At 41.4% G+C, this 284,482-nt stretch overlaps 16 protein-coding genes and 1 long non-coding RNA gene across 33 annotated transcripts; 11 read left to right on the forward strand and 6 right to left on the reverse strand.

Annotated features, from left to right (window-relative positions):
- Positions 1–393: 393 nt before the first annotated feature.
- Positions 394–7,248, forward strand: notum1b (notum, palmitoleoyl-protein carboxylesterase b). Its single transcript, XM_075463628.1, has 11 exons — positions 394–1,191; positions 2,134–2,186; positions 2,276–2,371; positions 2,820–2,880; positions 3,798–3,856; positions 4,719–4,821; positions 4,899–5,090; positions 5,182–5,279; positions 5,387–5,534; positions 5,627–5,674; positions 5,960–7,248. The coding sequence occupies exons 1-11, from the start codon at positions 821–823 to the stop codon at positions 6,300–6,302; spliced, it is 1,572 nt and encodes a 523-aa protein (XP_075319743.1). The 5' UTR covers positions 394–820; the 3' UTR covers positions 6,303–7,248.
- Positions 7,066–22,303, reverse strand: tmc6b (transmembrane channel-like 6b). Of its 2 annotated transcripts, XM_075463626.1 has the most exons (22): positions 22,234–22,303; positions 21,322–21,401; positions 18,608–18,790; positions 18,029–18,159; positions 17,496–17,663; positions 16,429–16,593; positions 16,206–16,314; positions 16,041–16,125; positions 14,022–14,279; positions 12,443–12,657; positions 12,178–12,322; positions 11,870–12,025; positions 10,427–10,602; positions 10,242–10,332; positions 10,044–10,141; positions 9,651–9,746; positions 9,469–9,544; positions 9,002–9,135; positions 8,282–8,458; positions 8,042–8,120; positions 7,798–7,884; positions 7,066–7,682 (listed from the first exon to the last, which is right to left on the reverse strand). In XM_075463626.1, the coding sequence occupies exons 3-22, from the start codon at positions 18,661–18,663 to the stop codon at positions 7,668–7,670; spliced, it is 2,517 nt and encodes an 838-aa protein (XP_075319741.1). In that variant the 5' UTR covers positions 18,664–18,790; positions 21,322–21,401; positions 22,234–22,303; the 3' UTR covers positions 7,066–7,667. The 2 variants fall into 2 exon arrangements, with proteins under 2 accessions (XP_075319741.1, XP_075319740.1); XM_075463625.1 differs by lacking the exon at positions 21,322–21,401.
- A 2,777-nt stretch (positions 22,304–25,080) lies between these two features.
- tmc8 (transmembrane channel-like 8) lies at positions 25,081–37,505 on the forward strand. Of its 2 annotated transcripts, XM_075463630.1 has the most exons (16): positions 25,081–25,326; positions 27,099–27,360; positions 30,845–30,993; positions 31,116–31,250; positions 31,335–31,387; positions 31,474–31,613; positions 31,686–31,833; positions 33,379–33,543; positions 33,639–33,796; positions 33,881–33,938; positions 34,059–34,168; positions 34,347–34,533; positions 35,035–35,183; positions 35,316–35,459; positions 35,575–35,653; positions 36,411–37,505. In XM_075463630.1, the coding sequence occupies exons 1-16, from the start codon at positions 25,284–25,286 to the stop codon at positions 36,549–36,551; spliced, it is 2,121 nt and encodes a 706-aa protein (XP_075319745.1). In that variant the 5' UTR covers positions 25,081–25,283; the 3' UTR covers positions 36,552–37,505. The 2 variants fall into 2 exon arrangements, with proteins under 2 accessions (XP_075319745.1, XP_075319744.1); XM_075463629.1 differs by having other exon boundaries at positions 31,474–31,833.
- An 802-nt stretch (positions 37,506–38,307) lies between these two features.
- LOC142379127 (titin) lies at positions 38,308–51,693 on the forward strand. Its single transcript, XM_075464264.1, has 23 exons — positions 38,308–38,445; positions 38,542–38,568; positions 38,775–39,056; positions 39,140–39,433; positions 40,169–40,441; positions 40,532–40,864; positions 42,431–42,541; positions 42,629–42,653; positions 42,746–42,833; positions 43,562–43,572; positions 44,000–44,067; positions 44,159–44,185; positions 44,282–44,405; positions 44,478–44,656; positions 45,114–45,297; positions 47,018–47,124; positions 47,228–47,509; positions 47,597–47,905; positions 47,998–48,099; positions 49,412–49,439; positions 51,265–51,307; positions 51,419–51,484; positions 51,564–51,693. The coding sequence occupies exons 1-23, from the start codon at positions 38,406–38,408 to the stop codon at positions 51,660–51,662; spliced, it is 3,102 nt and encodes a 1,033-aa protein (XP_075320379.1). The 5' UTR covers positions 38,308–38,405; the 3' UTR covers positions 51,663–51,693.
- A 123-nt stretch (positions 51,694–51,816) lies between these two features.
- On the forward strand, positions 51,817–58,923 carry syngr2b (synaptogyrin 2b). The gene is made up of 4 exons (XM_075463635.1): positions 51,817–52,052; positions 54,359–54,596; positions 55,629–55,765; positions 56,797–58,923. The coding sequence occupies exons 1-4, from the start codon at positions 51,942–51,944 to the stop codon at positions 57,055–57,057; spliced, it is 747 nt and encodes a 248-aa protein (XP_075319750.1). The 5' UTR covers positions 51,817–51,941; the 3' UTR covers positions 57,058–58,923.
- A 657-nt stretch (positions 58,924–59,580) lies between these two features.
- tk1 (thymidine kinase 1, soluble) lies at positions 59,581–63,941 on the reverse strand. The gene is made up of 8 exons (XM_075463636.1): positions 63,741–63,941; positions 62,428–62,509; positions 62,252–62,283; positions 61,764–61,877; positions 61,163–61,256; positions 60,947–61,036; positions 60,578–60,697; positions 59,581–60,032 (listed from the first exon to the last, which is right to left on the reverse strand). The coding sequence occupies exons 2-8, from the start codon at positions 62,491–62,493 to the stop codon at positions 59,853–59,855; spliced, it is 696 nt and encodes a 231-aa protein (XP_075319751.1). The 5' UTR covers positions 62,494–62,509; positions 63,741–63,941; the 3' UTR covers positions 59,581–59,852.
- On the forward strand, positions 63,441–73,209 carry afmid (arylformamidase). Of its 4 annotated transcripts, none has more exons than XM_075463631.1 (12): positions 63,441–63,578; positions 64,033–64,137; positions 65,112–65,202; positions 66,330–66,434; positions 66,519–66,567; positions 66,639–66,748; positions 66,857–66,929; positions 67,021–67,118; positions 68,661–68,739; positions 70,114–70,249; positions 71,238–71,342; positions 72,438–73,209. In XM_075463631.1, the coding sequence occupies exons 1-12, from the start codon at positions 63,549–63,551 to the stop codon at positions 72,465–72,467; spliced, it is 1,011 nt and encodes a 336-aa protein (XP_075319746.1). In that variant the 5' UTR covers positions 63,441–63,548; the 3' UTR covers positions 72,468–73,209. The 4 variants fall into 4 exon arrangements, with proteins under 4 accessions (XP_075319746.1, XP_075319747.1, XP_075319748.1 ...); XM_075463632.1 differs by having other exon boundaries at positions 63,443–63,578; positions 66,663–66,748; XM_075463633.1 differs by lacking the exon at positions 64,033–64,137 and having other exon boundaries at positions 63,443–63,578.
- A 2,731-nt stretch (positions 73,210–75,940) lies between these two features.
- On the forward strand, positions 75,941–86,569 carry cant1b (calcium activated nucleotidase 1b). Of its 3 annotated transcripts, none has more exons than XM_075463641.1 (5): positions 75,941–75,990; positions 81,223–81,819; positions 81,918–82,058; positions 82,268–82,471; positions 84,924–86,569. In XM_075463641.1, the coding sequence occupies exons 2-5, from the start codon at positions 81,282–81,284 to the stop codon at positions 85,292–85,294; spliced, it is 1,254 nt and encodes a 417-aa protein (XP_075319756.1). In that variant the 5' UTR covers positions 75,941–75,990; positions 81,223–81,281; the 3' UTR covers positions 85,295–86,569. The 3 variants fall into 3 exon arrangements, with proteins under 3 accessions (XP_075319756.1, XP_075319754.1, XP_075319753.1); XM_075463639.1 differs by lacking the exon at positions 75,941–75,990 and adding an exon at positions 76,834–77,095; XM_075463638.1 differs by lacking the exon at positions 75,941–75,990 and adding an exon at positions 79,582–79,695.
- Positions 86,118–94,798, reverse strand: ogal (O-GlcNAcase like). The gene is made up of 17 exons (XM_075463637.1): positions 94,453–94,798; positions 94,207–94,258; positions 93,840–93,937; positions 91,772–91,902; positions 91,326–91,497; positions 90,228–90,326; positions 90,015–90,154; positions 89,793–89,937; positions 89,217–89,315; positions 88,869–89,128; positions 88,614–88,788; positions 88,321–88,406; positions 88,116–88,208; positions 87,953–88,041; positions 87,746–87,866; positions 87,539–87,656; positions 86,118–86,988 (listed from the first exon to the last, which is right to left on the reverse strand). Exons 1-17 carry the CDS (start codon positions 94,520–94,522, stop codon positions 86,852–86,854), a joined length of 2,085 nt encoding a protein of 694 aa, XP_075319752.1. The 5' UTR covers positions 94,523–94,798; the 3' UTR covers positions 86,118–86,851.
- A 1,554-nt stretch (positions 94,799–96,352) lies between these two features.
- On the reverse strand, positions 96,353–108,922 carry LOC142378774 (uncharacterized). 2 transcript variants are annotated; one of them, XM_075463643.1, is made up of 11 exons: positions 108,822–108,922; positions 105,315–105,419; positions 105,041–105,196; positions 101,525–103,034; positions 101,205–101,258; positions 98,787–99,585; positions 98,502–98,699; positions 98,334–98,394; positions 98,129–98,250; positions 97,885–98,036; positions 96,353–96,754 (listed from the first exon to the last, which is right to left on the reverse strand). In XM_075463643.1, exons 1-11 carry the CDS (start codon positions 108,915–108,917, stop codon positions 96,654–96,656), a joined length of 3,354 nt encoding a protein of 1,117 aa, XP_075319758.1. In that variant the 5' UTR covers positions 108,918–108,922; the 3' UTR covers positions 96,353–96,653. The 2 variants fall into 2 exon arrangements, with proteins under 2 accessions (XP_075319758.1, XP_075319757.1); XM_075463642.1 differs by having other exon boundaries at positions 98,334–98,397.
- Positions 108,923–114,217: 5,295 nt separating this feature from the next.
- On the forward strand, positions 114,218–141,829 carry ldb1b (LIM-domain binding 1b). 4 transcript variants are annotated; one of them, XM_075463646.1, is made up of 12 exons: positions 114,218–114,497; positions 120,710–120,865; positions 133,692–133,794; positions 135,176–135,220; positions 135,418–135,493; positions 135,581–135,683; positions 136,018–136,190; positions 136,389–136,511; positions 136,614–136,697; positions 138,281–138,404; positions 138,499–138,647; positions 139,684–141,829. In XM_075463646.1, exons 2-12 carry the CDS (start codon positions 120,838–120,840, stop codon positions 139,912–139,914), a joined length of 1,239 nt encoding a protein of 412 aa, XP_075319761.1. In that variant the 5' UTR covers positions 114,218–114,497; positions 120,710–120,837; the 3' UTR covers positions 139,915–141,829. The 4 variants fall into 4 exon arrangements, with proteins under 4 accessions (XP_075319761.1, XP_075319760.1, XP_075319759.1 ...); XM_075463645.1 differs by lacking the exon at positions 114,218–114,497 and having other exon boundaries at positions 120,483–120,865; XM_075463644.1 differs by lacking the exons at positions 114,218–114,497; positions 120,710–120,865 and adding an exon at positions 128,361–128,475.
- A 10,255-nt stretch (positions 141,830–152,084) lies between these two features.
- armh3 (armadillo like helical domain containing 3) lies at positions 152,085–186,758 on the forward strand. The gene is made up of 26 exons (XM_075463648.1): positions 152,085–152,176; positions 153,779–153,888; positions 153,982–154,038; positions 154,430–154,576; positions 154,981–155,088; positions 155,203–155,295; positions 155,412–155,486; positions 155,592–155,678; positions 159,751–159,807; positions 159,917–159,960; positions 160,445–160,505; positions 160,587–160,633; positions 162,136–162,211; positions 162,815–162,908; positions 165,188–165,289; positions 165,432–165,490; positions 165,586–165,651; positions 165,972–166,041; positions 167,017–167,077; positions 167,171–167,259; positions 169,205–169,287; positions 169,564–169,690; positions 169,882–169,957; positions 171,761–171,839; positions 184,959–185,075; positions 185,680–186,758. The coding sequence occupies exons 2-26, from the start codon at positions 153,787–153,789 to the stop codon at positions 185,770–185,772; spliced, it is 2,070 nt and encodes a 689-aa protein (XP_075319763.1). The 5' UTR covers positions 152,085–152,176; positions 153,779–153,786; the 3' UTR covers positions 185,773–186,758.
- Positions 186,759–195,293: 8,535 nt separating this feature from the next.
- Positions 195,294–211,005, forward strand: LOC142379350 (A-type potassium channel modulatory protein KCNIP2-like). Its single transcript, XM_075464495.1, has 9 exons — positions 195,294–195,720; positions 205,419–205,521; positions 207,433–207,553; positions 207,696–207,765; positions 208,404–208,474; positions 208,745–208,852; positions 208,942–209,046; positions 210,574–210,636; positions 210,740–211,005. The coding sequence occupies exons 1-9, from the start codon at positions 195,648–195,650 to the stop codon at positions 210,785–210,787; spliced, it is 762 nt and encodes a 253-aa protein (XP_075320610.1). The 5' UTR covers positions 195,294–195,647; the 3' UTR covers positions 210,788–211,005.
- Positions 211,006–214,210: 3,205 nt separating this feature from the next.
- Positions 214,211–235,459, reverse strand: jupa (junction plakoglobin a). Of its 2 annotated transcripts, none has more exons than XM_075463650.1 (16): positions 235,329–235,459; positions 225,757–225,809; positions 224,247–224,414; positions 223,903–224,156; positions 222,648–222,886; positions 221,992–222,193; positions 221,477–221,621; positions 221,207–221,310; positions 220,776–221,114; positions 220,310–220,462; positions 220,090–220,209; positions 219,853–220,003; positions 217,497–217,618; positions 217,196–217,235; positions 216,349–216,472; positions 214,211–215,126 (listed from the first exon to the last, which is right to left on the reverse strand). In XM_075463650.1, the coding sequence occupies exons 2-15, from the start codon at positions 225,767–225,769 to the stop codon at positions 216,351–216,353; spliced, it is 2,172 nt and encodes a 723-aa protein (XP_075319765.1). In that variant the 5' UTR covers positions 225,770–225,809; positions 235,329–235,459; the 3' UTR covers positions 214,211–215,126; positions 216,349–216,350. The 2 variants fall into 2 exon arrangements, with proteins under 2 accessions (XP_075319765.1, XP_075319766.1); XM_075463651.1 differs by lacking the exon at positions 235,329–235,459 and adding an exon at positions 230,433–230,471.
- Positions 235,460–240,343: 4,884 nt separating this feature from the next.
- Positions 240,344–250,680, forward strand: LOC142378779 (uncharacterized). The gene is made up of 3 exons (XR_012769627.1): positions 240,344–240,432; positions 242,976–243,116; positions 250,566–250,680. It is a non-coding gene; the product is annotated as an uncharacterized LOC142378779 (long non-coding RNA).
- A 4,436-nt stretch (positions 250,681–255,116) lies between these two features.
- hap1 (huntingtin associated protein 1) lies at positions 255,117–272,545 on the forward strand. 5 transcript variants are annotated; one of them, XM_075463654.1, is made up of 15 exons: positions 255,120–257,766; positions 261,934–262,010; positions 262,183–262,299; positions 262,376–262,470; positions 263,084–263,192; positions 263,277–263,355; positions 263,444–263,574; positions 264,118–264,192; positions 264,480–264,691; positions 267,836–268,054; positions 268,203–268,540; positions 268,840–269,028; positions 269,199–269,301; positions 269,541–269,593; positions 270,987–271,077. In XM_075463654.1, exons 1-14 carry the CDS (start codon positions 257,556–257,558, stop codon positions 269,572–269,574), a joined length of 1,989 nt encoding a protein of 662 aa, XP_075319769.1. In that variant the 5' UTR covers positions 255,120–257,555; the 3' UTR covers positions 269,575–269,593; positions 270,987–271,077. The 5 variants fall into 5 exon arrangements, with proteins under 5 accessions (XP_075319770.1, XP_075319771.1, XP_075319769.1 ...); XM_075463653.1 differs by lacking the exon at positions 269,541–269,593 and having other exon boundaries at positions 255,123–257,105; positions 257,304–257,766; positions 270,987–272,545; XM_075463655.1 differs by lacking the exon at positions 269,199–269,301 and having other exon boundaries at positions 255,117–257,766; positions 270,987–271,108.
- Positions 272,546–272,739: 194 nt separating this feature from the next.
- LOC142379128 (cholecystokinin) lies at positions 272,740–273,192 on the reverse strand. The gene is made up of 2 exons (XM_075464265.1): positions 272,940–273,192; positions 272,740–272,816 (listed from the first exon to the last, which is right to left on the reverse strand). Exons 1-2 carry the CDS (start codon positions 273,190–273,192, stop codon positions 272,740–272,742), a joined length of 330 nt encoding a protein of 109 aa, XP_075320380.1.
- Between the last annotated feature and the right edge of the window lie 11,290 nt (positions 273,193–284,482).

Below are 284,482 nucleotides of genomic sequence, written 5' to 3' on the forward strand. Positions count from 1 at the left end.
TGAGTGGCCCAGAAATCTATGGACACAGAGCGCTCATTCTGCTGTCCACACATACCACATTCAAGTCTTCCAGTGACCCTAGCATCCCAAGTGAGATACGATTATCCACAATAACGAGAGGAAATGCAGGTTACTTTTTCACCACAACAAGAAAAAGCTTTAAAACATGTGCATGTGCTTGCAGCGTGGTGTGGCCCTCCGCAGCAGTGCGGCCTGTCCGCCCCTCACACACCGTGGTCAAACAACACTTCAAAGGCGGTCATATGATGACCACAACATCAAAGGGACCGTGTGTAAGACAGAACCAACTGAGTGGGCGTGCCAGGCATAAGCGCTCTCAGGGTGTGAGACCGACGCCCCGAGAGGAGCACCATCCAAGGATAACAACGATTGGCCCGCGGGAGTGAGAGGCACGGGTGGGCATTCAGGGGGAGGAGGGGATTACTTTAAATAAAAACCCCTCTTCACCGAAGCTCATCAGAAGCTGAACCAGGAGACAACAAGCTGTGGACGCCAAGCAGAACGAGATTTAACTGCTTTTTCAGGTACAAGGGCGCGTGTGCCGGACGAGCTGCGCATGAGTTCATCATATGAATTGGAACTGCGCGTGCAATCGGGAGGAATTTGAAACCAGCTGCCAATCTCTCAATGCACCATGGGGATCCATTACCTGCGGTTATTCGGCCCATCGTGCTCAAGTGATCGCTTCCAGGGAGTCTCCGTGCGCTTTCAAAGGACTTTCCATCTCTCCATCTGCTCTTAAGACATGCTGTGTTATATCCACACCCTTCCCACGCACGTTTTCCAGTAACTAGTAGAAATGCAGAGCCGTTGTGTGGAGAGAAGCTCGGCCGGACTGTCCGTGGTGCGCTCCTGCGTGCTGCTGCTCTTCATCCACTTGAGTACACCGGTCGAAGCGAGGAGAGTGCGCGGCGGTCGGGCGCAAACTCGGCGGGCGCAGCAGCAGCAGCAGCAGCAGCAGGCTCCGGTGTACAGGGAGCGGGTGGATGGACCAGAGAGCTTCCCGTTAGACTTCACAGCCGTGGAGAGCAACATGGACAGTTTCATGGTGCAGATTAAGAATTTAGCGCAGTCACTGTATCCGTGCTCTGCGCAAAAGCTGGACCAAGACATGAAGCTGCACTTCTTGAAGAATGTTTCTGTGACTTGCAATGACGGATCACCTGCAGGGTAAGTGCGCACCTGAAACTTCTTAACAGCTTTTCAATGAGCTCGAAGAGGCATATTAAAAATCACGTTATTAACGCGAATGCAGGGAATCAGAGCTACACCGCGCGGGCTGCGCTCTGTTGCACCAAACATTCAATCTGTGGTGGTTTCGTTCCCTGCCCCTCATTCCCCTGTCACTCCGGATGTGACCAAAATGGATCAAAGGACCACATCAGAGGAAACGCAGAACAGAGACCATGCGCGCTCCCGTTATCGAGACATACATGTCCGAACTGATGAAGTTTTAAATCCTCCCCAGGGCACAAAACTAGAATAACAAGACAGGCAATTACAGTTTTAGAGAACTAGCCTACAAGTCCCTTTCCATTCTGGACTAAATGAAAAATAATCACATTTCTCACTTTTGGATCAGTTTGTTCAGTTTTTCCATTTGCAAAAAAAAAAAAAAGATTTAGTGCACCTATAGAGTAAATCCCAGTGTTTTGGTCATATTGAATATCATGACATCAGTGAGGTTGTTTTCATCAGCATTTTCAAGGTGAATTAAGAAGCTTCGTGTTGGACCAAGTTAACAGAGATGCCAACAAAGTCTTTCAGTTCCATTTTGAGTTTATTTATGTTACAGCATACCCCCCAAAAAAAGAAATTTGGCCTGATCATAAGTTGAATGCTGTGCCTGTAAATGGGGGGTAATTTCCATACGCCACCCAAGCTGTCAAACCTTAGAGTGTGAGTGTTGCCTCTTCATTTGTGGGGGAAAACAAAAACATATTAGAGCTTTAAAAGCCTTTACAAGCTCCTGCAGAGAGGTTTAGTCGAGCATCAGAGCCAAATCTTTCAAGTCAGGATCAAAGGTTGCATCCCCAGTGCGGCGCTTGCATTTCTAAGCAAGAGTATGCACAAACACTTTCACTGTGATTTTCTGCTGGCGTTCCCCTGCAGGTACTACATCAAGGAGTCTAAAGGCAGCAGGAGGTGGCTGCTGTTCTTGGAAGGTGAGGATGAACGTGAGAATGAAACAGCAGAAATCAAACTGCAGTTCAGGGGAAGCTATTAACAAGTGTGTGCATGTTTTTTCCTGCAGGTGGATGGTACTGCTTCAACAGACAGACCTGTGACAGCAGATATGAGACGATGAGGAGACTGATGAGCTCCACCAAGTGGCCACAAACCAGAAAAGGTGCGGCTTCTACACCGTGTCCTCTACATGAAGGGACTGTGCACGCACCCACAGAGCTTTTGCTATCCTCAGTCGGGCAGAGAAAAAAAAATCCTCTGAATGATGAGATTCATCGGCGTGTTTGAGTTTCCTCTTTAGCTGAGTTTGCATTAATCTTTAAAAGTCAAACTTGTTTACGACCCTCCCTCCACCACTTTTCCTGTGTATAATTTATGCTGGTGGCCAGAGCAGCAGCCGCAGAGCTCTTCAGCACCTTCAGCATATATTTGCCAACTCCAGCAGGGAGGGTAAATGACTTCTTTGCCCGAGGGGAAACAGATTCATGACCACACATGAAAACATTATGAATCCTAACACATAGCCTAAAGCCCTGTAATGGTCATCAGATTTTTGGGTCAGAACTTGTCCAACGCCTCGTTTGCTTCATCCATCTTCTCTGTTTTCACAGGAACTGGAATTTTGTCTCCACAGCCAGAGGAAAACCCTCACTGGTGGAACGCCAACATGGTGTAAGAACTTGTGCCGACTCTTCTCATCATAGTTAATCCATTCAGGAGTCCTTCTTTTCCCTTTTTCACCATCATTTTCCTAATGACTGTGTGTTGTGTATGGCTGCACAAATCTAACATCTCTTAGCAAACAACTCATGGAAATCAGACTATTTGAGTTAAAAGAAAAAAAAGGTGATAATCCAAAGTAGAGTACATTCCATTTCTTGATTTTCCCTATGTGATGCATTTACCAGTGATAAAACTGTAGTAGTGTTAAAACTACCTCGACTTGTGCAAGTGTTTTACTTTTGACACTCAGGTACACTTTCCATTCATTTATCTATTAAGTAGTTACATCATACTGACCTTAAATTTGAATATTTTTCTATTTAAAGGGGGATTTGTAGTGTAATATCTGCTTTTCATCATTCAACATACAATTATGTCCCCTCCAGTGAGTCTAGAGACCTATAAACATAAATAAGGACTATCTTCTCCTTGTTTTTTTTCCATTTTCAATGCGTAAAAATGTGTCTCTGAGTGTGCTATTCAGGCTTGAAGCCCTTTGACGTCAAATGGGGATAAGAACTGGTTCATTTTGGCGAACATATATCTGCCCTCTAAAAAAATGAGAAGCTGGACCCCAATCATTAGTACCTTGTTAGAGCTGCTTCTCGGTCTCACTCTACAGTTTGTAAGACATGACTTATTGATTGATTCTGGCTTCTGAGGAACTGAACAATAAACATTGAGACGCTGTGGCTCGGACTTTGAAAGCACTTTTCTTTGCTTGTGTTCAGTCTACAGTCAAACAGGCAGCCTGCCTTTTAAATCTGTTGGCATCAGCAAACCTACACAAATAACATTTTGATTCCAGGTGGTTTGTGTGCATTTTCTTTTGCTGCTCACAGTGTTGTGGTCTCTGTCTCCTGCAGGTTCGTCCCTTACTGCTCCAGCGATGTGTGGAGTGGAGCCACCCCAAAGACGGATCACAGTAAGATACATTGGATCAGATTAATCGCTGTGTGAGCTTGTGGACCTGACTTTGGTCGTGACTTTGTCCACATGCGGCTGTCTGAAGGGCAACATTATATTTCTGATCATTTCAGAGTGAAGGTTGAGAGAACTTGAGGAGAATCATTTGTATACCTGTGAGACAGGATTGTCCCGATACACAGATTTGGGGAAGGACACCTCAGTTTCTTTGTCGTGATAAAACATTACAGAAAGACAACCACTGGCTTAAAGGTCCCTTTTCTTTCAGAGCATAAGAGACGAGATGGTTTTATATGATAAAAGAAGTCTGAATAATTGTCCACGATTTCCAACAAGTGTGAATGTAGAAAATGAGCTGAGCATCCAGTCATTTATACCAACCTTACAGTCAAACATGGTGACAGCAGCATCATCCTGTGGGGATGTTTTTCTGTGACAGAAACCAGGTTGATTTAAGAATAAAAGGAGCTTTGGATGTAGAAAAATAAAGAGCAGTCCAGAAAACCTCTCCTGGAGTGGTTAGGATCTCAGGTACTGGTGAAAGCTTACACTCAGTTCAGGTGTGTCACCGTTCAACCTGAACCAGACTAAGACATGCTGCGTGAGTGAATGTGTACAGTGAACATTTACCATTTAATCAATAAAAAAATGAACAGATACTTGGATGAATTAGATATTTCTCCCTCTAAATTATTGTGATGAACTGTGAGGGAGTAGAGCATAACAAACATGGAAAAGGTCTTAAAACATTTAATCTGTGTTGTGTATTTGGCTCCTTTTAGGAAAAAAAAAAGAAGTGAAATCATCACTAACTTTTTAACAAGCTTTTAAGCTTATAATTATGATATTTATGTTCTCAGGTGATTATGCATTCATGGGCTCCCTGATCATTAAAGAGGTGGTGAATGAGCTCCTGACAAAAGGTTTGCAGAACGCCAAGGTTCTGCTTCTGGCCGGCAGCAGGTCAGTTTAGCGAGAGTGTGTTTTACCCATCTCAGTGGTCCAGTTGCTCCCTCTGATCGCCCTCTTCCTGTCACCAGTGCGGGCGGTACTGGCGTCCTGCTGAACGTGGACCACGTCGCAGAGCAGCTGGAGTCACAGGGCTACAGGGGGGTGCAGGTCAGGGGCCTGGCTGACTCCGGGTGGTTCCTGGACAACAAACAGTACAAATTCACCGACTGCCTGGATACCATCAGCTGTGCCCCCACTGAGGCCATAAAGAGAGGCATCAGGTAGGACAAAGGTTGGCGTCAAGTAAGAGAGAGACAGTAAGAAGGATGCAGGAGAGATTTTGGGAAGTGGTTTTTCTTTGTGTTTGTGCAGGTACTGGGGAGGACTGGTGCCAGAAAGCTGCAGACAGGCTCACGTGGGAGAGGAGTGGAACTGTTTCTTTGGATATAAAGTCTACGCAACGTTAAAAAGTGAGCTTCCCCAAAATACCAACGTAATGAGCAGCAGCCACAGAGGCTGCTGGGTTGTTTGAAGTCTGATCTGTGGGTCGTGTCCACCCCCCCACCCCCCCCCATAGGCCCAGTGTTCGTGGTGCAGTGGCTGTTTGACGAAGCTCAGCTGACGGTCGACAACATCCACCTGACCGGACAGCCCGTCCACGAGGGCCAGTGGAGGTACATCAAGAACCTGGGACAGGAGCTGAGGAGCACGCTCCGTGACGTACCGTAAGACTGAAACACGCTCATGCCCACATCCCAAATAAAATCATTCTAAATGTTTCACAACTGACCACGTGCTGCTGTGTTTCCACTGACAGGGCCATGTTTGCTCCTGCATGTCTCTCCCATGAGCTCATTACTCGCACGTAAGTAAATGAAATATTCTTCAAGACATATCTTGTGCCAATATCTTGGATATTTAAAGAAGTTTGAAATTAAACCACGCAAATGAACCTGTACATACCATCTATAAAATAACTAATTTGATCATTTCTCCATGCAGTCTCCTTTCCAGTTTCTTTTAATAAATATTCTGCACATTAATTTCCTGTGGTTGTGGTGTTCTGTACTCCGTAATTCATGCTATAACAGCGGCTGAGTGTCTAAGTTTCCTTTGCTCTTTTTCATCTGCACCTTTCATCACGCTGCAGATACTGGATGGATATCCAGGTGAAAGGCACCTCTCTGCCCCGAGCCCTCCACTGCTGGGACCGCAGCCTCCAAGGCAACATCCACATCAACAGCAGCCACGGCAACCACAGCCACCAAAAGCACAAGGCGGCTCCTGTGAGAGGATGTCCCACGCATCTGATCGACAGCTGCCCGTGGCCGCACTGCAACCCCTCCTGCCCGACCATCAGAGACCAGCTGACGGGACAAGAAATGAGCGTGATCCAGTTCCTGAAGCACATGGGCTTTGACGTGCAGAAGATTGCTCAGCAGCAGGGGATGGACCCCAGGAAGCTGCTGGGCATGCTCAATAACGGGAGCTGAGCTGAATTTTTTAAAGAACTGCTGTCATATTTGCTGGAGGGCAGTCTGGATGAGAATCTGGATTTCAGAGGAAGAAACATCAGACGCTTCTTCTTCCATCGACATTAAACGCGCTCAGAGACAGAAACTGAGTAACTTGTTGACTCCGTTGAGTCAAATACGATCAAACCAGAGCTTTTGAGCTGTTTAAATACAATATATGGGATCAAAATAAGATACACAGACATCTATTACTCTGAGAACTGTGAGTTCCTGTTTATATATTCACAGTAATACGTACTGTATGATGGTTTTCCACAGTAGTATTTAGGGTTTTGATGGGGAAGCACCGGAGTGAAAAGACCTTCCAGTTTGAGGTGAATAGGAGGACTGTAGTTCTGCAGGAAACTCCAAAAATCCCATTTAGAGGTCCATCCATGGTGCTGCCGCCTCCACCCAACACGCTGCTTTCTCTCTTTTTGGAAGTGATAATAATTTAATGGGTAATATTTACTAATAAAAAGGGTTATTTCTACGTTCTTCAGGCCACAGTTAAGTGCTTTATTTATTTTTCTACTGAAAACACTTTATATATTTAGTTATCATCTAACAGTTAATCACCATGACAACCATCCATTTTACTTTTAAACTATACTTTTTTACTTGCATACAAAAAAAGAAACGCTTCCTATTTGTTTACAGTATTGTGTCCATGTTGTTTTAAGTTGTAAAATACCCCCCCCCCCCCCTTATTCATGTAATAATGAATACAAATACACACTGGTATGATAAAACATAATTTACTTAAAAAACAGTGATAGTTATCACCCTAAAATAATTGAGAAAAAAAAAGTACATTTACAGTAATAAAACACACCCACATGATCCAAAGTTCACCTATGACATACATACTAATAAAATAATTGTATTAAAACTAATAAAAAGTAATAAAAACTGTTTGTTCACAGTTTGTATGAAAGTGCTTTTTCAGGATAAAGGCTGAAATCTGCTACTCTGCCCGTTTTGTTATGTTCAGAATCAGGTGGATGCTGCTCGGTTAGCTTTCTAAAACTCACAGGTTTTCATTTCTCTTCCTATCTTGTGCCACATGAACTTTTCTGGAGTTTCTAACGGCCTCACAAAGATCACTGTCTGACTTCACGTTGCTTTGTTCAGACAGCTCATCTATAAAAAGTGTTCGTGACAGCTTCGTTCCTTTGCTCTTTTAATACTCCTGTTCCTAACATTGAGCAAAATTCTGCTTCCACCACTGCACGATGCTCTTGATTTCTTGTCTTTTCCTGTTATTATTCCAGTTATTAAGGTTGAAGAATCCTCAGAAGCTCAGAGAATTGAGGAAATATGTCTTGTGGAAGTTGAACTGCCTTAATACGCAGAATCCTGGAGAATGAGAACAGAGGAAGTAAGCAGCAGCCATGATGTGTATTACGGGAAATAGTGACTTTGATGCTCTTTTTGCTCATCTTCACAACCCCTCACAGGTTCAAAGACCGACCTGACTGGCGAGTCTTCTTGCGGGGGTTCGTTTCTGCTCGTGGATGGACTGAAGCCGAGTGATCAGGAACTTTTTATCTTCACCTTCCTGAGCAGAGACATGACAAGGAGGAGGCGAACAGGGTTCATCAAAAAGCAGAGAGTTTGGAAAGCATTTCTTTTCACTTAAGAACATCTGGATCTGCTTTACAGTTTGCGGTCTTTAGAAACAGCGCGACTGAAAACAGAGTTGTGCCATGTCTTACGTTTTCTATCTGCTCCTGCAATAAACTGATGATCTTTCTTTGACCGTCGACCACCTGACTGTGGAAGTAGATGACGATCCTGGAAAGAAAACACAGAGAGACCATTACATCCAAAGCCTGACATGACAACGCTGTCCACAATAATACCACAGCGTTATAGTAATGAACTGTTTCACGAAACAGTTAATGATCTGCTCTAACCCTGGACCACCCTTAGCAGCGATGTGTGTGTGTGCTCACAGAAAAATGCCGGCTCCCACAAACAGGAAAAAAGGATGTTCCACCAGGTAGGTGTGAGCCCTGGCCAGCAGGGACAGGTTCGGGTTATCTTTTTCCAGTTCTGCCACCCAGTGTTTTCCCGCCTGGAACATCGTTTTGAGGTTGCGGAACGGGCCGCACGAAGTTGATGGAGTGATGCTGAGAACGAGAGACGCGTTAAAACTATGTAAAAGAAAACAAAACAGCTGAATGACGTCACAGTTAATAAACCTATTTCTTATTCTGGGTGTTTACTTGAAGGGGAGGTTCGTTTTTTTTTTAAACCTGGACCTTATTTCTGGTAAGTGATAAACCTCAATTTGGAAAGGAGCCACATGAGAAGAAACGTTAACATTTCTTCACTTTTTAAGCGTCTTCAGTTGTGTTTTTTGTATTCTTTTCACATGTCAATAACACCCAAAAACACTATATAAATCCAGGCGTAAAGTCAGATTATGAAGACTTTCCCTCCATTTGAGGAGAAAAAGGTGTTCCCCACGATCGCTTATGTTGCAGGATTTTTAGTTAAGTATAGACTACTTGCTACAGTCGAGGAACAAGAGTTTGAGTAGTGACAACCCTCATGCCAATATGCGATAATCAGCAGGACTACAGACGGTTCTCTACCACATTACAGTCTTATTGGTCTGTTGTGAGACTATGTTGCACAGCAAAATCTGCAACCTGCATGAGTGCGAGTACCTCCACATGGTGTACGTGACACACACAGAGGCGCCGAGGAATGAGGGGAAGCAGAGGAGAGTGATGAAGATGGTGGTCATCTGGCTGACTCTGTATGGTCTCCTGGGAGACTGACAGTTCATCATCACACTGCTCTGCGGGGAGAATAAACACAGGCTGGTGTCAGTCGCATCGAGGCCAGCTACGAGAACTCCAACGTGAGAGGAGGTTTGAAACCACTGCGTGTTAAAACTTAAGTCAAGAATTAACTTTTAGCTCAAGATAACCAAAACAAGATTGCATTTTGGAGATAAGAACACATGCTGAACAGTTTATACAACACATGCTACAGTATTACTACAGCACTGACAGCAATGAAAACAAATCCAGGGTCAAAAGAGATAAGTTTCTTAAGCAGTCCAACAGCCTGGATGTTTCATTTGATTAAACATGAACTAAAAAGTACATTTAAGTTTAAATTTAACTACCATCTTGATGTAGAAGAGCAGCAATAGTTTTAGTATTTGCATGGCAGGTAGGAGGGGAGTGAAGAGAACACCTAGCCTGGAAAAAAACAACAACAAAGGCATTCTCATCACCAGAAAACAGTCACAATGATTTGACTTCACTTAGCGTGATTGTGTGTATATGTTAACAGCATGGTGTGTACCAGGCTAATGTCTGTCCATAGATGAGGTCCAGAACGTTCCTGGGAATATCAAACACTGGTTTCCTTCTTCTCTTCAGGACTTTCTCTGAGAACAATCTGCAAACAGCAAGAGAATTAAAAGGAGAATTAGTTTCAAAGTCACCAAAGATCACAACTATACAGGACCTTCTAGTTGGGTTTTTATCCAAATGTATCACAAATTTCAAGAAAAAAATAACTATCAACAAAAGCAAATAAATGTTTATTTTTAATCAGATTTTGTCCTTTTCCATTAACCTTCATTTGAACACCGCAGGCTCAAATATTCCAACCAGCAGTTCATATTTGGAAACAATAAGTCAAATGTGCATAAAAACTGCTTGATGGAAACGCAGCTATCAATAGATGACCCACCTCCAAAGGAACTCCCCAAACAAGGCATCTAACAGAGTGAAGATGAAGTCCATGAGAAGGAAGCGATAAAGCTCCTGACCAACAAAACTCTCCCAGCACTGAGTTCGAATCAGACAGAACAAAGTCAGCGTTTAAACAAGCGACAGCTCGTATTCTTCCCGGCCGCAACACACAGGTTTGCCTCATCACTGGAGTTACCTTAAGTCCAATGCTGTTGGGGTCAGCGGCCACCCGACCCAGCCAGTGGTAGCAGAGAACTGCAAGCACACTCACTTTCAGCAACAAGTTCCTGCAAAACACGGGCAGCAACAAATATGTTGAGAACCCAACCCATCCATCCTGCATCAGCCCTGTTCGACAAACATCAACTGCCATGCTCGTACCGGCCAAGAGCGACGTATGTGCGCACAGAGGGAGAGTCGTAGGCCTCCATCCAAGCCACAAGGTTGAACAGGCCGGGCAACAGCTGGTTGATGAGGGACACCAGAACAGGCAGGGCCAAAAGCCTGGCCTCCCTCACTGCGGAGCACTTGGTAATATTAACATTTTGCTTCAAGTCCTGTTGAGGAAAGAGTGCGACCCAAAGACAGATAAGTTCCTCCTCTGAATGTAACTGCTGGTTGTCTGTCCTTCTGTCTTCACACTGTCACAAAATGACTGCTTACAATATTAAAACATATTTCCCAGATTTGCATTGAACGCTTACTCCGAGTTTTTTCTCCCCACTGTCAATAAAAGCTTGCTGATGGGAACTGTTACATTTCTCTCTGTGACACCGTTAATAAAAAGTAAAGTTGAGAAGACGTATGTCAACATTTGGTGCTGACAAATAGGCAGAAATTAATTCGACTGCCTTGCCACCAAGACTTCTTATCTGAAACTACCACTAGAGGTCACCAGTGAAGAGGGAATTTTCCCATTAAATGGTGGAAACTCATTAATCAGCAGTTTGTGAGATAAGTAATCTTTAGCCCCTTTCACACTGCGACCCGCTACCTTAGCGGGTCCAAATTGCACCTTCGACCCGCGTCGAGCAATGTGAACGCTTGGCGTGTTGGTGACCCGTGTCGCCTGAAGCCGAGTTCAGGGGGCGTTGCCTAGTGGCAGAGCGTCACACGAAACACATAAAATGCTGGGCGTGTACTGACGTAGGCACAAGCCATGCGCCGGAGGTAGGGTTAAATACACCTGTCTGCATCAAATTTTTCAAACAAACGATGGCGGGACACCTTGAAAACTCGTTTTTGCAATGCAGTTCATGGAGATGTTACTTTACGGTGCGTGGGAAACCGCGCTCTCCCATCTTTCTCGCCAGCCCTTCCAGCAGAGGTCCATCTTTCACCGTCCCCGACATGTGGCGGTAAATAACGTCCTGTGTTCGGGGGCTGAGGAGCTCGCGGACCTCCTTGTCTCCCCAGTTGGCCATATTAAAAAATGTCTCCAACTTGATGTAGACTAAAACAGAGTAAAACTTGTCCTCACCTGTCGCTGTTGTTCTGAATCAGCTGTCCATTCTGTCTTTTAAACTCCTCACGTCACGCCCACGTCCGACCCGCGTCGATTGCGTTCACATCAAACTCGGCTCGGCAAAAAGACTAGGGTCCGGCGCGGGTCGAAAGGCGAGTCGAGTTGACGCGGCAGCCCGGGTCGGCAGTGTGAACGCAACAGCGGACACGCTAAATTCGCGACTTAAGCGCGGGTTATTCGGCAGTGTGAAAGGGGCTACTGATTTGCTTAAATATAGCAGTAGGAATTATGCTGATGTTCATGTGAAACATACAGACTAATGACTACAACAGAAAGGAAAACAAGCTACTCATCCTCACATGGTGCATAAATTCAGAGAAGTAATAGATCGCAATCACACAGCCGGTGATGCCTGCGATGCAGATTGTCCACGCCACGCCATGAACCATCATCCTCCAAAACTTCTGGCACTTTGTGTTTGTGACGCTTTTATGATTTACCTCTGCCAACAACTCCTGAGAGAAAGGGAAAGAGTTCAAAACGGGAAAAGAACGAGTTTGATCATCACATTCCTGCCTGCCAATTATGTGATAGAAAAGAAAACAAAGAGGATGGAAGGATGTATTTTTGTACAATTAATTGTCTGAATGAGTGTGTTTACATGTACCTTGAGCTGCGTGCAGATATTTTCAGACATGAGTTTGACCGAGTTGTTCTTGATAACCTTGAAGTCCCAGGAGCAGAAGGCTTTTACTGCCAAGATATTCTGAGACTTATCAATTCTGAAGCTCTGACTTAACGACTTTGACATGCTGTTGGGTTAAAGATGTAAACATGAGACACGTGTACGATGAAACAGACCCAAGGACAGTATATATCTACCTGAATCAGTTTTAAAGTTTAATCATCTCTCAAAGGAAAACAAAAACTACCTGTACACAAGGATGATACACGTGATGAAGAAGGCCATTCCTATTGTGAAGAAATAGGCTAGCGGCATGTTGTAAGAGAGGTGCTTTGTTGTGCAGTCCAGGCTGGTTGAAGTAGTGACGGACACATTCTGCCCTCCACCTTTATCGCTGCAGCTCTTATTTAATTTGTAGTTACAGTAGTATCCATAATACAACAGCGTGTCATCGAAATAGCCCTGAAATAGAAAGAGGTGGGACAGATGTTAGGTTTTACGTTCAGTTCTTCTTTTTAAAAAGAGCATTAATATGTGCCAACGCTGTGTTAAATCTACAACAGGCAGAAAAAAATATAATAAACAACCAAACGTAGAAAGAGTAAATGTAAAGACATCAAAACTTTCTCCTGGCAGGTTTTAAAGGATAAGACCGGTTTTTTGACATTGGGCCCTTGATTTCACATTATAACATGATGTTCTACTCACCCCTGCTTGTTGTTGGTCATTTGGAGCTGTTCCGAAGATATTCGCGAGGCGTCTGGCTGCTCTCTTGAGATATTCGGCCATGAAACGGTTTCCTATGGGCAAGCTTATACAGGCACAAACTATGCTGTTTATAATTTATTAATTACTGTACACTAGCACTGATAACGTGGAGGTGCGTCGCTTACTTAAAAAAATCCGGGTTACTAATTTTGAATTTTAGCCGAATGAATAAAGAGGCAGCAGGTCTGTGGGCTGTCTGTGGTAGTAGCATGACGATGACGTCAGTAACACCCACTTTACGACAAAAAAAATCAAAATTACAGTAACCCGGATTTTTTTAAGTAAGCGACGCACCTCCACGTTATCAGTGCTAGTGTACAGTAATTAATAAATTATAAACAGCATAGTTTGTGCCTGTATAAGCTTGCCCATAGGAAACCGTTTCATGGCCGAATATCTCAAGAGAGCAGCCAGACGCCTCTCGAATATCTTCGGAACAGCTCCAAATGTTCAACAACAAGCAGGGGTGAGTAGAACATCATGTTATAATGTGAAATCAAGGGCCCAATGTCAAAAAACCGGTCTTATCCTTTAAGAATCTCCACAAATCTGAACTGTGACCAAAATGTTCAGAATTGATTAACATGTAACAAGTGGAAAAATGTAGTCAGGCTACATGTCACCATCTGTGTTCTTGGTTTCTGTATCTCACTGTTCTGGTTTAGTGGATATTTTAATTAAACTTACTTCCTGTTCTTGTTTTACATCTGGATTCATTTAGCTAATCACCACCACCTGCCTTTTGTTTGCCATTTGCAGCATTAATTTCAGTAAAAGGCTCGTAACTTTTTGCTTAGTTAAATCCAGGTGACAACTTTCTGCTTTTTTTGGCCAGGCGGTGTAATGTTACTGAATTTTAACAGTTTCTCTTTTCACAGTATTCTACACCAATGTGAACAAGTTAGCGTACTTCTCCCCAAAAGACCCCCACAAGTCTACACACTGGAACTTTAAAGATTTCAAGCTTATCAAGGAAGTAGTGAGAGTAGTGAAAAACTGAAGCCTCACTGCGTTTGAGGCGGTGTTAAAACAGAGTACCACCACAGCACACAGCTTACCGCACCGGTGAGGAGCTCCAACCCCAAGAAGGAGCATCTTTCTGCAGGCTGCGCTGGAGGATGCATTGCCTGAGGCAGCACCAAGAAGGCACCCGTGACCAGGGACAGAAAGACGTTGAAGAAGAGCAGTTTCTTGAGGAACAAGAAGTATGAGAGGACTCCAGTGCCGAAACGTCCACTCACTCTCTTGAGCGCCAATTGCCACAGCTGGAGGGAGTGCAGGAAGGACAACCAGCTGTACCAACTCTGTCTCACAGCCTGGGAGAGATAACAAGGGAGAGCAGGTGGAACAAAAATTAAAATCACTGTAGCAGTGCAAGGCAAAGTACACATGCGTTTGTGGTTTTGTGAGTCAAAAGTCATAAATGCTTGGGCAACAGAGCAATTAAAAGGCTTGATTGCAACACCCACAGGAAAATAGAAACCCCTGCTGACACCATAGCAGCTTTAGCAAAGAATGAATCGTGCCGTCTTACGAGTCTGTGTGTGTTCAAACGTCGCATTTTTCATCAGAATTCACATGATATTCACGGCACACATTCAGTAAACATCAACAATGTCTAAAAACTAGGACAGCCGTGAGACTTTAACGTCCAGAAGAAGTCTAAAACTAATAAAAGACAGCGTGGTTACAAAGACTACACTATTCATATGTTACCATGACTACAAAGAATATTTAAGCTGTCTTGGGATCTGTTTCAAATTGCTTAAATGATTAAATAGTTCACGCCAGAATCATTTCAGTACCTGAGAGTGCTGCTGAAACCTCCCGAAGTTTTGTTTTGCAATAAATCATTAAAATATTAGCAGCAGTACTTTTCCCCACCATAGAAAACCCGTCACACAAACACCCACGATCCTCTAAAAGACCTGAAAACATACCATCTAATCACTGCTCACTGACTGTTTTTTCTCCAAATCAATATGATCCAAACTTAATTCTGAGTTGCTGTGATTTGGTAAGATCCCACGTTGTATTTCTAACTTTTAAAAAGGATGTGCTGCGCAGCAGAGGCTGAATAAGTGGCCTTAAAGGACCATTTCGGTCGTTTACAACATCCAGCTGTATTGCCCAATCTACCCATGATTTAGCCATAGCAAAGACGCAAAAAAATGTCATCCGACCCTGACAGTGTTGCTTGCATGGAGATTTCGGACTGACAACATAGCCATGGGGGCATCAATTTATATTGTGTTTTAAACGCTATTTTTATACCTCTTCTACAGCTCCAAACAACATAACACTTACGTGGTAGTGAGTAGAGGGTCCCTAAAGCCAAACCGAAGTGTCCAGAGGTCTTCATGTGGTCGGATATAGAGTCCAGAATGAATTTAATCAAGCCAGTACCTGCTCTCAATCAGAGCCTCTTCCGTCAACATGAGGCTATCTCCCGCGAGACATCACGTCACGTGACATTTCAAAATTCCAACCTGTTAGTAAGCTAGGCTTTGCTGTTGCATACAACTTCATTTCACTTTCGAAAGAAATACTGGACTATGTTTGTAAAAAGAACGGCAACGAAATTGTGACTTTCCAGAGCGAGTTACTCCACACTCGGCAATCAACTACGGACTCACGTGACGTGATGTCTCGCGTGAGATAGCCTCCTGTGGACGGAAGAGGCTCTGATTGAGAGCAGGTACTGTCAGGGTCGGATGACATTTTTTTGCGTCTTTGCTATGGCTAAATCATGGGTAGATTGGGCAATACAGCTGGATGTTGTAAACGACCGAAATGGTCCTTTAAAAAGTCAAACTTTTTATCTCAGTTATCGATAAACACGGAGGGCTATTTTTTAACTCATTCTGCTGATTAAGAACAGATTCAAAAGACTCCTGAGGTGAGCGTGCTTTACCAACTCCTGTTTCCGTGTTGTCCATTTCAGATGTTGTGCAGAGGTTAACGGAAGTAAAAACAGAAACTGTATCTTGATAACTTGCCAGCAATAGGGGGACACAGTGCCTTAAAGAAACAAGTAGAAGGACACAATGATGTTGCTGGAAGTTTAACTAACTTACTATGATGATGTAATACTTGAGTCGACTCCAACAGGGAAGCTTACTGGCAGAAAGCGTGTGTTTTTCCTTTTGTAATGCCAACCTCCTGTGTGGAGAAACAAAGAACGGGAATTCAGACAGATACATTAAACCAACATCATCTAAACAGGAGGATGTTGTAATTACCTGAGTTCACACTTCTCGGCCACACTCAGAGGCATCTCTCGGAGCATCCTCACTCTGTCACCCACGGACAGGTTCTGCAGGTTGTTCACCAAGCGTTCCCTCTTACTCACTGTAATACACGCAACAGCAATGTTTACATAACAAACCTATCAGAATGCTCTGAGCTCCTATTTTGAATGTTTGATCACCACCAGAGATTAGACTGCTAAGACATATGCCTCACTCTCTGTGCCCTCTGAGTCTACAGTGTCTGCCTCCATGCCGTAGCCTCGTATGCTCGGTCTGGCAGAGCGAGAGAAGTCTCGGATGGCCGGTCTGCTCTGCCTGCGCCTCCGAAGTTGCATGGTCCTGTTGTAGTACTGAGAGATGATGGCTCCCCTGCTTCGGCCTGGCAGAGAAAAAGGATCAGCGCCATTTACATCCTCGCAGACATTACAATATTAATGAACAACTTCCCAACTTTTTGTTCTGAACACTCTTGAACAGTGTTTGAATAAGTAAAATTGAAAGAAAAAGCAGTTATAATCACAAATTAAATAGAAGAAAAATCAGGGAACAACCCGAAACAGCCAGCTATTTTTACATGGGAGCTAATTGTAACACGTGACTTGTTGATACCCTTGATATTTTGTAAGTTAAACACCAAAAGATAAACTGTTGTTGCCATTTGTGTTTCAGATTCTTAAACAAAAGCAAATAAACCATGTAGCAAATCAGAAAAAATATGCTAGGGCACCTAACCTGCCACAGACAGGAAACTGACTAATTGTTTCCTCAGTTGCTCAGTTGCTACATGTTTCGTTTATGCTCAACTTGTGCACTCAAGCACCAGCAATGCCAGGCTAAGTGGTTTCATAGCTCTAACCTATGCTGATATACCATCTCCTTTGACTTGTGGTACAACAGAGCTCCTTCAGCCAAAACAAATCAGTGAACAAACCGTATTTGTTTTCAGACTTCATGTACAATTCTCAGGAACAGTAATGTGAATCACGTTGTTTTTTTTAACTGGATGAAGACCGTGACATATTTAAGTGATCTTCAATGTAAAAACTGCCAGGTCTTACAAAATAATTTGCTGTTCTACCCTCTAAGATTATGCTGAATCACTGCAGCTGAGTCCACACATCAGCGGAAAGGGATGCAATCTTTATCAATCAGCAGCTTTCACTTGAAGCAAGCAAAGTCTGAGCAGTTTGTTCTTTTTTTTGGCAAGGAATACATCGATACTCTTAAGAGAATTTTTAAATATACTACAGTTAATTCTGGCTTTATTTCACCTATACTCACCAATGGTGCGACTGGGCATGGAGGAAAGGACCTTCAAGGTAGCTGAGGACCAGCGCTCAGCAAAGAGGGGGTCACTTTGACTTCCGTCCCTCTCCAATCCCACGTCACTTTGTCCCCTCCTCCGGCCCCCAAACTCACGATCAGGGCTCGACAGATGCGCCACACTGTCTGTTGAAAAATATTTCTTTAGCTGTATGACCCAACATTTTAATCAGAAAAATGACCAATTGTGCTGTGAAGTAGAAAAATAACATCAGAAAATGTCAGTAATAACAATGATGTGTAATTGTTGTGCATTTAGCTCAGCTGGGACATGTAATTAGCATAACTTATGCATTTAAACTCATTCAGATTTAAAGAGAATATCATCACATTTTTAGCGTAGATAGAAATAACACAAGAATCCCAAAATTGCACCTGATGTTAATGTATTCAGATCCTGCTCTTTATCACAAATGAATATTACACTGACACATTTGAGCTTTAATGCTAATCGATCACACGCAGAGACCGTGTTTTCTCAGACCAGTTACCTTGACCCTCTTCTTCCAGTGCTCTCTGCAGCTGCTGCAGCTCAAAGGCATCAGATAGGTCTTCATTGTGACTCTGCTCTGCGATCAGTTCGTTGAACGAGTCATGAACACCCTCTTCATCTGCTGGGCTCCTAACAGAGGGACACATAGGCAAAAGAACTGATTAAAATGAAAGAAATAGGCTAAATCTATAGGCATGTTTCAGTGTTCCATCTTACTACAGCAAGTGGGGTAAAAATACAGGAGAGAGAGTCCAGTTCCCTTTGACTTCTGAGTAGATGACACAGGAAGCAAACACACACAGTCAAACATGGGCTCACCCAAACATGAAGCTTTTCTATGAGGACAGTGAACTGGAGATTAGCAGCTGGTTACACTGTGAAAATAAAAGCATGCATGAAAGCTCTGGGACAGAGTACATCATGTTCCGCCTTCCCGTTTAATCCTCCCCCTTCCTCCTCCTCTCTCTCACGTCCTGTATGTTAAGTTATGTGCACTAATCTGACAGCTACATGATAAACAAAACTAACTACAAGAGGAAAAAGATGAAACAACAGAGAGGCCTGTGATAAGACTTACTCCAATCCAGCTTCTATGAGGGGGTGGTTCAGGTCAAAGTTAACATTTCGAGCCATTCTTCCTCTCCTCTGACCGCCTCGATCTGTGCAGCCGTCAGCCTCGTTGTCGACCAATCACAGAGGGATCACACCCTCACCTGCTCAGACCTGCACTCCACTCCCACCATGGTGTTTAAATTTGTACCTGAGGGAGGTGGACCAAAGACAGGGGAGGTGGGGGAATGAGTGTATTAAAGGAGGAAGGGAAAATGCCAGCACACTTCATTGGAATTTGAGCGCTCTTATCGTGTCACTGCTTGTCCTAGATGGTTTTTAAACTTCACATCTAGGAAACAAACAAGACCGACTGCGATTTTTCAGCCTTGGGTCCAATTTACACTTTGCATTACTATGCAATCTAAATCTTCACAAGATATCTAAATGTGCAAACATCCAAGGAACTCATTGTTAGTTTACACCATTAAATATCAGCTCCCATCACTTGCTGGATGCTCAGTTTTCAATAGGCTTCACAATAAGCATGAGGTGACAATGACTCATGGAGCTGACTTGTCATGAGGTATTATGTCACGCTGCTCAGACTTATGAGAGCGCCATTGTGATGAGAACCGCAGCCAGAGTCACCACTGAAATGAATATTCATGTGAGAGACTGAATGATGCATTGTCATATTATGACATCAGAGTAAGTCAAACCAGATTTAGACGATGTTTTTTGTGCCTTTTCAAACACATTAATGTAAACCAGATTCTTATGAGGTTTCATCAAAGACCCTGAGGGGAAATGTCCCGTTTCATCAATGAATAACCAAAGATAAATTCCACAAATCCAGATAACCTTTATTGATCAATAAAATCTCTTTACAAGATCTATTAAACAATGCTTTGGCAAATGGAAACCCTGTGGCTGACACACAACAAACAGCGATAACCCCTGTTCTTTGGACATTTTATTTGACTATAAAAAAGATGATCTGAAAATATACACACAGCTTACAGTTAGGAAGTGTCACACACATGGGGCAATATACAGCCTATTGTTTGCTTATATTGGGAGGAAACAATACATATGTACACTGATTGATCACTTTTTTTTACTTTCAGAGCTCGTGAGGGTATGAGAGGACATATGATCTCAAAACTAAATCTTTGTTTACATTCTGTAAGCTCTCTGTTTAATATCTTTGCGTTTATGAGAATATTGGGGGTACATTTTTTATTTTTTTTTAATTTCCCAGCAGAAATAAAACTAAGAATGAATGTTTTATGTTTGAGACGTCACTTTGTGGTAAGATCAATACGATACAGTGTAGTTTCTAAAAAATTTGCTCATCTAAACAGCAGAATAGGACATTAAACTTGTTTGATTTGTCAATTAATTATGCAAAAATTTAAAATGTAATGAATTGACAAAACAAAACTGTTGTTTTTGCACTGCAAGGAACTTTAAAGACAGATGTTCAATACCAGGGAATTATTTATAAGTGTTGCAGACTACTTAAAAGAACTTGAAAGCACACCAAATACCTTTAAAAGTCTAATAGGGAACAGTCTTATTCTCCGTCTCTATAAAATCAAATAGCAGTTAAAGATGCTAAACTGGTGTAAAGTTATAGCAGATGAAAATATTGGTTTCTGTGAAGTTCCCTCTGTGAACAGCCACAAACATCAGATCCACTTCCTGTTTACATGTATTAGAGTAGTATCTCCCAGCAGTAAAGGTGTGGCATCACCAAGGACTTTGTATATTCCACGTGAAAACACTTGCTTGATCATCTTCAAGGTCTGCTGAGGTTTTAATACTCTTTGGTACAAGGAAATGTGCAACATGGCTTCACAGAGACCCAGCAATTAAACTGGGTTCAGCTCAACGTCGAAAAGACCTTCAAAGTGCTCAAAGTCAGAAAGAAAATCCCCACAAAGTGAAATACTGCTCAACCACGACAAAGGATTTTTTTTCCTAGTAAGCACAGTATGGGATCCACTCGTGCTTGCTGCAAATATACAATAATATGCCTTTTAAATGGGACTGTGTACTGCCTGGGCAGCTACGTGCTGTAAGTGTACAGCGTCATCCTTTCACATGTGAGAATGTGCAGAAAACTTACTGCAAGAGGAGACTGAGATCGTCTGGGGTGGAGGTCTTTCTGATTTTAGTCCAGAATGAAAATGATCCATGCAGCGCAGATGAAGCAGCGCCCAGCCCTGAATACTGGCGAACACATGGACTGAATGACCGAATGGCTCAAAAATGCCCCTCTATCACCCTTAATATTCTTTTCTATTTTCTCTTTCCAGGCGTGGCTAAAACAATGTACAGCACACAAGTCCCTCAAGCATATTTTTCTCATTACCCCAGTTTACCAGGATCGTGTTACACTTTCCTGATGTGTTCATTTTCTATAACATGTTATACTGATCTTCTTTTGTGCAACTTTACTGTATCACTGCATAGCTGTAGTTACTCTTTACACATTATTTTTAATGTGTACGTGATTACTAGTACTGAAGCGGACCTCTGAGACTGTCCAGCAAGGGAAGGATATTGTGGGAGTGGGACAAAAACCCAAAGCAACTTGAGATGGGTCAGAGTTGAGCTGCTCTGTTGCCAAATCAAATATACTGGAAACAATGCAGGGGCAAAAGAATACAGACCAGTTCAAAATAAGTTTAAATTGGGTTAAAAAAATTAACGATTGTAAAAATAAAAACATACCGAAGAGCAATTCATCAATGAAGACACCGCAGCCCTCAAATCAAAGACTTCCAAACATTGCAAAAGGCATCGTTCATTTCCTTCAGAGACAAAAGGAGGTTATCAGTAGATAGGAGGGTGAAGCACAGCTGTAATGAGCACAGCTGGATGGCATCAGCTCCCACAGTGCAGAGAAAAGCCGACACAGGCAGCAGGGGAGCACAAATATGTGGTCAGCATGGCAAGAGGGACACTTCAAAACCCTGATATCTAAGGTCCAGCATCACAGTTTGCTGTGGGAGTAGAGGGATTATGGAGACCTGCAGTTTTGTGTTCGGAAACTAGGCAGACAATAGAAAACCTCTGCATGTAGTTAACACAGTTGTGCTGCCTTTAAACGGTCGGGCATGCAAATGTGCACACAATTACACTGTTATTGCACTCATACTGAAGCTCCTCTCATCACCCACATTCATAACAGTGGACGCCAAATTATAGGTTTACTGCTGGCTTCTGAACAGACTCTGGAAAGAAAAGATGTGGCAAAAAATAGCAACCGCTCTTGAAAGTTCAGGGAGACACAAAAGGACTCCTGCTGCTACAACAAGCCAACCTGCCGTTGCACAATACACCAGGAAAGCCCGTTCACCCGATTGTGAATCTGTGAATACTTCTCTGCCTGACGCGACCACCCTCAGAGCCAAAAGGGGCAAACTCATACAGTCTGTTAAACGCCGACTTATTTCGGGGTGCTGCTTGTTTTTGTTGTCGACTAGCTTAAACATTGACTAACGGCCAACGGCTGGCTACGAGCAAAACTTGTTAATAAGTTGAATTAAACCAAGAAAAGTTTACCTACCACATATTTGAGGGTGTCTAAAGCAGTAGAAGGTCAAATAAAGTGAAACAATGGTTAAACTGTTGTTCACTTACCCGCTCGGTAACTTGACAAACCCGTTGAATCAGACTAGTTGCTCGCCACTTTGTCAGTCAGTCAAAATAGTGAACTGCACGCACAGCTAAGCAGCGGGGACAAACCATCCCAGATTTACTTTTAAAACGCAGATGATTAAAGCGAAAAGTTCAACTGTTTGTTAAAGTAGTTGAACTCACGTGCTAAATCCAAACTTACTCTACAATGAGATATGGTTTTAAAACATCTCAACATGAACCTATACTGATATCGATATAACATATAGGTCACCCCCAACAGCTGGTACTCTTGGTTCAGTCCTATTGAAGCTCATTGACGTTTGTTCGAACAATGCAAACTCACAAACGACACTTTAAATGACCTTTACATTGTAAGTCTACATTCAAATATTAAATTACTTAAACAAATAACAAACAACACTGTGACTTTGCAAAGCAAAACGCCCAGCTGGTTCTTCTTTCTCTTGAGTTCCAGTCTCAAACCTTATATCACAAATCCCCAATGTTGATAGACTAAAATGACGTTCAGTAAACTCAAACTGAGTGTTATACCAGCCAATAACTATGTGTGTCATATTTAGCTGCCAATAACTATATAGGAGGCATTTTAGGAGATATTTAGTCATGTTTCAGTAAGAAAAACACACCAACATGAACAGTAACTAAATCCCATTATAAATGTCCTTTTTTTCTTAGCTCTTATTGATACAAAACATAAAATACCAGAAATTCGTTAAAAAGAAACAAGAAATGAAAAAAAAAGATACTGAATACACTGACTTCGTAATTTATAATGAATTCATGACAAATATTGACGTTTAACTTCAAATTTAAAGCAATACTATGTAACATTTCTACCTTAAAATAACAGCTTGAAAAAAATTGTGCGGCTAGAATGAGTTTTAATATTACGATTGGCCTGTCTCCTATGCCCTTCGGGGGTCTGAGTTGGAAAAACTGCGCTATGTAACTTTGCTGGAGCGGCCCGGGAGCTTGGCGGAAGTACTTCGACTTGCTTTCTGGCACACCTACCACAAAAACAAATAGACCCCTCTCACGCTCCCAGGTACATTTGATTACTCTTACCTTCTCGGTCGACATAGCTTGCACCTTCTGACTCCTCGCCAGTTCGTCAACAAACGTGAAACGTGAAAGTGAAAGGGTGTTGTATTTACGACAGTGTAACCGTACATTACCTCCAAGCCTGTAGGGGGAGCTCCATAGTGGGCTTTTTGAGAAGTTACATTGTACAAGGTACCAGATATCAACACAGGGGCAGTTACTTACTGCATACATAACCTGTATCTCACATAAGTTTCAAGTTCCTGAAGACCAAACTGTCCAAACAGAAAGACATTATGCCCACTGAAACAATGTAGGTGTTTGTGTTATCTTTGGCATTATCATTTCCTCCATGTAACTCATCTTCCATCTTTCTAAAACAATATGAACAAGCTACAATATTTGATAAAGTGTGAAAATCCCTCCTTAATTAAACTGTTACCCACATCTTTTCACTCACAGAAGGACATTTTTACACTTGGTGTATCATCCTTTAAAATGTGTCTCATGATTCCTGGATTGAGTTCCATAGTTTTCTTATCAAAATACATAAAACTAATTCAAAGGTCTTAACATGTCAGCTTTATTGTCAACATGTCCAAACAGAAGTCTTGCCTCAAAGCTTCAGGCACACTAAAAACATCTTAACAAGCAGCACTACTTCCTCATTTCGACACATTTTAGGGTGAGTGTGTTTGAGAACATGTGCTGTTTAAGGCTTGCATTCAAGGCACACACCGTTTCTTTCTTATAATGACAGTTTTTCAAAATCGGAGGAGCTTTTAGAAATCAAAACTATTAAAGTGATCAGATATAACCTTACTATGATCTAATATTACACTGACAAATATCACGTTGATGCATAATGAGTACTCTTAATACACATAATAGAAATAAGATTTTTAACCCAACTATTTGTCTCCTAAATTTTAACCTGTGCTGCTACTAATAGTATAAACTTGAATACCTCCTCTGCCACCGCTCAGTTAGTGCATGCTTGGACAGACTTTGAACAAAAACTGGTTTTGAAGAATATTGTTCTCTTAAAATTATTCATTTTCCCAAATCTTAGAGGCTCTGTGTGCCCTCATTTCTCTGTGTAAAAGTGAATAAAGTTTCAGTAGAATTGAAACCAATCATAAAGATACATTGCGTGAGAAATGACGCCCATGCTCATGCTTTCCTTGTGAAATGTATTGACTGCAAGCGTCAAACGTCTTTGTGGCATAGGGAGTGGGTGTAAAGAGCCTCGTTGCTACATCATCTCATGCATTCAGTTGAAAATGTTGGTTTACAAATGCTGAAACACTTCACAGAGGAGACACAGTAATGTCCAGTCACATGGTTGTTTATGTGGATTGTTGAAGAATCATGACTAACTTCCTAATTGCTAAACAACCAGACAGATGGAAGGAAACTATCAGCTGTGACCTAAAAGATCTTAGACTGATTCTGATGATTCAGTTTGAAGCTAAATATTCATTTAGCTTAACACTTTGATAGATTAGACTATACATAAGCAGTGGAAAATATAATGACATTATACAAGATGTAATGCTAGTAGGGTATCTAGATAAAGGCTTCCCCCACACTTAACTAGTGTCATCTAATTATTTTCTTCAAAATGTTGATGTTTGTCAGTCCAGCGTGTGTAGGTGAGCAATTTTTGTTATGTTGCCACAAGCGCAGCCAACGTCTATCTCTGCATCCTGTCGTGATTTCCTGTGAAATGTCAAATTTAGTGTGAACACATGTAACAGCTCCTCCATCTGCCAGAAAGTGCAGTGTGAGACCAGATCAGCCATTCAGAGGTCTTTGTTTTGATGTGACGCCTGCTGCGAGGTTTAAAGCAGGAAATTTTGGTGCAAATTGCGGAAGTAACTTCAGAACTTAAAATTTAAGCTTGAGTATAGACATTTGTTGAGATGTGTTGTCTATAAAGAAAGACATTTTTTTTTCTTTTTCTTTAAAAGGAAGAACAGAGCAAAATGGAGGACCAAAAAACTGTGAACTTCATGAGACTCTTATCAGGTAACGGGAAACAAAGTAAATGTTCGTTCCTTCCATGTGAGTCTCAGAGTGACACAACAGTCAGTACCTTTAGTTTCTGTGAGTGTGTTTTGGACGAGCTGGACTACTCGCTTTCTGTACATCATATCTGGTAAACATTTGCAGTGAAGTGTTAGATGAAAAGAGGTGCTGTTATTACTTCCTCTGTTTAGCTGGTCTTTGTCTAACACAAGTCACATCCAAGTCTTCATGTAAACGTGAACGTTTTTGACACTTGAGGCTCGTAAATGAATGCATTTGAATGATCAAGGCATTTCTTTGCATACAGAAGTAAGAGAAAAACAAAAAGAAAAGAGACATAATGTCAAAGTTTTACATATCAGAACATAGCAAAAGATTATCTGGTCCTTATCAGGTCTTAAAACAACACAAATTAAGACAAAATGCGGAAGCAGCATGCAAAAAACTAGACACACCCAATGATTCAACAGCTTGTAGAACCACCATTAGCAGCTATAACTTAAAGTAGGTGTTATCTGTACGATGTTATCAGTCTCTCATCATTTTGGAGGAATTTTTAGGTTTGAGGGCTTTTATTAGGCAACACCTTGATTCTTTAATTTTTCAGACATTCTATTATAGATTTGCTGCTGTGTTTGGGATCATTGTCCTGTTGATGACCCAGTTTCAGCCAAGCTTTAGCTGTCTGACAGATTGACTCTAGAATACTTTGGTATCCAGAGGAGTTCATGGTGGACTCAATGACTGCAAGGTGCCCAGGTCCTGTGGCTGCAGAACAAGCCCAGATCATCAGCCCTCCACCACCGTGCTTGACAGTTGGTATGAGGTGTTTATGCTGATATGCTGTGTTTGGTTTTCTCCAAACGTGCTACTGTGCATTATGATGTTCAGTCTTTTTCTAATTGTGCTGTCATGAATTTTAACATTTAACATGCTAACTGAGACCTGTAGAGTCTGAGATGTAGCTCTTGGGTTTTTGACCTTGGGGTGAACTTGCTGGGACGTCCACTCCTGGGAAGATTGAAAGCTGTCCTGAATGTTTTTCACCCGTGAATAATCTGTCTCTCTGTTGAATGATGGACTCCAAATAGTTTGGAAATGGCCTTATAACCCTTCCAGCAACAGAATGATGGGCAGCAACAGTTGCTTCTCAAAGATCATTGCTGATGTCTTTCCTCCTTGGCATTGTGTTAACACACACCTGAATGCTGCAGACCAGCAAACTGACAAAACTTCAGCTTTTACAGAGGTTCTTAGACTTTCTGATTACCAGTTAATCAACGCTACAATTTCATTAGCAGCACCTGGCTGATGCTGACCCTTTTAATTTGTATGGAAGCAATAAGGGTGTACTTTTAACACACTGTTTCTGCATTTTGGCTCAGTTTTTGTTAAATAAATAATGACACCATGTAGTTTGCCATGTGTTCGTCATCTGCGGCTGCATTTGCTTCATAATAAGACCTGGTCAGGAACCAATATGTCCTGATATGTAAAATCTCTCTTTTTAACATAACTGTATAAGTTCACATGTCCATGATCATTGTGTATTACATATTAAATAAACCAGACTAACAGAACTGAAATGACTAAAGATGTGGTGCTTACTCTTATGGCGCTTTTTTCTAGAACATTGGAAAGAAAAAAGGTTAACAAGTGAAGTCCTTTTTGAAATTATCTTGAGGTTAGTTTATAATGAAATAGCCCTTTACTGAAGCCTCCTGTCAAAAAGTGGTGAAGCCATTCATGCTTATTTGTTGTGTTCAACACAGATGAAAGCACTCGGTCCACCCAGTCTTCAGACTCCTGTGAGTACTATCAGACAGAGATATTTGACCTGCTGCCCAGTATCCAGGCTTCCCGGCCTGAGCAGAGCAGAAATGGTCCTTTGGAAGCCAACGAGGCCTACAGGGGTGGCTCTGGACCGGCAGAGGGCATCAGCCATGGCCACCTCTCCAGAGGACCCAGAGACAAGGCATCTTTGCAGCCACTCAGAAACTTGCCGATGTGTATGCAGGGGAAGAGACAAGCGAGGTGGGAAACTTCATCAAATTAAAGCTTAATTTGACTTTAAAGCTCAAAAAGTTCATGCTGTAACACACAGTATTTTATAAAACACAATATCAGTTTCCAAAAAAGTTACCCTCTGTGTAAAATACTAAATAAGAAGAATAAAAAGATTCTCACTTCAACTTTAAATCTAATCTAACTATTTTAAAAAAAGGTTTACCACAGTTCTGCATCATCGGTATTTGGTAACTGAGGACACTGATAAGAGCCCAGCTGTTCAGGATTTCATAATTCTGATGGTTTGAGATGGGAAAACAACTCAGGTTCAGAGATCTGGACAAGCTCAGAATAGAAGTAAAAAAGGCAATGATTAAAGCAGAGGTTATTCATATAAATTCAGCCACTGGAGATATCTTATCAGATAGAGAGCAGGCAAACAGGCCCCAAAAAATCCAAAAAAGCCCCAAAAGTCTCAATGAGTTCTGTATTACAACATTGGCAGGAATTAGACAAACACTTAAAAAGATACCAAAACAAAACGAGCGATAGGCTGAGGCAGAATGGCTGGAACGCAAGATGAACGTCTCCAAGACACTTTTACATAAGAAGAACTGAAACGGTGGGGGAAGGGGTCTCAACTGAATGACTGATTACAAACAGGGGTGTACAGCTGGATCGTTGTCTGTATGGCTCCAAATCATTCAGCATTAATGATGTTTAAATTAGTCATGTCTAATAATGTTTGTTTTTAAACTGTGTGCAGACAACAAACCGTGATCCATGATTTCCTTTAAGAATATCTCATTTAAATCAATCTGACAACAGGAAAGTTTCCCTTTTTGCTTCAGTACATGTAGAGTTTTTCTTAGGCCCAGAGAAGGTGGAGATTTTTTTGAATATGTTCTCTTTTTTATCATGTTAAATTCTAACATTTAAGATTTATATGTAGATACAGCAACAAGCTATTTTCATTGACAGTGGTCTCAGAAGTAGTCCCTGAGCCCATTACCACAACAGTGTCGGTTTTTGATGGCGTGCTCCCTGAAGGCCTGACAACTACACCCATTCAGGTCTGGATTTCATCCCTGTCCCTATAGAAAAGGATTTCTCCAGATTCTCTAAATCTCTTGGCATTATTATTGTAGTCGAGGAAATCCTCACAGTTCCTGAGGTCCTATCCAATCCAGTTGATCATCCTGTGACCCTTTGAGTGATTCCTAGCTTTTAGATTTAGAGATTTTCATAATATACAGTCATTCTCATTTACTTTGAAGAGCATATTGAAGAGCATAATAGGGAGAATATTGTAAACAAATTTAATGAATTCTATATAAATATCGGACCCAAACTAGCAAATAAAATCCTAGTAAGCAACAGCAATGACTCTGCAAACTCCAAAAACCATTTTTCTCACAGATGTGAATGAGGAAGAAATTAAAGCGGTGGTGAACAAATTAAAAAATAAATCCTCTATGGATAGTTTTGACATAAATATGAGAGTAGTAAAAAAAATAATCAATAATATCTCAAAACCATTAACTTATATATGCAACCTTTCCCTCCAAACTGGAAAGTTCCCAGAAAAAATGAAAATTGCTAAAGTAATACCACTTTTTAAAAGTGGAAATAAGCACATCTTCACAAATTATAGACAAGTCTCTCTTCTACCCCAGTTCTCAAAAATGTTAGAAAAATTGTTCAACACCAGACTAGAAAAATTTATTGAGAAACATAAACTGCTTAATAATGGACAATACGGATTTAGACCAAAGAGATCAACCACAATGGCAATCATAGACGCTGTAGAAGAAATGCAATAGACAACAAAAAGCACGCTGTCGGAATTTTCATAGACCTGAAGAAAGCATTTGATACAATTGATCACGGTATCCTACTCCAAAAATTAGAAAAATATGGCATACGGGGAGTGGCCTGGAACTGGATTAAAAGCTATTTAACAGAGAGACAGCAATTTGTGAAGTTGGGTGAGTTTGAGTCTGAACGAATGGGCATTGTTTGTGGTCTGCCTCAAGGTATACTGGCCCCATTACTGTTCAACTTATACATTAATGACATATTTAAGGTCTCTAACGTACTAAAAATGGTATTATTCGTGGATGATACAAATTTATTTCACTGTGATGAGAATTACAGTAAGCTAATAGAAGAGGTAAATCATGAATTAACTAAAGTACAAACATGGCTGAATATGAATAAATTATCACTCAACCTAAACAAAACAAAAGTTATCACATTAGAAAAAGATAAATCAGCAATTAACATAAATGGTACTGAAATAGAGAAAGTAGCCGAAATCAAATTCTTAGGAATCACATTTGATAATAAACTGAGCTGGAAATCACATATCAGACATATACAGAAAATGGCAGCAAAAAATATTTCAATAGTGAACAAAGCTAAATATGTTCTAGAGCCTAAGGCTTTGCATATATTGTACTCCTGCCTGGTATCGCCATACTTAACCTATGGAATTGAAGTCTGGGGAAATAACTATAAAAGTTCGCTTCAGTCCCTAGTAACAATACAAAAGCGAGCAGTAAGAATCATTAATAAAGTGGGTTACCTTGAACACACAAATCCATTGTTTCTGCAGTCCAAAATATTAAAACTACAAGATTTAATTGATTTCTATACAGCACAGCTATTGTTCAAAGCAAGTAAGGAATTATTACCGACAAATATACAAAGAATATTTTTAAAAAGAGAAGGTAACTACAATTTGAGGGGCTGTGGAAAATTCAAAGTACCAGCAGTGAGGACCACGAGGAAAACCATGTGTGTCTCTGTATGTGGCGTCTGTCTGTAGAACAGTCTATGTGCCAATATTAAACAATGCCCATCCATTCACCTTTTCAAACTAAGATACAAAAAAATTATATTATTAAAGTACAGTGCGCAAGAAGATCACTGCATACAACAGTAAAATATGTTATAATCAGTTACTCACAGGCCTTACCCTTGGGGTATTCTTATTACCATTGCTGGTATTTTTTAAGGAAGAAGAAAGGGGGGAAAAGAAATGTATGTATATATGTATGTATGCATATATATATATATATGTACATGTGTATGTATGTGTGTATGTGTATGTATTTTTTCCTTTTCTTTTTTGCAACTGTACTATGTACACACATTATGGAGAACAAATGATGTAAATGGCGACGGGCTTATTATTTATTAAGAACTGAATGGGGGTGGGAATCTATAAGCTTGTCTTCATCCCACTCCTTTCCAAGCTTATTTGAATTTGCACAAATACTTAGCCGCTTGTTCTGTATATTATTTTTGCTTGGAATAAACTCAACGAAACTTTGACTTGTAAAATCCACACAGTCAGTCTAGCATTGAGTGTTTTCTGGCTTGAATTTATGTTTAGTTTTTGATTGCATGGTATTTTATTAAAGGTATTTTAGTGGTTATGGTGCTACTTTGTTATGTTTAGATAAAAATGGCATTAATTTAACATTACATGAATGCTGCTTCCCAGGGAGAGGAGGAAGATGCAAATCAGCAATATTGGTTTTTGGGAGTCTTGGAGCCGGAGCCAGAGCATCAACAGGAAGAGGGTGGGTACTCATGCGGGTGAGGCGTTGTCCGGCCTGTTGCCATGGCAGCACACACTCCACAAAATCGAAGGTAAGACCAGACCAGAAGTACATTTGCTGTACATATACTTGAATATTTTTATAGTTTTAGGGATAAAATAATATTGCCTTGCACTTTTACTTGAGCTTCTAACCTTCAGCAATCTGTTCCAGGCAGGTTTGGAGTGGGCGTGAAGGCCTATTTTGTCTTCCTCAGATACCTGATTTACTTGAACCTGCTGCACTGTGTTTTCATTGGTGGATTCATTCTGGGGCCCACAGGATTTTATGGCAGAGGCAACGGCAGTGGTGAGTCAGCTGTAATGACAGACAGCAGTGGATCAAACACCACTACAATTTGACTGAAGATAATCCTTCTCTGTGATTTCACAGAACCGCTGAGATTCAAAGGAAATGACTCAGTTTTAGATTTCGTCCTGGGATCGGTAAGAGTTTTTATACTTCTGAATGTGTACTATTTGTTTTCCATACGTGTTTCTTATAATCCTTACTTATCTTCTGTTTTGCGCAGGGTTTTCTCGATCGTTCCCCTGTTTTCTTGGGCTTTTACACTCGTGGTTCACTCAGTTTGCCCTGCCTGAATACACCTCTGTTGTACATTGCTGGAATCCTCACCATCCTCTTCCTCAGTATTGTAATGGTGGTCCGGAGGTTAGTGATCAATAGCAAAGCCATAAAAAATGTTTCCAGACAATTTTCATTATATTTGCACACCTCTTACAGAACAACAGTCGGATACAAGCACACCTGGATGGTTGGAAAGCGTTACAGTGTGAATGTAAGCTTTAAGATCTTCTGTGGCTGGGACTTCACCATCCAGGACCCTGCGGCTGCCAAACTCAAGAAGAGTTTCGTCAGAAATGACCTCAAGGTAAAAGGACACACACTTTACCTGATCATCAACCACACATGTTCATTTATTTGTTTTGGCTGCAGGCCCAATGCTGGCAAAGTCTCAGAAATTATGGACAAAATATTAGAGGTGTGTCTCTGTGTAGGGCAACAGTTACCCAACATCACACATCTAATTAGGGTAACTGGCAACAGATCGGTAAGGAGATTTGGTCGATGTCGTTGTCTACGCCACATGATAATGTGTTATGGCAACCATTGTCAGTGTACAAAATGCATCACTGCATCCACAAATGTTCAAGGAGAACTGCGGTATTTTCAACATTAAGCCTCTTTTTTGAGTCGTCTGCAATGTTTTAGAACCCCCCTCACCGCTTTTTTGATGTTTTGCCATTCTGAAGCAGGTTGAGAAGAATCAAAATTAGGCAAATACCGGAGACAGCAGTAAACATCAAAAAAGCGGTGAGGGGGGTTCTAAAACATTGCAGACGACTCATAAAAGAGGCTTAATGTTGAAAATACCGCAGTTATCCTTTAAGTTAAAACTCTAGCAGGTGAAAACTGAATGAATGAATAAATTAATAAATAAATAAAGTTTCATAAAGACCCTCCAACTTCCCTGGGTTAGAGTGCTTTCTAGATCAATTTAAGCTATGTCCTCTGTCTGAAGTGGGGAGAGGCCTTCCAGTTTGTTGTCAGTTCAACAGTTAAAAAGTGGAATGGTTTTACATTAGTGTGCGTGACAGATGTGCAAGTAGTTTGCACATCTGTGAAGGCACCACTAGCACTAACAACAACAATGTGTGAAATATAAATAAGAACAGACTGCAATGATTTGCATATCTCATATACCAATAAAGGATTCACCACTAAAAAGTTGGGACATGTTGGTCATGTTTACCACGGTGTAGCATCCCATCTTCTTTAAACATCTGGGAACAGAGGGGTCCAGCTGTTGGACTTTTGGGAAAGGAATGTTTTCCCATCATTGTCTGATATAGGATTCTAGCAGCTCAACAGCCTTTGGTCTTTTTTGTTGTCTTTTGTGTTTCGTGATGCTCTAAATGTTTTCAGTTGTTGAAAGTTCAGCCCAGCACCTGGACTCTTCTACTATGAAGTATTAGTATTGTCGTGCTGAAATATGCAAGGCCTTCCCTGAAAAAAAGCATCTAGATGGGAGCGTAAGTTGCTCTAAAACCTGTATAAACCTTTCAGCACTGATGGTGTCTCTCCAGATGTGCAGGTTGCCAGTTCCACAGGCACTAATGCACCCCCATACCATCAGAGAGCCAGTCCCAACTTTTTTGGAAACAGTGTTGCAAGTGTGCAATAGATGGCAGTTTGTATAGTTTTCCTCACATTTAGCATCCTCTAAGAGCTACGCTCTGGCACATTATCCTGTATTGAATTGAAATATATGGTTCAAGGAATGTTACGTACAATCTACAATCTTACAAGATGGTTCTTCTGATGCTGTTCTGGAGTCTTTGGGTTGTGAAAACTGATTGATTTTAACACTGGTGCAGTGAAAAAACTTAAAAAGCCTTCTGTTTCTCTGTCGCAGCTCTTTTTAGAGGAGCAGAGCTTCTCCTTGCGGAAAGCTCAGAGGACACTTGGACAGAAGGTGCGTCTCTACCTGCTCAGGTTCATCCTCAACTTGTTTGTTTTGTCTCTGCTGGGTGGAGCCTTTTATCTCATCTACTTCTCAACTAAAAAATCCCTCACAGTGGTAAGGATTTGATCCTACAGATATTGTTTTGTTACAGGGTGTAATTAAATATTAGATTTGTTAAATAACTTTTCATGTGTGGCTGTTTTTCTTAGAGCACTACTGCTTACCACTGGTTGGTCAGTCTGGTACTTCAATATCTTCCTCCCATCTCCATCAGCTTCGTCAACCTAGTTCTCCCGCACATATTCCGTAAAATTTCGTCTTTCGAAGATTACTCCTTCACCATTCAAGTGAATGCCACTCTTGTGAGGTATGATGCAAAAGTAGATAAACACCTGTTGTGCACAGTGACAAACACACTTGCAAAGGTTAACTAAGTTTTCTTTATTTTCAGGAGCATCTTCCTAAAGCTGGCTTCTCTGGGGATCTACTTGTATTTCATCTTCATAAATGTGAGTTGAGAGTAAAACTTCTTGTTTCGAGTAAACTGAGCTCAGACACAGAAGCACTGTCCTTGTTACGTGTCATCTTTGACCCAGTTTTCTTTTTCTTATTCATGTTTCTATCTGTAGCTGTCTTCTTCATGCTGGGAAAACCAGTTTGGCAGAGAGATGTACAAGATGTGCATTTTCAACTTCCTCGCCACATTCTGCAATGCCTTTCTCTTTAACTACCCCAGGAAGTGGGTTTGTTTGAGATCAACAGTCTCTTTCTTTCTTAGTCATGAATGTTGTGGTTTGAACGGAAACATAGTAGGTGCTTGATGTCTCTCCTGAGCTCATTATAGAGATCAATATAGACTCATTTTCTGTTAATGTGATCTGAATAAATATCCTTCCTCTCTTCCCTCTGTTTGACAGGCTTTTGCATGAGAAGTACCCTAGATCTTTACTGGCTCAGTTGTCCGGGAAACAACGTTTCCTGATCCCTTTCAATGTGCTAGACCTAGTATATGGTCAGACTGTGTCTTGGGTTGGAGTCTACTACTGCCCTCTGCTGCCTCTGATAGGAACTGTCACGCTGCTGGCCACATTCTACATCAAAAAGGTTGTCTGAAACATGAGAGTTTTTTAATGTAACTACTTTAGCTTATCTTGCTTGTCATTAAAAAATGAAAGCCATGCTTTGTGTCAGGAAAGCAAAGAAGAGGATCCAACTAAACAGGATGTCACAGGCAGGAAATATAGCTAAAAAGCTTAGCTGAACAGTTGGATAAGTAAGTTGTGGTCGATGGGTGATCCGACTGGAAAACTGAGGATCTCTAGTGAGTGAAAGGGGTGATACATGAAAACAGAACTCAATTAAAGATGACTTGTTATGCCTTTTTTCACAAGTTGGCACGATTACGTGAGGCCTTGATTAGAAATGCGTGACATGCTTAGGTCAAAATACCACAGAACGACTGTACAGCAGCTCCTTTTTCCACAATGAATTTCCATCTCCGTTGACCTGTTTTGGTTGTGTAGTGATGCACACAGTCCTTAGTTTGTGTCTAAGACGCACTAATGAAGTAGATGTGTCTGTCTCTGTCTCACTGTGTGTCTTCAGTTCAGCGTCCTGCGCTGCTGTGTGGCAGAGCAGCGGATGTTTCGAGCGTCCAGCTCCTCAGTTTTATTCCACTTCATGTTGCTGCTGGGTCTCCTGATGGCTGCAGCCACACTGGGCTACAACCTCTACCAGCACAAAGACATCAACATGTACTGACCTTTCTGGAACTCTTTTAGAACTCGTTTTTTGTCTTGGTACAACTGTCCAGCTACAATTTATTTATTTTTATTGAACTTTTTAGCGCTAGAAGGACAGATTTGCATGTCTGCTCTCTGCTCCAGGCACTCCTGTGGTCCTTTTGGAAACGGAGAAACTGTGTTTAATGTGACAGGAGTTTGCGTGGAAAGTCTTCCCAGCCCAGTCCAGACCACTCTCCGCTACCTGGCCTCTGAGGCCTTTGCCCTGCCACTCTTGCTAGCTGAGATGTAAGTATGCAAAGTAACTGCAGATTTAAAAATACCTGTGCAGTATATTGATTTCCATTTTTCTTTTTAAATGTGCTGTTTATCAAATATGACATGAATCACACTCCTTCCTCAGCATCATCTTGACTTCATATGTGTCACGGAAGCGTGCCAATCAGAAGGCCATTGAGAGACTAAAGGACATGCTGGTTATGGTGCGTACCTTCAATCAAACAATGTGTTTGAAAGTTTCTATATTTCTGCAAAATGAGCCCAAATACCATCAAACGTGCACTGATAATGAACAGTCCTAAAATAAAGACGACACTGTTAATTATTAATGATAAAAATGATCTAATATTACATATCCGCGAGTGGTAAAATGTTATGACTCGATGGATTAGCAGGTCATTTAAAGGTGAAATCTGAGACGGGTGTTTTCATTTAGGTGTAAGAGGGCGTCCTGTTTTGTATGAAGGTTAGGGATCTATCAAAGTCTGATCTTCACAGCACAGAAGTGTGTTTACAGAAGTGTGTTACATGTTGAAGAAAGGGAAGTTACTGAGATCTCAGACCTCAGGTTGGAAAAGATTTTAAAACCACCTCAAGAGTCAGGCAGCTTGAATTCACACCCAGGCAACTTGTGTACAACCTTTTGCCGCTTGTTACTCTGTAACAGGATTATCTGTGCTATTTTTCTCTTGTTTGTTTGATTTGGCTCTCTTTTGGTACTTTTAGGTCTTGTGTAAAAAGCAGATGATGTTTTAGGTCATATTTATGCAGAAAAATGATTGGTTCAGAAACTTTCAAGCACCAACAAATCACTTACTGCAAGACGATAAGAAAACATGCGAGTTACACCCATTTTACTTGGCTCCTGTGAGGTTTGTGTATATCAGCATCTAATGTGTTTCTTCTTTCTTCTGTGTGTGTTCACATTGTGCCTGTAAATTTGTATGATTTCCCCTACAGAGCAGCTCAGATAAGCGTTTCCTGGTGAAGCAGCACGCCACCATGCTGAGAAATCGTAAGAACACAAGCAGAGTCCGTTCTGCAGCAATCGAAGAGGACGCCCCCCTCAGTCCTCGAAAAGACGCTCCTCCTTATAGCTAAACTGATTTATATGCCGTGTCTGTCAGCAGACTTTGGCTTAACGTTAAAATCCTGGTCAGGGTGACCACAGCTGGCAGGAGGCCTGAAGTGATCAAAAACTAAGAAGTTAGCAGTGTTGTATAGTAACGAAGTAAAAATACTTCACTACTGTACTTAAGTATATTTTGGAATACTTTGTACTTTCCTCGAGTTTAAAATTTTTTGACAACTTTCGCTTTTACTTCACTATATTTCCGAACTTAATTGCATACTTTTACTCCAATACATTTTCATTGTTCGGTTTAGTTACTCGTTACAAAAAAGAGAGAGAGAGAGAGAGAGAGAGAGAGAGAGAAAACACAACAGTGTTTTAAATTCTATCTTACAGAAACTCCCCTTTTTTAGGTTTTAAGGTAGTTTTACAAAAAAGGTCTTCCTCTTCAGAGGAACTGAGTTATTTTATTTATTTTTTAGAAAGGTTTACAAAAGGGGTTTCAAACTCGACTCCCTCTTCAGATGCCAGATAAGCTTCAGTTTTCTCCTATTTTTTTCTTTGAATTTAGTTTATAATGATGGTAATCAGAGTAGCAGCCTCTTTTGTTTCATTTTTTTCTTAATGGTGTAATGTAGGCCTCATTTTCAGCACTGACCTTACTTGAAGAAGAAAAACTTAAAGGTTCACAAAGTTTGTATTTTCTGTCTAAACCTGGTCTAAATGTTGCCTGCACTTGGTTGTGTGTAGATTTTAAGTTTATTTGACCTTCAAAGTTCAAACTGCATTTGCCTTGTTTACTTTTTACTTATACTTTTCATTACATTACTTAAAGGTGGGGTCTGTGATGTTTTCTGGAGCATTTTTTATCATTTTGTCTGAAAACCTCCTCACGACATTGCACCCACTAAAATAGAATGTTTGGGAAAAAAACAAAATATTTTAGTCCATTGTAGAGGGTGTAGCAAGAGGAAATGTCTGACCAATAGAAGTAATGATGAGAGTTACTTCTATTGGATTCTGACACGCCAATCAACCGTCAGCCCCCCTCCCCCCTCCCCCCTGCGCGTTCACAGATACATGACTCGTTCATGTGTTTTGAAGGCGTGGTTTTGAGGGGTGGGCTGAAGGGAGAGGCAAGGTTGTGTATTTTCAAAAATATAGCTTGCAGGAACCGTTTTTCCAAGATCTCATACCCCACCTTTAAGTACATCTATTTTTACAGTAATTCTCACACTTAAGTACAAGACGTTTCGGATACTTTAAGACTTTAACTCAAGTAACATTTCAGTCAGTCACTTGGACTTTTACCAAAGTCATATTTTGGAGGGGTACCTATACTTTTACTTGAGTGTGAGATTTCAGTACTTTATACAACACTGGAAGTCAGACTGATGAACTCTACTTTTACAGATACAATAATTACAAAGATAAGAAATACAGCTATGACCAGTATTAATGTGACCATCATGTGATGTATTGTGTTGCTTTTTATGTGACCGATAAGTATTTTGTCCTTGTGAATGTGTAAAGCTTTACTAATACAATTTGTATATAAACTTTTTATGTGCTTAATATATTCATACAACCAATAAAACTAGTATCATTCATGAATTTAAATTCCCCATACTGAAGTGACTGTGAATGTTTTGTTTTTTTTCCTGATTCACATCAAAGTCTTTTGGGGTTTATGCATGTTTTTAAGCTTTACTTGCATGTGACATCATAAAGACTCTAAACCAAACATGCAGCGTAATACTGTATGTTATCTATTTGCAACATATGTGTAACACCCCTTCACTTTAACTCACTCACACACGCGCACACACACACAGACATGTAACCTAAAAATAAATAACAGGCAAACGATACGTGTCTTTGTTATGAAGACTTGTCACACTCTTAATTTGTTGCCAGTTTTGGGTGAGTAATATAAACTGCATTAAAGATATCAACTTAAATTGATTATTTACTGGGAAAAAAAACATTATTCCAACTCATAATGTTGTTTTTTTTCAGCGCTGGCATGTTTGCTCACCAAGATAAGTAAGTGTGATGCTTCAGATACGGTGCTCAGTTTACAAATATTTGGCTTAAGTTCACTATGTTTAAAGGCCTTTTTTCAGATTATTAGAGGTAAAGGTGAACAGTATAGTTTGGGGTGTTCTCAGGTCGAATAACACTGATTAAAATGGATGGTTACATCACATGTTATCGGGTTCCAAGCACTCTGTTTCATTTCATTTTTCCAGGTGAATCAAGCTCTTTTCAGCCACTGCTGACTGGTCCTGACATGGCCTACCTGAACACGAGGGTGACTTTCAGATGTTTTGCACCCAGCTCTTCTCCACCAGTCACCTATGAGCTGATGAGAAACGGTAGTTTTCTGATTGGCACACATGTCGATCACGAAGGGGATCAGACTGCAATATTCCGCACGAAGGTCACTGCAGCATCAGACGGGTCATACCAGTGTAAGTCGGCAGCTGGAGGAAGCACAGGAGTCAGCAACAGCATCAAACTGAGTGTTGTCAGTGAGTATCTCCTTCAGGGTGTTTTACTGAACATTACCAAAGTTCCTGTCATGCTCATAAATGTGTAATTTGTGTATTTTTAGTTCCCGCATCAAACACCAGAGTTACCTCTGAGCCCTTCCCTCCAGTCGTATACGAGGGGTCACGCATCGCCCTGAGCTGTGACGTCAACAGTGGCTCCCACCTTTCCTACACCTGGTTTTTCAACACAAAGGAGTTAAAGTCTTCAACCTCTACCCTCTATGTCTCTGGAAACAAACTTGTGATAGAGAGGGTGACTCCAGAGTGTGCTGGAAATTATTATTGCATGGCTTGGTCCGCAGTGCAGGATATCAGGAGGTTTTCCACCAGCACAGAGATCCAGGTGGTAGTCAAAGGTAAATATCAACAAAAATTCAAATGGAGCAGAAAATACTAAATACTTTCTGTATCAGAAAGATTGTAACGTAACAGCCATTTAATAGATCACGATGCAACTTTGTGCGAGCACTCGTAGTTCTCAGAGGATGAATCCTGATGACGTTATTCATACTGCGACGGTTGGTGGTTGATGAGTAGAGAGACAGCAGATGAGTGATTAACAGGAAACAGCTGTGCACGGAGACCTGGGAACATGACCAATACAGCCGAGGACATATAGAGACATGGAGAGAAACAAAACTGAAAGCAACTAGAAACTAATCAGAACAACAAAAACACAATTACAATTACTAAGACAGACGGCTGAAGATTAAAGCAGAGTCACAGAGAATAATAGAGAACACTTATTTATCTTCCTACATATCACACAAACAGAGCAGTCATAGCCTTCACTCCCGGTAAACACAGAGCTCGACAAACAGGTATTCTCATAATATATGCGCCTTCAATTTGAAACATGCTGCAACAGAATCTGAAGCTGTGACGCTTTATTCTTGTAACGGATTTTAAACTCGTTCTACGGACAATGAAAACAAGCATCCTGGGAAATTGGTTCCACACTTTGATATTTCATTCTGCTTTCACTGTAGATTAATTTGGGTTAATCACAAGAGCCTCATTGAAATGTTAGTTAGATTTAAGTTTCTCCTAACAAATAACATGTCATCTCTCTTCTCATCTTCTTGGACCAGTTTTTCTTTCAAAACCGAAGCTCTCCTTCAACATTTTCAAGGTTTCAGATGGTTACCGTGGCAATGTAACATGCTGGTCATCAACAGGGAGCCCTCCGGCGAATTTCTCCCTTTTACTTGATGACAAGGAGGTTGGCTCTGTCCCAGCTACTGAGTCCCTCGCTGCCTCCTTCCAAGTCCCCATGGTACCCGGACTGGACATGGGTGAGGCTCGATGTCGAGTGAAAACTGAGATGCAGGAGCTGAAAAGTGTGCCTGTGACTCTGGAAGTAGGTGAGACGTGCAAGATGTTTTCTCTTTCAGTGATCCACGGGCTTTAATTCTGCTCTTCACTAACTGTTCTCCTCCCTCCTGCCTTTCCAGTCCCAGTCGGAGGGGATGTAAAAGTGGAAGTGGACTATCTGTACACGGCTGAATCCAAACTGTCTGCTGCCAGCTTGAGCTGTCAAATCAGCAGAGGAACCTTCCCTTTTATCTCTTGGCTTTTGAACAACTCTGTCCTTCCTTCTGGGTCACATGTGGATTCTCAGATTCAGCTCATTCCGTCTCAGTTAGCCGTCACCGACCAAAGACAAACCCTCATCCTCACTGAGCTCAGACCAGAGGATTCTGGGTATTACCGCTGCAGGGCCAGAGACAGCTACGATGACTCTGGGCCATGGCTGGAGAGTGCAGCTGTGCTGGTCCAAGTCACAGGTGAATGGATCAGCAGTAGGCCCAGAGTAACAGTGGTCTTAAAGGAATAGTTGCAGACTTTAGGAATGAGCTTGATTATGTTCCTACAAAAAAAGATCAATATCACTCTCTACACTCGCTACAGTCAGTCATTAATATATCAGCAGCTTAGCACAAAGCATAACAGCCGATAGACTTAGACTAAGTATCAGAGAGTAAATAATCATTTTCCTGAGTCCTGAAATAAAGTTTAGACTCGGACTTTTTTAATTTAGGAAACAGAAGGGCTGCTCTGCTGGGATTTCTTTTCACATTGTTAGCCATATCTGACTAAAACCTGTGCAGCAACCTGGCAGATAGGAAAAGATTAAATAATAAGCCCTCAGAAGACCGTCTAGTCTGTCATGATTTACATTACCTTTCAGTTTAAAAAGGAAAGTTATAAGTTATAAAGCTATAAAGCTATAACTTAGCTATGCTAGTCTGACAGCTTAAGCCAGAATAAGGACTTTAAAAACATAAAAGTGCTTATTTTCAAATGCAAATTTTGACACATAAAATAGACAAAGCCATCATGTATTATCAGCTTTTTGCATTATAAACTAAAAAATGGATAGAAGAGGAGCTGAACAGCTTGTAAGATCATAAAAATGTTATGGTTCCAGCCTTTAAATGTGTAAAATTGCTGCTTTTCATCAAAGTAAATTTGTTAATTTAGAGATGTGGACTGTTGAAAGGACGAAGTAATCACTGGAAAGCTGTCATTTAGAGCTCAAACCCCACAGAATTTTCTAAATTTTACAAATCATATTTCTTTTAAGATGCTTCAGAAGCCTGCTGTTGCCATTTTGTGATTTCAATCAGTGATACAGTCACAATTCAGAGGTTCAGAGCGTCCCTCTGGCAGATCCAGATCCAGTGAAAATGACCTCTGGATTTGTTTCTATTGCACATCAATATCAGTGTTGCTGGCTTCTTATGTGAGTTTGGGAACATTCTGGGAGGTTTTAGAAGTATATGAATCCTTCCGGGAAGTAGAACTGTCTCTTATATAAAAACATTATATGTGCCTTTAGCCTTTAGGTGTTGTGATTATTAGGTTGAAGGTTTAAATACAATGCAGTTCCCTAAAAAAAAAAATCCATATCTGTATAAAAGATATGGATCCCACAATAACAATCTTTAAATCTTGATTTTCTTCCAAAGAAGCTACTGCTCCAAGCGAAGAAATAGTCATGTACAGATTGTAGTTTTAACTCTACACTATAATCAGTGAGATTTATCGGTACAACTGGGTAAATTTGACCAATTTGTACTCAGTGGACATGAGAGTTATGTTGACCCTTTTGTCTAAATTTCTCCAAGAAAACCCAAAATGTCAAACAGTTGTATTTTCTCGTGTTCTCTGTGTGAGGTGTCTGCGCTCTTTTACCTTCAATCAGACAGGATCCTTAACTCCATGCAGCAACATGAAGCAACACCCTGCAGTGAAACAACACCAAGTAAAAATGATAAATGCTCTTTTTATAAACTTGTATGCTGCCTCGACGGTACTGTGAAAATGTTTTTGTCCCGTGTCTTTCACAGAGCCTATCATGACCCCCTTAGAGGTTATCACCATAGTGTTCTGCTGCTTCTTCTTCGTGATGCTGGCGGTCAGCTCAGCGTGTGTGTTCAAGATGTTTGACCACAAACCAGGTGTGTGAACGTGCATGTGTAAAGAATTTTATTGATTGGAGATGTGTCGTTGCATATAATGATATCTGCCTGTCACTTTGCTCACAGCTCTCACCAACATTCCTCCTGCGAAGTAAGTTTAACCAAAGTGAAGATAAGTCAGTTTATTGTTTCTCAATAACTCAAATCAGTCTGTTTGACTGTGTTTTTACCTCCCCCTCCCAGCTCTGCACCACATCTCTCTGAACCAGAGTCTCAGTCAAGGGGCATGTTTACTGATGCTTTCTCGGCAGATTATGAAGGACAGAATCAGGTAAACAAGCCAACTTAAAGAGGAGTTATGTATATAATGTGGTTTGAATCAATTAAGTAAGACCTACTATTTGCTTATGCTGCCTTACAGAGAGTTTCCATGCAAAGAAAACCTAATAATATGATGCTCAGACTGGAATATCTAATTTATCTCTGATACGTACAACTTCAATTCCAAAAAGTTGGGAAACTGTAAAATGTAAATAAAAACAGAGTACAATGATTGAGAAATCTTATAAACCAGTCATTTTTTTCACAATAGAACACAGAAAACAAATGCTGAAAGTGAGACACCTTACTGTTTTATGAAAAATATCAGCTGAATTTGATGGCAGCAACACTTAAAATGTTGGTACTGGGCTTGAAAAGTGAGGCGTACAGAAAAGAAACAGCTGGGGGAGCATGTTGCAACTACTGAGGTAAGAAACATGATTGGAAAGCCCAGGATGTCCTCTCCACACCACAACAGGTGTTATTCTTGTCACCATTTTTTTGTTTTTTAAATAAAGCTGTGAGATGATGCACAGTAAAAGATAACAGATGGAAGTTGATTTTAGGCTTGTGAAAATTCCTGAAGAAATGAACAACTGCTCAGCACAACTAGCAAAAGTTTGAGGTTTTCTAAGTGCGTATGAAGTCTCTCCTGCAGAATCTGCTCTTTAAGATTTGATGAATGAATCAGGCATAAACCAAAAAGACATAATGATCTTCTCTCTGTTTCTGTTTCAGACCATGGAGATGTGTGATATGACAGGATCCTGCACATCTTTTGATATTGTTTGATTTTAAAAAAAAATAAGTTGCCATAAAGTTGCCAAAGAGGTTATAAAACCCTCTTAATACATCCCTGGATAAAGAGTAAGAAATTGTATTAAACATCTTCTGTATCTGATCATGTTTTTTTGCAAATAAAATCTTTAATTTATTAAACTATTTTTAAAAATAAATCCTTGATTACAGCTTCATCTTTACTTCACTGTGTGTCTGACTTGTTTCGGTTTAATATTCGTACCAAATAACAACATGACAGTTATGGCAGGAGCCAACTGATGTGACATTACAGGGAGGGAGGGAACGTCAGGGAGGTGTTGCACTTCATCGCTATCAGTTACTTACACATGTCTCTAAGAGTGTGTGACCGTCCAGTTAAAACTGTCAAAATTGAAGCCTTTTACTGTATCAAAGACTTCTGGTTTTCTTCAACATGTCTTCCTCCATCTTTGTGGTCATTCTAGGTAAGCAAACCAACACAAACTTCTTTAAAGCACACTTCAAATAAAGAAAACTTTCAATATAAAGTATTTCATATCTTGTTAATTCCTGCAGGGTTGTGCTACTGCACCAAGGAGAGCAGTAAGTCTGTTTTATTGCTTATGTTTTGTCGGTTGATGTAAAAAAGTGGCTGGTGGTTCTGTGTGGCAAGAGCTTGTTATTTTATTTCTTTGACAGGTCAGTTATTTCTGAAACCTCCGCATCTTTCTGGCCCCTTGGAGGCTTTGGTTAAAGAATCTGTTTCCTTTCACTGTGAAATTCCAAACCCAAAGAATCAATCTATCCTGCTAAAGTTATTCAAGTAAGTAGATTGAATTTAAAGACGGAATAATATTGTTTTCAAAACATTCCCCTGATTACCTGCCGTTTATAGGAAAGGGGACCGTGAAGACATGTTGGGTGAATACACCCTTCTGAAAGGGGAGGAGGTTGCAAGTATTCCCAAAAAAATCAAACGTGTGCACGAGGGCGACCTGGAATGTGTCGCCAGCGTACAGAACAACACTGAGATAAATTCCACTGTCAGCAACTCATACTTCTTCAAGGTTATCGGTGAGTCCCTTCACTATATCATACTGCAAAGCATGTTCATCTCTCTGTAAGCTTTTAACAAATTTTCTGGACTGTAAGGAAAGAAAAACATATATACTAAGGGGAACTAATGAGGAAGTGGCTGATGGAGTTGGAGACAGGTGTGGAAGTGAAACTGATGATCATACAGGGAAACTGAGGATACTAGGAGTAACGACAAGATCAAAACTCAGGACTGAATGCAGGGTTAAAGTAAGCTTAACCAAGAAAACAACCAAAAAACTAATAAATGATTACAGAGAAAAGTGTAGGTACTAAAAACACAAGAAACCATGAGGGTGAAAGACAAATCAAGAGGAGACAAATACAAACAGAATAAAGTCTTATTTAAATCAGTGACTCCAGAACAACATAACCTTCTCAGACAGTCAGAATTCCTGTGTTTTAAACTAAATTTCGACCTGTATTTGTCCTGCAGAGCCGGTTAAAGGTGCAAAGATTGTCCATTCGGGTCAACAGGAGCTCTATGAGGGAAATAGGTTGAAGCTACGATGTCAACTTATTGCTGGAAACCATGTGACCTTTAAGTGGCTGCTTGATGGTCGGCTCATTTCTCCGTCTCCTGTCCACTTGTTTGCAGACGACTGTCTTACGATCCACAGGTCAGTTTTTATGTGAGAGTCCATAAAACTGGAATGCTGAGGTTTGTGTGCTTCTATTTGGTGATAAATAAGAACACATGTGTTATGTTAGAAATATGAAAAGACATGTTTGGTATTTTAAGAAATCAACTTTTTATATTTTAAGTTATGAACTGAAAATAAGATTGATCCCACCTTTAAAAGTTACTAATAAACATTGTTTATCTCTTTTGTTTAATCCATAGACAAATACACAATTAGAAACATAAAAAAATATGATTTATTTTGCTTTAAATTGCTGCATTAAGTGAAGGAAAGCAAATAAAAGACTGGCTCATAATTTATTAGCAAACTAAGTCAAACTGGCAACAAATGGGGGCTCGTCTGGGATCATCTTCCATTTCAAATTTGTGATTTAGGTTCCTCTGATACTGGTTTCGTCATTTTTCTCCACAATGTAAATTAGAAAAGTAATATTTATTCTGTAAGTCCAACTGAAACCAGACTTTTAAAAATTATGTAAACATAAAAGACTAAAATCATACTAAACAAAAGCTCAAAAACTGAACCAACACACCCAGATCATATGGTTCAAATCTCACCGGTACTTATACACTCATTTAGACCCAACAGGGCTTTTTAAGGATTTTTTGTAAAAACAAAGTGTAAGTTTATATAAATGCAGCCGAACTCCCCATCAAAGCCGCTCTCATTCACATATTTTTCCATTTGAGGTAAACATCAGAAATAAGACTGGAAATAAGCCCATCAAACCTATGTTTTGTCACCTGTGTGTCTACCTGCCTCACAAAAACGGACCCAAGAGCAGACACAGGACTCAGGGAGAATCAGAGCTGGAACAGAGTTTATTTACAAGTAGTGGGTGTTGTAAGCCGAAGGGAGGATCCAGGTAAATGTGGAAGTCTGAGACAGGAGGGAGATGATAAGTGAGGTTCCGAATAAGGAAATGGGTATGTTCGATCCAGGAGGGAATCCAAAGTGGAGAGGATGCTCCACAGTAGGAGCTGGCTGTGGTGTAGAGGTTCTGAGTCGGCGTTGGGGCGAAAAGGTATGCGGAACAAGGAAGAGGTAACAACAGATGCCAGCCTGAGCATAGGAATCCAAGGTCAGAGCTTGGAATTTAACTTGCAATACAACAAAGGAGTTGGCTTAATTACCACTGGAGTAGTCAGACAATCTGGCGAAAACTGGTTGTCTAACTGTGCTCCCCCCGGGCTCCCAAGAAACCTGCCCAGCCCCATCTAAGACTCAGAAACCACAGCAAAACAACACAGTCAAACATGATCGTGACATGTTTCAACCAATTTGTTTTTCCCGAATGTAGCTATGCTTTATTTAAATCCTGATTGTATAACCGCAGCATCATCCCACAAAATCCCACAGAGGAAGTTAGAAGCTGAAGAATGTCTGTAATGTTTACTCAAAGTCCCAGAGTTACGACTTCCGATGATTCTGCTCCTGCGTATGTATACCAGGACAAGGATGGTGGTCTAAGTAAATGGCCAGGTCAAAGTCTAATTGTAGCTCAACTCACGCTGTGCATGTGACTGTTGAAAAAAAACTGCTTAATATGACACTGAAAAGTATATAAAATCCTCCATCCTTATTTCTTGATTATATCCATTGTTGTACAACTCAATTAAAATCTGTCTAAAACTGCCTAGAAAGAAATCGGAAGTTATCAGAATGTCATTGGAATAACTATCTGTGTCTCCCTCAGAGTCACCTCCGAAGACAGCGGCGACTACATGTGTAGTGCTTCCAACATCTTCAACAAAACGTCTGTCTTCACCACCAACAGCTCTAAAGTCGTGATCAGAGTCAAAGGTTGGGTGGCATCTGTATTGAATTTCTGATTAGATTTTCTTTTTATAATTTCTTTGAAATACAGCTCAGCAGTACAGCTTCCTCCCATTTCCTGTTCCCTCAGATTTGGTGTCAAACCCTGAAATCTCCTACACCGTGCTAAAGGAGGATTTAGACAGTTATAGCAATTATTCTGTCATAGTCACCTGTGAGCCAGCAAGAGGAACTTTGCCTATCAACATTTCCCTGTACAACAGCTCAGAACTGGTCAGCAGTGTGACAGCTGAAGAGAGACGGGCAACATTTAGGGTTCCACTGATCATGAACCAGCACTTCGGATCGCTCCAGTGCCAGGCAAACAACGGAGAGAAGACCACATACAGTCGGTGGTTGCCCATAGAAGTCGGTATGTCAAACTGTTAACATAACAGTCTGAGATGGATTCAATTTTTCAAGTTGCCGTCACATCCTTTTCAATCTATCTGTCCAACAGTCCAAGTTGGTGGGCCTGTGATGATCTGTTATGAGCAGGACATGGCGGCCAACTTTGCTGTCATTGGCCTGAGGCTCTTCTGCAAGGCAGCAAAGGGATCTCATCCCCAATTCCAGTGGTACCTCAACAAAACCCTTTTACGCGGTCGAGGCAGCTTCTACTATGTGTTCGAGGAGCAGCTGCCAGAGCAATCCATACTCCTGCTTTCCGTGGGGAGGAGCAGCGCTGGGACGTACCACTGTGAGGTGTCGGACAGCTTCGACAACACCACTGTCATACGCAGCAAGGGGAAATATTTGGATAACGAAGGTACAGCTGATCAACTGCTGCTGGTCATTTGAGTGAGACTTCTGCGTGACAGATGATCGGTGGTTTCATGTATTTTTTTTATCTTCTCCTAGTGCTGAATCGCCTTCCTGACTTTGTGGTAGCAGTTGTCTTCGGATGCTTCACAGCCCTGATTCTCATTGTGTCCTTTTGTTGCCTGATTGGAGTGACGTTCAGTGAGTTTACAGCCTGTTTTCACAAAAAAGTTAAACTGATGTGTAAAATGTAAATTAAAACAGAATGCAATGATTTATGAATATAATTAACATATAAGAATTTGTTCATATTTAAAACAAAGAGATCATATCAAATGTTGAGAGTAACACGTTTTACTATTAAAATAAAAATATGAGCTCATCTTGAATTTGATGGTAGCAACACATCTACAAAAAAGTGGGACAGGTCCTGTTCACCACTGTGTAGCATCCCCTCTTCTTTTAACAGTCTGCAAAGATCTGGGAAGTGAGGAGACCAGCTGTTAGACTTTTGGGAGAGGAATATTGGGTCTTCTTTGTCGTATTTTAAACGTTTTCAGGTGGTGAAAGCTCTGGACTGCCGGCAGGTCAGTCCAGCACCTGGACTCTTCTACCATGAAGCTGTGCTGTTGTTTCAGTTCAACGTTGTCTTGCTGAAATATGCAAGGTCTTCCCTGAAAAAGACATCATCTGGATGGGAGCATATGTTCATTTAAAATCTGTATGTACCTTTCTGCATTGATGGAGCCTTTCCAGATGTGCAGGTTTCCAGTTCCATAGGCACTAATGCACCTCCACATCATCAGAGATACAGGCTTTTGAACTGAGTGCTGATAACAAGCTTTATGGTCTCTCTCTTCTTTATTCTGGAGGATGGGGCATCCAAACTTTGATTAATCTCAAATGAGCTTTGGTCCAGAGAAGATGGCAGTGTTTCTGGATAATGTTTGCTTCTTCTTATATCGCATGATATGAGCTTTAACCAAGGTGAACTGTGCTCACAGCCAGTGATCTCTAATTTTTAGAAATGTCTCCAGATTCCCTGAACCTTTAGATGATATTTAGAACTGTAAATGATGGAATATTCAGAGTCTTTGCAAATTTCCACAATTTGAGACACAGTTTTTTTGCTGACTGCTGAACCTCTGCCTATCTTTACTTCTGAGAGACTCTGCCTCTTTAAAGGGGAACTCCGGGGCATTTGAAGCGTGTTTCCATTGCTAGAGGTTGTCAAATAATGATAGTAGGACACAGAGAGGTGCAAATCTGCGCTCCCTGTGTGGAGATCGCTCTGTCCGCACAGCATGTCATGCGAGGCTAATACGTGGTGGCTAAGGGGCAAGCGCTAACCCTTCCACGTAAAACAACAACTTGCACACTGCAGAAACGTCACACCGACAACATTCTGTTTTATTTACATTTTACACAGCATCTCAACTTTTTCTTTTGGAATTAGGTTTGTATCTTGTGCTGCTGCTGAGAAATACTGTAACTTTGCCTGTTCTTCTTTCAGGACGGAGACAATACGGAGAGAACCCTGTGTGAGTTACATCTTTGTTCAGTTGTGGTACGCCTTGAAAAAAATGCTGACCCCATTGGTGGCTCTGAGGTTGTTTCTTCCTCTTGTGAAGACAATTGTGCAATGTGTTTCTCAGTCAGCTTGTGTTTTAACTATTTCTGAGGAAGAATAACATGTTGGAGGTTCATGCACCACCGAAGAACACAATGGTGTATGCTAAGTGACAAAGTACAATGGCCCGCTTCCTGTTTTCCTTTATCAACACAAATGCTTTCATGTCAAAGTCCAAAGCAGCAACAATCTGTTGTTAAATGTTAAACTGCATATAACAGCGCCCAAAAACAATGCACTGAAGGATTGTGAACTACTTGGCCAAAAAGATATTCCCTCATTTAGTGTTTTGATCATGATGGTAGAGGTCTGTCTGTCATGTCGGGCGAGTGTTGACTTGGTTTGAGGTCTGGTACCAACAAAGACCCCAGTATTTGTGTGGGGTGTCATCCTGGGAGAGATCACTCCCATCAGGATAGCGATCTTTCACCAGAGGACAAATATGATCATGAAGAACAAATTTATATTGCTTTTATTTTGCTGAGACCCTTCCTTCTAAGTATCCAAAACAAGTAAAGTAATCCCCCCTGGCAACATTATTTTTAGCCCTTAGGGGTTCATGTTGTTTCTTTTTTATTTGTTACCCGGCTGTTTCTTTTAGAACCTTTTTCAGATAAAAGCCATAAAAATTGAGGTGGGAACGTGAATGTTATAAACATTGGTCCAGTTCGATCAGTGGATCAGGTTCAGTTTGTCACAAAATTTTTCATGACACATGATGACAGCTGATGGCAGCATGAGACAGGAAGTTGTGGTGGGGTTCAGTGTTCATGTAGCAATAAGCTACAAGTGTTCTAAGCTGCTCCAGTTTGTGAGTTTATGGATAAAACTCTCAGATAAGGTACAAAGTATTCCAACATAATCCTGTTTTACTGATTTGTGTTGCATTCATTTCCTGCTGTGAAGCAATAAGAATGTTCACAGCTGCATCTTAAATTGGGGTTGTTACCTTTCTTTAAGTTTGCTTTGTTGCTTTCTATCCTTGCAAAGAGTCTGCAAAAGTATAAAGTTCAAAGGCAGTACCAAAAGGAGCTTAGCACTTCTCCTAAACTACACACAAACTTGTATTACAGCCTTTTTCTTCTACCAAATGTCTACATCACTGTGTAATATAATGCCTCCCTGCCTATTTTCTAACAAACAGAACAGACTGGGAGTATCGTTGAATTGTCAAAAGAAGATCTTTTTGTCTTTTCTTAGACTGTTTTTCTTGATTTGTTTGAAAACATCATGAAGTTAATGAAATATGGAAAGAAATATCTGTCTGGACTCAGGAAATAAAGACTCCACAGGAATGAGAGTTTAATCACATGTACACAAGGCTGTGATGCAGGTCTGGAGTACTGAAACGATAAATATCCAATTAACATTTTACAAAAAACACATTGATACACAGAGGTTATATCTTGTGAATTATATTAAAAACACAAAAAAGTTGGGACTGGAGCAACAAAAGGCCGGAAAAGTAAGTGGTTCTAATAAGAAACAGTTAGAGGAACATGTTGCAACTAATTAGGTTGATTAACGAAAGGTCATGAAACACAAGTGGGTGTATAAAAAGAGCACCTTAGAGGGGTAGAGTCTCAGGAGTAAAGTGTGGTCAGTGGTTCAGGGCAACTTTAAGTTAAAGGTGGTAAAACAAAGTGCATCAGACAGAAGCAAATAAGTTTTTTCCACATTAAAGCATCCAAACCCTTGAGCTGACCAGCTTGGTAACACTGCTGTTTTCCTCTCAGGTTGAGCCTGGAAATGGACGAAAGGTTTGCTGAGGAGAAGCTGGTTAGTCAAAACTCCTGTATTTTATGCACTCACTGCGGCCACTGTATTCTTTTGCCATATTTTATGATCACACACTAAATGGCTTTCCATTATCTTTTTTTTTTTTTGTAGTATTCGTCAGATTATCATGAGGATCCTTATGTAATTAAAGCAGCCGTAGAGGATGAATTCGATCAGGTGAGGGCACATTCATTTATTACATCATCCAGTATGTCTTAAACAAAAAGTGAAACTCTTCTCTTGATCTCCTAACCAGGCCTCTTGGGCCTCTGTGGATGAATGGCCCCAAATTGAACAAGAGAAGAAGACTCTGGAGGATGGAAACGTTTCAGAAGCAATGTTAACACTGTTGTAATTAAATAAACCTGTTCTGGTGATGCTTTGTGCTTTGCTGTCTTGTGTGAATATTTGTTGAATTAATCAATGGAAAACTGTGGCGTTGAGAAAAAACAGCTTCACTTGCAGAGGGTCTGAGCAGCGCAGCTCCGCCCCTTTACGCGCAGCTCTTCTCCGTCTTCAGCGAAACAGCGCAGCAGGAGGCGGCTGCGGCTATTGGTTTTAGTTCAGTTGAACTCAGCAGGCTGTCTAGTCAGCTCGGTTCTAATCATACGAAGAGCTCCGGAGGATCGACTGAATGGAGGAGACAGGTGGCGCAAGTGCGTACGGGGCTGCGCTCGCAGGAGGAGGCTTCGACTTCAACAAGTTCGTCCGACAGCCGCAAACCATTGTGCGGCTGCTCAGTTGGGTGAGTTCAGTAGAGACCGAGAGAATATTCAGCCTGGTCTGAGAACAGGTGGTGTGGAGCTGCAATCTGGCTGAGAGGAGGGTTTAAAACGATGTTTTTAATAATAATAAAAAAATCTGAACAAGTTGCTGCTTTATGCTGTTTCTCATGCGGGCGTCATGTTTCCTGCAGCTGCTCTATGACAGCGGCTCGGTGACAGCGCTGCTCAACTCTGCCACTATCAAAGGACAAAAGACAGAAACTATAGCAGAGATCCTCACTTCCGGGAGCTCAGCGACAGATGAATATGTCACGTTGAATAAACTGTAATCTCTGAGCTCATTTTATCCGTGTTAAACAGCAGATTGTCGATAGCATCGGTATATTTTGATTCTGAAAGCTTACGCTGACAAATGGAGCATAACGAGAGGAATTCACCAACAAGGGAAGTTGAGAGAAGTTGCGATACATTTGTGGTCACTTGTTGTTAGGGAAATCACAGGACACTTATCTGGAAAGTCCAAACTCTGTTTGTGAGACTGTTAATACGTAGACATATTGGCCAACTTTAGTTGACTGTGTTATCTGTCCTTGATCATCTCTTTGGTGAGATAAAACTATCTCATCTCACAGCCACTTTACTTGATTGTCTGCTCCACAATTGAAGCTTGAAGTCTTCCAGGTGATGTGCAAGCAGGGGCAACACAAAGACAAAACACTCCTTTTAATCTAGAAATTGTTGCACATTCGGGGTGGCAGATGACTTCTCAGGACAGAATGTGCCCTTGGCTGGAGCTGGTGTTTATATGCATGTTATGAGGAAACCATGAATGTGTCAGAGATCATGTGTGTGTTGGTGGTAAACACATCGGCTGTGAGCAGGCAGGTAAGGTGATACCTCTCCCCCCTGTTGACCCTTTCTGTTACTCTTGTCTGCTACTGATCTCCCCTCAGACACACACATGCTCAGTGCAGCTGCGCTCAGCTCATCTCAGATTCCTTCTGGTTAGATCAACGTGTAATTCTGGTGATTTTAATCTCATGAGGAAGCACCTTTGGCACAAGGGAGGGTTGTTTTTTTTTTTCTACAGCCATAACAACGTGTCCCTTAATGCACTAAATCTGCTCTTGGGTTGAAAAAGGTCTTTACACAGTGGCTCTTTGTGTTAATCACATTACTTGACCTGTGCTAGCACAAAGAAGTCTCAAAGTTGCACCTTAATTGTATTTTCGTGACTAAGCATAGTGTTTTAGTTGAAAGGTTGCCAGTGTTGGTTTGGTTGTTTACTGACAAGCACATGCTCATAGAATATTTGCACCAATTGGAATTTTTTTGTATTTCCCATATGTTTGCTTTCTGTCCTGTCACGTTCTGAAACCTCCACGTTCCCTTCTGGAAGTCCCTGCTTCACGCACGTCTTGTTTTTTGGAACTCCCCCTGTCTTTGCTCCCCGTTTGCCTCATTTTCTGTATCGCTGGTCTCATCCCACCAGCAGGAATGACGGCCTCCCTCTTCCCAACCGTTAAACAGGCCCTCTCTGTCCTCCTTCCCGGTCTCATTATGAGTGTTGAGTGTTGTGAGGGAGCTGGTGGCATCTCTGGAATCACATGGCAGGCAGCTGCACTCAGAAATAGGTCACATGGTGTGGCGGGTAATCAGAGCGGATAGCTGTCGACTGCGACCACGGGATAGTCAGAGGAACCAGACGAGGCAGTGGGGATATTTAAAGGGACACCAATGAGAGTTGAGACTGTTTGTGACGCTATGTTGTCAGGTTATGCTGCTTGGCGTGTTTATCACAGTGGAAGAGGACACAAGTTTTGTGTTGAAATGTTACGTCACTTCATTTTAAAGCGCCTGATTGCTTTATTTTTTCAGTAGCAGGCAGTTTTATTCATGGCCTCGCCAATGCATAAATCCCTGAAGACAATACTGGCAAAGTAAACTTTAATGTTACATTATTGTCTCCATTATTGTATCAGAGATAATTGTCCTGGATTAAGGATCAACCAAGAAATGATTGCAAAGACACATAAGACAGGGCACCAGACATAAAACAGCCAAGCAAACTCATCACAAGACGCTATCACTGCTAAACTTACAAACTGTTTTAAGTTTTAACGCAGCTTGTAGATTTTCCCACAGTGCTTTAATGACCTGAAACAAAGCCAGGAGGTTAAATGAGTCTGTTTTTAAAATCAGTTGGCAGTAGTGGAAAATATGTAGATTGTTGTTAATGGAAAACCTGAAGAGCCTCTCTGCTTGTCACGTCAGAGAAAGTTTAGTTCTTCATTGCCGCCTTCTTCTTCTCCCTGTTTCAATGTAGGTGTTTGCCATCGTGGTGTTTTCCTGTATCACAGCAGAGGGATATATCAACACTCCCCACAGCGCTCAGGCAAAGTGTGTCTTCAACGAGAATGACTCTGCGTGTCACTATGCTGTTGGCATCGGGGTTATCGCCTTCCTGGCGTGCGTGGCCTTTCTGGTGTTAGATGTCTATGTGCCTTTCATGAGCAACGCACAGGAGAGGAAGTATGTTGTCATGGCCGACCTTGGATTCTCAGGTGAGCAGAATCTTTCATGCTTTACGTCATATTTAAAGCTGCAGAAGCAGCTTTGTGCTTCTAGCTTCTTTTGTGTCACTGTTTTGATTTGTGACCTAAAGCTTCATTGTTGTGGTTCACTCTCACAGCGCTCATCATTTTCCATTTCTGCACCTGTTTGCATTGAAAAAATTATTCTGACAGCCTGGAAAAGATGAAATAAACCAGCCCAAAGACAACAGTAGGAACAGAGCAAGTGCTGAAACATATGAATTCACTCTCTTGAAAAATGAGAGCTCATCTTGAATGGCATGGCAGCAACATGTCTACTGTAGATGATCTTTTTCAGGGAAGACCTTGCATATTTCAGCAAGACAATGTAATGTTAATTTTTTATAATTCGTTATCAAGCTGAGAACTTCTCCCTCTGCAGATTGTATTTCCAAATCTAAACAATGTTGTCCATGCAGTTGTTTCCACTACAGAGGCAAGTTTATTTGTTAAGTTTAGACACACCCACTGCATGGCGGCTGCATTTTCTACAGAACAGGTGGCGGCATAAAGAAAACATGCAGTTCGTTTTTGTGTTCTTTATTTTTAACCACAATAATACTGATTACACTTACCTCTCCCTGTTCCTTACTCTTTCACTTTACGTTTACTTATTTCATTGTGAGCTTCTTGTGAAAGCCTTGAGCCCTGGACAAACAGCTGCTTGTTTTTCTGACATCATTATTCATTGTTGCACACAGCAGATGATGACTGAGCTGTAGGGTGAGGGGGGGGAGGATGACCTCGCAGATTCTGATGAAATGAACACTCACCAACCGTGCACAATGCAGTTCACATTCAGCCCCTCTTAAAGGAAACAAAGACATTGTAGTCTGCGTTCAGTAGAGCAGATGGTGACAGTTGAGCCCTTTTTATTCTGCTGTTTCTGTGCTGTTGTCGATAATATTTGTGTTTTTATCAGACTTTTCCGCTGAGTTGTTATATTTTTCCATGCAGAGAGGAAAGAGTGAGTTTTTGCATCTGTCTCTGTGTGTTTTCTAGGGGCATGGACCTTCCTGTGGTTTGTGTGTTTCTGCCTGTTGGCCAGTCAGTGGGGTCGCACTCATGATGTTCGTGCTATCCCAGAGGACGCTGCACGCGCAACCATCGCCTTCTCGTTCTTCTCTATTGCCACATGGGTGAGCGCAACTGCTGCTGTCTGATTTTCATTAATCGTGCTAGGATTTTTTTGCATCTCTGTTGCAGTAACTGTTGACTTTGAATAAGTGGGTTGATAAAGTAAATAAGCAGTAAAATATCAACCAAAATTCAGATTATTGGTTCTTTTTGACAAGAGCCTCTCTATATCATTTCATAGACATTTATGTTAAATTATTTTCACATTTGAGTTGTTTCTTGTTCTTACAGTGAGAAAAAATTAAGCATTAAGCTAATTAAACATTAAGCCTCTACGTGGGGCTATTTGTTGTTAACGTCCTCTATTACCTCACGTTTCTAGCTTTTTTTATTCTTTTGTCTTAAACACAAGAGATATGATGCACCAGTTAACTTTGCTGGAGGTTCTGGTGGGCAGATTTTCTTACGTTTGGACTGAGTCCGCTTAATATCTGCTGGGTGGTGCTTCATATTTACTGTAGAGATGTGGGGTCCTCAGTCCTCTCATCCAAGTTGCAGCTGAAAAATATCAATTTCTTCAGTTTGTTGCTTGTAAAATCCTGATTTTTATAATCGCAGTGTCATCTGACAAAATCGCCATTCAAGTAACTTAAAGACAACATCTGTGCAGTGAATTTCACCAAGATCAGCCAGATGATAGGATCATAGCATTTCTGAAACGTGAACACACGCATGGTGCCTCTGGTCAGCGGTAGTGAATGTGAAGCAGGAGGATGTGACGGCCTCAGTTAAGGAATCTGCTGCTAACATATTGATGCCAGATATCACAGGGTGCACTTAGAGGTCTTGTGGGGTCCACATTTGGACGTGTTGGAGTCGTTAGATCGCCACAAGGTAGACCATCAACACCTTTAGCACAAGTGGTCAAGGTTTTTGTTCCATCACAGCAAAATAGAAATCTCTCACCAACACTTTTATTTAATGTAGAAAGGGTTTCATTGACAGGGTTTTGTTAGCTTTTGGGTCTGCTTAATTACTGGAAAAGTCTTCCGAAAAATCTTAACGACCTCCACGTTATTATCTCACTGTGCAGGGAATCCTAACCTACTTTGCCCTTGGGCGTTTCCGTCGTGGCGTCGGCGATGTCGCCGTGCCGACCTACACAGAGCCGCCACCGGATCATCACACCCCCTACCCTCCGACCTACGCACCCACCTCCTACAACCCCACGACGTACACTCCTACCACTTATGCCGGTTACCCCAGCAATCTGCCCAACATGCAGCAGCAGCCTCCCTTCACCTCAAACCTCCAGCCGCAGGAAGACGCCGGCTATCAGCCGCCAAAGTACTGAGACACGGGTGGGGGGGTGGGGGGGGCTTGTGGTGGTGTTCCAGGTCATCTGCAAGGACAGTGACTGTAGTTGCGCTGCACAGACACAGAGCTATATCATATTGATGTGGTTTTACATTTGATTTTACACACTTCTTAAAGTGTTTCCAGGACCTGAGCTGTGCAACTTCAATTTACAGATGAGGGACGCTGCGGCCTACGAAAGATCTGTGGTCAGATCTTAAGGCATCAGTGGGGATTAGTGTTCAGGATTGAGTAAACTGACCTTAGACCTGTGAGCAAAAGCAACTTTTACCTCATAGGGGCCGATCCTGCTGGGGAGAGGTAGAATGTATCCAGGGGGGGACATTACATTATGACAACAATCAGAGTAGAAGAAGCCGACATGTATAAGTATTTCATTTTACTCTGTTAAACCCTAAGGATGTTCATTTGTATATACAATTCACTGCCATTTTTGGTGGCCATACGTGCCTGACTTTCCTTTCTTTTTTGTTTTTAGTGGATGCTTCTTTTTCGGTTCATTACTCTCGAGGATAAAGTAAATTAATTTAGCAAATTGAAGACGAGTATTGTGGGAAAAGACTGCTTAAAAAGCCAAATGTCCTTCTTTGACATTATTTTTGAAACATGGGCTCTGTGGGATTTATCAGCCATGCAGCAATAAAAATCACATTTAAAAGGGTTTTTTCTGGGTTAAGAAATCTTTGTGATATAGTAAAAGGATTCTTATGTTTTCCATCTGAAGTTATTAAAGACACCCTGCATGTGCCAAACAGAAGACTTTATTTGGAGAGTCATAGTCACATTTGACCTTTAAACTTGAAGCTAGCTTTTAGATGGACAAGAGGAAGGGACTTCTAGTTGACTAAGCACTTATTTAACATGTTTTCAAGTAAATAATTAACTCGCAATAGCATTTCGCCCTCCTCGGCTTGTTAAAGGAGCAGCCTCAAATTTCCTCCAGGCTCTTGGTGACACTGAATTTTCTCAGCTCTGTTTTTTGGCCGTTTACAGGTCTCAGTATAAACTATTCTACATAGCTTGTGTGTGAATATCGATCACAGATTAACACCTCTGCCTGCAGCAGTGAGAATCACACACCTGTCGCTAGTGGGACTACTGGTTTACTTTGTGCCTGACAGTTCTGGAGGTTGTAGATCAGATTACACTCAGTGGTTTTTATGTTACTGTATCTGAGATATTTGTACGAGTGGATGGACCTGTTTGTCCTTTTTGACTAAATATGTGCAGAAATTACTGACACCAAATGCATTAAAGACACTGCTGTTGATTCACTTTCTGCAGTCAAAGGGAGGAGTTTAAAGGAGCTTTTAGGGAAGAAAAATGAATGAGAGTGGAATGTGCTATAACTGAATCTTTAAGTTATATTTAGATTGAAAAGCTGTGTATCACAGCTGCTCTTAGCATAGAGCTTCGCTGTTTTTTTTTTCATGCTACAAAAAGTCATTTTCCAGTCATTTTTTGTCCTGTGAAAGTTGCAGCTTGTCATTAAAATCCACTTTGAGCAACATGAGTAAAAAATTTGCAGTGCTTCATGCTGTCTTAAAGTGTAACAAGGCCAAAGCTTTGACATTTATTGTATATTTTAAGGTAAAAATGACCTCTTAAAATAGCAATTGTTTGACTATTGTACAGTTCACCAAGGTACATGCCTCAGAAGCAAGGAGATTGGAATGATTTATGAATGAGAATGAGCTGCTTAAAACCTATTTTGCTTTTGTTTCTTCTTTTTGTCAACACTGAGCTGAAGTTTCTTCCCTTTTGCTTTCACCTGTTGGTGAAAGAAGCACAAATCTGATTTACTTGTGTTTGAATAAAATTATTAATGGCCTATTTTGTCAAATTGAGAACATTGCTTCATTCATTCAGTAGTTTTTTCCCCCACAGATTAAGATTAGATGTATTGTCATGCATACACACAAAATTTGTCCTCCGCTTTTAACCCATCCAGGTTGGCACCTGTTGACACACTCAGAGACAGATTCCAACCTGGAGCGGTGGGCAGCCAGTCACAGCGCTCGGGGAGCATGGGGGTACAGTGCCCCTGCTCAAGGGCACCTCGGCCATGACAGCTGGAAGAGTGGGCTGTCAGTTCCACCAATTTTTTGAGTGGCGAGAGTGGGAATCAAACCTGCCAACCTTCCGGTTATTGGACGACCGACTCTAACCACTGAGCCACGGCCAAAGACTACCCTCTCATTCCAGCCTGCCTGCCAGCTCACTGTGCAGCCTTGGAGCATACCAGGATTTAAACTGGTTATTTTGGTCCTCACATGGATGTGAGAGTTGGATTACATATCACACAGTTAGTGCACACCGATTTAAAAAAGAAAATTTCTCACTCGTCAGTAGATAAAAACCCAACGGAACTAAAAGAACGAGACAGAGTCTAAAACCATATTTGACTTTTGACCTTTTCCTGACCTGCAACATATAGCCAAATGTCAATACTTTCAGAGAGAATATCACTTCTGAATGAAAAAAAAACAAAACAAACAAAAACATTTCATCATCAAAAATATAATTTAACACCTGACAATATAATACTTAGAAAAGTTACTGAAAAATCCCAATACAAAAGGGTACAAATATTGACACAAGTTAGTTAAATTGATGGCCGAGTTGTTAGACTCCTTATATTTAAGTGCGCACACACACACACACACACACACACATACACACACACACACACACACACACACACACACACACACACACACACACACACAATGATTGATTTCCAAAGTTATACAGCAAGTGTCATTTTTGTCCTCAGAGTTGGAGAGTAGAGAAGAGTTTCCGGGGAAATCCGGGATCCACGACTTTTCCTGACAGAGCATGCTGTGGAGTTTCCTTCCTGAAGGGTGAACTGTTCTCTTTGTCAACCATCAGACCGCCGTAACACTTTCTACAAACCGCCTGGTATTTGTCAGCTCCACCGATCACTTCGACCTATGACACAAACAAGAGGCGGTCGATAAAAGGCCTTTCCAATGCTAAATACATGAACATGTGTGTTTTGTGCATAACAGTAAACCGCTTTGGAACAGCCTTCTGTCAAATAAAAGTGCACCATCAGCATTTTTAAAACGGCAGAAGACATTTGTTCTCCTTGGCTTTCAACTGTATTTAATGCTCTTAGTATTTGAACCTTTTACCCTTAAAAAGGACCTCATTTTAGCTTTATCTGCTTATTTCTGTTGGTTTTATGATTGTTACTGTGCGTTAATATTGTGTACAGCACTTTGGTCAACTGCGGTTGTTTTAAATATGCTTTATAAGTAAATTTGATAAGATTCATCTTGCTAATAGTGTGTAAGGAAAGCAGCACAAGAGGTCAAACTGGTGGACTACCAATACAACAAAGTCGAGCTGGTATTTCTTCAAACCTTCTTGAATGTTTGTTCAGAGCCCCCCCCCCTGGCTCATCACCCTCTGAAAGGTCCTTCTTTGCACTATTTGACCAGTTTTCATAACTTCTAGATTTGCTTCCTCACCTCCTTCTCGGCTCCGAGCCTCTTGGTGTAAGCAGCTTCTTTGTAACACTGCATGCAGACGGCATTGAGCTTCACCACGCTCTCCGCCAGAGGGACGAGGTTCAGGATGTTTCCAAATGGCTACAAGAATGCACAGGAAAGAAAAGGAAAAAATAAGAATTACGTACCAGTGAATGAATGGAGGTATAATTGCATTACAATGACAGAATGGACACTATAGTTTTTGGAATAATGGGCTCATTAAATTATCTGTTAATGCTGCCCTTGCAGATTGTTCCAGTTTTTCTTGAAAATGAGCTTCTTGTCTGGGATATTTCATTACATCTGTCCCCACAGTGGTACTCAGTGTGACACTGACATGATACTCACCTTCCTCTGGAAGGTTCCATCCAATGCGGCTACAATGACCGTCTTCCCTAAATTGGCCATCTCCTCACAAAACTCCACCGTGTCTGGAAACTACGATACGAAAAGAAGAGCAGATTAGTGCCAATAGCACCCCTCTTTGGTCCATAAAACATCCTGGTCTCCAACGGAGGTGAATTTTAGTTTAAGAATAAAATATAAAGTATTTCAATCACTTACAAACTGGCCTTCATCAATTCCAATGACACAGGCTCGTAGTGCCAAAGACCGAACATCTCCAAGACAGTTGGCAGGTACAGCTTCCATGGTGTTTCTAAAACAGGATGAGAGAAGAAATAATGAAGTGTCTTCTTACTTTTCCTGAAAAAAACTCAATCAATATTAGTATCTATGAATATACATACTAATTCCAAACCATGAAGTATGACAGGAAAATTTACATAGTGAGGAACGTCTCCACAAGAGGTCATTGTGTGCTCAGATTGACTAAACACAGCAGCTGATGCAGCGACTGATATTTACATAATTTTGTCTTTCACGTGAAATTGACCTTTTAAAACACAGGACTTATTATTTTACTCGTTTGTGTGTCATAGCAAGAACCAAACTTGCTCTTTACCATGTTGAGACTCAGCTGTATGAAAGCATATTTACTCTTTTACATCATGTTATATTGCCAATTGGGTTCCTTCAGGACAGTTGTTAAGGTTGGGGAATTGCACACATAGTTGCACACCTAACTTCCTCCTATACATGAGTTTGTTTCTATAAATAAGAGCAGCTTAGGAAAATAGAAAGATCATAAATACAGGGGGCTTACTTGTCATGTGTGGCCATGCCTGTGTCAGAATAACGAGTGTCTTTGGCATATTTGACCAACAAGCAATTGTACTGGGCTATCTGGAAACGGCGCACTCTTCTCATCAGTTCAGTGCTGCAAAAACAAGATTTAGTCAACACAAATTTGGTCAAATTGTACAATGTACACTTTAGGATACCTATATAGTAATACTACATAAAATATATATTGTAGAAACCAGATTAAATTAGTCATAAGTCCTATATGTGAATGTAAAAAACCATTATATTAATGCATAACAAGTTACTGTACAACATTAATCTGGTTCATGAATGGGAGCTGGATAAACAAAGCAGAATTGGCGGGATGGTGAAGTTTGGACGGAAATTGTAACAGAGACGGTGTTTTAATATGATTTTAAACACTGAACATGAAATTCACTGAGCAGCTTCGTCCATAAAACCTTGTTTACACGTTTTTTATGAACGGATTATGAGCAAATAACTCACCTTTTTCCTGAAAACATCGGCCCAAAGATGACCTGCAAACAACAACGAAGAAGATTAGTCTCAGGAAGACGCTTGTAGATTAGAGTCTATAACTATATGCCGAACTTTCTTTATGTTTATAGCTTATTTATGTCCTTGTTAGCTAAATTAGTTGAGAGAAAGTTGCAGATACTAACCTGAATTTGTCCCCGTGCGTTCCTTGGTGAGTTTGGTAAAACTCTTGGAAAATCTACGCAGTCCATCTTTTATGTAGATAAACTTTAACAAAAGTAAACAATTAAAAGAAAACAGCTGAAATAAATATTTAAAAGGTGCGTAACGTGCTATGAAAGCCTGAAGCTAATCTTTGAATTCCGCGCGCCGGCAATGCAGAGCGAATTTATCAAAGTTTCCACCAATGGATGTTGAGTCTGTTGACACGTGACACTGTTGACCAAACAGCTTCTTCAACTATCTGCTTCAGCTCAGAGCTAGAGTACTGACCAATGAGAGCACAGGGAACTGCAGCGCCTCGTTTGTAACTTTATTAACAATTCTGACAACACATCGAATCATAACAACAGAAAGCAGAAACAAAATATACGATCGTGCAGCCAAGATATAAAAGAGCGGTAAGGTGTTAGTTGCACCTTGTAGATAAATACAACTTAAAAAATTTATCGTATTACCCAATAAAACCTAATCTGTTCAATCATTTTTCTATCTGGTATTCTATCTTCTGTTCTAAGTCAGTTTCACCCAATTTCGACAAGTTTGACCGATTTCAAGGAAATTGGTTTTGGATTATGCATCAACTGAAATATAGCATGCCTTATTTCTAGATTTTAAATGTCAGGTTGGAGGGAAACCCCACCCTACACTTCCTCATGTCAGTTATGTGATATAGACAAAAGCAAAACTGAAGCCCAGTCACCAAACATAACATTACGAGCGTTCTGGGTTAGATTTTTTATTCCTTCCATCGGCAGTTTTTACATGCGCAGCTCCTGTTTTTATAGCAAAACATGACTTTCACTTTCTCGATTTACATGGTTAATAAAATAAAGTGGAAAAGTGCACATAGGTTCTTTCTCTTCTGCTTTTTTATGTGTAGAAGGAAGCAATTTCATGTTGGTAAACAAATAGATAAGTAAATGAATGAACGAATCCATAAGTAAATGGATAAAAGAGCTGTTTCCTGAATCGACCGAGCACATGACCCCATGATCTGTGTGTTTACACAGTGAGGGGTTCACTGTGTAAAGTCCAGACTTGCAGGACCTGTTGACTGGATCACTGGGTCACTTGAACGGACAAAATGATGCACTGGACAAAAATGGAGAAAGACGTAAGAGTTTAAGAGTGTTCTTTGATTTTTCTGCGTGATTTACTATGTTGAGGAAGTAGGAATTGTTGTGACTATGTGTCAAAACTAGGAATTAGGGACTATCAGTAAATTTCCTGGCGCTTTGTTTGCTATTTCTCAATAGCTGATTCTCACGAGACTTACCTACTTTATCGAAATAGATTTTTCCATTTGCAGATTTGCATTAAAAAGTAAAATTGCAGTTATTTCATACTTTGTTTCCCCCCCCCCATCAACTCAGACGCTATTTGAACAAATAGTTCAAAACCTTATGGAAGTTTTTCTGTGCCATCAGAGTTTGAATACGAATTTCTAATATCGAATTTTTACAGCATCAAAATCAGACTCTGAATTTGAAAAACCAACAGTGGAAAAAAAAAATCATCTTAAAAAAATTCAGTGGAAAAATAACCAGACTCAACATCCGGGTAAACAGGGAGAAGCAATCGATCCCTGTCTCAATTCATCCAACGGCAGCCAATCAAGTTACGCTACATTGGACAGATCAGCCATGTCCACCAACGCGGGTGATGGTGCTTCGGTGAGTGAGTTTAATTTATTTGCCATTTGTGTTAATAAAATTGAGTAATAGATATTACTCAATATCGATTGAGCTGATCTGATGAATTGAGACAGGGATCGATTGCTTCTCCCTGTTTACCCGGATGTTGAGTCTGGTTCTTTTTCCACTGAATTTTTTTTTTTCCACTGTTGGTTTTTCAAATTATAAAATGATGACTGCCTCCCAAAAGAATAAATATGTTAAGAAATAAGAAAATACATGCGAAAATATATACAGAAATAAATTGATAAATGTGGAAACGTAAAGAAACAATACATTTCTTGATTTATTTGTCTTATTCTTTTCCAATTTTCTTTTTATATTCAATTTTTCACTACATTGTTTTAGCCATTGCTATTTCCTCTGAGCCAATCAGATTTAACCATGAGTTTTCTGCTTCCTCTTCTTGACCCTTGTTGTTGTTTAAGCCTTCTTCATCTATTTCTAATTAATCCTGACCTTTCTCAGTAAAAATGTGAGAAACACTGCACTCATAGACACTCATGTCAGATCTACGAGGCCTAAATTAAAAGCTAGCTTGAATTAGTCTTAAAGATAAATAAGTGTTAAAGGGATAAAGATGAATAAAAAACATTATGCAAAGATATACAGAAAATCACAAAGTAATTTGCATGCAAAAAATACATCTAAATAAATCTTTAAAAAGTAATAAAATACAATATTTTGTTTTTTGTCTCTATACATCCACAATAAGTTATTATTTATCTATTTGTATTTTCATTTCCACGTTTATTAATCTATTTTGTTTAATAATTTTCCAATTTATTCTTTCGCTGCCCCCGTATCGGTCTATAAGAGGCTGAACGTTTGTGACAGCAGGGTCAGTTGGACCACCGGGGGGCGCTGTTCACCGTGTGCTTATCACCCCTGATGGTGGCTGGTGTCTCAGCTTTCATGGCCGCGCGGCTGACCGGAGTCTCTCTGTCAAACAGGAGCTCGAGAGGCAGTATTCCCCCAGCAGGTGGTCCCACAGGATGTCGGCGGACGACGTGATCAAGGCCCACGTGAAGGCTTTAAAGGAAGGTGGGTTTGTTTTGAGTAAAGACGATCATTGTTTATCAGTAAACTTGGACACGTTTGCGTGTCCACGCAGGCCGAGAAGCGCCACAGCAACACAGGTGTTGGCCAGATTGTGTTCAGCCGTAAATATCCACATCCCTGCCGGATATTTAAGTTTGGAAAGTGGGGCATTTGTACGAATCTCAGCCGAGGGGCTGCCTGTAAAGGCATGCGTCATGTTTCTGAGAGGACCCCTTCTATGGAAGTTTTTCTGTGCCATCAGAGTTTGAATACGAATTTCTAATATTGTATTTTTTTTATTATTATTTTTTTTTTAGATGTTGAATATTTTTACACCGATTTTTGTTTTTAGAAATTGATTTTTTTTACACTATATCAAGATAAAAACTACTACATTAGCGTGTTTTAAAGCCTAATAAGTTAGGAAACCTCATCCCACAGATCATTTTTTACAGCATGACATAGCAGGAAAAGCACAGGTGTTCTAATAATGGCTGCATTCCTCTCATCCCATTTTCCGGCTTGCACAGCCTCTACTCCTCTCCTGGACCCACTTCCTCGCGTCTTAGGAAAGGAGTCGAGGAAGAGGAAGCAAGGCAACAGGCTTTTAACAAAATGAGACATGCTTGCTTCAGAGCCGTTGAGGCTACACCATCAAACGATTGTTTTGTTGCAAACTACCACTGTATTGAATAATTTTGGTAAGATAAGTATAGTCATGGGGATTGATGTGTCACAAATGCCGAAACTTCTTCCGCAAAGGATACACCAGTATGTCCTTGCTTATATCTCCCCCAGCAAGCCTCCTCACTCCTCATTCTGTTCTCCATTTTAAGGTTTGAGACTTCTTTTAAAATATTTGTCCGTGAATGACTTCTGGCTCACAAGCAGGTCGACAGAGGAGTCACAAATTAGACAAATGAGATTAACCTTTAAGAGCGGGTCCTGCTACTGTGAGCATGGCTTACTGGGAAGCTGAGTGGAACTGAGCCATTATTCATGTAATTTTAGGGTCAGAAAACATACAAAAGTCCCGTTTTTCCCAGTGAGATATTAAGCAGGATTTATCAAAAGTAAATATACGTAATCTGGATATAACGTCCTGATGTTTGATGCTATGTGCTGTTCAGGTACAGAGCGAGCCCGTGGTTGTGCTCAGACTTTACTCAATGTGCCGTACGGGGAGGGAGATGGAGAGAAACTGGATGTGTACATTCCCAGGACCAACTCTCTGGGTACGGACTCATCGTTGCATTTCATGTATGCTGAAACTAGTGTCAACGCATGACGATAAACGGGCCTCGCCTCCTCTCTTTCAGACGTCAACCTTGTTGTTTACCTGCATGGAGGCTACTGGCAGTTTCTCAGGTACGGCCGACGCTCTCAGTGGAATCTGTTTGATATTGTAAAGCGTGTTTAGGTGTCTTCATTTTTTTCAGGGGTTTTTGTTTTTGTCTGTTCAGCAAGGACGAATCTGGATTCATGGCTGTTCCTCTCATTGATAAGGGTGTAGTTGTGGTTGCCGTTGGTTACGACATCGCCCCCAAAGGTAGAGCCTTTTCATATCTTTTTCTGCTGTTTCTGGTCCAGTGGTAAGACGGATGATTCAAGGAGATGAACTGCAAATGTCAGCCCTCTGCTTTGTTTCTTTTATCAGGCAACATGGACCTGATGGTATCACAAGTTCGCAGGAGTGTGGTTTCTGTCGTTCAGCAGTATTCTCACATCAGGTCATTTTCTTTTCTGTTATTTTAATCGGAGAGAGGAAATGGATGGTGTTCCTGTTTGTTTGCAATGAACTCTCTCTGGTCTCTAACTCAGTGGTCTTTACCTGTGTGGCCACTCTGCTGGGGCCCACCTGGCTGCAATGGTGCTCTCCACCGACTGGTCACAGTACAGCATCGCTCCTCAGATCAAAGGTGAGATATGGAGGATAATGCCTTGCCTCATTGTGATTAACAGTATACTGAAGAAACTTAAAAATACAGTACTGTGCAAAGGTCTAGAACCAGCCATGGTTTTTGTACTTATTAGCCGCATTTGGACTGTAGGAACCTTTGGCAGTTCTTATAACCTTTTAATCCACGGGGCCGTTTTCTCCTGCATTCGGACATACAGGAACTCGGGACCATCACCCTCAGTTCCTGTAACCATTTTAGCTCCTTCTCCGAGGCTGGGTCTTTTCTAGGTTCTATAGGAACACATCTGACGGAGGTGTTTGGTGGTCGGTAGCTACGGCCCATGTCATGTTGTCACGGCTGAAATGTTTTACTCATATGACACAGACACAACCGGCGCGTGTTTAATAAGTTAAACTTACACGTTGTCTCCTTTGTCTGCGGCGCTCTGCTCTCCTTTCTTCCTTCATGAAATGAAAAAGTATCTCCTGACTCTCTCTGTGAGCTCTTCCAGCCTCGATATTAGACGCCCGATGTGATTGTCCATGATTAATATCACCATCATGCAGACCATGAACACGGTGGCCTCCCCGCTCTCCATATTAGCTTCATTGTGTTTTTTTTCTTTTTTTTTTCTTCTCTCCTTACTTTTACCAGGTTTTGTTTTGTTGTTGAATGTGGCGCTAAAGTAACACGTTGCTGTCGCAGACGGCTGCGTCGCATCAGTCTCTATCAGGTCCCGACTCATGTGTGAATTCAAACTGAAACAGTTCCCCTGGGGAAGGACAGTTATCAGAACGAAATTCGAGGAGGACACTCTGTCCGAAAGCGGCTATTGACAGGAAAACTGGAAACGGGTGGCTTCTTGACAGCCACTCTTCCACAGAGACCATTTCTGATGAGGCTTGGGCCAACAATAGATGGATCAGCTGAAGGTCCAGATCCATCTCTCAGCTCCTGTCAGGTTTTTGCTGGACTTTTTTTCTAATTTTGTTAGGCCTGACACTTCTTCTTTTGTCCTCCACTTGTCCAGTTTCCTCAAAGTTTTTAAGGACACACTGCACACCATGCTGAGATATGCCAAGTTTTCAGCTAACGTCTCTTTTGGAATCACCCTGTAAAAAAAATACTATTTGACATCTGTCAAACGATGTTATCTTTGGCAAATGATGTGTCTTTGTGACAGGCTGCTAGTAACAAAATGCCTAAAGATGCATTTTAAAATGGGTTCTTTGCTAAATTGTCTGTTTTGTGGAGATGCAACACTGGTTCATCCCTTGAGTTGGGTGCCTTTTTTTTTTTAATGCTTGAATGGTTCAGTGTTTGGTGGCTTAACTAACAAAAAAAAGAACACATTCCTCTGAAAATGGTCGCATACAAGAACAGGACTGAAAATGAGGGAAAAAGCAGCCGATCAGAAAGTCTGGAGAACTATCTGCTTAGAAATATAAAGAAATGAGGGGTGGTTCAAGACTTTTGTGCAGTACTGTACATTGTTGATATACAAATGTGTCAGAATTGATATACTGTTATCTTTTCACTGGTTCTATCATTTTCTTTAAGGCGCCTTCCTTGTCAGTGGCATATATGATCTCCTGCCGATCCTGTCCACCTACGTCAACGAGCCTTTGAAGATGACAGAGTATGTATCCGCACACATCCGGTTTTACCAGCAGTAGACTTATCACTCATAATGTTTCTTTCTGGATGAGCACACTGACATAAAGAATTCAGCACAAACGGATATTGCATCACTCTGCCTCCCTCTTGTTGTCCAAGTACAGGAGAGAATTTGAGGGTGCGATTTGGCTTTGGCAGCGACTCTAGAAGATTTAAATATACAGTTTTCTTTGCGAGATGAACAGATAACTGCACTTAAGTTTTTCTTGGAAAAAAAGAGGACATTTTCGGAGTTTTGTCCACCGGGTACGTTGCGCTGACTACGTAATCCTTCTTCATCGCTCTGATTGGTTGTTGCGCCATCCTATTGTGTGGCGTTGAGTGCAGAGGCAACTTAACAGACAATCGTTTATCCCTTGATCACTGCCCTTTGTTTCCTCTTCTTGCTCCCGCTCCGTGTTATTTAATGTTGGGGTTAACAAAGAGGAAGGCTTGTCATAAAGATGACTGTATGCATGGGATTACACAGAATACCTTTTTATGAATATGAGCCTCAATCTAAGATGGTGAATTGCTCATGGAAGGGTGGACGCCTGATCTCATTACTCACAGCATGTAAACTCACACAGTTTCCTTCGTGAACCTGATTACTGTCTGTAATTCAGTTTGTCAGCTTTTGTGGGAGAGCAGAGCCTTGACACATTGTCCAATTACACATTGTGCCTTGTTGTGCCCGAATCATGCATATCGTTTGAGGTTAGGATGAGCTCTGTCTAGATAATGGCGCAAATGAGGCGCCGGCCTCGGACAGCAGGTGCGGAAGAGAGATTGGGTTTGGGCCACGTACGCATTGAATGATACAGAAGTGAATAAAAGATTGTCACAAACTGAGGTCAAAGGGAATTTCCATGCATGCCGCCATGTACATGTCTCTGTGTCGTTCTGATCAAAAAATTCCCCATAAGAGGCTGACCTGACGAGTCCGGCTCCTTTTTCTCCCCGACGTGATATAAACCGTGTTTTAGGACAATACAAAAATACTCACCAATCTGCTGTAAAGCATTGATTAGAAATGCAATAACATCAACTTATTTTGCTGTGGAAAAAACTTAAAAATCGTCGCTTTCAGTAAAAGCTGAAATCACATCATGTGTTTTATGAATGAAAATAGCTGTGACACATCAAATAATTGGATCAGGGTCCTGATAAGGTCAATGAATCCTGTAAAAATCTATTTGTATGACCCTGCTGTAAATGCCACGGGGTGGTATAGAGAGCATCGTGAGAAAGTGTGGATATCATTGTGTCGGTGTGCCTGTGTCTAATTGTTTTCTGCTGGTCGGTCGTGCCTGTCAGTGCCTGATCCCTTTGTCTCCGGGCTGTCTGCTGTTGGCAGGGAGGTGGCGGTGAGGAACAGCCCCAGTAAGCTCGTCCCACAGCTCAAACTCTCCTCCTCCAGCTGTCAGATCGTCGTTGCTGTGGCTGAGAACGACTCACCGGAGTTTCGAAAGCAATCAGAAGAATACTGCAAAGTCTGTACTCATGAGCTATATATTAAAATCATGCATTTAAGGCTTTATTTGGTCAACAAACTGCAACCTTTTAACACCCATCACGTGCTCAGGTTGATCAGTTTTTCTCCTATTGTCATGTCAAAACCTGAATTTATATCGATGGAGGAATAGCAATGAATGTACTTTTACAAACCAGAACCAGGAAATGTTTTTTTTTGTTTGTTTTTTTTCTTGATAGATACTTTTAAGTTATCCATATATTCCTGGTGATTAATGATTAATTAAATGTTCTATTTTATGTCTTATTTGGGGAAAGTAGGAATATTTTATGGTGAGGGTTTTTTTTTTTTTTTTTTTTTTTTTTTTTTTTTTTTTAACTTAATTGATGCTGTGAAAGGAGCCTTTTAAAGGTGGGGTCTGTGATGTTTTCTGGAGCATTTTTTTTATCATATTGTCTGAAAACCTCCTCACGACCCCATTGCACCCACTAAAATAGAATGTTTGGGGAAAAAAACTAAATATTTTAGTCCATCGTAGAGGGTGTAGCAAGAGGAAATGTCTGACCAATAGAAGTAATGATGAGAGTTACTTCTATTGGATTCTGACACGCCAATCAACCGTCAGCCCCTCTCCCCCCTCCCCCCTGCGCATTCACAGACTCGTGACTCGTTCATGTGTTTTGAAGGCGTGGTTTCGAGGGCTGGACTGAAGGGAGAGGCAAGGTTGTGTATTTTCAAAAATATAGCTTGCAGGAACCGTTTTTTCCAAGATCTCAGACCCCACCTTTAAGACGGAATGCACCAACTCCATGAAGAGTAGTTTTTCTGTTTGAACACACAAAGCTGCTTTTTCGTGATCAAACTAGATTTTTAATGGATGCTGTTTACAGAGTTGTTGTAATGATGGATCCTGAGGCAAATCAAATTAACATCTCTGAAATGATTGTGTATACGTTCCTTTTCCTTTGCTGTTTTTGTCACTGCTTCTCTTTCTTTTGTCCTTTAAGACTTTGGAAGCATCAGGACTGAATGTGACCATGGAGGATGTGGCAAATACAGACCATTTCAGTATCATTGAGAAACTGGTGGAGGAGGAGTATCATCTAACAAAGGTACACAAGCAAGCAGAACCTCAATCATTTAAATTCAGTTTAGAAGATGAGATCTCCCTAAAGAGTAAAACAAAATGGAAACTTTAACCTCTTAGCATCCGGTTCCTTAATACCAAAAATACCAGAGGGTGTGTGTGTGTATGTATATATGTGTGTGTGTGTATATATATATATGTATATGTATATGTGTACATATACACCTTTTTTTTTAGAAAAAAACTTTGATAAAAGTAGAAGCACTGATTCAACTTCTTTCCTCACACATTCACCAGTAACTGCTTCTTCAGCCAACAACAGGAACAGCTCACTTGGATGAGGAATAAGTTGCTGCTCTGCTTCACTTTCATCCATGTTGTTAGTTTGTGGCTCTTTTTGTCACCAACGTTACGCTGCTGTCTCCCTTAGTTATGTTACGCCTTGTTAAATCTGTCCTGTACCAGTGGATATCCTAAGGAATAGGAATTTCTAAATGTTACTGCCCCATCCATGAAAAATGAAATGAATTTAGATACTAAATGAACTTGCATTCAAACTAGTGTAGCAGGTCTTATTTTAAAATGTATTGAAGAAAGTAGAGATGTTTGGGTTAAAATGCAGCTGATGAAAGTAAAAAATAAGTCGAAATACAAAAAGTTTCTATTAATTTAATTTAGATTGACACTTATTCAACATGTTTGTGGCACTATAGATGGGCACTGTCGACAGTATTTTAATCAAATATTAACTCGGCATCTTTATGGATATTTTTATTATCGGGGTTCCCATACAGCAGGAATTGGATTTTAGTAATTACCAAGTAGATGAGTAATAAGGAAAAAGATGGAAACTTTTGATCTTTACCATTTTTCTTTACCAAAATATGAAATTCATATTTTTTTTTTTTTTTTTTTTTAAAGAAACATGTTGGAAAGGGCAGCCATGAAAGCCAGAATGATAACTTTGTGATACGAGAGCTCAGGCCAGAGCTTGATGATAAACATGCATATTTTCTTGTTTCAATGTCAACAATCAATAAAGAATTTTGATTCAAATTTGAAGATTTGGGTCTGTAAAGGTGTGAAATGTGTAGTGATCCTGTGTTTTAATCTCCTGCAGCTTCTCTTGGAGATGATGGGAAAGAGCTGAAGTGTCCTGCTTGATTCAACATTCAGCTCTGAACAGTCTTCATGCAACAACACTGAGAAAATATGCATTATTTCAGGTCTGAACTACGATTAACATCCAGTTTCCGTCCACTTTGAATCCACAGTAAGGTGGTATCGGTTGTTTTTGAATGACCATCTAGTTTACTGTTTTTATTATTTATTATGAACTTTTGTATGTTCGAAACACATCTTCTGAGAACATTGCGTGCCTAAAGCCTCGTTGCTTCAAAGGCGGTGACTGTAGCAACTTTGCCCATATTCAGTCCCAAACACGAGACTGAACAACCTTTTGTGCACAATGTTTTTGTCAGGAAACGCGGTTCCACTGCATACAAAATGTTGCAGAGGCGATGATTAGCTTTGGCATATTTCCAGTCTTCTGTAATCAGGTGGACCTTTCTGGTTTGTTTTTTTTTTTCTTTTAGAACAATAGTGGCATATCATTCAAACCGACTGTAGCTTTTTACTGTTACTTCCATCGTTTGCTGATGTCTCACCCAGGAATCGTTAGTGTGTTGTTGGCAGGTGTTGATTTTGAAAAATGTATATTTGCACTTGATCCTGATGAAGTTGAAGAACACTAATATTCAGATAGACATTTTTAGATATCAGATGTTACTGAAGTGAAACAGATGCACATTAATACTCACTGCTATCACACTAGCCTCTCATGGTTTGTCTTCATGGTAGATTATAACAATAAATTTATCTTTAAGAATGAATGCGTCTTCAGTGTGTGTGGATTGGATGTCAGTGATCATGACAGTGAATGAAGCAGGGGTGTCTTGTACTGCTTCCAAAGAAGCAGGACTGTGCGTGCTAAAGATGTATTTATTCCAACTATTAGGAACTGATGCAGGGTCCAGGATGTACAGTACTGTGAGAGTCTTGAGACGCCCCTGGACATTAATGGAAATGCAGCACATGAGGCAAAATTAGAGTTTGTGCACGTCTAACAAACCTGAAAGTCAGTGTTTGGGGTGAACACCTTTATTCTTCAACACAGCCTGAACCGTCTTTCTTTAAGTAGTCTTCAGGAATAGTTCTCCAGGCTTCTTGAAGGACATTTCAAAGCTCTTTGGAGGTTGGCTGCCTTTTTTCTTTAAGATGATCCCACACTGCTTCAATAATGTTGAGGTCCAAGCTCTGGGGAGGATTCATCCCTCATCAGACCTGTTGCCACTGAGGCTTGGGCCAACAGTAGATGCAGACATCCAAAGTCTCCCGGAAGCTCCGGGAGTCTCCCTGATATTGATAGTTAATCACGGATGCCCGCGAGTCGGATAAAATATCCCGGATTTTAGACTATTCGAGGGAGTTTTTTTTTTTTTTTTTTTCAATGCGAGTGAGAGCGTGCAGGCAACACAATAACTCGTGCACCATGCGCGTTTCGACTGCGCAGGCACGAGAGAGAGGGGTGTGGGGAGAGGTGTGAAACCTGTGCGTATGTGTCCAAAGCGATGTTCTGTTCAACGAGCGTTCAAGGCGACTGCTGGTCAGAGGGCACGCTGATTGGTTTAGTCAGCAAAATAAGCCAATAACGTTCGGTGTGGGAGGGCTTCGATTTACTCTCTGACAGTCACCTAAGTTACCACTCAAAGCTGTGCATCCTGCCAAATGGCAGAGGGTGAATCCTCGAGTAAAAAAAACGAAAATATAAGACTCATTTTACAGCAGAATATACTAAAGTATACCCATGTGTAGAGAAGGTGAAGAATGATGACACCGTGGCGAGGTGCACAGTATGCAATAGTGACTTCAGTATAGGGCTCGGGCACACGCGTTGCATTCTGGGATATGGTCGCCATATTGGAGGCACAATCTCGTAAACAAACCCTGAGGCAAGACGGAGATCAAGGACCAAACAGTGAGAGAAAAGTGACAGAAAAGCATGTTAAAATCGAAGAAAGGATGTGGGATATACCGGGATACATTACAGAAGGAAGCCAGAGATCGGTACATACAGAAGATTTGCGTTATAAACGGACTGGACCCTTATGAAATACCAAGCAAGGAATGGAGTGTCGACGAAGATTTACTGCCGAAGTTCACCCTTTCGGACATAATTGCGTATATAGTATGTGGTGTCAGTGCTTATACTTTGCAACAGTTTCAATTATAATGACACTTTACACTTTTGTCATGTTACTCTACTTGTAAATAAATAATGAAACACACACACTTGGCTGTATCTCAAAGCATATTTATTTCAGACGACTTCAACTTTGCACAACACTCCTGCTCATGGTGGTCAGAGTACAACACACAGACACAATCTTGTCAAAGAATGTTTTGTCTTCACCTTCGCATAGCAAAACTATGTTGATAGGTACTTTTGCTGACAAAAAGGTGTATTGTTTCTGACAGTTCCAATCGCCCTTTCCATGTGAATTTGGAGATGGGCAATTTTCCTTGTATTTTCCACATTAAATTAAGATTAAGATTAAGATCAGATTTCAGGGTTCCTACAGGTTTCTTCAAGTCAAATTTAAGTCTTTTTAAGACCTTTTTTAAGACCATTTATAAAAAAAATAATACCTATTTCACGGCCTATTTCACAGACCTACCAGCAAAGAAAAACTTTTTTTTTTTTTTTTTAATTTGTTAAAATTAAAATTGGTCTGTGTCAGTGCTGTAGCAATGTGATCGGACCCGGGGCGGAGCGGTAGCGGCAGCGTTGCGTTCTCAATGATTGGTTCCGCCACTCTTCATTTAGGCTACGTTATTTAGGCTTTTCAAAATAATAGTAGCCTTGTTGACAAATGAAACGTTTGAGGAGAATGTGATACGGAGAAGTTACTGCACAAATTTTAAGACCCAGATATCAAAATTCAAGACTTTTTCAAGTCTTTTTAAGGTATTATTTCCAAATTCATAAATTCAATGCTTTTAAGGCTTTTTAAGACCCCGCGGGAACCCTGAGATTTATTGTCATGTATACATGCATACACACGAAATTTGTCCTCCGCTTTTAACCCATTGAGACATCCCTTGCTTCCAACTGACAGTGTCCTCTTGTGAAGGCGGGGATCTTTACCTCAGCACACAAAAGTCTGTAACTTACCAGAATGAAAATGCAGAGAACACACTCTCATCGACACCGGGATTGAGTGGAAAGTTATGCTTGGTCGTCTTACAGCAGCGATCCATGCTAGTCGACGACGCTTTGTTATCTCGGACACTTGGTCTCCGTGGGTGCGCCTCCAAGCAGGAAACCGGTAAAAAGATAAACCATTTACGATTTCCCCCCCATTCCTGTCACGGCTTACGCTATTGCACCCCACGACACAGCAACGTGCGACCATAGTGGCAAAGACAATAAGTAAAATAGATAAACCAACGAAGAAAGTTCCAAGACCAGGCGGGAATACGTCTGCGCGCAGTGGAAAACAATGTAAACAAAACAGTTCTGAGCCTCCAGTATGGCCGCCGCTCACGTAGTGACGTCACGTGCCCGAGCCCTATTGCCCACGGCGGACTTAATGACTGTAAAACATGTGGAGGTAGGTGAACGCGCCATCATCTGCATTTTATTTCTGTAGGTTAAATGCTATATATGTTATAAAATGTTATAAAATAAAGCAAAACGTATCAAATACTTATTTAAAGTATCAATACACATTTAGTTACTAAATTGTGTAGGCCTATATCTAACTAGCCAGCTACAGTATCTAACTATCTACTGTATATCCAGCCTGTCTAAGCCTTTTAAAAATCCCCAATTTAATATGTTGATAAATAGGCAAATTTAGAGACCCCTAAAATTAAATAGGCACGTGGCGGGGGGGGGGGGGGGGGGGGTTTCGATAAGCATCTCCCTGAAATGAGTTTTTGGAACTTGGGATGTCTGTAGATGTATAAGCTAAAGGTCCACATGTATCTCTCAGGTGCTGGGTCACTCTCGGAGACTGTATCTGCTGTGCATTGTTTTATTTAGGCCTGACACTTCCTCTTGTTGTTCTCTGAGAATCACCTGGTTGGTGCAAAAATACTATTGATATCCGTCAAACATCATCTTTGACAGTTTTTGTAGATGCATCTAAAGAAAAATGGGAACAAATGATGTTTTTCTGACAGACTATTGGTAACAAACTGCCTAGAGACACCATTTGAAACTGGTTCTTTGCTATTATCTGATTGGAGTTGGGTGTTATTTATGCTTAAATGATTAATAGGTCAGTGTTAAGTGGCTCAACAAACAAAAAAAAACACCCCCTCTGAATCATAATCAGTATAATGACTGGATGAAAATGAGTGGGGGGGGAAAAAAAAAAACATTTGAAAGACCTTCAGAAAACCTGGAGAACTATTGCTCAAGAGGACTTTGAAAGATTAAAAGAAGATCTGGGTGTGCTTGGAGCCAACATTATGAAATGAAAGAGGATCAAGACTTGCCGGTTGGCTCTGTTTGTACAGTTAATGATACAATCTGTGTTAGTCGTGAGTTTTGTGACACATTCTAGATAATAAGTAAAGTGTGGGCAGTTAGACGCCCAGTTCATCCAAGGTAGAGTCTCGGGGCAGGAGGGGCTAATCGCCGACAAACTTCTCACAGAGTCGCCTGTCCGACATGGCCAACCGAGCGGACTTATACAGCCTCCACAACGGGTGAGTCTTTTGGGTCTCACGAAAACGTCGACTGGATAAATGTTTTACGCAATCAAGCCTCATTATAGATGGTGACATTGGCCTGGTAAATGTAAAAAATGAAGCAGGAGTTGCTAGTTGGTGTTAGCTGGGTGGCTAGCATTTGGAAAAGGAGCCGTTGGACAAATATAACGGCTGTGAAACGAACGCGTCCTTCATCTCTAACACAGCCGCCTAAACTCTGCCGTTAAACACGTTGAGCCATTTCACTTTTCAGTTTGAAGCTTATTTGTGTCTAAAACAGATAGTTTGTAGAAACTTTAGTAAGCTTCGCCGGTTCCGTTTTTTTTCCCCCTGCCTTCGTGGCCGTGAGGATAGAGGCAGCTCGCGGGGAGAGTCTGAGATAACATCGATGCTTTGGGTTTTGTCACCATATCTACAAGTACAAGAAAAATGTAAACTCAGTTTGTTGTGTTTGGTTTTTTTTTTCAAGCCAAGGCGCAGCAGTTTGCCAGCTGTTAAAACGTAATTGGTCCTTGTTGTGGTAACGTGGTTCTCTGTTACATAATGTCCTGACAAATGGGAGTCAGGGGTGTGTTAAAGTGACGCTCGTTGTTTAGCTCTGAGACCCCCAATATACGTACACACCAACATTTAGACTGTTGTTTGAATGAAGATGGACGTTATATGAACTAATGTGAAAGCTGAGCCAGAGCTGGAAACATGAGGATCACATCTTGTGGTTAAAGGGATATTGCAACCTTTTTTATTATTATTTTGTTGGAGGGCTGCTGATGTTATCTCTGTGAAGATGGTCCTGACGTTCAAAATACATCCATCCATTTTTCTATAGCTGTTTAATACAATTTAGGGTCGGTGGAGGTGGTGTACAAGACCCCGGACATATCGCCAGTCCATCAGAGGACCAGCACAGAAACAAATGAGACAAACAACCATGCCTGCATGTTCAAAGTACAACAAAACCAGAAAATTCACAGCACAACGTTTCAGAAAATCAAAACAAAACAAGAAAAAATGTCACAAAAAAACAAGAAAATGCAACAAAACAAAACAACAAGGAAACAGAAACATCAGCCAAACAGAAAGCGTGATATGTCATAAACCAAACCAGACAACATTTAGCAAGATAAGATGGTAAACTGTACGTCACAAAATATAATAACAAAACAAAATAACTTATTTTAATTTATACTCATTTTCTTTAGGAAATATGACTTAAGTTATCAAAGAGGAAAAACCTTGTTCTGTGGCTGAAGAGCGGAGATACTGTAGTTCTGGGAGAACTGAACAGTTTTTCATCACCGTTTATCTGTGTGGTGTCGTCTGAATAGGTGGAGAAGCCACAGGTGGTTATCTTGGCTCACTTCTTAGGTGTTTGTGGGAGTAAACAACAATCCGGTAGGCATAGGAGAAAAGCCCTTTATTTCTAAACTGAATCTGAGGGGGGGCTTAAAGGATAAGACCGTTTTTTTGACATTGGGCCCTTGATTTCACATTATAACATGATGTTCTACTCACCCCTGCTTGTTGTTGAACATTTGGAGCTGTTCCGAAGATATTCGAGAGGCGTCTGGCTGCTCTCTTGAGATATTCGGCCATGAAACGGTTTCCTATGGGCAAGCTCATACAGGCACAAACTATGCTGTTTATAATTTATTAATTACTCTACACTAGAACTGATAACGTGGAGGTGCGTCGCTTACTTAAAAAAATCCGGGTTATTGTAATTTTGATTTTTTTGTCGTAAAGTGGGTGTTACTGACGTCCTCGTCGTGCTACTGCCACAGACAGCCCACAGACCTGCTGCCTATTTATTCATTCGGCTAAAATTCAAAATTAGTAACCCGGATTTTTTTAAGTAAGCGACGCACCTCCACGTTATCAGTGCTAGTGTAGAGTAATTAATAAATTATAAACAGCATAGTTTGTGCCTGTATAAGCTTGCCCATAGGAAACCGTTTCATGGCCGAATATCTCAAGAGAGCAGCCAGACGCCTCTCGAATATCTTCGGAACAGCTCCAAATGACCAACAACAAGCAGGGGTGAGTAGAACATCATGTTATAATGTGAAATCAAGGGCCCAATGTAAAAAAAACGGTCTTATCCTTTAATGTGTCAGACTTTTAAAAAAACAAAACAAAAAAAACTCTCAAAACAACTATTTCTTTGTCCCCTGAAATGTTTTTTTGTTTTGTTGCATGTTGCCATGGCAAAAGAAAAAAGGGTACATTTTTAAAGATTTCATAGCATTTTCATGACAACTAAAAGTATCTGGATGGACATTTCAGATGGAGAGAAACGGCCCTCATTGAAAAGGACTCGTTTTAAAACTTAGAGGCACCTGTATGCGCTCACTAAACACTAACTGCTGCCCGGGGCTTTTATTCATACTTCTTCATTTATTTTTAAAACCCAGACTCTTCCTTCTACAGGAAAGAGGAGAGACTTGAGATCGTGTACCGCAGAGAATAGGAGGAGACTTGGTGAGAGCAGTTATTCATGCGAGAGCTGAAGGAGCGTGGAGTTTGTTGTGGGATGTGTGCGAAGGCGAACAGCACGATGGTTGGAGCGTGTTCAGGGGAGACGAGGCAAAGGAAGGGTGAATAATTCAACTCTTCATACAGCGAGACTGTGTTTGGGTCTGTGCTGCTGAGGGATGGGAAATATGGGCCACGCATTCAGTGTTGACAATACCGTCTTTATTTCTTGGCCAAGTGTTCTATGTGTGGTTAAAAGAGCGTGTTAATCGACAAGTGTGAACTTGTTTAGAGGGCAACTGAAGAGGCACCGGGGGAAAAATATGTGATGTATGATTTAATTTGCTTCAGCAATACCAGATGCCCTCTGTGATGTCTGTGAGCTTGTTAGCATTTCTACACATATCTTTAAACTATCGTAGGAAACGGGTAACAAACTGATTTTTTTTTTTTTTTTTTTTTTTTTTTTTTTTTTTTTTTTAAAACTGCTATTTCTCCCTTGATTGTCCTGTAACATTTCTTTCAGGAATGCTGAATCCTGATTTATCTGTGCAGCAGTTGTTTAACACATGCGACTTAAACTGAAAGGCACTGCATTGTGTGGCTCAGTTCAGGTGGGCATTAGGCCCATCTTATGCAAGACGGGAGCTCTTTTTACCGTGCCAGTTGATTGCTGCTGATAGCGGAGGGATTGAGGGTCACCTTGGCACGCCTCTTCTTACAAAACAAGCACAGCTCTCGAATTTCAGCTGGTAGCGTGTCTGTTCGGCTTTCCTGTCAGACGTGTAACCTGTTTGTGGAGGCTTGAATGGATCAAAGAGACGGTCTTAAATTTAAAGTAGGTAGTGGCGTGTTATATCAGCCTACAACCACGGCTATCTTAATACAAAGATGTCTCTTAGCTTCTTCTGTGTGAAATAGTGCTGCTGATTTTCTTTTTTTTTATTTTTACTAGTAAGTGGTCACCTGGCTTGTAATGATGCCATCTTTGCAAAAAAAAAATCCACTGAAATGGGGACTGGCCCTGCCTCAGATACATCAGTATTATGTAATCTCTGCCATCAGAATCAAAAGTATAACAGGAGGTTAACTTTCTGCTACACAAGTAAAACACTAGTCTGAACCACTAAAAAAACCACGTTCATGTACAGATTCTGGTACAATTGTCCTCTTATACTATCTGGGTTTTAATCGCATGTTTGTTTGTTTTTTAAGACATTACAGTTACATCACAAGTTACATCACAACATTTACTTAAATTCTTCCTGTTTACTGAAATCGTCTGAGCACATTTCTGGTGGCTGGCCCGACCTTCATCCTGAGGAAGTAGGTCGTGCCAGCTACCTACTCGGTGTGTGTGGCCCGCGGAGCACAACAAAGCTCTGCTGTGAATACGAGAACAATAGGAACAATAGGAACAAGAGTCCATTTGATCGACTTGTTGTCCTTGTTGTTTTCCCTCCTTCTCTGAACTAAGTATTTTTAAACTTTAATGTTGTGAAAGTCTAAACACATGTTGTGATGATGTATATTAATATTTTACCAACGTCAAACTTGACAGGCTGATTAAAATGCAGTTTTCTTTTTCAGTTGATTAACCTATCCTCCCTCTTTTTTTTTTTTTTTTTTTTTTTTTTTCCCCCCCCCAGTCGGTGGTAACATTCATCCCCAGCCCACCCCTGCCAAAGACGATGAAGACGCTACTTCCATGAACTCCTTTGGTATTGCCGTTAGAGGCCTTCTGCTGGCCTTAGCATCCATGACGCAGATTACCATCTCAGATATGCGCTTCCACCCAAGATGGCGTGCAATAACTGTTGCCACCCTGCTGGCTTTGGTGCTCATGTTATATCTGCACCGGACAGCAGGGGACAGAGACTCTCCAAACAAAAGCTACTACAGGGACAGGGATCGTAGTTTTAAGATGGCCAGTGAGGGAGAGAACTTCATATTCAGGGACTCTTATAGACAAACTGCACAGAACCTTGCTCGGCACCGTAAAAGGGAAAAACCTTACAATGACACGTACCCGTTAAGTCCACCGGAGAGGACGCGGCACGGCGTACGCTACCGTATCGGTGTGATCGCAGACCTGGACACAGCATCACGAAGCTCCAAGGATCAAACGTGGTTCAGCTACATGAAAAGAGGCTACCTGAGTGTCTCAGAGGGCGCTGACAGACTGGAGGTGGAATGGGATGCTGACCCGGTCACCCTGGAAAGCCATCTAGCCGAGAAAGGACGAGGTACGTGGACATGGTCACTGTTACAGCTGCACGTATCTGTAGTGTTTGTGTGTTCAGATTCTTAAGTTTTGTAACCCTCTGCCTGATTAACTCTGTAGGTATGGAGTTGTCGGAGCTGGTGGTGTTCAACGGTCACCTGTACAGTGTAGATGATCGCACAGGTGTGGTGTACAAAATTGAGGGAAGCCAGGCCATCCCCTGGGTTATATTACCTGATGGCGATGGCTCAGTCTCTAAAGGTAAGTCTCCAAGCTGTGGAACGGCGGCTCGGGTGGCTACTTAGTGCAATAAGTCTCGTCTTGTGTTCATAGTACAGTAAGATATCAAAGTTGCAACTGAAAAAGCTGATCCAACCTTTCTTAACTGGCAAACAAAAGCTTCATTTTAGGACTCATTTTAGCCCACAGTCATGTTCTTCTTTGATCATTTCGTTATGTTGTGTGTGCAGGATTTAAGGCAGAGTGGCTTGCGGTGAAGGATGAGCACCTGTTTGTTGGAGGCCTGGGGAAGGAGTGGACCACGACATCTGGGGAAGTCGTCAACAACAATCCAGAGTGGGTGAAAGTCGTCGGCTACAACGGCGAAGTGGCACATGAAAACTGGGTGCCTTACTACAACGCCCTGCGCAGTGCAGCGGGGATCAAACCACCAGGTACTGGTTTTTAAAAAAAAAAAGTTTTTATTGCAGTACTGTGCAAAAGCCTCGAGCTAGCTAGGAAACATGTGCAAACATAAATGGAATTAAAGTATATAAGATAAGAGTTTTTTTTTTTTTTTTTTTTTTTTGTGTAAATGTAAATTAAGAAATGTGAAGAAATTCTGTGTCTTTGCAACAGGCTGCTGGTAAAGCGTCTAAAGATCCCATTTAAAATAGGTTCTATGCTAAGTTGTCTGTTATGTCGACACAACACTGATTCATCCCTTGAGTTTGGTGCCTTTTTAATGCTTTAATAATTCATAGATCAGTGTTAAGTGGATTGAAAATGAGTGAATGAGCCAAATGGAAAACTCTTTCAGCAAGCCTGGAGGAATATTATTTAAGACCACTTTAATTCTACTAGAGGGACTAGATGTTTCAGTCTCTAACGATTCTGCAAATTCAGCCACAACCAGTGACTGCTTGGTTCAGCCACAGCAGGGAGTTCTTTTATTCATTTCCTGCCCTCTGATACCCAACTCCTTACCCAACTCCTTACCCAACTCCTTACCCAAAGCCTTGCGGTGGAGAAGGCGACAAAGCCCCTGCAACCCACTTCCCCTAGACAAACTCTCACCATCCAACCATGCTGATCTGCCTCTCTGTCGCCGTGGTAAAAGCTAGGAGGGAGATGGTATAACCTAACATTCAGCCAATTTCAACATGCTGCCAGGCGGTGGGAGTTCCCTGTGCTGTTATGCAAAACTGGAGCTCTTGAAAGTAGGCTTTGACCGGTGTTGTTGTTGCCTCTGATGTCTCACATTTCATGTGGTGCTGATCCAAAGGCGTTAGCAAGGTCTAGGAAGACTACACGCAGATCTTTCTTTTCCTTTTGGCTGCCTGAAACTGGTGCCTGACAGTACTTGAATGCTCCCAGCATCTGGAAAAACCACCTATTCCTGCCTTCTTCACTGAGGAGTCAATATAGTTGGCAGAACTGGTCAATGTTTGAGGAGATTTTCTCTTTGGCAATTAGGATTCATTCCTGCTATAAGCAACTATCGTGGAATGACTACGGTAGCTTTTTCCAGGCCACAAGCATTAGCTACCAAAGGTACCTTAGGACACCCAGAGTGTTCTTATAAAACTTATATGGAATGCCGTTCGGCCCGGGGGGGGGCAGGTGATGATTTTTCCCACTCAACTTCATTCCATGTCGGTAGCTTTGTGTCGATCTGGTATTAGAAGAAAGTCTGGCTGCTTGAAAGGAAAATATAAAGAAATGAGGTGTGGATCAAGACTTTTGCACAGTGTCGTATATCTCTGTCATCTTCTATTAAAAAAAATCTGTACATCTTAGTCTTACAGGCAAAATGTTGTTTGATGAAAAACTTGCAAAACAGATGGCAGCTCTTTTTCTAATTTCCCAATCCTCAATTTTGTACTTAGAAGCACTATTGACGATTCAGCGAAGTAACGGTAAGTTTCACTTTAAGCTCTCTGTGTCGAAGGTGGTCCACCTCTTACTGAGCTGTCTAAAAAGTAATATAACATAAATATATATTACACTAATATAACAAAACAAGCTTTGCATGGATACTCAGAGGTCCCCTTTTCTCTCAGAAGCATCTCTCTGAGGAAAAGAAGGTTTATTTAAAATGACATCAAAAGATTTTAAAGGACATTTGGACTTTGCAAAGTCTCCGAGGCTATGAAATAAAATCAAACTTTTAATCCTGTGACTTCTTTGATTTTACATTTATTAGTAAACCTATTTATGTTGGACTTATGTCTACTTGCTCCAAGGATCCTTAATCGCAGTCAGGGTTAAATAGTCACTTGCACAAAGGAAACGCAGTATTTGTACACGAATATAATTTATTGTTGGGACACATAAAATAACCACTCTGTTCATTTCTGGTTTCTGGTACATTGCTGTAGCTGTCTGCTGTTAACCTATTTGTTAGCATCTTTGGTTCTTCTTGTTGTAGTTCTGTAGCTTTAGATCAATGTTTCTTATTGGTTGTCTGTCATTGAAGAGGCGGATCATTCTTCAATGTTGAGCTCATAGCTGTCACAACAAGGGTTAAAATGCTAAGCTGACAACTTTAGTATGATCATGATTGTTAGAATTAGTTAAACGGGGTAGCCTGAAGATCATGTGGCACATAGTGACACCTGCATGTTTTCTTGTTCTAACACACTTCAATTGAATCGGCTGCATCATCAAACTGTGCAGAAACAAGGCAGTGACCCATTCATCTGAATCAAGTGTGCCAGTTACAGCAGTCGGTAAATATAATAGTATAAATATAACCATCCTCCCTTCTTCTGTGGTGTTTGCATTATTTTTTTACAACAATCGTAGCTGAGAGCTTTATTTTTGTGGCAGAAGAAAGTGTTTTAAAAAGTGGAAATATATACGCTCCATAAATCCTAACGCATATTTCTGTTACCTCTCCTGTAGGCTACCTTATCCATGAATCAGCAGCTTGGAGCAATCGTCTCCAACGTTGGTTCTTCCTACCTCGCCGTGCCAGTCACGAGCACTATGAGGAGACGGCAGACGAGCGGCGTGCCACCAACCTCCTCTTGTCCACTCCCGCAGACTTTAGCTACATAAACGCGCAGCGTGTCGGACCACTCGACCCCACCCACGGCTTCTCCTCGTTTAAGTTCATTCCGGATACGGATGATCAGATCATCCTGGCTCTGAAGTCTGAGGAGGACGCAGGCAGGATCGCCACTTACATCATTGCATTTACACTGGACGGCCGGGTGCTGATGCCCGAGACAAAGATCGGAGACGTGAAGTATGAAGGGCTGGAATTTATCTGAACGACAGGGCTGAAGGTTTTCTTTCATAATTAGACGAAAAGAAGTCGGCTATTACATTCCATCTCAGTTTTACTGTGAGATATGACCAAAACTTCAATATTTCATACTGAAATGATGAAGTGTCATCAACCACGGACCTGCTGACTGTCCCCAGCCAGCCAATACAGGAGAAGATTTTTAATGATTTTAAGTCACAACTACTTCATATCAGTGCTGCTAGATGCCTTTTTATTTTGTTTAACTCTGAGTTGAACCACCTGGTTGGACTTGAGACTAATACAGTCCTCGTTCCAGGAAAGTTGGGAAACTAACATGATTTAAAAAAAATGTCTTTAATTGGAAACGGTACAAAGACAACGTATCAAATGTTGAAAGTGAGAATTTCCCCTCATTATTTGGCACCGTAACAATAAAACCTCTTTCACATGCGTTGGAACAAAAAAAGAGACATCTTGGTTAAGCTGCTCCTGTTGTAATTCACCAACAGAGATTGATTCGTGTTCGTATCGACTTTAACACTTCGGTCCCGGAAAGAGGTTAACCGTGTTGCACTGAAGCGTTACGAAATGTTTTTAATCCTTGTTTTGCTGTTGTATTCCCTTCATAACGTGTCAAATGTTTTCAGCTTCGGAGTGCCGATAACAACCTTCTCTACAGCAGAAAGGATGCATTTATCAGACAGTTTTTCCCCTATTTCTCAGTCTGCATTGAGAGCTTTAAACCAGAGAGGGCGGTGGTAAATCTGTTTGTTTGTCTCCCATCAAATCAAAAAGAACATGTATTTTAAAAAAAACAAACAAAAAAAAACAAAACATTTTCTCAGTTTCAACTTTTGATATGTAATTTTTATTTTTATTTTTTTTTAAGTGCCATTTTCACTTCAGAACACAGTGTAAATGTTTAATTCAAATGAATTGGTTTCAGTTTTGAATCTTGTGTTCAGTGTCCCAGCTTTTGTGGAATCAGACATTCAGACACGGGCTGGGGTGGATCTCCACTGATGCAGCTGAACTCTGCTGCTTGGACATTCAGGGGAACAAAGATTAGACACGAATGTCCTGACATTACTTGAAATCTTAAGCTCAACTCATGTCTGTTTTACAGTCTGGACACAATGAACTTCATCATTATACATACACGATGCACATCTTAAACTGAATATTTTATGCTTTTAAAGCAAGACAAACGACAGATATTTAATTAAAGATTAAGCCTTAATATATTTCCTTTGTATCCTCTCAAACCAAAAACAATAAAATGGATCCCTTTGTGTAACCGTCTTGTTGTGCTTGAGTGCATCACAAAAACTGGTATCGACATTTTATTGTACCGACTTGAAACGACAGGTTTATCTAAAAATAATCACTACATTTTTCATTCTTCATGTCTACAAAATTAATAGCGCGAGGCAATTTGTTTTGTTTTTTTTAGCAGATTCAGTGATTTGAGTGAAACATGGAAACCAAATGACAGATTATCTGATATGAACAGACAAGATGGTGCAGATCAGTTTTACAAGCCTCGAAGTCAGCGATTATTCACAGACTTCAAGTCCGTTTACAGACTTGTTGCCATGACAACGACGTCTTCCGGTAGACCGTGCACATGCACGGGTTTGAAGGAGCCCAGTTTAGAGAAGAAATCGAGCATCCTCCGATCGCTCTGCCTCAACTCACAGAACACCCCTCTGGACCCTGAAACACAAACCAGGACGGTGCTTCTGTTCAGTGACGAAGCAAGAGAAAATGGAACGGAGCACAATTTAGATCCAAAAATGTTTGCATCCTTTAAACTATTAAAGCTGTGGTATTAAAATCACAGCAGATTACTACGTGAACATCAATGGGATTAAATTTAAACTGCTTTTAGGGGCATAAATAAGGCAAAGAGTGGAGGAGTGCCCCCTTGTGGTGACTCCTTGTGAGCTCTAATGAGCAGGACTTTTCAGTTTCATGAGGCTCATCTTATTGGTCCAACCTCAGCCTCTATGTCTGCGCTCTCCTCCGTGACCCAGAAGCCGTTCACACCCAAATATTTTGGATATTTAAATTCACCCAGAGGAGAGAAGCCATAAACTGTGACATCTGAAGGAGGCACGACGCACCCATCCCACATTATGAACTGTATTAAAAGTAAATGTATACTTTGGCGCAAATGCAGTGGCGTCGCATCTCTGGTGGGAGGGACTTAGACACGAGGAGAGGACTCGAGTGTGTGAAAGTGCAAATGATGGCTTGGACCTACCGCTGCTCCTGATGGAGGACAACAGCTGACCCATCATGCGCTTGGTTGGAGATGGATCAGTGACCCGGGGAAGCACTTGCACAACAACCAAGGAGGGGAAATCCTCACTCACTACCCTCTGGAAGTAGTCAATAACCAATAATCAAGTCATGCTGCATTTCAGGGTGATCACGCTGTGGAAAACAATCAAATCTCGCATTTCATCACCTGAATTTTGGCCGCAGCTGGTTTGGCATCAGTGAGTGCCAGCGCGTAACCACACACCCCAAACTCATCCTCCACGACAAGAGCACACTGAGGGGAGGGGGAGATGTCACCTCCTGACAGGCTGCAGCGGGACGGCAGGAATGTTACAATGAGGCTGACGACAAAAGCAGAAATACTCGGGACAGAAAACGGAACTTTTTTTCCTACCCATCGCTGATAAGTGGAGGCTGCGCCATCAGAGGGGTTCTGCCCTCGTCTCCTCTCTGCATCTCCTCAAAAATCTTCCGCACCTCCGTCTTAGACAAGAAACTGTTATTATTATTATCATTTCTGATTTTCAACCTTTAGGTGACACAGTGGGGATCCGCACCTTGTCCTCGCTGCAGTACGGTCGTATGCTGTAAACCGCCGTCATGGGGGGCTGTCTGAACAGGTCCCTGATTCCATGTCCCGGCAGCATCCTCTGCGAGCACAAACACAGAATATACCATACAGCATTTCACTCGCTGAATGTGGGCCTTGTGATATTACTGACAGTTGTGAGTGTGCACAAGTCATTGCAGAGGTTTGGATACCTGGAACTCTCCAGAGAGGCCTCCTCTAAAGCCCCAGGGTTCAGGATCATCGTTCATTAACTGGGCTGAGGGTTGACCCTGCCCCCCTGTGGTAAAACAAAATGACAACCGGCAGCTTCAGAGGGCAGCGCTATAGTATAAGTGCCACATTTACAGGTAGCATCTGTCATCTTCTCCTTCCAAATGCAGAATTTCCTGCTTTTATGTCACAGCTCATCTGCTCTGTCACTGTTCTTTACATTTAGTGGAGTAGTACCAAGTAGTCATTATCCAGGTAGGAAATGCATTCTCACCCAGCGTTTTTACGTAGGCTCGTGCCAGACCGACCCCGCTCTTGATGTCACAGATGTAGTTGTACAGGTCGTACAGAATGCTGCGGTTCGGGGCGTTTGACAGGCGGTTAAACATCTGCACCACGGCTTCGCACATGTTATCAAACTGCTGCGCTCTGGAGCACCACTCTGCAGTCTGAAACACGCCGGTAAATGAGCCGTCTGTGTGAGGACACTGAACAGAATCATCAGCATTTAGCAAGCAGAAAGCGTTACCTTGTCCGTCTGTGCAGTAGCAGCATGACTGTTGTTTCTGAGCCAGTCCAGCTCCTGCAGCATGGTTCGAGCTGTGGTCCCGTACTCGTAGGGCAAGTAGAAGAGGTCTGACAGCAGCTTCAGGTCATCCAGAGTCAGAGGCTCAGCTGTGTACAGCGGGTTCTCCCCAGGTCCAGGAACATAGGGGCTCTCACCCGTGTCCGTCTGCATGGACTCCTCATCCGACGACTCTTTCTTGAGACGAGCTTGACGACAAGGTCCTGAAAGTGCAGAGAGAGTGCCGACAACTGAATTTCTCCCCCGTTTCTGCCTTTCGAGATCGATAAAGTGTCTTTCATGGGACTCTACCTCCTGGCTGGTCTGTGCTCATGAACTCCTGCAGCCAGTCAGAGAGGGCCAGGGTCAGGGCTTTGTGTGGACTGTAGAAGGGGTCCTGCTCTTCTTCGCCTGGTGACGCAAGTCAGAGACGGAGAGACAGTTTTTAAGCTCCTTGACTCTACAATAAAAACTACAATCACATCATCAAACCGTTAATCCCACAATAAAAACATTAAATCTTCTTAAAGCTCTTCAAAACATCAGTTTGGGCTTTAGTTGTGTGGGGTATGTTCAAAAGAGCAGCACAGATTTACACTTACAGTCCAGAAATAAGCACATATGAGCAAATTTGGATAATTAGATTATGGTTATATAATGTCAAAGTTAATAAACAACAATAACCGATAGTATTTCAATAATGAAGTCCCAGGTAAAACTATTGGCACTCTTCAGTAATTGAAGTTAAGGATTGTGAAGAAGAATCTGGAAGCAATCAGTCCCCCCTTTTTGTGAATCCTTCATTTTTAGGTTAATTCAGGTAATGGAAACGCTAAAGATTAAAAAAAAAACCAATGCATATCAGTTAAAGACAAACTAGACTCTCACCCATTTCCACGTCTCTTGATCCTCCATCAGGGGATGCTTTGCACCATGTTGCCAGAGTGTGAATGGCCACAAAGTTTGGGTAAAACTCACAGTTGGGGTTTGTGAGGACTCCTTTCAGTTTGGGAAGGAGCTCAGTGGGTCGGTCCTATTAAGAAAAGAATATTTTCACGTTGTCACACTGGAGCTCCAACAGGCCATTGTTAAAGCAAAGTAAAAACACACCTTATAAGGTCCAAGAAAAATCCTTTGAGGATCATAATCGTTGGCATGAATATTGTCCCAGATGACGGGGGCCCTCTTCAGGACAGAGGACACCTCGTCTATGGATTCAACAGAGATTTTGTGCGACACCACTTTTGGACCTAAATAACACAAAGGAAAAAAGGGGTTAAAGAACCGTATTTGGGGTCATTTGTGAAATCAGTAAAACCTTACCGGTCCACAGTATGTCGATGCCAGGAAGGAGCTTGTCTCCCACAGTGTGCAGGTAGGAAGACTGGGAAACGTTGGGGGTGCAGAAGGCCGCACAATAGTCTGGGGACAGATCGGGAGTAAGTGATGGAAAACCACAAGAAAGATTAACCCTGTTCTCTTCCACATACACTCATCGGCCACTTTATTAGTAACACCTTGCTAGTAAAAAGTTGGACCAACTTTTGCCTTCAGAACTGCCTTAATTCTTTGTGGCATACTTTCAACAAGGTGTTGGGAACAGTCCTTCAGAGATTTTGGTCCATATTGACATGATAGCATCACGCAGTTGATGCAGATCTGTCAGCTGCACATCTATGATGACAATCTCCCGTTCCACCACATCCCAAAGGTGCTCTGTTGGATTGAGATCTGGTGACTGTGGAGGCCATTGGAATGCAGTGAACTCATTGTCATGTTCAAGAAACCAGTTTGAGATAATATGAGCTTTGTGACATCCTGCTGGAAGTAGCCATCAGAAGATGGGTACACTCCATTAATTCAGAGAGCACGACAGGCTCTGCTGCTGTAGCCCATCTTCTTCAAGGTTTGACGTGTTGTGCGTTCAGAGCTGGTATTCTGCATTCCTTAGTTGTAACGAGTGGTTATTTGAGTTACTGTTGCCTTCCTATCATCTCAAACCAGGCTGCCGCTCACTGGATATTTTCTCTTTTTCCAAACATTCTCTTTAAACCCCAGAGATGTTTTTTAATGAAAATCCCAGAAGATCAGCAGTTTCTGAAATAGTCAGACCAGCCCGTCTGGCACCAACAACCATGCCACGTTCAAAGTCACCTAAATCCCCTTTCTTCCCCATTCTGATGCTCGGTGTGAACTTCAGCAAGTTGTCTTGACCACCTCTACATGCCTAAATGCACTGAGGTGCGGCCGTGCGATGTTATCAGCATGATTAGCTGTTTGCGTTAACAAGCAATTGAACAGGTGTTCCTGATAAAGTGGCCGGTGAGTGTAGTTTTTAGATGACTGTAAATCTGCCTGCCCTAAACTGAACTGCATATTGTATGGTTCATGCTCATTTCAGCATAAGTTTGTTTCTCTGACCTGTTGGGCAGAAGAGGAAGGTCTCAGGTTCTCCCAGGTGCTGGTACACCTCGTTAGTGACAGCCACCTGAGCGTGGGCGAAGGAACTGAAAGCATCCTTATCAGCTGGACACATCTCGGTCTCAATGTCGTCAAAGAGTAAAGAGAAAGACCTGCAGCCAAACGTCTTCACCTGAAAAAGAGCAGGTGTGTTGATACACTGAGTTTCCTTTCAGGATAATACAATTAACTTGAACGTGTGCATGTCAGGGTCAATGATTTGGCCCTAAAAAAGGGGGATTGCACCATGAATTAAACACATTTTCTGCAGCAGCTCAGTGCCACCAACTGACCCACCTGTAGTGTTTTACTGCTCAAGTTGTCATATTAAGTATTCATCTGTCCCAAACAAACCCTCAGAGAGCCATAAAGTTAAATACAGCCAGCGCTCCACCCTTTATCTCTACCTGATCCAACTTCCTCTTCAGGGCGGCCACTTCTCTTGGGTTGGAAAAGGTAACGTCCAGGCCAGGAGAGATCGCATAGATGAACTCAACATTGTGCTGCTTGGCTGCTGAAATCAATGCAATCAGTTGCTCTAGGAACAGAAGACGGGACAGAGAAGAAACGCTGTTTAACGCAAGAGTGAACAAAAGCTTGACAGTATTTGATAGAGATCCCTGCTCATCCGTTTGCAGCTTTTTGCCAACACCGACATCTACACAACACTTGGAAGGATTTCATATCAGTTTTCAATGCAGATGTGCCTGAAAGTAAAACATTTATGAGAATCTGCAGAGATAAACGGTGATACGGTCCAATTTGTGTCTGTTTAATTGGGTTTAATGTCAAATCATCATCCCCGCCCTTTAGTCTGTAACACTGATAACATCCAGAGATGCACCAAACTGAGCAATCGAAGCATCTCTGGGGAGATAATGATGACTCAGAGTGGGACTTTGCTGTGACAACGATAGACAATAAAAGCAGTCGATAGCCTCCTCTATAAGGCTGAGCTGAGTAACTTTTAAACTTTTTGCTACATATGCAACAAAACTCACATGTATTCACAACTTATGTTTATGTCAGTAAATGCCTACTGAAATGCAGCTGGAGAAACACTTCTAATGATTATTAAAAATGACTGCAGTTACATTACATTAATTCATTTAAACAGTAGGTAGCACCACTACCTACTGAGTCTCCAGTTAGCTCAGTAAATTAGTTTATTATGGAATAGTTAAAGGGCTAATAACTGTAGTTAAAAATGACCACATTCTTTGCATTTTGGATTGTTTACTTTGTTCAGTTTGTTATTGAATGTGTGCACAGTTGTGAAGGAGGATCTGACTGCCAAAATTTCCACAAAGATTTAAGCACGTGCTCAGTTTTACAACTCCAAAACAGTTGGGACGCCGTGTAAAAAGTAAATTTAAACAGAATGCAATGATTCCCAAACCTCATAAAGCAATAAAACACAGAAAACACAACAGATGCTGAAAGTGAGACATTTTTCATGAAACATATCAGCTCACTTTGAATTCGACGACAGCAACACGTCTCAAACAAGTTCGGAAAGAAAGAAACAGCTGGGGGACATGATGGAACTAGTTATGTTGATTGGTTATAAGTCAGTAACATGACTAGGTATAAAAAGAGCATCTTAGAGAGGCAGATTTTGCAGTAATTTCAGAATAATGCTCCTCAATGTAAAACTGTGAAGACTTTGAATATTCCATCATTTACGGTGCATTTATGACACCAAAAGTTTCAGAGAATCTGGTGACATCGCTGTACACAACGGACATGGCTAAAAAAAAAAAAGTATTGGATGTCTGTGATCTTCAGGCCCTCGGGCAGCTCTGCATTAAAAACAGGCCTGATTCTGACCTGGGAATCAATGCATGGGCTCAGGAACACTCGTCTGTGAACACAGCTCACCTGCCCTCCACAAATGAAGGTTAAAGCTCTGTCATGCAAAGAAGAAGCCACATGTGAACATGATCCAGACACTCTGCCGTCTTCTCTGGACTAAAACTTATTATTCTAATGGACTGAAGCAAAGTAGAAAACAGTGCTGTGGTCAGACAAGTTCAAATATGAATTCTTTTATGGAAATCATGGACGCTGCATCCTCCAGAATAAAGAGGAGAGGGACCGTCCAGCTTGCTATCAGCTCTGTTCAAAGCCTGCATCTCTGATGGTATGGAGGTCCATTAGTGCCTACAGAACTGGCAACACGCACATCTGGAAAGGCTCCATCAATGCTGAAAGGTACATACAAGTTTCAGAGCAACATATGCTCCCATCCAGATGATGTCTTTTTGTTCACATTTTACGCAGCGTCCCGACATTTCTGGATTTGGGGTTGTAAGACATTTGTAGTTTCAGTTAACTGACTGAGTGGAAGATCCATCGAGCATTGCGTTTTACATCAGAAAAGCTTTTTAACAAAAGTATAGTATAACAAAATTCCGACTGCTCGAACAATCTGAGATTCACTTCCAAGAGATAGATCAGAGATTTGAGACTCACCGGCCTCTTCAGGAGAGTACAAGTCTCTCCAGTACATCCTGTGTTTGTAGTCATCCTTTGGGGCGTACAGATATGTGTTCAGACCCCACTTCTGCTCCCTGTGAAACCCAAACATAATATCAGATCATGTACAGTATCTCACTCTGGAAACATGGAAATAAATCTCAGCGTGTCACCAGGAAACACTTGATCATAACAAACAGAGGAAATGTTTATTGTAAGCTACTGCTGTCTTTGTCCTGAAACTAAAATTAAGGAAATCATGCATCAGTTTCAGTGACAGATATGAAATAAATCCATTTATTTTGAAATGTGTTTTAAAGAAAAACATGTAGCCTCCTTGGGCTGAGACTCTTAGGAAACATACCTTTTAAACAGCTCTGTTCTTTGCTCCATAGTCCATGGTCGCCCATAAAAACCTATATCAATCAAAGGTCAAGTTACATTTCAAATGATATAATCCTGCCATACATAATCAATACATGACTAATATCCTTGATGCATTTTAATCCTTAAATCTTAATATGGATGTTCTTGGTTCTGGAGGATCCGATCCAGCTGGACCACCAGAGTTCAGACCTCTGAGGTGGTCTGGGCCCTCCAGCTTGCTCACCTTCCACCACCCCGCTGATGAAGCGCCCACCGCTGCGGGGCCGCCCCTTGGCACTGCCTGGTGTCGACATGTTTTCATGTAAAAATAAAAGCTCTACTCTTCCTCCGTGGGTTCAACAATGCTCATACAGCTGCTCCAGCTCTGGCATGACTCTGTGCACCAGCCTTTTAGTGAGATTCACTTTTATTGCACCATCCTGTCACGCCTGCGCAGAACGGTGATTGTGCAACATGACGCTTTATAGTCGAAAGCTATAAAAGCTCCGGCCGCAAAAGAAACTCAGCTATTGTTTAGTGATGATTCTGCTCACCTCAGGTTCAGACGCATGTTGACTATGCGTGTCCAACTACCGGGTGGACGTCTTAAAGGGACAGCGTACCTGTGGCTTAAAGGGACAGTTCACCAGTAAACATTCAGAGGAGAGCAAACAAACACTGGATATATTTCATTTAACGCAGTGTGGTGTCATTTAAAGTCATAAACTGTACATTTGGTGATATACGGAACTGTTCTTGTTTCAGTTCCCATGTAAGTATTATGTGGAGTCACATGATTTTGGAGAATCTCAACAGTTTCTGACAGATACACCAAAATGTCCCAAACACTGTGTCATCCAGTAAAAATCTTTATAACCAAACACTTCAGGGACTCAAAAGGAGCAATTTCCTCATAAAAACCCTAACATTAAGAAATCTATAACAAGGAAACAGAACCAAACAGACCCACGGACACTGGACCAATGGATTCAAATGCATGTACTGAATATTTATGAGATTGAGTCAACAGCATCTCCAGTGAAGTTCAATGTTTATGTCAACTGAGAGATAATAAGAATAAAATAACAACATTATCATCTGGAATATTCTGTCCTGTAGTGATAATTTGTGTCTGATGTGGCATCTTCACAATGAGAAATCAAAATCCAAGTTAGAGGCTATTCAAGTCACATATTTCCACTTAAAATGAATAATCGAAAGATGCTAGTTTAAAAAGTTTCAACACCAACACAAGGTGTCAACTGCTTTACTTTAAAGTCCACTTTCAGGACTACAAAGACTGTAATTCAATACAGAAATATACAGGAAGCTCACAATATGTCATGTTAGTTCTCAGTCGAAGAAGTCGTGATAATCCTTAAGACCGAAGCAGAGGTTTCTCTTGTTTCCTCAAGACATTTCTCTTGTAATTCAAGAGGTTTCCTCGGTCATCGCTGATCGGTTGGGAGTCCACGCATTTCATCAGTACCTTGAGTCATGAAATTAAGAATGTTTAAAACATCTGAAGGAAAGAAATATTACTCCCAAACATAAACCTCTATCCATACACCCATACAACATAACTTAACCAAATAAAGTGGGAATAAAAGTCTGTCAGGAAACGGTGCAACTACATGAAGTTTAAAGTTAAGCAGCGTTCTTCCGACAATAGCTGTGATGTTGTGTAATCATGCAGGACAAGTTAGGCTGAGATTAAAGGTGTTCACAGACTTTTCTACTTCAATGTTGCACAGTATCGATGAGCAAAACACTTTCTTTCTAGCAACCGTGTGTTCATTTCATAACCATTTTTGGCTTATTCTGAGCATTAACGTTGATGATGAGATTACCAACCTGTCAAAAGAAACAGAAGCAGTGAGAGCCAGAGATAAGAAGACTGCTGAGTAACGCAGTTTACACCCCGATATGAGATATTTATGCGCTCACTTACAGCTCCTTTTTCTAGAAAACTTCAGGACTGAAGTCCAGCTGTGTAACAATAACGACTTTGCATGTTTCTTGCCGCATTAAACACAAACACTGTTCGTGACAAATCACGAAACAACTTTAAAATGTTTCCATGAGGAGATAGTTTCAGTGAACAGAAAAGGAACCACGAAAAAAAAAAGCGGAAAAACACAATATTATTGTTATTCTTTATTATAGAAATCTTTGATAGTGCTTTGGAATGCAACAGAAATCGTGTGAGTGCTACATAATTGGACGTTTTAACTTTACAGATCAAAAGTTCATGCTTTTAACAGTGCAATGTGGTTGCTTATATGAATTTTACAAATTAATTATTGCATGCATACGCAGTGTATTAAAGACAAAACATGAAAAACAGAAAAAAACATAAGATTTTGCTACATAAACGTGAGCACGATGCCCTGAGGTCGATGTCTCTCCATCGTTATTTTGCTCCCGTGTTGCTGCACGGCTCTGCTACCTCTTCATTCCTCTCTGAGCCTGTTTCAGCAGCGAATCAAAGTCGAGGTCCTCGAACCGGCTCCTGGGGGGGGGCGACTCTGCATCTCTGTTTGCATCTGAAGAACAAACAACATTTACACATTCACTTAAGAGTTCAGTCAAATTTAGGGAGTGGGCGAAATAGTCACAGGGCTGCAAATGGTATTTTTACACCCTGTTGTACTGAAAGTTGATTAAAAGTTCTTCATTTTGGCCTCCAGCGTGCATGTACATTCACATTACTGATAAAAGGTCATCTAAAAAATGATTTTCAAGAAGAAAAAGCTAGAAAAAGAAACAAAAATCTCTCCATTACATTTGAAGTATCAATGATACAATTCCATGACCATTAAGAATCTGTAAGAAGTTATAAATGTAAATGATACATAATTAACTCTACTTCAGTTAACTGTTAAAGTTATTGTGTGAGAAGTTGAGCATCTGTCATTTATCATCATTAGATCTGCCTCTTAGCAGCTCAGGAAACAAAGCCTGGAGTGTTTGTGAAAACTTAGTGAAAACACAAGTGTTAAAGTGTTATTGGGGCTGTTGTTCGGGCTCTCGACACCAAGCCGACAATCGGCCGTGACGAATATCCTGAGTCGTCTTTTTTGTGATCGTGTAACGCTCTGTCGGCTCCGTCTGATCTCGCTGAGGCTTTTTACTGCCAATTCATCCCGTTAAATAGCTGTCAGATCTGGCACTGACTGACCACTACGATGGGCTGTTCAGCGCAGTGAATCGACTCTTTAATAAGTTACTAAATGTTCAACCGGGTTATTTTTTCAATACATGAAGCTAAAGTGCTTTCTGAAAGCAGTCACGCTCACGACAAACCTTATGATGCGTTAGTTCAAACTGAAACCCAGGTTCTTGAGTCCTAAAGCTGTAACCGAGCTAGAAACATACAGGATAATAAAAAAATGAATAATAACTGACTTTATACAAACTTTTTTTGAACTTTATAGATACTTTTATAGACTCCCTTCTGCGTGTCAAAGTTGTGTACATTGTACATCGGAGTTGGCAGTTAGAGGAGGTCTTTTTCCCCTGATGCTGCAGATGAGATGAGCCATAGCTGGGGTGTGTGCAGCTGAACAGCCTTTACATGGAAATTCTACATTCATGCGGCTACTTAATAAGAAATCTGACGTATTGCTCTAAAAACCTGGAAATTCAGGGTGTTTTCTCGGTGTTCAGGTCTCACCCAGATCAGCGTAGTCTGAGTTACAGAACTGCCTTCGTCCACCAAAGCAGATGTCAAACGGCAGCTCATCCGGCCTCCGCAGTTTTCCACCGTTGTCGATGGCTGCAAAAGCATCCTCCGTGTTGTAGAATGTAACAAAGGCGAAGTGGTCGCTGTGAGGGTCAGAAACGGCAGGTTTGAATGTTGATAAAACTGTTGATTATAAAGAAACCAGACGTTTTAAACTGTAACTGAGCGTTCTTACCCTCGATCTCTAAAGTGAAGCGACACACATTCCACCTCTCCAAACTGCGAGAAGCGCTCCCTCAGTTCATCGTGCGTCATCGTTCTGCCGATGCGGCCGACGTACACCACCCTGCGCTCATCCTGTGGGAAGAGATTAACACAATTACTCCAAACTGAAGACAGAGCACCCATACATCTGCGGACAGCCTGTAAAATGTACTCACTATGGCTTTGAGTTTCTGAATCCTCATCTCGTGCTCCCTCCTGAGCCTCCTGGACTCTCTGCTGCTGTGGGAGCGACGGGTGACGTTGAGGAAGACGGAAACAGAGATCAGCAAGGCTGGCTAAGGTTTATTTGGTTTCATCTATATGATATGATCTGATTAACTCACCTGCAAACTTCTCTCCATCGTCTGCGGCATATTCGTGGGGAAGGTGACCGTGATGGAGATCTGGAGCGGGACCAAGATCTGGATCTTGACCTGCTGTATCTGGGGTAAGACAACCTGAAGGGCTGAGGAGGGGAACGGGAATCACGGTAAGAGGGCGACGATGAGCACGAACTGCTCCCTGAACGCCTGCGATGGATTCTGCGAGACAAACAAATGGAAGATGAAAATCCAGCACACAAAGGTTGAAGTGAAAACACAAACTACACAGGAGGAATAACTGAGCACCTTGGTCTTTTTGGAGAACACGATGCAGAACTGGAGGAGGAGGAAGAAAAAGAGGAAGAACGGGAACTGGAGCTGGAGTCGGACTGTTGAGATCTCCGATGTCTCCTCTTGTCCCGTCCTCTGGCGGGAGGACTGGGTGGAGGTGTAGGAAGACTGCAAGCGGCGGTCCTGTTGGTGTTTGCTCCACCATCCTCTGCAGCAGAGCTGTCAGAGAACACATCAGCCTCTGACCTGGTCCTGGGTTGTTCTGAGTGATGTGGCGACACAGACGCCGTTTGTCCATCTGAGATGTTTTTCTGCTCTTTTCCAGCTCTTGAATTCTGAGCCGTCACCTGCGGTTCTGTGGTGGTTTCTCTGAGTAAAGAGGATTTAACTCCGCTACGCTGAGAGGCGCTGACAGGAGAGCAATCCACAGGCCCGCAGTAATCATGATCGCAGGAGAAATATGAAAACACGTGAGTGGGGGTTTGAGCTGCAGGTGACTCTGATGGGCTCGTGTGAATCTTCCTGGACGGTAAAGGACGAGGGTCAATTATCTTAATGGCCTTGGATGGAACATTTTTCCGTCTTGCGGGCGGCTCTTGGCGAGTGCTCAGGATAATTTCATTGCAGAGGGGCTCGGGTGCGTCCACAGTCTGGAGATACGGCAGATTCCCTGAACTACTCAAAGGTTCAAGTGGTTCCACAGAGGGAGTTAATCTGGAGCTCTTTTCTGATCCTGCAGGCTCAGGTCTGTGTCCATCTGTTTGTGTTTTTGAAGGTGAAGTAGCACAAATGAGTTCATCACAGTCCTCTATGGCTGGGGGACGAATAAAAAGAGGGAAGAGGTGAGTTTATCTCTTCATCACCAGATTTTCTTTTATGATACAAAAAAAAAGGCAAGTTTATCTATTTGACTTTTATTTTAAAATACAAAAAACTTCATCAAAACAAAACCCTTTTTCCTTTTTCATGATAAATAAAAAACAGTTTAAAAAATAACTCATACATATACAATAGGGTCCTTGCAGTTTCACTGCTCGGTCTCTAATTAAAGGAGAAAAAAGCGTTGGATGCTATTTTCTATTAAAAGAAACAAACAAATGCAGACCGGATGCTTCCACCGAGGCCACATAAAACATTCCTGCATACCGACCCGGATCTCGATCTGTTTATCCAAGTCGGGCAACGACCACCTCTTCAACCCCCATAAAACAAACCACATAACTTCCAAAGCAGCAGCCTGTTCATTTACAGTAAGGAGTACCAACAGGGCTGAGCAGACACAGCTGCTATGTGTATGTGAAAAGAAATTCTCTGAACACTGACCGTAACATAAATAAGACCATATTCCAGCGGAATAGGATACTCCATTCATACTTCCGTTTCCATTTTACAGAGCATGTCCACATTATATCTCCTAATGCAACTGCTAAATCTGAACCCATCCAAGCTTTAAATTGCAACCATATCTGTAAAAGCATGAGCTACTCGGGTTCCTCACATGCCTCAAAAATGTGTCAACCTTGCTGTTCTGTGCTGAAATGTGCTGGAGCTGACATTACCAGATTTTGTGGCAAAAACAAAGCAACCAGGAATATGAAAAGAGGCCCAAAACAAGAGACAAATTATTGTAATTTTTTAAAAAATTGCTCAAAGTGGCTCATAATAAGCAAACCTGGCAGCTCTGGAGCCTGAGGGCGGTTGTGGCTCAGTGGTTAGAGTCAGTTGTCCAATAACCAGAAGGTTGGCAGGTTTGATTCCCACTCTCGCCACTCAAAAAAAAAAGATTGGTGGAACTGACAGCTGGAGGGGTGTCAGTCCACCTCCTTGTCACGGCTGAGGTGCCCTTGAGCAAGGCACTATTTTATCTCCCTTTGTATCAATGCGTGCTGCCACCTGCCGACGGCCGCACCCGTTTCAGGGTGTTTACTGCTCGGAAGCAGGGGACTGCACGGTCTACACAGCCTGTAGTGATACGAAGGTAGAGAGAAAATAGCGCCAAGCGATTGTGAGGTCTGACTTTTTCTGGATGAACGATTTTGTGATGCAAATGTATTACTCTTTTGAACGCATATTGTTTTGAGAAGCAAAAAGCTTTATTTTTGTGGCCCCAGCAAACTAGCCGGACTACTGTCGTCAACGCCAAATCGAGGCTGGAACTCGGCTCACAGGACGCAGCGGGGGGTAAGTCAAATTTAATAAATAATATTGCTAATATGGGATGTCATACAGCTTCATGTCAAAAGAGGCAAACTATCCCTTTAAGGAAACTGCTGCTTACACTGTATTTGACTGGATAAACGCTGTAGTGAAGTTACTGAGATGAACTCATGGTGTGCTGTTACCCACTTACTTTCCTTTAAATGACTGATTATGAAAAGCTTACAGAGTAACCCAAAGACACGCTGGCTAATCGTCATTAATCAGTCCGCTCACCTTGAGTTTCTTCAAATTGTTCCAGCAGGCTGGTCAGATCAGGCGCTTCAATCCCTGATGGAAAAAACAGACACATTAAAAGAATACTACTACACATAAGAGGATAAATGCTCCTAAAAACGGAGGGTTCAGGTTTGTTTTCCCTCTTTTTCAGTATAGAAACAAAGTGAAAGTTACACGGTTGCTTTGTTTTTCTTCCTTAAATCTCTAAATCTACCTTCTCCTCGCTTGTTCAGATTCAGATATACTTTATCAATCCATGGGTGGAAGTTGTTTGAGACAATGCTCCATTAGAGATGTGAAGAATAAACACAGTTTACCTGATTCGGCTCTACCGCCGGGTGGAGGCGGTGATGGTTTCTGGGACGAGCCGCCGGCGTGGAGGGCGTCTGATCTGGGAGGATCGAGGTGAGGAGGAGGCTGAATGAGGAGCGGTGGGAGGGAGGGAGGATTCTTTGGTGTTCTGCTCTGTGAAACAGACCCAGTTTGTGATGACGGTACAGAGCAAACTTCTGTCAACCTGGCCTTCGCTTCCTGAGGCTGTGCATCATCCGGGTTAAAACCTTTGTTCAGTGACGACACACAAGACTTTGGTCCTGATGAGTTTGCCTGATGCTGAGGAGTTGCGGCTGAGGATTCCTCTTGGAGGCTGACCGTCTCCACACTGGGCTCTGCTGAGGGGTCTGGAGTGGATGGTGATGGTATCTGAGGAACTGGCATGGGGAGGAGAACAGGATTTGGGGGATCACTGCTAAGAAGATGTGGCTTCTTCACTGGACTTTTCTTGCTCTGAGGCACAGTGACATTTGGGTTAGCTTTGATGTCTGGCAGTGAACTAGCGGGTGAGATAACTCCGGATTCAGTCTTGGGGCGCTTTAATCCGCTACGATGTAGAAAAGTGGCTTCAGGGGTGTGCAGTGAAGAGGAATGATGGGTCGAAGTCTTGTAAAGAGGTTTATGGAGATCAGGTGTCATCTTTGGTCGATTCTGTCCCTGAAAGCAGAAGATGGGGGTCAGCTCTTTGGGGGGCTCAGAAACAGAGGGCCACTTGGTGGTGTAGTCCCCCTGTTTCTCCACCAGGGGCCGTCTCTTCTGGCGAAGCTGCCTGTACTGTTGGAGGCTGAGCGATTTAGCCTTCGTCTCACCTTTTTTGACCGTCTCTTCTTGAACCTCAGCTTTATCGTCATTTCTTTCGGAGGACAGTGCTGGGAGTTCAAGTGCTTCTGTGCTCTTCGGAGGAACTGACTCGGATTCGCTTGTGTGCCCACTCACAAGACTTTCCTCATTTAATTCCTTTTCCACTGCTTCACCAAACAGAGTCACCTGAACCGGACCGAAGCTCACCCTCTTCCTCTCTCTGGATGGCGCAGCTCTGGACGAGTTCCCATTAAGCAACACGCTCTTCAGAAGTTGCCTGTTATCTCTTTTTCCATCCGCCTCGTCTTCATCTTTCACAGCTGCCTCATCATCAGATACAACATTTATCTCTTCATCGCTCTCCCCGCTGGGGCGTTCATACCTCCACACCTCTTCCTGAGAGAAGAAGGAGGCATTTTTCCTCAATTCGTCGCCCTCCTCCACGTGCAGCTTCAGACTGTAAGAGTGCATGAGCTTAACGAGGCTCACAAGAGAGGTTGAGGTGAAAACCTCCACTTCAGCCTCTGCTCTCTTATTGTTTGAGGAAAACATCTGGCTTTGTTTTTTAAAGATCAGAGGAAGACCATTTGTCTCTGCTTTGCACTCCCGGTCGTCTTCTCCATCAGTCTTGGTTTTGAATGTCATGTTTGGCGGTTTGGGTCGAGGTCGAAGTCTGTGGGCAGCTGATAGCGCCTAAAGAGAAGAGACGGGACACAAGCTAAAGGTTGATAACAGGATAATAGAAATGTCTTTGTGTCATTATATGACCACTGCCAGCTAATAATCACAGAATATCAGTGAATTTCTCTCTCTTTTTAAATAAATTAAAGCAGATCTCACAGTGCAGCTGGCGTCATTACCCTGAGATTAAAAGTATATGCATCCAATACTAATGCTGCATCTATATTTCCTGTTTGGGCTCTAAGCTATCAGCCACACTGATGTTTTAACACGTCATTCATGCAGGTGTTGCTTCTCTCTTCCTCATCCGACTATGATCATAATTGGGGGCTCCAGCGGATAAACAGGTAACGAATATCCATGCCAGGACTTAGTGTCCTGCGGTCATGTTTTTAACGCAGACAAATCCGGTCTGCATGGTCTCTGGATTTCATTTTGTCTCGTGTTTTCTCCACACAGCTGTTTATATGCAGGCAACCGAATCCTGCTGAATGAGATTGGTCAGTACGAACGAAAACCAAACAAAACAGGCTGCAAACTGAAAGCAGGAAGTTTCTGGTACCAGAAATGTAGTCATTTTGGCTACAGATGTTTGTATATTTATGACCATCTGGCCTGTTAAAGGCAGAGTGGCGGCATGACTTCAGCACCATGTGAAGAGTCGGGTGACAAGTGTGATGAGGAGGCAATATTTGATTAAAATGATAACAAATCTGCAGGTTTTCAGGCCTTCAACTTTACTATCAAGGCCATTTCTAGCTTTCCACATCTACTAGTGTGCAAACATCTAACCTGTGTGGAACACAACTGCACACGAGCCAAGAAGACAAAAGCTCAGGTTCCCTGATGATGCTCCAGTTCTGTGAGCACATGAATAGTCCGTTTGGAGTAGAGTCTGCGTGAGGAGGTCTTTAAACACATGAAACATGTGAGATGTTCAGGACAATGTGCGAGCCGTTTGATCTGATCTTTTCCCAAAGTTCACACAAGCGCATCACACAGCGAGGCGCTTTCTGCTGGAGATGCGAGAGAACTGCCGTCTAGAGCCGTGATTTTCAGCCAGAGTGCACGGCGAGATCGTCGGGCGTTGAGCCTCTGTGTCTGTTATAAGTAAGTAAATCCTTCTCCATGTCAGTAGGTAGCTCAAATACGACCCTGTATATTAAAGACAGTAGTTCACTGATGCAGCGATGGATTTTAAAGTTTTTACTTGACTACTTTCAAGGAGTTTCCCATTCCAGTAAACAGAGCTACTTCGACATTTCTCTTTTTCGCAACTATATAGGCTGAGCTTCTCAAGTGTGACTATTATTAAAACTAAAAATAAAGCTGTTGTGTAAGAACTTTGTGCATGCCTTTCTTCATCTTTTTTTCAGCTCGGTGTTCATCTAAACACTGAGTGAGAGACTGGGCTTTTATCATGAATAGCTGCATTGGCTTACAACAAGTCGGTGTGCTGCAGGATTTTTTTCAATGTGAAAGTGTGCTGTGGTTCAAAAGAGGGTGAAAAACACTGGTCAGTGTTAAGAGCACACAGGAGGCAGCATGTAGAAAATGCTTTTTCCTTCACAAAGTGCTGAGATCAGCAGACGAGGCTCCTCGCTGCGCTGGGAAAGCAGCGATATTTCTGATTTAAAGAGATGCATAAATACATCACAGATTATTTGTTTGGCATCATCTTGTGAAGAATATCTGAACTGCAGTTTGAATTAAACTTCCAACTTACACAGATGCAGACGCAGCGAATTGGCCTCAGCTTACAATTTGTTTTCAGGCTTCAATCGAATATCGTTCATAAATATAATAAAGTTTATTTCAATGTTATCTTTGGCCTTTTCTTCAAGTTAAAGGTTTGTGGGCTTGATTTTATCTGCGCTATCATGATAAATTAAATCATCATGTCTAAATTAAATTAATTTTATTGATTACTGTTTACCGGTCGTATGAAGAAATAAAGTAGATCTGAGAAGTAATGAGTTCTGGATAATACGTTTAGTCTAATTTCGGTTTCAACCCACCACTGAGTCGACCCTGTGGTCCGAGTGGCCGAGGAGCTCCGAGTCTGGCAGGATGTCGAAGGGAGACAAGGTCCTGCCGTCATCCTCCACGCTGTCCAGCATCTCCGTCAGGGCAGACAGCAGCGTCTCGCTTTCTTCCTCCGCATCGTTCTTGCTCTGAAACAGAGAAGCTGATTTTAACACTTTAACCTCTGGTATAAAAAAACCAAAAAAAAACCACTCTCATAGTGATGCCCCTTGGCTGGACCTCTTATTGATCAGCTTTGCCTCTCACCCCAGACGCAACCGTGGAGTCTTCAAAGATGGCCAAAATGGAGTGATCCACACAGGACTGTGCGTCCATGTCGACGCCCTCCACTTCACCTCTGCTCAGGACCACCTGCAGGCACACAGAAAAAACATCATACTGCTACTACTTTATCCATAAAGCACTTTAAAAACAACCACAGTGGACCAAAGCGCTGAGAAAAAGTACAGCGTAAGTAAACAAGTGGCTTTCTCACACTACTTTCTCTTGGGTGTGACCAGAAGCCGATTAACAGGAAAACAATGAGCTTGATTCCAACTGTTCCAGCATAAACAGGAAGAACCGCCTGTTCTGACTAAGATTGAAGCAGAACTATGAAGAAAACAGCAAAGCAGCGATGAGGCTCGCTTTGAGGTAGTTAATTAAGAAGTTAATAATCATGATAATATCTAATCTGTAAGAACCGAGTGACCAACGACTTTCTTATCAACAAGTGATGATTTAAGCTAATCATATTTCTAAAACGACAAACATACTGAAACATCCTACAGTCCTGTGAGAAAGTCTCGACTCGCCCCTCATTTCTCTATATATTAGCAAGAAAACAGGGAATAGTTGTAGTGATTTTTCGAAAAATAAACATAATTACAGTTTAAAAAGGTAAAATCAGAGTTTATACAGATTTAAGGAGCTTGTGAGTCAGTATTTGTTCTGAGCTCCTTTGTTCTTCATCACAGCCTGAACCCTCTCAGACAAGCTTTCTGTCATTTCTTTAAGGAGTCTTCAGGAATAGTTCTCCAGGCATCTTGAAGGACATCCCAAAGCTCTTCTTTGGATGTCGGCTGCCTTTTGTTCCGTTCTCTGCCAAGATGATGCCACACTGCTTCAGTAATGCTGAGGTCCGGGCTCTGGGGAGGATTCATCCCTCCATCAGACCTGTTGCCACTGATTTTCAGTCCACTTCTGGTGTCATTTGGCACAGCTCAGCCTTTTCTCCCTGTTTCCCTTCCTTAAAGCGATACTCCGGAGTAGATTCAACCTGGGGTCATTTGAACCGTGATATCCAGCCAAGTAGCCCACCCGCAGTTTTTTCGATATTGGCTGAACATCAGCTGAGTTACTGAGTTATCCCGAATAGCTTCGTACAAGGGTTAATGGATCCTGGCAGTATCTCCAAAATTACCACACTAAAATCACATGCCATGACACCAAACTTCTACAGTAGTACAAATATGGTCTGTACTCACAAAACGATGCATTTGGAAGTTTGAAAATAGTCCAAGAGTTTATTATTATCAACACAAGCCTGATAGCTTTTCTGCTGCTAAAGCTGCGTCGACGTCACTTCTGGGAGCTGGGAGCTTCAAAGTAAGATGAGGGTTGATCTACTACTGTAGACAACAAAGTATATGCTATATTCTACATGTTTTTTTTATGAATTTTTATGTTGTAGAGTTGTGAAATTATTTTATCAATGGAGAAATTGAGCAGCCTTGCTCTGTTGTCTACAGTTGTAGATCAACCCTCATCTTACTTTGAAGCTCCCAGCTCCCAGAAGTGACGTCGACGCAGCTTTAGCAGCAGAAAAGCTATCAGGCTTGTGTTGATAATAATAAACTCCTGGACTATTTTCAAACTTCCAAATGCATCGTTTTGTGAGTACAGACCATATTTGTACTACTGTAGAAGTTTGGTGTCATGGCATGTGATTTTAGTGTGGTAATTTTGGAGATACTGCCAGGATCCATTAGCGCTTGTACGAAGCTATTCGGGATAACTCACTAACTCAGCTGATGTTCAGCCAATATCGAAAAAACTGCGGGTGGGCTACTTGGCTGGATATCACGGTTCAAATGACCCCAGGTTGAATCTACTCCAGACTATCACTTTAAGGCTACGGCTACACGAGAACGAAACGAGGTTTTTTTTTGAAAACGGGTACGAAAATTCTTGCGACCACACGGAAACGCGCTGCTGTCCAGACGAGAACGGATGAAAACGATGAAACGATGCAGTACACACGCCGCTGTGTCACGCCACGCTGTGAGACAATAGAGAAGTGTTAAAATTGGCTCACAGCGTCAACGTGTGACTGACGCAAAAACGTTTTAGCTGTAACAATGGAAACGAAACGAGGCCGTTTTCAAACTTTCCCACTCTGGAACCCGTTTTCAAAAACTATCGTTTTGGGGTAGTGGGAACGCCGGCTCCGTGTGGCCGCGACAGCGAAACGATAAGAAAAAGTATCGTTTACAGTGAAAAACGTTTTCGTGTAGCCGCAGCCTAAGGACATCACTTTCAGATCCTGTTCATCTGCTGTAGATAGTTTTTTAGGCCTGACACTTCTTCTTTTGTCCTCCACTTTTCCAATTTCCTCAAATGGACACACTGCACACCATGCTGAGAACCACCTTATTGGTGGAAAAATACTATTTTCTGTCTGTCAAACTATGTTATATTTGGCATTTTTCATGGAGAGATGGGAACAGGCTTTGGGACAGGCTGCTAGTAACAAAGTGCCCAATTTAAAATGGATTCTTGTTTTAACACAACACTGGTTTATCTCTTGAGTTAGGTGCATTTTTTACGTTTGAATGATTCCCAGGTCAGTGTTAAGTGGCTTCACAAACAACAAAAACTATATCATTGGAAGAAAAATGTAAATGAGAGATGATTCAAGATTTTTTGCACTGAAAAAAAGAAAGTTGAATTATTATCAATTAACAAAACAAAAACCTAAAACATTATAGATTCATTCTTCTGTTTTGTATTCACTTTATTATTAGACTTCCTTTGTTTTGAGGACTTGTGATCAGGGTTGATTTTTTTTTTTGCACCGATTTAGGCAGCAAATACAGTGGAAACTGGACTCTGACTGTATTAAAAACACAGAAAAAAATAGCTGGATGCGTGTTTTAATTCACAAACATTTAAATCTCAAACTAAAAGCAAACTTGCTTTGAACAAAGTGCAGCATATGCTGAAGAGTTGAAAGGTTTATTTCCTGGTTAGATGAACGCGTGGTTCGAGGCTGGTGTAACATCTGGGCTGCAGATAATTAAAGAATCTTTGAGACAGGGTGGAAGTTTTTATCTGGGGGAGTTTCTGCTTTAAAAACGTCACACAGGAACATCACAGGGAGCATACACGGGGGGGAAACATCGCAGGGTGCAGCCTTATCTGAACGACTTGTTCTTCAGGAGGAACAAACTGGCCTCCAGTCACTTTCAATGCGACAATAAAATCATTGTTTTGATTCAAACCGAGAAGATAATATTTTAACTAATCAGGCAACAGCTTTAAGTGGTCTGTCATTCAGCTGCTTCCTCGCCTACGTGGTCCAAACTTGAGGCTAATCGATTTGCTCAGCCATCTACCTGATCACCACCTCAGTAGTACTACAGTTTCAGCCACGTGTCGCCATGCGCGCATGTGGCCTCGCGGGGCCGGCGAAACACGCCCAATTACAGCAGCGAAAAACGCCCCTGTATGGTTCGTGTGATGTCAAATTAGCAAAAGAGAGGAAACCGGTACCTCATTGAGGGTGTTGGAGGCCATAAACTCGCTGTTGCTGGTGTTTAAATTGCCGTCTTCCCCCCTCCACCGCGCCGCCATCTTGCTCCTCCACATGGTCCACTGGCAGGCCGGACGGAGACACGTGGTCACCGGCTGCAAGCGGGCAGAAAGCCCCGATCTGAGATCAGTGTGTAACCGCCAGGTTTGTTAAAAACAGCGACACGGCGGGAGGAAATCTGACGCCAGATCAGCTGGAAGTTTCTCACGATTTCCGCATTGATTCGGATATTTATCTGGTCTTTAATCTTGTTTTTTATCTTGAATTATTTTTATTTTGCCACCAAGACACACCAGTCAACTGACCATAAAACTTCCTTTTAGTCTTTTGAGTTTGTTATAATACAAAAAATTTAAAGATCTATCGAAAAGTTAATATTTATCAAAGACGCACGGAATTTACTTTGAGACACGTTACTGTCATCGATTACTTCAGTTAAATCAGAATATTTTTGCAGGTTTCAATGCCGTTTTTTTAAAACTACACATTTAGTAGCTCCAAAAACATAATATAGTGTCTGGATGACACAAATGACGCTCACAAATCAACAGCAGACTTTTAAGACTAAATAATTCACCTTATAAGCCTTTTATTGAGAGAATATTTACAGTGTAAGTGGGAGTGCTTTATAGACCAACAGTGGTATTTTAAATTCAACTCTTTGGTGGACAGGAAGCCAGTGTAGACACTCAGGACTGGAGTGATATGATCCACTTTTCTGGTCTTCGTGAGGAAATCACTCTGACACGTTATTCTTTTCAACCTTAGAATATTCTTCAGGTGATGGTCGGCTGACTTCATCACTGATTTTTAACTGCCTCCAAAGACAGTGATCTCTTTCAGTTTAACTGAAGGAAATTCTAGATCATCCAGTTGTTTATTTGTTCAAGGCCCTTAATGAGTGTTAGTAAAGGATTATAATCTCTGGGGATGTGGCGATGCAGATTTGTGTGCCACCAGCATTACTGTGTTAGCATATTTTGTTGCGTTGCATAATTATTTGCTAAACCAGCTCGTGTTTTCTGTGGGATCAGTGCAGTTATTAACATCAGCAGGATCATATCATATTAGACCATGCGTTAATCGTTCCTTGAAGTGCTTATCAAAGTAAAGACTGCTTTCTAATGTATGTGACATAACCAGAACAAACAGTTTATCAGCATGTTCAGACATTGGAATATTGATACTTCTAACTAGCATTTAGTCTTGTCAAGAATATAGGCATAACGTGAGAATTACTGACTCAGTTGATTAGAAGTGGCTCTTAATAAGATTTTGTTATTCTAGTCTCTTGACACTCTTGACAGTAATTTAAATGTATTCATGTATTTATACTGTTGACTGTACTGTATCAAAGTGAATATTGAGTATATTTATCTCTGGCATTTACAGTAGTTTCCGAGAATTTGGCTAATTTTTTGCTCTTTGGCTCACCCAACAGATGTGGGATGTAACACCACCTAAATAAAAACAAATCTCACTGTGAACACTGTACATGTACAGCCATAAGAAGGAATTTGTTGTCATGTTGAAGAGACCACGAAGATGCCATCAAAATTCATGCAACCATAAAGCAGATGGTGTCGGGCAAGGCTGGAAACCAAAGTCGTGAACTGCTGTATATGATCCCCGGAGTGCTCCAGGGCAGTTTCAGGCCCGGGAATAAGCACAAAATAAGATCAATGTACTTCAAAACAACTAAGACATGCATAGTTTTATGGTTCGCAAACTTACTGAACTTGAACCGTAAACCCAAAAGTTAACCTTTTTCTTTTGTTACGTTTGTTTTTTCCACTTCATCTGATGCAGCTCTGGACTTTGTTACCTCAGACATGATCAATCTTTATAATATGTTTCCATTATAAAAGCACTTCTACAAACCAAAATTTTCAGCTCTTTCTAATTACATTTTGATATTAACTGCAAAAGTCATTTGTTTTTCTTATATTGCCTATTATTGTAGCCTTCCCTTCAGCTGGTTCCAGTGGTGCAGCCTCAAGCCTTCAGGTCTTATCCAAAGATGAAACAGAAGAGATAAACTGAATAGAAGTTGATTAAGTTTATTTGGAGACATCTCAGTGTCCAATCAAAAATACCAGAGAGGCTGCGGTTCACCATTTTTCTGACAACCGCTTCACATGAGTGAGTTTGGCAGAGCTGGAGAAGACTTAGCAGAAATGCTGGAGGGCTGAAATGTCAATGTGGCCAGATAAGCAGATCCCCATTCACTGAGTTACGCCCCAAGACAATTTTTTGTGAACATTTTTTAAATATACAGTATTCAAGAACACAGATTAGTTTTCCGAGATTTGTAACTGCTTGAGTAAGACTTAAAAACCCAACAATCTCGCTGTGTCTGCCTCCACCTGTCAGTGGATGTGCTCTTGCAGACCAGACAAAGCAGGTAAAGCAGGGGACACGTTACATCCAACACCTGGGTAGTCAGCACTGGCAGCCCCCAGAGATTTGTGCCCTCCCCTCTTCTCCCCTCCCTCTGCATAAAAAAGAAACGGCACCACAGGAGATCTGACAGTTTAAACTGCTGACATTTGCAGTGTTTTACCAGGATGTTGACAGCTCCGCATACTGCAGGAGGTTGAACAGCTGGAGCTGTGGTGAGGGCACGACTACCTGCATCTGAACACACTCAAAACTGCTGAAATGGCAGTGGACTTCAAGAGGAGGCCCACTGAACACTCCCACCACCATCGAACTCCATGATAGCATGCATCACTGTGGGAGCCCAGCAGTTATAAACAGAGATGAACCCAGGTCTTCCTTCAACCTGCTGCAACTTCTCTCCTCTGTCAGGCTCAAAGCACAACAAAACATCAAGATTATGGAGCAGTGCTTAACTTCTGCTACCACACTGTCTATTTCCTGTTCACAGCCCATAAGATAACTGATACTGCACACATCTAATATTTATTTCAGCACTCCATACACACTTATATATTTGCATCAAATCTCAACGTTAACATATTTAAGATTTGGTGCATCATTTCAGGGCTTTGCTTTGGTGACTGTAGCAGTCTTATTAAAGCTAAACTCTGCTGAACGTGTCACTGTGGAGTCAGGAGCTGCAGCAGATTAACACTTCTCTGCAGGGACCCTCGGGTCATGAGGCCACAGATTGTTAGACTCAAATCCTACAGAGATCGCTGCTTTCCAGCAGCAGCAGCTTTTACTGTAGAATGAGTCAATTTGCTATAAATGCAGGACATACAGCTAAATTGACATTTCGATCCTCAGGGACCGACGCTGCAACAAGCAGAAACAGTAGAAAAATAATAGAATAAAATAATACACACAGTAGAGAAAATATTGACATCCAAAAAAAAAGGGAAACGCAAACCAAAACTTAAAAAGAAAGTGCTAAACAACCATAAATAAATAGTAAAATATACAGTGATAACATAAGGCAGATTACAGGTGAGGTGAGGTCTGTGTGCAGGGGGCAGGAGGGCATAGAGCTCACACTGTTTTTATATTTGCTTTCTATTCAGACATGTTTTTCTGCAATTATGTTTGCTTTATCTTAAGTTTTTTATTTTTGTTTTGTAATATTTTAATGTTTTTGTTGCCACATGGAAAACACTCTGTACATTTCCTTTTCAAAGAAGCTTTATTCACTTCTGTCGCTCACATATCTTCCCATTGAAAGCTTCCTCTTATTAGTAAAATGATTACTTCGATTAAGACCATTTAATTATTTTATTTATTTTTTCAACAGAAATGCAGTCGTTTGCATCAATGCCCAATAAATAAAGTGAAGTCAAATAAACACCTAGAAGCATAATTTAGATGTATTTTCCACAATAATCCTGAGGATGACATGTAAACAGAAAAAAACTATCTGTTGTGAGTTTAAACAAAAAAATCCTCTCACTTATAAAGACACTACCAGTTGAAATTTAGATACGGACATTTAAAATATACTTTATTTGAATTTTAATATAAGATGTTTTGTGTTCTTGGCTGATTTAGAGGCTGAAAATCTCCACCTATGAGTCACACTGATAAACATGCAGTTACTCCTTTTTGCAACTAGATGGCATTTTTGTATATCTTTCGACAACCTCCAGCAGTCTCTTGTTTTCTGTTAATTTCTCGTACGCTGATTGCTTCATGCCAGCTACATACATCCACAGCCGGAGATATTCAAATATTCATACAAAGAATAGAGTGGCTGCACACTAAATGCAGGTCCATCACCTTTCTGTTTGTGTTATCTTGTGTTTCGTTTTTTTTCTTCCTGTGGACTGTGCATGTGTCTGGCTTCTTATCTTGTTCATGCCAGCGAGGAGCTGACCTTTCTGCTGAATGTCATGTTGGAGTCAATCGTGGAAGTGGAGGTGATGTCATTTTGGAGGGAAATTTGCTCGTGGTCAAATGCTTTGAAAAGGCGCTACACATTTCTTCTCAATTCATTTTGTACCTCTTACCTGCCACATTGTACATCTGCCATTTCCCCTTTTTACGTCATTTTAAAATTTTAATTTAATGTTTAATGTTTCTGTTCAGTTGCCACATCCCTGTCCACATGAACCACCTCCTGCCTCGATTTCCGCCACCCTTGAAACACATTACCATCTGAAACGGGGCCAAAGCATCCTCAAGTCTCCAGCGGACGAGGTGTTGTGTGTTCAGGAGAGTGTGCACAGGCATGCTGAGTGTATGTGTGTGTGTGTGTGTGTGTGTGTGGGGGGGGGGGGGGGGGGGGGGGGCATGGAGGTGTGTGTGTGTGTGTGTCCTGTGTAAGTGGGTCACCTTACTGCTACATCCTGCGCTTAACCACCATGTCAGTACATGGCCCCACGCACACACATTTAACCCATGCTGCATTCACTGTCCCACTTTTTAAACTCAGTTCGGTTAGGCTCCACAGAGCGCCAGGCTTCCCTCTGGGTCCTGTGGGGGGGGGGGGGGGGAAGAGTGACACTAGTAAAACAATCTCCCTCTGCTGATGTTCTTTCATGTCTCCTCTCATGTGTTGCTCATCGCTTCCTCACTCTTGACCTGCACAAGGACTCTGGTGATGCTCTTTTGGCATGTTTGAATTTTTAAAGAACCCGGGAGGTGTAAGGATTCAGATGTATGCTTTCCACTCTCTGTCTCACTCACTCTTGGCTGCATTCGTGAGTGTTTTTCTATATGGCCTCCAGTCATCTTGGCTGCTCAGTCATGCAGTGTTTTTTTTCGTATGCACTTCCGTGACCTTTCAAATATTGTGTAACACTGGGAGCAGTGAGTTATAAAAAGGCAAAAGCACTCTGATCTTTAACTTGACACCAGGGGAAACATAGCATTCACAGGCCTTAAACTCAGACGATGCAGTTGGGGAGTTGTTTAGCTTTCGTCCTCGTTTGATTTTTCTTCTCTTTAAGCAAGTTTTCTTCTTTTGCTTTCATAGCAGAGGGGAGGAATCCCCTCCCACAAGGCTCAGAAAACATCTGTTAGTAACAAACGAAAGCCTGAGAGAGATAGAAGGAAGAAGAGGAAAGGGAATTACATCAATACAGAAAAAACAAGGGTGAAGAAAGAAGAAGAAAGCATGAAGGGGGGTGGAAAGGAGGTGGAGAGAAAATGACAAGACCTTCACCTGATGAGACCACCCTTTCTACAGAGCAGCAGAGGTGAGGCACTAACCAGCAAGAGGTTGTGGCCTACAGGTGTTAAGGTTCCTGCGCACATATGCGCACACAAACCTGCTCAGCGTGGTAACAGAAACCAACATCAATAATGTAATCGAGAGAAACAGGATGCAGATTCTTCCTTACATAAGAATTCACAGAACAGCCTCTGTCACTCTCTGCTTTGCCCTGAGGCTGGATGCACACAAGATATCCTAAACTAATTAACCACCACATTTGCCTTTCAAACAACTTTTCCACATAAGTGTGCTGCAACAAAGGCATGAGAGTGGCCCCTTTTTTAACTTCTGTCTACAGACTCTGGGTGATTTGTTTCACCCGGAGGACCAACATTTTTCAGGCATGTTTCTGTAGTCCCTTATTTGCAGGCTTGTCTGAAACAGGCATGTTGATAGTAACGAGCTGGGAACTGAGCTTTGTGTCTACTGTGTGGAACTAACTGTCAAGCAAAAGAGGTTCAGCTGGGAGCGTAGAAACCTATCACGAATGAGACCAAATCCAAATATAATAGGTCTAAAATGGTCTGACCACTATCGAAAGTGTCTCTGTTAAATATGCTCAACACGAATTTTGATCCGGTGCCATCAGCAGGTCTTTGTGAGGGTGAGGATGACACGAACCTTTATTAGCTGTCAAACACCAGCAAATTCAGCTGTATTGTTTACATGTGAGCAGGAAAGTTTAGTGTTTCTTCTCATCTAATGGAACATGGAATCACCTCTCGAAGGATGATCGAGTGGATAAAGATTTTTATCTTTATCTTTATTTTTTTATCTTTTAATAAAACTATTTCAGTTAACAGCTGAACATTCTGGCTTTGTGAAACATTTATGAAACAAACATATTCAAGCAGAGGAAAAAAGTATGGAACCATTCAATCATGAGGAAAAATGATGGGCTCATCCTATAATTAGCATCTTTAAACCTCCACAAGTTTGAATCTACAAATGAGTCAGCTGTTAAATGAGAGTGTCTGCAGCTGTTGCCCCTGATTTATTGGCATGAAACGTGGGCCCCAACAAGGGAGCTGTCAGTGGAAACAATGGAAAAGATTATAAAACTCCTTCAAGCAAGCAAAAGTCAGTGGTTGTTCCCAGTCAGCTGTGTCTAAAATAAAAAAAAATGCAAGCAAAATGGGAAGATTGTAAAAGGACACCCAAGAAATGGACTAAATCGATTTATCCCACTTGGCTCTAAACAGCGTTTTAGGCTGTGTCTTCGCTTAGCTAAAGAGGTGGATAAGTTCCTCGGCTTCTGGTAGAGACAACACCACAGCAGAAAGTAAACTGAGTCTTGGATTCCACAGGTGGGCTCAAAAACCTTTTCGAAGGAATGTCAGGGGGGCTCTCTCTGTGTCCTCTGGTTGTTTTTTTTAATTTGCTATAAAACCTGCATGTGGCTAAAACATGTCCATTTTTTTTCATAGGTAAATTCTTGCAGTGATCAAGGAAAGCAGACAGAGCAGTTGAAATACTCAGAGTCCAACAAATTCTGTTGCAAGGCAACACAGCGGGCAGCTATGATACTCGATTAGCTCCAAAATTGCTCTTTTTTAAAATACCCCTTTGTTATTTTCCTTCTCCAAACATTTTCCTCTTGCTCTCGTTCTGTGTTTATAGTCTGTCTTTTGTACTTTAATCTCTTTTCACAGCATCTTTGATTATGTCTGTGTGATGTGAGTTGGGACCGTCGGCTGACTGATTAACTCCTCGCGTTTGTGAGCCTGTATATGAAAAATTATGGGGAGGTGTCGGCATGCGTTGTACACATGTGAATGTAGAAAGACATGAAGTGGTTTCTGTGTGGGCAGGTGTATGTGTGAACCCGAGTTTCATTTCTAAAAATCAGCACGTATGTAGAGGCTCATCATGATTTTGCTATCCTTTTTCTGCCACATTGCCATGGCGACAGTGCCCTCCCGGGGTAATGGGGGGACGAGTGCGCCTGAGCTATTTATTCTCTTTTTCTCCCTCCCTCTCTCCATCCATCGCCCTCTCCTTTCCTGCATCTCCATTTCCTTCCACCTCTCTCAGCCACTCCATCTCTGCCCTCTTCCTCCTGCAACCTCGTCGTCGTTCTTGTTCTCCCTCCTTCCTCTGTTCCTTCTTCCCATCACTGATTGGCTTAGAGCTCACCCCCTCAAAACGAGATACTGCCTAATGAGACAGAGGGTGAGGAAGACAGGGAGGGGGGGACAAAGAGCAAGTGTCTTAGAAAAAGAGAAGTACTAATATGTGGGGGAGGCGATCTATGCAGACTTGTGTTCCTATTTTTAAGGAAAAAAGGGAAATTGGTGAAATCAATTTTAGGGAGACTACGCACTCTGATTATATGTCTGTTTGAGTACAGACATGTTGCTTTGTGTCACATGTGTGAACTGTTATGTGTTCAGTCCTAAGAGGTGTTTTGGTGGTACTATGGGATCAGTTGGGGTCATAACTTTTTAATGGCTCTGAATCCCTAAGAGAGCAATTTGTATATCTATCACTTAGATTGGGGGTTCTCACCTTTCCTTACTTTCAACCTTCAATTAATTTAAATTTCAATTCATTTTAATTTATGTAGCGCCAAATCACAACAAATATAATCTCAAAGCACTTCAAAGATAGTCTAATTCAAGGTAATATGATCATAATCCATCAAATAAAACTGATTAAAATACAAAGTAATCCAATTCATACAAAGCCAATTCAGAAAAGTTGTCTAGCTGAAACCAATACATTGCATTGATTCTTCTTTTCGATCCAATCTCCCGTCCTGAGCGTTTACATGAGCGTGTTCAGAACACGCTCATCATGGTGTGATGAAAAAACTCTTTTTACAGGGAGAAACCTCCATCAGAACCAGACTCGGGAAGGGTGAACATCTGCTACGACTGGCTGGGGGTCAAGAGGACAGGAAAGAGGGGACAAAAATCACAACACCAGGCCAGGGATACCTGCTGAGAAAGAGAAACACAAGTTAATGACAACAATAATGTCATATGAACATGGAGAGTAAAGAGAGCAGAGGGAGGAGAGGTACATCATGGGAGGTCTCACAGCTTTCTAGGCCTAGAGTAGCATAACTATCAGATGTTTCAGGGTCACCTGAGCCATCCCTAACTATACGCTTTTTCAAAAAGGAAAGTTTTAAGCCTAATTTTAAAGGTGGAGAGGGTGTCTGCTTCCTGAACCCAAACTGGCAGCTGGTTCCACAGAGAGGGGCCTGATAACTGAGGGCTCTGACTCCCATTCTGCTTTAAAAACTCTGGGAACCACAAGTAAACCTGCAGTCTGAGAGCAAAGTGCTCTGTTGGGAAAACAGCCAACTATGAGATCTTTAAGGTATGATGGAGCTTCGTCATTAAGAGCTTTATATGTGAGGAGAAGAATTTTAAATTCTATTCTGAATTTAACATGAAGACAATGAAGAGAAGCTAAAACTGGAGAAATATGATCTCTGGAGAAAATTAGTTCTCATCAGAACTCTGGCAGCAGCATTTTGGATCAGAGTTCTTTGGACAGCTCATTGATATAGAATTATGGTCCAATTGTGAAGTAACAACTGCAACCACTAGTAGTCCATCTCAGATGGACTTCACTTGATAAGTTTTTATTTTTTTACCTTTATGCTTGAATGTTGCTTGTTTTGGAGTTTGTGTTATGCTGGGAGCCAGATGTTGTTTGATGCTAGAGGACTCTAGCTGCGAGACAGCAGGACAGCTGAAATTAGTGAACAAACCAACACTTTGGATTTGAGTCCTTCTTAAAGAAATCAGTCCACAGGTTGTTAGCCTTTGGAGAAACTTGTGGAAGGTCTAATTCTTTCAATTTTGTTAGACTTTGTTACTCATTGGCCAGTACATATCTTCACATTCTCACATATAGGATCATGATGAGCTGCCTCTCAGTCATGGAAGGACCCTTCACAGCTGATTTTTCCAGGGTTCCGTGTCATTAATTCTCACTGAAGGACTGTTCCAATGTCAAGGATCCTTCAAACTACTTAGTCTTTCATTGTGTGAAATTCTGAGGATGCTTTTGTGTCATATCAGCGTTCTCAAAACACCCACAATGAATGTTCTAAATGCCACAGACAGAAGATGGATCGACATTGGCGCATTATGTATTTAAATGTAACCAACCAACATCAGAAAGTTGATAGCATTGCAATGTGGACAGCAAAGTATGAACTGCCAATACATATGGCTGCTAGCTAACCAGCTAATAGCTGTTTTACGGCCATGTGTGTTTTTTATTTGCTGTGTGTAGGGTGTAATTGGCTGTGCGGTTTCTGGAAACAAATTCGCAAACATGATGGAAAAAGTGGGAAAAATTAAACACAAAATGAAATAGTTTGGAAATACTAACAATTCAGATCTTTCAGAGACCTATTTCACAGCAGCCACTTTGACACGAACTCATAAACACAGCTGTCATAGTCTGTTCTGTTTAGGTAAGTAGCTTCAATCATAGTGATTAATGACACCAGTGTTTACCAACTACTTATGCAGTGACAAATGTTCAGCTGACACTGGTGTATGCAAAGTACATATAAGGAAGTGGCCAGTTAGTTGAGCTTAGCATTAACTCTGGAAACAAAGTAAGACTACCGAGCTGCCTTAAAAGTAATAAATTAATTTAACCACACTTCCAAAAGAAATAACAATTTCACAAATTGCATATCGTTTGTTTAATTTGTTTAAATTAGACCACAAAAGTTGAACCATGACTGAGTTTTCTACATTGTTGTGGTCCATTATTTGGACAACGTCGTTTAATACTTATTGGCTGAGACTCCTGATTATTGCACAAAACTACTGTCAACAAAGTTTTTTGATTGTGAAACGTGTTGGACGCCTGGACAAACATTACTATTTCTCAGTTTCTGGGGAGACTGGCTGGGCACTGTAGCTTTTATAAAACACTGAGGTACACGTTGCATTTGTTTGCGACTATTTTCAGCTGGAGTATTAATAGACATTTGGTGTTGCGTGTTTTTAGCAGCAGGACACCACAGGATTAGTGTGGAACTTGTGTCCAAAGTCCAAAAAGTGTGTAAGAAGATATCTCTCACTGTCTGTACAGCAGATGTGTTTTTGGACAATAACAGAGCTCTATGGCACAAATGAATATATGAATACACACTGATTTAACTGGCAGTGGGATCAGTTGATAGTTTGATAATTAGCAAGGCACAATGTATTACTAGATGTATTCTTTATTTTGTAGAAAACCTGGGCCTAAAAACTCACAAATATGCACAAACTTGAGCATCTAACAGTGAAAAACAAATGATGTGGTGATGTAGGAAGGATTGGAAGGAGATGGAGACGGTAGGAGGGAAAGGTGGAATGGAAGAAAGAGTAATAAGGGAGGAGAGGCACAGCGAGGGAGGAGGGAAGGAGGCGGGAGGGCAGGAGAGATAAATGGCCGAGGAGACAGCAAGATGAGTGAAGCAAGAGAGCAACACTGTGTGACACACTGCAGACGGGAAGAGTAACGGAGCGAGAGTGGACGGGTGAGAAAGGGAGGCAGAGGGAGGGGAGAGGAGGCACGTCAGATGCCCCCTCCTCCCTTTTTCCTCACCCTCTTCCCTCCCCCTGCCCTCCCTGCCATGTAGAAGACCTTTGCTGGATGGTAACAAGCCACTTACACAACTGCAGCACACACACATATACACACTTAGAGCCAGATTTCCTGAGGATCATTGTGTGCGTGAACGTTTGTACGTGTGTGTCGTTGTAGTAGGAGAGGTGAAAAACAGCCTCTACATATTTTAAGGGAAAGAAAAAACAAAAAGGACCCAAATCACATGGTTGTTGTTCTCTCAGATCTGCCTCTCAGGTCACTTTGACAGTCCACTCTGTTTCACCCTCCCTCTCGAGCACACAGCCTCTCGTTCCCTCCCTTTCTCTTCCTCTTTCTCTGTCTCTCCTCCCACCTGAGCTGTAATTTGCAGGGCTGATGAGGGTGAGGGCAGAGCAGAGGCAGGAGCAGATTTCTCCTCAACACACTCACACTAACACACACTCGTTTACAGTGAACAACTGAGAGAATCTGATCCTTTGTGTGTGTGTGTGTGTGTGTGTGCTCTTTTTTAACCTCTTCTTCCCTTCCTCTCTTTTCCTCCCTCGTCTTCACTCCCTCCCTCCTTTCTTTTTGCTCCCTGTTGGTGCGTGTGTCTGTGTGTGTGAATCGTGGGGATAACAGACGCTCATGTGAGCAGCCTCAGTGGCGGCAGCGCTGACTGGTGAGAAAGAGGAGAGGAGAGGCAGAGAGCAGGGATAACAGAGCCACCACCATCATTCTGATCGGATTCACACCAGACATGTGAGAAGATGTCCGTGGGCGGCTGCGCGTGTCCCGGTAAGTAACTGCCGAGGTGATGGTTGCCATTAACAACAGCCCTGCTGCTGCCAGTGGCTGACTTTTTCTGGTCATTGTTGTTGTTGTTTTTTCGTTGGTGAGTGCAGCCGCTGCTGTGGCGTGACTGGGGCAGAGAGATGGGAAAAAGGTGCCCCGGGGCCCTGGGGCTCTGTTTGCAAAGGCTCATGGGAGGTCACCCTCTGTGAAGCCTGGGAGAGGATGAAGAGCAAGGAAAATAGACTAGAATAGATGTATCTACATGTTGCCTCACTTTTATCTGAAGCCGGATCGCAAAGTGGCTTTTTTACCGTGTTGTTGAATCTTGATCGCCAAGATCTTTGTTGGCACAAGTTGTTGCCATGGTTCCACAAATGCAACTTCTTCTCTTCCTCTGCCAGTGGTTGTTCTTGTTGCTGCTTGTGATTTTTTGACAGATGACCCAGGTTAACACCAGAGCTTTTTCAGAGCTGACACAGATGTTTAACTCACTTTATCCACGGCAGAAGTCCCAAAAAAACTAACTTCCCTCAAACAGAGGTGGAGGAAAATAAGAGAAAGAGAAGAATCCAAGTGTGACATTCACGGGGCAAAGCTCTCTGGCATGGATCAAAGGCTTGCATGATTGATTCTGCACCTATTCCCACATAAGAGCTATTTAATGAACGATTGATGTTTCACAGCACATGCGGGAGTGTGTCGCTTAGGAGACGTGAAGAGGTTGATGAGGGGGATGCGGTCAAACACTTCTCATTCAGGTGCAGAAGCAGATCTAATTACTGATACTGACGTGGAAATGCAGCATTGCCGTATTTGTTTGACTGTAATGAGGTTTAGCTTTCTTGTTCTTCCTGCATGGTAGTCCCTGACCGTCTATGCAGACTTTCTCTCAAGTTAATGGGAGGTCAATGAGTGCACACAAGAATGCCAGAGAGCAGATACTAACCTTGCCCTTCCTGCTACTTGCTTCACTATTTGCTACTGTTTGATATCACATCTGCTTCCCCTCTTCTCTTCCTTTGTGGAGGGGGTTTATAATCAATTGTATTTGGATTAATTTTGCCCAGTTATAACAAAACGATGTGCGGTCTGACTGTTGTGACCCCAGGGCCTCTGGGAGCTGAGGCACAGGGAGCCACTTAGAGGGAGTATTATCTGTCATATTAGGCCACCGTACTGAGAGGAGTGCGACTTGTGAGAAACACAAGTTGTGTTTAGGTGCTGAGCACCTGACAGCAAACAGATAATTCATTTAATTTTATTGACTTTAATCAGACAGAAGAGAAAAGAACAAGAGGAATAAAGGTCTAGAAATAAACCTGTGCTGCTGAGCCTAAGGCAATATATTATTAAGTGTTACAGCGATTTATGTAGCACTCCTGATAGGATGTGTAGGACATGAAATATAATCCTGTAGCTGAAAATGTATTCATAAGCATGATAAATGTACTCTGAATCTACAGTTGTGTAATATTTAGCAGTAGGAGAGGAGGAAGTAAGAGTGGCAGAGTGGTGTGTGAGTTGCTCTGTGTACCGGAGGCTGTATCACCCTGAGGTGGCCTCCATTCCTCCCTCCTGCCTTCCAGGCCACAGCGGCCACATTGGTCAGCCCTCAAACAGCCTGGATGTGGATAAAGACATTTAGCAAACCACTCGTTTGGGATCATATTTTCTCTCGTGCCAGTCTCAACTTAAGTGATCAGAAAAATTAAACCCGAACTAGTCTCATGTTTCTGCTGTTTGGAAACTCTTTAGCTCTTAGATTTTAAAGCTGGTAAGTTTAGGAAGGAAGAGCAAACTCAGAAGCAACGCCAGCTTATCCTGCTTGTACAGTTGGAACTGTTAGACTTGACTTTGAAGGTGGACGATGTGGGAAAGCGTTGGCACTGTGATCAAAGGACAGACTCTCAAGACAAAGTCGCTAATGATATTGTGCATTAACGTGACTGCCTGCACAGTTTTCGTACGTCTGTGTGTACGTGGGTTTTCAATCGCTGTGCAGTGCCCCGTGTTACAAAGGCAAACGCTGCCACCTCAGCCGTTAAACAAGCCTGCACAGCGGAGGCGGGAACGTTTGTTTAGAACCGGGCCTTAGCTATCTTGCGGTCAGATTGCATACTTAATCAACGTGGTCATGGAAATTTCCAAAAAAGACATATGACTGCACTCTTGCGCGCTCCACTTTTGTTCACATATTGTTCTCTCTGGTGTTCCCCTTTCTTTGTTGCCTCAGTTTCTCGGCTCTCTCTGTGCTTCTCTTTATTTTAAGTTTACAGAGATAAAGTTAATGCTGTATAGCTGCTGTTATGAACTAGATTTTAAGACACTTGCTTCTTAAAAGTAAATGCAGATTTAGAGAAACATTGAAAAAGAAAACACACCCAAAGTGAGGTTTTATTTCAAGAATGCCAGGCTTTCCCATGCAAGTCTGGTGGCCTTAAACAATGTGCATGAATAACAAAACTACACTTATACGCATTGGGGTAACTAAAAACCAACGTAAATACTGCCTCCAAATATAGAACAATCATCTCTATTCATTCATGTCAACTCGAGATGAACCCAAAGCTTGACCTTACAGTGCTGCTGGTTAATTTGCGCACTTTCTGCCAAGTTAGTGCCCCTTTACTGTCTTTATGTATTTAAAATAAAAAGGTTTGCGTGTGGCTGTGTGGGCTGATTATCACAGGGAATTTAACATGTAAAATTTTAAAATCTGTCTTTAGTCGCTCTTGTTCTCCCTTGTTTACATTCCAGTGCCGTGTTCAACACAGAAGGATCCTCCCCCTTCTTGTGTGGGCTCAGAGATTGTGTGCGTGTGTGTGAGTGTGTCCACATACACAGAATGTGCCCCAACATGTGGGTGACATAAACAGAGGGGTAGTGTGTGTGGGAATAACTTCACAAAATGAAGTTATTGTACAGTCAGGTCAATGAAACTGCAGATGTTTTGTGCTTCGAGGTCAATCAGACTCTTCATTGACCTACGCAGACCTTACAGTAGAGCCCTCCCTACCTCCACTCTGCTCACCATTTCACTCTGCAGTGTGTATATACCTTCATCTTTCCTTCCCCACTCCCCCTCCTCTCTCTCCCCTTTTCTCTTTGACTCTCCTGATTGCTAGCGTATGTTGGCTGGCTGGCTGGCTGGATGAGGGGAGGAGGGGGTAAGGAGGGAGGATGGTGAGAAGGGGAACGAGAAAGAGGGAGGAGAGAAGGGGGAAGGGACTGTGCCCTCTCATGCAGAGAGTCACATGGTGTCCCTGATTGGAGGAAAATGAGTAAAGACTGCAGCCCTGGCTGAAATGGCAACAGACAAAAACGCACAAAGGCTGAGCTGTTTAAAAACGGGTTGCACAACAAGAGAGTCTGAAGAGGAGGGGGGGGTGACAGAGGGGAAGAGAAACAGAGTGAGCAGACACTGAGGAAAGATGTGGATTAAGAGAGGAAGAGGAGGAGGAGGGAGGGTAGTGAGGAAGAGAAAGCAGGAGAGAGGAGAGGTGATGAAGGGGGGGAAAGGCAATGAGCAGAAGAGCCAAGAAAAGAGAGGCAAGTGGGAGATGAGCGCTGTAGGAGCGCAGGAGGAGTGGGAGGGAGTCAGAGTGGGTGAGACAGAGAGTGAGGAAGAGATCAGACTGTGTTTCTATGTTTTCTGCAAGGCTGAGCGCTGACGTGATTGGCTGAAGGGGGGGTGGCAGTGGTGGTGGTGGGGAGACCTGACTCTGAGATCAGAGACAGACAAAATGGCTCCCAGAGAACAGAGAACGCAGCATCAGGGCACTGTCATCTCCACTCACACAGCTGTCAGCTGACACCAGCCGCCAACACACCGCATCAAACACATCTGTCACACATGCACATCTCTAAGCCACTTGCAAAAGTGTGTGTCTGCCTGTGTGTGTGTGTGTGTGTGTGTGTGTGAGATGATGATTAATAATCCTGACCATTAAGTTGCCACAACACTTCCATGATTTTCTGATTCACACTTTTAAATAAAACAGACAGAATACGCAACAATGCCAAACTGCCTCACAGATGAGCCTTTGTCTCATTTAATCCCTGCACCCATTGGCTTGTTATAACATGTGACGCACTTGACGTTGAACTTCCCTTGTTGCAGTGTGTCTGTGTTTGCCTGCCAGAGAAAATCCTGAGTTGGGAATTCACACAGTGAGTGAGAAAATATAGTACGACAGGATGAAAACAAACCCACTGACTCACTGTGGCCACAAGAGGGCGCTGGCATCAAAGAACAACCCCAGGTTGGAGGTCCCAGAAATATGCACAGTGAAGTCCTGACTTTGAAATATGTGCGGAGTGATGCATCTTTACAGAACATCAGAGCCATCAATATGCTGTTATATTTGTAAGGCACATTTGCATGACAGCTTTTAAATACAGTTCTTTAATCTAAATGTATGTATCTGATCCTCCAAATAAGCTGCACCAAAAAAAGGTTTTTCAACATTTAAGTAGTGTTCAGAGTCAAAGTTAAAAATGAACCCCATTAATAAAGTACTCATTATGCACTGGTTATGCTATATGCTGAATGTTTGATTCTGATTTCACATAATCTTCTATAAGAATACTTATGATATTTTAAAGCAAATTGATTATATATTCAAACATGGTAATAAGGTAAAATTGCAGCCAATTTTATTTGAGAAAACATCAAATGTAAAGCAGATTAAATAACCACATGGAAATGTCTGTTTCTGGTCGCTCCTTTGAACGAAATATGTTCCAGTGAAGGTGCTTAATCATTGATGTAAAAAACCAAATGTCAGCTTTTGACTTTTTTACACACAACTTTTAATTTTGTTGTAAAACAAACTGGTAGCTGCTTGCAGACTGACATGAACCAGCTTTAAAGTTTACAGCATATTTGAAGAATATCGTGTTATGTGGATACACTTAAGTCTTGTTATTTTGGCTCTTTGCAATACTCAGCTAAATAATGAACGTAAATTGAGACTCTTAGTTTTGGTTTGAAAGTATTCAGCTCCAAACAAGAGGAAGCCTTTAGAAAATCACAGCTCTGTAATATATAGAAGCCTTTTTCAGGGGCCCACGTGTGAAAGGATGGTTGAGCAGGTGTTTTCTCTCTCATGTATTCATCATTTAATCAGGTAAAAGGTCTGCAGCTGATTCCAGCTGTGGTATTTGCATTTTGGGAGTTGATGTTGTGAACCCACAACATGCAGTAAAACGCGCTCTCAATGCAAGTGAAAGAGGGCTGCAAAAACAAAACAAGTCTATCGGATAAACTCCAGAGCATCACGAGGGGTCAAATAAACAATTTCTAAAAAAAAAAAAAAAAGATAATGGACCGGTGAGCTGAGCAATATAAACAATACCTAGGTATCTATTGAAGAAAACAGTGTCGGATATGATAAGATCATTCCCAACGGAAAAGAAAAACCCTTCCTAACATTAAGTAAGGAACACTGTCCAGGTAGTAGACATACCCTTACCCTTCACAAAGATAAGACTCAATGAGACATCAATCATTCATCCTTAAAAAGGCCAGAGTGGATTAAAAAAACATCATGTAAAGGCAGAGCTGTCCTGGAACAGCGGTATTTGGACAAATTAAACTCATATCGACTTGTATGAGAAAGAGGAAAATAAAAAAAAGTATTGAAATGATCTGAAGTATCTGATGACATGAGTCTGTATGGGCTCACATGGCAGCGGTCCTCATAGGATGGAGGCAACAGGTGAACTGTCAGCTCATTCTCAGACAAATGCAGCACAGCTGATTGTCGGCTGCTTCACGCTACAGACGGACAATGACCTAAAACATGCTGCTGAAACACGCCGGGAGTTTTTGAACATGTAGAGTTGGAATAATCAGCAATGGCTGAATCAGTCCCATGAGCTCAATCTTATACATTTAAAGACAGCAGCAGAAAAAGCAAAATATGACAAAGGATGAAACTTCTTCTTTTTATGATGTCCACTCCTCCAGACTTCTGGGGGACATTGCCTGCAAAGGATTCTAGAAAAAGGATTTTAAATGAATGTTTACATATATGTTATGTGAATTTATCCAACTACATTTCTATTAAAAACCTGTAATTTCTAAACTTTTCCTTCAATTCTTTCAATTAAAGCTGAGATTCTGCTCTTTAAATCCATATTTATCGACCTGTATTTGTTTACAGTTTATAAAAAGCTAGCTAAAATAAACTATTATGTAAATGTGCTTATAAATCTTATAGAACTGTAAACTATATAGAATCTATATAGTGAATATTATAAGTGATGGAACCTCCACCTTCAAAAATGAAAAATGTTTATAAAATATTTTTATCATATTATATTATCATTTCAGACTAAACTCTCCAAAAGTGCAATTTTTAAGTCACTACACTATATTGTTTATGTACTTACTTACCATTTCTGTTGCCCTTTTCTTTGAAATGTGGTTATTCCTTCAGTTTTTATAATGTGAAAATCCTGGGAGTCGTTATAGAGGAAAGATGACTTACTTACCGGCTTGACGCATTAATGCTGACGGCCCAAAACACATTAACAGGAGCGATACCACTGTATAAATAGCACAGCAGACATATCAGTACAGTAGTGTTACACTGATATCATCAAAGTGCTCAAAGATGCCATTAATCAGTTTGTGTGAGGCATGTTTGTGTTGTTTTTGGCTTAGTTGAGGACAGTTTTACTTTGGATACTGATGGAGGATTCGTGTAAAACATGCATGTTAAACATTAATCAATGAAGTCGCTCTACAAAGCTGTAGCACTGCTGCAGTTAAATGTGATAATCCTGATTCACAGTCCTAATCACAGATCTAAAGTGTATCTGGATCTTTTATCAGACATTAATCCAACATAAGGATATTTGTCCTTCCTTTCCATCCAGTAATGAAGAGGCCTACAATAACCTGCCAAATGTATCAAATCTGGCAGGAAGGGACTGGTGAAAAGACCCCTGGAGACGTGTTGCTCGCTTCCATGTGGAGAAGTGGGACATTCTGTGCCACTGATATTTTAAAAGTATTCATTTGATGGGATTAAAATGGTAAAAATCGAGAACCAGCAGGCTTGTTATCATTTTTAGGGAAGGAGATGTTGTGGCTGCAGTATGTTATAGCAGGATTGTTTGTGTTTCTATTCCTGTTTGGGGTAAAAACGGAAAAAACAACACTTAACTGATGGCAGCATGGATCAGCTTAAGTCAGGACTTCTTCTGCTGTCACATCAACATGAGGCCGTCCTCAGATCAGGGTTTGAGGCGGCGTTGAGGGGAGGGTGACGGGGACGGTTGTTATCAGAAGTCTGGCAGATGCATGTGCCGTTCAGTTTCCTGTTGACGAGTAAGTGGAAGTGGCATGCTGCACACATTTGCACGTTTGCATGAGAGCACTCGCGCGCGCACATTAACACTCAGTGGCATGCACGCACACACAGACCGAAGGCATCCCTCTTTCCCCTCCTCGTGCCCCTGAGCCTGACAGTCTGGACATGGGAGATATCACAGAGAGGGAGAGGCATGAAAACAGAGCATTTGAGTTAGATCAGTGAGTAGCTGTGAAAGTGCGGCTGTAGGTGACAAAATGGCTATGTCAGAGCAGCTTGAATCTGAGGGAGGTAAGTTTTTCTGACTCACTTTCTTCTTTAAGTCTTTTTTCATTGCTCGTTTTAGCGCCAAAGTCTCTGAAGTCAAACAAAACAGCTAAAAAAAAGTCTCTAATCTGTAGTAATGTCCAGATAATTGCAGACGTTGCACTCCTTTGTTGATTTGTTGAAGGTGACTTTAAACAGGTTGCACTCAGGTGTAAGCTCAGCGAAAACATCACACTGAGCACTTGAGCTGGTTATTCAGCGCCAGCGTGTGCCAGTTTTAATCACCTCACGTACGTGGATTTATGGCTTTAGGTGTGAATGTGCAACTGGAAGTTGGAAAATGAGGCCAGCTGGTGAGATGAAGGCTGGGCGGCAGCGTGCGCCCACGTGTGCGTGCGTGCCTCGTTGCTCGGGGTGCTGGGTAAAGATAAGGCCTGCCTTACGCCTGAGAGCGAAAGAGACGGTGTGTGTAAGCCCTTCAAGCCTTATCCCGACACACCTCCCACCCCCATCTCCTCTCCATCACCCCTCCTCACACACACACACACACACACTGGGGATTAACCTCGTCATGTACCATTTCAATGGGTGAGCTTTGGAGACACACACACACACACACACACGCAGGATTAACTCTTGTGTGTCCATTTCCATGGGTGTTTCTTAGCCCCTCTCTGGTTGTGTCAGCATTGACTGCTCGTGTTGCCATGGTGACCGGGGCCAGTGAATGTAAATAGGCAAACCCACATAAGTCACCCACAACAGACACTCTAAGCTACTATTGACTACACCTCCCCCTGGTGCTAGACACACAAAGATGCTGCCAAAGGACTGACAGGAGACTCGTGAGCTGTGAAGTGCTCATGAAACAGGCTTACTATGGTCAGAGCAATATACATAAACTCAGCCCGAGCATCTTTGCCGCTGGTCGGGTGGGAGACAGGCCTTAAAGTAGATTACCCTCTCTACATGTCTAGCTCTAAGAGACACAGCACTTCTTTATCCTCCAGATTTCATACATCAGAGTCAGCAAAGGGGGCCACAATCGAGTTGCTGTCTTCATCTGACAAATGTAAAGGGCCTTTAAGGTCTGAGACTGGAGATCTAGGTAGAAAATAACTTTTTTTTTTCTGTCAATAATCTGCAAAAATGTAAAGTGGACATAACAAAAAAGAGTAATTGTACTATGTTAGACAGTTAAACTGGTCCTTACTGTCTCAGAAATGACAGAATATTGTTAAAGTTTTACGACAAAGCCCTCAATAAGTTGGCTCAGTCCAATGATGGCACTTACTTCAAGAAGATAAAAAATATCTGCGTATGAATTCATTTATAATTATTGATGTATTCTACATTACATGAATTCGAAAAATGTTGTTATGAATGTCAAAATCTCTAATTTTGATATAATTTTCCTTGTATTGTGCATTATCTCCTCTATAAACGATGTATGAGCGAACAGAAATGTACTCTCATGTGACAAAGTGTAACTTAAGAATGGACCCCAAAGCAAAACCAGCCATCTTAATTAAAATCAACCAAGGGATTTCACATCTATAAAACACTTTTGAGAAGTAAAAATCAGTATTATTGTCCCCTCCTGTAGAGAGTGAGACTTTTGCACGTATACACCATTCCTGTGTGGGTAACTTTAACCAGTGGGGTTCAGTTTTATAGCACCGGCACTAGTATTACTACTCACCACCTGTACTGTAGCATCCTCTTGCACAGAGGCTTCATTTGTGGCTGAATCATTTATGAATGATGTTTTCCTTCCCAGTGTGCATATGTGATGTATAAATCAGGCCTGTGTTCATGCTGGTGTCTGCAGCATCCTCGGGTATTAGGCCGAAGGGGCAAGTCCTTGAGTGGCTAAAAGGAAAACCTACTGTCAACCCAAGTGTTTGTAAAATAAGATGGCATACACATGCATAAATCCATGGAGAACTGCTGCTAGTACACTACCCTACTTGTTCTTTTTATATCCCAACTTTGACCATATGGGTGAGATCTCACTGGCTGTGATCTGAATATCTGATTATAATTTGAGGCGATTTAAGCAGATTTACAGGCATGTGGGATTCTCCTTTTGGCTTAGCATTTATATGTGTGTGTGTGTACTCTGAGAGAAAAAGGGAGAGATTCCCAGTGTTTATGGACTTGCTGATCCACATTGGAGACGGTTCAGTGTACAAACTGTAAGACACAATTATTTCTAAACAGCCCCCTTCCGTTATCTTTCTGCGAAAGTTTATAAGATCTTAATCTGCTTTTGACTTATCAGGCTGCTATATCAGCTGTGTTTGCATCATGTTGAGTGAGCCCAGAGTGGGCTGGATATGACCAGGGTCTTCTTGGCTGCCTCAGTTCAGCTGTTTGCAGCAAGTTGATGTGCACTAATTGGGGAAACATGGAAACCACTTTGCAGTTAGTATGATCTTTGTTTCAAGGCACATTTCCAGTCGGCTGCATTAGGCCAATTCTCTTCTGTGTCAGTTACAAGGAAGGGATGGGATGCTGGGAGGAGGAAGGGGGAAAAATGCTTACCAGACAACCTTTATGTGCAGTTGTGCATTAGTGGGGGTAGGAGGAGGAGAAGGGGGGAGAGGGCGGCTAGCGGTGCTGGGCAGAGGAGAGAGGAGCAAATGCATTGCAGACGGAAAGGAGGAGGAGGAGGGCCTACAGCTATTGTTCATGTCCTCCCGTGAACAAAGGGCTCATCGGGGTCCGTATGTAAACCCACAGCAGGCTTCAGCCCACTAACAAGGCCTCATGCGGGACAAAACATAAACGATCCACTCCCGCACTCTAGGCCTTATTTCGTTGCAGTCTCGCGGTTTGAGGTGATTTTTTTTTTTATTGATCCTGTTCGAAGGGGACGTATTGTGTGGGTACGTTGCGTCCAGCGGGCCTATCCGTTTTTACGCACGGAGCGTACACACGGTCTATCATCACGGATCTGTAAACATCAATTTTCTGATTGGACTTCTTTGCAGGTAAAGGGGCGCTTTTCCTAAACACGCGTTTAGACTGTAATGTCCAGCTGCCAACGCGACTGAATATGGTTTACAAGCAGTTGTGGTTGTAACTTATCGCCATTTTTAGGCGGTTTCTCGTTGAAAAGGGATTTAACGCTAAGGCGTTAGCAAGAAGGCTAAAAGCTAGCTGGATACCAACTGTTTTTCTAGCTTGCTAACGTTAGCCCACAGGCCTACGAGGCAGTGTTGTGTACAGTCAATGTCTTGGAGGTTGAAGATGTCAAGGTTGTTTTCCTCTTTGAATCGAAATGAACACGTGTGTGCTGTTAGCTTAGAATAATTGCTTGCTGGTATTTTGTTGCAAAGATCACCTGCTTTCCGAAATGAGTTGGTTGATGGTTTGGCTTAGCTTGTTGCTAAATGCTAGCATTATGCGTTGCCTGTCTTTCTAATTGCCTTTGTAGCCAGGCGGCTCCACGGTGATTCTCTTCTTCTGTTAAAGTTAAAAGAATAGCCACATGAGAAAACTTGAATTAAATTGCGGCGTAAAAAGTCAAATTGATGAGTTGTGTAGTTAATAGCCCCCGAACCAGTCAATCTAGTAAAAACTAGGTCTCGGTAATGGATTCTTGTCCCTCCTGGCAACCATGGTGGCACTCTGGAGAGGCTCGGATCCAAAACCTCGACAGGTTATTTTTATTTAGACAAGACTTTGTATTACGGGGTGAAATCGGGTGTGAGAAGATGAAGAAAATCAAATGTATTGTGCTTTTCGCATCCATACTAGTTCGCGAAAATACCTACTCTCAAGTTTTACGAGAGGATATCAACATCCTGTATATGAATATATACGTATGTATTGTGTGTGTGTGTGTATGTAAATATAGTATGCTGTGTTTGCTTGTAATGGGAGAGGAACATGATTCCCAGTAGAGGAAGTGGAATCCAGCTGATGTGATTGTGACTGTATGTCATTAACCGCTAACAGGAGAGGAGAGGAGCTAATGGAGCTTTCAACAACTAATGGACACAGAACCATCGATTATTTATTTATTTATTTATTAATCAATCAAGCTTCTGTTGGTACTTCCAGCCTATAGCATAGTATTGCAAGCTAAACAGTTTGCTCCTACACAGTGAAGGCAGGATCCCAAATGGATGGATGTCTTGCAGCTCTTTATTTATCCAACTTCACGTCTTTTATGGCTTTCATAAGTGTGATACACATGGTCGAGACCAGCTGGAATTGAAACATGCTGGGGATATAATTCCTCTGCTTTTAGATGAGCTAATGTTTTAGAGAATAAACCTGTAAATGGGTATGAACTTGTATCTGTGATTTTTGGGAACGCCAACCTGGTGTGTTGACCCTTGGAGTGAGTTTGGTTTGTTTTTCCATCTGACAACTGTCTTGTTATCTTTATGATGTGTTATTGTAGGGCAGAACAACAGCAACACAATAGCACTTTATGATTGTTTGTTTACTGTAAATTTAAAATGATCGCAGTACAAATACCCCTTCTTAGAAACTTTCCTTCCAATAAAACCTGGTTATCTATAGGTTTCTTTCATATGCGTGCAGCATCATATGTTTAATATGCAGTGACAAGACACGGGAACATTAAGGGGGCGGGGCTTCACTATGGCGATGGTGAGGGTCGTGACCCACAGGCCGCCACGCCTGGATGGCCTTAATGAGAGAGCTGGGCAATTAGAGTAAAATGGGGATTGGAGCCGTTTGTGTCAGAGAGAGGCATCAGCCTGTTTTATGGGTGCGCTTGAGGAGCGTGTATGATCTGCTGCTATTTGATATTTACAAGTTATTTTATGGAGAGTGGTTGGGGGGTGTGTGTGGTTGTGTATGTGAAGCAGGAAGCTCCTTCTGTGTCCTGGTGATGTACATCATAAAGTCACAACTGGTGTTAAAAAAGACCCGGGGATGCATGCCGTCAGTCAAAACTGACACATTCGTGTCATTACAGGCTGCATGTGCACCATCTTAGGTCCACTTGTTCATTGTTTTTATAAATTAATTATTTTATTTTAAACCACCACAGCTGGGCCATTTTTGAAAGATTTGTTGTGTCAGTGACTTAGTGGAATAATACTGCGTTTGTTTTTAAATGTGGCACATTAATCATGTCTGGTTCAGCTGTTGCTTTACTCTTATTTTATTCATGCCATTGTTTTAGGTCCCTAACCTCTTAGATATAATTTGATTTACATTTCTGGCTGTTTACCATTTGTCCTCATCTCTTCCAGGCTGTTCCTCCAAGTCGTTCAAGCTGTACTCCCCCAAGGAGCCCCCCAACGGTAGCACTTTTCCCCCTTTCCACCCCGGCACCATGCTGGACAGAGACGTGGGGTAAGTGTTATATCCGTCAACATCTTATGCTGGTTGCAGTATTGTTTACCATTTCATGATATTTGTGAAAATAGCCCAAGTGCCTTCATCTCCACTGTTACTTTAATGCTCTAGCATGGTTGCCGCGTCTGCTAGCGCGAGCAGTGTTGTTGACGTCACGATTTAGTGCCGGCTGTATATAGTGGCGCAAGTCGATGTGCCAGTAGTTGCAATTTTCTCCGTCACAGAGGTGGCGCTGCTACGGGAAGGTTACCGCTATTCTACAACGACGAAAGTCGAGAAAAAAACAATGCCGCTGTCAAGAGCAAGAATACTGTCATCAATGATACTGCTGCAGTATAATTTAAATGTTTTAATTCAGTTAAAAGAGGTGAAGGTCTGAAGCCCCCGGCATCACCACTCCGAGTCTCTGCCCTCTTCTTTGCCTTCACGTATCTGTCCCGTAGCTTCTTCCACACATTCTTACAGAACTCTCCCTCTTTCCCCAAAGTTCTGCCAATCTATGTGCACGAGTTTTGGGAGTTCACATGCTCCCTGTGCTGTTTCACTGCAGTTTCGTACAGCTGCCTGTACAAACGCACCTCCTGACTGAACCTGGTCTCAAATTGGTTTGTCGTTCTCGGCGCAGCCAAGTTACAAAAATCGACTGGTGCGCGACAACGCGCTGCGCCATCTTTTCAAGCCAGGCCTGAAACGTCATTTTGACGTCATGGGCCGCCACCGCCATGAGCGACGCGTCAACTGTAACTCCACCTTTAGCCGATCATCTGACAAGCGCTCGCTCTATCAGGAACCATCAGAGCTTTATTTCAGATTTAGGTTACGCAGCAATATAGTCAGGATGTAAACAAATGAGATGCACATTAAGTTTTAGAAGCCGTAACGCCCTGTAATGTAACGCCCTATTCATTTATTCACCAATAAATTTGTTAAATAGAATATCTACAGAAAAACTGCAAAATTTTACTGTTTAGCATCACTTCTCAGAATCAGATGCTGACTGTTCAACTTGTTTGTAAGTGTTGTTCTGTGCACTGTGAATTAAAGCTTCCGCCATCCGCCATTCAGGCAAACATCTACGTGACAGCTGTTATCTTTCTGTATGGCAAATCTTTATTGCTGAAACCGACATGCATGGCTCGTGAGGTTAGAGATTACACTCTGCAGAAGTGTTTGCTCTGCTTCGTAACATGTCTGTGAAACAGTTGCAGCTGGCGACTGTGCATGTCAGAAGTGTCGTTATTTACAGCGTCCACGTATCATCCAATTTGTGCCCCGTTTGGCTTGTGGCCCGGGGTTGTATAGGCGGACCATCTCCAGAAAGATGACATATTAACGCTAAAACTGAATGTAATAATATCTCTGTCTCATGTTTCTCCAGTCCCACTCCAATGTACCCGCCCACATACCTGGAGCCAGGAATTGGGTAAGACTGCATTATTTCTGCTAGTGTGAAAATGTAGATGAGGCCATTAGAAGTTTAGTTAAATACATTTATGCATTTAGTAATTGAAGAGGTCAAACAAGGTTGTTTTAACAACAACATGATGAAATTTTGACACGAGTAGGCTCATCTTGACTGCATGTGTCCTCTTTTCCTTCTGTTTTTCTGTGGTCATCCAGGAGGCACACGCCGTATGGCAACCAGACAGACTACAGAATATTTGAGCTCAACAAACGACTACAGAACTGGACAGAGGTTTGTTTGCACAAATGGCCCCGTAAACAAACACAGGCGCATTTTAGAAATGGTTTGATTGATTGTTTTCTTCTCTTTTCCCTGCAGGACTGTGACAACCTATGGTGGGATGCGTTCACTACAGAGTTCTTTGAGGACGATGCTATGCTGACCATTACTTTTTGTCTGGAAGATGGACCCAAACGCTACAGTAAGAAACGACGTCGCTATTCTAACAACTAAACTGTACATCACAGCCTGTAAATATCTCCCTGCGGGGTTAGAAAATAACACCCACCTATAACCGGTAAATTATTGGAAATGATAGCCATACTTGTATATTCTAATGTTATCTATTATTGTCTCTTTAAAGTGATGTTAAAGGGTAGATTGCAACAACTAACAGCTGTAGGGATCTATGTAGAATAATATATTATGCAGTTTTATAGTTGGTAACTTTTTCAGTTTTAATCCTGCCAATGACAGGTGAGGCATAAAGTCAATTTTACGACCTTCCTCAAAGGCCTCGTCTGTTTTCTCCGCAGCAATTGGCCGGACGTTAATTCCGAGATACTTCCGGAGTATATTTGAGGGCGGTGCCACTGAGCTCTACTATGTGCTGAAACATCCTAAGGAGTCATTCCACAATAACTTTGTCTCCCTCGACTGTGATCAGTGCACCATGGTCACCCAGAATGGAAAGCCCATGTTCACACAGGTGTGTTTGCATATGCACGTGAAATGGACAAATTCTTCTACTTCTCTACAAACAAGTTTTTAAGTGGGATTATGGAGCCTTTTCTTAGTAAAGTGAGGATAAATGGTGACGTGTGGTCATATTTTCCAGGACTTGCCTGTGCGTAGATTTTATTCTTTACTGGCTGTATGATTAATTAGATCCTCTGACCCTCTGCAGGTGTGTGTAGAAGGACGTTTGTACCTGGAGTTCATGTTTGACGACATGATGAGGATAAAGACGTGGCACTTCAGCATCAGACAACACCGTGAACTCATCCCCCGCAGTATACTGGCCATGCATGTGAGAGATTTCTTGGGTTGTTGGGATCCACATGTAAACAGATGGCGTGTGTTTTGGATGCATGTTCTTTAGTTTTTAAAAAATGTTTTCATTGTTTTTCAGGCCCAAGACCCACAGATGCTGGACCAGCTTTCCAAAAACATAACAAGATGTGGCCTGTCAAACTCCACCCTCAACTACCTCCGGGTAAGTTGATCACAAATTTAGCTTTTTGCGTCTAAAATGATGCAGATTTTCATTCAGCAGGAGTCGTTCACTGTCCTGCCATCATGCTCCGTTTGGATGCGGTCTGCGAGTTGAGACCCCTGAAAGATCACTGGCAGATATCGCACATCAGAAATGATCAGCATTCTTTGATAATATAAAAAGGAATTGATTGCATCTCATCCTGCGCCTGTTTTATTTTGCATGTATATCAGCAGCAGCTGCCTATTTTTACCCAGAATGCTCTTTGTCTTGTGTCTGACTGCTAAAAGATCCCAATCAGCCATTTATTTATTTATTTTTTCTTTCTCCCACGTGTGACAACTAATGAAAATACCTGCCAGTTGATAGTTAATGGTGACATTACCGACTCACCCCCTGCTTTAGGCGCGTTGTGCCTTGCTGGTGTTACTTGATTAAGATCTCAGTGGCCTCAGTGGTGTTATTTCTGTCTCTGTGTTTGAAAAGGGCAGACATTAATAAAACAGCCTTTTAGGAATGCTCTGTTATGGTAATATCACAGGCTTCAGTGACGACCTGTTTTTGCTACGGGATGCATGAAGTTAATGGCTTTATTAATCAATCATTTATTAAACTTGACAGCTGTCTGTCATTCAGACACAAACCTTTGTTGCTTGTATCCTCATGTCTTTGCTGTATCCAGAGATGCATGGTATCCGTGCTATAATTACAGTTTGACCCCGGTTGGACAGTACACAAAGCTGGGTATCAAGTACTTAAAGAGTCCTTATAAATAAAGGACTTTTATTGACTTGCAATGGCTTGTTTACACGTACAGTGCAGAGCGTAGTTGTGTCAACTCTCTGAAACCGTGTTTCTTATAGAGGTGCTTATTTTTTTTTTAAGTGAGGTTGCTAAGTTTGAATCAGAATCAGGGAGGCATTCTGATAGGGAAACCAAGCTAAGAGGTTGTCTTTTGCTGTCTAAAACAACTCAAAACTCCAAAGTTTCGTAGCAGTTTGAGCATATTATTACACAGCATCACTTTGGTATCAGACAGGTGTTTACTGAAGAATACACGTTTCACTCTGCATTATTGCATTTGCAGTGACTTTATGCAGAGTTATTTACCTCCACTCTCCTTTTTTTGTGTGTGTGTGTGTGTGTGTCCAGCTTTATTTGTTAGATACAGAGCAGAGAATGAAGCTCTGGCTTGACCCAAAAAGCAGTAGATGCCATTCAGAGGTTTTTTTCCAACCTATTTGATTCACGCACTGTGAGAACATACGTAAACACCACACCTAATTGTGGTTGGGGAAACTGGACTCCAGATTCCAGCAGTGCAGTTAGATTTTATTGTCATCTGAAAGCAGATCATATGCCAAATGAACCCAGTGTGTGAGTGTGACTGTACAGTGATGTGACTACATGCTGTTGAAGTGATTTATGAACGGTCTCTCAGTAAATCTGCCATTCAAACTTCCTCAGATGCCTCTGCCTAATGAAAAGCGTTGTAACCCTCTGTATATATATTTACTTTTTATTTAAAATGACTGTAATTAAAGAATTTCTCATCAACTGGATTTCTCTGTTCCCTCCTCCAGCTGTGTGTGATTCTGGAGCCCATGCAGGAGCTGATGTCCAGACACAAGACATACAGCCTCAGCCCTAGAGACTGCCTCAAGACCTGCCTCTTCCAGAAATGGCAGAGGATGGTGGCACCACCTGGTAAGTGACCGACATGCATAGATCTACACACAAACACAACCTCTTAACTATACAGCTAACATCAATGTGTCTGCCTTCTGTTTCCTTTCTGTAGCTGAGCCATCAAGACAAGCTCCTAACAAAAGGCGGAAGCGTAAGATGTCAGGTGGCAGCACCATCAGCGGAGGAGGAGGAGCTAATAACAACAACAACAATAAAAAGAAGAGCCCTGGTAGCGGCTTCCCCCTGACCAGCCAAGTTCCGGTGAGTTCAGTGTCACCTAGTGTTGGTGCTCTGCCAATACATCACCAACAGAGCCTACTTCTGTGTTTATTGCTGAACGGCTGTTGCCATTTATTCAGTGAGGGAAGTTCACATCTCAACATCAACCAAAGAACAACCCAGAGACACAAATGGTAACAATAAACATGCATTTTAAGCTTTTTACAGCAGTGCCGTGTGAAAAGAAACGCCCCAGACTGTTTTTATTCAAGGTGAAAACCATTTTTTATGAATAGTCACATTAATATCTCATTGTTTACATTAAAAAAGAAAGTAAATGGAAATGGTAAACAATCTGCACTTCATTTGTTGCAACCAACAGCTCCAAGTGCCAACATATGCAGGATATCATTCAATCTTCCACCTGGTTATCATCAGCCCAGTAATTGATGCTGATTTACTCAGATGTTTGCATTTGTGATATATATTGACTTCACTTCCATTTTTCAGTTTTCAGTGAATGCACTGAGGGAAGATGGTGGTTTGTTTTGATTTTATTCCGGCAAGCTGAAGGACCTAAATGTAGTAATTTGCTCACATATTCTGGTAAAGTTGTCAGATGAGATGAAATGCGTGAACCCTCTGCTCACTGTGGGGCAACATCCGTTTAAGAGCTGCCAACTCTGCTCTTATCAGACACCTTTTCATGCCACACATCCATGTTCTGAAGCAGGGAAAAACTATCAAATATATAGTTGATAACCTTTTTGTGTGTAACCGTTGACTACTTTCCTTGGTAGAAAAGTTTAATCATCTACTAATGAAGGGAGGGTTTAAAATGTTCATGCATTTGGCAGACGCTTTTATCCAAAGCGACTTACAGGTAGGCAGGTAGGGTAAGGGGGTCTTGCCTAAGGACCCCTACTGGAGGTAGTACCTTTCATGCAGGGGATTTGAACCTAAGTCACCTACATTAAAGGTGGCAATCTTACCATTACACTATCCAGTCCAGTTAAAAATGCTGAGGTTGCTGAGGAAGTCGTGTGGTCTAATGGTTGGTGCTTCGTTGTGACTGCAGGATGTGATGGTGGTGGGAGAGCCCACTCTGATGGGCGGCGAGTTCGGCGACGAGGACGAGCGTCTGATCACGCGGCTGGAGAACACGCAGTTCGATGCGGCTAACGGCATTGACGACGAGGACAGCTTCAACAACTCTCCGGCTCTGGGCTCCAACTCGCCCTGGAACAACAAGGCCCCCTCCAGCCAGGAGAGCAAGAGCGACAACCCCACCTCACAGGCATCACAGTAGAGCCCAGAGCCCCGCAACCTCTACACAAACCCCCCTCTGTCACCCCTCAGCCCCCACCCCACCCCTGACAGCCATGACTGCAACCACAGCAGTCCATCATCCGGCGTCCCGACTTAACACTGCTGTAGCGCTCAGATTCTCTCACAGGTAGCCTGACGGAGCTCAGTCTGTCCTCGGGCCGAGCCAGAGGAAGTTTATTTCGGTGCTGCGTTTCCCAATATTTAGGCACCGCGTCCCAGCACTTTTCCTCAACTCGTACACAAAACGAACGTCCCATCTGCTGTTGCTAATTTTCTGTTTGGACGGCGGGGATTGGCTTGATGTGACGGAGAAGTAGCAGGGATTTAATCCACGGGAGGACTGAATACACTAACTTATCCAAACTGAAGGTCCACATGTAGGTGGGGTGGAGGGGATGGTGGCAGCGGGGCTTCGACATGGTGGCGAGTCGCTTAGGGACTACTCGTCCACCCGTCATCTAAACACGGCTCTCGATTGTGGTCTGCTCTGCTGACGCAAAAGTCACTCATGATGTTTGTTAATAGAGTATAAGTGTGTGTGCGCGCGAGTGTGCCTGTGTGTGACGAGAGAGAAGAGGCCGTGTGAGTTTAAACTGTGGCTTTGCTGAAGCAGACGGATCAGAATCAGTCTGTAAAACCATTGAAATTAACATACTAGTAGGAAGGCTGTTATGCGGCACCAAGGCAAAACTACACACACACACACACATATGCATACATATGTATAATCACACACTCACACAAACACGATTGAAGGATTTTGAATGCCCTGGTGCCCGAGTCATCTCTGATTCTTTCAAACGGGGAGCATTTACAACACACACACACACACACACACACACACACACACAGCTACACATTTTAAGAGTTTTTATACAGTATATATTTCCCTAGAATGTTTTTTAATTTGTATTAAACGCCTTCATTTCAATTGTTACTTTTTTATTTTCTACCAATACTGAAAAGCTACAGACCAAGGAGCAACGCAGGACTTTTACCCCCCCCTCCCCTCTCTAAAATATATTGTTTTTATCTTTTATGTTTATAAAGAGAAATAATTTAGTGTGGATGTTTTTATTTTGTCTTTTTGTTTCTTTTTCTTTGGAGAATTTTTTTGTGTATTTGTGCTTGTATATTTAAGGTAGTAGCAAAGTTCTGTCTGACTGTAATAAAATGTATTCTTACTTAGATTTACCTGAAGCCATCCCGATCTAATGTAAAGAAGCAAAAATAGGAAAAAGGAGAAAAAACACTCATGAACCCCCTCTTCCCTCCCACCTGCTATCTTTCATCCTTCCTCTTTTTTAAAACTTGTGTAAATGAAACTACAAATTCACGGGGGTACAACAGCACCACGGTCAGATGATTTTACTTTTCTTTTTTTAATTTATGCTCACCCAATTACATCTTGGCAGAAAGTGATTTTTTTTTTCAGTTATCGTCCTTCACCGTTTGCTTTATTTCATTTTAATGTCAATTGAATGTGCTCAATGCATTTTAGTTACCCCGGCGACCATCATGTTTCACTACTGGCTGAGAAACAATCTTCTTCTTCTTTTTCCCGCCCAAGTCTTTCCAAATTGTCTTTATTTGTGTGGTCTTGTTCATAAGCACCAGTCACACACCAGCTTAACATTTAGTTCGGTTTGCATATTTGGTAGCAGTGCTGAGTCTGTAAAGTCTAATAAAAAACAGTTGAAGCTCTGTCATTTGTACCTTTCCATTTTATTGGAGTTAATTCCAGCAGCATTTATGATTGAGTTTGAATGGTGACTTGTACCTTCTCCAAACCCTGTAGAGAAATCATTGTTTGATATATATTTTTGATTTGGTTAGTTTCTGCCCTTAATAATTAATGTATGGTACCAATAAAAAGATGCATTTTCACTTTAAAAGGATTATGTGTAGTTGGTGATTTTGTAAATAATGCAGCTCACCTAAAGAGGGATTTTGGCACTGATCAGTGTCTCAGGTTTTTGGTCACTTTGAACACTTGAGCCAAGAAATTTTACCCTTTGACTTTGATAGTTTAAATCTGGAACACAAAACCTTGGCATTTTATCCTCTGCGGATGTGTATATTTAAATAAAGTCCCTTTAGATACAAGAAGTGTAAGAATACCTCGCTAAAACAGAACATTAAACAGCATCTGTGCATCAGTAAATACCAATAAAACAACATTATTGAGCTGTAGCTATTGTAACAATTTGATTTAAAAAGAAAGTAGGTGCAGAGTTGATGTCCAAAAGCACAATTAGGACTGACCCTTCATTTCAGCTCCACATTTTAAGCTTAATAAACAGACACCAAAATGTTGTAGTCTTCAGCCAAGGACTCTAAAGATGACATCATTCTGGTTATTGCATATTAACGGGTAAGTTCACCATGTTCAGGAGGTACAAAATTAAAACTCTCTTCTAAACTCATACAAGAACCATAGAGATACTCTCTCACAGATGAGCAGTATCAGAAAGGGAGATGAGATGAGAAACTACTCTACTTCTGCTACCATCTCTTCTTTGCTTACTGAATGATCAACAGCAAACTCCTTGCCTTATCTCTCTGAAGTCTGGCTGCTGTAACCTGTCAGATTAGCTATCAGATGGTCCTCAAGCTGCACTGCAGGGTGTCCCAGTGCTCCTCAAATCTTGCCTTCAGCCTTGTTCTGTCCCATCCTACTGTATGGTTAATTGCTTTCACCTGTTTATCCAGGTCTGCTTCGGTCCTCGTACGCAACTTGAAGGAATCCAACAAAAGCAGAAAGAACCAGCAGCAGCTTTTTGAAGCTGAGGACCAAAGTCTAGTCTCCTGCAACTATTATTATGGCTTTCCAATCCATCTTCACGTACCTTGAGAAAAGTAAATGATTTCTCCTCAGCATTCTTTATAATCTGATTAATAAAACCAATGACTACATAGATGAGAGGAGGACTCTTATCAAGTACGCTGACGACACCACCATCATCAGGCAGTACAGAGAACAACCTGCCTCTCAGGGTCAAAGAAAAGGAGGTAATCAGTGATTTGAGGAGAAAGGGGATAAAGATAAAGATAAAGATACCTCCACAATCGGATAAAGACAGATCGGAAATGACTCAAAAGAAGCTAAAACTTCAGAGTCATGCTACTGTAAACTTCTACAGAGGTCTGAAAAAGAGTATCCTAAGTGAACACTTTTCAAGCTGTCGGGGGATGTGAGCGGCTCCAGAGAGAAAGGCTCAGCAGCAGGTCATTAAAACTGCACATAGCATAATCAGTGCACTCTACTGTCGGTGAGGTATCTGCACAGAGCTCAACGGACACTAAAATACAAAACACACCCCACAACCTGTCCAGCCTGCTGCCGTCCGGCGAGCGATACAGAAGAATCTGCTACATGTATGTTTCTATAAGTGTGGGACTGAAAACCGCGTACTGAAAATACAGGCATTACTGTCTCAGTATATCTGTCCTGTTTGGTATGATTTACACGAATAACACGGAATATTTCTTCTTCATCTCTATTTTTTTTTTTTTACATCAAAATAGCCAAAACATGCTAAACAAGAGTTGTGTAATGTTTGATTTTGATTAACTTTGATGAAACTCTTTATTTTTGTCAACTTGAGGCATATTAATCAAGTAATTAGTTAATTACTCCGTTAATAAAGCAAGTAAAGAATCTAAACAGCTTCTAAAATCTAAAAACAGCTGTAATCAGACCTCTGCTGAAAAAGGACAATCTTGACAAGACACAAATGAACTACAGGCCTATCTCAAATCTCCCATTTTTAAGTAAGATCATTGAAAAAGCGGTTTTTCAACAGCTTTTTACTTTTTAAAACAAAATAACTGCTATGACACCTTCCAGTCAGGTTTTAGACAGCACCACAGCACTGAGACTGCTCTGACCAAAGTGTTTAATGACATATGTCTGAATACAGACAGTGGAAAAATGTAGTGCTGCATTTGATACAGTTGACCACAATATATTACTGAAACGACTGGAAAACTGGGCGGGTCTTTCCGGAACTGTACTAAACTGGTTCAAAACATACTTAGAGAACAGGAAGTACTTTGTGTCAATAGGTAACTTTACATCTGAGCATACAAGAGTCACATGCGGAGTTCGCCAAGGTTCCATCCTGGGACCTCTTCTGTTTAACATCTACATGCTCCCACTGGCACAGATTATAAAAAACAACAGAATAAACTACCATAGCTATGCAGATGACACGCAGATATATATTACAATGTCACCAGGAGACCGAGGCCCTGTACAGGCTCTTGGTAAATGCATTGAGGAGATTAATAACTGGATGTGCCACAACTTTCTCCAGCTAAACAAAAACAAAACTGAGGTAATCGTCTTTGGAGCCAAAGAGAAACGATTACAGGTCACCACAGAACTTCAATCTATACACCTAGAAACTACCAACTAGGCCAGAAATCTGGGTGTAGTGATGGACTCAGACCTAAATTTGGAAAAACACATTAAGGCAGTAATAAAGTCAGCCTACTTCACCTTAAGAATATATCAAGGTTAAAGGATCTGATGTGTCAGCAGGACCTGGAAATCTAGTCCATGCATTCATCTTTAGTAGGCTTGATTATTGTAACAGCATCTTTACAGGTCTACCTAAAAAGTCAGTTAGACAACTGCAGCTTATTCAGAACTCTGCTGCTCGAGTCCTCACTAAGACCAAAAAAGTGGACCACATCAGTCCAGCTCTGAGGTCTTTACACTGGCTGCCTGTCCATCAAAGGATAGACTTTAAAGTTCTGATGCTGGTCTATAAAGCTCTGAATGGCCTAGGACCAAAATACATCAGTGACCTCCTGACCCAGTATGAACCTTCCAGACCCCTCAGGTCATCTGGATCTGGGTTTCTATCAGTTCCCAGAGTCAGAACCAGACATGGAGAAGCTGCATTCAGCTTCTATGCTCTACATGTCTGGAACAAACTCCCAGAAAGCCTCAGATCAGCTGAAACACTCAGTGTATTTAAGTCCAGGTTGAAGACACACCTATTTTCAGCTGCATTTGAATAAAGCTCCAAAATTGAAGCTTGAGTTTCAAAACTTAATTACATTTTAACTACTGATTTTATCTGATTCTATCTATTGTTCTTATTTCTTTTTTTTGTTTAAAATTTAAATCATGCTTTTTATTTCTACTGTTTTAATGTCTCTGTAAAGCACTTTGAAACGCCTTGTAGTTGAATTGTGCTATACAAATAAACTTGCCTTGCCTTGCCTAATCTACTGAGCTACTTCTTTATTTCAGTGACACTTATGTAATGAAACATAAGCTACACTCTCACAGTGACGTCTGTTTACTGAAGGCCATCATGTTATTAATTCACCTCTCACGTTATTGCACCGTAAGGGTGATTCAGAAGGATGATACTTTCATCAGGAAAAGAAGACACTATATTGATTTGATCGAGGAAGCATTTCAATGATTCTTTTCATACTCGCTGTAGCATCTTTGGCCCTCTTGACTTTAGTCTCCGTAGCTATAGCAACCCTTATATGTTGGCTTCTACATATCAGATCCAAAGACAGGATAACACAAGGGCCTCCACACCTGTAACTCTGTGATATACTTGCCAAAGCTTGGAGCTCTCCATGTGAGCAGTGCTATAAGTAACTAGACAATTTAAGAAGGGGATTTGGGAAGCGTGCCAATGCAGTTACTGCTCACATTTTCTTTGATAGATATAGTTGTAAAAATCCTGAAAACAAAAACAATGGGTTTTTTTTAATACAACATAAAACAGCAGCTTTTTGAAGCTGAGGACCAAAGTCTAGTCTCCTGCAACTATTATTATGGCTTTCCAATCCATCTTCACGTACCTTGAGAAAAGTAAATGATTTCTCCTCAGCATTCTTTATAATCTGATTAATAAAACCAATGACTACATAGATGAGAGGAGGACTCTTATCAAGTACGCTGACGACACCACCATCATCAGGCAGTACAGAGAACAACCTGCCTCTCAGGGTCAAAGAAAAGGAGGTAATCAGTGATTTGAGGAGAAAGGGGATAAAGATAAAGATAAAGATACCTCCACAATCGGATAAAGACAGATCGGAAATGACTCAAAAGAAGCTAAAACTTCAGAGTCATGCTACTGTAAACTTCTACAGAGGTCTGAAAAAGAGTATCCTAAGTGAACACTTTTCAAGCTGTCGGGGGATGTGAGCGGCTCCAGAGAGAAAGGCTCAGCAGCAGGTCATTAAAACTGCACATAGCATAATCAGTGCACTCTACTGTCGGTGAGGTATCTGCACAGAGCTCAACGGACACTAAAATACAAAACACACCCCACAACCTGTCCAGCCTGCTGCCGTCCGGCGAGCGATACAGAAGAATCTGCTACATGTATGTTTCTATAAGTGTGGGACTGAAAACCGCGTACTGAAAATACAGGCATTACTGTCTCAGTATATCTGTCCTGTTTGGTATGATTTACACGAATAACACGGAATATTTCTTCTTCATCTCTATTTTTTTTTTTTTACATCAAAATAGCCAAAACATGCTAAACAAGAGTTGTGTAATGTTTGATTTTGATTAACTTTGATGAAACTCTTTATTTTTGTCAACTTGAGGCATATTAATCAAGTAATTAGTTAATTACTCCGTTAATAAAGCAAGTAAAGAATCTAAACAGCTTCTAAAATCTAAAAACAGCTGTAATCAGACCTCTGCTGAAAAAGGACAATCTTGACAAGACACAAATGAACTACAGGCCTATCTCAAATCTCCCATTTTTAAGTAAGATCATTGAAAAAGCGGTAATGAAACATAAGCTACACTCTCACAGTGACGTCTGTTTACTGAAGGCCATCATGTTATTAATTCACCTCTCACGTTATTGCACCGTAAGGGTGATTCAGAAGGATGATACTTTCATCAGGAAAAGAAGACACTATATTGATTTGATCGAGGAAGCATTTCAATGATTCTTTTCATACTCGCTGTAGCATCTTTGGCCCTCTTGACTTTAGTCTCCGTAGCTATAGCAACCCTTATATGTTGGCTTCTACATATCAGATCCAAAGACAGGATAACACAAGGGCCTCCACACCTGTAACTCTGTGATATACTTGCCAAAGCATGGAGCTCTCCATGTGAGCAGTGCTATAAGTAACTAGACAATTTAAGAAGGGGATTTGGGAAGCGTGCCAATGCAGTTACTGCTCACATTTTCTTTGATAGATATAGTTGTAAAAATCCTGAAAACAAAAACAATGGGTTTTTTTTAATACAACATAAAACAGCACAAAGCCACCATTTTACCTTGTTCCTGTTCAACTCATTTGAATATCTGTGAGCTTTTATACTGATACTGTCGCAAATCTTGAACGATTTTGGTCACTTCCTGGAGCGTTTTTGGACGCTCACCCATGATTTCTGCAGGGCCTCTTTCTTAATTCTCCTGTTTGCTAAGTTAAAGGGGAACTGCGGTATTTTCAACATTAAGCCTTTTTTCTGAGTCGTCTGCAATGTTTTAGAACCCCCCGCACCGCTTTTTTGATGTTTACTGCTGTCTCCGGTATTTGCCTAATTTCATGCTTCGTTCATGCTCGCACTATTTTCTTAGCGGTGGCGGAGTAATATCAACGAACATCCAGTACAAAATGTCAAATAAAACACGACAGAAGCAACTTTTCGCAACCAAATTTGATATGGATTACCAGTGCACACCAGTAACCACTCTGGTGAGTTGATGATTTTGAAAACGGACGTTTATTGTGCTTTTACGGACCTTTTTGGACATGCACATGACTTGCCATTCTGAAGCAGGTTGAGATTAATCAAATTTAGGCAAATACCGGAGACAGCAGTAAACATCAAAAAAGGGGTGAGGGGGGTTCTAAAACATTGCAGACGACTCAGAAAAGAGGCTTAATGTTGAAAATACCGGAGTTACCCTTTAAGTCATTGAAGTAATTAATTTTTAGCCTAAGTTATCACTTGAGTTTTCTTTAATCTTTAGTCTCCAGTTTTGATGGAAGTGTAAAAGGCACAATACCTTCTATCCAAGGTCTGCAGATTTAAAGTGATACAATGTAACTTCTCAAAAAGCCCATTATGGAGCTCCCCCTACAGGCTTGGAGGTAATGTACGGTTACACTGTCGTAAATACAACACCCTTTCGCTTTCACGTTTGTTGACGAACCGGCGAGGAGTCAGAAGGTGCAAGCTATTGTAGCAGTCACAGTGCCGTGTGGATTTTCAAACTTTGACAAAACCAACATTCCTGTGGGGGATGTTTACGTATGTGGATATAAACCAGATCTTCATTTTCTTTCCACAAAGGAAAAAGAGACAGAAACTGCCTAATTTACGTTCACCTTCTACCCTCTTAAGAGCTTTTAGGAGTGAAAAAAATAAGCAACAGACACTTGCAATAAAAATTGGGATAGACTCTAACGAACAAAGAACTCACTCTTGGAAAAGTGGGACACTTACTATCTTATCTGGACCATAACTCGAAAGTTGACACTTTAACACCCCTTTTCACCAGCAAACCGACCAGATGGCTACATACGAACTGAGAAGACTTCATAAGACTCACTTTTAGTCGAATCTTAAAACTATATTAAATGTGTTTGATAACCGTTTACAATTTCTTTCAGGTTTCCAGCTTGATCACAAGACGCATATAGAGACAATTTGTACGATTCTGGCTTCAATATTGACGAAGAAACAAACTTGTTGGAAAATGCCCAACCTGCCTGATGGAACCACATTGCCCCCTAGTGGTCTGCAGTGTTGATTAGTTGAACATTTAAATCCCAGAGGACTCAGTAAAATGGACAAGATATATGCAACTATTAACTTCTAACATGTCCCTTCGGTATATATTTGGTATTTGTTTGGTGTCCCCATTGTTAACACAGAAAATTAACATTGTGTGGTTCACTATTCATATGTCACGATTTCATAGATATTCATCTGAATTTTGAAAGTCATAATTGTCTTTATCATGTGTGTTATTTTGATGTCTTTATATCACAAGTCTATGTTATATCTTTAATCTGCATATCTTAACAAGATGTGGTGTTTTCAGAATCACCGAGACAAATGTTCTATGAGACGGAGTAATGGAGAAATAAGAGTTTTCTTTGTTCTATCCAGAAATCCCCATATAGCACAGATCACCTTACACAGAAACCCGGGCAGACATGCACACAGTTCGGGCATGTCATTGGCTGAGAAAGTGGTGTGGGCCCCGCCTCCGAGAGTCAAAACCCGGAACCCGCGAAAAACACTCTCTCTCTAGTTCTCTCGTTTGCTGGCTCGCTTCAGGCGTCTGCTCTCTTGCTTCTTGCCTCTTGTTCCAGAAGGGTTCCAACCCAGAGTTTCAGAAGGAGATTTGAGCAGAGAACAGCTGCTCAGAGAGTTTTGGAGATGGTTTAAGCAGAAGAGAAGAGCTCACCAGAGTTTGGGAGTTTTCCCATAATCTCAGGAGAGAGCGGAAGGACGTGTGGATAACGATGCAGCGGACGACCGGAGGAGACCCTCCAGAACCCAGTGAGACCCCGGAGACGAGAAAGAAAGACCCGAACAAAGAAACAGATTGAAATACTCTGAAGATGCACGTTTTACGTGTTTTTGTTCGTCCCTCGCCATCCACGTCCTTCTACGTCGCACGTCCTAACCTCCGCTGTTTCACGCCATCATCACCTTTTCCTACCAAGAAAGCCAACTCCACGCAACCTTTTATTAATCTTCTGTGAACTTAAGTTCACTTCATCAGAGAAGCAACGGACCCACTGACACTCAGAAGATTCGATCATCTAACCACAGCCCTCGGCACCATCGTTCCCGTCTCCCGGTGAAAAGAAGCAACTAAAAGGGTCAGCCACGACAGCCAGGAAGGCCCAGAGAGCGGAAGAGAAATCCCCTCGGACCCCGCGTGGCCGCTGCCGTGTTCCGAACCGACTAAACAGAACTTCAACACAGTAAGACCGACCCGTTTTCACCTTAAAGTGGGTTTGATGGATGTCTCAAGGCTTTCACAGAATGATAAACTAATCCGAAATGTCAGTATTTAGCGTCAAATAGTCAGCCAACCCAAACTATTTGAATAAATCCAGTATCTCTCCATTCCCATATTTTATTTTATATTCACTAAGTGTTTTATATAATCACCCATATTCCATGCATCTCCTGTTTGTTTAAAGGTTCATGTCTAAGATCATATCAATGTAATAAACAGTTCATATATCTATATATATGTTATAATCACAGATTGTGTCGTATGCTTTCTTTACGTAATGTCTGTCCAACCAAACGAGAACTTCACGAAAGTAGCGAGATATGAGACTGAATATTAATTGATTATTAATTGAAAGATTAATTTAACATACCAGGATCGTAAGATTTCGAACAGTTTTCCTACCTGACTGTGACTTAAATTAAGTTAAAACCTAGGTAGGTGGTGCCCTGAATTCGAGGTAAGGTTTATTTGAGACTGTAAGAACATCTCATAAATCCTTATATTTAATACGTATATAAATACCCAATAACGCTACACTATGTTGACCGAGAAGGTAAGAGTAATCAAATGTACCTGGGAGCGTGAGAGGGGTCTATTTGTTTTTGCGGTAGGTGTGCCAGAAAGCAAGTCGAAGTACTTCCGCTCAGCTCCCAGGCCGGTCCAGCAAAGTTAAGGCTCTAGCATGGTTGCTGCGTCTGCTCGCGCGAGCGGTGTTGATGACGTCACGAGTTCGTGCCCGCCATATATAGTGGCACAAGTCGATGCGCCAGTCGTTGCAATTTTCTCCGTCACAGAGGTGGCGCTGCTACGTGAAGGTTACCGCTACTCTACAACCACGAAAGTGGGGAAGAAAACAATGACGAGCAGGAACACTGTAATTAATTATACTGCTATAATTATCCGAATAATTAAAATTATTCGGATAATTTAAATTCTTTAATTCAGTTAAAAGAGGTGATGGTCTGAAGCCCCCGGCATCACCACTTTTTGAGTCTCTGCCCTCTTCTTTTCCTTCACGTATCTGTCCCGTAGCTTCTTCCACACATTCTTACAGAACTCTCCCTCTTTCCCCAAAGTTCTGCCAATCTCTGTCCACGAGTTTTGGGAGTTTACGTGCTCCCTGTGCTGTTTAACTGCAGTTTCGTACAGCTGCCTGTACAAACGCACCTCCTCACTGAGCCGGTCTCACATCGATCCATCCGGTTTTTCGTTGGTGGCGCCGCCAAGTTACAAAAATCGACTGGTGCACGACAACGCGCTGTGCCACCTTTTCAAGGGAAGCGCCATGCCTGAAACGTCATTTTGACGTCACGGTCCGCCACCGCCATGACAGACGCGTCAACCATGCTAGCGCCTTTACATAGCGCAGTTTTTCCAACTCAGACCCCCGAAGGGCATAGAAGACAGGCCAATCGTACTATTAAAACTCATTCTAGCCGCACAATTTTTTTCAAGCTGTTATTTTAAGGTAGAAATGTTACATAGTATTGCTTTAAAACATCCCTGAAATACAAAGACATTTCACCGATTAGACAAACTGATTGAGCTTGTATCTCTTTAAAAATTATCCTTAGTGTAAGAATTTACACCTTATTTTAACTGCAGAGAGACAAACATCCAGTTTAAAGTTTGACACCGAAAATAGTCTCCATTAATAAAGTCTTCAGTAAGAATGCATCAATTTACCGATATAATGTATTTAGCATCAGTCTGAGCATGATATGGCATGATTTACGGAAGAGTATTAGGGCCAGCCATAAGAAAAAATATTTATATTTTGCCTGTCGAGAATAAAGTCGAAATGTCGAGATTAAACGAGATTAAGACATTTCAACTTTATTCTCGACATTTCGACTTTATTCTCGACATGTTGACTTTAATCTCGACATTTCGACTTTTTTCTCGACATGTTGACTTTATTCTCGACATTTCGACTTTATTCTCGACATGTTGACTTTAATCTCGACAGGCAAAATATTATTATTTTTTCTTATGCCTGGCCCTAATACTCTTCTGTATGATTTGTCTCATGTCCTTTCAGATTTTTTCTTTTTCAACCAGTCATTATTTCATAAGTTTAATTGTGTGCTGTATTATCAATTTATTTAAATCAAACTAGGTTGGGCGCTAGGACCCTGAAGACCAGTAGGAGGCTAACGATAGCAGTATGCTAGCAGATACAGCTGTCACAAAAAGGATTCATGAACTACATTCACGCTATAAGTTTTTATACTTTTAATTGAGGTAAGAACAGACGGCATCCACCTACTTCAACTGTCCAACAGCGTTATTTTGCCACTAAACACACCTTTACCTTCGCGATATTAGTAACGCTAAATCAGTGTTAATGCTAACATCCTTTTAGGATAGACATTAGCTAGGTAGCGTTAGCTAAGCAAAACATTTTTGAATGCGTTAGAAAGTTAATATTTGGTAACTGAACAGCTGAAAAAAATTAGCATTTTTGCGCTTTTACTGGACAACAGTACATGTTGGTAACTGTGTCGCTGTTTGATGTTTTAAAAGTTAAACCAGTTAGATAGCGATGAGTCAGTTAGCTAATGCTAGCTTCGTAGCTAGCAGTCAATTCCAGCTTGGAATGACCAATGATTATTTAATCAATATTTATTAGTGTCAGTTGGTAATTACACAGCTACTCGATAGCTTCTCCGTTTATATAACCATTCATTTACGTGTAATATTGTCTTCCGCTAAAATAACCTTTAAAGTTATGGTTTATTTGGTAAATTATTTAGATTCTTATCTAATGTTAGTTATGAGCTATTCTGCACCTCTTGGTAAAGCAAATTTTCATGCAACTCTCAATACAGACCATTTCAGTGAGTAATAAGGTAAGGTAGGAGTGAGACTGCATTATTTCTTATTAGTTTTAATCCATATTTGCTCCAAAAAAATCTGCTTCTGACCCAAAACCCAAAGAAGAGGGAAAAAGTGAGTAGATACAGGAGGATAAAGTCACCTCTAAAGTCATTAACCTTCGGAATAATTTTTAAAGTCCAAAATACCATTTTGGTGCAGGAAACAAGTTGTATTGTGCAGTAACAAAAGGAGTTCCTAAAAACAAGAACAGTTTTAGCCTTTAACCCAACAATGATCTGCTGTTTAAAGTTACAACTATCAATTCATGACCCGCCTATGTAATTCATGGTTTGTTGCAGAGACAAACAGGCTTGGGAAGGGGCATCTCCAAAACTATTCTTTTTCCTCTTGTTTGATTTAACACTGCAGCACAGTTGCTTATCAGTGGGGAGGAAGTCCAGAGTATGAAAGACAACATCAGCCCTATCCTTTAGAGCTGGGTTTTTTAAAGTTTGAGACAGGTAGCCTCCTCTCAAATAAAGTTGTTTTATGTTTTATATGCATTGTATATTGTGTGTCTGGCTGTATAAGGGAAACTGAAACCCCACTCGCTCCATATTTTTGCTCAGTTTTGCTAATTTCCTGGTTGCTTACAGGAGCCGGATATTGTTTTTTTAATCCCATGTACACTTAACAAGTGAGCCAAGATGACAACATTTTGCTGTTTGACACACTAAGACTACACAAAGTACAAAAGTAGTCAGTACTAATGTATTTATTAGTTGTTGACTTTTTTGAAAAATAGCTAAATTATCCCAGAAATAATGAATCTTAGCACCTTAATCACCCCACAGACATTTAAGTTGTTTTTTTCGATGACTGATTGGATATTTCTTCACCTCCATTCGCTGAGCCTCCCCTGAAGTGACTTGGAGCCCCCACCTGGGGCAGAGCCCCATAATTCAGGGAGACTATTATCCCTCTTGTTTTTGCATGATCTCTCTTTTTGTGTGTCTCCCCCCACAGACTTTGTCATGTCTCAAGTCGAGAAAAAGGCAGGTCTGCTGAGGAGGACGTCCTCATCTAAAAAACCTTTGAAAGAGAAGGTGGTTCTGATGTATGATGAGATTTTTGCTGTGAGTATCACAATGAAAGAACGTCAGTGGCAAATGTTAACTGGAAAACTCGAACGTTTAAGTGCTAAAAATGTTCTTTCTGCTTTGATTTAGAAAGAAGACCCAGCCAAAAATAATCCTCGCTTCTGGGATGAGCTGTTTCTTATGAAGGTAGAGGAAGATGCTTCAGTAGTGATGAGCTCTAAGCTCTATGTTACTAATGTTAGCTGCAGAAATGGTTGTTTTGAATGAGATTTAGAAAAAACAATGTGAAATAAAAGAAGTTGTCATTGATCTGTGGCTTTAGATGTCACTTTATGCACAATCAAAGAGGAAGTACTGATGTGTGCAAGTCAAAGCCAAAGCAAGTACTGCAAAGATTGGTGCACGGCATATGACTGAAGATTGTCTGGTGGTATAATTTGCACTGACTGTGCTGCTGCTTTGCCTCACAGCCATTTTCATGGATGAAACTGCTGCTTTTTTTTAATAAGAAATAATCAGATGGATACTTTTTAATGAATCTTTTTCTAAAATCTCTCAACATTGCCTTTTGTTTCAGGTGAACCTCGAATACCTGGAGTCCAAATTGGAGAGTGTAGATGGGGAGGAAGTCCAGCGTATTCAAGATAACATCAACTCTCTGTTTCACCACTGCGTTCAGGCTCTTGGAGAAGAGCATCAGATCAAAGTGGTTAATGCCCTGCAGGTAACTAACGCTCAGGAGGGTCCGCATAGTAGCATCTTGAGTGTGTAGCAACATTTTCTACACTTTTTATAATTTAAATGTGTCAAATTTGTGGCCAAGAAGAGAAAATATAAACCCAAGACTGCGAGAAATGGAAAAAGCTGTTGTGATATACAAAGGAAAGTATGGATGTAAGACTATAGGTCAGCATCCCTAAACACTTGTTAAGTGTGTTGATATGGAAGGAGGTCAGAGTGGAGGCAACATGTAGAACAGTTTACAGTATTAAAGGTGAACTACTTTGCACCGCACAGATGAGCAAGGAAAGTCTAAAAAACAACGAGATGATTACCCTTTCAAGCCCTATTTTTACTAGTTTTACCAAGCCATGAAGAATTTCACACTGTTTCTGTTGATCTTGCCAGACGCTCTGTGCACTTTTTCGAGGGGTTCACCAGAAGAACAAGTCGGCGTCTGGCTTTGACATCATCAACATGCTGATGGGGTTTGACAAGGCTGAGCAAAGGATGAAGGTATGTGAGAATGTGTCTTTTAAAAAGAGAAAGAATTGAATGAAATGAGCATGTAGTAAAGGGGTAAGACTGCTGGTTTCATTCATTCATAAAGTAGTTTTGTGTCCCCTGCAGGATCTGATGGAGAGACTGGATAGCCTTCTTTGTGGGGACAGTTCAGAGAGTCTTAAGAGCCTTTGCCTCAAACTGTTGCTGTGTTTGGTGACGGTGAGAAAGAACATAAAGAAAACAGCAACATGAAATATTGTCATATACTGTGATGAGTGCTTTTTGTGCTGTTTAAACATCCTATATGTCTCAAATATGGAAAAATGTATCCACAGGTTACAGACAATATTAGCCAGAACACCATACTGGAGTACGTGATGATCAATAGCATCTTTGAAGCCATTCTACAGGTAAGTGATTAGTCAAGAGAATGCGTTTCTGAGGTTTTGTTTAATTTTAAAACCATTGATCCTCTCAGTTTGGTAATCCCCACTCTCCTTCTCTTCTCTGCTCAGATTCTGTCAGATGCATCCAGTAGAGGGCAGCATGGTTATGACGCTGTGGTTCTTCTGGCCCTCCTGGTCAACTACAGAAAATATGAGGTGTGTATTATGTTCATATCCTTACTGAGTTTCTGAATAAACGGGCCGTGGGTCCCTCTACAGTTCAGCACCCTTCTGCCAAGACTTGGGTAGCAAACCAACAGTTTTCAAAGTCCATCCATCCATCCATCCATCCATTATCTTCCGCTGCTCCGGGGATCGGGTCGCGGGGGCAGCAGCCTTATCAGAGAAACCCAGACGTCTCTGTCCCCGGCCACTTCCTCCAGCTCTTCTGGGGGGACCCCGAGGCGTTCCCAGGCCAGCCAAGAAACATAGTCTCTCCAACGTGTCCTGGGTCTTCCCCGGGGCCTCCTCCCAGTGGGACGGGCCCGGAACACCTCACCAGGGAGGCGTCCAGGAGGCATTCTCACCAGATGCCCGAGCCACCTCATCTGACTCCTCTCGATGCGGAGGAGCAGCGGTTCTACTCCGAGCCCCTCCCGGATGACCGAGCTTCTCACCCTATCTCTAAGGGAGAGCCCAGACACCCTGCGGAAGAAACTCATTTCGGCCACTTGTATTCGCGATCTCGTTCTTTCGGTCACTACCCACAGCTCGTAACCATAGGTGAGGGTAGGAACATAGATTGACCGGTAAATCGAGAGCTTCGCCTTCTGGCTCAGCTCCTTCTTCACCACGACGGGCCGGTACAGAGCCCGCATCACTGCAGACGCCGCACTGATCCGCCTGTCAATCTCCTGCTCCATTCGTCCCTCACTCGTGAACAAGACCCTGAGATACTTGAACTCCTCCACTTGGGGAAGGATCTCATTCCCGACCCGGAGAGAGCATTCCACCCTTTTTTTTCAAAGTCGTTCTTGGTAAAGTAGATGTATGTTGTTTTAATTCTGAAAAATTGAGGTAGAAGTTATTGGGAATAAGAGCTAACAGCGTCAGGAGGTGGTTTTCAGGGGAATCTGAATGTGGACATTTTAAGCAGAATAAGTAATGCAGCTTCTCCATTGCGTGCTGTGGCTCGACTTGTTTCCTCTCTCTTGCGCTCTGGGCTGCAGCTGCATCACCTCTGTGGTTGACATGAGCTGCGTATCGTTGTGGCTTTATGTGAAGTGTGATCATTTTTACTGTGTGTGTTTGTGATTGGTTGTGAGTTCTATACTGATGGTTTTCTTCTCAATAGTTAGCGTAACAGCTACACTCTGCAGAGGTCTCCTTGGGTCAGTGTAGTGAAAAAAGCCACCGGTGAATATGTATTCTTGGATTTGGATTTACAAAGTTCTCACTTATTGTGCTAAAATGTTGTCATCGTGCACGCAGGTGAATATTCTGTCTGACCAATCAATGCTTAAGAGTGCGTTTTCGCATCACTCTTAAGCATTGGCGCAGATCACTGTCACTCAGGGGCAGATTTAACAGTGTATTGTTTATTATCTCCTTTTTTCCCTACAAACATGGAAAAAAATCTAAATGTTGTTGATCTTAGACCATGGGTGCAAAGCACCATCATTCTATTTAACTCACAGCAACACTGTGCATGACCACCTGCACCGCTGTAATACACTTCTGTCTATAAGGGGCTGAGTTTACATTATTAAACACAGGAGGGTGCAGAGGAAGCGCACGCCATGGGATTTCCTCCTGGTGAAGCTCACAGAATCAGGGAATACCCACATCTGGAAAGTCTGGTCGACTCCTGATTAGTTCCTTTGGAGAAATATTCCCAAACCTTCAAACACAGGTTGTGTTTGTAATTCTAATCTCCATGGTGGCAGCAGAGTACATGGTTCAGACTTCAAAACCAAACAAAAACAGCCATGTGAAGTCATCTGTGAGTCAAAGACAAAAACCTAATGACAATCACAATGGCCCTCATTTATCAAACTTGCGTAAGACGAAAAACATGCGTAGGTCGTGTGTACGTTCTTTTCTGCGCAAAGGTTGGCATTTATCAAATCCATCGTGAGCGCAGGAAAGATGAAATCGCCACGACAGGTCTGAAGCCGTGTAGCCTACGCACTTTTCCATTTTGACTTGCGGTGACTGCAATAGCATACATAAACAGCAGCGTCACTAGTGCGTGCCTCATGAGTCGCAACAAATCCCTAGGTTAAAATGACAGACTTATCACTTCAAAGAAGGCCCATGTTTTATTTGACTTCAACATAAATATAAACATAAACGCAAATTAAATAAATTAAAAAATTAAACAAGTACAACTCCGTAATTGGAAGAGTGATGGCTCATTATTCAACCGCCTATTTAAGAGGTGATTCTAGCGGCGCGGTAATGGCGAAACGATGGCAGATCTGGCTTTGTTAGAGGACCTGAACGCGTGCATCAGGCGCGAGAGAGTGTTCCGGGACCGGCAGGATTTCTTTCGGGAAAATGATGAGTGGCTTATGAGCCGTACAGGAGAGGCGCTTTAACACTGCGCATACGCGTACGCGTGCCACTGTGGAGAGGTTAGGGCTCCTAAAGGGCAGGTGGATCTGTCTCTCGGCTGCGGGGGGAACCCTTCTATATACGCCCGATAAGGTATGCAATATTATTATTGCATGCGGAGTGCCATTTCCAGATGTACATCCAGAGGACCCCATACCCAGAGATCCCTACCACCAGCCTGCACAGCCAAGAGCGCTCAGGAGAAGAGAGGAACTTATTCAGCGATTCTGACTTTTGGTAAGCATTCTGTTATTCAAGGAAAAAAGACGTAGCTCCGATCAGGCCAGCCACCCTCTCCTCCAAGGCACTCAAATCCAAACCTGGATCGGAGCCCCCCCCCCCGTTTGTGATCACCTGATCTTATTGTAGAAAAAGTAAAACATCGTTCAATTTTAGATTTCATTTAATCTGGAGTTTATCACATTTTATTGACCATCACAGTAGGGGAAAATACATAACTCGTCCGGTCTGCGATTTACATCGCCGACGCTGTTGACAGCCGTCCCAGCTGTCAACAGCGTTGACAGCGTTTCTTTGCCGCCTTTCGTCTATCCATGTCGCAAATTCTAGAGGTGCGGCCTTTTGTAGAAGGCGTGGTTAGGATCATTACGATGGATTTCAGCCGCCGGATTTATCAACAGCCGCTCGGTCTTACGATGGGATTGGTGTGGTACGCATGTTCTGTAAATCTCACTTGAGCCTCTGCGTACGACGAGTTCTCCGCTCATATCAACGATGCTTTCTACGACGGCTTGATAAATGAGGGCCAATGTGTTTGATTTAGGGCTGCGTTTAACATGAATACAGCCAAAAGCTGTGTTGTGACAGTCTAATCAAATTCTGTTGTGAGCTACATCGAGGTAGATCAATAAAGTAAGTAATATGGTGATAAATGTTTTTTTTTTTTCAAATTGCCCAACAAAGGCAGATATTTTAAAAAAGAGAGTAATGCCAAGGTGCGTTGGTGGAGTTGTTGGGGAAACTCACAGTGGTTGGTCAGAGGTTCTATAGACAGGACTGGGTTTGCCAGGATGATGCGTTGGGCTCTGCAGTATCTTAAGTTTTTAGATAATATGGATTTCATTCTATATGAGGTGTAGAATTAGATAATATGGATATTATTCTATACGAGGTGTAGAATTAGATAATATGGATTTCATTCTATACGAGGTGTAGAATTAGATAATATGGTTTATATTGGTAGAGTTTGAGTTGCATTAGAATTATACTCAAGTTTGCCGTTTCTCTTCTCCCTGACTATCGCACAACCTTGTGGTTCCACCTCTCTCCCCGAGTTGCTTAAGCAGAAGTCAGCTCCCACTTTAGGTCCAGGGGAGAAGGTTCGAGCTCAGCTGAGGCTGCTGCGGGTCGACTGAGTTAGTTTCAGTTTATTTTGTGAAATTTGCTTGTTCATGTTTTCGTTGTGATTGTGCGACTCTGTAAAGCCGTTCATATTTAGTTGCTCAAGCATGATGACTGTGGTGTTTTTGAACCGTGGGCTGTTACTGTTGATGTAAAAATGGCATGATATGTAAAATTTTTTCTTTATTAATTGTTGTCACATTGAACTTTTACAGCCATTTACAGTTACAGCTAAGATCAAGGCAGCGTTGTCCTTTATAGCTGAATGAAGTATCAGCTGTGTTTAATTTCTCTGTCTGCTTTTTCTTAGTCTGTGAATCCCTATATTGTGAAACTCTCCATTGTGGATGATGAGCCAACACTAGACGTAAGTATTGCATGCTGTGCTCCTTTAAGGCTTAATAATGAAAAGAAAATCTGAAGCATGCAGCCTTCTCATATTTGGTTAAAGCACCGTTTCCTTATTTTATCCCCAGGGAATGGGTATGGTCGTCCACCAAGCTCTGACAGAATATAACAGGTGAAATATTTGAATTTCCATCTGCCAAAAAGTGTCTTAAATGATGCAGTGCGAGGTGTGCTGAAGCTGCTGGGGTCATCAGTTTAGTTTGATGTCTTTTGCAAATGTTCTATTTACATTCTAAAGGAGAGAAACAGCACAATCCCTTTCTAGTTATTTATATCTGACAGGCTTCTTCGGCAGAAGGTAATGTCTTTTGCATGAGGCAAGGTGCGGAAATTAAAATGCTGTTTGTGAAGGAGGTCTTTTCTGTTGGCATGCAGACGCAGACGCATCAAAGTGATGGATGATGGCTCCGTACAGCTCACTGTTTTTGTGTATAATGTGAATACCCCAAAGATAATAAATAGACGGAGGTTTAAGGTTACTGTGTGTTAGGCTAAAAGTGCTGTGTTTGATTGAAAACATTCATCTCTCCTTCTGCCTTTTTGTGGCTTACCTGTCACTTTTTTCACGACTTCCTGCCTTCTGTCCAACATTTTAGGCAGTACAAAGATAAAGAAGAGGAGAACCAGGGCGGCTTCTTCTCTACCTTCACGAGCATGGTAGGATCCTGTTCCCTTTGATATTTTTACATTTGTTATCATCATAGTTTCCTTACAGCTCGGTAACTCTCCTGTTTACAGGTGGGCAGCATGTTTATAGCAGATGCTGATGAGAAGCTGTCTGTACAGTAAGTACAAAGTCATGTCAGCTCATACTTATTGAGCCACAGGCTGTGTTCGAAACCGCATACTACATACTACATACTACATACTTGCAAACTGCATACTTCCATTCTGCATACGGCATACTGATCGATCAGACAGTATGCAGAGCGTTTACCCACAATGCATTTCGCTCCTGCCCGAGCCGAAATCAGCCGACCTGAAGCTGATTTCGCTTAAGCTCTAAACTCTGTAAACTTTAGCAACATTTGAAACATTTTCAGGCGAGAAAGTAGTCGTTTAGATCCCCAACGTGTTGACAAAATACCGGCTATTTACAATTTTGTTCCGACGAATTCGGCGTTACTAAAGCTAGCTGTAGTGAGCAACGCACTTATTTTCACAAAATAAAATACCCGTTGCCTTTTATCATAGGGAAAGCCATTACGATACAATTGGTGCTTTTGTTTTGAAAACAGGAAGTGAACCTACCCGCGTTGTAGCTAGCTTGAAACTGCCGTTTTGACAGGAAATGACGATCGGCGACGTCACTTTACGTTGCATCTTGGGTAGTTTGAGTATGAGTAGTGACATCATGATGCATGCTCAACATTTCGGCGAATCTAGTATGCATCCGGGAACTTTTCGCTTACTCAAACTCGCTTACTAATTCAAAAAGTTAGTAAGAGTAGTAGGAGAAGTATGCAGTTTCGAACACAGCCACAATGTTTGTTTTTTATTCCTTTGAACACGTCCTGCAGAGGATCTGCGTTTTAAATGACCAACTTTGTTTCAACGTTATAAGAATTTTAAGCACATCATTTGTGCTCCCTCTGTGTACTCCGCCCACATACTCCCATGTGTGCTTTAGGTTGGCATTGTTGTTAGGCAAAACATCCACCAGAGGGCAGTGCAGAGGTCAGAGGTCACTTCAATAGCAAACATGGCGGCGGTGGAGCAGATCATGATAATGCACCTTCGCAGAAAGTGACATAGAATACACGTATGTGGACGGAGTGCTGCCATTTCTGCTTTTTTCTTCTTCTTTGTTCCTTTCGCTGGTCGCACGTGAGCTATACTTTGCAACACTGTCACCATGATTTCCGCTGGCACTGCTCCGTTTGCTGCGTTTAGGTACGCATCCACACAAAGTCTCTGAAAACGTACCAGAATACGCGTCTATATGCGTCTGCGTATCTGACGCTAAGCATAAAAGGGCCTTAAAAGCTGGCTGAATGAGGAGAATCTCACGTGGGTTGCGGCGTGCTCCCGTGGTCATAAAACTCAATCGCGGCTGCTTTAAAGCCGTCTTTCTTTCATAAAAATCTAGTTGTGGTCTTTTAAATAGTGACCCTGCTGGATCTGGAGTCTTTGCAAGATCTTTAGTCTGTGAAAATGTTGTTGGCAGTTTCTGTGCCGCACAGAGTCGATGCAACATTTTTACATCCAAGAGAATAAAATGTGAAAGCTGAGTTATGTTTCACAAACAAATGTGCTAATTGTGACTTACTTCACATGTCATCTTAAGGACAAATGAGGCGATTCTGCTGGCACTTTATGAGGCTGTGCACCTCAACAGAAACTTCATCACTGTGTTGGCACAGGTAAGAAAGTCTGATTCATTTTTATACTTTTATTATAAGACATTTGTCTGTGATGTGATTTTTGCCTTTTCCACATCTAAAGGAGCAATCTAAAGATTTTACCTGCTCTGCACAATAGTGTTAAACCCTCTCTGGGTTCTGATAAGCTGCAGTGTTATCGGTTCTTCTCTTTGTACTGGAAAAATGAACAAAATGTGTTCCCTATTTATGATTTTTAGCAACACAAGAGCAAGTGATGTACTTTCGCTATCCAGATCTAGAGGAGCGGCTTCAGAGGTCCCACCCCTCCTCAATAATGTCCATTTCATCACTTTTTCTTTCTTTAACTTTCTAAATTCCTAGTCGGACATTAATTCTCCATGTTTTAGCCATCATAACTAACTATTAAGGATGGGTCAAATTAATTCTGGATGGCAGCGTTTTACATGGGCCAACACACAAGAGTTCTGCTTCTTACGATGTCATAATTGCTTAATCTGATGATTAATTAAAAGGGAAAATGTAAACAGTGTTCATTAAAAGCGTCCTTTCTCTTTATGTTACATCAGCCCTTCACACGGGGCACCGTTTACAGACTTTTCTGCGTTTCTTGTATCTCATCAGAGCCACCCTGAGATTGAAATTGCAGTCACACCCATCACCCCAACTCCAACCACACCAACGACTCCACTAGGCACGACGCCGCCCTCCCTCGACAGTGAGTCATGAAATCTTTCATCACCTTTACGATGACAATCTGAATTATTCAGGAAGAAGTGGTTGAATTTGTAATGGAATACTTCAAAAGACTTCACATAAAAAGGCTTTTTCCTCTTGCTGAGATTATTTTCTTTTTGTTATCTTTAAAAAGAGTCGATGCACAGAAGGAGGCAAGAAAAGTTCTGATTTTAGCAAACATTTAGCTCACATGACCGATCAGCTGTTGAGGTGAAACTAATTACAGTTTTCATTTTGGGGGAAAAAAAGGACATCCTCTTTATTTATCTGCTGTACGTGAACAGGACAGGCTGAACTTCATGACTTGGTCTTTATTACCACCCTTTGACTCAACTGTGCAGGCTTATTTATTCGCTAAAGAAACGGGTTGCTTTAAGGTATTTTTAAGGGGAGCTTGACACTGGCGTGGGAGTGGGCTGTCACTGCCTTCGTGTCAGGAGATGAAGATACATTTTCATTGGTGACAGAAATAATAAGAGGAAAATGGGGACCAAAATAAAATCTAAAAGATGTTCCTACATATGGAAACTGAAGCTGTTATAATCCAAAATAAATACAAAAATATATAAATGGCTAAATAAATGAGTAACTAAATGATTTATACTAAAATAACTGAATAGTTTGATAAATAAATACATTTTTCTTTGATTTTAAATGTTAATTTAGCTAATTATTGACTTTGTCACTCAGTTTTAAATGTTACTTAATTAATTTCTTTCTGAATTATTTTCCCTCACATCGTATTGATCTATTTATGAGTTATTTCTTTATTTCATTTAGACTTTTTCACACATTTTTTTATTCATTTCTCTCTTTGTTTCTATTTCTTTTCTTGAAGATGAGATTGATCAATCAATTTTTTGGGGAATGTACCTTTAGTCAAACATTCTGGCTTGATTATTATTATTATAAATTAGAATCTGAATTTTATCTGAATCTCATTTCTTTATCGGCAGAATTCAAAATGTACACAAAAAATAACTTTAAAACCTTTCGTCTGGCTTTTTATTTATAATTTAATCAATTTTACTTTGTAAAGACCCTTTATTTTATTTATTACATTGCTCTTTTGTCATATCTCTTTATCACCTTGAGTATAAATGGATTTATATTTATATCTCTCCCTTAAAACATGTTTTTGTGCTTTTTTTTGTGTAAATAAAGTTTATTTGGGAAGAATTACACGCTTTAATCTGAAATTAAAACCACTTAATTAAGTCGGTCTTTAACAACACTAAAACTTACAGGGAAGAATTCTTTGTGTTCAGATTTGTTTTATTCCATCAGCTCGATTTTAAAGAGAATCGAAATAAACAGAAATGATCGATCTAGTCTTTAAAATGGAACAAAGAATAAAGGGTCTCTGCTTCTTTACTTCCATTTTATCTTAACTTCTTCCATGAATTTTTAAACACTGCTTTATCTGATACATCTAGAAATGAATGAATAATAGCTAAATCAGAAGCACTCATTAATCTCTCTTTGAAAATGAGTGCATGGCGCTCACTTCAGGCTTTGTTGGAAGGCGTGTGACGTTCCTAAGCCAGCCCGGTTACCGTAGACACGTGCTGTGACTGTTAAAAGGTGCGTGTTTCTGTCTCTGGCTCACATTCACTCCATTGCTTTAAGCCCAAGAGCCTCTTCCTCTATAAAATATTTACTTCCAGCTTCAAACATAGTTGTATGTCACATGCAGTTTGCTTTGCACTTTGTCATGGGAGCTTTAGCTCTTCTGCTCTCTACTCACGGTCGCACGCGTGTGCTTATAATACATGACTTAAATATACGTTCCTGTCCACAGCAAAGTCCCACGTACGTGATATGCTGCTCGACAGTGTAAAAGCATTTTTTTTCCTTTGGAGCCGGCAGTGATCTGAGGAGGAAAAGAATAAATGAGGGTTTGGATGGGAGTAAAGAGCTGACCGGCTCATCTTTTATCTATGAACTGAGGATGTATGTTTGAAAGAGCAGAGATTTTAATGGATGAAGATGCTTGATGCTTGTCTAAACACGGGGAGATATGGCAGTAATAGGACAAAGACATCACTTTTTGTTATTGCCTGAATGAGCACCACGTCCAGGACGGCCTTTATTCTGCTTTAACTGCAGCCTTTAAGTTGAGTTTCAGGTCTTTGTGATATAACGGTTTGACTGATTCTTTTGGTCTTTTGTTTGTCTTATATAATCAGAAAAAGTTTTATCATTTAAACCACAGTGATTCTGTTTACTTGAGGTTTAATTGGTACGTTTGCTGTGTAGTGATGAACAACCCAGAACTGCCCTTGGATCCCAACCTGCAGACCAGCAACCTTCTCATTACCTTCCTCAAGTATGCCTCCATCGTAATGCAGGATACTAAAGGTAACCAGAAAGCGTTATGCGCCCTCTTTGTCCCTACGCCATCAATTATTCTTTACTTTTGCATGTTTATCCTCTCAGTGCTTTAGAGTTTAGTTGTGCTTGAAGTCTTTCTATCTGTTAAGAGGCATCTGTGTGTTTACAGATGAGCACCGACTCAACAGTGCCAGACTGTGCCTGATTATCCTCACCTGCATAGCCGAGGTGTGAGCGTCATCCGTACTGCAGCAGTTGCGTTCGTCCACATCCTCCATCAGCCTGAATGTCTTTGCTTTTGTGTCTCTGCCTCTGTGTGACAGGACCAGTATGCTGATGCCTTTCTTCATGATGACAACATGAACTTTAGAGTCAGTCTCCACAGAATGGTGAGTTAAAGGTCATAGTGAGCAGGGGGATGCGACGGTTTGAGAGGTTTCTTCTGATCTGTGGGTGACAGACAGGCTCAAAATAAATACATTTTTACATTTTTACCACATGTATACTGTCAGTTTTCCAATTATTTGTAAAGTGTTCGGGATCTTTACCCGTCTTCACACGCACAATAACACTGGAATGGTAATGATGTGTGATGATTTTAGCCAGTCGATGAGACGCATGTCTAGCATTTAGAGTACAATCTATTAGAAGATAGACGGTTTAAGACCCACTACATATTTCATTTCTGCCTTTTTTTTCCTCTTTTCAGCCCATGAGACACAGGAAAAAAACAGTGGACAAAAATGTTCCTTCACGTCCGCTGGTTTGTGCTGTTCTAGGTATGAAAAACTTTTACACTTTTTCACCCTAAAACTTGGTTAACCAACCATAAGAGCTGAAATAAGGGCGACTGGACTTCTTCTTGGATCTTGAAGACGTTTCACCTCTCATCCGAAAGGCTTCTTCAGTTCAGAACTAGATGGTTGGGAGAATCAGCTTGGAAGCAGAAAGGGTCGTTACAGTCACATGTGTCACTGACCAATCTACTTCCATCTAGGTCAGAACTGAAGAAGCCTTTTGGATGAGAGGTGAAATGTCTTCAAGATCCAAGAAGAAGTCCAGTCGCCCTTATTCAAGCTCCAATGATTGCCATGACCTGGATGACTGAGAATCTTAGTCAGCTTATTAGTTAACCAACCATAACCTCCCTTCTAACTTGAGTTTTTAAGAATGAATTCAGCATTATCAATACATTGTCATTAGGAAACTTGCAAAATATGATTAATTTAACTACAAAATTCAGTTTTTTTTCGTCAATCAATTCAGGATCATAGAATTACAGTTTTTCTGTTAAATGTTTTTTTTTCACCCGCCAACAGTGGTTTAAATGTTTTCCGAGTACAGACTGGAATCTCATTTAACATCTTTTACAGGTGGTCAATTTGTTCTTATTGACAGTGTACGTCATGGTAAATCTTGTAATAATCTGTCAAAATGACGACTGTCTTTAAGATTTTACCAACAAACTCATTAGTGAATGATGGTGATTTAACCAGACTCATGCTGTGTTCTTCAAGCCCCTTTTCTCTGGAGCCAATTAGCTGTTTTAAGCCCCAAAACCTTCTGAAAATGTGTTACATGTGAGAACGCAGAATACTGTATCATTTGCTTTCTTCGTATGTTGCTTTCAGAGATTATCCAGGCAGCTATGCTGGAATAACTCTGGAAAATGTGATATTTATCATTAAAGAATACGTATATTAACCATTTGGTTCTTTTTTTTTTTTCTGTCTCTTCTGCATCTCTTTACGTAGATCTGATGGTGGAGTTTGTCGTAACTCATATGATGAAGGATTTCCCCATGGATTTATACTTGTGGGCACACATTTAATCATACATCATGCTTTCTTTTATTTGTGAGTCATCGTCCACCCAACTTTGTTCACCGCAGTTTTATTTCCTGTGCAGACGCTGTGTGCAGATCATCCACAAACTCCTGTGTTACCAGAAGAAATGTAGAATCAGATTACACTACACCTGGAGAGAGCTTTGGTCAGGTAGATACTTCACTTACACTTTGGTGTGTTTTTGTCAGAATTGAGGCCAAATCCAGTGGAATTAATATGTTTCAGACTTGGTGATGTGCTTTTGATTTTACCTGCTCTGTCCGGTGGTATCAAACCCCTAACCCTGATGTGAGGTGAGCAGCTCATTGTTACTTTAAAGACGCAGACACGATTGCTTAAAGAAAATGACACTGAGAAACACAAGAGCAAGGCCAATAATTTACAACAAAAGCTGAAGATTTGACGTCTCAAATGTTTTTTATGTCATGTTTATGGATTAGGCAAGGCAAGTTTATTTGTAGAGCACAATTCGTACACAAGGCAATTCAAAGTGCTTTACAGCTACATAAAATCACAAGAATGCAAAAAAAATCATTCTAAAAAAACATTAATTAATTAATTTAAAAGTGAAGACCACATATAAAATACTTCCAGTTGTGATATGCACAGCTAAATAGAACTGTTTCAGCCTGGATTTAAACATTGTAAGAGTTGAGGCCTGTCTCACATCTTCTGGAAGGCTGTTCCAGATTTTAGGAGCATAAAACTGAAACGCAGCCTCACCTTGTTCAGTCCTGACTCTGGGCCCCAGCAGGAGACCCCTCCCTGGGGTTCTCAGAGCCTGAGTTGGTTCATATGGCTCTAACATGTCAGAGATGTACTTTGGCACTTGACCATGAAGAGACTTGTACACGAACAGAGCTGTTTTAAAGTCTATTCTCTGAGCGACAGGAAGCCAGTGCAGAGACCTGAGCACTGGACTAATATGGTCGTATTTCCTGGTTCTAGTCAGGACTCGAGCAGCAGCGTTCTGGATGTACTGCAGCTGTCTTACAGCCCGTTTAGAGAGCCCAGTGAGCAGGCCGTTACAGTCGTCTAACCTGCTGGAGACAAACGCATGGATCAGTCTCTCTAAGTCTGGTTTAGACACTATTCCTTTGATTCTGGCAATGTTTTTTAGATTCTAAAAAGCTGCTGATGTTACAGATTTAATGTGGCTGTTAAAGTTCAGGTCTGAGTCCAATATTACCCTGAGATTTCTAACTTGATTATTAGGTTTTAGAGAGAGAGTCTCAAGGTGACTGATGGTCACTTAGCTCCATCAAAGATCCATGACCCAACATTTCATGCTGGACTTTCAGGAGACAGGATGATCATTTTCTGCTAAGTATTTGCTATGGAAGTATGAGCTTTTGGATCAATGGAAATAGAAATGTTGTGTAAAAGATGTTTTGGAAGTTTTGTGACGGTACGTGTGATTTGTATAATTTAAATCCCTCTGATTTCCTGTGCTTCACCTCAAGAGATTAATAAATAGTTTCTGCTTTTGCAAAACAAAGTCATTTCCTCCTGAAGTCGCTTTGCTCGTTGTTTTGGAAATATACTGCATCACTGGAATTGGATAATGAGTCTCCATAGAAGGAACAATCCATCCTCGTGGCCTTGTTTTCAACTTGGTCAGCCCATGATATGTTAACATTTCAGCTTGTAATGGCCCCATCTCACCGCCTCTCATTGGAATACAGATTCCTCTAATCACACCAATAATCCCATTAGCTCCCAGAATAACACAGACTCACTCCTCTTTGTGGTGATAATAGCTTCCTATGAAATAAACCTGGAGAGAAAAAATAGCCAAATTAAAGCAATAGATGTGCTTATCTTCTTTCAATGTGTTGTTGTGTGGATTTCTGTTGGTGTTTGTTGCACATGCGTGCACATTTTGGTTCCTCTCATGGGTATCGTTTACTCAATAAAAGCCTGCAAGCAGGTTTGATTTGGTTTTGAGAGGTCCCTTACCCCCCGTGTTTCCATTATCTACCTTCATAAAGATGTGCATGGAGAAAAGAAGACTGCTGCCGTATGCCTCAGCTGGTAGAAGATAATCAGCTCTCCGGGTTATTTCTTTAATGCGAGCATGTCTCCCTCTGTGCAGCTCTCATCAACTTGCTGAAGTTCCTGCTGTCGAATGAGACCACGCTGCTGGCCAAGCACAACATCTTTCATCTGGCCTTACTGGTGAGAAATGCACAAACTCGCAAAGTGGAGACAGGAGCTTGACAGCACAATTCACACTGAAAATCGATTCCACACATAGCGTATTATAATGATCCTGTGGTAATCTGAAAGGCAGATGCTCTTACGCGCGGTGAGTTTGAGCACAAACAGGCCGCATTAATTTAATTCCCTTTTTAGATGTTTTGTTTTGGAAGTTTGGATTTCTCTTGGCGGATCATTTCTTTTTAAAAGTAGTCACACGGGTCAGCTTATCCTGTCGTGCGTCTCCTCTTCCAGGTCGTGAACCTATTCAACATGTTCATAACCTACGGAGACACATTCCTGCCCACCTCCAACAGCTACGACGAGTTGTATTACGAAATTGTACGAATGCACCAGGTCTTTGACAACCTCTACTGTATGGGTATGTCTGGAAACACCTTGATTAACTGTTGAACAGGAGATCTTAAAACTAAAAGCCTGTTTTGAGAGTGTCCTGAGGTAAATTTACACCAGGCGACTGACAGAATAAGTTGTTTACTACTATGTTTGTGATGAAAAGAGACATTTATAGATGGGTCTGACTCTTTTTTTATGTCATTCTTTGCCCTTCAGTTTTGAGAGTATCTACCAACACAGGCCAGTGGAAGGAGGCAGCCAGCAAAGTCACGCATGCTCTTGTTAATGTTCGGTAAAAACACACATCACTCTTAACACAAAAATGAGAAATGAGTCATATTGAAGGGGATATCAAGCTGGAATTTGTTAGAGAAAGGTAAAAAAAAAACACCTCTCCACCCCTTTATCTTTTCACTCAAGTTTTTCTCTACTAAACCCCTAATAAACACAGACATGTGCGACGTTATTCTGACATTTACCCCTCTAATCTTTCCTTTCTTTCACTGAGATCGCCTTGTCCTAAAGGCACCTATTTTAACAACTTACTCCCCGAGGATTCACCCCTTTAATGGGCTCCTGGTGGAGCAGTGCCCCTGCCAAAACTCGTTGTCACAAGGGGTTGATGTAAAGTAATAAGAACTAGAAATAATGATGAAACCACATTTCAAAGAATAGATAAATAAATGAACGAAGACGGAGAGATGGAGAGTAAACTCAAATAAAGGGGCTGATTCATTCTTCTGTACGCTGGCTTCTGATGAGTAAAAGACAGAAGAATTATCATCATCGTCATTATAATCATTTGATATATGATACACACAAATAAACCATTTAAATTTCTCAGCTGTGCTTTTTGCATCAGCCTATGATTGAGCTATAAAGCTGTTTATTTCTTAGAAATGAAAGCTAATGCTGGAGACAGTTGCCTCTGAATTCACATATAAAAGTCCCTTGACGTGTTCACACAGTATAAAGATGGAGCTGAGAAGGAACTGGACTGAAATGAGTTCTGGTGTTAAGTAATGCTGACATTCACACGTTGAATCTGTTATCTGTCTGCACCTCAACATTACGTAGCTCCACAAATGGCTCCCTACAAAGTGAGAGACTCAGTGAAATGTATCGAAACCTCCGTTTTAAGTCTCGGTCGTTCTTAAATAACTGATTGTTCGATCAAAACCACCAAGTTAACTTTAAGCTTCATTTTCGGTTTGGATAAATAGCCGAACAAAGCTGAGAGCCTCTTCAGACTGCAGGTATATGTGTTACACTACGGTTTACCACCTAAAAGCCTTTCTGTGCTGGAGCTTGTTTGTGCTCCTCAGTGTTTTTCCTGCATTAACTTTTCAGGCTCGGCGTAACACACTCTAAAAGCCTAGTTCGCTCTCTGTATATTTAAAACATTACAGGGAAATGTCCAGTGAACACCTTACCAGGGTTAGTCTGGTACAACCAACAGCTGTTTGTTGAATTTTTCAACCAGAGGGGATCACGTTTCGATCCGTTCAGCTTCATTTGCACAAGAATCAACAATGTTTATGCTTTACCTACTTAAAACCTGCTCCCTTCCCAGCTGTCCTCACCGATCTCACTTCTGTCTTCCACCTGTCTGCCTCTGAAGTTTTGATGTGGTTTGAATTTAAACATATTGATCAATAGAATAGAGTAGTTTAAATATATAAGTTCACCCCTTCAATAAAGCTTTAATATTTTTTATTATCGCTCACGCTCCACTGTGATGTAATATGGCTCTAATAGCTGTGGCACTTGGCCAGGCAACGGGCCAGAAGTGCAACACAGGGGCTCAGAAATGCAATTTCTGAATGAATACATTTTCTATTTGCCATTAAAGCAAATTGCTAGATATACATATTTTTGGCAGAAAGGGGTCCAGCTGTCCAAGAAACACTCCTCTTGTGTCTAAATTAAACTAACTCTCACCTGAAATACTGTCTGGAATAAATAGACGAGTAAGTAATTTGAATTAAAATAGAAACAAAAAACAACAATGGTGGTTTTGAAATAAGAATTGTAACAGTCGCAGTAAAATATCCTTGAATCATTTCAGAAATGCTTGTTTTTTTCTGTCTTTAAGGGCCATCGTCAACCATTTTAACCCCAAGATTGAGTCGTACGCTGCTGTGAACCACATCTCCCAGCTGTCAGAAGAACAGGTAAACACAACACGCTTCACCTCTTTTTGCACTCCTACTAAAAGTTACATGAAAATAGAATTAAAAATAAACTTTAGCAAACATCTTGAATATTTTAATAAACAACAGAAAACACTCTGTCCCTGAAAGTGTTTGGGAAGGGGTTCTTGTATTTAGGAAGGCTGCCTTTTCATCTAAGGTGGTTAAAGTTGTGTTGTCATGGTGATGAGACCACTGAAAGAGCAGCTGACACATCACAGTTGACACTGAAATGTCACTTCTTACTGTACTTTTAAAGGAAAATGTAAAACATTGAAAGGCCGCTCACTTTATATTGATGTGTTTATATTTAACTGCTGCATTTAGCTGCTCTTATGGACACGGGCACATTACACACAGTCCCATTGTTTTGCAAACAAACAGGGAACAGAGTCATTAAAATGAAGCATCAGGGTAACTTCTTAAACGCGGAGTTATTTCCTCATTATTGTTGGAAAACTGAACTGATATGAGCGCTGTCAGCTCCATTTAAGACTTGTTTATGTCATATCTTTGGGGAAAGGAAAACAGCTAGTGCACAGAGAGTGTTTTTTTTTTTTTACTTTAACTGTAGACTGATAGGAGAATGATGGATTTGGTCATTAAATTCCCCAATTACCTCTGTGCTTTTATCTGCTAGATTTATTCATACGGAAGAAAAAGGTCTGAGGTTTTAATGAGCTGTCAGTGGTTATGTGTTATCCTCCACTTGTATTAAACCCCCTTCCAATTCCATTCTTTAACTAGACATATCATAAACAAATCAAATTAAGTAAATGCGTGTAACCATTTCCACAGTGAATATTTCAATCGTGTTTCAAGCCCCAGACAGAATTGTAACACTCGTCACAGACATTAAAATCATGGTAATATTGAATTTTTGATTATTTCTTTTAAAGCTGCAGTCTGCAGGATTTGTTGTTGTCATACGTAAAGTCCTAATTTTTGGCATTCTAAGAGTTTACATGATCTATCAGAACGCTTGAAGTTGAAAACGGTGACCTCCGTAGTCGCAAAATGCAAGAAATGCTTATTTTTTAACGAAAAAATAAAAAGTTATTCAACTTCCTGTCCCGCCCCATCAAAACACATGAGAACTCGTGCACGTAGACGTGCACGCCAGATTCGCGTACACGACTCCTCATTCATCAACTCACCTGTCATTTGCGATCATGGAAGACACAGTAAGTAGACTAGCCCGTAATGAAGTTCAATAGTCTAGATAAATAAGCGTGTGGACGAGCCTACCTTGTATCGCGCGTGCACAATCGGTGATTGACAGGCAGCAGAGCCCAGCTCATAACCTGATTGGTTACCTTTTACCGGTCCGGTCTGCAATTTTGTAAACAAACCTGCTGGCTTTGGAGGGACTTGGAGGGACCTAGCGGGACATATAGGGGACCTAGAGAACTCTTTTTTTTTTTTTTTTTTGTATTGGGGTATTTAATGTACTACTTTCAGAATCCCCGGACAGTTCCAGGCATTATGCTTGAAAAAGAGTTGCAGACTGCAGCTTTAACTTTTACTTAGACAGGGTGATTGTTCAACATACATCATGTAACAGAAAAATAAAAACAAGAATTTGGTGCTCAGGTTTGTGTGTGTGTTCCACCCTGAACCAGACGCATTTGGGAGCCAAACGGGTCTCGGCTAGAATTCCTGTTGGTTCCTTGGCATGAATTTGTATTTTGTAACTTTGATATCAGCCTGTTTTATCCAGTTAACAACCAGTTCTGATGTGTGCTTGTGATGAGAACTGAAACATCCAATTACCTCCAACCGTCCTGCTGACGGTTTGAGGTTATGCTGAATAATTTTGAGGCATTTCTCTTTCCGTTTAACGTCTGCGTCTACAAAAGCAGCAGCCACCAACATGTTCTTGCGGTCGAATGGCTCACCTTAACTCCTCTAAACTCATCTCTTGTCATTGTCTGCTCAGGTCTATGCAACTCCAAAGTTAAAGGTGATGTTTTCTGGAGCATTTTTTAACATATTGTCTGAAAACCTCCTCACGACCCCATTGCACCCACTAAAATAGAATGTTTGGGAAAAAAACAAAATATATTAGTCCATTGTAGACGGTGTAGCAAGAGGAAATGTCTGACCAATAGAAGTAATGATGAGAATTACTTCTATTGGATTCTTACACGCCAATCAACCGTCAGCCCCCCTCCCCCCTCCCCCCTGCGCGTTCACAGACTCGTGACTCGTTCATGTGTTTTGAAGGCGTGGTTTCGAGGGGTGGGCTGAAGGGAGAGGCAAGGTTGTGTATTTTCAAAAATATAGCTAGCAGGAACCGTTTTTCCAAGATCTCAGACCCCACCTTTAAGTGGAAGGCATCATTTTTTGAACAGGGGACTCTTTTTAGAGGACATCCTCTTAAGCCTCCCGTACACTAGACAACTTCAGAAAAAGTTGAAAAAGACTTTTAAAAGAGCAATAACCTAACTGAGAAAAGCAACAGTGAAAATCACAAGTTAACTTGAAGATATTAACTGAACAATTGAAAACCAGAACGCAGAATCTCACCGAGAAAAATGATTAGAGAGATTCTTGACTCAGATATTTACTGAGCTCATATTAACATTTGAAACCTCGGACAAGTACTATATCAATTTGTATGTCTTCCTGCGTTCTGTAGGATCATTTGTGATACTTTTCTCTTCTTTATGTCTCCAAAATAAATAAATTATGAGTTTGTCAGAATTTTATTTATTTATTTATTTATTTATTATCTGATTGACTCCCTGAAACAGTCTAATGTATTTAATCTATGTTTCATTATTTTGTTGTATTGTGATGAATAGATATCAGGAAAAAATTCTCTAAATAAAATAATGACATTGGTTTGAATCCCCAACAGGGCACATTAAATCCCAGCTATGCCAGCTGTCTTCAACATGCTTTGTTATTGAACACAGTGAATAAACCCCAGAGCAGCATCAGGAAATGAGCCCATAATCAGAGAGAAGCCGAGGAGGCGGAGTCCTGTCCAAACCCTCTGACCAAGCTTTTTCATACTCACCAAGCACTGCTGGATACTGAGGACATTAATTAGTGTCTTATTCAGAGCTCTAAATTGATCCCATGTGAAAATTGGAGTAAATAACTACTAAACAAAACTAAAAACAGACACTAAATGACACAAAAACATCATCACTGAATTATTTCATTGAAAGATGCAACAAAATTCAACAGTTTTCTGGTTGTTTTGCCCCCAAAGAGCCACCAAATCTATTAAGTGCAGGAATTTTGTGTTAAGACCACTTATGTTGATTTAAAAAAAAAAATATTTTTTATGGGTTTGTGATGATTGTTGGGTTCATCCCCTCCATGAACCGCCAGCTTGTCATGGTGGAGTGCTCCAGAGATCTGAGGTGTTATGTTGTCAGGGACAGCTTGCCCTCAGTCGGGTCTCACAAGGCTAATCGGTCTTGTTTAAGGGGGAAGACAAAGTGCACTACAAATACACTTCTGATGATCAATGCATGGAGCCCGGTGACCTTGCCTGGGTTAGGGAGACCGGCGCCTCATCTTAGGGCTGGGCGGTCGGACCATCTCTCATGAAATCCAACAGGGCACGTCCCAAAAGAGATACATGGGACCACCCTCCTGTGGACCCACCACCTGCAGGAGGCGCCATGCAGGTTCCATGCTTTGTGGATTGGGTGGCATTCGAAGGTGGAGGCCTTAGTGATCCGATCCTCAGCTGCTGAAACTGGCTACTATGACATTCACTGGTGGGGAAGGAGGCTGAGCTTCTGAGGGAGGTTTGGAGATACCTGTTCCATATGGTCGGACTCACCTTGACACGTAGCAGAGGTTTTGGAACCAATCTCCTGGATTTTATTCCTCTCTGGAGTTGCCATTGGTGAGAGGTGGCAGGAACAGGTTAGTTTATTCCTAGCCCCCCATTTGTGTGCTCGAACGTTGAGGTTTTACCCTGGTGGACAAGAGTGTGGTCCCCCTGCGTCTTTGGGTCGGGGAAAGGGCTCCAACTGTTATTTGCAGTGATGTGCCAAATGATAGTTCGGAGTCTCTGGGTTTGGTGCACTGCCTGGGGACTCCATTGCCCTACTGGGGGCACTTCAGTGCTCATGTGGGCGATTTGAACCCGAATGGTGAATTGTTGCTGGATGAACTAACACCATGTTGGAGCACAGGGGTGTCCAGATGTGCACCTGGCACCAGGACGCCCCCTCTGTAGGTCACAGAGCGATGACTGATTTTGTGAAGAGAGGAGCTGTCAGCTGATCACGGCCTGATGCTGGATCAGGTGGCGGGGGGGAGGATGCTGGACAGAGAGTTTAGTGAGGGTACAGTGCATTCGGAAAGTATTCAGACCCCCTTCAATTTTTCACTATTTGTTATGTTGCAGCCTTATGTTAAAATCATTTAAATTAATTTTTTTCCCCGTCAATCTACACTCAGCACCCTATAATGACAGCACAAACACAGAATCATAGAAATTTTTGCAAATTTATTAAAAAAGAAAAACTGAAATATCACAAGAACTTAAGTATTCAGACCCTTTGCTCAGTACTTAGTAGAGGCACCTTTTTGAGCCAGTACAGCCATGAGTCTTCTCGGAAATGATGTAACAAGTTTTTCACACCTGGATGTGGGGATTTTCTGCCACTCTTCCTTGCAGATCCTCTCCAGCTCTGTCAGGTTGGATGGGGAACGTTGGTGGACAGCCATTTTTAGGTCCCTTCAGAGATGTTCAATTGGGTTTAAGTCAGGGCTCTGGCTGGGCCATTTAAGGACATTCACTGACTTGTTCCTAAGCCACTCCTGCGTTAATTTGGCTGTGTGCTTCGGGTCATTGTCATGTTGGAAGGTGAACCTTCGGCCCAGTCTGAGGTCTTGAGCACTCTGGACAAGGTTTTCATCCAGGATATCTCGGTACTTTGCAGCGTTCATCTTTCCTTGTATCACAACCAGTCGCCCCGTCCCTGCAGCTGAAAAACACCCCCACAGCATGATGCTGCCACCACCATGCTTCACTGTTGGGATGGTATTGGGTAGGTGATGAGCAGTGCCTGGTTTCCTCCACACATACCGCTTAGAATTAAGACCAAATAGTTCAATCTTGGTCTCATCAGACCAGAGAATCTTCTTACTCACAGTTAGGGAGTCCTTTTGGTGTTTTTTTGCAAACTCCATCCGGGCTTTCATGTGTCTTGCACAGAGGAGAGGCTTCCGTCTGGCCACTCTGCCATATAGCCCAGATTGATGGAGGGCTGCAGTGATGGTTGTCTTTCTGCAACTTTCTCCCATATCCACACAGGATCTCTGGAGCTCAGCCAGAGTCGTCTTTGGGTTCTTGGTTACCTCTCGCACCAAGGCTCTTTTCCCCCCCGACTGCTCAGTTTGGCCGGACGGCCAGCTCTAGGAAGAGTCCTGGTTGTCTGAAACTTCTTCCATTTGAGAATTATTGAGGCCACAGTGCTCTTAGGAACATTAAGTGCAGCCTGAATTCTTTTGTAGCCTTGGCCAGATCTGTGCCTTGCCACAATTTTGTCTCGGAGCTCTTCTGGCAGTTCCTTTGACCTCATGGCTCTCATTTTACTCTGATATGCACTGTGAGCTGTAAGGCCTTATATAGACAGGTGTGTGCCTTTCCAAATCATGTCCAATCAATTTAAGTCAGCACAGATGGACTCTAATGAAGGTGTAGAACCATCTCAAAGGTGATCAAAAGAAATGGACAGCACCTGAGTTAAATATGTGAGTATCACAGCAAAGGGTCTGAATACTTATGTTCACATGATATTTCAGTTTTTCTTTGTTAATTAATTTGCAATTTTTTTTTAAATTCTGAGCTTGTGCTGTCGTTATAGGGTGCAGAGTGTAGATTGATGGGGAAAAAAAAATAATTTAAATGATTTTAACATAACGGTGCAACATAACAAATGGTGAAAAATTGAAGGGGGTCTGAATACTTTCTGAATGCACTGTATGTTGGAAACGTTTGAAATGGTTACAAATCTGCCAGAATTCAGTACAGGTGTGTCTGACACCTGTGACGAGTGTCCCTTCCTGACTAACTTGACTTGTTTCACTCGTGCGTTTTTTTTAATAGGATGAACCAAACGTTACTCGGTCCGTACACGAAGGTTGACAAACATGAGTCACCTCGCACGCCATTTGCCTGGAGTGTCCACACTGGAAGATGGATCCCCTCTGGAGACACAGAGCATTCAAGCACTGCTCTGCTCTCCGTCATACAGAGTCCCCCACGGGATTACAATACTCAAGCTGCTTTTATATCCACACTTTAAAATAAAGATGATAATTTCTGCTTAGTGATGCAGAGTGCTGCATAACTGAGTTGAGTTTGAGCTAAACGTCGAATCAAACATCATACGATCAAAGCTTCTCTATTTTTTTGGCTTTATGCTTCTTCTCCCCTTCTGTCCTTTTCATCTTTTTGGGCCTTTTTATTAATTCAGGTTAGTATTCAGACCTTCCACATTTTCACTCACAGAGGAAGGAGGACGAGAGCTTTGAGGGAACAGGAGGCAGAGAACAGAGATGTATGGGAATTAATTTTTCAGTAGTGTACCATCAGAGGTTGAATTAAAAGCAACAGCCATTTTTTTATTTTGCCTGAGCAGAGCTGTAGATTCAGTTGAAGGAAATAAAAAGAAAGGAATGATTTGGTGCTCCTTAAATGTCGATTCAGCTGTGCGTTAGACATGCGCATAGCTGAAGTATTTATGAATGAATGGAACAAGACCTAATTGTATGTTGACATTAGTGGTTTATGCAGCTGAGAGCTCAACTTGTTTAAGTGGAGCGTCAGAGTTTGTTGAGCATCTCTGGGAAGCGTGACAAAGTGCGGCTCATGTATCTCGCTGTGTTCTGTGCTGCAGGGACATTGATAACCTAATGCAAAAGGTCTGAAAGGGGATACAGTAGAAGTGGAAATACAGATAATCTCTCCATACTTACCTCTTAATTTCAGCCCACATTGGACCTTAATTCAGGCAGCTACTGTGGATGTATAACTAGTATATGCTCTAGTAAAGTCACCTCTATTTCTAAAACTCCCATTATTTATTATTTTGAAATAACCACTTGTTCAATGTCTACTTTGCTGTTTAGTAAATCAGTCATTTCTGTGGTGCTATTCTATCCACCGTACATTTTTCTACTAAATCCCCCTAACATCCCACCTCATACAGCCCCTCCCATTCCACCATGTCCATCCCGTTGGAAACGACCCTCAAACAAAAGTCACCAAGCCCCCCCACCTCCTCTGAATCATATCTCTGAGTCTGACTGATATGTGCCGGGTCCAGGCTGTAATACTGATATCAAGAATGCTCTTCCCCAGAAAAAGTCAGGGCCCTATGGAGTTCAGACAGCCTTTTCAATCCCTGTGGTGACAGGTAACAGAAAAGTGGTCAAACTGGTGAGAAATAAAAAAGGTTCAGTTAAATCTACCAATCTATTGAATATAGTGTGTCAACCCCGAAACACACCAGTATCACCTGTTGTCTCCACGAGATTAGCCCTACTCAATATCAGATCACTAGCCAACAAATCCCTCATAGTAAATAACATGATCATGACCTATAATCTAGACTTTTTATTTCTTAGTGAAACATGGCTGACTGAATGTAGCTGTGATACCATTCTCAATGAGGCCTCACCAACAAATTTCAGTTTTATCAATAAGTGTCGAAGTGGTAAGAAGGGCGGGGGAGTTGCCGCCATTTTTAAATCAGTCTTTCAGTGCAAAGAAATTTTACTTGGTGATTTTAGCTCTTTTGAATATCTCTGTTTTTTAGTAAAGGGGGATCCAAAAGTTATCTTCCTAATCATTTATAGACCACCAAGATACCCAGGAACTTTCTTTGATGAGTTTGCTGAACTGCTGTCAGTTATCTGCACTGACTATAACTTTTTTTTATCATAACGGGATTTTAACATTCACATGGACAATAACATGGACACTAATGCCAAAGAACTCTGCTCTCTACTTGACACTTTTGGCCTCCTTCAACATGTGAATGGACCCACACATACTCGAGGCCACACACTGGATCTGGTTATCTCTAAAGGTGTTGACATTTCTTCTGTTGATATCAAGGACTTGGCGCTCTCTGATCATTTCTGTGTGTTCTCTGACTTACAGTTAACTCCAAACAGTCAGTTAACCCGTGTGTCTGTTAGAAAAAGGTACATAAATGAGAATACCAGTGCTAAGTTTATGGAAGTTATAGCTATGTCATCAACTGCGAATGCAGAGACAGTTGATGAACTCTTAGATAACTTTAACTTGAAACTCTCAATTGTCATGGATACTGTTGCACCTGTTAAAAATAAGTTGATCTTGAGCAGAAAGCAAACACCATGGAGGAACACTATGACGGTAAAGGCCTTGAAAACAGAATGCAGGAAAGCAGAGCGTAAATGGCGAAAAACTAAACTTCAAATTAACCATGACCTCTACAAACAAAGTCTTTGTAATTTTAACTACGGGTTAGACAGCAACACTTATCTGAAATGATTAATAAGAACATCAACAACACTCGTGCTCTGTTTGCTATGGTTAATAAGCTGACAACCCCCCCGAAACAGATAGTTTCAGAACTCTGTTCCACAGAAAAATGCAATGAATTTGCTTGTTTTTTCCATGAAAAAATCAAATCTATAAGGCTAAATATCAACATACATCAGCAAATTAATAAAATGACGCAATCCTTAAAACCACCTAGGAATCAATCAACTATGATGTCAGAATTCAATACAGTTGACCAAAAAAACATAGAAGAAACAGTCCAGCATCTTAAACCATCAACATCCTGTCTTGACACAATGCCATCTGACTTCTTTAAAACTATTGTAAGCTCTGTCCAAACAGATTTGCAGCAAATAATAAACTGCTCACTTCAATCAGGCACGTTTCCTAAACCCTTAAAAGTAGCTGCCATCAAGCCACTCCTAAAAAAGAGAACATTGGATGCTTCCATTTTAACCAACTACAGACCCATCTCAAATCTTCCTTTTATAGCCAAGATTGTTGAGAAAGTGGTTATTAATCAACTCAGTAACTTCTTGAACTCCAGTGGACTCAGTCAGGCTTCCGACCTCACCACAGTACAGAAACGGCTCTTATTAAAGTGTTAAATGACATAAGGTTGAACACTGACTCAGGCAAGGTGTCAGTTCTGGTATTGTTGGATCTCAGTGCTGCATATAACACTCTGGATCACAGTATACTGCTGAACATGTTGGAAACCTGGCCAGGACTCAGCGGGACAGTCCTAGAATGGTTCAGGTCCTACATGGAGGAGTTATTTTGTGACCATTGGAAGTAATCAATCTGATCGAGTGGCTATGACATGTGGAGTTCCTCAGGGGTCAGTTCTTGGACCCCTTCTGTTCACTCTATACATGCTGCCTCTGGGTCAAATTCTGAAGAACTCTTAACGGTTCGTTTAGACCGGACGCGGTGCGAATTTTTCGCGCGACGTGACTACGTACAAAGTCAATGCAAAGACGCGAATAGACGCGAATTCGTGTCTTGTCATTCGCGCCGCCGGCACGAATGCGAGTTCAGAAAATCCAACTTTGGCGAATTATTCGCGTCACGACAGCCTATCACCGCTGAGATTCTGGACGACAGTGACGTCATGCGTCCCGGGATCTTTTTAATTGATTTATCTGCCACTCACCGGAGACAGATGGACAGGCGCTCCGCAGCTGAAATGGAGCACCTGTAGTTGGTGTCTTGCCGAGAGATCACGGCACCGATCCTCCCAAGCAGGTCGTCAAACTGGGTCCTGGTGAGCCTGAAATACCGCTGGAAGCGGCCGTCATCCAGACACAACTCCTGGAGAAGGCAGTGAAATTCTCCGAGCTGAATGCACCTCCGGATGATGTCACTGACCCAGACACGACGGCGTGTGCGTTTCCGACGAATCTCGGACTGCCACAGCAGGTACAAGGACGCGATGGTACTTATATCAGCCATGGTTGATGAGAGAATGAAATAGATAGCCCCTTGAGCGAAAATTCGCTCCTTGTTTACTCACGTGAATAACGCGAGTAAATTCAATTACACCCGCGGCAAAACTCGCGCGAGTAAAGCAACGAGAAAATTCGCACCGCGTCCGGTCTGAACGCACCGTAAAGTCAACTAACACAGCTATGCAGATGACACACAGATATATCTCGCACTGTCTCCAGATGACTGCAGTCCTATAGAGTCATTGTGCGACTGCTTAGAGCAAGTCAAAAAGTGGATGAACCAAAATTTCCTTCAGTTAAATTTAAAAAAAAAACTGAGGTCATTGTGTTTGGCAACAAAGAGAAGAGGTTTGCTGTCAGTAAACATCTTGAGTCACTGTCTCTAGAAACTAAACACCAAGTCCGGAACCTCGGCGTGCTGATAGACTCAGACCTGACCTTCAACAATCATATCAAATCAGTCACCAAATCAGCCTTTTATCAACTTAAGAACATATCCAAAATTAAAGGTTTCATGTCCCAAACAGATCAGATCATCTCCAGCAGACTCGACTACTGTAACGGTCTTCTGACTGGACTCCCCCAAAAGAGTCTCAAACAGCTGCAGCTCATTCAGAATGCTGCAGCCCGAGTTTTAACCAGAACTAAGAGATCACATCACATCACCCCATTTCTCAAGTCTTTACATCGGCTCCCGGTCAGATACAGAATAGATTTTAAAGCTCTGCTACTCGTCTACAAATCACGGAATGGTTTAGGTCCAGAATACATGAATGACATGCTAGCAGAGTATAAACCCAGCAGAGCTCTGAGATCTGCTGACTCAGGTCAGATAGTGGAGCCCAGAGTTCAAACTAGACCCAGTGAAGGAGCTTTTAGCTGTTATGCTGCACACAACTGGAACAAACTACCAGCAGAACTGAAATCAGCCACAACTGTAAGCACTTTAAATCCAGGTTAAAAACATTTCTCTTTCGGTGTGCTTATGGTTGAGTTTATATCTTTCTTTTTCCCCTCTTCTTTGATTGCTTTTAACTGTGTTTTTAATTTTTATTCTATTTTTTTTCTCTTTAAATTGCTGCTTTATGCTGTTCTTTTAAATGCCTTGTCTTTATGTAAAGCACATTGAGTTGCCTGTGGTATGGAATGCGCTATATAAATAAAGATGCCTTGCCTTGCCTTACCTAAATCGCCATAAGATGGACCAGATGCTGTGTTAAAGAGGCTGAACATTACGTCGCTCAACACAGACCATCACTTTTCCACCGCCTGCTGTCATTTAGCCGCCTGCTGAAGTGCTAATGTTAGCAGCTAGTTAATGGGATTTTCTCAAGCGTTAAGACTCCCCGGTGAGCATGTTAATCCTCAGACGTCTCATCTGTGCAGTGGCTCGTCACCTGCAAAGATATGAAACTACTTCCCAGACAACATTTGATACTTTATTTTGGCTCATTCTAAACTGTAGATTTGTTTTTGTTTGTACCATATTTGAGGAAGCCGAGTTATGAGGCTTAGCATACTTACCCTTTAGCATTTAATTAAAACAACATGTCTGCCTCTTCTTGTCTGAGCAGTTCTTCTATGATTGAGGAGTCTCAAAGATGCCTTGTGGTGAACTCAAAATGTTTTTTATTTTCTTCTTTTCTTTCTTTAAGCAGTGGCTTATTTCTGGTCACTCTGACATAAAGCCGAGCTTTGTGGAGTGTACAGCTGCAAAGTTTGCTACGGACAGACCCTCCAGTCTGCTGTGGAGCTTTGCAGCTTTTTCAATGTTTCCCATTAACGCTCTTCTTGATGGGTCTGAGACTTTTAGTGGGCCGCTCTTCTTGGCCAGGTTTCTTGTGTTGCAATGTTTGTTCTATTTTCTAATAATGGAGATACTGGAACTGTGAGGGACATTCAGTACCGTTTTACACTTAAAAAGTTTGACCTCAACCTTCTTTTTGAGATCTCTTGGTTGTCATCGGGCTACTTGATTAGTGGTGTTGCAGAATAAGATCTAAGAAGGTGTGTGTATATATATATATATATATATATATATATATATACACACACACATAGATAGAGAGAGATACTTTATTGTCATTTAACACAACAATGAAATTGAAATGCAGCTGTATCTCCTACCTGATGGCAGAAGGTCTAACAGACATGATGGGTCTTTTCTTTAGTGAGATCTGGGATTGTAAAGTTCTTCCAGTGTTGGGATAGGACAGCCGGTAGCTTTCTAAGCTATGGTGACGACCCTCTGGAGCGCCTCCTTTTCTGCTGCTGTGCAGCTGGCCCTCTCCACACAGTTCCTGCTGATATAGAAGTGGTTTACGTTGTTGTCCCTTCTCCACCCAGACTGCACACAGTTCTGGCTTATTGAATTAATCACTGCTTGCAGAACATCAAGGGCGTTGAATAATTTTGTAAAACACTTTGTTGTTGCATTAAGAAGAAAACAGTGAAAGTATAGCTGAAGCTGCTGTCAGTTTATGCTTATTAATGAAATCATGTGTGCTTTGATTTGTGGAATCTTTTTTTTTTTTCGGTTATTTGGAGAGGTGTGCCAGTTATATCCTGCATGAAGTACCCAAAAAGCTGTAGCGCTTAGTTTTTACAGCAGAGATAATGTTGAATATCGGGTGCACGACTACGTGTGTAATATATCTGCTTGCTTCATCCCCCGTTGAGCTTTCTGTGTCGCAACCTGTATAAAATAAGTGATATTGGTCGCTAAAAGATCCTGTAAGTCCTCATCAAAGGTGCTTAGATTTGTGAAGAAATGGGGCAAACCAACAATAAATACAAATAAAATGTAGAACATCCACCAAGTTGCTGTTCTCGTGTTCTTTTTCTTTTTCCAAATGACAAAAATCAGCTGTGATGGAGTTTGTTTATGATGCTTAATTAGTGGAAGTAAGGAGGGGAACCAGAGGCCGTTCCACAGTATTGCAGCTCTCAACATGATCCCTCATGAATAAAATGTTGCAATAAAGTATTTAAAACTGATTAATATTTAACTTTTTGCTTGCTATTCAAGTGCTCACTCTGAGATGCGATAACCACATTGAATTATGGAGCTACGGAGGGAAACAATTGATTACATTTTCTGCTTTCCATATCATTTAGGTTTTGGAGGTGGTACGGTCCAACTATGACACACTAACACTCAAACTGCAGGACGGCCTTGACCAGTTTGAGAGATACTCGGAGCAGCCGAAAGAGGCCGCTTTCTTCAAGGATCTGGTAAGAGACAAAGGACATCTTCCCCAAACCGATCCGATTACCTGTTGTACTTAAAATGAAGTCTGAAAAGCACATTTTGAAGGAATGAACAGATCCAACTTTAACCATTTTGCAAAAGGAAAAGAAAACTGAAGCATTTTATGTTCTATGACTCTTAAGTGATTGTTTCCCTGCTTCAACACACCTGATTCAGGTCGACGCCTCATTAGCTGGTTTGTGCAGAATTGAACAATCTTTCCAAACAAATCTGAATCAGGTGTGTTGAATATCTAAAACCTCGCAGGACAGCCTTAGTCTGACATCCAAGCTTTAGGTGTTTAAGGTAGTTTGATGGAGTTTGTGGAGGAGTACTAATACTAAACTTATGTGACTGATCACACGAACAATCAGCTTTTCACTTCAGCAGAGGAGTTGGTTGATCAACTCTGGCTGACGTCAGAGACGATTACAACACGTCCAACTGATAACAGTTCGATTGTTTAATTTGCATTGATCTGTCTGTTTTCCTCTTCGAGTTTTTCTTTGTAATGTGGTGAAACCTCAGCAACAACTCTTTGTAGTTTACACGAGTGCACAGCCTGGTGATAAATCTGTCCGTCTGCAGGTGCGCTCCATCAGTCTGAATGTGAGGAAGAACGTCTCTCTGAACACGCTGAGCCAGGACGTGCTGCTCAAAGAGTTCTCCACCATCTCCTGAGACGCACACCCGGCCTTCACCTCCCTTTAGGTCATCCTCTATGTGCGTGTGGACACGCACGCACGCACGCACACACACAACTTCAACACCAACCCGTGCAGTCGTTCTTTCCATAAATCGTCTTGACTCCTCATCCTCTGTCTCCTGTGAACTGAGCAGTGGAAACTTGTTCCGCGCTGACAGGCGGGATGCATCTTAAAGAAAACTCCAGTATTTCATCATCTGTTGTCGTACATGCGCTTGGGGATTTAAGGAAGTGCCCGTATTGCACTGGTTACTCGTGTGCAATCAGCAGTATTGGCTGGACTGTTAACTGAGAAGCATTTTTGATTTAGAATAGCAAAACAAAGTATTTCAATCTTCATTTTTGTTTCCAACTAATCACCATTAACGATTCATCTCTGGCAGTTACAGAAGATTTAGCAACATGGTTGATGGTGATGCTTCTTAGTCTTCTTGAATTGGAGCATAAAACCTTTTTCTTTGTGTTTAAATGCTCATGTGAATGTTAAATGAATTATGTGTGTTTGCAGAAAAATTGAAGTATTTTGTATTTACGTGTTTGCAAAAGGAGTAAAACGTTTTAGTCACTATGTTGAGGTTTCTTTGACGTGATAAAACCTTTCTATTATTGGAATCTTCCTGAGCGGAGCCAGCACTAACAGTCCCACAGCTCACTACACAACTCCTTTCTCTTTGTTTCGACAAATTAATCTGAGTATGTTGGAGGGGGAGGGGGCTGTTAGTTTTAAAGGGGCGCAACTCTGTCATCACTCGTGCATCTCTGGCACATATAAAGGCAGTTAAGTGTAGAAATATCCACAGATGACACCTTTTAAACTCTTTAATGCTCTTTTGATGATTATTTTTTGAGTTGAAAGCAGATCTGATTTATGCAATCTATCAACAGGAAGGCCTGTCGTCTCTAACTCCTGTCGGTGTATTTGTTTCTTTTTTTTTTTTTTTTTTTTTTTTTTAAATAAAGATTGTTTTCCTACTCTAACTTCCTGTTTATCCTCAGACCCGTGAGAAAAACATGCTCTGATACCTACGATGCAGCATCACAGCTACTTTGAATGCTTCTGGTGAGGTTCAGCCCTCACATAAAACACACACCCTGTATTCCTCTGACACCAAACACTGCACAGTCCAAGGCTGATTTACTAAATGTCAGCACCAGACTTCTTATCCCCGCCGCGTACTGCAGAGGTGAAAGATGTGTTTTCATTTGATGAATATGGTCTCTGAAAAAAATGTTTTTGTCTTGGATCATTTCTTTACTTGAAGTCCCCCGTCGAGCACATGAAATGTGACTTTGGGTAAACTCAGACTCTGATTGAGTGTGTTTGGGAAGACATTTGCTGTAATAGTGACTGTGCGCTAAGGTCCAAGCATTCATATAATCATGTGTCTGTCCGTCATTTCGCATGCAGTGCTTTATTATGCTCACCACGAAGCCATCATGTCTGTGTTTGCACTTTGGCAGGTTGTGTTGTGAGTTTATCGTCAGTTTAAGACCAAAACAGTATGCAAAATGAAACGTAGATGAGATGAGCTACTGAAAATCTCAAGTTTTTGTAGGTTTTCTTTATTTAGAATAATGTCCTACTGGTAGACTTAAAATGCTGATTAAAGCAGCAAAAATGATTTCAAATGAATTGGAGAAATTTATTTGTAAAATAGTATCTGTAAACAGGAGACTTGAGGCTGAATCGGCGTCAAATCTCAAAGATAAGAACTTTAATCATTTTATTTATTAAAGAATATTAAAGTACTTGATGCCAGAAATGCAACTAGAAAGATAAATAGAAGCCCAATAATTTAGATAAATAGGGTGAAAAACATGAGAAAATATGTTGGAAACCAAAGTAAAAACCAAAAGTTTGTCTAAAAAGATGTTGAAAGATTGATTATGTCTCACATTGTCATGTAGGGTTGAGGGCCCTGAGTTTTAAGGCCCGGTCACTTCAAGTCGAGTCACGTGAGAGGATGAGAAGCGTCTCTCTGGTAACCAGTGATTTGAATTTTATTGAGCGGCTGTCATTTGATCTCTCTGCTTATTTTGGGTCCTCCGTTCCCTCTTGTAGGTGCTTTCAGAGGTAGACTTAGGTCAATATAGCCTCCCTGACGGCTCCCACATGCAACAAGCTGTGATGCACATAAGGGGGCCTGTCACTTGCATCAGTGAGCCTTGGCTGCCCATCACCCTGTTGGTTTTCCCTCTCTGGACTACTTTAAGTACAAACTGACCCCTGCAAACCGGGAACATCCAAGAAGAGCTGCAGTTTTGGCATTTTTGTTACCCAGCCGCCTTATGCCTCCCCATAAACACATCAGTTCAGAGGACGGATGCTCACTAGCTCCCACGAATATTCCACCCACTGCCAGAGTAAGCGGATAATAGCTGTTTTTCACTTAACCCTTCAGTGGTCATAATGTTATGGCTTACCTGTCTGTAAGTGTCAGTGATTGAGTCTGATTAAAATGAGGCTTTTGTGTGTAGAAAAGGGATTGTTTACACAGTGCAAATTACATTTTGCCTTGTGGCAATACAATAGGGATCAATAATTTGTGAGTTTAAATAAAATATTAGTCAATTATTTAGATAATTAGTGGTACTGGAACCCTACATCATATCCCCCTCTGCTGTCGCGCTGTTCCATCTTTTACCAGTAGTTCCCCCTCATGTTGTGAAGGTAATTAACCAAAAATATTTGCTAAACTTCATCCACAAGCTTCTCATTAATGAGGTCTCCATCCTCGGTCTCACACCAACAACAGCAGACTAATCTTTTCCGTGGAAGTAACATGATCCCCTGGGCGCAAGGAAAATACTGGCAGGGGTCAGAACGGAGGACGGGGGAAGTAAGATGAAGGGAATAACAGAAAAGGGGGTAAAAGTGACTGTAAGGAGGGGAGGATGAACAAGGATGGAGAAAGAAGACCAGGGAGGATGGTGGATTATAGACTTATGAGTAAACCCATGTTTTTTAAACGCATTTCTCCAGCTTCACATTAACATGAGTCAGATTCATTTTAAACTATTTTTTGAGGAGTGTTTGGGCTGGTTTTTCCTTTTTTGTTTTCTTGCTGCCCCATATGGAGGGACGTGGAAAGGGTCTGAAGAAGACCGGGACCATGGTGGAACTCACACCTCTCCCAACCAAACCATTCAGGCAGGATCATTTGGTTAAGAAGTTCACTTTGGAAGTAAATTTCCACCAAATTGTCTCACTCCAAAGCACATTCTGTATATTTTACAGTAACTCTTGAGTCTCCACGCGTCATGCTGAAATAATGTATTACTGTGGCACGGGCAGTGTGTATAATTGTATTGTTTTGAGGGGGGATTACTCTGTGATGCGTGTGTGTGATGAATCTCAACCAAATCACTTCCAAATCCCTTTGACTTGGTTAGATTTGGGAAGTATATTAACTCTCTGACATAATCTGTGCGCTGTACTTTCATGTGTTTGTGCTGATGACGGCTTAACGGCTGAGACAGACCCGAGCCAGGGCGTTTCACTGTGACTCCGCATTGATGCTGCGGTGTAATCATAATGTATTATTTGAATATATCGGTCTTCTCATCAAACATTTATTCGAGGGGAGATTGCCTACTTTGTCTCAGCCCAGCGCCCCCCTCCTGCCGCTACTTTATTGCTTCGTCCTTGCTTTTCATCTGAAGAGAACACAGAAACCGAAAAGTGCATGTGAGCAGGAACACTCCTCCAGAGGACACGTGGCACTGCTTTTTTTTTTTTTTTTTTTTGTCTTTCACTGACTGTAATCATCTATTTAGAGCTGTCTGTGTACACTTTTCCCGACTCCACTATCGCGCCTCACCGTGTATAACTTCAGGCATCAATCGGAGCTCCTTATTGGTTATCTGTCAGCTCCACTTTCCATCCTGCAGTGGCGCTAAACTTCTCTGTGGGAGATTAAAAGCATCAATACTGCAGGATTTAACAGTCCCACGGCATATTATATATTCAAATACCTCTCCCCTGTGTTCTCTCTGCCTTCTTCTGTTTATACTCTCTCCCTTGTTTTCTGTCCCAGATTACCTTGAGCCTCGTTTCTTTGATCATTCTTACTTCATACCGCGCTCTGTTTTGTACCCTCCATTGCTTTGCCTTTTTCTTTATCCTGCTCTTTCTCCCGCAGCTGGTAGATATTTGCCCTCCTCTTCATCACTCTCCTGACAGGGGACTCTTTAATCCCTCACTCAGCTGCCTGTCTTTAAAAAGCTTAAGCTCTGTTCAGCCCCAAAAAGCATTATTTGAGCTTTTCCTGGAAAAAACGACCTCTCTTTTCCCCACTTACATTTATCTATTGGTTGTACACTTCATCCCGAGTTGTGTACAGTACTACTCAAAAATATGACACACCAACACGGTTATTTTGAAGGTGTGTCCAAACTATTGACCGGTCTACAGATGGAATATTTACTTAAACTTTTATATAAAACAGATTTATTTTTAGGTCTATACCATAATGACTTGTTCTTTAAAAGACCTCAAACATGAGATTTAAATTTGGAATAATGGGACACATTTTGCACATCATTTTCAAAGTAGACTTTCTAATTCCTGAAGAAAGTGCAGGTGGTTTGTATTCAGTCTGTTTCTAATTGCTAAAATGTTTCAACTGAATTTATCTAAGATGAGCGAAGCTGTTAAATAGCAAATAACCAAAAGTGCGTTCAGTATAGCAGTTTGGCCTACCGTGTAACCTTATATGTTAAACATGTTCAAATTCTCTCTAAATTCTGCCATTAAAGTAGCCTGGCTGACGCGTCCACATCTCGATGAGATGGTGGTCTGGGAACTAGGTGTGCATTTTCTCGTATTTGAAGCGTGGTTTACGAAAGTCTAGAGCCGTTTATTGGGCGCTACGAATGTCTATCCAATGGCGTCTGGTTCTTCCCATGCTGCTTTGCGCGCGATTCATAGCCAATTGTATCACTTATACCAGATGACGTATGTAGAGCGACAGAAATTCGACGAGGAAGAAGAAGAAAAAAAAAAGTAAACTTGCGTTCTAAGCTACTTAAAACACTTTCTAAGGCTGCCATGTTGGATTAACACTCTACAAGCTTTGGTATCACGCATAGACGTCATCATCGTCTTGCTGCCCCCCCCCCCCCGTTCTGTGATTGGTTCCCTAACTCAGGCAAAAAGGGCGGTGGTTTCCAGGCTGCCTTTGCAGTGTGAATGAAATGGCGCGCAAAGCAGCATGGGAATTCCCAGGCTACCATTAAAGGGGAATCTGTAACTCCTACCGATACAGTTTTGCCACTGTGAGCGTTATGAGGACTTTGGCAAACATCTGTAAAATTCATGTTTCTGGGTTGAAAAATGTAGAGCGAAAACTGAAAATTCTGCTTTCATCTTGTATTGGAGTCAATGGGGCAGCTGCTGGTATTCCAGTCATTTTCAGACCTCTTTTACAAAAAGTTTAGATCCGCCTGCTTGGAGAGTTTGTGAGAAAAACAAAAAACATAAATATATCTTTTAGTAGCTAATGTGAAAGCTGCAGGTTGTGTCAGGTTAAAGAAACATCAGGCTCTACTTTGCTGAATATAAGTTGCACTGTGGGTGTGAACATTTCACCTATTTATTTTACCTGGGATTTTTTTTGTCTTTTGGAAACATTAAAACAGTCTAAATTTATTGTAAACAGTATCAAACTGAGCCAGTTGTTCTCCCATTTGAATGGCATTTTAACCACAAATGGTTCTTCCAGGCTTCTCTCCCTTAAAAGAATAAGCAGCTTACTCTCACTCCGACATTTTTGACCAGTCAGATCGATTTAGGCCCTCCTTTTTGTAAATCTTCTCCTTTTGTTGAGCAACTTGGATCATTGCTAAAGACCCATCTCATTTTCTTGGCGTTTCTTTGAAGATGAGCCATTTTATCTTCTATCAGATTTTACTGTTATGATCGGCTGGTTATTATACTATTGTTGTACTTTAATTCCGTGACGCCTTTCAGTCAGCCTTGGTGTTGTAAATGTGCTATATAAATAAAGATAACGCGACTTCAGACAGAGGGTGATGAAGTGCAACAGAAATGTACAATAGGGGAAAAATAATGTATCTTTGAGCTGTAAAATTTCACCTAATACAGCTCACAGGGCCCTCCCTCTCTGCTGTGCTTCAGCTCTGCCTCCAGAGTCCCTTTCTGCAGAGAAGATGGCCGTGCTAGCTGGTAATCACAGCACCTGTAAAAGAAGCAGTGACTGACACCAGTTAAAGACCTGTCCATTACACTGAGCTGTTGTAATCCATGCATTTTCTATACCCGCTTAATCCGTCGGTCGGGTCGTGGGGGGCCTGGAGCCTATCCCAGTGGTCATTGGGCGAGGTACACCCTGGACAGGTTGCCAGTCCACCACAGGGCCACACACTCACTCCTAAGGACAAATTTTAGACGCCAATTAACCTAGCATGCATGTTTTTGCATAGTGGGAGGAAGCCGGAGAACCTCGAGAGAACCCACGCATACACAGGGAGAACGTGCAAACTCCACAAAGAAAGGCCCCAGCCGGGAGTTGAACCTGGAGTCTGTTGTAATCGAGGTGGGCTCTTCCTGTGTGTAGTTTGCATCTTCTCCCCGTGAATGCATGAGTTCTCTCCAGTTACTCTGGCTTCCTCCCATCATCCACAAACATGCATGTTAGGTTAATATAGGGAATTTTAAATTGACTCGCACGTGCGTGTGCATGGTTGTTAAGCCTTTGATGGAATGGCAGCCCAGCGATGGTTGCTCCTGCTTCTTACCCAATGGCAGCTGGGATAGGCTCCCCAACTCTGAACTTGTAATGATCGGGACGGAGGACCCAGAATTTCTGCCAGACAACAATAAAAGTGTTAATCAGTTTATTATAAAACAGTTCTGGACAGGAACCACTGAGGACAGAGAAACAGGTTAGTGGCTTATATTGGTTCAGAAAGAGGATCGAGAGTTCTGAAAAACTAGCCACTAACCTTTTCGGAGCTCGTTTGGAACTGTGGGCTGAGGTTCCGTTCCTTCTGGGATTGGTTTGGCGAGGACCAAAGGTGAAGTCTAGTTTCTCCTTGAGATTCAATGGAGGGCAGAACAGAGCTCGGAATCCAGGAGGCAGAAACGGGGTCAGAACCAGGGAGGCAGAGGCAAACGATCCTTTCATGGGAGTAGGCAGGGAGTAGTAGGCCCCTGAGAGGGGCAAACAAGGTCGGTGTCCAGAACAGAGATGGCCAACGTGGGTGAGGCAGAGCAGGGAAATCTGGCACTGTCTGCCTGCCAGAGAGCTGAATATAACTGCTAATGAACAGGTGAGCGGCATGACGCTGATTGAGTGTGGAGTAGCAGGGGACAGGTGAAGCAGATGAACTTTATTGCAGACATGGTGAGCAGGGAAGGGAGACAGCAGGCAGACGGGCCAGAATCATGACAGAACTGGATTAAGCGTTGTGTAGTGTAAAGTGTAATATAGAAAATGGATGGGTATAAATTAGCATAATAGGGACTCTTTAATCCAACCAATGCTTTAATTACATCCAGTGTTTTTGATAAATAACATCAGCGGCTGGAATCTCTGATATACCACAATATGTAGGCTCTTTTTGGTATAAATCAACAGAGAAAAGAAAAACTAGGATATGATAAATCCAAGAGTACGTGACAATTAATGTGAACAACTGCTTGAAAACAACAACCTCATTCATACTAGCTTGATTTTACCATTTTTATTCTTTTAACCCCAAGATTATTGTTACAATTTGCTTTTTACCTTTGCTTTTTTAGTTTGGTGACTGTTTTAAATAAATTATGAATCAATTAGACCGTAAAACTGCCAGGTTTGCATCATCTTGAGCGTTTTCTTCTTGGCGGGAACTTTAAAGAGAAAATTTATGCTGAAACTGAAAACAAAAACTATACTCTGAAAAGTTAAATGTGAAGGATGAATAACTTGGATGATCTCTCAGCTCATCCAGTGACGATTGAAAATTTTACACCTATTAAACAACATAATTTTGATTTGGTCCGTCACAATATTTGATTTTCACGACACCAGTATTGTGGCCAAAAGCATTCATGATCACAATATTTCTGCAAAATCAATAGAAATCAATCAACCTGTTCATTCAATGACAGTGATATTATGAGCCGAGGTCACAATAATCTGCATCTATTGTTAAAACAATATCGAATTTCCCTTCTTTTAAGAGGATATATACACATCATAAACACATAATCAGCATCAACCATCCAAGTCTGAGACCATGGTCTTCGGCCGGAAAAGGGTGGAATGCCCTCTTCGGGTCGGGAATGAGATCCTTCCCCAAGTGGAGGAGTTCAAGTATCTCAGGGTCTTGTTCACGAGTGAGGGACGAATGGAGCAGGAGATTGACAGGCGGATCGGTGCGGCGTCTGCAGTGATGCGGGCTCTGCACCGGCCCGTCGTGGTGAAGAAGGAGCTGAGCCAGAAGGCGAAGCTCTCGATTTACCGGTCAATCTATGTTCCTACCCTCACCTATGGTCACGAGCTGTGGGTAGTGACCGAAAGAACGAGATCGCGAATACAAGCGGCCGAAATGAGTTTCCTCCTCAGGGTGTCTGGGCTCTCCCTTAGAGATAGGGTGAGAAGCTCGGTCATCCGGGAGGGGCTCGGAGTAGAACCGCTGCTCCTCCGCATCGAGAGGAGTCAGATGAGGTGGCTCGGGCATCTGGTGAGAATGCCTCCTGGACGCCTCCCCGGTGAGGTGTTCCGGGCCCGTCCCACTGGGAGGAGGCCCCGGGGAAGACCCAGGACACGTTGGAGAGACTATGTCTCTCGGCTGGCCTGGGAACGCCTCGGGGTACCCCCAGAAGAGCTGGAGGAAGTGGCCGGGGACAGGGACGTCTGGGTCTCTTTGCTCAAGCTGCTGCCCCCGCGACCCGACCCCCGGACCAGCGGAAGATAATGGATGGATGGATGGATAAACACACAAGTGCAGTTCTGATGATGATGATTATGATGATATGACACCCATCACATGAAGAATAATTCCCTAAATGTCTCCAGGTAAAGAAAAATACACCAAAACTCTGCTTTATTGCACCCCTAAGTCCTTAAACCTTGAGAATTTCCCGGAAAGGCTCACAGGCTTCACACGTAAGAGTGTTTAACGGAAGTTTATGATGGGAAACAAAGTTGCTGAAACTTTGCAGTTTATCCCATAAACCATCCAGGGGCCTGTTCTATCTCTACCCAGCTTATGGCACGCATTTAAGGATGTTATTCAAATGATTTTCTTCTAATCTCGACCCTGATGCTGCCTTTTGAAACAGGAGAAAGTTGTTCATTAACTCAGCTCAAGGACATGGAGCTGACTGTGTATCGATCTGCAGGTATTACGTCTCCCTAGCGCCTCAAATCCCGAGCCAAGGCGAGAACATCCATCAGTGAGGCACAGATGAGGAGATACTCTCCCCTCCTCCGTCACTCCTCTCAGCTGTGACGGTTTGTGTTGCCTCCCCCCTTGCTGTAAATGCGCGCTCCTGCTGTCACCTTATTCTGACTTTGGATGCTGAAAAAAAGAGAAATCAACATCCTCATCATAAAATTAGAACTTTAACCCAAAACTGTGGATTACAACAGCGCGCTGCTGCTGCAGAGCGGAAGGCGCTGAGCTTCCAGTTTGGAAAGAGGAGAGCAGAGACGCAGAGAGACGAGCTGTGCGTCCACTTTTCCCACCCTCGTTCATTTGTGTGCAGCGCGCACAGGCTGGTGCTTGCAGGAAAGTGACATGCAAACGGGAATTGAGGCGCAGAAGAGGTCGTAGATGTACCGAGGCTCCGACGCACGCACAGATCCTGCAAGTTCCGCACGGTAAAAAAAAAAAAAAAATGAAATCCAGGAGTCAGGATCAGAGTTTTTCGGACTCCAGAGAACTGGACAGATCTTACGATCCGCTCACAGGTAAGTTTTTCATCATGCCTCTGTACGTTAGCTTTGTTTGGTTTAATTATGTTTGCTGGACTTGGTTTGCAAACCTCAAATCAAAAAGTGCACACTGATGAGAGTTTGGTTTGGTTGACATTTTAGGCTCAACACAATCAATCAGACGACGAGTGCGTGTTAAAGTGGTCACTCGGTTGATTTTTCTGTCAGCATCATTTCAGGACAGTCTGACATAACAGACACTGAACCCCGACATGAACTTTACATAAATCCCCTGCTGCTTAATCCAAATAAGATTATAGACAAATGCATCTAAAGGTATTGCATCATCACGTTTTCAGTCAAAATATGTCAAAAATGTGAACGAGTCGTTGTGAAGGGCACCGAGAAGAGAGGGTCTCACTCTGAATGTTTGAGTCACACCTATAGAGTTTGTAAGAGGTTGGTTGAATTATACAAAGTATTAATGAACATTGTGTAGTTGAGATGAATTATCTGAGACAGAAAAACATTTAAGGTTTAATCTTTCTAGATTAGAACAAATCAAGCACTCAGGGGATCTCATCAGTGATCATTAATTAATGACATATTATTTAGTTGACTTTTATGTTGATGTTTGCTTTTGTCAGAATAGCTGGAAAAGTGACATTTTATTGTGCTTGTCAAAGATGTGAGAACACAAACGTCACACTAATAGTTATCTGCTGTTATCGGTGTGGATACTCAGCTCTGCCCAGACTTAATATTATAGCTCTGCGCTCTTTCTTTCTGGGGCAGAATGATTGTACAACTTAAATTTTTAAACTTAAAAGCTTTAATTAATTAATAAATAAATAAATAAAAAAAATAATAAAATCAACAATGTTGCTAACTCTGGCTCTACATGCATCTAAATTTATTGATGAACGTTTCACCCTCAGGGGTGAACTGCTGTTTGTTATACAGGCCACACATCTGATGGTGATTACACAATCACTCTCTGACACCAAGGTGGAGAAAATAAACACCCTTTAAAAAAAAATCAAAATCTAATCTAATAGAGAGGTACATTACAAAAAAAACATTTAATGTCAACGTCTGCATTCAGACCATGTGGTGAAAGTTCTTAGATGATGAAACCTGCAGTGTTCGCTCCTAGAAAGTAAAACATCCAAGTTACCTCCTGGAGTGGGAGTTGCTCTTTCAGTCCCAATTCATCTTAGAGAGTAAATAGGATGGTTGAATTCAACAAAATGTGCTGCAACTGAATAATTCATATTTTTTTGCATCTGATAGTATTTCTAAATTCAGCAATTTGAGTCTCTAAGGCTCAAACACTTCTAATGATTTGTTCCCAGCATGTTTCTACCTTTCTACTATACATCAAACATCCTTAACAGAGAAAATAAGTCTGAAAAAATCTGGTGCACAAAGTTGGATTCATTGTGGGTTTTCTTGTGTTAACGCATGGTGAAAATGATGTAGGACGAAAATATAAAATGCACCCCCTTAGATTCATAATTCAGTCGTAATGAAAGCTTTAGAACGGGTTTTAACTTGCCCAGGTATCTTACCTTCCTGTCAGTGATTGCGATTGAAAGCAGCTGCTAGCTTCTCTTTCTTCGGACTGATCATGACACAGTACAATAGGAAAGTCCACAGCAGTGGATCATAGATTTACACAAGTTAGGAATTTTTCTTTTGAGTCATTTATAAACACCTCCAAATTTCAAGGTACAACGTATGTGGTTAAGTTTTTAGGAGGTGCGACCACTTTGCCAAAAGTCTGGAAACTGCCCCCCACAGCTGAGAGGATATCGGTTTGGATGGCCATGATTAACTTAGAAAGCACCAAAGCACAGGCCTGCAATAAACAGGAAGTTGCTGGAACACAAGTGTTTAAAGCAGGGGTGTCCCTGAGGGCCGAAGGGACTAAAGATGGAAATTAGCCATTGGCTATAATCTTGCATATTTACATGTATATGTTCATTAATATGTATTGTCCCTGCTTTAAATAAACTCAAACTCAAACTCAGGGCCGCTGTCCTGCAGGTTTTAGATGTCCCCCTGCTTCAACACACCTGATTCAGATCAATGCATCATTAGCAGGCTTGTGCAGAACTTAACAATCCTTTGAAGAGATCCATTTAATCTGAATCAGGTGTGCTGAAGCAGGGGAACATAGAAGGTGCAGAGAAAGGAGGCGGCAGAAACTTCTGATGAGGCTCCTTTGGTCTCAGGAGGACGCGGAGATGAGGAGGCGGCAGGTTGCATGAAAGTCAGCCTGAAGGGAGAACGACAGAACTGAAGAAAGTTTGAAAAGAGCGGGGATCGTACTGATTAACCCGGAATGTAACTGGCAAGAAGACCAGATTGAGAAAGACGTGAGTTTGATAGTGATGGTGGGATGAAAAGTCCGAACACCAGTGACTGAGAGCAGGCGAGAGAAAACAGATTCTCATCGAACTCACTTATAAGCTTAATGTTGCTGCCGAGCACACGGAGAAAAGAAGAGCAAAGAATTAAACATGAAGCATTTAACTGTGAACATGGTGGTGGTAGCATCATGCTCAGGGGTTGTTTTGCAGTCAGTGGAACTGGTACATTGTAGAAAGTGGATGGAATGAAGGAGAAAGAGATCTTCCTCATTTCGCCTTAAACGGAAACCATAAGTAAGAAAGCTGAGACTCGGACGCAGCTGGATGTTCCACCAGGATAATGACCCCAAACACACATCAAAACTGGTTGTGGACTGACCTTTTCAAACTCCTTAAATACATGGAATGTTTTTAAAAGTCTGGCCTCTACCAGGAAGCTCTACAAATTGCTCTACTACTGCACTCTACTGCAGTCAGTCTAACCCATAAAAAGAACAATTCAATGATGTTGTTTATAAAAAAAGCCAAGACATGCATATCCACGATGAGTTTCTGTAAAATTGTAACTAAAAACAGACCCTGAAGTCATACCTGTCAGTGTGTGTCTTTGTAACCAGAGAACAGTGATGCTCCCTCTTTTTCTCTTGACTTTTCAGTCTTTTATTTCCTTCGCTGTGGAGATCAGACACAGATTTCTTTCTGGTCTTTCATTCTCGTAACAACTCCCAGAAATAGTCCTTTCCTGTCAATTTAAACAAAGACACAGGTATAAATAACTCTCTTAATAAACCACAAATCAGCATGGTGTAGCTCTCACTAAGTTCAACCTTCGACAGAGAGTGTGCAGACGACTGCATATTTAAAGGCTGGTTGTTGTTTGCTGGCACAATAGCCGGTGTGATATCCATTCAGCAGCTGGTTAACCAAACAGGTGAACAGGTGCACGAACACTGAGGCTTCAGGTGACACAAACAATCATTTTTTATTCAAAAATGAAGCATAGCCTGAGGAACAAGACAGGTTAGTGTGGACTTTCATGTTAACAGGTATTCATGTAGAAACCAACAACCTGTGCTAATGGAAAAGAGCATCTAAAAGATTTATCAGCTATATCTGAAAACCCTTCAGACTGAATATAGATAAATGGTCCTCATGTTCAGCTGCACGAGTGCAACGCTGCAGAACTTCATATTGTTTACTTTGGCTTCATACATTATACATACATGGGATCTGTGTCAAGTCATCGCTTTAAACGCCACTCTTCACATATTACAGCGACTGAACAATGACGTTATAGATCACAACACCTAACTTTTCTTGGCAAGAGTAATGTTTCTTAGCTGTATGGCAAGAACAGTATGAATCTACTGTCTGCAGCCAGTTAGTTGGACTGAAAACTGTCGCCTGACTCGGTCCAAATCTCACAGAATCTGCCTGGAATCTGGACTTCAATGTCATTTATTTCTCACCTTTTAGCACTTGTCATGTCCTTCTGCAACAATGCAGTGTGTCATTTTTACACTGATGTGTTTGTATGGAATAAACAAGCAAAATACAACCATGATATATGGGTTGGGAAACATCTTATTAATATAAACATACTTAAACTTAGTTCTAAGAACATTGATTATGTGATGATGTGCTCACGATTGAGCACAAAAAGCCATGTTGGAGCATGTTCAAGAACACCGTTTGCAATGCTCTGTACAATCCAGTACCCATAAATACTAAACCATATGTAATTCACAGCAGACACTTTGCTATTTCACATATTTCACCTTCTTATACTGTTCATAAAGCTCATGCACAGGCTTTATGACCCAACCTGCAATATCTAAACATACCCAACAGGAAAATCACCTACATCAAGTCTAGACTTTACCTACAGATATTATTATTATCTTACCAGAGTGAGTTTTTATGAAGACTACACGGACACTGTTTTCTCCTTAAATAGTAATGAATCACAACTGATTTTACAGCATGATGCAGAAAAAACACTCAAGTTAGTGTTTCCGAACGCATTCAAACTTTCCTCAGACACCAAAGAGGCAGTTTAATGTTCTGCTGTGCAGTCACACCTGCCAAAGAACAATTGTTAAGCAACAAATATCACAAAAAAAAACCTTTTCCTGCATCTTTACCACAAAATTCAGCGCAAAAGTGTCACAAATGAGCAATTAAACAACACGGACGAGGTTGAAATGGAACTTTATGGTTTGTCTGATGAGAAAAAGCAGAATTTATGAGAGAACACCGCCCCAGCTCACGATCATCGGGGTGCAATGATCATTTCTTTGGTCTTGTGTTGCAGCCAGAGGCAAGAGGAAGATTTAATTGGTAGAGAAAAAGAATATCAATAAAGCTTTAAAACAAACCATCCGTTAAAATGATTCAGACGATTGTTTTGGACAATCTAAACTGCCTCAAACTAAACTTTGTCTTGATCAAAATGTTTGTGATGCAAACTTGAACTTAAATGCAGAAAATATAATGATTTATTGCTCTGCTTCTACACTTGATCGGGCTCTAAGAGAGAAGCATGTTGCATTAACACAGTTCAAGGCAGTTTTTGTAATTTAAAACTTGTCTTCAAACTCATGATATTCCCAAATATAACATCTAGGTCATTTGAATCTTTCACCTATGGCCACTTTTTAGGGCTCTATAAGACCACCAATAACAATTGGTGCTCAAATTAGGTATTAATTTTGACATCAAGTCATTCCTTTCATTTGAAGCCAAGAAGAGGCATTTGACTGCCACTTTGTTTTGGATTATGTTTACATGCATGGTTGCACGCACTGGATACAGTCCATGGTGGAGCTCTGAGTTTCATCTCTAACTCCAAATCTCTTATCCAACACTGCATGTTGTGCACTCATGTTCGTTGGCCAGCTTTATAGTCTCATTCATTGGGTTCTATTTTTTTACAGGGCTATTTTTTGGTCTGCTTCCTCCTTATTTTGCACCTTCGTATCTATTCCTTCCATCTGTCCCCAGAACCTGGGCTAAAACGGAAAAAGGGGAATTTAAATATGCTGTTCCTTTTGCATGGGATCAGATTGAAAACCACTTGAAAGTAGATAAGCTGATCTAGTTGAGTGAATTCACAGTAGATTTATGTGACTATGAGGCAGATATTTTAAGATGTACATGTTCCAGCTGAATGTTTTTATCTTGGCATATTCTGACTTTGGAAATATATTGTGGGATTCTATGATTTTGTTTAATCTATTCCCTCTTCATGCTTTAATCTTTGGTAACTTTTTATGATTCATTAATGTATGTGTGGTCTTTTTTTTCATCATTTCACTTTGATCATTTAGGATTAAACTGATTATTATGTAAGCGACTCATGGTCAGAATACAAGGTATTTTTGTGTTTGCATGAGAAATTTGGCATCAACTTCATCCTATTTTCCGTCTTAAACCTAATTAAAATCATACGATGAATATAGCATTTAGAGAACAAAGTGAACATAAATCCTGCCTCAGAGGAGAAGGCTGCCGTCTGGACTGATGAGGAGTTCCAGGAGCTCAGCAGAGGCCAAAGAAATGTGTGTGGCTTTTTTGTGTTTGTGCCAATCTCTCTTTCATAATCTGAACCGTGTCCTTCTCAGGGATTATTGAAAACTCAGAGTCTGTTACCATGGCAACATTAGCTGTATGATCCCTGAATTAAGCTGTCGCGACCTCCCAAAGTAATCACAAAATATGAGAGAATGTACGTGCATGGATGATGGAACAGAGTCGGGCTCGTCTAGATAAGCATTTATTTATTTATCTAAACCGGTTGTTTTAAGTTTTACTTTAAAGATTATTGATTTTATATCCTTCACTAATTTCCTTGTACAATCATTACACAAACACAATAAAGGGTTCTGACTTTGACATTGACTTTGAAATTTCCCGGATTATGACGTTTTTTCGTGTCTTCAGTTCTTTCTAATTTCTTCACCTCTTTTTTTTTTTGAGTCTTGTTCAGATCACAGTCTGAAGACCTGCGCCGGTACAGGGTTGGATGTGTTCTTTTTAATATTTCTTCTTATTGTTTTCACTGTTTTTTTTGTAAGAAGTGTGTATGAAAATGACGAGTTCACAAAATGATGATTAAAATCTAAACAAAAACACACATTATATTATATAACAAATGCAACAACCACTCCTGGAAACACATTTCACTGATGGAGGTCATCAAAAGGTTACTGATAATACCCACATAGGGAGCTTTAAGGTCTGTCCATTATATATTATTAAACTTTCATACTGCTCACAAGTAAAGCTTTTTGATATATTGCACAAAATAGTGACATTTGTCTCGACTTCCAGAAACTTTCTACAACTTCCCACTTTCTTTTAGTACCTCATACATTTCTCCTCTGCACATTAAGTACTTTCAGCTTCAGTTGATGGCAGCAGTGAATAAAACAGCCTTTAAATGTGTTATTAACAAGGGAGTGGAGTGTATTGATCTGACTAAGAGTGCTGCATTTCCTCAAATGGATTTATGCAATCAAAGTCACCCAAAGGGTAACTCTGTAAGTCTGAAATCTGACGCAGGCTGAAAAAAAACTTGAAAAATCTCAAGTAAGTAGTTTTCATTAACAACTGAGGCGACATCCTGCAGATATACAGTTTTTATGTCGTGATGCATGGATCGGACAGTTAAACTGTTGTTTAATGCTTAACGAGAGAATGCATTTCCTGCTAAAAGTGCAGTCTCAATGCTTAAAGTTGAAACATTTTTCTTTGTTCTGTTGAGTGCCAAACATCTTCAAGAAAGGCTAAAGGTTGATATTTCAAATTACAGGAAAGTTGGAAAAAGCTAGATATTTGAATGCATTCAAGTTAGTAATAAAGCTTAATGTAAACATGTCCTTTAAAGGGGAAGTTCGTTTTTTAAAACCTGGACCTTATTTCTGGCATAAAATACGTTCATCTACTCACCGATAACAGTTTGGTGAAAGTCGGCGTCTTTCGGACGATATTTAGATCACTCGAGATCCGCGTATATCCATATAACGGGAGAGAACAGGGCATTGACAATACAGCCTCTTAATAAGGCATTATCTGTCTTTATTTCACCAATACTTTAAGATGAATGAATGAATGAACGCGTACTATTGCACTGTTAGCTCAGAGCTGCCGTGTTGTTGTTATTAGGTGGCTATCAGGGGGCTTTCTACACACTTTAGTGTGATGACGTCATCGATGCGCGCCGCTGCAGCAAAGCTTTTTTACTCCGTGCTCTGTGACAGTCGGCTAACTTCACACAGAGTTTGCTACTGCTAGTTTTGTGCAACATGGCAGGATATTTATCAGATTTTGACAACGTGGATGACAACAGCAAGGCCCCGGCTGGGATTCACACCAGTGGTTGGACTAATAATCTGATTAAAAGTGCTCCATGTAAACACAATCTCTTTATACAAATATATTAACCAATCTTCTTCATAACTTTTAGCATTATTTGTGTTAAAAATAACAGTCTCAAAAAGCCCCTTTTAACCTGTTAAACTATTACCTCCTCAATGACTTTTCAGTACTTGATTGGCCAAACAAAATGTTTTTGTGAAAGATAAATTGCCTGTCATGGATTTGGGCAGCCGAGGAGTCGGTGAAACACTTGAAAGTGATGTTGTGAGGCTCAGAGTTCAAATTTTGCTGAAGCCACGCTGTGTGGAAGAGCACCAATCAGTCTACACTTTTATGCATAAATTATAGTTAAAGAACAATAGCTGTGGAAGTAACAAGAGCAGAAGTAAGAGGAAAAAAACACTTGAAAACAACTGAAAAGCTGAAGTTGGTGCCATCACTGCTGATGTCATCTACTCTGCAGAGCCCACACACACACACCTACAGTGTTGTAAACTCAGACTCATTGTTCATTGATGCTCATTGTTGCTGTCTGGCTATATGCTTGCTTTCTTTCTTTCCTCTCAATGCCGCTCTCCATTATTATTATTATTATTATTGTTGTTATTATTTTGCTTTATGATTAACTAATTGTTTTATTTGATAGTTATTGCACTAACTATGACCACCAAGACCTGAGTACTTTGTTTTGTTCTTTGCATGTTTAACATGGCAAAAAATGAGTCCTCAGAGTCGATGTGTTCTGTCACACAGTGGAGAAATGGGTGTAAAATAATGCTCAGTACTTCTCATGTAGGTCTCTTGGGTCATCAGATGAAGGTCTTGTAGCTGTTACCAGAATTGGATCCAAATCTGCTGAAGGTGCTTTCACTGCAACTGTGTCTACATTCAAAACTGAGTTCAAAATATTGCTGCTTATTCAAGCCCACCATTTATAACTGTGTGTGCTTTTGTCTGTATCTGTATGTGTTGCTATTAGTGCTGTCAGTCATGTTAGATATACATAGGGTCCAAGCATCCTAACTAATGCTTAACTTTCCCCCTTTGTTCTTTTGGTTCTTTTTGCACAATGTGTGTGTGTGTGTGTGTGTGTGTGTGTGTGTGTGTGTGTGTGTGTGTGTGTGTGTGTGTGAGAGTTACATACTTTAGTCAATGTCTACATGCTTATGTCCATGAATGAATGTATCATTGCTGTTGCTCTCATACTTCTTCTGTGTTCAGCCCATTGGGTTTACAAGTAATGAAATATGCCATAATGAATAAAATTGCTATTGCCTTTTCCATTTAAAACACTTTTGGGGTAAGCAAGTACGACGAAGGACTGAAAAGAGCTAATAAAGAAATTCTTGTAATGCAATCAAACTCCAGACTAAACAGAAATTTAACAGCTGCTTAGTTTGTCTTTCAGCTGGGTAAATAGTTGTAAAACAGGATTTCTTAGTATATCTTGATCTAAATTGAATGATATTATGTTTGACATATGGCTCAGAAAAGTTATGCTTCAACTCCGGCTTCCTCTCAACGTCCCAAAACATGCATGTTAGGTTAATTGGTGTCTCTAAATGATCCCCAGGATGAGACTGTGAGCGTGCATGGTTGTTTGTCTCGTCAGTCTCTGTGCGGCCCTGTGGTGGACTGGTGATCTGTCCAGGGTGTACCATGCTTCTTGACCAAAGACAGCTGGGATAGGCTTCAGCCCTTTCAAGATCCTGACTTGGATTAAGAGGGTATAGAAAATGGTTGTTTGGTTGGTTAGTTATGTGTCAGTCCATGTCAGAACTCACATGCTGGGTGCTCTCCAAACAGATATTGATATTCAGGATCATACTCAGTCAAAACAATGAAACTAATCTACTCAAGTAGCAAAGACAAGTGGTTCCAAGTATTTGAGTAAAGTTTGGCTAATGTTTTATCCATTTCATATGGTATGCAGTCTTGGGGCTACTCTATCTGATCTCTGCTTTGATTGGTTGTTTCCAGGTAATCCTCCTTCCAAACCCACTAAAAAGACTGTGAAGCAGCGCTTCCTCAAACTACTTCCCTGCTGTCGCTCTGACTCCAGCTCTTCAGTAAGTCAAGGCAAGTGTCAGGACACACACTGTCACCACTCATGACACTTTAGGGCTGCTTCTCCTTTATTTTTTCAGTTCTCTCCTCTCTGGATACAACAGTTCAAAGTGTATCTCAGGGGGAAACGTTTTCTTTTCTGTCCCACATCTTCCCCTGGTGATGTTGTCCCCTCTTCTATTTTTAAAGATGCTTTTGATGTGCTGGGCCCTTCCATACAGTTAGTTGTCTACTCCTGTTTGACATCTGGCGCTGTCCCTGCCTGCTTTAAGCATGCAGTGGTCCAACCCCTGCTTAAAAAGCCCAACCTGGATGCAAATTCTTTAAATAATTACCGTCCCATCTCTAAACTTCCTTTCCTTTCCAAGGTACTGGAGAAAGTAGTGCTGGCCCAGTTGCTTCCCTTCCTGACTGAGCATAACATCCTTGAGCCCTTCCAGTCAGGTTTTAGAACACTCCACAGTACTGAATCGGCTCTGCTAAAAGTCACCAATGATCTGCTTCTCACTTTAGATTCAGGTCAAAATGCAATCCTGGTTCTTTTGGACCTCAGTGCAGCGTTTGATACTGTGGACCACAACACCCTCCTATCCCGTCTAGAGGACTGGGTAGGCATAAAGGGGACAGCATTACTCTGGTTCAGCTCCTACCTCAGACACAGAACCTTCTCTGTATCCCTTGGTTGCTCCTCTTCCTCCTCAGCTCCTGTTTCTTATGGGGTCCCGCAAGGCTCCATTTTGGGCCCTTTGCTGTTTTGTTTATACATGCTCCCCCTTGGCGACATCATCCGGCGTTATGACATCTCTTTTCACTTTTATGCCGATGACACCCAGCTATACCTGCCCCTAAAATCTGATAACTCCATTCAGCCTCTTCTGGATTGTCTCCAGGATATTAAGCGCTGGATGAGTAGTAACTTCCTTCAGCTAAATGATGGTAAGACAGAGGTCATCATTTTTGACCCTCCTAAAGCTAGGCCCCTGATCGAAGGACAATTAGCCCACCTCTCCCCTTTTGTCAAGCCACATGCCAAAAATCTAGGTGTCACCATTGACTCAGAGCTCTGTTTTAAAAGGCAGATTAGCTCTGTTATCAAGAGTAGCTTCCATCAGCTGAGAATTATTTCCCATCTCAAACCCTACCTGTCTCCCAAGGACTTAGAAACAGTAATTCATGCATTTGTTACATCCCGGTTAGATTATTGCAACTCCCTCTATCTTGGTCTCCCCCAGTCCCAACTTTCTCGTCTGCAATTGGTACAGAATGCAGCTGCAAGGCTGCTAACTGGCACCAAAAAATATCAACACATCACCCCTGTACTGGCCTCCTTACACTGGCTCCCCATTAGCTTTAGGATCCACTTTAAAGTCCTGCTGATTGTATATAAGGCACTGCATGGGTTGGCTCCCTCATATATCTCAGACCTCCTCCATCCCCTCTCAGCATCCAGGTCCCTTAGATCTGCCGACAAGGGTCTTCTCTCTGTGGCCCGCACCCGCCTCAAGCAAAAAGGCGATAGAGCTTTTGCAGTAGCAGACCCACGTCTGTGGAATTGTCTTCCCCAGATGTTAGACTGTCTCCCCCTGTGACCACCTTTAAATCAAGGCTCAAGACCCACCTATACTCCCTGGCTTTCCCTGCTTCCTAGCTTTCCATCTCTCTCCTCTCTTTATATTCAAGTGTCTTCTGTTCTGTTGCTATTTATTTGTTAGTGCTGTCTATTTGTCAATTGTATTTCTGTATTTGTCTTTCTTACTCTCTTTGTGTTTGCTTTCATATTTTGCTTGTTCTGATTTGCTTTTATTTTTCTATTTTTTTAGCCATATCATATGTACAGCACTTTGGTCAGTGGAAACTGTTTTAAACGTGCTCTATAAATAAAAATTACTTACTTACTTACTTACTGTCCATTCCTTTATGCAGGAAGTATAGCTGATGAGGGTGAACTGGCGACAGTGTGGTACAGACCTGAGGGACTCGACCGTCTCGTTCAGCAGACCAAATTCAGCAAGAAAGAGATGCAGGGCCTCTACCGGGGATTCAAAAACGTCAGTCAAAGAGTCCTGGGAATTATTCTCGTGCTCTCACACACTGTAAACACGAATGCAATACTTTGAAACTGCAGACCTGTGCCTATGGCTCCCTGTTTATCATTTCTGCGTTATCTTCACATCGTTTTGTTTTCTCCAGGAGTGTCCATGCGGCGCTGTGAATGAGGAGACTTTTAAAGGCATCTACTCCCAGTTCTTCCCACACGGAGGTCAGTCACATCACTTCCTTTTACTCTTGGATTTTTTTTCCTAGTGTTTTAGAAATATTAGTCCAAAACATTAGATCGTTTTTACTAAAAGGAACTCTGTGTGGGCTGCACGGTGGTGTGGTGGTTAGCACCGTTGCCTCACAGCTTAGAGGGTTACAGGTTTGACTTCCAGCTGGGACCTTCCTCTGTGGACGTTCTCATGTTCTCTCTGGATACTCAGGCTTTCTCCCACAGCCTAAAAACATGCATGTTAGGTTAATTGGTGACTCTAAATGGTCCCTAGGAGTGAACGTGGATGGTTGTTTGTCTCTGTGTGGACTGGTGACCTGGCCAGGGTGTTCCTGCCTCTCACCCAATGACAGCTGGGATAGGCTCCAGCAACCCATGACCCTAAGTTGGATTAAGTGTGTATAGAAAAAGAATGGATGGGACTCTGTGTTTTTATAGTATTTTAACAGTAAAGTTATTTTACTACTTTCAGTCAGTTTCATTTACTTTATTGATTTCAACCACTCTCTCAAATTGAGTTTGTATTGTTCAATTGATCAGTTGAAATTTTATGTTGGTTCAACTCACGTTTTAATTGTGCCTTAAAAAAGAGATCAATGAACAAGTTGGTTTATGATCCCTTTTTCCAGATTCAAGCATGTACGCACATTTCCTGTTTGAGGCCTTCGACACCCACAACCACGGATCGGTCAGCTTTGAAGTGAGACACAAACCTTTCTCTTCTTTTAACTCTTCATCATTTGGACCTTTCTTTAGAATGCCGAACATTATTACAGAGCTTTCTCCGGCAGATTCCTCTTCATCTTCTATGATATTATCATAGTGTGCGCGCCTGTTCGTGTGCGTACCACATGATTGCCTCGGCTTGGAGTTATGTTGTATATTCCAATGTACAAAAGACAGTTCCCTTTTAAGTTAAAGTAAGATTCCTGATCTCAGTGAAACCTCATTTTTCATCTCTCTGCTGTAGGACTTTGTTTTAAGTCTGTCCATCATCTTGAGAGGCTCCATCACTGACAAACTCAACTGGGCCTTTAATCTCTATGATCTCAACAAAGATGGCTGCATCACCAGAGAGGTACTTTAACCCCTCAGTATCTGTGTGAACTGACTTGTGTTATGTTTCCACCTCATGTTTGTGTCTTTCCTTCCCTTCTATTTGCCCAGGAGATGACAGATATAATGCAATCCATCTATGACATGATGGGGAAGTATACCCACCCCAACATGAGGGATAGTGCTCCAAAGGAGCACGTTGATAGCTTCTTCCAGGTAAAATTCACAAATGATTAACCCAATACCCTCCACATCAATTGTTTTCACATCAATTGTTTTGCCTATATCTTAACGACATCACTTTCAGATACTGTTCATCTGCTGTAGATAGTTTTTTTTTAGCTCTGCCACTACATCATCTGTCCTTCACGTGTCCAGTTTCCTAAATTTTTTAAGGACACACTGCACATGATGCTGAGCTCTGAGAAAGCTTGGCTCGTTGGAAGCTAGATATAAAGAAATTAGGGTTGATTCAAGACTTTTGCAGAGGACTTTACACCTAATGACGGACATTCACGTTTTGGAAGCAAATCATAAAGAAACTTATTGTTCTCCCCTAAAGTACCTAATAAGTAAAAAATTTTTAGTCAGATCTACAATTCACTTGTTTATTCTGCTACAAGGAGGAGCAAGCAGGGTGAAACTACACATTCCTGCTGCAAACTTCACCTATACGTATAAGTAACAGGGAAATAAATCAGTGTGTCAATGAAAAGGCAGGGAAGAAGGACACTGCCGGCTGTAAACAAGAACATACAGAGTGCATGTTAATGAAACTGAAAATGCCCAGAACTTATTTTTCAAGCCTCTGGGATAAGAACACTGAATCCACACATACATTTCCCACTCCAGCAGTTATCAACTCTCTAAAGACTCATCTGTGTTCCTGAATATAGTATATTTTGAAGTTTTGCCATAAAAGAAGACTCTGAAGGTCTTGACATGTTATTAGTGTGACACTGCACCTTCATTGTCATTCAATAAATGGGATCTTTGAATGTGCTAATCTGGCCCCACCAACATGTCACCCCTCTGCAGACCTGCAAAGTCTCCACCAGCTTCTGCTACAATCATATTGTAAAGAACAAACAGGGATAAAATATTGATCAGGGCTACCAACTCTCACTCAATCGGCTCAATACTGATGGGCTTTTCACAGAAGAAGCAGCACCTGGTACTCATTTCATTGTTGGTAAAATGCCAGTATAACTGCTCCGGTCTGGACAGAAGTGGCTTCTCACGTGTCTCTCGAGGCGTGAAACCGAGGCAGAAGCCTCAGGTCAGCAGTAAACTGTGACAATTCCATTTATCGAGAGACTCGCCACTTCAGTGAAGTAACTTCAACCAAGAGTTGAACGTTTGACATGCACGCTTGTTCTCCCTGAGTATCCTGGTTGGAACAGAGTCCGACTTTATTTAGTTTAGCGGAAAAATGAAACTTCCAAAGCCATGTCCTCTCTGGGACTTATGACAGGATACTATGAGGTCTCCAAATAAACTGAGTCCACTACTGTTGTAGTTCAATCTCTTTGGGTAAGCTACGAAGGCTTACAGAAACAGATTTAACACCATCACAGACATAAACAGGAAATGTCAGGCCTGCCATCTTTGGACTGATGACTGATTTTGCTCGTTTGTCTTGTAACATAACAAAATACATCTTGTGAACATGTACACAAGGTTACAAAACTTGTTCAGTATCAGAGGTGGACTTTGAAACATTATGTGTTGATTTTGTTCCAGAAAATGGACAAGAACAATGATGGAGTGGTCACCATAGATGAGTTCTTGGAGACATGTCAGAGGGTAATCTGATGTTTAACCATCTCCGCTTTCAGTTCTGCATCAAATTCACCTTCACATCTACTAAAATAACTTACATTTTTTACTCCTTTGCTCCTCCACTCAGGATGAGAATATCATGCAGTCCATGCACATGTTTGATAATGTGATCTGAGCTCTGGCAGACAGAAGATCAGAGGTATCGCACCTGACTGACGCTCTGCTGCAGTAGCAGAAGAAGATGGTCTGAGCCTGAACAGGTGCAAAGGTTCCCACGATGATGATCTGAGAATATGTACCCTAAAGCCACCTTTTCTACGAATGTACTGAAAAGAATGAGCAGATAGAGTGAGATGTGTTCTGGTGTCAGTAACAGGCACTGATGGAGAGATGCCCGAAGAAAACAGCAGATTAAAAAAAAAAAAAAGCTACTGCAGTTTTGCCATGCTCACTCATTCAATGAATGTCTATTACCATTTATTTCTCTTTGCACAAATTATACACTTGAGAGAGACTGAACGTACAGACACATGGAACAAATTAAATAATGTGTAGCAGTGACACGCTTTCTTTACTCACACTTATCCAATGATAAGAGATGGCTCTAAGTTTAAAATGAAGCAATATTCTTACAGGAACATGTCTTTCTCCGTCCTCTGTGTCCTTATGAAGCCCACCACTCACATTTATTTAATACTGTATATTGCATCTGCATGGTGTATCTGTTTTGACTTGCAACTGAAATGTTTAAAGAAAGTGTCCATATATTTTCTAAATGGAAACAGAAACAGAGACGGTGAGGAAATTCAATAAAACCACAGAGATGCTATGTAAAAGCACAAGTTTCATTATTGACCTGCTTCAACGTGTCTGGGTTGAGCTGAAAGAGAATTTCTACTTTAACTTCTCTGGATAGTGTGTCATTATAGATTGAATTTGTTTACCGAGAGTGACTCTAACCTGTATTGCACTTGATCAGTATTCAGAGAATTTTATTCCAAAGGCAGCACAGAGGTGACCTGTAGATGGACCCATCCTCACCTGGTCCTTCTGCTCCTGTGTTATCACTTCAACACAGTCTTGTTTGTGGCAAGTGATGAGCTTTATGCGGTCTAATATACTCACCCTGACGAAATTCACAAAATGCTGCATACTTGTATCAATTTCAGCTTTAATGCATCTCAACTAAGTTCAGCAAGCTTTCAATTTGATGTCAATTTTACCTGTGTTCCAACAATTTCACAAGCACTTACACAGTTCATGTCCCCATGAAATCAAACTAGATCTCCAAATGTTTTCACAGGATCAATTTAGCTTTATACATCACCTGCACACCAACATTAATGTCTATTAACAAGAAAAATGTAGTGTTTAGGTGTTCCTACATTGTAATCTAGAGTTTAGAATATCCTGGAAAATGGTTTAAAAATGTTTGGAAGCTTTTAACGACCTCAACGACTTCCGCCAAGATGATGGACAAGCCCTCCCCCAAGTTCTCAGCCTCCTCAATGGAGGACATGCTAGCAGGATCAGAATCAGAATCAGAATCGCTTTTATTGCCAGGTATGTGGACACACATGAGGAATTTGACTCCGGTTACACCTCGCTCTCTTAGTGCAACAAATACAAAAATAGACATAGAACAAGGCTAAAGTAGAAACAAAAGTAGAATAAAAGGTAGAATAAAAAACTATGTATATGTAAGAAAAAAATAAAGATAAAATGGGTAAAAAAAAAGTATATATATATATATATATATATATATATATATACACATAAGTATTGAGTGAGTATAAACAGTGATATATTTCTATGTGGTGCAAATTGGTGCATGGATGAATAGTAAATATAAATACAAATACAGAGTTCACAGTATGTTAGGATGGATTATTCAGTAGATGTACAGATGTACAGATATACTGAAGTCTGGTTTTAGCTGTTTAACACAGAGACAGCCTGAGGGAAGAAGCGAAGAAGCGAAGATTGAGGAGACCCTCAAAGTGCTCCTTCCATATATCCTCAGTTCGGGTCAGCAGTTCTCCACCCAGGTCAATCACAAACCTGGGAAGATTCCTGCTTTCCCTTTCTGAGTCGGTGAATGGTTTACCAGAACATCCTTGAGGCCAACCGAAAGTCTTTCTCCATAGTCTCTCCGAATTCCTCCCACACCCGAGTTTTAGCTTCAGCACCAGCAATGCTGCAGCCCTTTTAGCCACTCGGTACCTGTCAGCTTCAGGTGATCCCTGGGACATCAAAGCCTGAAACGCCTCCTTCAGCTTGACGCGTTCTGGTCTGATGACACCACTACAAAGTCGATCATCGACCTTTGGCCTTATGTCCGAACACGATGTTTGTGATGGACCATCCATGGCTGGCTAGCACAGTCAAAAACATGTCACCACTCAGATTCAGATCAGGGGAGGTCGTTCCTCTCAATCACGCCTCTCCAGGTCACACCATCATTGCCAACGTGGGCATTGAAGTCCCCCAGAAGAACCATAGAATCCCCAGGTGACACCCATCCAGGACGCCACTCTGAGACTCCAAGAAGGCTGTGTACAGTCAGAACCTTCCCTTTCACCGAGGAGAACTCCAACAAGGAGGCACCCAGCCTGGGGCTTGCAAGAATCCCCACGCCCACCAACGCCTCTCTCCTTGGGCAACTCCAGAGCATGACAGAGTCCAGCTCCTCTCCAGGATATATTTTTAGCCTATATTGCACTAGATTCACCTAGAATGTTTATGCGTGTACATTTTGAAAGTGACTTCAAAACATCCCTTTTAATAATCTGATCTGCTACAGACAAACATACCTTCGGTGTGTGTGTGTGTATCTATATATATATATAGTCCAGTGAAAAATAAAGTACATTCTCCTTCACTTCTTAGAATTAAGTAAATGCAACCTAAGATGAACAACAACACATAACACACACAAGCCATAATGCAGAAGCAGTGTGTGGAAAAACTAAGTACAGCTTTGCTTTCTTTATAAGAATTAAGAGGCTAAGTAGCAGTGCTGCTAACCACATACTGAATATTTGATTATCAGCAAGTGTAAGAACCTGCTGGTTTGGAGCATTCAGTTGTGTGTTTACACAATTCCAAAGAGGAAAGGCATCTGCAACGATCATTTCCAAACTATTTGGAGTCCATCATTCTAGAGAGAGAAAGCTGTCAATCTTCCCAGGAGTGGATGTCCCAGCAAGATCAACCCAAGACCAAAATTATTGGACTACAGGACCTGGACACCTTGCAGTCCACCATAACCTCCTCTGTATACCAAAGTATTCTCATGCGAGGCCATCAGTCAAACTTCTGCATTTTTATTCATGAAGCTGTGTAATAGGTTGCATTTCCCTCATTTTAATACGTCGTGTAAACCAGACATTTAGAAAGTAAGCTGCAATAATTTAGATTTTAAAAAGAGAGCGTGCACTCTTCTCTCTTGAAGGTAGAGGAATAGGAAAAAGAAAGAAATGCAGGACATTTTCTTCAGCACGATGCTCCCGAATCATACCAATAAGCCTTACATACATAGCATTTGTTGCGAATGAACGTAAAGCTGTAATCCATAACCAAACAAACCCAGACACCCTTATGTGTTTAATATATCCTTTATTTTTATTAAACAAAATTTCAGTAAAAACTTTTATGAAGTAGAAAGACAAATTTCCCTGTCAGTAGTTCTCTCCAGCCGCCCATCATACTATCATCTCATGTGTTGACTAATGAATCAGACGATGTCGCACAGACGCGTCCCAGCTGTTCTTTCACCAAAGCCACAAATGCTCTTTTCCTTTAAAATTCACTTAAAAATCAAGGACATCTCTGTTAAAATGCTGGAAGGTACGGTAAGGTGAACTTTTCCATGAAAATAACTTATAAAAGATGAGAAATCAGAAAACACAAACAGCTGTCTTTGCTCTTTTGTTGCCTCCAACTGAAATGGTGCCACAAGAAAAAATAAAATGTTAACCAATAGGATTGTTGAGTCACAGAAGGAAAAAGTTGACATCGAATCGTGTTGAAAGCCACAGCAAAGACAGTGTAGTCGGTTAAAAAGGCATTAAGCGAAGCGGTGAGTAGGTGCACCGTACAGGTTGAGCCACCTCTGGCAGTGTTTTCAACTATTATTCTTTTTGTTTCTTTTTTTCTTAAAAAGAAAAAAGAAAAAAAGAAAAAAGGAGGCTACATGATTATCATCAAAATAAAATCTCTTTGGCATAGAACACCCACCCAGAAGCGTAAACACACATACTCACATACACACTCTTCAAAGGTTCTCTAAACGAAACCTACAAGCTTCATCACCGTCATTAATCATAATCAGCACAATTATTCTATAAAACAAATGTTGAGCCCTGTTAAGATTATGAGTCCCATACTCGTCGATAATTGCATATATTACATCGGATGAAGGGCAGAGGGGACCTCTACTGGTGACTATAATCTCCTCTTCTTAGTCCCGCTGAACTCCGCATCAGCTCCTCTTCTTCCTCCACATCTTTGTCCTTTAACAAGAGGAGAAAAAAAAAGAAAAATCAATCAATAAAATGCTGGAGTCCGTTTCAGAAAGTGGTTCTTTTAACAACTCCATATTTTTCACTAAATACCCAGAATGTGATTTATGTGTCATCTCATTGCTTAATGAGGGCTTTGTTAGAGGGGGGGGGGGGGGGGGGGGGGTATCACCGTGGTAACCCACGAACTATGTGTCCACATTCACTAACAAATACCGCTTAACTGCATTATAACATAGTTCATAAGCATTATGACTGCACTGCAATTGAATAATTATTTGAATTTACAGCTGAGCCTCCAACCTTTTTTCAAATTAGTCAGGACTGCATTGCATTGTGGGAAATGTACGCCCTCACAGTGCTCAGCACCATGGACTTAAATCTTTGTTTACGAGTGTGTGGTGGAGTCATCCTCACCACAGAATGAATTTTTTTTTTTTTAAATTCTCTTTAAGACATAGTAACGCCACGCACTAATGCAGCCGTCTTCCTCAGCTTTATTTACTGCAACAATCATAGTTTAAATTAATCAAACATGTTTGAGAAGCTTCAAATACATGAGAGAAGGATCAACGATCAATCGTTCGACACAAATTTCTAAATTGTAAAACAAGTCTAAATGTGGTCTAAAAGTGAGTCATTAACCATAAGTTACATACAGACCTCAGGTGTTTAGACCACAATGTACTTTGAATTACATAAAACACGTTAAAATATACACATTCACTGCTGTTTAACAGAGTTTGCTGTTGAGTTTGAATGTCACTTTACTTTAAATAAATATTATGCACTGCATAATAACAGTCAAATTATATTATCCATAATGAAGATTGTAGTCAGGTAACTGATAAGCGAGTAAACAATGCTCAATAAAATGTAATCAAGTTTCTGGCTGCATTTTATTTAAATAAAAGCTGCTTTTTCCTGTCAAGTCGAATTTAAACTTATTTTGTAGCTTTTGCATCTATTTATCTTCTTAATCTGTTAAAGTAGATATTTGATCATATCATTGAACATGTAAGAGGCACTGTAGTATGTTGTGTCGGGTGTGACATGTGGGAAATGTTTATTTCTAAAGTCTACATAACACTGATAGAGATGGAGCACTAAACTGTTTTTGTTTCAGTGTTAAACTATAAATAAAGAATAATGTTATGTGAAAAACCAACGTGCAGTATTTCGAGTGGCTGGGGGAACATGAGCGTCTACTGACCATTAATATTGTTCAGAGTAATGTCTGTCGTAGGGCACGGGTGGATAATCCTCATGCCTCATACCGTCCATCTCCATGGGCATGTCTTGATATGCTCCATAGCCTGTGAAGCCAGGATCCATCTCTGCACAGAGTAACATTAGTTTTTGATTAGTTACACAAGCAGTCAACACATTACACATAGTTTACAGTCACTTATTTACTGCTGCTGTCACAATAGAGGCAGCACATAATCTGTAAATACAGATCTCGCTGTAAGAAGTCTCTTTTGCCAGAGTCACTCTGCTCAGAACAGTAGACAGAAGATTCTTACACCATAAAAGGAAAAAAAACAGGAGGGAAGTGAAGGGAAAGGATGGGGATTAAGAGAAAAATGCTAACAGAGATAAGGAGGTTGGTGGAGGGAGAACCTTTTGGACACTGAACAAGTAAAAATAAATACAAAGTAATTTGCTAGGTGGAACTCATAGCTTGAAGGATTTGATCATCTATAAGTGTTGTTGAACGAAGGAAACAGAGTTTGAGGGAAGTCACACTGTGATTAATTGGTTGGGTGAATGAAAGAAATACTAGAAGTTAATACAAACAAAAACAGTGAAGTTTAATTTAGCTATTTAAATCTCTATGTATTCATTACGATGTTCACAATAAGCTATGATGTGAAGCTAATTCCAATAGCTGCCAAATAGTTGTAAATAAAGTCCACTGGCAGCTGCAGGGGGGGCGGGGCGGGGGCAACCTGCTAACAGAGCATTTTACTGCTGTGGTTGCTCCCTGTGGTGCAGTGACCCGCTGCTGAGGAATGTGCTGCAAGTGCACATTTCACATTTCAGCCACAGTTACTCACCATCTGCATAAGGTCCTTCCATTTGCACGCTGTTGTGGGCCTGCAAACAGGTCACAAAAAGGCAAAGGTCAAATACAACAACGGTTTTACGAAGTAAATGATACTGCTGATGCTGTTGATAAGCTTAAACTTAAACTGTGTCCAATGAAGTTCACAGTTCAAGAGACGGAACATGAAAACAGCATTCTGTAACAGTACTGGGAAGTTTATCCTATAAAACCCAAACAGATCAAGCAAATAAAATAATCTGCATCAGTGTTGAGTTGTTGCATCCTGGCAGCAGGGGGCGCCACACACTCACCATCTCCCAGGCAGCAGGGTCGTGCTTGAACAGAGTGTGTGTGAGCTCCACGGACACTCGCTTCTTGTACTCAGAGTTCTTATCCTCAGAGATGCGGAAGAGCACAGCTGCAGCGTAAGTAGCTGGAGGGAAGGAATCAGCAAACATTAAGCGATGCGCAAAATAAATAAACTTCTCATTTTTAAAGCAGTAAGACCCGCAGCAACATATTGTAAGAGTGTGTCCGTGCCTATGTTTAGAGGATGCCTCAGGTCTTAATAGGTTAATAATGAGTTATAGTGTGTGTGTGCACCGAGCCTTAAAGGTCGAGAAGAAAAAAATACAACGTCAGCACAAATTATGAACGTCAGTGGTATCTGTTATATACGGAATAACATACAGTCCAGGAAATATGTATTTAGAGAGTGAAGTTTTTAATTTGTCCAATGCGTTTTTTTATTTTTAATTCCAATAAGTCTACATCAGCATAGAAAGAACTGTTTGAGTGATGTGTTTGATCCTTTTACACACATAGATTAGGGGTTCAAAGGTAAATGGGCAAAATGTTCAACAAAATGATGTATTCTTTATGTAAACTCCCTCACTGCCTGAACAGTTTATGTCTTTCCTTGTAATGCTCACACAGGTATTCACTGAAATTAGCTCTAGGCAGCTTTTTGTAGATCTTTAAATGTTTAAACTGCAGCCAGGCCTTTTGCTTTCCAGTTTATCAGGGGTTTGTATCTTGTGGCAAATCTGCTAAAGCTCAATCACGGCGTCCTGATCATCGATGAGGAAAGAAATGCGCCAAGATCCTGAAAAAAAAAATCACACATGACTTGCTGTGCAGTCATTACAAAGCTTTCCTCAGGAAGTAAACAATTGTCTGCTCATCCACAAGACTTGCTCTTGTTTACTGTGCCTTGTTTAAATCATGTAAATTAGGTCAATTAAATGAGTGTTTGCAGCTAAACATTGTGATTTAAGGTAAGAAAGTGTTAATTTTTTGCAGAAGAAAACATGCCAAGACAAACTACCTGGAAACCTGGTTTCCAAACAGGGCTCCAGACCAACTTCTTCCAACAGCAGTACTGGTGTTCCCAACTGAAGGGGCCACCACTTATTTACACTTTAATCCTTCATATTCATATATTTCTTTTTGATCTTGACTGCATTTTGATTAATAAATTATTTGGTTATAAATAGACCATGTATAGAAATGACCAAATTTCCCTTTTGTATTAAACTGTAAAATAGTACTTCATGATAAAACACAGAGGCTAAATAAATAACTAAATCCCTTAATATTAATTAATCCTTTTCTTTAAGATAAAAACACAAGTTTAGTGTTTCAGTGGGCTAAACTGTCTGTTCACTAACAAAGCATTTATCAAAAAGATGCTAGGATGGGCAAAATATCACTTTGACTCAAGGTAACCTCCAATGAGCTGCACATGTACTGTGGTGTTGTTCCTGGGAGTCAGATTCACTCTGCTCTTCTGAATAATTAAATGTGACCCATGGATGTAGTGAATGGCAGCTCTTCCTTTACAACATGGTTGGAAGTTCTGAGTTTTGTCATCTGACTGATAAGCTGATTTCTGCCTTTCAACGTTGCTGCTAGCAGACCTACAGCAGTTCTTTAGCGTGTCTGATAGGTGTTTTATCTTAAAAGGTTGTAGAAAACTAGTTATCCCCACTGCACTGACGATCCAAAGATATACATTTTTTTAAAAACAGCATCAACAGGTGATCTGATTAAAGCTATCCAACCCTTAATGTATGGGAAAAGCAGCTCCCTCCAAAGACAAAAAAAAAACAAAACTATTTTCTTTTATTCTGAAGCTACAACTGCTTTTTTCCCACCAACTTGAAGTTCGATCAGGTTTCGTCTAAAAATCTGCAACGTTAGCAGCTGGTTCCGTCTCGGATAAGGTAGCGCTAACCTCACATGGTGACACCTCTCTGTTCTTCAATATAGTTTCTGAGTAAACAGACATTTATGTACAGATATGTACATATGAGCATAAAAAGATTGGTCAAACTGTTTTAAGTGCAGAAAGACCAACAGAAACAATCTGTTAAGCTAAATAAATAATGTTTAAACTAAGTATTTTAATATCTTTGAGCAGTCAATCTACCCATACAGGTAATTTACACTTTGATGCCACCGCCTATAATAAGATTACATATATCTATCCAATATGAAATGTGCAGCAAAAGTATGTTGTCTAACAAAAATGGGCTTGCAAAATTACCTGGAAAATGCACTTCCTGGAAGTATAGCACTTGAGTAAATTGGCTTTCTTGCTTTCCGTCTACGACTTAATGCACTGCGATTTGCTTATCGTAATAAAACATTAACTGGGTGTCTTACCAATGCCCTCGTTGCTGGAGTGCAGCAGCTCCATCAGTGGAGATGATGCTCCCTCCTTGTCGATCCGCTCGGCACACATTTTGTCCTGGGCCAGCTCGCACAGAACGCCTGCTGCCACACGCTTCACGTTGTCCACAGGAGAGTAGAGGAGCTGCAGAGGAGAGGATGAAAGTTTGTTATAAACTAATCCTAAAAGTTTATGGTTAAGAAAAGGCTTTAGTTTCTTCTCTTTGTTACCTGGACAAACAGAGGAATGGTGTCCAGGTTGCCGATCTGCATTCTGTTGACGGCATCTCTGGCCAGGATGTGCAGAGCTCCTGTGCAGCCCTCCACAATCTCCTCCATCCTCACTCCATCCTGTGATTAAAGGGAAGAGCATTACTCGACAGAAAAATCATTTCCACACCATGTTACGCTAACTCACAGCGAGACCCTTTGATGGAAGTTCATCTCACACCTGGTATGTCTGCTGGTTAGTTGAGCCATGCTTCTGGGCATCCTGGTGGGCTTTGACCAGCAGGTTGACCAGGCGGGGGGTGACTCCGGAATCTCTCAACGGGGCCTGGTTTTCTTCGCACAGGGCCAGGTTACGAATCAGGCCAACCACAGCCTGCAAGCAGGGAAAAGAGACAAATATGCAAACGCGCCACAAGTAAGTTATTGGTATTTGAATTACAAACAACCTCAAGCTTTTGTTTCATGTAACAAACTGCTCCTTCTGTCATGATTCTTCAGGCCCTCTGCCCCAGCTGCTATCCCTCTTTTTCCACCTGTCCAGTCCCTAGTCATTATACACCTTCAACTTTTGTTCTCCCAGTTTTCAGTCTTTCCCTGTTTCCCTGTCTACAGATCCTTTCCATTGTCTTCCCTAAATCACCACATTCCAGCAGAGGTAGCTTTTCCCAATTCATCCCTCTTTCTACCTTGATGACTGGCCAGTAGTGAGGGACTTCGAGTAGCTTGACGATGGCAGGGATGCCGTAGTGCGTCCTCACTGCATGTTGCGCCAACTCAGCCTCCTGGTGACGTGATGTCAAATGCCGCAGAGCGCAAACAGCAGGCTCAGTCACGTCCTGCTTCTCTCCGGCACGCAATATGGCGTGGATCAGTGCCTCGACGCCATTGCTCTGGGTGACCAGAGATTTATTGTGGGCATTGTTGCAAGTGAGGTTAGACAGGATGCCTGTGGCACAGGTGAGCATGTGGAGGTCATCTGAACGGAGTAGTCCCACCAGCACCTGCAGCAGACTGTCCATTCCATCCTGGTAAAAGAGATAAATCCATTTGTAATGACTTCATCAAATATAGGAATCCAGGAAATAAATAAAGAGATGTTCAAAGAGCAAATTTGGACCTGCTTGGTGGCAGCATCAGACAGGTTTCTGAGAGTCCACAGGCAGTTCTGCATCAGACGCTGGCTGGAGCCAGTGAGGTGTGTACCCAGAGCCTGCATCCCACCTGAATGAACAGAGAAGTTCAATCACTCACTTCTCAGCAACATCTCATAAACTGTGGGGCTCAAGTTGACAAGTGGTCACAGTTCAGGTATCAAAATGCTGGCACACCTGCAAGACTACCCTGTACACACAGGTGTGTGGTGCCACATAAAACATTTATTACATACCAGCCTCTACAATGGCAGGTTTGTTGCTGGGGCACACAGAAAGGACTTTGAGCACACGGCTTGTGGTCCACAGCAGCTTCTCGTAGTTGGCGTTTCTCATGATGTGGACTAGACCCTCAGGACCTCCGTTGGCAAGGATGATGAGCTGTTAAACGCAGAGACAGTGTGAGTAGGTACTGTTTTTAAAAGTATTCACTTTTTGTTTGAGGAAATGCCTTGGGCCAAGGTAGATGAACACCTCTTAATCCTCACTTACTTTACTACTCTTAAGAAAAATAACCACACCCATTCCCTGGCAGTGGCAGCTCCTGAACAACAATGTTCACATGCCACACCCAAAACAAAACACATGCACACACAAGCAGGTCAATTTCAACAGTCGCACGTTAGAACATTTGGCTGCTAGGATGTGCAACTTTCTGTGTCTTGGATGCAAAAGTACAACATGTAACTGACAATCCCCCCCCCCCCCCCCCCCCCCCCCCCCCACACACACACCCCACACACACACACACCTTGCTCTCCTGGTTGCCATATGACAGCAGCTGCAAACAGTCTGTGGTGATGGCCAGGAACTTGGGGTTGGTCTTCTTCAGCAGGGGAACCATCTTATGAAGCCCGTCTGCCAGACGCACAGCCATCTTAGCTCCCTCCTGGTGCAGCAGCAGGTTGTGGAGTGTAGTGATGGCGTAGAAGAGCACAGACTCCATGGGGGAGCTGAGGAAGATGAGCAGCTGTGTTTAATGTGTCCATCCTTACAGGGAAAACTCCACAGGGGTGTGCGCCCACTGTTGAATACCATCACTTATGACATTTAAAGGGATTACATTTACTTTAAATTAGATCTTCTAATCTCATTTAGTTCCCTTTCTATCCAATTTATGTAATTTCGCAGACTGACAGTAAACCCACTTGTCATATGAAGCCATGGCTGGTTAATTCCTTCTGGTATATTCAAACAACACAAACTATTGTTTTGTGCCTTTTCAAATGAACCAAAAAGTAGCTGAATCTAAAAACATATTCACAGTATCTGGCTCATTTCAGCCAGGCTCTGATGCAACCTTCACTTTTAAAGGCGAACATGTCCTTTCATGTATCACACAGAATTTTCAATAATTTCCACCTACTAATAATCAAACTCATGAGTTTAAAACAGTCATTTTTGTACCTGAGCATACGAACAAGAGCGGGGATCCCTCCTGACTTGAAGATGGACATCAGACCCTCTCTCTGGTGGGACAGGTTGTGGAGGATGCTGGCTGTGGCCCGTGCTGTCTCCATGTTGCTTGTATTCTGCATGACCCGCACCACCGCTGCCACCATCTGAGGGGACTGCATCAGCGCATGGCGGGACGCCTCCTTACGTGTGAGCTGGTTGACAATCTGCGCTGCCTTGCTGACCACCACCTGTCGAGGTATGAAGTAGGAAAAATATTAATTTCTAGGTCTTCCCTTGGATTAGTCACATCTGTACATGTCAAACATCTATCTTTTTTTTTCATATTTGAGGAGTTCCAGATGATAAAACTTTAAAATTTGCCTGGCCAATTGTCCTGTTATTATTATGAAATTCTTATGCATAGATGCCTCCTGTCACTTAAAAATGCTGGGGTCCTTCTCCCTGCCTTTGTGACATCTTGACACGTTGCATTACTATGATGGTGTAATGTCCAGACTGCCTAAGAAGAGCTTAAGAGGTTTGCAGATGGTTCAAAATGCAGCAGCATCACATTCTGTGTGGTTCTTCTAAACATGATGACATTACTCCCGTGCGTACTTCTCTTCATTGGTTTCCTGTTCAAGTTAGAACGGATTTCAAAGTGCTGCTTTTAACTTATGAAATATTAAATGGTAGAGCACTAAGATATTGAATTGGCCTTGTGGAGACATGAATATCGACACGGTCATTGAAATCTCAGGGGATTGATGTTCTGAGGCCCAAAGGCTTAAGAAAAAGATGGCTGGTGAGCTGGCATTTTCATGCTATGCACAAAATGATGGAGCAGCATTTTGCCAGAGGTTAGAATGGCAAGCTTGACATAAGTTTTTAAAATAAAGCCTATTTTCCACGGTCACTGGGTCTAAGAATGCTTCGTCTTTCACTGAGGTCTTGTGAAAGTGATTATATAAAATTTTTTTTAGTATATCATATAGTATTGTGTTTTTACTCCTTTTTATTAGGGTGTTTGTTTTCACTTTAAAGTAAAGTGCTACTTTTCTCTTGATTAAAGGAATAGTTTCTGTAAAAAAAGGGCTTAATAAAAATAAGAGTAAGAACATGTTGGTTCCACTCGACTGTGCAGTAAAAATTAGGCATTTGCTTACATTGGCTTGCATGGCTTAGCATAACAATGGGTGAAGTCTTATCAGTTGACAAGCAACTTCATCAACTTATAGACTGTGTTGGTGTGTATTGCCATCACCTGGTCCTCATCATTGAGCAGTTTAGTAAGCTCAGGCACGGCGCGTGTGGCCAGCTCGGCATCATCCTGGTAGTTTATCAGGTGGATGATGGCCGTCTTAAGCATCTGTGAGGGCTCGGCCAGGCGCTGGACGTTGGTCATCTGGGACTGCTCTGTCTGAGTTGAGAGGATGGTGGTACCCGCCTCCAGCGTCTCGGGGAACATGGCAGCTCGTACCCGCTGGGCTCTGGTCATTGCGTACTGGGTTTCCACGTCTATAGTGAGAAGAAGCGAGAAGATGATGATTTATGATGCAAGTTTCTAATTATAGTAGTCTGGTTGGTTTGAGCAATGCTTCGTCTTACTGGGCTCATCTGATGTGACAGTGGTGGTCATAGTGTAGTGCTTGGTGGTGCTGTAATCGCCATCCTCCTCTCTGACTGTAGTGGCTCCGGACTGGATGCCTGAGTCAAGGCCATACATGGTCTGCTGCCACTCGGCCACCTTCACTGACCCACTGTCGAAATCACGCACTGCGAAGCAGAAAGAGTAAGTAATTTAAAAAAAAGATTTGGTCAACACTGAAAGAGCAGTTAAGGAGTTTTGCCCCCTATTTTTCTATCCTTTGAATGAATTCTCTACCCCAAATAAAAGAGCTTTTCTTTAATAGACTTTAGCGGTTTCACTTGTACTGAGGAAGTGGCCTCAACATGAACGCATGAAAACAATAGTTGGAAGTTGGAAAGGTCACGATCAAAGTGCTCAACACCCTCTTTTGAAGCCATTTTTTGGGTACGAGGTGAAACAAGCAGACGTGAAATCAAGTAATTCAATTGTTTTTTCTTTAAACGTCTATAGTTAGTATTTTCTAAATCCATTTTACTAAAAGATGAACACACAAAACAGAAAAACATTGATTCAATTCTGTTACTTTCAGACAGCAAAGTTGTGAGTTCACGTTGCCTACAAAGACGCATGTACTCGTCTTTGTGCTTTTCAGATACGGGCACACCGCACAGTTTTTGGCGAACCGCTTGGTCTCAAGCACTCAGAAGGGTTAACATGGCAGAAACTGGCCAGTAAAGTCCAGAATTAAAATCGAAAACCAATGGATAAACAGATAACTGAATAAATAAAATTAAGAATCAAATTAGAGACCAATAGCAAAACATTGCATTCTGGATCCCAAATAGAACACAATCTAGTTAATAAATAATTTGAAAATTTGTATGAAATGAATGTTTTATAGTGTGACGTACTTAAACAAGTGGTAAAGTTTCAATATCCTTTTAATAAGAATTTTAATCCCATTTATCTTTATATTTCCAATCATCTTAATAGTTTTCCTCACACATTTTCTGACACAGAAAACTTAATATATTTGCAAGAACTTTGATTTGAACAACAAATTGATTCATTTTTGAAAATTAGCTAAATTTGATATTTTCATTCTGGAATTATTATAGGCCAGTTGTTGCCAAATCAAATCAACAATGACCTTCGCAAATCCCCAGAAAAGTTTGCTATGAACTCTTAGGAAAAAATATTAGCCGGATGAAATAATGTTGAGCAGTGGCTGCTTAAATTAAACATCTGTAGATTTCTTAAAGTGACACTTCTAAGCTTTATTAACTCACTAAGCTAGCTTTTTATACATTAGTTGAAAATTGAGATTTCTCTCCTATATATGCAAGTTTACAGTTAAAAAAAAATAAAATATATATATATATATATAAAAAAGTGAGATGGAAAATCCGCTTTGATTTTAAACCGAATGTCCAAAATACAATGAACATAAAATCAAGACATTATTGAAACAGGATTTATGGAGGAATGGAGTAAAATGCACAGAAAAACATGAGCTGAAAGACTTACTTTGCATTGCCATCCTTGTCTCCTGTTATCAAAGCAACAATGATGGAGCACACCTAAAATATACAGAGAAAGACAAAGTCAGGTTTGCCAGATTCCCTCAGCTGAAAACAATGAACATACATTTGACTACACGTCCATCTTTTCATGAATTACTAAACACTCTGGCATGGTCTCTGTCTTCTCACACAATACTGTCATTTTGTGTTTTCATCTGCCAGTAAGACAACTCCCGAGCTGGGCCCTCCTACCCTGCAGTCATGCCCCCTGACCTGAAAATGACAACACAGAGCGGCAGCGGCAGGAGCACGGATGCAGGGCGAAGCGGGCGGTGAGAAAGCTGCAAGTCAGAAATTCTTTTAACCTAAGGCCCCCACCCATAGAGCCGTGGGAGTAGTTCTGCTGCTGACGTTCAAATCAGGAACTCGCTCGTCAGGTTTGGATTCCAGTGGGTGAGGGTGTATGTTAGAGTACAGAGGACAGAGAGTGCGCTCCTCGTCACACACAAGCCCAAAACAAATCCTCTAAAACAAAATATCTGACTTGATTTCAACTTTGTCTTCTCAAAGATACCTGTGACATTTGTCTTGAGAGCCTCAGTAAATGGTAAAATTGTTAAATTGCTCTGGTTGTGTAGCTTTATACTGGGAGTACTCTTCATTGTGCAACCACTGAGCTACATGTTGGTGCACGTTTGTTCTAATACAGATCATCACTGTTAGCGCCTGTGTGTAATCCAGAAGGGTATCCAGGACAATTTTGAGTAAAGTACAAACGTTTAGCAAAATAATGTTGCCTCAACTCACAACAACAGTGGAATACATGTGAAATGTTAAATGTATTGCTTGCGTTTCCATCAGGATTCTTATTTGTACTTGGATCCATGTGCGACGTCCTTATTTTCAGCCTTAAACACAGACCATCTGTGTCACGTATCCACGCTTGGATATTTCTGTCACAATTCTGCAGCCTAAATGTCATTCACCACAGAAATTCTCTTAAATCACAAAAGAAATCTGTATCTATAATAGCTGCCTGCCACTTCATGTGACATATGACTGATAGTACAATGCATCCACTGTGCTGCTCACAAGTGTTTTCAGATGTTCGGCTGTTACAGAATTCTTTGTTGAGCACATCGATGGGGCACATTGTGCGTGTGTAGATCATTTGTAGTCACCGACCACGCACCAGAGGTATGACGCTTCAACAAAAGCTTCAGCAAACAAGACAAAGAAAGACTTCCATCTGTGAAGCTCTTTTATACGAGAGCTTCACATAGGTTATAGTGATTCGATTTAATAAGCGTGTGCTTTTATCTTGCATCTTTATGACCAATAAAACAAGTTGAGACAGAAAGCACAATGTGAAGCTGCTGTGTTGGCACAAAATGAGCTATAAACACTCATGTTACCACCTGCATCTGTGCTTACAGTCAGCTCAAAGGAGCAAACAAAGTGCTGTAATCAAGACTGATCAATGGGGATAGAGATGCAGTTTGTAGAAGCACATGCTGCCTCATCTCTCTGCTTTACACAGATTATGCATGAATAAATGATGTATTAATAAAAACATCAACCCCTCATTTTTCTTGGGCTTATAAAAATGTTTCACTCCAACTATCTGAGCCTAGTTTTCATCCTAAGGACATCATGTTTTTCCACTGGTTTGCATATGCACGTGACTGTAACATCAACAAAGGGCTTTGTTTTTCATTACAATTTGCATGAAGTTGAAACGGACACCAGCAGAATGTGTTCATTGCACATTCCTCCTCATGTCTTTCCTCAGTTTTCTCTCTGTGGCACTTTGTTGGTCTGAAAACTCTCAAAGTTGCACATTTTTGTGGAGAAGCACCCCCCCCCCCCCTCAAAATACTTTCAACTAAACCCGATACTCCTGAAAGGTTTCAACATGTCCCTTTATCTTTGTTCACATTTACACAGAGAGCAGCAGCTCAGTGAGTTTCAGCTGTAGTGAATCTGGCATAAGATCCTGCGGGACCAGGCCCCGGAGGACTGTCTGTACTTGCAGCTACATGCTGCCTTGATGCACTGACTCACCAGGCCGCTGACAACTGTGCTCCCCCATGTTTCCATGTAAAGGTGTAGCTTCTTGTTAAATAAAAAACACAAAGTGTATGACTAACCACCGCAGTCATCAACAGGGAAAGGGTACAGCTTTGCTTTATGTTTTCAAAAGACTTTCTTTTTTAATTTCACTGTTAAAGAAAGTCAAGATCAATTCAATTGAAGCAGATGGCTAGCAATGTTCTCACACAACTGTCTTTTTCTCTGTAAATCAGGGACAGTGTTTGTCAAGTATTTGTTTTGCTGGGCGAGGCAGCGGGTTCAGCGAACAGTTGTAATGTTGAGACACACCCTGCCCATTGCCAAGGTAACTCTCAGACACTGTGGGCATTTTATCTCCTGAACAATCTGATGTCTGAAGCAATGGTCACTTGTTTGTAGACAAAGGTGTTTCCCTTTTGTAAATGCCCAGCTCCCACAATACTTATCGAGGAGAGAAAAAAAAAAAGCAATGTAAATTTTAAATAATAGAAAACAAAGTGAAAACTTAGGTAAATGATGGTGAGAATCAGCTCTTATCAGCCAATCCCTCCAGCTTTGTTCAAGCGATGGTTTTTTTGTGCACTTCAGACTGGACTTTGCTCTCTTCTAGTTAATGAGTGATGTCTGCTTTCACTCTCATTTTATCTTTGCTTTAGCATCGTCATTACCACCACTATCCACCCCCCCAACACAGATCAACACTAACATGGAGGCCAAACTTCTGGGAGAAAAAAATAAAAAAAAATCCACACATTTCACACTAGTCCCCTCCCACCATCTTGTTAAGCAACAGTCTCTGTAAATGACTTTGGGAGGCTTCTTCCAAAAAAACAGCCAGCCCAGTAAAACCAGGAATGCGCATCAGCGAAAGCTAACAGTGAGTGAGTTGCAACAGAAAAGCAGTCATGGATACTTTCCAGCGCCCAGTGCTGAAACACTGGTGTGACATTCCACGCTAAGGTTGTATATTCGAGGTGCCCTGTGCCCAAGTTTAAAGCTTGAGCTGAAGAAGAAAAAAAAAAAAAAAAAAAAAAAAAAAAAGTGCATAGTTACACTACTCTGAATCCAAACTTTTCTGAACTCGACTCTCTGGCTCACTCACGACTCTGAACTGCTGAAACAAACGATACTATGACTACACAGAGGCTGTAACAAAGCGTGAGTGACTGCTGTTAGTGATGAGAACACGCAGTTCTGACCACCTCCACAGGCATGTCAGACAGGGAGTGTCACCTCGACAGTGACAAGCTCTCAATAAGGGTGTGGCAGAAGATTGCGTGGGTGAGGGTGAACTCACCCTAAGGGGATGTATCACTTGGTGCTTGTCAGCGTTCTCCAAGTTTTTGCAGTTTTAAACCAAGTACAGTAATGAAAAACATTACAGCAGGCTGGAGTTTGACTCTGCAGGCCTAAGCTCTTTTTCTTTTTTTACATCACAGCAGGAAAGAATCAGGTCAGGGAAGAGGCACAGGGGGGCCCGAGATGAACCCTGGTCAAATTCAAGAGGCTCATAACATGCTCTACAGAGTTTATAGCAATTTGTTATTTAGGCTTACGCTTGTTTGGCCGGGATGGGCATAAACAAAATATCTCTTGAGATTTATCTGTACGCCCCTCTGGGCTTCTACACGCCTGTTTGAGAACATCAAGCAAGCACAAATAAAATAAAGGAATACTTTTGGGAGATATTTGTCTTTTTGCCAAACGTTATATGAGAAAACGGATCCAACGCTGGACTACGTGGCCAGCAGCCAGGTAGCAAAGCTTAGCATAAAGACTAGAAACAGGTGGAAGAGGTTTGCCTGGCTTGAAATATGGCATCATCACCGACCACAAATTAACATCCTCCTTCTTTGATACAAGCAAATCTAAAAAAGGTAACAACAGCAGGGAATAGATGTGCAAACAAAGTTTTCTGGCTAAGCTTCAGATTGATCATAATAACATGAGTGTGATCCAAATCTTCTCATCTAGCTTGCAACAAGAAGCCAAATAAGCGAAAGAGAGCATTATGGCTTTATGTCGAAACCGTATAACCGTATGTGCTATAAATATTCTTTTATTTTTAAAGACTTGGTAGTCTTATGTTTAGGCTGACAAACAAGTAAAGCAGATTATGCTAGCACACATCTGTAAAGCTTCTTGCACCATCTGGACCGATAGACTATTTGACATATAGGTCAGCCCCCACGCACACAAGCACACACACATACATACACACACGCTCCGTCACATATATGCCCCCTGACATGCAACCCACACTCCTCTCACTATTAACAGTTTCCCACAGGACTTTAACACACACCCTGCACTCACACTGCCCAATTCCCAGGACACTGTACAGGGTCAGTCCAGCCACCTGAGTCTCTGCATAATTTATCCACAGACCTGAGATCCAGCTTTACATGTGCACTAACCCTCCTGGTCCATAAACAACAGGTCTGTCATCCACTGCTCGCAGAACAATAGTTATTCTGGCACGGTGATGACAGCAGGGTCTAACTGCTATAAATCAATAAGGGAGGATGTGAAGCAGTGTACAGCTAATGTTTTTTTTTTTTTGTGTGGTGGGTGACAGGAAGTGCTGGTCAACATTAACTGACTCACCGTTGCTGCTGAGCCGTCTGGTCAAAGAGAGGAAGTTTATTTGGAGAAGTTCCACTCTCACAGCTGTTCCTAAATAAAGCAAAATGCCGGCAAATTTCTGTCGGTGTCACGCAGTCAAACAGCTCAGGAAGAATTCAAGGCCTGTTTTGTAAAAGAATAGAGCATTTTTCAACTGACCTCAACAGGCAGCTGATAAAAACCAGACTGTTGCAACATCACCATAAAGACTCACAGGGGAGCAACAGCCAGCAACATATGACTGGTGTTGCACTTGTACACTCAAACTGAATTTGTCTAAATGTGGCAGATGCAGAACAGTGTGCTGCTCCTCCTTGCCTGATCTGGAAGCAGTCCAAACAACACAGTCAACCATTGCCAATGAATAAAATAAGCAGCAGAATGGCTGAGGGCCTTGTTCTGTCAGTTGATTCACTGCCGCTACTTTAATGAGTCAAATTAGGCCAGTGGATGCAGTGCTGTGGCTGTAAACTGGAGTGTAGATGTGTACTCCCTCTGCGATCTCACAGTGAATCAAAGGAAATGTGAGCGGTCTCGGAGGAGGTGCCTGAGTGCAGACCAGAATCACATTACACAAAAATAAAGGAGGAGGGAATGAGTAAAGAATGAAGTACCAAAGTAGCAATAAACATTTGGTTGCACAACCCACAGAAAGTTTAAAAAAAAATGCAATCCATCGTAAATCAGATACTATAAGAGGAGCAGATGGATTGTCCTCTTTATCGGAAATAACAACATAACATCAACACGTGTAAATCAGGTGGTTACACTCCATTTTACTTTAATATCTGAACACTAAATACATAGTACTCAATTTGTGGGTGAAGAAAGAGCCTTTAGAGCAACGATTAATTTTTTTTAGACATCAGCAGTGACTTTTTATGCCCCCCTCCATGTTGTTTGGTCAATGAAAGGAAGGAAGAGGATGAACTAAGTCACCGACAACACAGAGAGAGTCTGTCTTATTTTGTTTTGGGGTAGAGAGGAAAATAGTAGCTGCATTGTCCCATTGACTGCTGTGACAGTGAAAAGGAAACCACTCTGAAGTGTCCCCACTGAAAGCAACCAAAAAGGACTGAAGCACATCAAGATGGCTCAGTGAATTCACAGGCAGAGTTTTCAGTGGCCAAAGCTGCATTCAAAGCCCGGTTTAAAGGTCTGATGGGGAGTTTCTTCAACTGCCGTGGCTATGCATCAGTGTGCGTCTGAACACTGAGTCAATGTGACAGGTGATTAATTTTTCAGGGAGATTAGAAGCACGAGGGAGCAGGAGGGGGCTGCTTGGGCAAGCAGGGCAAAGAGACCCCAAAGAATACGGCAAGTTAGTCTGGCAAGTTTAAGTTCACAGTTTGCTCATTTGTATGCAACATGCAGACAAAAAAAGTGCTCCACATTTGAAGCGTACAACTAACATCAAAGAATCGAGTGACTCACTCTGACATCAGTCTGGTCATTTGTTTTATTACTGCTGCTGTCAGATGAAAACTCCAAAATATCAACTTTGAATGAACAAAAAAAAGAGACCAAAAAAGAAAAAAGAAGAATAATGACAGCCTTGACTCACTGTAACGCCCAGGGATTTTTGTGCCTTTTAGAGTGGAACCAGTGTTTAGTAAAATACTCACAGGCGCCAGGATTGGAGTCTTCGAGAGCATGAACTCCTCAATGACAGTGAGCAACAACAACAAAAAAAAATAAATAAATCTAAATCAAATGAAAACTACCTTCCCTGCGAGACCGGGAAGTTTCATGATGCCTATCTACCCGGTCAAGCTTCCCAGTTAATTTGTTTTCTACTTCAACCACACCCTTGCTGTCCTCAATCTCTCATGGAAGTGTAATTAAAGGACGGGGAGGAGGAAAAGAAAAACAGACACCACAGGACTCAGAGTCGCTGTGCTGAGAAGCACGACTCTGCCAAATCATCCAACTGTGAAAACTTTCTCTTTTGAGTCAGTGCTGGAATCTAGTTCACTCCCTCCTCGCCTGGATAATGAAAAAAATATCAATGGTAATGTATTCATAAAGGAAACAGCGGGACTCAGCTATTTCTAGCAAGCTGTAATGTCATGTCTGGGAGTTTTTAGGCCGCTTTGATAAGAGCCGATTTGAAATGACCAACCTGGCAGACCTTCATATGGCTTTTTAAATGCCAGTGAGAAACAGCCATCAGGTCTTTGACATCGTAAGTTTGGGACGTTTTCCTGTCCTCGTTTGATCCAACCATAAGAGCTGAAGGTAAATAATTAACTTTGGGGACTGTCATAGTTAGGGCTCAGCTGAGCAATGCCAGCTATACACTGCAAGAGGGACTCACGTTGTGTTTTGTTGTGAGAGCAGATATCTCTTACATGAAAGTATGTTTTAGCCAATAATCATATAAAAAAAGTAGCTAAAAATGCTTTTGGAGGGTTAGCCACCTCCCTGAGAATTTGGAAACTCCTCTTCCAGATGTTCTTTCATACTTTACCACAACAGGTTGCAGCAGATGTCTTCTATTTTAAACATTTCTTGCCGATCCATGATAAATAATGAAGACAGAGCAGGTTGCATCAGAGCTGGAGGTTGAATAAATCTGCTTTGGTCTCATGAATATTTCCTCTGGAATGTAACCCAATGAAGATTTTGATGTCGTCACACCACCTCACTCATACTTTCATCACACGGACCCCATTGAAGCCAACGAGAAACTTTATCTTTCTGTGTTCCCTTCTCCATGGGAACAGTAAAACACAAAGGCAGGGTAATATGCTAAGACAGAGAAGGTCACACAGTGTATGCGACGAGTGGCTGTAACCGAGGCCCTGGAAATGACTCTGTCAGGCACCACCAGACAGAGAGAGACAAGGCAAGACGTGATGGGATATATGTCATACAGTAATCCCCTTTGGAAAGTGTACACCAATCTGTAAACTGAAGGATCCCCTGGCCTCTTAGTCTGCTAATGTAGGACAGTATCGGAGAATTAGGCAGAGATGGGGGGTAGGGATTAACACAGTGCCACCACAGCTAGAGCTGAAAAATGTACTGTAAGTCACCCCTGCTACTGCCCCACCACCCTATTCCCTGAGGGCAGACAGGAACAGCTTTCCAAACCCACTGCTGTCTGATGCTGGACTACGAGCCAGATTGGCACAAAGCATGGGCACCATGTCCTATTCAACCTGCTGCTTACTCAACAAGCTCAGTTGCAAGTATCGGTCTAGAAGCTAGCTGAATACTATCATCTCTTTTGGCACTAGTCTGAGTGTTTTGTGATGGTAACCCTTAACACGGGAACAACTGATAATAAGATAAGTGTTCGTTGATCCAAGAGAGGGAGTGTTAGTTCAACCATTAATCCAAAGTCCAATGATGTCAAATAAAAGGAACTGAAGGTGGCAGAGGAAGTCCCTCTAAATGATTTAAACAGATTAAAAAAAAAAAAAAAAAGGTGATTTTAACTGGATGCAGATTGCAGCTGATGCATTCATGCAATCTGATAAGAGTCCTGGGCTCTCGCAGTCAGTAAGCAGGACTGGCTCGCTGTCTTGTCAAATCTGGGCTTCTGCAAAAGGTAATGATAACGACAACTAACCTGTAACAATCATTAATCAATCATCTAATCACAATCATTTAAGATCTTTTTCCACATTGTTTTTTCACCATTCATCAAAGTTAAATGGTTGACCAACAGTGTTGAGATCCTTTTAATGTCATCTCCTTTTATGCATGCCGTCTGCTGTGCACATGGCATAGTTTAGAAAGCATCAAAGGCCATCTTTATTCATGTTCATACATGCATTTCCAAAGAAATAGCGGTTACTTTTTACGAGGGTTAACTAGTTAAGCATACTTATTTTTTTTATTTTTAACTAATATCTCATGACAGCCAGATTGGCAACACCTGGAAACGTCACAGCTGGCATGAACAGCATGTGGGAGTGGATGAAAGCAAGAGAAACTCATCAGACTAGAACATTACAGATGTGCAAGTACAAACTTGCCAGCCCCCAATCCAAAGTTAAATCAGATACTGTAGCTTTACATTTAAGGATGAAACAAAGGATCAGTTTCACGATGAGAACTGGTTGTTGGTCTATAAGACGCCAGGAAACTGATAGTGTAGTTTACAAAAGTTTGGATGCGTTTTTAATTGCTTTCGTCAAACCAGCAGCTCAAAACCCAAATAAAAGTCTTACCATGAAAAGGACAAAGAAGACAATTGTGAACCTCCTAAACAATCAGTTCGTTGTCATAATATTGGCTGAATTATCCTCCCTTGATACAGTGGTAGAAAATAAGCCATCACAGATAGAATAACACAATAGAAATCATGCCACATAAGGCGTCCTTACATTTTCAAATTGTATAGCTCGCCACACTTCGTCTTCACCTGCTATTTTCGCCCGCGGACAAACGAATAAAAACGCATAGAAAAAATTAAACCCACACCAATGTAAAGCTGTGTAAATGGCGCCAGGACAGACATTCAATACTGGGTTTAAATCGTCATAATTCAGCAGAGGCTGCTTCCTTAGACTTTGGACGGTGAAAAACTTCAGAGGTTTACCATAAGAGAGATGACCTGTGGTCGTCAGAGAGCTCGCGCTGAGCAGCAAGCTGAAGTGGCCATTAGTTTGAAGCATGCGGAAATGAAAACCACATATAAAGCTGAATTTGTAGCCAGCACACACACGCAAATGTAGACAAAGACTATTCCACACAGACTTGGACATATTTAGTAGAAGTGACAGTTTAAGCAACCTACGTAAAAAAAAAAAAAAAAAAAAAGAAAAGAAAGAAAAAAAAAAAGGAAAAGAGTCATTGACAAAAACATTAGGAGCCGTTTATGAGCAGTAAAAACCGGTCGGACAAAGTACATTCAGTGAGTCTTACCTGTCGAAAGCGTTTTAGATTATTCCAAGTCTGCGTTTTATATTCGTTACGGGACCTTTCTCTGTATTTCTCTCTCCACTCCACTCTCACTCCCACCGCAGCTGCTTGTCGACAGTCCTCTGAACAAAAAAATGAGTAAAACGAACGTCACCTCAGCCCAGACTCCGCCCTCCTCACCCTGACCCCACCCGCTGCCAGAGGCGTTGGGTTATTGTTATCTGGGAAGATGTTAATATATTTTTACAGGCACCATTTCTTTCTTTAATGTTATTAGCCTTTATAAGACATTTTAAGAATAACTGCAGTTTTCCACATTGATTTAAATGGCTATCCTTTCATATCAATTGGCTTTTGAATTGACTGAAACGGGTGCAGAAAATATTTATTAGTTCAAGTAAAAGTCCACATCAGGTGTGAAAAGACACTTCAATTGAGTGATAGCTGGTAAACTCGTCTTTTTGTCCTTTTTATTTCACAGAGACCTCAACAACACCGTGTGCGCGCAGGTGCACCTGAACATCGACCACACCTTGATTACAACACGAAACCAGAAGCTCAATGAGTCATCGCAGCCGGGAAGGGACATTCATTTTCACTGAGAAACAAAAACCATCGATTACGCATATTTGTGTTGGACATATAGGCTAACTGTGTTTGAAATTCTTTTTAAGCTTTAGTCAGAATCGGGTGGGAAATAGAAAAAGGTGGGACACACATTGATCATCGTGTTTCTCCCGCAACATGTTGAGTAATTCCAGCAGAACTGGTTTGGGAAATCAACGAAAGTTTCTCTGTTAATACACTTCTTGGCAGTGATATAGTGTATGGCCTAATGTCATAAATTGCTGCTGAGAATGTCCATAACCCCATTTACAGTGGTGATGGAGACATTAACTCAATCTGTTACACTTCCCCCCCTAATGGCCACTTTTATACTTTGTTTCCATATTTGCACTGGAATGCGTCCACGAGATTTCAGATGGATGTATTTTACTTTCTGTGGCACCACATGTAATTCGCAGTTTTTAATAACAATGAATACCCTTTTATATGAGTGTTTACCCTCATTTTTTTGCCTTCTAATAACCAACAAGGATCAGGGTTTAGTTTGAGAGCACATTTTAAATCTCAGTGATGTTTCCTTGTTAAACTTCTTGAAATGGTTTCAGTAAAAGCTAAAGACATAAAAACGAGGATCAGAGGAATATTCCAAAAAGCTGAAAACAAGATTTTTCATTGGGACTTTATTTCTTCTTGTCTCATAAATCATCTCACGACCTTTCATATTCATGTGATGTCCCTGTAACCGACTGCAGAGGTAGATTCACCTTAAAGAGCTACAGCAGTAAAACACCACTGATGCTTAGGTTGTAATAATTGAACAACATCTTCGCCAACAACAACGCCTTCACTGAAGTTTCCATTCAACTAGTTTTAAAGCATTTGAGAAGAAAGCACCCACATTTTTATTGATGCATTTACATATTGATACAAACTCTAGATGTAAAGAAGCCTAAACACATGGGGGTGACATTTCTGTTGAACAAACATGAAATATCCTAAAAGGTTTCTCTGTTAAGACAGAAATGTATTGCTTTGAAAAAGACTAACAACAGCACACCATCCTGCTCAAAAATAGACAAAAGGAAACATCAGACTGACAGAATAATTTAAATGCATTACACATTGAAAATATATCAAAACAGTGTGCACAGAAGCTCCTCTAGCTGCGTGTATGACATGCTCAGACTGGATGATCGACGCAGATAGGTCAGGCTGTACTCTGTGTCCTGCCTCAGGGCGGATCATCACTGCGCTCTCCTATGCAACCATTGTGACAGTCATCATCTGTGCTTCTCAGAATGAAAGAGACAGTGGCAGAGAGAAACAAGGCATGCTGGGTCACTCCTGGTTATATAGGCCATTATATTTGCCAGAAAGAAGAACGTGTGGACTCTTTTGAAATAGCCTCAGGCCTAATTGACACTTTTGGGGTTTAGTGTGTTGCTTGAGGGGTCCGATGATTATCAGACTGTTCACTGAACAGAACAGCATCTTCATGTTGCCAAACCGGACCATTTGAGTCTACAATTTACCATCAAAATGGTCTGGCTTCCACTTTTGCTTCCTTAGATATCTGTGAATAGTGGACATGGGGGCTGCAGGGACATGACTAGTTCAATTGTTTGAATACAGCAGCCTCTTTATTTTGAAAATTAGCCAGGAATTAAAGGAGTGGGGTCCATGTGGGACTGCAGCTCATGCCTGACACTGCCAAAAGACAGTTTTAGGTTTACTACTGATGCAATGTTTAGTGTCTGATGTCCATTTATAGAACAGAGAGGGACATTGGAGCTTTAAAAAGGCTGTGTATATACACACATATAGATATATTTGAGATATATATGGCCACCCTTCCTGAGTCTGGTTCTGCCAGAGGTTTCTTCCTGTTAAAAGGGAGTCGTTCCTTTCCACAGCTGCCTCAGGTACGCTCAGGACGGGAGATTGGACTGAAGACAAGTTTCGGTGCAATCTGTTGGTTTCCTTAGCGAGGACATTTTTTTTGAATTGGCTCTATATGAATTAATTGGATTATTTTGAAAATTATCATGATTACAATGATTTGAATTCCACTTGGCTTGAACTGGACTATACTATTTAAGTGCTTTGAGATGACATTTGTTGTATTTGGCGCTATATAAATAAAACTGAATTGAATTGAATATATTTCTAAAAGTTTTCTTTGCATCCTGTCGACAGGGTTAAGACTGATCTATCTGCTTGTCTTGGCTCCGGTCTTGCCTTGGAACCTCCAAGCAAACAGACCATGAATCTTACTTCACAGCAAAGTCTGCCTTTCATTCCAAGGACAAGACACGGTGATATGATGTCGCCGCTTTACAATACTCCCCTGTGTCAGTCTCCGTGGTATTCAGCTTCGTGCCCCACAGGAAATGGCCCTATTGTCCCTGGGAGAGGAAGTGGCCTGGAGCAGACCACTGGCTCACTGGATTGATGGAGACTGCGGTGAATTATTAACCATTACCAACAAATGGGAAACACACATGTACTGCAGTGCTGGCTGTCCTCTCAGGAGGGTTGTGAACAATGACAGTAGAGCTGCAGCTGAACACCTGTATCACTTGGGTTGTCTGAGTATAGAAACAGGCAATGTGGCCAAATCACATTGAATTGATTTCCTTTACTGTCACTATACAATCTACAATGAGATTCTGTGCAACTCCTTCATATGAAATGCTAAAAAACCCAAAACAATAACAATTATGATAAGTGCTTTGTCTTTATATGTGTATACATAGTGCAAGTAGTTAATGCAGAATAAGGCCTCAGGCCTCTGGGTACACTTGATGGACTGATTATTTGTGTTTAAAGCTCTTGAGATAAAAGTATCCTTAAACCTTGAGATCCATGGAAAAGGGCTGTGTAGCATTTATCAGACTATGGCATGGGTGTGGGAGGTCCATGCAAATCCTGCTGGCTTTCCCAAGGCAGCAAGCGCTGTAAATATCGTGCAGGCCTTGAGGCTGCAACCTGATGTTCCTGCTGTAGAGCTTTCCATACAGGTGCTTCTGTTTTTAATCACTCACTATGGGTCTGTGCCATTTTTTCCACCGTATATTTAGGTCTTTTTGTTCATGTTGGCTTTAAAGTTGAGCCAAAAAATAAACTCCACTCAGGGTGACTCGTACTTAGTTTGTTTGGTGCTTTTGAACAAACATTTAATCAAATTGGTAACCAAAGCTTTAGTTGTGACCAGTGGTGGAGAAAATATTACCATCTTTTACCTTAGTAAAAGTACTAATACGTCAGTTTAAAAGACTTGGATTTCATGCCCCTTTTCTGAGGCACTTGTTTTCATTAAAGTCAACATAATAAAACAAACAGGGCATGTTTCACCACTAGAGGTAGACAAACACTCACAAACTCTGCCTGGGCTGAGTAATCTGTTTGGTAGTCACATCTTGAGTGTGGCTCTCAGGGTTAAAATAGCTCAGCCTTTGCTCCAGTCACATGTGGGAGCCCTTATTAGTTGGATCCTGATAAAGTTAGAGAGGCACCTAAAAGTAACATCTACTCCAGATGTTATTTTTGTAGACACGTGCAAAAGTCAAAGAGAGGTCAGGTCTGAAGAGGTGTACTTAGGATATGTGAAAACATCTGAAATCAACTGCATACTGCAATTATTTGTTTATCTATTAGCCTAGCAATGTTACACATGTTCATCGGCTTGTAATGTTTATACAATTTAGGGCTTAAGGTTTATCAGTCGTCACAGGAGAGTAACTAAAAATGTCCACAAGGTGTGATGTGATTTCTCTGCCTTTAAATACTTTACATGTGACCAGTCATAAAGAGTCAGTTTACACAGTATATATTGCATGCAACAGAGTGAGGAGAGGTTACAGTGACAGTATATTCCTGAATGTGTAAATGAACAGTTGACATAAATTTTTTGATAATTTGTCAAGGCTTCTTATTCTATTAAAAATAATTAGAAAGTATGAATAAATAATGAAATAAAAATGAAAACAGGTGGCCCTTATTTGCTTTATTTATACAATCGTCATCGTGGCTCAGTGGTTTGAGTTGGTCGTCCAATAACTGGAAGGTTGGCGGTTTGATTCCCACTCTCACGACTCAAAAAAAAAGATTGGTGGAACTGACAGCTGGAGGGGTGTCAGGTCCATCTCCTTGTCACGGTCGAGGTGCCCTTGAGCAAGGCACCTTACCCCTATGCTCCCCAGGCGCTGTGAACGGCTGCCCACCGCTCCAGGTTGGCATCTGTCTCCATGAGTGTGTTCCTGTGCATGTGTGTGTCAACAGGTGCCAACCTGGATGGGTTAAAAGTGGAGGACAAATTTCGTGTGTATGCATGACAATAAATCTGATATTAATCTTAATCTTAATCCTGACTGTTGCGTTTCATCAGAGAAAAACCTTTAGAAAAATACATTTCCCGGCATGCATTGCTTCCAAGATGACCAAATGGAACGTACGGCGGACCAGCCGTTGTGACAGCTGAGCTCCAAGTTAACTGAGGGAAACTTCAGAGCCGATAACGACCCTGCATTGAAATTAACATGTAAGTTGAAGTAATTCTCATTTTCGTTACGCACTTCTGACAGTTCCCAGAGACTTCTGTCAATGTCCAGTCGCTTTGGCGTTTGTTTCTGTACTGTCAAAACTTAGCGAAGGAAAATTTCCACAACGCCGCCGCTGCAAGAGGGCGGAGGTGTTGATGCTGCGATTTAAGTTGACGTGCCTTTAACATCTTCTTAGCTATTTCAATTACACCCTAACCCCAGTCATTCGTTAATTAACACTTGCGTCAAATGTCAATAAAACATTCGATTACAAAAAACCCCCCGCTTTACAATATGTATTAATAGCTAGCTAGTTGTATGGCTTCACCTTTCCGGTGTTTTGCAAGTTATGGTACCCAAAATAGTTATGGCTAATGCGCTAAAAATCACTTCACTTTATAAAGTCCTCCACCTGCCCTTTAAGAGCCATACAGCCTATAATAAAGTATGTATTAATTTGGTTATAGTTTGTTGTTCACGTTGCTGGCTCAACCAGTTATTGCTAAAACATCCATTTTAAAACTTTTCCTTGTCAAAATACTTAAATTTAGCTCTGGAGAGCTAATGTTGTGCAGCTGGTGGTCTTGAAGCAGCTTGTTTCTATACTGCGAAGTCAAACAATGAGTCACAGAAGGTGCATCCTCTGTACTGTACACAGGCCGGTGGGAAATGAATGGCACCTTTGTGTAACAGCAGTGTTGACTGAGATGTGAAGAACAGGCATTAACGGAGGCACCAAGTCCAGCTGTGGTATATAAAGCAAAGCGCAGGATTAGTCTTTACATAAGGCAATTTGGAGAAAGAGTAATTAATCAGTTTATGTCTCTCTCTTTAGGTTCTTTGTTTGTGTGCCATAATGGCTTTTCATACTAACATAGTTATGGTTTAAAAAAGGAATACTACTAAACCTAATAGCTGACTCCCAACTGTTTGTGAAACAATGTTTGTGCATTTAATATTAATTCAAAGTTTATATTCCATATATATGATCTTCAAGTAGTTTTAGGTGTTTTACTCTTTGTGTTGCACACACAGACTTCGGAATAAGAGCTATACATCGTTATTCAAAAGTTTGGATGTACCATATCATTCTAAATAAATTGGGATGTGTGCAGTTTTTTGACTGGTTCTGTATATATTTTACAAAAAGAGGGATCAGTGGAAAGTATGTAACACAATTTATTGATGAACAGATAATTAAATTGCAGTTGTTTTGGAGATCAGACCCTGATGGAGGAAGGAGATAAGACAGGACCCCTGGAGTCTACACGCTGGTGTTGGATGAACAGATTGAGGAGGTGGCAGACTTCTGATGAGGCATTTTGGGCATCAGGAAGAGGCGGGGAGGTTAGAGTTTATCTGGAGGGAGAAAGATGGAACAGTAGGGACATTTAGAAGGACAGTGGTGAAAAAGAAGACGATCGGACTGGTGCGGTGGTATCAGAAATAAAGTTCAGGAGAGTTTAATAGTTTTGGAAAAGGACGTGATGAACGGTAGCAGAGGGAAAGCAGAAAGCCAAAGAATCAGAGCAGACAAAAAAGCTCCATATATTAATGTACATATATTGTACATGTTATCTTTTTTTTGATAGATGCAAAGGTGGCCTAAAACATGTTCGACGACAGACTACTGTGCAAAAATCTTAATGAAACTACATGATGATAAGTTAATAAGTCTGACTAATAAGTCTGATTAATAAGTCTGACTTAAAACTGCACTTTGATACTGGAGGACATACTTAGTGAAGTTGCAAACAATTCTTCTTTGTTTTAGACTTTGTTTTGTTATCAGATACTCATATAGTCCTGTCTTTTGTTGTTTTGTCTCGACCGATACAGTGTGATTTTTGTTCCCGGCATTAAGTTAAGCCAGATTTAACAAACAGTGGTGGCCCCTGTGAGCTGCATGTCGGAATAGTTACTGTACATACCGGTGCTGTTGTCCTCCAACTCAGCATCAGTGTTTTCATTGCGATGTCGTCCAAAAGCAGATTCAAGTCCCTATATGATCAAAAAGAGACATTTTAATGAGTTTTATTGTTATTTTTTAAGCACACAAAGTAACTCACAAGTAATTTATAAAGCAGAAAAAGGCAAAGATGCTCACAGGAAAGATTTAATGCTACGGGTCTGTTGGAGATTGCAAGTAAATAATCACTGATCACTGTCTGTAAATCAGTGACCAGCAGTGCTGGGAAACAGACTTGGCATTGTCACAGTGATAGAGCCTGAACTAGTGGATTAGATCTTATTTGAATAATACTGCTGAGACTAGAGCCTGGATCTTTGTGGTGTCTGACTGATGCAAATTATTGTGCACATGAGGACGAGGGAAGTCGTGACTTGCTGCCTCGCAGTGTCTCAACATGCTGACTTACAAGCTTCAAACGTTTCTGTTGCTTCTGTCTGTCCATTGTGTCTCAAGCACACACCATGATAAAGCAGCACGCCCTTTCTCAGGACGTCCCTCCTCCTCCCCTCTCATTCCCACGTGAGCCCCACCTCCATCCTGCCTCACTGTTGCTTTCTCCCTTTCTGGCAGAGCACAGTCAGGGCAGGACGGAAGCCGGCCGGTAAAGCAACACCAGCAGTAGAGAACCTGTGTTTTGATGGGAATTCACAGAAGGAAATAGTGCCAATCGTACACAGCATCAAATTCACAGTTAACTACTTCAGCTGCACAGTAAGTCTCTTTGCTTCTTTTAAAATCAGCACTGTAGCACATGAGATAATCAAGTATTATTAGCAAAATGGCATGCAGTTTGTCTCATGTGCTGCTGCTGGGGTCAGTTTGTATAGATTACATTCAGCACCAAAGGTGTTAACCAGTTAGTTTTTACCCCTCACTGCTGGGACTCACCATGTCAACATGACTGATTCAGTCAAGCCATTTTATTTATGACATAACATTTAGACACTGACCAAATGGCTAGCTTAAAATGAACTAAATAAAATGATGTTTTGTGCTGCAAATTGAACAGTTGCTCCTCGTTGAATCTGTTTCGGTAATTCTAAAAATGCTGCCTCGGGTTTGTCGTCTTGTACTTTTGAACTAACATGATATTAGATGTCCTGACGCAGTTTCACTTTCTCTCAGATCTATAGTTTTTACTCCCTGCCTGTTTTCTCAAATGTTTCTGGCCTCGCAGATCATCCAAACAGTTGTATGATGTGTGTCATGGGTTGTTATGCTGACCCAATTCTGACTACAGATGACACCATCATTTAGGTATCGAGTACAAATAGAGACAGATGTTTTTTCAGATGTTTAACAACCCCCCTAAACATTGGTTTGAGTTACGAATTGCTCCAAAGTTGTCCAGAAGTTTTCTAAACTCCGACATTTAGCTTTAAAAGTAACCTGTAATACTGTGAATGCAGAACAGCAGAGCAAATTTAACCTGTTTCTATTTTTGTTTAGTTAAACCTTGAGATTTCTCTTCAGTGTGTGGCAGGCCTGTGACTTCTGTAATAAAACAGAAGAACATTTTCACAAAGTCACAACAAGTGTTTTTAAACATCCGATAATGCTTATAAAAGGCATTAAGGTGTCTTTTAAGCTTGAGCTGGACTCAGAAGAGGGTCTTTGAGTGTGCTGCACCTCTGAGGTATTGTGTTGTACTGCTTTTGCAACAGAACAGCATTCTTTAAAGCTTAACTATTTGAGTCAAGACTTTGGATAGTAGTAATCAGAATTTACAGTCCTAATTAGTTATTTCAGCCTTGCCTTTTGAGCTGGTTGTTACAGTTGTGTTTTAAAGGTCAGAGCAGGTGGGAACTCCGTGTGCCAACTCTTCTGTGGACTAAACTTATCTTTAATTTTTAATTTTCCTAGTAAGTTGTTATACTTTTTGTTACATGTCTGCTGGTTTAAACCAAACGTGTTTGGGTGTTCTTCACCAATCTGGGGACAGATTGAATGCACCACATGCTGGGTTTCCAGGGCAGATCTTTTTGCTTTAGAAGAGCAAGCGTTTGGCATTTGGGTTTTTGTGGGCACTTTCTTTTTTTGTGGAGTTGCTGTCCAGATTTAGCTCTCCAGTTGTCAGGGTGACATTCTTGCTCATGTTAAAGTCCTGTTGTTTCCCATGCCCCTTTTCTTACGTTATGCCTGTTTAACCTCTGTTTCTTATGCTGATTATCTGTTTTAGCCATTTTAAGCTCTTCGTTACTTGAAATACCAGCATTATTTTTCCAAATTATTTGTTTTTTACTGTCCTCCCAAGCCCTTGCGGCTGTCCTTACCGTCTGTATTTTCTTTGCGCGTTGCATGATAGGCTGTCTTTTGTCACCCTGTTGGCTTTGTGTTTGCATAGAGCTGACATGTGTGTGACATTTTTAAACAAAGATGTTATTAATAATATAAAAGATCAATGCGGATATCATTTTACAACCCATCTATGCTGAATGAAAGTGATCTGAGACCATGTGATGAGATGACACCGTCCTCATGTGATGGAAAAACCCACTTTTCATACTGTACTGCAGCTTCCTTTATGACCGATATCAGGACACGACTCATAAAAGTGTCCTGCTGGAAACCTGGAAAAGGGAGTAAGAGTTGCTAAAGATTAACCCAACCGTTCTCCACACTTAAAACTTAGGTTCAGGGAGCTGCCGTATAGTGAAACACGATGTCATTTATAGGATGACATCTGTCAGGGTAAGCATCAGTTTCACTTTGGATTCTTTTAAGTGGCTGCGATGAGTTGATGTGCTTCAGGTTAATATGAAGAAATATGAAGTGATGATAACTACTAAAGAAACCGTGTTTTAAGCGTGTTTTATTCACGCCTAAAATTTTTAGGTCAGTTTGTTTATATTTAAGAGTCATTTAAACGTTTTTGTTCTTCACCATTCGTTTATTCTTACAGTTTTCCAGCTTTCTATGGCCTGAGATAGAGTTGAATCTGCGGGTTGTGTGTGAATGTCACGTATAATGTGACCTGAGCAGCAGAGTCTTGTGTTGGTTGGCTACACAGATATCCATCCATCTCTTGTCAAACATAATTTTTGCTGTTTAATTGAGCCATAAAGGATTGTGATGTGTGTGTTTGTAAGTCTGTGGCAGTATTGTGGATTTTTTTTGTTGACTTACTGGTCGTGATCAGTCACACATCCTCTTATGTGCACGCTACAACATATTGTAAGTGAACTATTAGGTCATGTTATCCTATTAGCTGATAAGGTATAAATAATCAATCCAGCCTCGTGTTTGGATTCGTGATCATTTTAACAAAGAGTCAGGTTGATTTGTTCAGAGGCAGCTTTGGATGAAGCTCACTGATTACTTTTCTAAATGTTAAACAGTTCTGTAGGACACTCACATTATAAACTTGCAAAAAACTGTAGGACAGAATATTTAATTTAGTCGAGGCAATGCTCCTCTTAGCTCAGCCTCAAGAGTGAATCATTAAATTATCCAGGGCTTGTATGAGGCTAACTGTATGAAGCATGCATGATGGATTTAAGGGAGTGTTTTTTGCATTGAAAGGGATTTAAAGCATTTGAGATGCAGAACCTAGTTACTGTTACTGTTATTGTAAATCCCACAGATGTCTCTGTTTTTGATATCTGATATCGTTAACTGTCTTCTTCTATTAATAAACTTGGTCCAGAGAGGTAGACCACCCTGTGCATTGGAGTCGAGTAAGAACATAATGTGTTTTTGCTTTTATTCCTATTCTTTTAAACCAGATTTATTTATTTATTTCATCTCTAGTGCAGTAATCAGAAGAATCTACATCAGAGGGTTTTTAGTTGGGACTATCTTTTGTCTTTTTAACAGTATCAGATTATCAAAGGTTGCACTCTAACAGATGTTGTAACCTGATGCCTCCCCCGGTAAGTCACTTTGTTGGACAATGCATTTTCCTACAGTTAATTTCAGTATAATATTTTGTTCTTATGACTTTACGATATGGCATAACAAAATAAATCCTTTCTAAAAACCAATTCAGCTTTCATTTTTAAGAGAAGAATAATCAGAATATCTTGTATCAACATCAAGTAATGTTAACTGCACAGGAATGTGTCTAGCTATTTATATACACATTAACAATAAAAATTTCTCTGATTGTGGCTTTGTAAAAATGATTTATGTGTAAATCCTGAAAAATAAACAAATAAAGACAGAACCTTAGCATGCAATATCCTGCCTGTCCTGTTTGTCGCTGATCAGATTTTTTGATAGAAACTTTTAGGTAGAGTCTCTCTTCGGGGGGGCACAGTGCTGCATTGTTGACTCACAGGAAGGTTGCTGGTTCAAATCTCAGCCTGGGTCTTCCTGTATGAAGTGTGCTCGTTTGCCTGGTCTAACGGTTTCCTCCAACTGTCCAAACCAAGTCCATTTGGACTTAATAATCCAAAGAGTTAGCCCACAGCTGGGACTAACTTCACTGTCCCTGTATGTGATACATCTACAAACTGAGGTGATTTATCTACTTTGTTCACTTATGCTGTGAATAAAATGACAAACTGTAAAAAGAAAACCTACTGTTCCTCCCTTTCCTCTGCTGATTTGTGCTTTGTGTGTCTTTATATGGTTGGCAGGGTTGGAGGTGTTGTTATGTTACTGAATAAATTTGGAACTAATCAGGCTCTTCCTGATGGTGTTACTTGATGAATAAGAATCTGACATGCTTAACACATTTGCACAGTACTGCTTGCTGCCTTGTTAAAGATTAAATCAGTGGCACTCAACCTGTTTGGCTTGTGACCCTTTGCAAACAGAGAAGTATGCAGCCACAGTCCCTGACCTCAAAGCCTCTTGCTAGGTTTTATTTAAACATCCTTTATATCCCTTCCAAATGGACATTATTCAGTGTTTAGTGCAGTAGTGAAAGATTAGGACCAAACAGCTGGAAAAAAGCTTAAAATAAAATGGTATTCCAAACTTGGATATGGAAGAGTAAATAGTGACTGATGTTTCTCAGACCTTCTTTTTAAAGCATGAAACTTTACCCAGCTTTATACAGACCAAATGCTTTGTACAACACTATTAAAAGACTTGCATGTCCCATTTTTCTTCTCAAATTTGTCATCTGTCTCTCAACTATATGATGTTGGGGGTGAAAGGAAACGTGCTTAAAAGCAAACCTGCGTTAAAAGCCACTGCTGTCAACAAAGTTTGTTTTTGTTGACAGCAAGTAAGTTTTTTTTTTTATTTTCAAAGCTAATTTTGTGCCAGTTTACAATAAATTCCATATTAATTTTGTAACTACAAGATGCTCCTTCAAAGGAAATCCAGTTTTTAAACCTACCAAGCCAGGGTTTCATACTAAAACACTGTAAGGAACCAACATTATCAGCTGTAGTCAAGCTGAAGGGTGAAGAGTGTTCGACGGTGTGAGGGTGAGCAGCTTCAATTCAATTGAGGGGGGTAAATCTACATATTCATAGAACATTTCAATTTTTAGTTATACTGATGAAGTACTGCTGACTATAATGCTCTCCTACTGGACTTTGCTGCATGAATTAATCACACAGTCTTACTTGTGTAATGAGTAGACACAAGTTCAGAGTTGTAGATCCCATCTTGTACCAAGGAGAGGTCAAAATAAGCTTTTGTTCAACAAGCAAACTGTGGCTAAAATCTGCCGGTGATTTGGGTAAGGAACAGTGACAGCAGTCTTCTTTGCGTCCTCGCCTGACTCCACATGTCTCAAATGAATCCCTCCTAAAAGCCCTTGAATGCAGGCGTCCTCTCTCCCTCCCCCTCTCGGCTCTGTCTCTTTGTGCCCTGTGTGCCTCGGCTCACGTACACACCCTCCTGGAAGGGCATTGTTTGCACAGAGTACCAACGCAGAGCTCTTTAAACACGCTTTACCTCTGTGGAGTTCAGCTCAGGTCCAGTCCATGCTCCAAGGTCAAATGCAGGCTTTTCTGCTTGTATTACACCATTTCAGCTCTGATATGACTTAAAGGCAGTGCCATGAAACACTAGCCTTTCTTACTATAGTTCATGTGATTCATTTCTGAATAAGCCATGACATTTAATGTCTCGCCTGTTTCTATTGTGGATACACTTTTAGCATGCCTGAAGGTGTTTTAAGGCTGTTTTCTGTTGCTGTTTTTGAGGTTGCTCCACTAATCTCCTCTGCAGCTCCATTATGTTCTGCCTGAAAGATGTCCTAGCTGATTACTCAGCTGACTTAAGGTTTTTTTTTCTTTTGGCATCCAACCGAGAACAGTAAAAAGAGAGGAATACAAAGCAGAGGGAGACTGCTAATAACCCTGTCCCTTGGTGTCACTGCTAAGTGAATGGCAGGCCAGGGTCTCGCTTGGTTGCATGTTCAACTAACCACGGTATGTTTCAGTAACTGCTAAATTAGAACCGACGTGCTAATGTGAAAAGATTAGACGTGCTGTTTTTGGTTTTATCCACGAGTACATACCTGTTTAGTGAATTTGTTTTGAAGTTGAAATGTCTGGTACCCACTGTGTCTCTTTTAGGTGAGTGTTAATCCACTGTTGGTGTTGGAGTGAAGCTCTTTGCTATGCTTAAACCCCACGTACATTAATTCCCAGAAACAGTCAGGCTGATGGGGGTGAATAGAAAAAGCTGGAGTCTATGAGTGTGGCGTGACTCATCTGACATCTCTAGAGAGACAGGATTGATGGTGAAGTGTTGGCCACAAACCAAAACACTCAGCTGATTGGATGGACGGTGCAGTGCAGACCAACGGGGGTAAAGGGCCTCAGCTGGAGGTGGATATGGTGATACCGGTACTTGTTTTGGGGGGTTAATTCCTGTCTAATCAGTTAGGTTTATATTCTGGCAAATGTGCACACAGCTGCATTTCAGCTGTCGTGTGCGTTATGACCATGTGCCTGTGTTGTATTTGCCGTGAAAGCCATGGTAGCTGTTGCTCTAATTGGACCTTCGCCCTCTGTCCAGCTTGTTTTATTGACTGCAATAAGTGGGCTGTGGTGTCCTTTTGTTACCAGCCAGGGCAAAGCGTCAATTAATGAGACAGGAGTAATTTACAGCTGAATACTCAGCTATTTAAACTGAGTAGGAAATACAGCCTTCTATCAAAAACTGTGTACACACAGATTACAAAGCATCAGTCAGCAAAAGCTTAAGCTACTAGAGATGGAAGGAGAGAGGCAGCCTCTAGATAGATGATGTGATCTGAAACTCATCCTTTGGATATTATGCTGCAAGTACTGTTTTAAAATAAAGCAGGTGTTCATCAGAATAAACCCTAAACTCTTCATACATTATTTTAAGACTTATAGCTTTGTATTAAAATGCTTTTTCCACACTCCAGATCTGTTCTTTCCAGATTCAGTTGAAAAGCTTTAAAAACTTGCATTTTATTGCAGTGTTTTATCACAAATAATAGGAAAAAAACTGCTCAAGTGTGACAAATCTGTGTCTACACTTGTGTTATCTTTCAGATAACTCACAGAACAGGGATGCAGATCTTGACTGGCATTTTGTAGCAGTGACTGTCGCTTTTTAGGAAGTAATTGCTCTGAGTATTGATTCATGTAGCATCCTCCATCTCTTGTTTTGCAGGGTGTTTATAGGAGTGTAATGTTTTGTTGAAGAACCTGATCCGCGGATCGCTCCGGGCAGTGGTAACACTACCTTTGTGACCCACAAACGGGCTGGAGGCCAGCTGCGGCTTTGTTAACGATTTAATACTCTTTAATCCAGCAGAAGTTTTGATGTTGGCAGAGTTTACATGTTTTACAAATAAACAAGAATCATTTTACATCATTAGATGAATCAGACACCACAGTCAATAATTTCAAAATAAACAGTTAAAGCATGTAATCACAATCATTTAAGTTCACTATTGAACAACTTGTTTTGTTCATCACCTTTATTCAAGTTTACTTTTTAAGACTGTTTTTAATGTGCTTTTGTGGCCTTTATTATTTTATTGTGTTGAGATGGGAAAGCAGGCAGAGACCGTGAGATGACACGTAGCAAATGGTCTTGTGCTTTTTGCTTGCTTACTGGAAGGGTTTAATATGTAACTTCTCACCGTGAAGTTTAACATGGAGACATATTTAAAACTCTGTCAATCTTACAGTTCAAATCGATTAAGATGCAGGAGATATGGTCCCAGATGCACTGATGTGATATTCTTTCTTTTTCTCCAATCTTCACCTGCAGGTTCAGTGAGAATCCGATGCCCGGGACCATTTCTCCCTGAGCAGAGAGAGGTCGCCCAGCTCTGAGCTCGTCTTCACCCTGAACCCTCCACTCCCAGACAAGCTGTCCCACACTTCTTCCTCTCCATCCTCGTCTTCTCCTCTTGCTTGTCTTTCTCCTCCCTCCTGGCACCCACAGGCCCATCTGGACGCCCAGTCAGCCCTCTCCCTCCATGAGGGGCAGGGGGAGGCGGCGGGGGCCCTGGATTTGGACCCCCAGTCTCTTGAGCATGCTTCATTGGGGAACCTCAGCGTCCCAGGGGAACAATCCCACCGTGATGTGTCCACTCTAACTGGTAAGACATCTATTTAATGGGTACTTATTGGAAACAATGAATGTTACACACCTTTAACTAGGAGGGCATTGTAAATTCATACATTTAACAGTAGAGGGCAGTGTGGCATTGAAGGTGTCAGATCACCCTGGTTGGGTTTGTTAAGTCCCGTTTTCTTTGTCTTTTCTTTTCTCACTCATAAACCTGCACACTCTTATATCACACAAACATTCCCTGTGCTCAGACCTTTGCTCAAACCTGCCAGAGCTGGAGATAGTGAGTCTCCTATCTGAAGGTCAACCCAACTACACTCTCCGAGCAGACAGTGTGTTTGGATATGACAATGACGACTGGCTGCATACCCCTCTGCTGCCACCAGAAGTCGTTCTGGGACTCACTCACGAACAGATTGAGGAGACACTCAAGTACTTCTGTGAGTACAGCTTTATTTTCAATGTATTGCAAAGGTGTTACCAATGGCCGTATCTGAGGAATATATTGAATTAAGTCTTTTTTAACCTAACTAGGACTGTAAGAATCATCTTGTCTTAGTCTTTTCTTCCCTTTTGCTGCTATTTGGCTCCATGTTCTAAAACATTTTACCTCAGCAGGTTGTGGTCATACTTTTCTGTCAAATCTGGAGGGTGTAAAGACTAAAGTAATACATTCCTAAACAGAAATCAATAACAGTGTAGCTCGTCATCCCAAAAACAATGCCAAGTTGACTTGTTGTCCTGTCTTAGCTTTTCAAAGTTCAGTTTTTATGCACTGGTAAAGATGTAAGATCCGTTAAAGCTGCCGTCGGCAGGTTTTCAAAATTCCGAGTCTAAAGTCGGAAAATTCGAACTGATACAACTTTCAGGTCCCTCCCCCAACCTCTAACAAGCTCCGAATCGCCCCCCAAACCCCTCCCCCTCTGTGGACGAGGTTGTGCACGTGAGTTCACACCAGTGTGAGCGCACACAAGCTGGGGCAGACTCACGCTCAGCAGTGTGTGCACAAGCTGTGATTGACAGGTAGGATTCCTCCACCCTAACTTGATTGGTTAAAAACAGCCGGGAGCGCTCGGTTTTTGTAAGCATGATTACAGGCTTCAGAGGGAGCTACAGATTTCGTTATTTTTCCTAAACAGCCTATTTAATATTCTACTTCCAGAATCCCATGACAGTTCAAGCTAATATGACTAAAAAAAAGTTGTCGACCGCAGCTTTAACAGCTGATGTGTTACTTAGGATGGAGTGTTGTGCTCTCAGTACTCCCAGGCATTCCACTCTCTGCTTTGCAGCTCTTTCGGGGTTATCTTTGGCCTCTTTACCTCTCTGATTAATGCACTCCTTGGCTGGTTCATGAGTTTTGGTTTGCTGCTTTTCCTTGGCAGGTTTGTTGTGGTTCCATATTCTTTTCAATTTCTGATAATGAATTTATTGGTTCTCCGATCTCCAACCTAACCCTGATGTGTATTTCTCCAGAACTTTGTCCCTGAATTTGGACTACTTTGTTCTCTAAAATGCGCCACACCACCGAGGCAGTAAATTGCACCAGCTCTGATATAATGCTGTGTATTTTGTATTTGTTGAGGTTTTCCACTGAGGAAAACATCTTAATCTGTTCCGATGTTATCTCATCTATGTTTTCCGTGATCTCAACGTTGTAATCTTTGGATTTGTCTTTGTCTTTGTCCTCCTCCTCCTCCTCCTCCTTCTCCTCCTTCTCCTCCTCCTCCTCCTCCTCCTCCTCCTCCTCCTCCTCCTCCTCCTCCTCCTCCTCCTCCTCCTCCTCCTCCTCCTCCTCCTCCTCCTCCTCCTCCTCCGGCTCTCCTTCCAGAGCATTACCCAGGACCGAGTTCTCCATCCGTGCCAAATCCAACAGTGGAAGAGTTGTTTGTGCCTGGGAAAACACCCAGACAAATTTCACAAGAGTTAAATCATTTCCCATTTTGAAAGTAGTATCCAGTTAAAGTTTTATTATTCAATTCAGGTCAATCACATATAATCCCAAAGCAAATCACATTAAATTACAGGCTGTAATGCAATAATGCAACAATGTAGGGGAAAATGTCGAGCTTAGCTCTAAGACCGGCTGTGTGGGGAAGCTTCTGGATTGTCTCTGTCCAAAGGGTTAGAAGACAAAAACATACGTCTATCTTTACTTCCCTAATTGTTAAACGAGATGGTGTTAAAAGAGTCAGATTATTCATGTCATAAGTAAGCAGTTTGGTCTCCTTCAACAAGGAATTTTAAAAATGTTTGTGAAAGGAAGGATGAAGTAAGATGGATTGATGCGAGATGCAGCCACCACAGTCAGTCCGAAATGGAAAGAAGCTTTTGTTTATGTGTTGGTTGTGTTTTTAAAGAGGAAAACAAATCTTGCACCGACTCTCTTTCCGTACACTTCCAGGTTAAGTGCCTCATTTGTGATTTACAGACGTCAAATGTCATCAAGCCAATTACCCATGGCTGGCGTCTTAAGCAGTTTATGCTGAAGGTCTGCAGCCTGCCCATCTTAGAGCCATTCTGACATCATGATGACATTACAAACAGTTTATAATTAGATGCTTTGGTTGTCTAGACTTTGTTGGGTGATACGAGGTTATGAGTTGATGAGTGACTGAAGAGACTCTACTCTGTTGTAGTTTGAACTATTCACTACTGAGCCAGCTTTTTAATAACAGGATATCTTCTTAACTTCTTAACTCATTGTTACAGTTGAGTTTTAATACAAAGCCGATTGTGTAAAAAGTTGTCTTATTTACTTTTTAGTTCTATTCAGAAAAGATTCAGAACAGCTTTGCTTCTACTTCCTCATTTTTCTTCATCGTTTTCTGTGCACGTGTATCCAAGATTACAGTTTAACCTGCTTCTGCTAACCTGAACTATCCAGGATTCGTCTCGTTTTCTCCTGAAGACAGTGGCTTACAGTGATTGGGATTTTTTTTTAGATTGTATCTTTATAATGCCGAATAGGCTGCACCAAGCTGATACCAAGCCACATGTTTCAGGGACAGGACAGGCTAACCCGATTCAGGCAGATTGAGCCGTGCTGTGCCGAAATGCCTTTCTGGCAGGTGGCATATGGTGTTGTTTATCAGTCTTTGTTACTGTAGCTCACCACCTCCATGTGCTGTCCCATCTCTCTTTGCTTTAATCGATTTCTCGCTATTCTTTTACATGCGTATAGTTAGATATTGAAATACTTTATCCCAGCTCTTAGCATGATGGAGGTTTCTTTATTCTTGAATATTTCTCAGTGGTATGTTACAGTCGTGCTGTACAGAAACTGGGCTACACCACCAGTTCTTAAAGCTGAAGAGAGCAGAACCTTTTCTTAGAGCTACAGTGATGTATATGTTTATAATTACAATGTATTAGATGATACAATGTGATGTGTTGGTTGGGTTTTCTGGCACAGTTAGTCTCGGTTCTAATGAGCACTTTATCATGTTTCAGTTTATCAATTAAATCAAAGTTAATCTATGATTTATAAACTAATTAATCCTTACATTTGTTAAGTGAATAAATACCAAACACACCCGTGTTTTCAGGAAGCATTTAACCACATTTTAGACCCACAAAAGAGTACATGGGACAGACTTTTCTGTTTAAACCACAAACCTTGTGCTGCAGGACGTCTTTAATAAGTAATGATTAGTAATGTATTAAACAGATAAAAGGACCATGTGGTGGTTATTCTGGGTGATATTTCTGAAGATGCCTTTGATGAGGTACCATGGAGGGTTTTCCCCCCTCACAAATGTTAATCTTTAACAGAAGGTCTGTTTCCTGACTTGGACCAGTGATGCAGTGCTTTGTAAAGAAAAATAAAGATCTTATGAAGATCATATCATCATATAATTAGGGACCGAGCAGTGAAACTGCAAGGACCCTATTGTATCTGTAAGGTTTATTATTTTTTTATTTTTTTATTTTTCTCCGTTATTCTTATTCTTTGCAAAAGGTGCTCGAAAACTCATGAAATTTTGCGAGCGCCACCTGCCAGTCGACGACATGAAAGAATCTAAACTTTATATTTTTGGGAGTCGCTCATTGACTCTGTAGCACCCCCTACGATGGTTAAAAATGGTGCCCGCAATGGGGTTAGTTTCGCGTGGGACGAAATTCGGTACACTCATTCATCATGCCCAGACGCACAAAAAAGTCTCAGGCCGCCAATGTGCCACGTCCACAGGAAGGCGGCCATTTTGGATGGAAAGTGCGTTTTCGTGCCATTTTTGACCGATTCCACGCCTTGCATAAGATCGAACTTGTCCTACAGATTTAATGCTACAGACTTCAAACTTGGCCAGGTTACTCTTAAGACATGGGGGGAAAAATTAATCGGCCAACTTTTTCAAAACTTAAAGGGCGTGGCCGTGATTTGAAAGCCTTTTCATCATCTCAAGTTTGTGAAACTTGGCACACACGTCCAACCTGATGACCTCGTACGTATGTAAAGGGTATTGTGTGTGGGCAAAGCTAAATGGCTCAGTGGCACCCCCTAGAAATTTTCAAAAACCCCTCTGCATTGGGGTTATTATGTGCTCGTACGTACGCAGAGGGTATCGTGCGTGTGGGAAGAGCTGCAGCTCCAGCGTCCAGCGCATGCTCCAACGTACGCACATCCCAACGTACGCCATCTCGGTCCCGCATACAGCTGCTTGCAGCTTTCTAGTTCTCCATGTTTTTGATGAATTTGTTTGATATTTTTAATAGGGCTGGACGAGTTAACTCGTCATTATCGCGTTAAGTCGTTAATTATTTAACGCCGAGAAATATTTTATTGCACATTAACGCAGGTTTTATTATTTATTTTATTATTGTACAAGTCTGTTGCTCTCAGGCTTTTATTTTGTAAAAGTCTGTTGCTCTCAGGCTTTTATTTTGTAAAAGTCTGTTGCTCGCAGGCTTTTATTCTGTAAAAGTCTGTTGCTGTCTGCTGCGGAACCAGAAAAGAAAGTTATCGGCGGATCCACCAAACATGGAGAAGGGTACGGAACTTTTACTCGGCCATTTTCATTTTAAAGTTCTTCCAGACAGTCATCTGTAAACACTGCCAAGTTGAATTGTCTTCTCACCGTAGTAGTTCCAGTCTAAAATATCACTTAAAGGCAAAACACACAACTGATAGCAGCAAGTCATTCAAGGAAACAGACAGTGGAGCGAGGCTTCTACATAAAAACTGCAGAAAGATGCTGATGTTAAAAGTGTGTTTGCACAACAAATGTTATGGCACTTTCATTCATATGGCAGCACATTTAAAATAAAACTAAGTGCTAAAATCTATACACTACTTTTTAATTCATTTTTGGATTTTGTGTACAAATGCGATTAATCGTGATTAATCAGGGAAATCATGTGATTAATTAGATTAAAAATTTTAATCGTTGCCCAGCCCTAATTTTTAAATAACACTATATGTAGAGATGCATCTTTGTGTTTTTAAGTGATATGATTTCCAAAGAATGTTGAACTGAAAGCAATAAGCTGTAGATCTGATTTCGTTGCTGGCAGGTCACTTATGGATGTCGCACGTAGCACTTGTTGTTTTCTATCGTGGGCAAAGTCCTCAAAGCATTACTTCCTTATAACCATCATTTTCACTGCAGTCTTTAGGATATATTGCTGTAATGATCACTTGTTAACTTCCGGTTACGACGTGGAGTCCTTCAGAAACCTTTTATCCTGCTGGGACGAACAAGTGCCTTTAAAGACGAGACATAGGTTGCCATGATGACAAATGTTGTGTCTGAGCTGTCTCTTGCGTGCAGTGTTTGACCTGCAAAAAGACACTTCGCTGTTGAAAAATGAAAGAGGGGGTTAATATTTGATTGTAAGAAACTCCTGTGTCTGGTGGGCAGACTGGAGAGTGAATGTGGTGACATGGTGTGTTTGTGGATCATTATAGCCTTTAGGGAAACTTCTGTTGAATTTAAATTATCTTGATTGTGCGATTGTACACATAAACCAAATTATAGAATATCTCTTCGGTTACACACCGATATCTTGAAATTTCCCCACATTAAGTAATATTTTTGGATTAATCATTCATTTAGATGTTGACTTTATCTGCATATTTCTACACAGAACACGGCCTCTGTCAGACTCCTGTGGGTGTGGGTCTGTCTGCACCAGTATTACGCAGAGCCTTCTCTGTATCTGCTATTACGTATGTGTGGAGAAAAGAGCAGCCGCTGGTTGGGCGGAGCATACCATCTCCCTTAATCCACAGGGGTGAGTGGGCTTTGTGCAGCATCCTTTTAAACTGCATCCCACTCTAAATGATATTTTCAGTTATATGCATGTCTTACTCATCTTTCAATGATCAGACAAAGTCAGTAATATTAAAATCAGCTGTTGCGGCTCCTGGTTTAGACTTTGTTACCTCACGTCTCCCTCCTCCTCGTCTTCCTCTCTTTTCTCACCCGGTAGTCCAACGTGGCCAGGTGAACGGAGGCAGGCATGACGACAGATGGGCCGTACACTCTGAGGGATTATATATTAACACCAAGCAGCTCAGATTCTCCTGCACACACAAACACTGATGTATACGCACCCTCGCATAGACTAGCAGATGCAGTTCTCCTCGCTCACACAAGCCAGCAGAATCATGCCAGAGACACAGCTGGTGATTCACAGCACAGCCAGGACACAGTAAAATCTGAAGAGCGAGGGATTTGACTCATGGACGGAGAGGCGGAGGGCAGTTTTTCTCCGGTCACCATGGAGGTGTGGAGCTCCTCAGCATCTGAGGTGGAGGAAGATGAGAAAAGCGCTTCCAGTCTTGTGGATGAAATAGTGGAGGAGAGGAAATGCAACAATGGCAATAGCAATAACAATAACAACAACAACAACAACAACGACAACGACAGTCTCTGCAGGGAGGTGACACAAGGTGAGATATTGCAATGCGAGATGTTACAGTGAATAGGAGAAGACGGGTGGCGTGCAGAGGAGACCAACCAGTGACCAGCAGAGCCCATACTGCCGCGAGAAAAGGGAGATAAAATAATCTAGAAGTACAGCAGGTAGTCCAAAGGGTTGTTGGTGTGTATTTTCTGCCCCCGCAAGTCAGATTTTGCTGTCTGAAGTGCACTGCATTGTCAAGGTCTGTTATCTAAGCACTTCAGTACTTAATGGTCCTCTGGATATGGTTCAGGGTGCGATGATGTCATTGAGAATGCATTGTGAAGATAAAAATAAGATTAAAAAAAAGCACGATATGCTGCTCCTGTGAGATTTAATCAAATCTGTAAGTGCCCCTAGATAGTTTGAGTTTTGCTTGAATCTTTTCTCTTATTGTGGTGAAGGTCACTGAGACACGATGTGTGTGTGTTCACACACTCTGCAGCCACAATGTGAGCAGCTGCATTTTGAATGTATAGTTTGTACTTTACAGCTCCTTTATGGTGATCAAATTCTATTTTAATGCTACAAATGGCTGTTTATGTTTCTGTTGAAGTTGGATTGGTCAAATGAAAATGGAAATGCAAACAGATGGTGGTTAATGATTGTGGTTTTGAGGAAGAAAATCTCCAATTAAATTTAATTTACTGCTGCTCTTGTTGCACTCCAGAGATTTCAGGCCTGTTTGAGTTTTAATTTTCATTTGAAACATTATTTGTTTCTACTTAGTTCTCTTGTTCTCTCTATTGGCTGCATTTAGTATTGTATTTTTGAAAATCAAAGGATTATTGTGCAGATTGTGTTCAGATTATAAAGCTGCTTTTACACTAAAATTGTGCGTGAGCAGAGTGGTTATTGTGGGGAGAGAGTCTCTTATAGTCTTTGTCTAAATGGGCATGTGGCTGGCACCTACACAAATACTGCGACATGGCACCCCTCCAGCAGGCAAGATACAATGAATATATTTCTTTCTTGTCATTTTTGTGTGGTCATAACAAGTCTCAACAAATGTAATCTCAAGGCACTTGAAAGATGGAGTCAAATTTGAACCAGTTATAACCTAATTTATTGTAATCAGATTGTAAATGAATCACAATTCAAGCAGAAGTGGATATTTCTATTGAGTTTGTTTTTTTAAGCAAAGCAGGCTACAATCTAATCTCATTTGTAAGTTCACATATTTCTTTTAGAGTGACATACACAGTAACTATTCCAGACAGATTTACACCAGGATGCTCTGTGAGGCGAATTCTACCTCCTGCCATTCTTTTTTAAGCAAGCGCCTTTAGAACAATGGATCAAAATGGCCTTAGTGTGAATCTTATTCTTAGAGCTGAGCTCATCCTTGACTGTCTGATCCTCACAATGAAACAGACGTCATAAGTAGGCCTAATCAACGAGGTTTATCCACAGGAACAGTATTAGGGTAGCAGTTCATGGTGCCTGCCAGGATTTAGCTTCACCCAGACCCTAAAACTTCCAGCTGGTACAGCAGAACCCTCACCTCGATCTTGTCTTTGCTGTGGGTGGCAGGTCAAGAGGAGACAACTGGTCAGCAGGTATTCACGATGCTGAGACCCTGTCAAATTTATGTGATTGCTGAGGGATGCATTTGTTCAAAGAAAATAAAACATTTTATGATAATATGACATATAAAACGAAAACAACAATCCCTGAATGACAGCATAAGCCTTGTGAATAACCCAGAACTGCTGTACTATCTGCACCAAGCTGACAAGAAATAATGAAATGTAATGCACGATTGATGGAAATTCTATTTGTTACTCATTCATCCTTTCATTGTTTGAATGACTTTTCCATGAACTGGAGCTTAGATTGTGTGTGCGTGAGATTATTTGTTACCCTGCCAGCTGTCCTGATGCAGACTTTGTTTGTAGCACAGATAATGCTGCAATCGACCTCCAGTACAATAGGATTTGAGGAACAATTGACTAATTAGCCTTTGTTAGTTCATAGAATGCATCTTGATGTTTACATAAGTCTCAGTTTAGAGCTCAAGTTGACTTAGTGCTTAATTTAAGATCTAGTTTATTATTTATTTGGAGGAAAAAAGAACTAAAACCGAACAGAACATGTTTTCTCTTTAGCTGGTTGGGATGTTTTTGGGTTTTAATACCTTTCTTTTGTTTTTAGCCGTGAAAAGAACTAAAGTGATTCGCATCGTATTTGATGATTGATTTTCATCAGCACCGGGATTTTGTCCAGTTTTGATAGAATTGTTTTTAATGAATCTGACAGTGTCTGTGGCCTTACTGTTAGAGGACGGGCTTATCCAATCCTAATGATAGAGACTGACCAGGTCCATCCGCCCTGCTGCAGTGTCCTTGAAAGAAACATGAACTCCTGCAGACTGACCTATTTTACTGTCAAAAGTGAGAGTAAAAAATACATTTCCCATTTACAAGGTTCCCTACATCATTTCTCATCTCGCTGTCCTACAATTGACATTTGTAAAAGTCATTTTGACACATTGCATTCACTACTTTTTGCTCTCACTACTTTTTGCTCTCCTCCTGAAAAAGGTGTCAGCCAGAACCTTATTTTATGATTTAGTCATATTTGATAATTCACGCTTCATGCGTTTTGTCTGTATTTGTCTTGATTTTACCTTATAAAGATGGAAACATGACTCCCAGCCTGCTACAGGCTTGATTTATTTTACACAAGTGGTGACAATTGAGTTGTATATGATACTGTTCACCCCAAGCTCAGGTTGTTTCCATTAGGCTGATTGGATACGGATACAGTAATGCAGTCCCTGAGTTTCCAGGGCAAATCGGTCTAATTACTTTGCTGTATAGGAGCCTCTTCACTTGATCTAACACAACTGATTTTATTACAGAGGTAGCCTATGTACACTGGCAGGCTACTATAGTGTAGAGTTGTGCACTAGTCCACACAAATTCTGTACATCGTGTCCAACTTGGTGTTACGATTGTCTGAGTTTTGTGACTAAACAGCACCAACAGTTACATGTGTTACACTCCCATACAAGTAAAATGCAAACAAAAAATTGGGGGGGGGGATACTCACAAAATTAAAATATTTGTTGGAAAATAAAGGCAAAAATTAGTTATTGAACCATTATTCATAACGTTAAAACAACTTTTCTATAGGGTAGGGCAGATTTACTAAATTATTACGATGGTTCAAGGGTTCAAAAAGGCCACCAATAATGGTCTGTCCTGTTTTTTAAAACAAAATATACTCTATCTTTCAATTTAATCCTGTCTGCATTGTCTATGATCTTTATACGAGTTTATTTGGTATATTTTACTTAACTACCTGTGATCTTGAAACTCCAGATATTCACAAAGGTTTGTTAAGAGTAAGAAAACTAATATTAGCTGAATATCTTTGATACTTTTTAAGGTTTAATTGAGATAGAACAGCCCAGTAGGGCTCTAATTGGAAAACGTGATTCACGTTTCTCAAAAGAGGTCATGGAGATTTTGTGCATGTCAACAATAAATCCCTCTGAAGGGACTAGTTAATGATTTGTGCCCTTTTGGGCTTATTGAGTGTGAGGTTAACACAAACAAACCATTCCTCAGGATGTAAACAAAGTTTTAGGTCAGCAGCAGCCACTGTTGTCCCCTCCGTGCTGTAAGTGTCCTACTAATGGGAATTTAACCCTGCAGTCCCTCATGTTGAGCTATATTTATATCCACCAGAACAAGGTCTTTATCTGTGTCTTATCTGAGCTAAAAGAGATCAAGCTAAGAGGATCGGTATCTGGTAGATCACATGGAAATGTTGTGGTCTGTAGCTCCTAAAACTTCAGTCTGGTTTTTTTGTTATAGGTTGAAGATATCTATGTGACAATGAGTCTTTTTAGGGTATCTGATTAAAAATCAGTTTTTTTTATGTGACTCGGAGGAAGAGAAAATTCAAGAGATGCAATAAAAATAAAAAAACAAATCAAGGTTTTATAGGTTTGATCAGTTTGTTCTCTTGTAATTAAAAAAAGTGTCTCTTGTTGTTTCATGTTTGAGTATTTATTTAAAAAGGATCAAAGAGACTGAACTTTGCTGCAGAGCTCCTTTCTCATCACACAAGGCAAAGCCAAACTTGTAACAGTGTTCTTTCTGCACTATTAACTGCCTCCCATTCATGAAATCCTTCTCTCCCGCAGTGTTGTGCTCAGACAGAGTGGGCCAGGTCACGAAGACGTATCATGACATAAAGGCAGTTACCCACCTGCTGGAAGAGGTAAGACAGAGATAAACAGCAGATGAACCAGAGTAAAGAGGATTAAACTTGTGTGCCTCACAGACCATCACTGCTCGTCAACCTTTTCAGCACTATTTTTTCTAAGTAAATTAGCTTTGGCCGAAAGCTGTGATTTCCTCATTTAAACTGTGATATCTGTATGACTTTGCAGAAAGAGCGGGATCTGGAGTTAGCGGCACGAATTGGTCAGTCCCTCCTGAAGCAAAACCAGGATCTAACGGCACGCAATGAAATGCTGGATGAACAGCTTGAAATCGCAAAGGAAGAGGTATAAACAGTCCTCATGATGCAGACAGAAACATTTTTAGTCCGCTGAGCTCGAGTGATCATAACTTATTTTCTAGATCGCTCAACTTCGCCATGAGCTCTCGATGCGAGACGACCTCCTTCAGTTCTACGCGAGCACTGAGGAGATCGAGAACGCTCAGGCACAATCACCGTGAGTAAACGCACAAAATCACACTCGTACGTGTGTTTATACTGCAGTGCCCAAAAGCTATAAGTATATCTGTTTATATATACCTGGTGTTTTATAATAAAAGACAGTTCCTGTATTTTTATTACTCAGTTAAATTCAGTACGAGAACAGAACATACTGGTCCTGTTTGCTGTCCATAACACATTAAGAATGGATTTTAGTTGCGTGATATTTCAGAGATTCCTCGATGTTCATGATCCACAGTATCCTCTGTGGGGGATTTTGCCGCTCAGTACATTGAGCGTGTGTGTGAGTCAACGTACGTCAGAGCATCTCCACTGATCCTCTCAATGTTGCCAGCTAAGCCTGTTAGAAAACTCCGCCCCATCAGCACTTAATCATATTTACTGTTCATTGATGTTCCCGTGTTACTCAGCTTAGAAACAACTATGTGCCACAGCATCTGCTCAGTTGAGAGTCGTGCTCTGGTAAAAAACAGAACAGACAAAATCATTTTTTTTGGCAGTTGAGTAGCCTTGTTTCATTTTATATAAGATATGTTTATCATAATGCATTTTTTAATTGAAAAAAAAGTGGTTTTGCTTAATGAAAATACACTTATTTCTTTGTGCAGAATTAAAAGGAATGAATCATCCACTTCTCTGAGCAACTTTGTCCACTATGACTTCCTGCATCAGAAACTTAAGAGTTTAGAGGAGGAGAACCGCAATCTGAGATCAGAGGTATGAAAAGACTGCCACAAAGGCTAAAGATAATAAAGGTAAGCCGATGCTCAATATAAACAGTTAACGCTGTTGTTCCCGCAGGCCAGTGACCTCTCAACAGAGACAACTAACTATGAGGAGCAGGAACAGGAGCTGATGATGGTGTGTGTGGAGGAGCTCTGTAAGTGTTGCAAGCTTGCTTCAGGAAATGAAAATGTTTTAAAATGTAACTTGGGCACAGTCGCATTTATGGAACCTGTGTGTTTCAGCCTCTGCCAATAAGCAGGTGGTGGACCTCTCAGAGGAGTTGGCACGAAAAGTAGAGGATACTCTCCGACAGCAGGAAGAGATCAGCTCCCTACTCGCGCAGATTGTTGATCTGCAGGCCCGCTGCAAAGGGGTGAGACACAGCAACTTGGCAAATATCAAAATGGCGTTCCTCACCAGCTGTTTTCAGTCTGAGCTGCCAAATGATAAACTCATGTGACTGACCACCATCATTTAAAATATTGTGTAATATCCCAGATTTTATTGTGGGTGCACAAGCCATTTGTTTTTTTCCAGTTGGAGCTACTTCTATGTAATTACAGTCTCTAACAACGCAGCCTATTGCACCACCCTCTGGCAACACTACCCAGCCTAGCTCATTTGCCCGAAAGCAGTCATTGGAAACGTGTCTGGCTTTTCAGAAGAGTTTATCTTTACGAGTGAATGGAAATCCATCCTATGACACACAAACAAGTGGCATTGATTATTAATCTATATAGGAAATAACCTGAACATTCCTGGTAGCTACAGAGCCCTCACACATCCTCTATTAGATTCATTATACTATTATTCTGCTTTAATGTTTTTTGGGGAGTCTAGAACGACTACAACTTGCAGTTTGTGTAGTTTTAGATAAGTTGAAACCTGAAAATTCAAAACCTTTTTGTCCCTGTAGCTCACCCATGAGAATGAGGAGCTGAACCAACACCTCGGTGCTTCCCGTGAGAGCGAGCAGCAACTTAAATCAGAGGCAAGTTGCTTCAGCAGCATATTTGAAGTTTGTTTGAAATACTTTAAGATTCATACTTGAGCTCAACTATTCTACATTTTTCATTCTATTTTTAGAATTTGTGTATGGCTGAATTGTGGTCATAAGGAGGCATTTATGTATGACAGAAATCTGTTTTTAAGGTGTACAATTGAGATTTTGTGAGCCTTTATATCACCTCTTCTTAGTACTCTGGTGACTATCTGTTTATGTGCAGAGGTGGAACTCCTGACCTACATTTTGACTCTTTTGTCCTCCCTCATTTGCAGCTCAAGGACTTGCAGGACAAGTACTCAGAGTGTGAGGACATGCTTCACGAAGCACGAAAGGACATTAAAAATCTTAGAAACAAGAGTCTGCCAAACAGCACGGTGCAGCGGTACACTGCACTGGCCTCTGTCCTCCCAATGGACTCCCTGGCGGCAGAGATAGAGGGCACCTTTCGTAAAGGCCTGGACACCCCGGCTCCCTCAGAGTACAAGTGAGTCTGTCTCTACTAACACTCAGTTTCCATGCAGGCTAGGATAGGATACTCGTGTTCCAGAGTATAGTTCGATTAATGACTCAAACTTACATTACGTTTACCTAACTAACCAGAAGATTTGTGTCCATCTAAAGCCTTTGCTATATGCATATCCCTCAAAGCACATAGCATTTTCATAGTGAGACTTCTTCTTAGCCTTCTTAGTCTTCTCTTCACTTCAGCCTTCCTGTTCTGCTCCACTTTGGTGTTGCCAGATCTTGTGGCAGAAGCAAGTAACATGATTTATGAAAACAAGCTTAAAACAAGCAATGGTGCTCTTAATAAAATAGACTCCGAATTCTCTCATAATAAGCCAACTTGACAACATGTTGTAAAGCAGCAATGTGAGATGCAAGTTGCTGTAAAAACTCCAATAGGATGTAAGACTGTATAACTAAGGTGTAAATATGTCTGCAATGTGACAAAGCCTGCTCCACAAAGCCTAATTCAATTATCGCTTACCCTCAGTATGAACTTATTTGGTTTAAGCTACTGGTTATCTACTGGTAAGGTTAACCTGGTTAATTTCACTGTATTTCTGTCATTTAGCCGGTGTAAAGAACAGGTATAAGTGAGTAAAACAGTTACTCATTACTGAACACTTACAAATTAATCAGAGAATATAAGAAACCAAACAGATTAGTTAGAGCCTGGAACAGTGTGGCGACGGGGTGGATGACATCACGTACAACTGTCCAATTAGTGGAAGGAGTTATTTTCTAAAGTTAATGTGGTTTAAACTGTGTACCTGAAGCTGTTTTATGTGACTGTTATGAGCTGGAATTTGAACACTGTGGCAATGGAACCTTTATCACGTGGCTTTTTTCTGTTAAAGTGCAGTGTGCCTGTGGCCATTCTTAGTTGTTTCTGAACAAGGGTTGAGTTGTGTGAGGAAAAAGTAGGGGACCACTATTGGTCTACAAAGTGGAAGATTTTCATCTGTTTGAAGATGCAGTTTTAATCTTTGTAAAAAGTGGAGATGAAGGTGGTCAGACAGCAGCATCATCGTCTGTGCTGTCATCTTGTCGTCTTCCTTTAAAGACGAATGTAGCTCTCTCCTTTTGTGGGCAAAGTTCCTGAAAGAAGAAATTGGAAAATCAGAGGATGTTTGAATCGGGCTGTGAAAAGTTTTGTTATTTCTCTCCCTGGTGAAATGAAGTGTGCTCATGAAAATAAGAAGGCGTACCTCTTCTTTTGCCTTCCTTTCAGCCCTCTCCTCTCTGAGCCTGACCTCCAGGGCCTCACATTTCATTTTCCACTGTCTCTCCTTCTCGTGATGCTCGTCTTCTTTCTGCTTCATCGCAATCATTGTTTGTATGTGCTCCTTTGTAAGAGTGAGCATTTCGCTCTTGAAGCTGGTCATCCGTTTCTCCTTTCTCATCATCTCCGCTCTCTGCTCATTGTAGTTCTGCTGCGTTTTTCTAAGCTTGCTCACTAGTTTTTCCCTGATGACTCTGCCCTCCTTTTCCCTGGCCGTGACTTTATTCAACGCAGCTTGGAGCCGTCCGTTCTCGTTCCTCGCTTTGTTGGTTTGAGCAGCTTTCAAATCTTCCTCCACCTTCCTGATCTCATTTATGACGAAGGTGTACTTACTATCATATTCCAGCAGCGTTTGCCTGATGTTCTGCTCAAATTGGAGTTTTTCCTCCATCAGATTGGTGTTGTTTGAGGACAGTTTGTGGATGTTTTTTCGAGCTGCCTGAAGGGCTTGTTTTAGTGTGGAAACGTCTTCTTCTTCTGCATCTGCATCTGCAGCTGGACTGCTGGCAGGAGGCGTGGGTGGCTCAGCGCCATTACTCAGTTGCTGTGTCTTTGAAAACAGAAATGTATAAGAACTATTTAGCTACGGGTGTGTTACAGGTATTACAGGTGAATAAGAAACGTCGCTGTTTTTAAACTTCAATACAGCCACAAGAGTTCAGACAGTTTAACAATAATTTGAGTTTGAATTACCTTCGGTTGGTTTGTTTTATCATGTTTTAGTAACATTGTTGTTTCAGTTATTGTCAAACATGTTCGTCCACATTATGTTCAAAGTGCTGCTTGTAGTAAATGTTATTAATAAGGAATTTGTCATCCAAAGAAATATCGATTGCAGACACAAATACGTAGTTTAATGATAAAATTCTTTTAAACGGGCTACATTAAAGACAAAATCCACCTGGAGCCATCGAAACATTACCAAAAACAAGAAGAAAAAAACCTATCAAATCTAAAGATCCTGAGAGATGGTTTGCAATCAGTTTTCAATCGGTTTCCAGTCGGTGTGGGCTGGTTTTTAACTTATTATAAGTAGCAACACACTGATTTATCAGTGCTCTCTATCTTACTCTGCAAATAAAACAGGGTGTCCAGCTTTTCCTTTCACTTTATTTTAGTCGGATGAGGAAATCTTACCGTGTCTCTGTGTCAGCGCCCCATGGTGGCCTTTTGAAAAAGTTGTGAGGAAGAAAACTGAAGGTGTCAAAGCTGGTTTGTTGATGTTTGAATTTTATACTTGGGAGCAGCTAAATCTAGAACTGCACTTCAAAGTTTATCTTTGAACTCTTCTGCAGCTAAAAAAAACAAAATAACATTTTTATTTGAATCTGTTTCTATAAAGATCACGCCGAATGTATTTTCTTAATCGACTTATTTCTAAAAATCAGTGGGATCTTTGCTTGGTCACTTATTTCAATGTAGATGTCTGAATTTTACAACGTTTGAAACAAAACCTGGCAACAGTCATGTGGTTGTTTATGTTGCCAGGCAACTGTCAATCAAACTTGCATTATTCCAGAACTGATACAGGTATGTGTTAAAACCATCATGACCATTAAGGTTTAGGGAGTGTGTGACTCACCAAACTGTCAATGTACTCCTACATTTAATAAATATTACCTTTTTTGAAGTCTTTTATATACTCGTGTAGCATCTCAGTAGTTTTCCTAACAGTTGGATGGTTTCATGCCGTCTGCTTTTGATCGTACAATTCACTTAATGCAGCCCGTATAAAACAGTATGAGCTAAAAGTTTATAGAGTAGTTAATATTTTAGTGGTGGGGGCTTTAAATGGTCTGTGACTGGGTTTATTATGATGTTAAAACTGGGTCTCTTTGGTAGGAACCACCCGTGGCGTGTGTTTGAAACAGTGAAGGTGGTTAACAAGTTTGGGCGGATGCGGTCCCAGTGCCACTCACCGTGGCTGCCAGGCTCCAGCCCGGTGTCCGTGCAGTCCAGTTGTACCAGCACCCCCCGAACCAGCTGGTATGGCTCTGATAATGCCAGCCTTACCCTGGAGGACAAGCCCAGCTCCATTCAAGTTCAGAAAGAAGACAACAGGTGAGCTTGTGCAGTTACATTAAAGGGCAAATTCTTGAATTGTTTCAGATAATTTTATACAAATTAGTCTGCACGCAGTCTGCTGCTGTTTTTAGAAACCTCGGGGTCTTCACCTTATAAAAAACTGTGTTGCATCTCCTCCTGGCAGTGTTAGTGGTCCAAAACGTCTGGGTCAGCCGGGCACACCTGGAGGCCAGGATCTCGAAGCTGCATTGCGCAACCTCTCAGCCCGCCAGCAGAACCACTCCTCTGACCGGCCTTTCTTCGACGTAGAGCGGGAGCGTAAACTCCGTGCCTTGGCGGTAAACTGCGAGGAAGGCGAGGGCTCCAGTGGCTTCCTGACACCAAATGACAGCCTTGTCTCCAGTCCAGCAGCATCGACAGGCACCAACTACTCCAACGGCAGCTCGCGGCACTCCTGTGGATCCTCGGGAGGATCAAGGTCCTACCTGCCTGACCGTTTGCAGATTGTTAAACCTCTGGAAGGTAAAATGAACTGTGGCAGAGTCAGGGTGCAGCATCAGCATTCAGAATGGACAAGTAATGCATATAATTAACATTACTTTGGGGTTCTAAGTTAATACCATCGATTTAAAAACTGCTTTTATGTCAATGTTTTAACAAATTATTCCGACATGACCCTCAAACCCTCGCACTGATAATTAAACACCCCTCGAATGACATGTGTTGCCTCCAAAGGAGCTAATTTCAAGAGAAAAACGCGAGTAAATCGCAATTATTTCTAATTACTACTACATTGTATCCTCTGTCTCCGTCATGATCAGGCTCGGTGACGCTGCACCACTGGCAGCAGCTGGCCAAACCAAACCTCGGAGGCATCCTCCACCCACGCCCAGGCGTCCTGACTAAAGATTTCAAGGAGCTTGAGGTGGACGTCCAGCACGTCTACAGCCTGAACGACCTGGAGGAGGATGAACCTGACCTGTCACAGCTCCCTGGGGCTCATGGCTTAGGTAAGACACTGATCCACCCACTTCCTCCATCTTTGTTGTTTCATGTTTCCCTCATTGTTCATGATGACTGTGACGCATGATAATCATCAGCTCCTTTAGTGCCTCATAAGATGGGTTTGTTTTCCTCCATGTGACATTTAAAGTGTGTCTCTCCCTCCACGACCTCACAGTCTCTTCATCGGGCCCCAACCTCCCTCAGACCCCTCCCACCCATACCATTACCACCTGCAAAGTTCTCCAACCCTCCCCTCTCATCCCCTCCTTCTCCACTAGGTAAGAACTGTCATGCCATTACACCCCGATGCTGTCTGTTGTTTTTCACAGCCCTGACGATGAAAATGAATATCCATTCATGAATTTACACTTGAATGACTTACAAAAGGCGTTTGGAGTCTATTAACCCTTTATTTGCAGTTTCACGTGCATTAACAGACTGGATATTCCATATTTCCTCTCTTCTGCCCAGCTGTTTTGTCTCTCTTGACCTTTGCTCTTTACCTCTTCGTTGGCAGAAAACGTCTGTCGAGGCTCTTTCTCCAACTCTAGAAGGAGCCGTCAGGGAAAAGTAAGAGCGCGGCGTTATGGATGCCCTCTGAATGCTTGATTCAATACTTCATTATGAAAAACAAAGGCACAGTAACATGTTTGTTTATGGGTTTTTTTTCATTCAAATTGTGGCTTGACCATCACCACAGCTGAACACAAACAGTTGAACTTCTCATGACTTTATTGAAAACATAAAGTCATTATTATTAGTTTAGGTTGAAAAAAGTAAATGAACAACATCTGTTTGATGAAGATATTCCAGAGAAAGTCTTGTGTTGCGTTATTAAAGATGATTTAAAATTGAATCATCAGGCCCTGATGTAGCAAACCTTGATGATCCCTCCACCATGCTCCACAGTTTAACCATGTGGCAGGGAGCACCAGGAAAGCCTCCTGGAAAGTTGAGAAAAGCCAAATTTATTTTATTGGAGTAGACGTTTCCTGCGTGGTTCCTTTATTCAATGTTCTTCTCATAGTAGACACACGAGCAAAGATTTTAGCAAGTTGTAGAGATCCTTGGAGTCTTTATTTAGCTTTTTTTTTTAAACCTCATTCAGATTACATCCTCTGTTGGTGTGATCTTTTCAAGATTCCCACTTTTAAGGAGAGAAACACTGGAGCTGAATCTTCTTTATTTGTAAACATTTAGTCTTCTTATGGTTTGATCAAATTAATAACCTGTTTTTGTAGTCTCTTCTTCCTCTTTGAAACTTAATAATTCTTCTGCTTACATCCTCTGAACACTATTGTGATGGAGATGCACTTCACACACTGTTCTTTCTCATGAAAAACATGGGCATCTCTGCAACTAACACTTCCATTCTCACTTTCTGTAGCTGAAACGACTGACTGAAAATAGCTGCTGTAGAGTACAAAAGTTCACTTCCTTACTCCGGCCTGGACTCTGAGGGTATTTAGCAAAGAAAGTACACCTGTTTGTTTGGTTACTGGTTTATAAAAGATGAAAACAAGACAAGAAAACAGCATTTTATTAATTTCTTATAGAGTTCAACATCTTTAATTGTAAATGTTGTCACGTTATGACATCCTAAAGAAACTTGTGCACTGCGCCTCTGTTTTACTCAGCATAGCTGTTCACGTCCCACTAACTCTTAACTTAGTGCTGTTGAGATCTCACTTCATTGTGCTCTCCTCATTCTTTGTTTGTCACTTCATGTTTTAATGACTCTTGGCCTTTTTCTTAGGTTTCATTTCAACAAAACTCCAGATCCTGTTACATCACAGCCGGCTCTCTAACATGCTTCTCCATCTTTTAGAGATGACACTCAGAACTAACTGAAACTGTTGGCGTTGGCTTGTCTCGTTTACTAGTTCATTAAAGTGCATGCAAAAGAGCTGCGCTCCATGTATGAGCTTTGTTTAATTCATGTTATCTTTGTTTTGTTTGGCAGCCTTCACTCTTACGGCCTGCCATCTTGTCGGAACTGTGAGCACGTGAGCACTTCATCTTCCTCCCACCTGCAGCACTTTGGCCAGGGAGGCCACACGACCACCACCACAAATGTAACCACGTCATCACTGGGACTCCTGCAGCTGCTGCGACAGCGCGGCATCTCAGCCTCTCCTAATCCATACAGCAACCTGCACTACAGCCCACAACCTTCACGTTCCACAGTGAAAGACAAAGGTGGAGGGACGAGCATTTTCAGCCTGAACTTAGTGGAGAAGCTTCAAAGCCTCGGGCTGCACAGAGTGGCAGCCTGGGGGATGATGGGCCTCAGTGGAGAAGAGAGAGAATCAGTCCAACATCCTCCTAAAGTGTGATGTGTGCACCACTGACTCCTCTCGTGTTCACCGCAGTGACTTTGATAAGCTATACGATTCCCACTGTGCAGTTCAGGACCCACCACAGCACCCGTGTCTTGAAAACAAAAGCCACAGAATGTGTTAGAGCCATACTTGAGTCGTTAGTAGTGTGTCTCTGTAGCCTTTTCAATGAACTCGTGCACAGTAGAGTTACTTGTTTGTGAGATGTCTCCATCTCAGGACCTCCGCCTGATTACCAGTCACATTTCTGCTTTTTACACAAAAAAAAAAAGATCATGAAAAGAAATCTTTTTTATACTGTGTTTTGTGAATGTTTTACACCTCTCCCCATCGCTGGTTTTAAACACCTCATCGCTTGTTATTTTTGTTTTAGTTTCCAAAGTGAAACATCAGCTGTGTGTAAATAATAGCATTGTTGTTTAATATTTAAAGAAAAGACTACATGCAGTAAATTACTGTTGGTTGAAACCACAAATCAAACTGATGCTGTCACACTGAAGAATATTCAAATGCACTCAAATGAAACACTCTGGTCTTCCTGCTTATACGCTGCTATGTTTAGAAAAGCATGTCATGTAGACCATTGTCAAATATGCTGATCGAGGACACATCTGTACCAGATGAAATGAGATGAGTGACTGAAGTAAAAAAAAAAAAAAAAAAAAATGCAGCTGTCTGCTCTCGCACACAACTCTCCTCCTTTTGAGTCAAACCTCACTGAAACCAAATGGGGTTTGCTGTGTTGCCTCAAAGGCAGCGAATAGGATTAGAAGCAACACGTGTACTCACTGTTGACGCTGACTGAAAATCATGCTTGTACAAATCTGCTGTATTTCATGTTGTCAGGAATATTTAAACTGCTGGGATTTGATCAAAAATCATGCTGGGCATTCAAAGTGATCTCTTGATCATGTTCATAGTATTTAATAAATGATAATATAGACATTGTCATGATCATTTAAACAGCATGTTTCTGTCTGAACAACCAGCTCTAGCAAAAGAAAGGCATAGGATACTGTGGATTTAAAAGGGAAGAAATCACAAACACAGGTTTTAATACTTTGTGTTCTGACTTAAATCAGCCAAACCACTGTTTTTCTGCACTGCTCTTCTCTGTAGTCTGTCAGATGTCTGTCAGTGTGTATACATTGTAACGCCTGTGAATAAAACTTTGCATTTCCAACCAGCGGGGCTTTGAGTGTCTCTAAGTCCACTCGTAACCACACAGAAATCAACACATATGGAGTCGAGACTGTTGTTATAAGTCTGCAAAAAAAATTTTATTTAGAAACTTTCAGGGGGGTAAAACCACGACTTTCTGTACAATCTTAACAAAGAGCAGAAATCTCCAGCTGGTGTTTTGTTAATGCTGCGCCCTCATTCTGCGTCCCGACGTCCGAAGTCCACCCAGCCCTGGTAGTCCCGATCTGACATGCAGTCAGAGCTCATCACCTCTGTGAACAAACCATGCCTACATGAACCACACACACAACACTTCAGTGCACAGATCTGAGCGTTCTCAGAAATTTCTGCTCCGATTCTTCGAGAAACGACCAACAAAAGAACATTGAGCATACCTGAAATGGCTTGCATGATCTGTTTGGTCATCGTCTCCCGATCATCCTCAGATAGGTGTGCACGTCTCTCTGCCCGAGATGCCGGCATCAGTCTGCCAGCCGAGCCTCGTGCGTTCTCCCTCTTGGCCAGAAGCTGCTGTAGGACATTCGTCTCTTTGGCTCCTCCGGCTGCAGACGTCTCAGGTGAGGAGGCTGCATCTGATACAAGCAGCGCCACCAACAGTGCAAATACCACAAGGATGTTCCCTGACATGTCTGTGCAGAAGAAGAGAGAGCAACCTCTGTCAGAGGCACATGTAAAATGACTTGAAAGGTGATAAAAAGAAGTGACTGTACCTGTGAGGGCAGGATGAGATATGTACACACCAAAGAAGGGTGGTGCCTCTGGTGCAAATCTGTGGACTCTGTGTGCCGGAGAGCTCTTTGCTGTCACATATATAAGCAGCGCAGCCTAAAATCAAAGACTGATAACAGCGTTCGCTGCAGAACATTTGATTGATTGAGAGACGGATACTTTAGAAGGAAGTGCGTAAAGGAACCACTCAGAGAAACCCATAATTATGCTTTTCACCTACCTGGAAAGGCCTCTTTTAACACAGCAATAACAATAAAACAACTCAATGTGTTTACATAAGAAATCCAATAGTCCTTTAGAGCCTGTTATCACCAACACAAAGAAACAAATGTAACTATGGAGCCGCTTTGGAAGATTTGGCTTTAAAGACTGAAAGCCAGAAAGAATATTGCTATTTTTCAGTATATATTTTGTAGAATTCTAGCTTTTTATCCTTTCTTGAGGTTACATTTAACTGCAAACTGATCATGTGACAAATAAACTCTCTTTATCTTTATTCCTGAGGCTCAAAAGCATGAAGTAAAACAAAACTTTTTTTTATGGGTCTTCTGTGCTGTCAGTGTTGCTGTGTTTCTCCTTTTATGAAACGTTTTCTGCTTTTATTTTTGTCGTTGTGAGAAGTTTTGTTTTCTGGTAGATTTCAAGAACTGATTTACGAAATAAACACTGTAAACAACTAAATAAGTTTCAGAAAACCAGCTCATTGTGTTTTCAATCCAGTTCTGTTTAGTTTTATTTATTTATATGCATATAGCACCAAATTACAGCAAGAAACAGTCCAATTCCAGCCAATTATAATCCATTTCATTGTAATACAATCATAATCCAATCAGATCAAATTAATTAAAAAACAAATTAGTCTAAAATACACACTGATGGTTGAGTTGAGGCTGTTTTATTGGTGAAGAAGGAATACACGGCTCAACAGAGAGGACTCTCAGTCAGCCTGCAGAAAACAAACCTGGGTGTGTTCTTATTCTCTTCTATCAGTGATGAATAATAAGCAGTTCTTAGGAGTTATTGAACTATCATGTGATCAGCTGCCGTCCCGTCGTCGCTCTAAACTTTAACAGAGAAAATCTAACACTTAAAACCGGCTTTTCTTTCTTTGTAGAAACAGATGTCCTTAAATTTAAGTTAACGTTAACATTGAATCTCATGTCTGGGTGGAGGTGAACATCTGTGGTCTGTACTTTCCAGATGATATATTGTCACCCTTTCAGAAAGAACACCCCAGAATACTTTAGCGCTGTTTACATACTGTATGGATTTTTTTGTGAAGTGGTCCAGTTCCTCTGTTTCCAGTTTGCATTGACAGCCTGTGCTGTTTACCAGCCTGTAAAGCAGAAATAACTCAAACACAGCCTTAAAACCAGATATGCCTTTTTAACTCACATAAAAGAAGTCTCTAGGACTACTTTCTTAAACCTTTGTGCAGGTAAGACAGTCAGGAATATCCTGTCTCAGGGTGATGCAGGGTAATCAAGGCTGGACCGTGTTTTAAGTTCGTAGCTTTCTCTCTATTCTTATCCCCTCATCGTCTGGTTCCAGTTAAACAACATTACTTGCCCCCCCACTAACTCTAATATCATTGTTTGGTTTCTCTCCGTTTATCTGAATGAATAAAACTGATCTGAACTGAAGTCTTGATCTACCAGGCAGTAAAACCACCATCATGCAAGACATTGTGACCAGTAAGTGAATTAAAGCAGCGATGCAGCAAATTAGGAATAATTCTGCAGGTTTTAACGATGTTACAGGTGAACTTTGGTCTTATAATGCTGTGCTGGAAAGGTAATCACAACTAGAAAGCTGCAATGCGGGGACCATTTTTAAGCATCGTAGGGGGCGCTACAGAGCCAATGAGCGACTCCCAAAAATATAAAGTTTAGATTCTTTCATGTCGTCGACTGGCAGGTGGTGCAAAATTTCATGAGTTTTCGAGTACCTTTTGCAAAGAAGAAGAAAAAAGAAGAAGAATCCTTACAGATACAATAGCCGCTTTCGGACTGTAGGAACCTTTGGCAGTTCTTATAACCTTCGGATATACAGGAACTCGGGACCATCACCCTCAGTTCCTATAACCATTTTAGCTCCTTCTCCGAGGCTGGGTCTGTTCTGGGTTCTATAGGAACACATCTGACGGAGGTGTTTGGTGGTCGGTAGCTACGCCCCTTGTCATGTTGTCACGGCTGAAATGTTTACTCATACGACACGGACACAACCTGCGCGTGTTTAATAAGTTCAACTGACACTTGTCTCCTTTGTCTGCGGCGCTCTGCTCTCCTTCCTTCATGAAACGAAGAAATATCGCCTGCGCTCGATCCTTCGTCTCCTGACTCTCTCTGTGAGCTCTTCCAGCCTCGACGTTAGACCATCATGCAGACCATGAACACGGTGGCCTCCCCGCTCTCCATATTAGTTTCTTTGTGGTGTTTTTTTCTTCTCTCCTTACTTTTCGCGGGTTTTGTTTTGTTTTGTTTTGTTTTGTTTTGTTGTTGAATGTGGCGCTAAAGTAAAGCCGAATTTACAGTAGCGGTGGCGGACCGTGACGTCAAAATGACGTTTCAGGCATGGCGCTTCCCTTGAAAAGACGGCGCAGCGCGTTGTCGTGCACCAGTCGATTTTTGTAACTTGGCGGCGCCGAGAACGACGAACCGGATGGACCAATGTGAGACCAGGCTCAGTCAGGAGGTGCGTTTGTACAGGCAGCTGTACGAAACTGCAGTGAAACAGCACAGGGAGCACGTAAACTCCCAAAACTCGGGGACAGAGATTGGCAGAACTTTGGGGAAAGAGGGAGAGTTCTGTAAGAATGTGTGGAAGAAGCTACGGGACAGATACGTGAAGGCAAAGAAGAGGGTAGAGACTCAAAAAGTGGTGATGCTGGGGGCTTCAGACCATCACCTCTTTTAACTGAATTAAAAAATTAAAATTATCCGAATACTGCAGCAGTATCATTAATTACAGTATTCTTGCTCCTGACAGTGGCATTTTTTTCTTCTCGACTTTCGTGGTTGTAGAGTAGCGGTAACCTTCCCGTAGCAGCGCCACCTCTGTGATGGAGAAGATTGCGACTACTGGCGCATCGACTTTCGCCACTATATACAGCCACTTTGTCTTTGCCACGATATATCGCCGCTATATATTGCGGGCACGAAATCGTGACGTCATCAACATTGCTCGCGCTAGCAGACGCGGCAACCATGCGAGAGCCTTGAAGCCTGATTCTTACGGTAGGCGTCCACTATTCCGGCACGTCAAGCCGTATCCAACGCATTCAATTCATTTTCAATGAAATCCGGCCGATCGTTGTCGCCGTGCTCGCAAAGCATGCTGGGATTCCGGCACGGCGAGCGGCGGACCTGCGGTACGTCAAAAAGTTGGGCTCGGCCTGACTTTATGCAAATTTGCCACGGCAGACGGAGTGCGTTATCCAATGACAGTAGATCATGTGTTCTCCTGTGTCGCAGCAGCAGCAGCAGCACAATAGCAGCTCTCCTCGCTCGCAGATTCGGATCCATGGTACAATATGAAATAAAGTTCCATTGCTGACGATTTATACACATTAATTTCCCTCCAAAACTCAAATTTTTAGAGGGAGAAACTTCGGTTGGTTAAAATCACAAGTTATTGACGCTAGGCGTCCACTATTCCGGCACGTCAAGCCGTATCCAACGCATTCAATTCATTTTCAATGAAATCCGGCCGATCGTTGTCGCCGTGCTCGCAAAGCATGCTGGGATTCCGGCACGGCGAGCGGGGGACTTGCGGCACGTCAAAAAGTTGGGCTCGCTCGAAGTTTATGCAAATTTGCCACGGCAGACGGAGTGCGTTATCCAATGACTGTAGATCATGTGATCTCCTGTGTCGGCTCAGCAGCTCTCTTCGCTCGCAGATCCACAGCCATGGTGAAATACGAAATAATTTTCCATTGCTGACGATTTATACACATTAATTTCCCTCCAAAACTCAAATTTTTAGAGGGAGAAACTTCGGTTGGTTAAAATCACAAGTTATTTACTTTTACCCCGGAGCACGTATGTTCTATACAACTTCGTATACAAGCCCCTCTGTACACGCCCACTGCAGCAGCAACACGGCGAGACTAGGCATCCAATCCGGCGAGTTACGTTGACGTGCCGGAATAGTGGACGCCTAGCCTTACTTTCCCCCGGAGCCATACACGCCCCACACACCCACTGTAGTAGCAACACGGCGACAACTAGGCATCCAATCCGGCGAGTTACGTTGACGTGCCGGAATAGTGGACGCCTAGCCTTACTCGGCGCAACCTCGCTCTTACTAGCTGGTCGCAAATGGCGCAAACGGTCACGTGACCCAAAATTCCGCCACGCCCCCCGTCGCAAGCTAAAAAACTCCTCGCACGTCGCAAGGGCGCGCACACAACTTTTTTTCTGACTTCGCGCGAGCTCAACCGGAAACAGCTGACCAAGAGAAAGGAAACATGAACACTGCAGAGACCGCGGTGACCGAGAGGGTGCGCCTCTACAAACATCTGTACGACACGTCTATGAAGTTACACTGGGACAACGTTGTCCCAAAGGACAACGTTTGACAAAGTTCGTCTTGTTGCAAAGGACGAACATTCCACCTTCTCTTCTGTTTTTGCCGCAGCCGCTTAGCTCTGAGATACATATACAGTTCTACACCCAGAGTAAATTCATTCTGCATCCGCATCAGATGTGCCAGCCTCTGCTGACGTGACACCACAGGTGGCATTGTGTATGCTTTCTTCGTATGCTTTTCTTCGTCCGGTTCTTCAGCTTGTTCCCTCAACAGTGACGCCCGCTGGTCTGGAGAGAACTGCAAATGTGACGCATACTCGGCGCAAACTGCGCTTATGAGCTGAAGGAACTGTGAAGGGGCTGGCGCTTTCGATGACGTCATTAATGGTTCTCGAGCCAGAACAGTTGCGCGGTTGCGCCGAGTAAGAATCAGGCTTGACACGTCACTGTCGCAGACGGCTGCGGCGCATCAGTCCCGACCTGGTCCCGACTCGTGTGCGAATGCAGACTGAAACAGTTCCGCTGGGGAAGGACAGTTATCAGAACGAAATTCAAGGAGGACCGTTCTTAGAACAGTGTTCTTCGAACGGCTCTGTCCGAAAGGGTCCTTGCAGTTTCACTGCTCGGTCCCTAATTATCTGACATTTGCGTGACACATACCCACCAGTAAAATCTAATAAATGCCCTCATTCTGGAGGGCTAGTCTCGCTTGACTAGCTGTCCCGGTCAGTTTCACACACACACACACACACACACACACACACACACACACATACACACACACACACACACACACACACACACACACACGCACAGTTTATCAGGAAAGACTGGATCAGATAATCTTTGCTGCTTTAGTATTATTCTTAAAATTGTTCACTTGCGTCCTCTCAGCTACATCCCTTTGGGACCCAAACAGTCATATTTAATGTCCACACGAAGAAGAAAATGTCAGTTTTTGTCGAATCCACCACAATTAAAGAGAAATGTTTTGTGGTTGGCTGTTAAAACATGGTTCTACCATTTTAATTCATTATCACAACTAAAGTTATGTCAAGGTGCATCGTGTTGACATTGAAGCCTGGCATTTAAACTAAACTTAGTGACCCTTGGCATCCCTTGGACTGTGATAATATTGTAAATATACTTTAGAACTATCGCCACCAACATGAATGTAAACCGAAAAATCAATCATACTAACAAAATTTGATTCATAGTGAATTTCCTTTTGGTTCCTTATGGTCCATAACTATGGTTTTAACGTCTACTCGGAGAAGATTTTATGTTTTTTAGTAAAACTGTCGTGCCAGATGGGGCTGTGGTCGTGTACCAAGAGATCAGGAACCACCAGACCTCAACAAACAGGCATATCTGTTCTCTGTAGGTCAGATGACCAAATTTTGATACCATTTTTTATTATAATTGCCTCAAGGGAGTAATGCAAAGAAACATTTTTCTATTTCTTATTTTGAGGTGTGGAGATTAAAAGGTTCCATTTCTAATACAGTTGAAAGTGACAGCAGTGATAAAAAAAAGTGAGTGCATGACCATTCAGATACTTCCACATATGAGACAATGTATAAGTGAGCCTCTTCCTCTTAAGAACTGCTTCAAACACGAGTCAAACATGTTCAGATGAATTAACCAGGATTGGTGTCACCTGTTGGTGGGCAGAGATGGGAGCTGGGCCAGATTAACATATTCCCTATTCACTGAATAAGGAAAACGTGGAGATTCATAACTCCGCCATTATAAGCTGTATGTGTGTGTGTGTGTGTGTGTGTGTGTGTGTGTGTGAGGCAAAAACTTAAAAAACATACAATTCTAAGGAAAACATTTTGAGGAGTTTTATGGGGGATTAAAAACCCCTGGAGTGGAATTTAAGTTAGTTAGTTTTTGTGTGTCTGAGTTGGTAAAGTGCTCCTCCATGGAGGTCATCTTCATGCCGGAGCTTTAAGACTTTGTCAGTGGAGTTCCTACAAACATTAGAATTAAATTAACAATATTGTATGTTGAAATTGACCTGAGATAGATATAAATTTAAACGTGTACAGAGCAATTGGAAATCATCTTCATACTCAAGACTTTGGTTCCTTTCTTTTTCACTGTTGATTTGGCTTCATAGTTTTATGGGCAGAAACATACAACAAGAGACTCTCACTATGCCTTTTGTCAGCAGACATGACATGAAACTAACTGCCTAGCCTAACTTCATAGCTGATCAAGTTACTCTGGAATTTAATTAAGATCTGATTTATTGGTCATGCATACATATGAAATTTGTCTTCCACTTTTAACCCATCCAGGTTGGCACCTGTTGACACACACACACTCTCTGAGACAGATGCCAACCTGGAGCAGTGGGCAGCCATTCAGCACCCAGGGAGCATGGGGGTACAGTGCCTTGCTCAAGGGCACCTCAGCCATGACAAGGAGGTGGACTGACACCCCTCCAGCTATCAGTTCCACCAATCTTTTTTGAGTGGCGAGAGTATGGAATTGAACCTCCAACCTTCTGGTTATTGGACATCTGACTCTAACCACTGAGCCACGGCCGCCGGAATATAAGAACTGTAAGAGTGATGAGGAAACGCATGGCATTTATATTTGTAAAGACAACTGTTTTAGTAGAAATGTAAAAAAAGTAAATGCCTTTCTCAGTCAGAAACCTACTGATAGTGAACTGTAAGATTAAGTGTTGTCTCTCATTTTCACTGGAGGGCTGTGCTCTGCGATTTGTAGATAGGCCAATCAGATCAGGGTCTCTTATCACATGTTAGATAACTTTAAAAAAAATTGTGTAACAGTGGTGTTTTGTCTGTGTGTGTGTGTGCGTTGTTCTTTATCAGCTCACTGACATCTTTTTCACTTTCAGATGTACCTGCTTATCTAAAGCAACCTGTTCAGCAATAGACAATCGTCCTATATCATGAGGAGTAATAAGTAAAACTCCTTTCTGCTCTTTGTTTTCCTTAAAAAAGGACCAGTAATATTTATACATTTGCCATTTAACAGATGCTGCTTGACTTCAAGGAAAATAAAGTCACCTTAAAATCAAAGCTTACCACAGAGGAAGGAACAGATTTTCATTTCAACTCTGGCCCACAGACTCAGATACAGTTGTATAATTATATATTTTAAGTGAAATAGCCCTTATTTCAAAGTCCATCCACAGTGAAAATGGACAAATACTGATCAACTTGAAAGCCTATGGGCCTGTAGTGTCTTTCAAAGGTGGAAAATATTATGAATCAAAAAGAATTTCCAAAACTTAGGAGACTGTAAATGTAGAGGCAGAAGTTGCATCTTTTGTTTGGTTAAAAGACCAGAAAAGAGGAAAGATATTTATTCAATCCAGATTAAAACTTTTTCGTACTCATGTGTGAGACTCCTGCATTTTGAGTATGCAAGAAGGAAGATACTGGGTGCTGGACCACAGAAACAATACAAAATCGGATTGATCGGGACACAAGGAGCTCCCGAAAAATGTTGAATAAGCTGTCATACGTGATGTTTGGAGCACCAGGCCCTTCTTCAGACTATGGTCCTCTTCCCCAAAACATAAAGTATGAAAACAAGTCAAATCTTTTCCGGGAACTCTTTAGTGTATAGATTGATACATTTTTAGTTTAATTTAGCTCTGCTAGTGTAGGCCAATGACATATATTTAAATTAAACTTTGGATGATCAGTCTTGTTGAGGATGAACAACCTGAGCGATCTTATTTCTAAATTACCTACATTGTCAACAGCAATGAACTCTTGTGTGTTACCTTTGGGTCATCAGAAAGAAATAAATAGAATAAAGAAATTAAATAGAATCCAGAACGCTGCTGCTAGAGTTTTAACCAGGACTAAGAGATCTGAACGCATCACACCAGTTTTAAAATCTTTACACTGTCTTCCAGTCAGTCACAGAATAGATTTTAAAAGCCTGCTGATGATTTACAAATCCCAGAACAGTTTAGGCCCAAAATACATCTGTGATATGTTCAGAGAATATAAACCCAGCAGAGCTCTTAGAGCCAAGGACTCAGGTCAGCTGGTCCAGTCCAGAGTCCAGACTAAACATGGAGAAGCAGCATTTAGCTGTTATGCTGCAAACAACTGGAACAAACTGCCCGTGGAGATTAAACTTTCACCAAATGTAGACATTTTTAAATCCAGGTTAAAGACATTTCTTTTCTCATGTGTCTATGCATGAAATCTGCACGATATCTTTTAACTTATCTGGACTGTTGCTTGTTTTTAAATTCGTTTAAACTATTTTATTTGTTTCTCTTTATATTCTTTTATGTATTTTTAATGCTTCTTCCACTCCCCGCTGCAATGCTTTTATTTTATGTAAAGCACTTTGAATTGTTTTGTACATGAAATGTGCTATACAAATCATTTTTATAAAAAATTGATAAGAAAAATCAAGTGAATTTAATTATAACAGTTTAAAAGGAACGGCTGATATAACAGATGGCAAATAATTAATGTTTTGTTTCTATAAAGCTTCACAAAAAAAGCCTCAGAAACTGACAGATTGTGTGTGTGCGTGTGTTTGTGTGTGTGTGCAGGTGCGCTCTCTGGAGGCGAAAAACAGGGAGCTGCAGCTGAACATCTCAGAGTTCTGTGTGAAGAAAATTGATGTTTCCACAGACCTCAGCCGCTACTTCTCCAGCATCTCTGACCTGCGAGCAGAGGTACGGCTCGTATTTTACCCTACATGACTGGGAACCAGACGCCCATGCGTGCTGTGGGCACATGTGCAAGCATTTCACTACAAACAAATCTTGGAAGAGCAGGTTAACTGTAGCTTTCAAACATTTCTGAGGTTTTCCATCGTCAAGCTTTCAGTGATGTTTAATCTGAGTCATATTTGTGCTCCGACATTTTCCAGGTTTTGATACAAAAGCTGTGTTTGTTGGACTCATGTAACATGACAACAATAACTATTAGAAATCCAGAATTTGTTTCCAAAAATTTTCTCAAATAAAAGATCCATGAGAGGATTCTTAAAAGAACATGTAGGTTTGAACTCTTAAAATTCAGTACTGATGTCACTGAACATCCCAACAACAACATCCAAATAAAACTGAATTCCTGCTGTTCAAAAGCTGAAGAATAATGAGTAAATATTCATTAAATAAACACACACTGTTGATACAGTAATATTTATCTTTGATCAGGTTAATTCGTATAGCTTATTTGAGCTTAATCAGCTTCAACTATTCATAGCTGATCCTATTTGCTGTCTTATTAGTGACTGAGGTACAGTATCTTCTGTAATTCCTCACTTTCTTATGGCTACATGTGCACGTATTCCAGTTGGGTGCTGATCTGTTTCATTATAGTTTACAGCTGAGACACCTACACACAAAACAATCAACAAAGGTGCTTTTTTTATTGACTAAATAGAAATATGATTGTATAATATAAATGCATTGAGTTTAGACTTGTTGAATGATTCATTCTTGTTGGGTGTTGAATGAACATGATAAAAACTTTGGAAGAAATTTTCAAACAGTCATACTGCTATATTTAAATATCAAAGTAACAGGAGAGAAGTCTGTGAACCTTAAAACTATGTGCTTCTGACTTGTTTTGAAGTATGCTGACATTTCTTGGCCTGAGACCGTCCTTGAGCTCCTTGGGGCTGAGATACTGAAGTCCAACGCTTTCGTTTCCAGTCCTGCACCACACAGTTTTACTTTTTGATCACTGGATGTTTTTGTGAGATTTTGATGGCGTCTTTGTGGCCTCTTAAACATAACAAAACATGTATGTATATGGCTCACACAGAGATTTGTTTTATGGCAGTGGTGTTACATCCCTCAGCTGTAGGGGGAGCCAAAGAGCAAAACATTAGCCAGTGTTGCTTTAAGCAGTTCTGCTTTTATTAGATGATATGTTTGGGTTGGATCAACATTAATTACAAGATCGATGAAACTTATCAACTACGTCTGGGACTCACTTTAAGTGGATGGCTCAAACTAATTTTATGTCAGTTGTAATACTGACATTCATTCACGTAACATTGACAAAATACTTGTTCATACAACAAGATTCAATTTGATTTTAGTGGAGATTATGTTGATGTTAAAAGAAAGCCAACTGATTGTGCGGAAATTTGTTGATTTTTTTTCTTGCTAATTCAACATATCTTTGGATGTATTCTCTAACATTTTCACCCCTTGTTTTCCAGCCCAACTCAGTTTCATTCTGTACATTTTGTGCAGCGGTCATACAGACTGTATTGGGTTCATGACGGCGGTAATATTGTGTCTAACCCTGTATGTTGACAGTTTTATTTCTTCATTTCTTCATTGCCAACAGCTGTTAAAGGAACACAAATCAATGGCCTGTGGAAAGTATCAGATAAATGTTTTATTTTCTTTCCATTTAGATTGCAAGAAGATTTTCAGACAATGAAAGAGTCCCCCTGCAGATCGACAATAACAAAATGGCAGCAGATGAATTCAAAATGAGGTAAGTTGATGTTTCTGTGTCACTTCATGTTGTTCTTTATATCCACTGTGCAATTAAATCATCTTGATATCCAGTAATAGAAGGAAGTACACCTTTCTTCAAAAGTATTTGCAAAATTAGATATATAAAACCTCAGATGAATAATGAACCATGACATATTACACAGCTCTCTTAAGGTCCCAC

The sequence above is a fragment of the Odontesthes bonariensis genome, chromosome 4 (genome assembly GCF_027942865.1).
Source record: "Odontesthes bonariensis isolate fOdoBon6 chromosome 4, fOdoBon6.hap1, whole genome shotgun sequence".
NCBI lineage: Eukaryota > Metazoa > Chordata > Actinopteri > Atheriniformes > Atherinopsidae > Odontesthes > Odontesthes bonariensis.

Coding starts and splice junctions, on each gene's coding strand:
- LOC142378774 (XM_075463642.1), bottom strand. CDS start 108,917: ATGTGGAGGAGCAAGATGGCGGCGCGGTGGAGGGGGGAAGACGGCAAT. Junction 105,420..108,821: donor CCTCCAACACCCTCAATGAG/GTACCGGTTTCC, acceptor GTGTGCCTGCAG/GTGGTCCTGAGCAGAGGTGA. Junction 103,035..105,040: donor ACCACAGGGTCGACTCAGTG/GTGGGTTGAAAC, acceptor TCTTCTCTTTAG/GCGCTATCAGCTGCCCACAG.
- LOC142379127 (XM_075464264.1), top strand. CDS start 38,406: ATGAAGACTTGTCACACTCTTAATTTGTTGCCAGTTTTGG. Junction 39,434..40,168: donor GATCCAGGTGGTAGTCAAAG/GTAAATATCAAC, acceptor TTCTTGGACCAG/TTTTTCTTTCAAAACCGAAG. Junction 42,654..42,745: donor ACCAACATTCCTCCTGCGAA/GTAAGTTTAACC, acceptor TCCCCCTCCCAG/CTCTGCACCACATCTCTCTG.
- tmc6b (XM_075463625.1), bottom strand. CDS start 18,663: ATGGCTCGAAATGTTAACTTTGACCTGAACCACCCCCTCATAGAAGCT. Junction 16,126..16,205: donor GCCGAGAAGTGTGAACTCAG/GTAATTACAACA, acceptor TTCTCCACACAG/GAGGTTGGCATTACAAAAGG. Junction 9,747..10,043: donor TTTGGGGAGTTCCTTTGGAG/GTGGGTCATCTA, acceptor TGCTGTTTGCAG/ATTGTTCTCAGAGAAAGTCC.
- notum1b (XM_075463628.1), top strand. CDS start 821: ATGCAGAGCCGTTGTGTGGAGAGAAGCTCGGCCGGACTGTCCGTGGTG. Junction 2,187..2,275: donor GTGGCTGCTGTTCTTGGAAG/GTGAGGATGAAC, acceptor TTTTTCCTGCAG/GTGGATGGTACTGCTTCAAC. Junction 4,822..4,898: donor CTGCTTCTGGCCGGCAGCAG/GTCAGTTTAGCG, acceptor TCCTGTCACCAG/TGCGGGCGGTACTGGCGTCC.
- ldb1b (XM_075463644.1), top strand. CDS start 128,442: ATGGCTATGTCAGAGCAGCTTGAATCTGAGGGAG. Junction 135,494..135,580: donor GACTACAGAACTGGACAGAG/GTTTGTTTGCAC, acceptor TTTTCCCTGCAG/GACTGTGACAACCTATGGTG. Junction 138,405..138,498: donor GAGGATGGTGGCACCACCTG/GTAAGTGACCGA, acceptor TCCTTTCTGTAG/CTGAGCCATCAAGACAAGCT.
- LOC142379350 (XM_075464495.1), top strand. CDS start 195,648: ATGAAATCCAGGAGTCAGGATCAGAGTTTTTCGGACTCCAGAGAACTG. Junction 209,047..210,573: donor ACGTTGATAGCTTCTTCCAG/GTAAAATTCACA, acceptor ATTTTGTTCCAG/AAAATGGACAAGAACAATGA. Junction 210,637..210,739: donor TCTTGGAGACATGTCAGAGG/GTAATCTGATGT, acceptor TCCTCCACTCAG/GATGAGAATATCATGCAGTC.
- tk1 (XM_075463636.1), bottom strand. CDS start 62,493: ATGGACTGCGTAGATTTTCCAAGAGTTTTACCAAACTCACCAAGGAAC. Junction 61,878..62,251: donor CCGATGTTTTCAGGAAAAAG/GTGAGTTATTTG, acceptor TTGTTTTTGCAG/CACTGAACTGATGAGAAGAG. Junction 61,037..61,162: donor GAATTGATGAAGGCCAGTTT/GTAAGTGATTGA, acceptor TTCGTATCGTAG/TTTCCAGACACGGTGGAGTT.
- cant1b (XM_075463638.1), top strand. CDS start 79,596: ATGCGAGAGCTGAAGGAGCGTGGAGTTTGTTGTGGGATGTGTGCGAAG. Junction 81,820..81,917: donor TCTAGCCGAGAAAGGACGAG/GTACGTGGACAT, acceptor TTAACTCTGTAG/GTATGGAGTTGTCGGAGCTG. Junction 82,472..84,923: donor AGCGGGGATCAAACCACCAG/GTACTGGTTTTT, acceptor CCTCTCCTGTAG/GCTACCTTATCCATGAATCA.
- armh3 (XM_075463648.1), top strand. CDS start 153,787: ATGTCTCAAGTCGAGAAAAAGGCAGGTCTGCTGAGGAGGACGTCCTCA. Junction 155,487..155,591: donor TCTTTGAAGCCATTCTACAG/GTAAGTGATTAG, acceptor TTCTCTGCTCAG/ATTCTGTCAGATGCATCCAG. Junction 165,652..165,971: donor GAGTCAGTCTCCACAGAATG/GTGAGTTAAAGG, acceptor TCCTCTTTTCAG/CCCATGAGACACAGGAAAAA.
- LOC142379128 (XM_075464265.1), bottom strand. CDS start 273,192: ATGTCAGGGAACATCCTTGTGGTATTTGCACTGTTGGTGGCGCTGCTT. Junction 272,817..272,939: donor GATCATGCAAGCCATTTCAG/GTATGCTCAATG, acceptor GTTTGTTCACAG/AGGTGATGAGCTCTGACTGC.
- ogal (XM_075463637.1), bottom strand. CDS start 94,522: ATGTCGACACCAGGCAGTGCCAAGGGGCGGCCCCGCAGCGGTGGGCGC. Junction 90,155..90,227: donor CATCGACATACTGTGGACCG/GTAAGGTTTTAC, acceptor TGTGTTATTTAG/GTCCAAAAGTGGTGTCGCAC. Junction 88,789..88,868: donor CTACTGCACAGACGGACAAG/GTAACGCTTTCT, acceptor GGCGTGTTTCAG/ACTGCAGAGTGGTGCTCCAG.
- syngr2b (XM_075463635.1), top strand. CDS start 51,942: ATGGAGGAGACAGGTGGCGCAAGTGCGTACGGGGCTGCGCTCGCAGGA. Junction 54,597..55,628: donor GGCCGACCTTGGATTCTCAG/GTGAGCAGAATC, acceptor TGTGTTTTCTAG/GGGCATGGACCTTCCTGTGG. Junction 55,766..56,796: donor TCTTCTCTATTGCCACATGG/GTGAGCGCAACT, acceptor CTCACTGTGCAG/GGAATCCTAACCTACTTTGC.
- afmid (XM_075463631.1), top strand. CDS start 63,549: ATGATGCACTGGACAAAAATGGAGAAAGAC. Junction 64,138..65,111: donor ACGCGGGTGATGGTGCTTCG/GTGAGTGAGTTT, acceptor TCTGTCAAACAG/GAGCTCGAGAGGCAGTATTC. Junction 71,343..72,437: donor AGGAGTATCATCTAACAAAG/GTACACAAGCAA, acceptor AATCTCCTGCAG/CTTCTCTTGGAGATGATGGG.
- hap1 (XM_075463652.1), top strand. CDS start 257,556: ATGGACGGAGAGGCGGAGGGCAGTTTTTCTCCGGTCACCATGGAGGTG. Junction 262,471..263,083: donor AACGCTCAGGCACAATCACC/GTGAGTAAACGC, acceptor TTCTTTGTGCAG/AATTAAAAGGAATGAATCAT. Junction 264,692..267,835: donor CCGGCTCCCTCAGAGTACAA/GTGAGTCTGTCT, acceptor TCTCTTTGGTAG/GAACCACCCGTGGCGTGTGT.
- jupa (XM_075463650.1), bottom strand. Junction 222,194..222,647: donor GCTCTTGTTCGTATGCTCAG/GTACAAAAATGA, acceptor CATCTTCCTCAG/CTCCCCCATGGAGTCTGTGC. Junction 221,622..221,991: donor ATGGCAACCAGGAGAGCAAG/GTGTGTGTGTGT, acceptor TGCGTTTAACAG/CTCATCATCCTTGCCAACGG.
- tmc8 (XM_075463629.1), top strand. CDS start 25,284: ATGGAGGACCAAAAAACTGTGAACTTCATGAGACTCTTATCAG. Junction 31,834..33,378: donor TCGTCAGAAATGACCTCAAG/GTAAAAGGACAC, acceptor TCTCTGTCGCAG/CTCTTTTTAGAGGAGCAGAG. Junction 35,184..35,315: donor CAGCACAAAGACATCAACAT/GTACTGACCTTT, acceptor TCTCTGCTCCAG/GCACTCCTGTGGTCCTTTTG.